The 270,790-nt window shown below is 39.1% G+C and overlaps 1 protein-coding gene across 6 annotated transcripts; it reads left to right on the top strand.

Moving 5' to 3' along the window:
• The first annotated feature begins 68,952 nt into the window (after positions 1 to 68,952).
• Positions 68,953 to 255,681, top strand: LCLAT1 (lysocardiolipin acyltransferase 1). Of its 6 annotated transcripts, none has more exons than XM_008514749.2 (6): positions 68,953 to 69,264; positions 137,936 to 138,104; positions 148,974 to 149,172; positions 177,459 to 177,605; positions 183,385 to 183,501; positions 251,708 to 255,681. In XM_008514749.2, the coding sequence occupies exons 2-6, from the start codon at positions 137,940 to 137,942 to the stop codon at positions 252,208 to 252,210; spliced, it is 1,131 nt and encodes a 376-aa protein (XP_008512971.2). In that variant the 5' UTR covers positions 68,953 to 69,264; positions 137,936 to 137,939; the 3' UTR covers positions 252,211 to 255,681. The 6 variants fall into 6 exon arrangements, with proteins under 6 accessions (XP_008512971.2, XP_008512976.2, XP_008512972.2 ...); XM_008514750.2 differs by having other exon boundaries at positions 69,097 to 69,285; XM_070574175.1 differs by lacking the exon at positions 68,953 to 69,264 and adding an exon at positions 70,758 to 70,915.
• The last annotated feature ends 15,109 nt before the right edge of the window (positions 255,682 to 270,790 follow it).

Raw genomic sequence — 270,790 nt, 5'->3', positions numbered from 1 at the left:
TATCCAGATAGGAGCCGTGACTACACGCCCAGGGAACTCAGACAGTCTCTGTTTATACCTGTTATCCCAGCATCAGTTTTAATAGTGTCCCATTTCACTTTGAAATTGTTGTAGTTTGGATAATAAATTATACAGCTGCCCCATAGGGAGGACAAAATTAAGTTTTATTGACCCGCTGGCTGGGAAATAACACCCTCAACCAGGGGGTGGCAGGGCCTGCCCCTTCGGCCTTACCATGTCAGTGATCTCCTCCAGATTGTCACCTGCCAGTAGCTGCCTCTGTTTACTTGAGAAGTTTTTGCAAGGCACCAAGAGCTACTCTGGCCAACTGCACACCAGGCCAATAACACCAGAGAATCAACATCTCCCAGGAGCAGCCTTCCGCCAGTGACGGGAGAAGACTGTGTATAATAGCCCAGCATCCTCAGCCCTAGGATGGCATGGACCCTACACCATTTCCCAGAGTTTTCCAGTAAGATTATGCTCCAGTTGCCCGCAGTAGGGTTGCTTCATAGCACACCCTTTACTGGCTGCCCCCAGGCCTGTCCCACTTCCTCATTCCCCTCTGGGTGTTTCCTGCTCTTGCCCGGTAAACTGCTTGCCCTTGAATCTTTGCCCCAGGCTTGGTTTCTGGGGGAACCCAAACTGAGACATTAAAGCTACCTTTTTTCCTCCCTAGGGCCTAGGGAGCCCTATTATTATTAACTTCCTTTGCACCCCTTTCCATGTACCCCACTCTAAGCCAGCCCTGTCCCCACAAGTCTCAGCGCTTCACCTGCCTGCACAGTTCTCCTGGCCAGGGCCCTCCCTTCATCCTTGGCTGAGTCAGTGCAGGACCGAGTAACCAGCAGGTTGGGGTGGACCTGCGTCTGGGTGGCTGAGACCTGCTGTTGGTCATGCCCTCACCCCAAACCCAAATGCCTTTGCGGGGTCTCTAAGCAGATGCTGCTGTGTCAAATTCCAATGGCAGTTCAATAGCACCCAGATGATCCCCTCCTGGATCCGATTTCCAGTGTCCACCTCATCGTCCATTCGACGAGGAGTGAAGGCCTCAGGGATGGTCAGGGATGACAGAGGAAAGGAGATTGCAATTTCTGGGGTGCCCAATTAATATGAACCAGGCTCATGCAGGTATGGGCTCACAACAATTGCAAGAAATAAATAGAGTTTGCGTCAACTTTTTAGAACTAAAGATTTTATCCACAATAAACAAATGGAATGATCATTATAGAAATTTTGGAAAATATGAAGAAAAGAAAGAAAACCTCACCCATAATTCTACCATGCGGAAATTACCTTCAATGTAGTAGTTGTTTCCTCCTGGCCCCTTATCCATGTGTATCTAGTTGAAACCGCACTGGCTTCATTTACCACTCAATATTAAAACAGAAACAATTCTCCTGCATTACTTCATACTTTGCAAACATTAAGACAGAAATGCTTGTCTCTTACTTGTACATTTTACATGGTGGAGAGAGGACATCCATTCCATTCCTGAGGGACGGGGGCCCTGGGAGGAATTCTTCCAGCACTGCTGAGGGGTGAAACAGAGAAAAGAGGCAGAGTGGGAACGAGTCTTTTTCTGGTCTCTTTTTCTGAGTTTAAAAAATCAAGAAGTAATAATAAAATTTATTATTTAGACCTAGAAAAGAAAATACCAAATAATCAGCCAAAGGAGCTGGATGAAGTTGCCTCTGGAGAGGGGAAATAAGAATGCATGGGAGAACGGTTGTTTTTCCTGGCAAGTCTTGTCAAGCTATTTGCCTCTTTAATCTTTGTGTAACTTTGATGAAAATGAATCAACAGCCTCAACAAGGGAGACAAGGAAAGATTTACTGACCTAACAGGAAACACGGATCTTGTTACAAACTTTGTAAACATAATTTTTAATGCCGTATATTATCCATCATGCAAATATACTACAATTTATTTATTTCTCTGTTATTGAATATGTCATTTGCTTCCAAATTGTATTTAGATCATATTGTGATAAGCAATCCTGTGCATAAGGCTCTTTCTATATTTGAGATTGTCCTTGTAAGAAAATAAGAGTGCTTCAGTATATGAGTGTGCTCGTTTTCCCATACCCTAACCAGCTTTGATTTAATTCCATTTTAAAAGTCTCAAATAAGTCATGAGTGAAAAGATTATTTTCCCCTTTTCAACAGCTGATAAAATGGAAGCTCAGAGACTTCCAACCTTCCTCAGCGTGTGCAAGTTAAGAAGTGGTGAAGCTGGCTTTTAAGCCTGGTCTGTCTGACTGCCAAGTCCTCATTCACGCCACATCTGGCCTCTCAGCAGAAAAGCCTGGGAGAAAGAACCAGTTGTCAGGAGAGCTGGATCCTTGTTCAAACTTGTCTGAGTAGCTAGTACTCTTTTAGTCTTAATTTCCTTGTCTGTAAAACATGGGTGCCCCACCAACCCATCTAGCTTCACAGAGCTGTAAGGAGCAAATGAATAATGAATACGAAGATTCTTTGGAAATTCTAGAAAGTTCCATTTGATTATAGACTTCAAAAAGGCAGGGTCCCTGCATCCTTTTTCCTCCCAAATACAAATCTAGATCTCATGTTTATTTAGCATTCACATATGGCACTTACTGTATGTTAAGTGTTTTATTTGGATCCTCTCATTTAATCCTCCTAACAGCCCAATAGGTTGGATATTATTGTTTCTGTTGTAGAGATGAAAAATTGAGCCTTTGTCCCAGAGTCAGTAGATGCTAGAGATAAGTTTGAACCCAGGATATCTGACACTAGGCTTTAGCTTGTATTGTTTTAAAATATAGGTTTTATTGTTATTCAAGTATGAGGAGACCAACAGATCAGGAGGAAATTGCCATCGAAAAGATAGTTTGTTATAGTTCCCAAGAGGAGGGGACACTCCACACCATGCAGGGCCATGCAGGGAAGCATGAGGTTTGGGTCAGAAGGCAGAAGGAGTAAGAGAAAAGCATGGGCAAGAGCCTTTATTGTGGTTTTCAAGGGGAAGAATGGGTAAGGCAGGGTGAGCAGGTTCTTCAGGTTTAGGATTGGCTAGTCTGAGTAATTGGAGCGGGCTCCTAGGTTGTAGGGACTGTCCCTAGTTTCCTGGTACCTGGCCCTGGGGTGATTATGGCAGTTGGATAATGGGGCAATCAGCGAGAGCTTGATAAAGGAGACAGTTGGCAAGTCTGGGCTCTGGATTGGTTGGTTTCCATATGAAAGGCATACTTACTGGGGAGTCATTTGCTATCTCTAGGAATTAACAAGCCCTGGGAGGCCAGTATCTCCAAGATGAGCAAGGCCCCACATGGCAGAGCATCAAGAATACAGAAAGTAGGGGCTGACCCCCGTGTCCAAGTGCTTAAAATTTCACACACTCCACTGCGCTGTGGCAGCGCAGGGTTGCAGGTTTGGATCCTGGATGTGGACCTACTCCACTCATCAGTCATGCCTTGGAGGCATCCCACATACAAAACAGAGGAAGATTGGCACAGAGGAAGATGTGCCAATTTTTATTTATATTTTTATTTGTGCCAATATTTATTTATATTTTTAACCACATACAAAACAGAGGAAGATGTTAGCTCAGGGCTAATCTTCCTCAAGCAAGGAAAAAAGGAAGATTGGCAATGGATGTTAGCTTAGGGCAGACCTTCCTCCCAAAAAAATAAAGAATACAGAAAATATAGTCAATACACTTGTGCACTAAACTAGGCTGCCTTGTGAATACTCTTGCCATGGCTGGAGTGATTGTCACCATCATCAGGAACCATCATGATAATAGCAACAGTGTCCCATTCTTGTCCATATGTAAGGTCCATGAGGACAAGGACCTTAGCACACAATAGCACTCAGGAAGGTTTTTTGAATGAGTAACTGAATGCATGGTCCCATCCTGCTGAGCCTAGAGCTTCATGCACTGTGAAGGACACATGGGTGTAGGTGCTCAATAAATACGTCATTTTCTTCATCAGGTAAGCAAGATGGCAATAAGATGAATACCAGAGAAAAGAGACTCTCAGCAACCTTAATACCTACATGCTTGTGAAGAACTCTTCCTAGAGGAACTTACATAGTTTTCAAATTTTTTCTAGTGAAGGTCTCGTGAATGCCACAGGCCTCCTGACTTCGTCTTCAGAATATGTATACTGACCCTCATCTGATCTGATTTTAATCCTCATTCTCCAGGGGCCAAATATCTGCCTCGTTCAGGCTGTTGGTCACCTGGAGAACATACTCAAGAGATTCTGGCTTTTTTTCATGTTTACATTTCTGCCATCATCACCAAAGTCATTCCAAGCATCCTTAGTCATTTACATTTATTCATACACTTAAGAGTGTTTCTTGTGCACAATGATTCAGAGTGGTCTAGTTCATAGGTTACAACTGTCTTCAAGGAGAACCTGTACAACAGATTCCTACTTAACACATTTCAACCATTTGTCAGAATTGGAGATTCTGAGAGTTGGCAGATGGGAAGCTAAATATAGCCTTGGGGTAGGCATTCTGAGTCTTGAGAGAATTTCATGCTGCTGTATCATGAAAGCAACAATGACAGACTGGAGGAATGTTCAAGTGCTATGAGAGGAACTAGAAAGAGGACTCCTGCCCTCAAGGAGTTTACAGAGAATAAAAAGCATTAGAGACAAAGAGATTCATAGCATTTCATAGCATTCATAGTATTGTCAACATGAAGTGACAAATACATTTTAAGAGGATCACTGACAAAGGAAATATGTGAACAGTAAACTAATATAGCACACATTAGATTCTGAGCCACTCCCTTCTCCAGAAGCTCCAAAGGCTCACCCAAGTAGCTCAGCCTCACATCCCATCTCTTCATGCCAGTGGAATGTCTGACCATACTCCCCATCTCCTCTCCCTGTCCAGTCTATTGGAAAGTCACTAACTAACTCTAGAAGTATTGCAATGACTGTGCAAAGTTAGAAGGACTGGGAAGTGGGAACAAAAGATGAGGCTTCAACTCAGCGGAGGAACAGAAAGGCTCACCCCTTATCCAGAGGCTGTCATGTCCACTTCCTTTCCCAGCCCCTTTCCAAAAACATCTCTCCACATTTATTCAGGGATGCCTGTTGCCATGGCTACCGGGTGACAGATGCTTCTTGAATCTGGTATGTGAAGAGCTCTTCCAATTTGGAATCCGACCTGGAACAGGCAGCTATTTTTAACCACAGGCTGCTAATACTTGCTTTAGAAAGGTCAGTTCTTTGCCTTGTACTTAAATATCACCTTTCTCCACACTCCCCCATTTCACTGCCCAAGTGGCTTGAGGCATTTATGGGAATTTTTGTTTACCATTACTACAACGCGAGACTGCAGAGACCCCAAGATTCAGGCTATAAATGCTATATTCAGACTTAGGACGCTCATCAGAAAGACAACACAAGCCCTGGGCAGCATGGGCCAGGATTCTCTTTGAGATGGAGGCTGCCCTCTCCAAAGCAACTCTTTGAGGTTTGATTCTCCACTTGCTACTCAGAACTACTGCAACCACCTTGCCCAGGTGTTCTTGTGCTTGTCTTGCCCACCATTTTTGGCAAGTTCTCCACTTCCTGTGCCTGAATTTGTACTATTATTTGTGAAATGATACTTAAGATTCTCTGTTTATCTCATGCATGCGTGAAGACAGCCTGGCCTAATGATAAGAGTTTTTGACTTCCCCTATCTCCAAGATTAAAGTCCTTACATGATGTGGCCTCAAGGTATCTCCCTAAACTTACTTCTTGAATCTCTCAACCCCCAACGCTGAAATCCCAGGGCATTCTCCAAATATGCAGTGTACGCCCGCTAGTAGTTCTACATGGTTTCCAATGCCCATATCAAACTCCACACGCCCCAGAATTCCTCCCTGTGCCACCTCTCCTTACCTCCTAGTTAAAAGCATTCAAGAATTCCCCCATCCTCCGGGTCCTCATATTTCATGAGTAAATGTATTAGAGCTTGAGGCACTGCACACAGTGCCTGGTGCTTTTACTTGGGCATTTCTTAACTTCCTCATGACCACTGGAAACTTCATGAAACCAGACAGGGCAGTTTTTCTGATGTTTGTATCTCTAGTGGCTTGCCCATAGTAGAGTCTCAGGATGTATTTGTGGAATTGAACTGCTATATAAAAGTCTTTAGACCATGCCTCTAGTATAACCTCTGTCATTGGCCTTGAACATAAAGTTTTCCAGATCTCAATTTCTTTACCTGTAAAAAAGGAATGATAATACATATTTCACTTCTCTTACAACTTTATCATTAGAACCAAATTAGCTTTGCCTTATAAATAACTTCTGAGATGAAAACACATGTCCCCCAGAAATGATTAAAAAAAGAGAAGAGTGAGGAAATATTATGGGAATACTATAACTATTAAAACTAGATAAGAGAGCTATAAGAAATGCTAGAGCAATTCACACAGGCTGCCAAAGAGAGGAATAAAGAAAAATGGGGTTAAGGTAGAGGATGAAGAGGATGATGAGAAGGAAGGAGGAGCAGGAGGGGATAGATATGTGAGTATAGTGTGGTCACAAACCATACACAGTCCAGTGGGGGGCAGAGGGGAGCAGAGTAGAAATATCCGCCAATAGGAATGAGAGCGTGGGGTCTTGGAAAGTCAGAGCTCAGATCCCCTTTCCCATGTACTGGCCAGGGCTTTGCTGGAGACAGGGGTTTCCCAGATCATAAGAAGGGAAACCAGAAGGAGAAGGACCTCAGACCAAAGTAGAAAATCAATCAGAGATGGACCCCAGAAATCTAAATGTTAGTGATAGTCACAGAGGATATTGATTCAGATAGACTCTGGGCCACTCTTTGAAAAACACTGAGCCAGATAAGACAAATTAAAACTAAGAAGCACATTGGTTAGCTATTGCTGGGACTAAAAACCCAGAAGTAGGAAGTGGCAATAGAAGTAAAGCATTGTGCAAAGCCTGAGAAGCAAGCGAGAGACAAACAAGACAAATTTAAGAAAGAGAGAGGAAAAAAGACTTGAAGGAGAAAAGATGTTAACACAAGTATTGGTAAAACATGACTAAAAGCAGAAACACATGGAACAAATGGCATAAATATGAGGAAGCATAAGGAGAAAAAATTGGATGCAAGTTGATTTTCACTTTTCAAGGCTAAAGATGAATAAAGAAATTCATTATTATCAAGGAGCTGGGTTTAATCCTGGATTCAAGGATGGCAATCACACAGGAAAAAGTTTTCATGGAGTATATATGGAATTCTGAATCAGTAGACACCACTGCCCCTGAGACCTGCTGAAATGATAGACAATAAATAGAGGCAACATTAGACAGAACAGTCAGTGACAGTCAAAAAAATAAGTGGCACATTAATGGCCAAGTAACGAACAAGTCAGATGAGCGAGAGCCCTAGGGGTCAGCGTGGGCAGGCGATCTCAGGACCATGGATAGCTCTGCCTGTTCTAACAAGATAGACAAGGGCTACCTTGATTGTCCTTACCGCCTGGGTCCTATTTTGGATGTTAAAAGCATCTGCTCACCCAATTAAGGCAGAAGTCTTAGATGTGGGGAATAGTTGTTACCCATCTGGTGGCCTTTGACAGCTCTATTCGGAGGTGGTATGGGATGGGAGAGAGAGAGTACTGGGCTTGGAAACGGGAGACCCAGGGTTTGCTCCCAGCATTGCCACATGCTAGATGTCCGGCTTTAGTGAAGTCAAACTTGGTGAAACTCAGTTTTCTTTTCTCCTTCCTATAAAGATCTACTTGGAAAATCAAATAAGATTATGTGTATGAAAGCACTTTTAAACTGTAAAACCCTAGTTAAACATATGCAGTGTTTGAACTAGCTTCCTAAAAAATGAATGAAAGAGTCACATAGAAACTCTACAGGGTGAGGAGACAGGGGGTGATGGGTCATATGTGTGTCACAGCCCAACATCTCCAAAAGTAGAAGTAAGGCCCTGAGAGGAATGTGGGTTTTCAAAAGCTATGCGAGCTGGTTGGAAGGGTGACCAAACGTGAAAAAGAAAGGAAAAGGAAAAGGGAAAGTAAAAGAACAAGCTTGCAAATATTCATGATTTTCCCAAAAAGAGCAAAAGGAAAAAGTTGATTATTTTATGTAAATTTATGGTTAATATCTGAAACAAGCTAAAATATCAAATAGAGGAAATAAATTTTTTGGAAATTCAAACCCAGTTCAATAATATTCAACTTTTTTCTGCAATATGTAAAAAAACAAAAACCAAATAACCTCTTTGGCAAAACTGGATCTCCTTCCTATTTTTAAAAGTATTTATTTTTATTTTATTAGAAAAGTAACATATGATCATTATAGAAAAAAATCAGAATAAATAAACAAGCTGAAAAGACAATATTAAAAAATATGCTCAATCCTATGAACCCAAAGACAATCTGTCAAACACTCTTCTAACTCTTCTAGACATATAGAAGGAACGGGGTTCACTCACTTTTTTTCTTAAACAAATATGAGGTCATCATCATACCATTTTGCAATATGTCTTTTCAAATAACCAGCATGCTGGGAATATTTTGTCATATAGGTAACAATAAATAAATTTGAGCAACACAATTTTAATGGTTACACATAATATTTATTAGATAAATATGTCATAATTATTTAACCATTCCTTCATTTTTGGATAGTTAGGCTATTTCTAACATTTCTTTATGTTCTATAGGAAGTTCATGTAGTGGCTAAACCTATGGGATCTGCTGACAAATTATCTAGGTTCACGACTCATTCCCTGCCTATAGACTGTATGTCAATGGGAAAGTGACTTAATCTCTTTAAGGCTCAGTTTTTTTGTGTATTGAATCGGTTTGATGATAGTCTCAATACCAAAACCTATTGTTAGAATTAAGTGAAGTTATATATTTAAAACACTTTATACAATGCCTGACACACAATAGGTATTTAGTAATAATGATAATAATTTTTAAAATCCTATAGCTAATCTCTGTAGTCATCCTTAATTATTTCTACAAAGTAAATTTCCAGAATTGGAATTTTTGCATCAAAGAAAGGACATATACATTTTAGAACAATGTCATATTTTAAATGTAGAGAGAAGAATTCAATTGTCATGAGGAAGAGGGACAGAGGCAGCTGTTAAAAAATAATGTATGGATGCGAATATTTAGGACTCATTGCTATTAAACTAAGAGTGAGCATATCCTAGAAGCAATAATCCTACCTCTAGGAAAATATCATACAGAAATAATTGCATGAATATATATATTTACAAGCACATTCACTGCAGTATTATTTATGAGAGAGAAAAAAAGAAGACCTGATTATCTCACTTATAGGAAAATAATTAGATACATCATGATACATCCATACAATTGAATACTATGCAGCCATTAAAAAGAATAAAGTAAAGCTACATATGTTAACTTTTCAATGAGTTTCTGATAATATGGTGGGGAAAAGCAGAGTGAGGGAGATGAAGCATAGCTTGATTGTACTTTATGTGGCAATTTTTTAAAATACAGAAATGGAGGCTCTATGGAACAAGGCTAGATAATGCATATGGAAAGTATTTGAAAACTGTAAAGTGCTACACAAACTTTTTTTATTACCCCAATAACGTTACATAAACTTACTAAAAGAAAAGTGAGAGAGAAATAGGCTAGTAGAAAGGGCAGGATATGCATGAAATAAAGATTGTTACAAAACAAAAGCCATCTCTTTTCTGATCATAGAAGTCCAGGTGTTAAAGCAGTAACGATGTTTGAGAAACTGTCTTCTCCATCACTTTGCCTTTTGGTAAAGTATGTTTATCCTTGTAGGTAAATGGAAAAATAGAGGTTCACAGAGCTAAGCAATTGACCCAAAGTCACATGGCTCATAGAAGTGGGGTGATGACCAAGATTCTCTCTCCTGATCAAAATGGAATTCTCAAAATCTTGGAAGCTTGGCAAGATCCAATAGAGAATATGCAAATTTGTGTTGGAACAGGAAGAAATTAGAACTAAAAAGGGATCATTAAGGGGAGAGGAGACTTGCTCCCTTTTCAAGATGCCTTGAAGAAGTAGGACATGTTAAAAATACATTCAAAATGCTCAAAGGGAGGCACCAAGCCAAGGACTTTAAATAACAGAATAGCCCTCCCCTTGCTCAGGTGTGATCAATGCAGAGCATTTTGTCCCCTATAAAGGTGAAGAAAGTGGAGCAGAAATAGCAAAAGTCAACGAACAAATGAGGAAAGTCTCCATAAACAGAGTCATGGAGATGAGTAAAGATAGATAAAGTTAATCAAGAAAAAAGACAATGCCTATAGATACTTTAGAGGACAAAGAGAAAGATAGACTGTGGCACATAGGAGGGAGATGCCCAGAATGTAGTTGGCCTCCTGAGAGCCTCGCTATGGACAGCCCTGCAAATGATCACGACAGACATCATCCCTCAAGAAAACAGCAACCATCAGGCTGCTCAGAGGGGTCAAGCTCCTGAGTCCCGTAACCTCACTGCTGAGGACCACACAATCTCCTACAAATGTAGCACGGTATGAAAAAATGCTAAAATGACCAATGGATGCAGCAAAGTGGTGTTAATTTAAAACAATGTAGGGCTGTTGGGAAGGAAATCGATGATTCAAGGAGGGAGAGCTTATGAAAGCTCGAGGTGGACACAGAATCTCTGCAGACTCTCTATCCTTTGAGTTCCCGCTCCTCTGCTCCGGCTTAGTTGGCTTCTCCCTACTTCTTACTTGGTAAGGCCAATAGCAGCACCATGCCTATCTTCAGAGTTTGGTTTTTTTATTTGTGCAGAGAGAATTGACACTTTTCAAATGGAATCTATAAATAAGACCAAGAATATTTGGAAAAAATAAACCCAATTCCTGTTCCCCAAATACTCAAAATGCAGTAATTATCAAAATAGATTTAAAAAGAGCTTAGATTGGTGTGGCCGTCACAGCTTAATGAGCATGCAATACCCTAGTATTATCTACAGCTCAACTCCATCTTGTCAGTTTTCCTGAATTACGTTCAGGAGTTGGTCAGTCCCACTGCTGCACTGCTGATCCATTGTTCTACACTTGTGTCTTGGGCCTAGTCTCACAAAGGATCACTCCAGCCATCTTCCAAGGAGCATCTTGTCCTCAAATTAACTCTCGCGTGAGAGACAAACTTCTCATGCTCTTCTAAAGCTCACAGTGCCTGGTTGAACAGAATGTCCTCTCTTTCAATTCCAGAATCACCTAAGTTCTTCACTGTCCAAGTAACCAGCTCCTCGCACATCCCCAAGTGCTTCTAGGGACCCCATTCTCAAGGGATACTTACTAAATTTTTAAAATTTGAATGTCTCTTCTCTTACATAAGCTAGGATTGCAATCAACTGCAAAATAGATGAAAACCATGGCTTTAACAAATAGGAGATTCACATTTCAAGTAGTAGAGACATAGGGAGTGGGGGAGCAGTTGCTCAGTCATTCCACTGGAGACCTTGGCACCTGCTTCCTCTCCCTCCATCTTTGGCCTCCTGGCTTTTCTCTTCTTGCTTGTGGCCTCGTGCTTGCAAGATATCTACTCTACTTGAAGCCTTCATCCACTTTCAAAGAAGGAAGAAGGGGAAAGGGTGAAAGGCTATCTCCTTACAAGGCTTTATATGTTTACCCAGGAAGCCAAGACTTCCACAGTGGACATTCACCTACTCTTCATTGATGAGACTCCATTACATGGTCACACCTAGGAGCAAGAAAGCTGAGAAATTGAGAACTGTGTATTGCCCTCTATACTGCAAAAGGCGGAAGAGAAGGTAATTTAGAACGAATATTGATAACCTATTGAATGGTGTCGGCCACAATTACTTCTTTGGCTCTCAGCAGCCATGGACACTCATCTTCCTTTACATATTCATGTTCCCCCATCTCCAAAGAGGAAAACTCAAAGTCTCGTCTGGTTGAAAGTCCAGGATCTCAGGTGACTGCAGAGCTCCCCATCAGGTCTGTGTGTACCTCTCATGACCATGATCAGTGAGTTGCAAAGACAGCTTATCTGCCCCAATATACCTGATATACAAGGGTAAGGAAGAAACTGGATAGCCACAATGAAAACTCCAACTCAACCCAAAGAAAGGAAAAGTAGGAAATGCACATTGGACCACAGAATATACCAAATCCTGCTGGTCAGAAAAAGAGAGAGCTTCCTGCCCTCTGAGGAAAGTGGAATTCCTAGTCTACTAATCTGGCAGGCCCTGGATCTGTTTTCTGGGAGGAAATTCCTTGTCCATTATCCTCAGTTGCTATATCCTCATAAAAACTCTCTGTGGTAAAGACTATTGATATTATTATACCCATTGTAAAGATAAGAAAATTAAGGCCCAGAAAGTAACTTTGACCATGTCATCCAGAGCCAAGATCCAAACTCAGACCATCAGACTGCAGAGTTTCTGCTCTTTACCATCAAGGTTTCTCTTAGAAAACAGAAGTTCTACTCCTAAGGGGAGAGTTCTTGGAGCTCACTTTGAAGAGGCAAAGAAAAGTAAAAAACTAAAAATAAAAATCTAAAAAAGGATCATTTAGACTTGACCTTAGAAAGTGTGGCGTCTGAATCAACATTTTCCGGTGAGGCTTTCTCTTACAGGAGATCTTCAGGGTCCTACTGATGCGGCAATGACTCCGAGAGGAGGAGAGTCTGGCATGAAAGAGAAGCTATTAGTCAAGGATGCACTAGCTCCTGGACCAAAGAAGGGACAGGCCCAGGGCTCAGGCCAGCCAGGAGCCATTTAAACCATCGCAGGGTTTGAATGACTTATTTTTTTAGGGAGAAAGCAAAATAAGTAACACTGGAAGCCAAATTGAAATTCCATTGTTGCAAAGGTGTCAAGAAAGGAGAGTTTCACTGAAGAGAAAACAGTCTCCAGAGGGCTCAGGGGATCCCATGAAAATGACGTCACCATGCACCCACCACCGGGTAAGACAGTTGTTGACTGTAAAAGGCTCAGTGACCCACCTTAGCCTCAAGGGCTTAAGAAGGAAACTTCTAAAGGGAAATAGTCCCTTACACCATAGATGTCGGTGTTCTAGGTATAAGGACATCTAAAAATCTCTCTAATTCAGTTTTTTAAGATAAAAAAGTTCTGGAGATTGGTTGCACAACAGTGTGAATATTCATAACACTACTGAACATTATACTTAAAAATGGTTAAGTGGTAAATTTTATAATGTATTTTACTGCTATTGAAAAAAAGCTCCTTAGGAAGCCACAGGAAATTTTAAAAAGTAGAACAAAACAGTACTATCCTGAGAATGTCTTATCGTTAACAATTGTGCTGGTATATCACGTTTTAGTCGAGAAGGCACTTTCACACACCTTCCATTTGATCCTTACAACCATGTTGATTAATGGGTACAGAAGATTTTTATTATCCCCATTTTATGCACGTATGTAATGAAACTAGAATGAATGTCCAAGGAGGCAAAAGCTGGAATGAACACAGTCTTGTGATTCCATAGGCAAGTGTTCCTCTCACAATACTGCACTCCGAGTTAGTGAGAAAAGAGGTGAACATGCAATAGAGAGCTTAGGAATTGACGGCTATGCATACCTATGCCACGCCAGGCCCCTGAGGCCCTGCAGTTCTCAGGCATCATTATCTCTGTAAGTCTTAGCCATAAGCCTATGAGGTTGGTTCTGCTAGTATCCTGCTTTTGCAGTTGAGGGTCTGAAGCTCAGAGAGGTTAAATAGCTTTCCCAGTGTTGCCCAGCTAGTGATGGAGGAGCTGGATTCAAGATAATATCTCAGAGCAGAAGGCAGCACAGGGAGAGGATATAGGGAGGGGGTGATTCAGCAGCTTCTATCTTTGTGCCTCTAATTGTCCTCTGGTCATGGAAGAATTTGAAGACAGTTGGCTAAGTTAATGTAGGAGGAGGTAAAGGGGCAAGTCACAGGTACAAAGAACAAATATTTTTCCCAAGGTAAGAGGAAAAGGGAACAAAGGATTACAATCTTGGAGATGAAGAGAGAAAAGCAAAATTGCAAAAACCTGTAATTATGGTGACCAGAAAACTGACCAGAGGAGGAAAAGCAGGAGGCTACGTTAGAAAAGACAGAGAAAAAGGTGAGAGGAAACATGTGTGTGCGCGCGTGTGTGCTACATTTATTAGAAAGTGGTAGACAATGTTATAGAAAACACATGGGTTGGGTGGGGAAAATTATAAATACATTTAACATTTAGCTAATTTTTAAACAATTTTAAATGCTAAGAGATCCAAGGAGATAATGTATGGGAAATGCTTAAATTATAAAGTGTTATACAAAAGTAGAGTGGTACTTATTTTTATATGAGTATATTTATAATAAAACTGGAAGACAAGAGAAGCCAGGCCAAGGGCCGGAGCCGACACTCTGCTGGCTCTGCTGCAGCTCCCCTGTGCACCTCTTGCCAGGAGGCTCCTCTCTATCTTGTTGAATTACAGCGCTGCTCCGCCTCTGGCGCTGAGTGCCGATGGCGTACAGCTGTTCAACAGCTGGCTCACGTTTACCCCAGGTGGCGGTGTTTGAAGAATCAGTTGAGCAATTGCTCTGCTATGTGTTGTTTGGGGTTTGCAAAATCCCATCATGATCCTGAAAGACCCAAGTCGTCTCCTAGGACTCTCCAAACTGGGTGGAAGAAACTACCATCATCTGTTGGAGGAGCGGGTTCTGGGGATGAAGGGGAGGGGTAGAGGATACCTGAGCCAAGAAGGATTCTCACATTTGTAGGGAGGGCACTCGCTTCCTTCCTCGAGCGTCTCTAAGATACCCTTTGCTTTGCGGGCATCTCTCGCACAGACCTTGCTTCTCAGGTGTCACCGGTCCTGCCGTCTCTTTTCCTGTTTCTCATCTAACTCTTCTTCCCTCTTTTACACCCCACCCTTCACTTTTCTTCTTTGCTATTCATTGTCATTCTTTCTTACTCTGCTCCTCTCCTTTTCTTCTCTTGCTCTCTGCTTCTGGCCAATGAACATTTTCACAGAGTAGATAACACGGGACTGAGAGATGGGCTAAGATGGGAGATTTTTCAAAGATGAACTACTCTTAAACCAGATGCCTCACAAAGACAGCCTCTCCTGCCGCCCTGAGGGGCAGGCTGTGTGATCAGAGTCCAGGTTGCAGATGGTACTTTTGTAGGAGCCATTCAGTGGTCACTTTCTTAAAACAAAACCATCATCTCCCTCCAAGAGAGCCTTCCCGGAGCCCCACGCTGGGCCAGCCCTGCCGTGGTGAATGTGTTTTCTGCTCAATCTAGCCTAATAGGTTCATGCTGCTCCCCCCTGGCTGTGGGATCTGCTCTGCTCTTGAAAAGGCTCATCATTCTGGAGACTGAAGGTTTAAAGGAGTGATTCCCAATATTTTTGCTTCCAAGTGCCCCTCCCTATACATTTGCTTTGGAAAAATTTGATCTCTGAGCAATTAAATGACTTTTTTTTTTAATGATTCATTAAGATGACTTTGTTTCTCTGTGTTCTAATTAGTCATAGATGGATATGTGTGTCAGTCAGGCTTCTGATGAGCATGAGGCACTTGGTGTCCCCACAGGAGCAGGTACAATTGCAGCCCAGTGCAACGCCAGTTGACATTTCAGTTGACCTTTGAGATCTGATGACAGATAAATGCGCTTCTCCTCCTGGGCTTCCCAAAACGTTTGAACACCCTTGGAGACCCAAGACACCCAACTTACCCTCCTAGGGAACATTGCTTTGAGGTGCAGAACATGATGATGAAGGTGACTGATGAGGGGGACACTCAGAACCAAGAAACCTGGCATTAAAGTGAGCACATAGGGAAGAATGGACCATTTCAGGAAAATGGGAGGGTGAAGCCATGCCTGAGAGAGCAGGAAGGAGAGGTTCCGGACGGGGCAGATCCAGCTCTGGTGGACTTGGAAGCTTATGCCATTTGGAGGCCTCTCTAAGGCAAAGTTTACAAAATTATGGACACAAAATTAGGTACCAGACCTTGAGGGGTCCCGCAGCTTGAATTTACTAGCTTTCCATCAAATCTGCTCCGGCCCTGTGGAAGGCTCCTTCTGGGGCTCAAAACTCCGCTCAGGTGACCCTAGGAGCAAGTCTAGCTTCCTCATCCAACCAACAGGCCCTTTCCCCAGAATAGCATCTGTCTTGACAGCTTGACCCTGAACCTGCCTGACCCCTTGACCCTTGGCTCAGCGTGAATGAAACCCTGTAGGGTTTCAACAAATGTTCTGAGAGCATCTATCTACTTTATGCTGGGAATTAGGGTATAAAAGCAAATAAGCCAGACTCAGCCCCCAAGGACTAGCAAAGTAATAGTAATGCACACATAGAAACTAATGTTTAAGATGGAGGCTGTGAGGGGTATTTGAGGTATGCACAAATGGCTCTGGATGCACCTGAGAAGGAGTGATTAACTCTGCCTGGGAGGGCAGAAGAGAAGGTAAATACCTGGGAGTCTAGAAAGATAAAGTTCACCAAGCAAACCTTCATTTACTCAACACTTGTACTACCTCAATGCATACATATACTTTCCTCCTTTTTGTACAAAGCACGATTATACTGGGAAGCTTAGGAGTAAGACAGATCTGGATTTCCTCCTTGGTTTGGTACTTATTAGCTGTACAGCACTGAGGCAAGATTTGTAAATATTTTGTAAAGCCTTATCTGAAAATAGGAACAACAATAATATTTTTATGTTTGTTTTGAGAATTAATAAGACAACAAATGAAAGTGCAAGTGTCTGACACATAGTAAGTTGCTAATAAATGTTAACCATTATAATATACATATTGCTCTCAACCACTTCTGTATAAATCAGCTTGAATATCTCCATGAAAATACATAGAGTGCTGCCTTTTCGTGGCTGCATAGTATTTTGATATGACTACACCAATTTATATAACCAGTCCTTTCTTGATGGATGTTTGGGTTATTTCCAGTATTCACAGCTACAAACAAAGCTCTAACAGACAGCCTTTGCACATTATCTTGCACAATTGTGCAAATATTTCCATGGTATTAATTTCATGAACCAAAATTGTTGAGACTATGGGTTTGCCTATTTAAGTTTTTCACAGATATTGCTAATTGCCCTCCGAATGGGGTGCACCACTTTAAATTGCACCAGTGGTAAATGACTGTTTTCCCATCTACTTACCAATACTAGGTACTATCAATCTTTTAAATCTTTTCCATGAGGGCTTTACTGGGACAGAGAGGAACAAGAGCAAGTCCAAAGAGGGAGACAGGGAGGCATAAGAAAATACATCAAAGGGTTCAAGAAGGAAGGAGGGGGAAGCTGAGGGCAGAGGGTTAACTGGCCTGTGTGCAGGCAGACCTGTCCCTACTCTGCTCTGGTCCCTGCAGGATGAAGATGCCCCAGGAGTCTGCTGCGCTGGCATGGATACTGGGTCCCCAGGACTAAGGGCAGTACTGGGATAATTGTGGAAGCATTCATTGCCCAGGGTCTCATGACTTGAGCCCATGGCACTAGGCCGTGTCATCTGTTCCTTTTGAGGGAGGCCCATGGCAAAAGTCTTCCCCAACCTCTGGAGTTTCAACCTAGGGCCATAGCAGACAAACAAGTGACTTCAAAACCACATTTTAGGAACACCAGACTATTGCATAGCTTTCCTCTGAGGGGTTCCCTGAATAGTAGAGAAGTTCAGAATCTAAATTCAGAAACTTTCCTGGAACACGCCTCATGCCATCTTTTGCCCTCAGAGGCCATCTAAGTCAGGACACAGAGCTGTGGACGGGGTGGTTTTGGATTCATGTAGACTTGCAGTAAAATCTCCAGCTCAGCCACGTACTGGCTGGGTGACTCTGAACTCAGTTACCCCATGTGAAAAATGGGGATCACATTCTCCCCTAGAGGAGAACCTTCTTGTGGAGGTTATACAATAAAATCTATGTCAAGGGCTGGGCTCATTCGCAAGTGTAAATTCCCTTTGCCCCTAATCCAGAGTGGAGCAGATGTGGCGCTGATGCCATAAACACACCTGGACTGGATTTTACGTGGGGCAGTTTAGTATGTGTGAGTTGGACTTTTTGCAGATTTTTTTTTAAAAAAAGTCATTGCCCCAGTGTCTATTCTCCCCAAGCACTGTTTGTATTGAAAGATGATTAGTGACAACTCTGTGAGTAGAACAACCATTGAATTGTATGGTATGTGGAAAACATAAATTGTTATTTAAAATGAGAAATCATTTGTGGAGGTCACTTTTCTCCTACCAAATTATTTAGCTGCAAAAAACCAGTAAAATGAAATGTAATTACGTATTGAAATATCATCTTTGTGCTTTTCTTTTCCATACTTTCTCAGTCTTAATTCTCCTCAAGACATGTATGTCATTTTGGGGATAATTAGAATTGTTCAAAGAGGAATGTAAAGGGAAAAGAGGCAATTTTTTTTTTACTTCCAAATTTAAAAGTTTTGAAAGCCAAATTTTTTATTTATACAAGGAGGGTTTTGTTGAAAGAAGAAAATGCTCATGATGTCAAGGGAGGCAGCCCTGAAGGAAACAAGACACAGAGTTTATGCTCGATTTATGCTCGACGTTGACTGGGAAAAGCAAGGGGGAAGACCCAACCACTGTGCTTCAGCCCCTGCCTCCAGGGAAACCAGAGAAGGTCCCCTGGGTTGGGAGCTGGGTGAGAGTGGGATGGAGCAGAATCCTCGAAACCAGCAGACTAGGGTGGTGTGATGGAGAGTTGGGGATGGAGAGGTGGTTGTTGGGGATTCATGGAGAAAAGCAGAGTCAGTAGCGACCCCGTGATTCTTCTGCATTGACGGGGATTGTGTGCTGCTGAAGACCATGCCTGTAGCCTGCCATCACCACTGGGGTGCACACAGCCTATTAAACGTACTGAAGAACAGTATGGAGGAAGACACTGTCCCATGAGGGCCTTTTCTCCTTAGCTGCCTGCTTGTCACCTGTGGATGTGATGCGTGACATTTGTCCATACCTCACGATTTTGCTGAGCCCCATCCCAACTGCCCCAATTGCCTGATGTCATTATTCCCTTTTCAGTGGCCCCAGGCACAGAGAGCGGATCCTGTGAGCATTGACTGAGCACATCCTGCAGGCAGAGCCCTGCCCTGCCTATCCTCCAGCAGCAACTAAAGATCCACAGCCATGCATGGTCTCCCATTGAGCACTCTTCCGAAGTACTTTGTGTGGGAGTCCTTAGCTATGGTTGGGTTCTTTTTATCTGTTTTTTAAAGCTCAACTCCTACTCTGTCCAGTTCTTACATCAGCCACTGCTCTGCTCCCTGGCACCAAATGAGAAACATGAAGAACCCATTCAGCTCACTTTCTGAATCATTTGACGTTTTCCAGACTTTCTAGCCCAGGGGTAGCCAAGATGAGGAGGAGATGGGAAAGTGACCCATATATGATTTGTCACCTCTGACTGTAATTTGTCAGGAAAGTTTCCAGCTCGAAGAGTGGATGAGTTGAAAGGGAGGGCAGGGAAAGACAAGATTCTTCTTGTCCAAAAAGCAGAAAACAAGATGTCCGGGAGAAGGCGTAGGGATGAAGTCACTCTGCCTCTCCAACAAGCCCCTGCTCTAAGGAGTACCCCTCTCCCAAAAAGCCTTCACAAGAGAGTGTTGAGATTAAGATCAGGGAAGATAAACAACTCAGCAGGGATCCATGCGAAACTGAGGTTGATGCTGGCACTGATGTCTAAGTCAGACCCTGGCTTACCAAGCCCAGCCAAGCCTTGAATTTTAAAATTATGGTGAGCTTTGTTGTGATTATTTCCAGAGGAAGAGAAAGATGAAGAGAGGCAAGATTGCTTAAAATGTCCTTTCTTCACCCTGGAAAACATTCCCTGATGTTGGAAAGGGACAGAGCTAAAAACAAAATCCTGAATACACACCACCATAGCTGAGAAAGGATGGGGATGGAGTCCCTTAATGACAATTCATGTGCAGAGGATCCAGGGGCATTACCTGCGTGTCCAGGAGAAGTGCTGAAGCTTCAGAAGGGCACGTGCAGTCCAGGCTTGGGGGTTTGTTAAGGACAGGGCCTGGAATATGGAGACAGCCTCTTTGTGCCGCTCACTGGTTGGACCACGCCTGAAGTACTGGGCTGAGTTTTGACGAAGAGGAAGTCTCCCAGCTGGCAGACACCTTCAACTCATTGCCACTGCCAGCTCTTCCCGTTGCCCAACTCTGGCCTGGTGTCCCCAGATCCAGAGCTAATCTGGAATGAGGCAAAGTGGTGGCCGTCTACCATCTATGCTTCCTCAGATCTACCCTCATTTCTTTCTGGGAAACCACCCCTCCATCATTCTCTGCCTTACACAGCTAGATGTCTATCTCTGCACTCCAGAAATGTGCACATGATCCAGTTCTGGGACTTTTTATTAGAATTCTTAGGAAATGTAAGTTCATTTTCAGCTGAATTTAAAACTGAGAGGAAGTGAATGAAAGCTGCTGAAAGTACCACTTAGAACCATCTGCCTGAGAGGAACATCAACTTAGAGCTGAGAGAGAGTCACTAAAGTCCAACAGTTCCTGAAGAGGAGCTACCCTCGGTACCAGTGCCGTGGAGGTATGTGAACCAATAAGTTTCCTTTGTGCTTAGGACAGGATGAGATGGATGTCTGTCCTTCCAAGCAAAGGAATCCTGATAATACAGAGAAGGGACAGGTCAACAGGTCAAGGACTTACCTTCTGTTGACGCTTAGAATTAAACAACAACTCTTGATTTAGACTGTTCCTCCAGCTTCTTCCCTGAGCCTCCCACATTTCAGTAATATCCTGGACCCAGTTTCCTCTACGCATGAGGCTTAGGAACTTGAGTTACCTCCAGTTGCACGTGACCCCTTCTTCTTTCCACATTATCCTAGTCAGTATCTCTGTACTTTTTTCTTGATTCTGACTCTAGACCCCTGATTGGTCTGGATTTTCTAGTCTAGTGTGCCTGTTTGGACTTCCCAGAGTGGGCCTTTATCTGGCCAGGGCCTGAACTTACTGTGAACTTTGAGCACTCTCTGCCTAACCCTGAAGTGTCTCCCTACAGCCAGCTCCATTCTTCATCCTAGGAAGAAGGGTCTTGAGCCATGAAGACTGAGATCTACCCCTAAAGATGCTTCTTGACTCCAGTGTGATTCAGATACACACCTAAGTAGAAACCCCAAAGGGACCAACCAGGATGGCAAGGAATTTGGAAACCAGGTGCTTAAAGTCAGATGCGGTGAAGTGGTGGCATTTAGCCTATAAAAGGGAAGGTTAAGGGAGAGACATGAAGTCTTTCCTCAAATATTTATAGAACTGTCAGGTAAGACTAGAGCCAATGGGCAAATGTCGCAGGGAGATGAATCTGGGGTCAATAGATGGAATTACTTTGGATTGTTTTTATGCATGTGAGAATTGTACTTGACTTTAGCAGGAACGTCTTTAACATCCTTGCTATCTCTCAAAAGCCAACCCCTGTGTGGGTCAGCAAACACTCACAGATGGATTCCTGGGAAGGGCATCTTGGAGGAGCCTGGGGAGGCTGGAGTGAGCTTGGGGTGACCTTCATGGAAAACACTCACAGCCCTGAGCTAGAGCAAACTCCTGGACCTCAAGAGCCGTGGAGTAAGAATCATTGCTATGAGCTGAACTCCATTCCGGGGAGCTGAAATATTTCCTCACTAGGGGACAAAGAGGAGAGCCCCTGTGCTAAATCTGGAGGCAGCCATCTTCCTAGGGCCGGTGGGAAGTGGGAGCCCACGTTTAATAATGGTAAATCTATCAAAATCAAATGGACAGAGCTCACATCCTGTGGGCAATAAACATCCACAGGTGAAATTTTATGAGGTTTTAAAGAGAACTTTATGAGTTTTGAGGGAGCCTTAGTATAAACTGAAACCAGCCACAGAAAAACAATATAATGTGAAATGTGGAAAGCAATTTCTGAGGATTCTGTCACTGTTACCAAACCAAAGAAACAGTTCAGGGGAAGGAGAAAAATATGCTAGACTTTACATCTCTTCCATGATTTCCGGTGAGATAGACTGGCTTACCAGCAACATGTTTAACTCCTTGAGAGCAAAGGCTATTAAAGGTCTCCTGTTTCTCACAGAGCACCCCGCACAATGCAGGTGCACATGTGCGGATATACAAACACACATGAAATATTTCTGATGGGCAATAACATTTGTTATTAACAATAACTTCCACAGGTGTGTATTTCCACAGGAAGTCCCCACTGTTCTGGGAACTTTTTGTATCACAGGTAGGAAACGAATTCTGAGCGTTAAGAAACTTTCCCAGGGACACATAGTTAATAAATAGCTGAACCCTGATTTGAACCATGTCTGTCTGTCTCTAGAGCCCATGTCCTTCTAACCACATCTATAGTTGCCAGACTTTTGGATTTCATCAACAAATACAGTTTCAAAAATGCTCAAAAGAACCATGATTGCGTTGCCAACATTTTATTGAAAGGATATTGTTAAAAACAGATGAAGTTATATTAACAACAGCCCCCAAAACAGGACATGATCTCAGAATAAAGAGAACAGATTGAGCATTATGAAATACTTCATTCCTTAACATGCACGTGTGTGTGTGTGTTTGAACGTGTATGTGTGGGTGTACCTGTAAAAACACTGTTATTGGCAGGCACCAGACTGGCTCTTGGAAGGGCCACTCTCGGCCATACTTTACCCTTTGTAGCACCTAGGACTATATCCTGCACCAAATAAGTGCTTAAGACTTGCTATTGAGTGACTAGCATTACTTATTCTTTTCTGTTTGATCCTCCGAGAAGACCTCAGTAATGCAGGTTCTCAGTGGGGTCACAGACCTAGACAGCTCACTTTATCTTGTTTAGTTTTGCATTTAGAGCTTAGTAAAAGCTGGACTTTGCCACCACCTCCTCCTCCTCTCCCCTCTAAAACAGCAAGATTTCCCCTCTTGGCAGACTCTATCAATACAGCTTCATTTCCTTTCACTTAAGAGATTCCATCCCTACCCCTCTGGCCTACAATCTCACTCTCAGAGTTCTTTAAGGAATGGGGTCAAGAAGGGCTGTACAACTCTAAGAGGTAGGTGGGTACCTTGGCCTGGGGGTTCTATGATTTGAGAGTCCCATTCTTTTGTCTCATTCCTTCCACGGGGTGACCTTAGGAAATTCTCTTCTCTTCCTTGGATCTCAGTTTTTTCATGTACAAAATGAGAGGGATAGGTCAAAACATCTCAAAGGGTGCTTCCAGTCTTGGCAAGCTACACCTCTCTTCCATCTGGCTGATTGCAGCTCCTTCCACAAGACTCCTTTTGTTTGAGAAAATCTGGAATTTGAGGATGTATTCAATGACACGTTGGCTCTTGAGGAAGATTCTGTAATATGATCATGCAGCTGTTTAGTGATTCTAGATGAGTGTAAGATCACTTCAGGGTGGAATGTCAAAGTTTACCAGACATTATCTTGGACCAATTCTCCTTTTTCCATGAGACCAAATCATTATCCTCAAAAGCATTACTAATTGTGCATATCCACCAGATGCTGGAAGGCTCTAGCTGGGAACCAGAGGACCTGTACTAGGGGTTATCCACCACACTTGGGTTTCTCCTTGGCTAGGCTTACACTGGAGGGCCTGGCAAGAAGCCAGGCTGTGCCCTGGAATAAACGTCTTCTTCTCAAGTCACCAGCTATAGCCTCTGAAGGTGATCCCACACCCACATGGCCTTTCATTTATCTTTACGGCAGTGAAACCAATGCTCCTAGAAGCCTACCTCACAGAGGGAAAGGTTCAGTTACAGCGCCCAAGTTTAAAAATATTTTTTTGAAAAGACTCCCTTGTCCTTTAATTTTAGAGTAGTTACTCTCTGGCACCCATCAAAACAGAACTATTTGGATGTCATCTAAAAACAGAAGAACAAGAGAGAGCTGGCAGACTCGACTGACTGCTGGATCGACTTTGGTTGTTTTTTCACATGCAGATCAAAAGCCTCCTGAGCAGTTAACTCTCAGCCAGGGAGCGACCTCTACAAATAGAGAGGATTTAGCAAAAGCAAGAGAGCACTGTGTGCAAATGCGGTGCATTGATAAGTGCTGGAGATTTCTGGTCACCTCTATAAATATCCTGAAGATGAGCTTTGGCTCCATTTTGGAAACATTGCCGGATATATTAGCCATCTTAACCTGCAGGGGATAAGATTCCCCAGACTCTTGGAGACTGAGTGGTAACCCTTTCCCAATAGAGAGAACTGTGTTGGGAGTGGGAGATCAGGGAAGAATGTTGCTTGGGTAGCTTGAGCACCTTCTGAAGTCAGGTCCAACCTGACCTCTGCTGAAGGCCCAGAGAACCAGAGAGAAGGCTCCCGACTCGCTCAGCAGCCAGAGAATTCAAAGGGAGAAAGCTAGTCTAAGGACAGCTGGGAGATGGGGAGAGGGAGGAAGGGAGGCTTGATAAGGTGGGATTGGGTGAAATTTAAGGGAGCTCTAAGCACCAAGATGGAGTCCAGGTCTGCAGAGAAAGAGCACTTTTGACCCATTACAAAGGGTTATGGAGAAAGAGTCAAGAAATTGAAAGGTATTTATCATCATCCTTACATATTATTTGATATAAGAAATATGGCATCAATAGAAAAGTCTGGAGTAGAAGGACCCTTGAATTGTGAGAACTTGTATTTTGTCCTGCTTCTGTGACCCTAGGCATTTTCCTCAAGTCTCAGTGTCTGACTCCTCATTATTAAATGGGAAAAATAGTCTAGGTCCTCAGAACTTGCAAAAACTTTTTGAAATTTAAGTGAGATAACACATGTGAAAACACTTGGAGATACAAGCAGTGATATATAAAATCATTAAAATAAAATGATTCAATTGCTTCTGTTTAAAAAAAGAGAGGAGCCAGCCCCATAGCCTTGTCAATGAAAATAATCCATAACCAATCTATAAATGAAAATTTGCGTGAGTTTATTCTGAGCTTAAATTTTAGGATTATAACCCGGGAGAGTCTTTCCACAAAGGAACAGAGTACTCCAAAGAAGTGGGGGTACACGGGGTGGTTATATACCCTCAAAGAGGGTGTTTCACATATGATTGAAATGTCCCTCCCACAATAGTCACAAGATTGCCCTGTTGGCACAGCACTTGATGGACACAGCAGGTCGTGGGTCTGCTATCTTGCTGGGTGTAGCAGGAGGCAAGTCTATTGTCTCAAGCTGGTCGGTCACAGGTGAGCGCAGCAATCAGTTTCTAGCCTAAGGAAAGATACTTAATCCTTAAGGAGATACCAACCAACGTTGGGAGGGGGAGGGAAGTTGCACCTTTATCTCAAGGGCCTTTTGCTCTTGCCATAGGGAATATCTAAAGCAGATATACAATGCATGCTCAACGCCTCGGTCAGGCCCTTTTGGAAAGACAAGGTCAGGCCGAATTAGGTTTACACCAAATGGCTTCCTCATATATTCCGATATATCCTATTACTTGCCATTTTTATTTGTCAGCCTAGTGGTTAAGTTCAGCGTGCTCCACTTTGGTGGCCTGGGTTTTGTTCCTGGGTGTGGACCTACACCATTCAGTGGCAGCTATGTTGTGGTGGGAACCCACATACAAAATAGAGGAAGAGTGGCACAGATGTTAGCTCAGGGCAAATCTTCCTCAGCAAAAAGAAGAAGAAGAAGAAGGAGAAGAAGAAGAAGAAGAAGAAGGAGAAGGAGAAGGAGAAGGAGAAGGAGAAGGAGAAGGAGAAGGAGAAGGAGAAGGAGAAGGAGAAGGAGAAGGAGAAGGAGAAGGAGAAGGAGAAGGAGAAGGAGAAGGAGGAGAAGTTACTGAAAAAAAAAAAAAAAAAACGGAAAAAGGAAAGAGCAGAGGGAAGCCTTCTATTTAGGAATGACCTGGGCCATTCTACCACCAACGTGATGAGCCCAGAGTATGTTCTCTTCCTTCTATTGCTAGATTCCTTCCACATCTGTGAACATAAAAGTGTGTCAACCTTGCAGAATTAGAGGTCAACCCTGCCTCCTCGTTTGAGCAATGAAGATACCTAAGGTCACCTCGAGAACTGGTGACAGAGGCCCAACTGGAGCCAAGCTCTCCTCCTTCCCAAGCCCAAATTCCCTCTACTCCTCCTTCAATCTCTGGCACCCAGAAGATGTGCGTCTCTGTGCCCCCATTTTTGGAATCTGAGTCTCCTGTGGTGTCTGCCTGTCTCTCTGCCCCAGAGACTCTCCCTTCTCAGCCTCTTGCTTACGTGACCCTGCAGCTTCTCCTGCAGGATGTAGCATGTGTGTGTCCCCTGGGCTGTGCCAGCATCTGTTGGCTATTGTGGGCCTGTCTGCTGCTGTCTTTCACTGCCAGCTTGGGAGCCTCTGCTGGCCTCCTCTGGGGTGTATTCTTCTGGTCTCAGGCCCACACGTTCCCCATCTCCTTTTAGGTCAGGCATGTGTGTGATTCCAGGGGAAGGAGAAGGTGTAGAGACACACAGGGAGCAGGGGAGCATGCAGACAGCCAGCCACACCTGTCCCCAGTGTCCCTGCATATTTCCAGACACACAGATGGGAGAGACGGTCACATGTGGGTCTATGGGGAACACATGGCTGAGTGCTGGCTCCATTCTGCCCTAGTCCGATGATGAACAACAAACTCTCCCCAAACTGAGAAACGTGTGTTTCCTAGGCTTCTGATTATGAGTACTGCTTAAGCTCAACGCTTCTGTCATTTCAAGAACAGGTTAAAGGTTAAGAAGATCTGTTCAATAAGGGGTCAAAGAGGTCATTTAAAACAGGTTTATTAAACCAAGACCCCACGCAAATCCAAGCAGAAAAATAGAAATGAAACTTAGGAACGAGAAGAGAGGCTTCACAGGAGGAGCTGGTTTCTGTCTGAAGGGGATGAGCTGTCAAATCCTTTGCTACAGAGAATGACAGGCTCCCAAGTGGCCTTGAGCTGCAATGGAATCGAGGCTGGAGGATAGTCTAGGAAATGATCTTTCTCAAGGCCCAGCGTGTGTGCTTTACCAGAATGTCTAGATACCAGAGGCCCCACCTTTTGTCCTTTCAAAGGTAAATGACTCTAGTTCTCCCACTGAGACTCTTTGGGCGCTATTTATTTCTTGCAAACCAAAAAAACACTCAGTAAACACCTATTCTGAGCCAAGCACCATGGTTGGGATTTATGGGAATGCAAAGAAAAGCTGAGCAGGATCCTTGGCCTCACAGAACTTAGAACAAGGTCTAAAGAAGTCAAACTGCCTTTAATGTGGGAAGTTTTAAAATACGCTTTCCAACATGCTTCCCCTGCATTACTGAGAAGTCTGCTCCCTGACGGTCTGATTGCAGGTGGCACCAGAGCCCTCTCTGATGGAAGCAGGGAGCTGTGAAGTCATCTGTCTAGGTCCCTTTCACTTTCCTTTTTACAGCCACTCACTGAATGGCTACCTGAGCCAGGTACTGAGCTGAGGTTGGCTCTTGAACCTGGGGGTCACTGCAGGCCAGGGTGTCGGGTGCCTTGCGCCTCTCTTGGTGGGGTCAGCGTGAGGCTGTGCCTGAACCTCAGGCATCCTTTTTATCCCTGGGAGGCACAGGATGTTTCTCTCCATTTCTGTCTCCGCTTTCCTTCATGTCAGTGGATGGGGGTGTTGAATGGACCCTCAGGGAGGCTTTAAAAATTCAAAGCCAGTCCTGACCAGGGCCCCCACCGGATGGTGAGAGAGCGGGGGGAGGAAACCAAAGTGCTTGTGTTAACAGAATGTCATTTCCCAACATGATTCAGGCCCTGACGCTGAGGCAGGAAAAGGAGAGCAAATGCCTGCCCATTCATCACACTGGACACGGTTATTTTTAGAGCACACACCAGCTCAGTGCTGGGCTCTGAGGGCCCTGCCGTGGAAAGAAATGAGGCTGGGCTGAGCCGATAGAGTCAGTCAAGAGTGGAGATCTTGCAGGCACATGCGTACATGTGGGTGTGTGTGTGTAAGAAAAAGAAGAGTGGGCTGGCAGCCTTCTTTCAAACTGTAGGCAAACAGCAGGCTCTGAGCCTGGCTCCTTACATGAGCCTGAAGAGGGAACCTGAGCATGGAGGTAATAGTGGGGGAATCGACAGGGGAGGAGAAAGGGCCTGCAACTCAAGTGGGGCCTGGCCCAGAAAGCACCCCTCCCACCCTCGCGGTGGTCTGACCTGCCCTTTCAGATGTACATAGAGCTCCTCCTTGGTTGAGGGTAAAGCAGCCTATGTCCTAGACTCTGTAGGACGTTGGCAGACTATAGGTGACTTTGGCTTTGCTGTCACAGCCTTGACAACATCTGGCCAACATGAAGTTTTCCAGGCCCAGGTGGCAGTGGTGAAGAAGGACAGGGGGTCTGGATCCTCTGCACTGGCATCTGGCAAAAGGAGTCTGCCCGCATCAGCACCCAAACACCCATTTTTCTAAAAGGCAAAGTCTTCCCTGGGCATGGAAAGGGACCTCATTTTTGCAAGAGACAAAAAGATTTCCCTTTATTTTCATCCATTTCTGGCCCTCTCTCTACTCACTGAAGAGAAAGGAAGGCCAACGTTGAATGCAGCTCTGAGGCAAGATTGGGCCCAGTGTGTGGCCCCAAGCATTTTTCTTCCTTGTCTGATTCTTCTCTCCTTTCGTCTTCCATACCCTGCCCTCCTGACTTCTGCCTCTGCAGATCTCTCAGCCCAGCAAAAGATGTGTAAACTCCCCATCCTGATCGCAACTAGCAGAAACAGCATAGGATAAGGCTACCTCTCTCTTCCTTCTTTCCACAAGGCTCTCTGGATGGGCTTCAATGTCTACGGAAATATAGTTTATACTATGTGGGTCTTTCAGGGCCTCAGAGTTGATTCATTTTCCATTAATATCTCAGCTGTCCCAGAGGTTCTGGCCAATTTTGAACCTTCTGGCTGACAGGGAGGGTTGAGATGACTTCCTGCCCAGCCATTGGATGGCTTCCCCCAAACCAAGGCTACTGGACAAAGCCTCCCATCGTGACAAGTCCTGCTGCTGCCTCCTCCCAGGAAAACAGAAAAAGCTCATGTGAAGGCCTGAGGGAGCCACCAGCACCTTGTGAGCAGGAGTCTCTCTGCTGCCCCCTGTTAGCACCCCAGATATGGAGGGTTTATCTGCTTTGCACCATGACCTGGGGTGGTAAGGGTATACAAGAGGAGTAAGGGAGGAGCCCTCCAGCCCATTTATTTTACCTGTGTCTTTTCTTCTGAAGAGTTTTCACAAAGAAGTACTGTCCAGCCAACAATTTAGCAGGAAAAAGGCAGTTGACTAGGTTCAAGGACTATCAGGATCACCTGTACAAATGGGCAGGCAGGTGAGGAGCAAACCATACTGCCTGGAAAGCTAGGTGCCCCAATCCCAGCTCTGCCACCAATTTACATCCATAGTGACCTTGAATCAACAATTCTCCTCTCTGGACCAAAAATGGAATAGCTCTGATGAAATGATCTTGGCTCCTTTCCAATGTATCATAAAACAAACATAACTAGGGAGGTGGGGCTTCTACAAAAATTGCTCCCTGGAGAAGTTAGTCCCCATGCTGTTGGTGGAAGCTAACAGCCAGTAGAATACTAACAGCTAACAGTTGTGAATCTCCTACCAAATGCCAGGCACTGTACACCTCTCACCACCAACCCTTATAAGAACCCTGCACAGTAGGTATTATTTTCCCATTGTATAGATGAAAAAACTGAGGATCGAAGGTGTAAAAACCAATTGGCCAAGATCACAAAGAGGCAAAGGCAGGACATCTGTGCTTTCTGTCACACCATATGCCTCTCAATGGATCCAGGAGAACAAAGCCAGTTTGTTGGTTTGTTTTTCTTACATTGACTATCTTTTTTAAAATCTGTCCCTTCTCTGTACTTTATTTTTCCTGCCCATGAAATTATTTATTATTATAAAAGAACTACAATTCTTCCCACCTCGAGCTGTGCTGGGAAAAGTAAGGAATAATGTTGATAAAGCACCTGTCCCCATACGCCACCAAATCAGAATCTCTTACAAGTGATGGTCAGATGACCTTGTCTGAAAGCTTCTCTGTGTGCTGGGTGCTTGGAGTGGAGTAGGATGAGTCAGATGCCAGCCCACTTCTTTTCCAAGGACCTGAAACCAACCAACTTCCTGCTTTTCTTTCCTTTGAAGCCCTATGTTTGGTGGTACTTGAACCTGGGAGGTTTAGGCTGTTTGTGCAAGTCCATCATGAGCTTTGTGGTGGGGTAGACAGAGGTGCCAGCGTACGATTCCTTCTTCTGTTAAACCTTTTCTCCTTTTCTCTCTGGCTTGCTCTGTTACTTTCAAAACACATCACCTGCCTCCCTGTTATATTCTTCTCAGTTTTTCTTTTTCTTGTTTCCAGTCACTCTCCTTCATAACTCTTTGTCCTTCTCCCTCTGATCTCTGTGCTATTCTTTCTTCCTGATGATCGGGTGGCTAACAGCAACTGGAGAGACACACGGCATTATACACATAGCAGGTTGAAATCACCTTCCCATGGGCTGCAGTAATCTTCATGATACCTCAGTACCAGATGTGGGGTCCTTGGAGAGCTGACAAGGGAGACACCCCATCAGCATGCTCTGGAGCTGGAAGAAGTGCTTCATTAAGAAATTCACTCACAAATCGTAGTTCCTAGGCACAGCCTTCAATAGGAAAGGTTTCCAAGAAGAGACATCAGCCTGCAGTAGATGACTGCGGGAATTCACATTTCTGCTCTTTCTCTTTCCTCCTCACTGGTACCTGAGTTAACCATAGAGTTCTTTGATCGTAAAGACCACAGAGGAGTCCCAGAGACACAGGATATTGTCAGCACTCCAGAATAGTCTGCTGCTCTTCTCTCACTTCCATTCACAATAAGGTTTACTTTAGAGGAAACTTACAAATAAGCTCCAGCCTCAAAGACTGGTACCAGTTCCCTCTGGGCCTAAGAAACTCTTCAGGTTGAAAAAACAATGAAATTGGCATGCTTTACTGCATGCTTAATACAAATAACTTCTTGTTCTTTGTAGGTGGATGAATGGCAATTGTAAAGGATTGTGGAATTAAGTAGAGGCAATATCTAGATACATCGATTTGTGGGTTAAAAGGCTCTCGCCTTACTCTCAGTTCCACCTCTGACTCTATAGGTGACCCCAAAGATTGTTTTCTTTTTCTATGTCTTGGTTTCCATATTTATAAGACAGGCTTGTAACAAGAAGAAACCAATACATAATTGGAAAAAAGAAAATGCTATGTAAATAATATTAGAGATTCCCCTGCTGTTTGCTTGACAACAGTTCACTTAGAAGTTTCAAGATCCTTTTGATCTGAGATGAGAGGGACCAGCTGCTGCGAGATGGAGCCTGATTTAATCCAGAGTTAACCTTCCAGAAGATCTTTGTAGATAATTTGTGATACTTCTTTGCAGTCTGAATCCAGGACAAAAGTGGAGAGTATGATTTGTGGAATTGGTAACAACCATAAACTATAATTTCTGATCAAACCATTTTCTTCTTTCTATCTCATTTACATTTCTCATGTAGGTCATTCTGTACAGACCTCAAGGAACCATTCTTTCTGGACAGGTACTTCTGACCCCCCAAAGGCCTTTTAGCCTGTGGATTTAAGTAAAAGTAAGAAATGATAGCTCAATATATCAGAAGCTATACAAAATTCAGAATGCAAAGCATTTCCAGCATTTTTGCCTCCCTGCTTCAAGGGGCTTTAAGATCATGTAGCTTCAGAGAGCCAAAATGGAGAAGGGCTAGTTGGGGGGTGGGGGGTCACAAAACATCCTTACTGGACCACATACAACTGTCTCCCGGCAATCCTCCCTCACGTCTCCACAGCCAGATTGGAGCAGCCTGTGGAAAAAATTCCTGTCTATTTTCAGAAACAGATAAAAGCATTCAGATTATGCAGTGCAAATCTCAGTCTGAAAGCGGCTGGAAAAATCTGTTCCTTGCCACTGTCACTGACCCCCCTGACCCCACCAAGTAATGACATTCAGGCCTGCTTCCCCTCCTCTCTCCTCAACCCTACCAGTACAGACTGACCCTTCCACCACACATCTGGTCCTTGTCTGCACTGTCAGAGCCTTCATGCCTGGGAGAACTGGAAACAATGGAACAGAAGTTGATAAAAATAATTATCAACTGGTTCAAGGCGAAAGTGTTAAATCCATGTTTCTTTTATCTGGATTTTTGGGGAACGTATTTACAATGCTGCCTAGTCCTCAATTCCCTACCCAGGGGTCACAGGGCAGGAGGCCCAGGCTCAGGCAGGGGCACAGGCCTCATTTGCTAACAAGATCCACCCTGAGGAGGACAATATTCTATCCTGAGCAGAGCTGCCTGAGACCAGATGTCTCCCTGTCCTGACCTCCCCCGAGCAGATGAGGTTTGGGAACACTGACTAGTTCATCACACTGAATCTCTGGTACAGAGGATTATTCCCGGCTTTAGGGAAAAGCCTGTTCAGAGACGCCTCCTCTGTCCAGGGCTCTCATGCTTGCAATGAATCAGTTATGCTCTGAAGATACAAAATTATAAACACAATAAACCAGTCTTATGCTTAGCGCATCAGGGAGCAAATATCAGTCATACACACTTGGGAGGACCCCTCTGTGTTCGTTTTTTATCTGGGAAGCATGGGAGGTCTCAGGGCTCCATATTGAAAATTTCTTTCCTTCCAGAGTGCTTTGTGCTTAGCACTCCTCACTGAATAATTCATTAAGCACCAAACTCCTTCACCAGGAGCACTTGTGTTGAGGGCTTGTTTACCTACCTCCACTCAAGGCAATGGGTTCCCGATCCAAATAGAAGCCAAACAAAGCCAGCTGCTGAAGGAGCCAGAGGGGATGACTCTTCTTGAGGGAATGGGATGGGCCTCTCATTTCCTCCTCCCTGGCCTCCTCCTCTGTATGCACTGAGGGAGGGTGGGACTGAATGAAGAAGCTGCCATCAGGCAAGAGACTTTTGAAGAGAGAACCAGGGCCCATCCATCTGCCAGATGGATGGAGCCTGTCATTGCAGCAAAGAGGGGTTCCCAGGTGGAGAAAGAGAGGGCAGGAGCAGAGCGGCAGGCCAAATATATTCCAGGCGCTCCAACAACCACAGGGAGGATGTGGACAGAGCAAGGGAACTTAGGGGACCCTGCTAAGCTCCACCAAGGCTCAAGATCCCCGTTTCTGTTTCTCTACTTTTAAATTGAAGGTTGGTATTCTGTGAGGCAAGATCCAAGGATCAAAAGGGAAATGGTTGTGATATTTAATAAAAAGCAGTGGCAGAATACCAGAAGGAGAGAGAAACCATAGCTCAAATCATACCATCTGGTATATTTTGAATGCTTTTATACAACTCCAGGCCTTTGCTCAAGCTGCTCCCTCTGTCTAGAATGCACCACCTTCTCCACTTGTCCAACTCCTACTCATCCTTAAAAACCCTGTTCAAATGGTTCCTCTTCTGTAAGGCTCTGGAATATTTCTTCAGTCAGAATAAACCACTCCTTCCCTTGTGCTCCAGCAGAGCCATCTCTCTCTGCTGTGATGCTTATTGTCTTCTTTTTTTTCTTCTTCTCCCCAAAATCCCCCAGTATATAGTTGTATATTCTAGTTGTAAGTCCTTCTAGTTGTGCGATGTGGGACACTGCCTCAGCATGGCATGATGAGCAGTGCTATGTCTGTGCCCAGGATCCGAACAGGCGAAACCCTGGGCCACTGAAGCAGAGAGTGCAAACAGAAGTGCTCGACCACGGGGCCGGTGCCACTTATTGTCTGCTGGTTGTGTTCTAGTTAGTGGAGTATGTGTCTGTGTCCTCCATCAGAGAGTGAGCACCTTGAGGACAGAGCCCATGTTTTACTTGTACTTTTTCCCACCCACTCCCACAATCTAGCATAAAAAAATGCATGTCAAATCCAGTCATATCTCTTATGATCACACCGGAGTCCCAAATGCTAGCTTAAGTCTGCCACAGTGATGGGTAAGGGTCCCCTCCTCATGCTTTTCCGTCTTTTTTTTTTTGGAAATAAAATTCATCATTTTAATCATTTTAAAGTGTACAGTTGCACGGTTTTTAGTATATTCACAATGCTGTGCAACCATCACCAAAAATTTTAAACATTTTATCACCCCAAAAAGAGACCCTGTACCCATTAAATAGTCACTCTCCATTGTCTCCTCCCCCAGCCCCAGGGAACCACTAACCTACTTTCTGTCTCTGTGGACTTGCCTATTCTGGACATTTCATATAGATGGAATCACACAATATGTGGCCTGTTGATCTGGCTTTTTTCATGACGTAATGTTTTCAAGTTCAGCCGTGTTGCAGCATGCATCAATGCTATTTCATTGTATGAATGTACCACATCTTGTTTATTCATTTATCAGTTGATGCACATTTGGGTTGTTTCCACTTTTTGGCTGTTGTGCATAATGCTGCCATGAGTATTTGTTTACGTGTTTCTGTGTGGTCATATGTTTTCAATTCTTTTTCGTATATATACACCTAGAAATGGAAATGGTGGATCATATGGTAACTATGTTTAACATTTTGAGGAATTGCCCAACTTTTCCAAAGCAACTGTACCGTTTTGCATTCCCACAAGCAATATATGAGGGCCCCAATTTCTTCACATCCTTGCCAATACTTGTTATTTTGGGGTTTTTGTTGTTTTATTTTGTTCTGTTTTTGTTTTTTTTATAGCCCTCCTAGTGGGTGCGAAATAGTATCTCATTGTGGTTTTGAATCGCATTTTCTCCCATGACTAATGAGTTTGAGCATCTTTTCATGTGTTTACTGGCCATTTCTTTAACAAAATAGCTATTCAAGTCCTTTGCCCATTTTTTAAATTGGGTTGTTTGTCTTTTTGTTATTAAGTTGTAAGAGTTCTTTATATATTCTGAACACTAGACTCTTATTTTCTCCCATTTTATGGGTTGTCTTTTCACTTTCTTAGAAGTGGCCTTCGATGCACAAAAGGTTTTAATTTTGATGAAGTCCAATTTATCTATTTTTTCTTTTGTTATTTGTGCTTTTGGTGTCATATCTAAACAATCATTGTCTAATTCAAGGTCCTGAAGATTTATACCTATGTTTCCTTCTCACAGTTTTATAGTTTTAGTTCTTATATTTAGATCTTTGATTGATTTTGAGTTAATTTTTGTGTATGATATGAGGTAGGGGGTCCAAATTCATTCTGTTACATGTGGCTATCTAGCTGTTCCAGCACCATTTATTGAAAAGACTATTCTTTCTCCATTGATCGGTCTTCATACACTTGTTGGAAATCAATTCCTCATTCATATTTTACACTGTTACTTTCTTGAATTCATCACTTGAAATAAGGTCATTGGTTCATTCCTGGGATGTGAAAAACTTGCTAAGACCAAGATTCTTTTTTTAAATATAGCAATTGCAACAACCTGACTTTCCCATACACACCTCAGAATCTACTCCAGGAAAAATTAACAACATCCAAAGTTGCACATTTTCACAAGTAGAAATCGCTTGGACTTTTAAACTGATAGTATAAATTAAATATAAGTAGAAGGCCAATCCCATGGATTGTTCTTGGTGAGCAGAGCACTTGGTCAGACAGGAGAGAGAGGGCTAACTTAGATGGATCATTTATTGGAGCCCTCCACAAGTGGGTACATCTTCTTAGAATCTGTCATAAGCTAAGCAAAAATGAGAGTCATTCCTTGCAGGTGAGTGGCTGCTCAGTACTGATAACGGGAGGAGCTTCATAGAGTTCTTTCCCCTCCCTACCCCTGCCTCAAGCCAAGGATAGACAAGGGGCTGAAGACTGGTGGGTTAGCTGTAGGAAACGTAAATGAGGGGTTAGGGATGAAGATGTAGCAAAGGCAAGCACTGTTAGGGAGAATACAGAAGTAAAGAGCAATGACAGAAGTACTAAGGAGGAGAACAAGGGTGAAAAAGTGGACAAAGAACTGGGGTTCCCAAGTGTGATGTTTGAGAGAGGGGCTTCTCTGGGATAACTGGATGATGAAAAAGGAGTTGATCCTAGACACTGAAATAACTTGCTTTTTTAAAAGCACCAGGGAGCAGAAAAGAGTTCCCCTTAAGCCCACTGTGCTTGCTGTCCTTCAGGCTGGTCTTGGTTAATGCTGTTCCCTCTGTCTCAAGCTTCATCCCACCTCATCCTGCCCCACCCTACCTGATCCCACCTCACCCTTCTTTGTCTAGCTCACCCCTACTCATGCCATCTCTGAACTTCCAGATTGGACAAGCACCCTCTTTTTGTTCCCAGAGTGTGTGGCCAGGTGTCAGACTTGGGACTTATTGTGCTTATATAGGGAGAGTTTTGGTTTAATTTCTGTTTTCCCATTGAGACCAGGGCCATATCTTACTCATCTTCGTAAGCCATGGGCTTGGAACAGCATATGGCACTAAACAACTGCTGAATTGAACGGCAGATGAAAGTAACGTCAACCTACAGAAAAGAACAGCAACTCGGGATGGCCCTAAGAAGGGAATTAGAAAATAGAAGGGGAGAAGAATGAAGGAAAGTACTTCATTCGCTCTGGGATTCTCTTTCAACCCTTTCCAAGCTAATTGAGACTGTGTCCTTGTAATCAACTACTTTGAGCTTTCCTCTCACAATAGTGAAACAGCTGAGTGCATTACAAGGAGTGGGTGCAGGTGCTGTTCTCAGGGGGCACTCAGCGTGGGGCCTAGAGGGATGCTGCTCTAGCATAGGAAGGGGAATCTGGGACCCTTGGAACCATTGTGATTGGAAGAAAACGTTTCCTCCCTTGTTTTCTGCCACGGTAATGGGGACACAAAAGCTACAACAGAAAGCCAGTAGGCATTCAGGTGTCTGGAGTTTTCCCTGTAGGAGAACTGGAGATGGACGATGGGAATCTATCCATAAGCCACAGGTCAAAGTAGAAGGAGGAAGAGGTAAGATAGGAATAGACCCAGAATTTAAGTTCAAATCAACATGGGAAGATTTTTTCCTTCTTTTCATATTTTTTCCAAAGCAAAAATCAACACTGTATAGCAAAATTAAGGGAGTTTTTTTTAATTTTAAAAATGTCACAATCTTAATACTCTAATGCAAATATTTTCATACAAATATTTTCATACTTTTGCGTACTTTCTTCTTGTTTTGTTAAAATGTTTAGTTCATTTTACATAATTATAATTACTATATTGATACAATATTAAGTTTTATATTCTCATTTTTGTCAATTTATCATAAATACTATCTATACATCAATCTTTTAGTATCATTATTTTAATACCTATATAGTATTTTTGAGGTTTCATGATCATTGTATTTTTCTGTGCTGTGCCCTTTTCGCTAAGTGTTTGATTTATTATGTCCTCTGATTATTGTACAAAACTGAAACATCAGTCATATAGCTTTTTTGCTGTTTGTTTCTTTCGTTAGGATAAACTGCCAGGAGAGCAATACCTAGCTCAAAGGATGTGAATATTTTTATGACTTTCGATATGCATTGTCATATTGCTTTCCAAATGGGTTATAACAATTCAGATTGCCACCAGTGATATGTGAATCTCTAGTGTCGCCCACAACCTGGCCGGCATTGGATGTCACATTTTATTTTAACTTCTCCTGATTTAACGATGTAAATTGATGCTCCAATGGTGCTTTAATCTACAGTTATTTAATTATGAGGATAGACTTTTTTCCTTCTGTTTGTAGGCAATCTATCATTTCTCTTTTGTATATTAGTTATTGTGTTTTCTCATCCACCTGTTGAGATCTTAATGTTTTGTTTTATATTCTTAATAAGTAACTTATAAAGTATCAGTATATTCTTTCTGCCATGCTTGATAAAAGTATTTCTCCAGCCTTCTCTTGGCATTTTATATTAGAGTTACCATTTTCATTATTTTAAAGCTCTTAAAATATTTATTTGTAGAGCCAGCCTGGTGGCATAGGGGTTAAGCTTCACGTTGACAGCCTAGGTTCACAGCTTTGGATCCCAGGCATGGACCTATACCACTCACCAAGCCATGCTATGGCAGTGACCCACATACAAAATAGAGGAAGGTAGAGGAAGATTAGCACAGATGTTAGCTCAGGGCAAATCTTCCTCAAGCAAAAAAAAAGAGGGAGGAGCCACCCTGGTGGCATAGTGGTTAAGTTTGCACACTCTGCTTCGGTGGCCTGGGATTCACAGGTTAGGATCCCAGATGTGGACCTAGCACAGCTCATCAAGCCACAATGTGGCGGTGTCCCACATAAAGTAGATGAAGATTGATACAGATGTTAGCTTAGTGACAACCTTCCTCACAAAAAAAAAAAAAGATGGAAATTGGCAACAGATGTTAGCTCAGGGCCACTCTTCCTCACCAAAAAAAAAAAAAAAAGTATTTGTGATTGACAGTCTTAATGATTTCCTTTATTCCTTCAAAATTGAGAAATCTGTCACTTCATTGATCTGGCAAAGCCTCTATGATGCTTTTTTTTTTTGTGGTTTTTCCCTATAATTTGCCTATTTGTATGTAATCCTTAGCCCAACTGGAGTTTCCTTTATAATATGATATAAAGTATTGATCTAAATAAATCATTTTCTAAATTTACAACTATTGATACAGTAGTTACTAAATAAGTCTTTTCTTGCTCTCTTATTTATCACATATTAAATCTATATAGCAAGATTGAGTTCTGGATTCTCTTTTCTGCTGTATTGACTCATTTTCCCTATTTTGTGGTAAAAATCACCCTGTTTTAATTATTTGTTTACTTTTATCAGAATCTCTGGTGTCAACTATATAGATACAGGGCAGGGTTGAGGGAACCCAGACAGCCTATCTGATACATGGCATACTAGAGGGTAGGGAGGGCCCCCAGGAGCGCTCATCACTGAGTTTCAGAACGCAGACTGCTAAAGGAAAGGCCCAGTGGTGGGCTTGAAATTGAGCATAACACAGCTCCTTTTAAACACAGGCCCTGAGCTGACCGCAGGGGTCACAGGCAGAATGGCAAACAGACGGGATTATAAATAACAGCTGCAGCTGGAAAGCAAAAGACAGGCCTGACCTGTTCATGGTACAGAAAGGACCTCAGGCAGAGCAACAGTCTTGTGGGTTCCCTCCCCCAGATAGAGCACGGCTCGCCCAAAAGGCGTCCTCATCTCCAGCTGAGAGACACTGCACGACCTCGTTGGGAGAGCTGTGAGCCTGAGCAGGTTTCTGCATTCCAGTCTAAGGGGTTAAAACTTCCAACAGCAAATCGGCCTGGGATTTGAGGACAAGATTCCTCTGGGTCCGTCCCGCAGGGCCCTGAGCTGATCCTTTATTTATGCTGGGCTGTCTGTCTTTGTTCAGTTTTGTCTGCTTCGCCAGATTGGAAATGGTTTGCTGGAAAAAGTTATGGTGCTGTCTAACATGATGTAACAAGATGTCATCTTCTAACTCCAACGCATAAAATGGATTTACAGGAAGGAGGAGGAAAAAAAAACAAAGCTCCAGGGAGCACTTGACTCAGATAAAAACCACTGGGTTTTGTTTGTGAATGTCAAAAAGCTGCATGCTATTTTACTTAGCAGAACATGAGAACAGACTGACGTTGCAGGGGAAAGCAAAAGATATGTGCTCTACTGCCCAGAGGAAAAGTTTGCTGAGAAATTTTAAGCTAGTATTCATTTCACATTGCACACATATACAAACATGCCACAAACCCTACATACAAATTGCGCAGGCACACAAAACATGTGCCACAAACACTGCACGCACACACATGAACACGTAACACCCACCCCATCTAAACCTCACCTAGACACAACACACACTTACCACCCACACACATCAGCACACATCCTCTAGCATCACCCAACAATGTCACCGCAAAGGCAAATACGTTATTTTTAATCAAGAATTCTGTTAATTCCTCTACTACTGAGCCACAGGAGTGAGTATATAATCTGGGTCTAAGCTTTTCTGATGAACATCTGCAAGTCTTACGAGCTCTCTTTTATGAGGAAGCATAATGGAAAAGACAAAGTGGAAAAAGGGTCAAAGGTTTTGTGGTTCTTTTTAAATATACGACACTGCTAGAAAGGCACATTCCAACCCCATCCTAATATCGTGCAGGGGAGTAACTTGAGTTGGATAGGGTGTGATAGGGTTCCTGAGTCATCTGTGCTTCTTAGAACACCGTTGCTTTCTATCTGCATTCAAAGCAAGATCTGGCGCAGCCTCTGGGGAAGGTCAGTGCCCCACCCTCCCCACATACACACACATATTGAACATAAAGACATAGAAGGAAGGGGACCCATAAGGTAACCCATAGTTTCTTTTCCTTTCAGTCCTTCCTTACTCATTAATAAGCTGAAGATAGAGAGTATTGGTAAAATATTATGCATTAAGAAATGAAATAAAAACAATTGAATTAGTTTATGGAATATTTCCATTGTTCTGGAAAAACCGGATAAGTAAGCATGAGCTGTGAAATACGCATTGTGTCATTTCACAATCACACATATGAGTTAATGCTATTTTGTTTAAAACTGGCATTGCACAATATAAAGATGAAGGGTAAAATTCGTGCTGATAATTTTTAAATGACAATTTCTCTTAAAATGACGTTAAATAGTAAATTAAAAGTGCCACAAGTCAAGAGGAAGACTATAGAAAAGAAGAAAAAACTACATCTTAGAAACTTTAATGACACTTTTTCCCTACTGTTTGAATGAGACTCCCCACACTTCCATTTTGCACTGGGCCTAGATACTTGTGAGGGCTTCTTCTTCTAAAGGCTCCGGCCAGACGGGATGGGACCTGGTCTGGAGGGTACAATGACCCACTAACACCATGAAGGAAAAGTGAAAAGAGTGACTCCAGGCTCCCAGGCCCTTGTGTTCAAGCCACTGTGCTAAAATGGAGTCATCTGATGCAGATGAAAAAGCTATTAATTAGCTGACCAAAAGCTGTTTCCTTTCTGACTAGCCTGGGCACATGTTCATTCTGGATTCAGCTTTTCCACGAGAAGAACAGAGGGTGCCAAGACATCGAGTCCACCTGGCAGCCTCCTAGCACCTGAGCCTCCCCGTTCCCTCTCCTGCTTTAGGTAAAATACTAAATTGCCAGTGATGAGAATTTACCCTGTGCTCTCCCATCACTGGGCCAGGGCCTGAGGCTTGAACAGTGTATATCACACAACACAAGGTTGGCTGACTGATTGAGGGACCTGAGCTGAAGGAAGAAGTGATCAAGACAAAACGCTCAAAAGTAGGCTTTGTGGGGCCAGTGGATTTATAAAGCAACTGTGAGCACCAGTGAGCTCGGGGCTCATTTGTTTCAATTAAATGGAGCAAACGTTTATTGAGCATCTTCTATACACCTAGCCCAAATCTGCAGGGGAATTCATAACATTTTCTAGCTAGAAAAAATAAGATGATAAGGAGAAGTAGATTATGAGCAGGAGTGTAGCCTAATGTATAAGGGGAAGTCTCTGGATATGATTGCCAGATCTGGACTCCCCAGATGCATAGCCACGGGCACACTAGACCTCAATTTCCTCCTCTGAACAATGGGAATGATAATAGTGCTTTCTTTATAGTATTAGATAAGGATTACATAATGTATTAAATTTAAAGCTCGGAGCCCAGTTGAGCCACAAGTGCTTAATGTCTGTTTAGATGATGATGAAGATGACGATGATGATAGTGATGAATGATAAAAAGAGGAGGTCCTTGGTTTTCTGTGGAACATGGGAGAAGTATCTATTTGCAAATACATTGTTTTCCTTACTTCAGTCATTTTTCTTCTCAGAGTGCAAACGGGAAGGTCTTATACCTTATGGGTACCCAATAAATATTCGTTGGTGATGGAGATGCTGAATTGATGTTCCTGGGATAGGACACCAATAGGTCGGCTGAGAGCAGAGTCTAGAAGGCAAGATTAGAAGCATGGGGTCCAGGGCCTGCGTAAGAAAGCCCTGTTTCTCATCCAGCCACGGGTCCAGAAAAGACATAGATGAAGAGGAGGTGAGGGTCAGAATCTGGAAAACACCAAGTCAGATGTATGTAGAGGTCAAGTCTGCGTGAAATGGCACATGTTCAATTTCCAGGGATTAAAAAGGAAAAATTTTAATTCCACACTACTGAGGTCGATGGAGCAGACCCTCGATGTCCCCACAAGGGAACTGCGCAGCTTCGGGATCTCAGAAGTTGTGGTCCTCTGTGGCATTTGGCAGGGCTCTCACTGGGTCCTCTGGGTCATCCCTGGATTTGGGGACCCCCACAGGTGTTCACAGACATAGTAAGAAAGGATGATAGGGTTCTTTTCTGGAAAAGGACCAAGACCCCTGAAGGCTTCCAATTTTCCAATGTCTCAGAAAATTTTCTCGTTGCTTACCCAAACTATCCATTCCAATCCTGTGTTTCTCCATTCTGCTTTGTGTAACTGGATTTCCAATTTGGTTCTCACACTTTCCCTTCACGCCAGTCACAGCGCTCTCCACCATTTATTTGCATTGTACCGCATCTGCCTTTGCCAATCTTAGTAACTAAATAAAATAAATCTTCTTTTTATTTGATTGCTTTGTCCTCTATTATTGCTTTGCCTTTGTTGTTCCTCCACGATCAGGAAACTTGGATATGATACATTGGCTGTCAGCTTCCAAAAGTAATAAAATGTTCCTCTCCCAAATCTCTTTCCGGTAGTTCATCACCCACAATCTCTTCCTACCTTGAAATGTTTGGTTTTATTGCTCCCCTTCGTTTCCTGCCCTTAGGCCAATCCATGTTCTGTTGGTGCCAGTTTTTCTCTTGCCCCTCACACCTAACCTTAGAGGCTATTGTCACCTCAGGTCCTGATATGTGAGTCACAAGGTTATTGCTTTACTGAGCTCCTGTCTGCTTTCCGGCACAGCCCCTCAATGAGCTGCTATATTTTGCTTGCAATTTCCCCGTGTCCCCACCAGCCTTTATCTCGATGGCCGAGCCCAGGCAACAACTACTCTGTCTTCTTTATCTAGACCCAGAGCTGTCTGTCTTCTGAAGTGAGCAGTCCTGCACATGCTATCTGAGTCCTCCATCTCTCCATCACTTGTAGAATAGCTTTTGTTTATATTCGGTGCCTTGTCTCATGTTCAGATTCTCTCTGATAGGATTTTTAGAAGAACGATTTGGTTATTTCCTTATCAATGGAAATGGCAGGCAATGCTGGAGAAATTCCATTGCTTGCTTTCTCTTATCCTCCTCTCTGATTTGATTTTCAGAAGCAACGCTTGAAGCTTTTGTTTTTTACACCTGAAACGTGCAAGGGTTCCAACCTACCTTTTTCTGTGTACTCCTTTCAATCTGAAACCATCTCTTAGGTCTCAAGAGCTAAGTACCAGACAGTATATGTGAAGTAATTGTATCACATAAGATCTCGCAGCTCCAATTCTGTCTTCCTGTCCCCATGAACGTGTTCTGGCACAGATCAGAACTTTCCACTTCTCTAAGTCAAATTGAAGTAACGTAAATTTTGGCAGCCCCCAAATACACATGCTCCTTCCTGAATCTCTGTGCTGGGGTGCGTGGTGCGCTTTCTATGTACCAGTAGCTTTGTGGAGCAATATTGTGCTCACATGTTCAAAGTCAGTCCATAGAGAACTTGTTCTCAATGTGAAGTTTCTGTTTCCAGGACTCCCTGGAGGTCATTTCACTCTCAGTTTCAGACTCTTTGTCTTGTTCCGAGGAGTGACTCCGGAAGGCAGGAGGTGATTTGACGGAGTTGAAATGGAACCAGGAAGTGCTATCCAGGGTTAGGTGTTTTGAAAACCTCAAGGATAGTGGCCTCAAAAGTTCCACGTAGACTTTGTCAGCAAGGAAAAAAGTTTGCTCTGCAGCTGCTCTTTTATACCCCCAAATCAAAAATAGTATACTAATTCTGATGTCTCCAAAGCATCAAAAAAAAAAAAAAAAAGATAAGAAAAGAAATCATCTTCCTACATTGCTGGCCACAAGGCAAGGGGGCCCCTGCAAGCCATGCAGGCCCAGGCTCTTTTAAACTGTTTTTTTCTCAATCCCTTGAATTTCTCTTCCACTGGTTACCTCATCTAAGGAAAGTTGGAGGTTGGTGGGATGTATTTGGTGAGATTCTGCCCCAATAAAGCTTAACCTTAAGTGATTAGATGAGGATAATACACATAGAATCTGGCCTTAAAATTATCAAAGTAATATCAAGTGAGTCTAGATCCACCATCTACCAGCTGTGCGATTTGGAGCAAGTCACTTAACCTCTCTGATTCTCAGTTTCCTCATCTGTGCAATGAGAAGAACAATAGTACCAACCTGGTAAGGCTTTGTAAGATTTAAATTAAATAATCCACAGTTCTTGGCATATGATAAGTTCTTAGAAAAATGCTACCTATTGATATAACTATATGACAAAAGTATTAGAAAATAAAGAAGAGAAAAACAATTCTAACACAGTACAGCAATTGGTCGCTGTTTTGCAATATTTCCTGCTATGTATCTTTCCTCAGTTCCTCTCTCTTTTTACATAGTTGTAATCATACAATTTGGTACCTACATCATCCCATTTCATATTGTATGAGACAAATTTTTCATGTTGCTACATAGACTTCATAACATATATTTGGAATGTAGGACACAAACTGACTAAACACAAATCGTTTTAACCTAATGATGCTTCCCCTTCGGACAGGGGAAAACCCCATCAGCCAGGAGGTGAGGACACCTGCCAGGCCCCACAGCTGGGACATGGTGACAGCAGTCCGAGCAGCTCTGCGGCTCAGCCCCACCTCCTCCCAGCAGAGCAGCCCTGACCTTTCCCCTTTGTCCATCCACGCTAACATTTATGGAATAGGCACCGTGTTAGGTTCTAAGCATAAAAAAACTAAAGACTCCAGGCCTGCCCTTAGGGAGCACATAGTTTCCTTGACAAGAAAACAAAAGGTGAAATACAGGAGGCTTAGCGCTCTACCAGAGATCCCACAGGAGGCTGTGAGTGCAGGCAGAGGCTCGTCTATCTCAGAGCACGCAGAATGGGGCAAGCCTCCTGGAGGAACGACACTTTTGACTTTTTATTCTTCATCTCTTGGCATCTTAATCCCCTCCTTGACATCTTCTGACCATTTTTTCACTGCCCATCACTCCATTCCATCCTTTTGACCCTCGGCCCTGCTGTGCACATTGCTCTCCCTGACTGATTTCTGTTACTGTTTCTCCATCATTCCCACCTCGTTGTTGGCCAGGCCCCATCAAGTGTGTACTTGGCAGGAGACCACCTGGACAAGTGAGCAGCCGATTCAGTTCATTCTACTCATGTCTTCTGAATCCCTCTAGACACAGAACTCTGTGCAGTGGGCTCATTGGGCTTGGAGGGATACAAAGACTGTGAAATGAAATGGTTCCCTGCTTGGGAGGATTATTTGGTCCTGTAGGGTCGGAGGAGGAGTATCAGGGGAGGTGTGGCAAAGACACAGTTGAGAACTGTAACAGCCAGCCAGACTGTGGCCATGCTTTGGTGAAGATATAAACAAGAGGTAATGGGAACATGAAGCAGAAACTGACTAATAAACCTAGTTGGGGATGAGATAGGTGGAGAGCATTTAAGTTTACAGAAGAGGGAGCTAAGAGAGTGTTACGTATCTGGGTCTTGGAAAATGAGTGGGATTTTGTAAAGTAAAGAATATGGATGGCGGGCATTCCAGAAATAAAAACCTGAAAGTGGGTGATGTTGTGTAGAGAAGAGTTCATTGGTATGACTGGAATACAAAACACATCTGGTAATCACAGGAGATGAGACATCTGTCAGCTGCCAGATGTCTACCCTCCAGGCTGTAGCTCCAAGAATCCTTTTTCAGACACAAAAAAGCAGCCTCAGAAACCTTCACAAATTGATCATTGGGATCCCACCGCACTGGTGAAATGGCTGGTTCCTTGCTCCATCAATAAAAGGCAATCCCACCACTCATTAACCCCTACCATCTCTCAGAGTTTCCAATAGCTTTTTATTGCCTTACTCTTAAATATCTACAGACAGTCAAGAATCACTTGACATTTGGGGAAAGCCCCAACATAAAAAAAGTCCAGCTAAACATACAGAAAAAAAGAAACTCGGAAGAAAAAGAGATAATTCATGGAATGGGGTGAAACTCTAAAAGGAGATATTAAAAAATACTTTATCTATAAAACAAGAACAGGATGCAGTTAAATGAGATCACAGAACAAGAAACAGTTCTTGAAATTCAGAAGAGGCATAAAAAATTTAATAAAAGTTGGAAAATAAAGTTAAGGAAATCTTCCACAAGTTGAACAAATTGTTAAGAAGACAATGAAATGTGAGGGGGAAAAAAATTGAGCTTCAGCCCAGAAGGTCTGAAAATAAGAATTTGATGAGATTCTGATAATAAGAATTTCAGTAAATAAATTGGCCAAATTTAACCTAAATAAAAATGTAGGATGCCTAGTTAATTTTGAATTTCAGATAAGCAATGAATAATTATTTAGAGTATGTCCCAAATATTGCACAGAACATATTTACACTAAAAAATACTGCACAGAATATCTTTATACTAAAAAGTTATTTGTTGATTTTCTGCGATTCAAATTTAACTGGACATTCCGTATTTTATCTGGCAACCCTACTGGCAAAGAGAGAACAAATAAATTAAAGGGAAGGAAATGATTAACCAAATAATTCAATAAAATTTCCCAGAACTGAATAACATGAAAGCCCAGTTTAAAAAGTCCCACTGAGTTTGAAGAAAAATGAATTTTAAAAGACCCACAGAATGGCACTGAATGTTTCAATAGCAACTGGATAAACTAGAATATAATTGTTAAATTTTACAAAATTTGGTGAGAAAATTATTTTCATCCTGTAATTTTATAACTAGACAATCTATAAATCAAGTATGAGGGCAGAATAAAGTTATATTCAAAAATGCAAAAGTTCAGAAAGCTAACTTCCCACACATCCTTTACTAGGAAGTTACTAAAAGATGTGCTCCACCAAATTCAAGAGTACATCGAGAAAAGTATAACCCAAGATCCAGGAAACAGGGGAGCCACCTCAGAAGAGTAGCCAAGAGAAAACGCAGGAAGAAGTCTATATGATGGGTCCGTTCTGAAGCCAGGGAAATGGAGGACTCTCAGAGGAGAGCGTCAAAACCAAAGGAGACCCAGTAGAGTGACTACTAAATTAGATAATGCAATGGAGCATAAAAAGAGAAGTAGAGATTTGTTTATGGAAAATTATAGAACTGAAAAATAAGGCAATCATAAACTCAAAGAAAACCATAGAGCTGTTCAAAAAATGAAAATGTTATTTTAGTGTACTACTTGGTTCTGTGTAATTTTGTAATTACATAGATAGTGACCGATTATTGATATTACTAAAAATAGGGATGGGAGGTTCAGCAGAAGGGAGCAGGGAGGTAAAAATGTAAAATCCTCAAAGGTCAGAAGACTTAATATTTTTAAGCTGTTAATTCTTCCCAAACTGAGGTACAGATTCAATGTAATTCCAATCAAAATCACAGCAGAATTTTCTGTAGAAATTGACAAGATGACTTTAATGGAAATGCAAAGGACCTAGAAGAGCCAAAACAACTTTGAAAAAAAAGGAGTACAGAGTTAGAGGACTAATATTACCTGATATTAGGACTCTTAATAAAGCTACAGTAATCAAATCAGTTTGTCATTAAAGATGGATGAATAGATCAATAGAACAGAATACAGAGTCCAGAAATAGATCCACACATGTAGGAACAATAGATTTTCAGCAAAGCTACCAAGGCAGTTCAGTATAGAGAAGGTAGTCTGTTAAAAAAATAGGGCTGGAACAACTGAATATCCATATGCAAAAAAGTAATAACTTTGATTCATATCTCACACCATATGCCAAAATTAATTCAAAATGAATCACTGGTATAAATGTAAAAGCTAAAACTATGAAACTTAGAGTAGCAAACAGGAGAAAAACTCTGTGGACTTAGATTAGGCAAATATTTCTTACATACACCACTAAAAGCACAAATTGATAAATTGAACTTCATCATATTTTAAAACTTCCGCTTTCTAAAAATACTGTTAAGAAAATGAAAAGACAAGCCTCATAGAAAATCTTTGCAAACCGTATAGCTGATAAAAGGCTTGTACCTAGAACATATGAACTCCATAAACTCAACAGTAAGTAAAAAACCCTTGATTTTTAAAATTTTTAAAATATTTGAATAGATACTTCCCCAAAGAAGATATAAGAATGGCAAAAAAGCACAGGAAAAGATATTCAACTACTACAATAGAATGGCTAAAATTAAAAAGACTGACCATACCAAATGTTGGCAAAGATTTGGAAGAACTAGAACTCTCACATTGCTAGGAGGAGTACAAAATGGCAGAACCACACTGGAAAACAGTTTGGCAGTTTCTTGAAAAAGCTGAACATGCACCTATCATTTAATTCAGCAATTCCACTCCTAGATATTTACTCATTAGAAATGAAAGATGTCCATATAAAGACTTGTGCAGGAATGTTCATAGCAGCTTTATTTGTAATAGCCCAAAACTGGAAACAACCCAAATGTCCATTAACAGGTGACTGGATAAACAAGTGGTAGTATGTCCACACAGTGGGGTGCTACTCAAGAAGAAAGAAAGAAATATTGATGTATGCAACAATATACATGAATCTCGAAATCACTATGTGGAGTGAAATAAGCCAAGCAAAAAAGAGTACATACCACGTGATTCCATTTTATAAAACTCTGGAAAATGCAAACAAATCAGTAGTGACAAAGAGTAGATCTGTGTTTGCCTGGGGGTGTTGGAGTTGGAGGTGGGTGTTGGGGTGGTGGGGAGAAGTGGGATGGAGGCATGACCAAGTGTCACAAGGAAATTTTACAGGTGATGGATATATTAGTGATTTTGATTGTGATGATGGTTTCATGGGTGGACCTATGTCAAAGTTTATCAAATTGTACACTTTGAACATGTGCAATTTATTGTATGTCCATTATACCTCGATAAAACTGTTGACGAATTTTTAAAAAATCCTTATCTACATAAAAGGGAGACAGTTATAAAGTTTAAAATTGAGGAGCCAGGAAGTAACAATTTAAGCATAAAATTTAGAAATGTGAAGCTAATTGCCAGGAGAACTCCCAACAACAAAATAAATGCTGAGATTAGCTGCCTCTGGTGGCCAGAACAAGGGCAAGGCTGGAAGGGAACTGGTGGGGGGTAGCAGCAAGTGACTCATGTTTTCCATTCTGGGCCTTTGGCTTCTGTTGGATTTTTAAACAAGTGCAGGTATTACCTGCTTTTCATAAATATTAGAAGAACATATTTTAAACAAGGAAGTATATAGTTAGATTATGAAAATTACTCTGGGTGGCATTTTGGCAACTGGATCATGCAGAAGGGTGCCAGGAAAAGGAGCTCAGTTTGGAGGCTTCTGCAATAATCTTGGTAAGAAGAATGAACCCAGAAGGTATCTGAATTCAACCTCTTCTTGTTTGATGTGTGATGCGATACCTTCTCATTTCTCTCTCGCTCTGAACCCTATCACTCTCCCTGCAAGCCCTCATGCTCTCCCGTCTGCCAGCCATCACACTCCGCATTCTGAGGGATAGCGTTTGTAGGAGTCACGAGGTGACCTGAGGTGTGTACACGTGGGCACAAGGCAGAGGAGCATTGTAAGATCCAGGGACCAGACCCCAAGGCAGTGGGGGGGGGGGGCGGGGGGGGGGGCGTGGGCTTCCTGGGATGCCGTTAGCTAGTTACATTGCTGCCAGACCCTGAAACCTAGCCTGATTCATTCTTTACAGAAACATGTGTTACACGCCTGCTACCCTACCCACTTCGGCAGGGCCAGTGCCTGTAATTTAATTTCTGGACTCCAGTGATGGAAGCCAGCGCCTTCTGGTCATTTTCATAGAGTTTTTGCCAGCTACCCATAGTCTCTGTTAATCAAATTCTTCCCTTCCTCTGAATTCCTACATTCCTTTCTTGCCTGTGCTGTTGACATTGGCTGTGGAGTTGGAATTTTCCAGTTTCATAGAAACTGTAGCAGTTTTAAGGTTATGACTGCTCAGTAAACTCTTTGTTTCTATTATAGCTTGAGCCCTGGAGCTCTTGATGAAACAAACATTGTATACAATGTAAGTCTTCTCTGTGAGCAGACACCACTGGTCAAAGTACGAGTTACCACTGCATCAGTCAGCTAGAATAGCCCTCCACATTATCGATTGATTCAGGTTATTCTGACTTAATGTTGCTGATTTTGTAAATAATTGTAAGCAACTAAGGACAACAGAAGGGACACTTAGGGGTAGGGATAAATAATACTGCAAGATGACCATTTAAGGCAGCGAAACCTTGTTAAGTGAACAAAGCAGGTTACAAATCAATAAGTGCAGGATGACCCCATTTTTCTAAATACGTACGTGCATGTGTGTGTGGGCGCACATGTGTGTGCACGCGTGTGCAAAACTAGGAACATTAGACAGTGATTCTGTAAGACTGAAGGATTTATGAAAGATTTGTAGTTTCTTAATTTTTGCTTGCCTGGTTTTTCAAATGAACATGTGTTATTTTGTAATAATAAGAGAAACAAGTTATTTTAAAACATAAATAAAAACAGCAAGATCCTGGGCAAACACCATGTGTTGTCTGAATTCTAAATACCCCTACATGAAGGGCCAAGGCCTGGCCTGGCTGTGGGTGGTGGAGTGGCAGCAGGACATCCAAAGTGAGGAGCCAGCAGATTCACAGCCCTTTCAAGAAACCAAGTCCAAAGACATCAGATGGGTGGTTCAGAGAGTTGACAAAACGAAAGAGGCCGTGCATATATTAAAGCTGCACTCAGAGACAGAAACCCAGGCACGTTCATTCGTTGAGCATCCCCTTTGGGTCAGCTCCGTGCTAAAAACCAGGGAGATGGGAGCGAGAGCAACCAGGGAGGGCCCAGGCAGGTCCTACTGTTCAAGCCTTGCTGGCAAGGCTGGGATCCTGGTCAGCCAGCATGGATGGCTTCAAGATCCCAGAAAAGAGTAACCATGCTGGCTTCAAACTAGAGGGAAGAGGAACAACATTGCCGCAGTGGGGAATCTGTTGCTGCAGTGGGGGATCTGCGGCTGTGGGGAAGGATCTGCTGCCGCAGTGGGGAATCTGTTGCTGCAGTGGGGGATCTGCTTACCCCCACTGAGGGCCCTCCAGCCTCCATACAGCAGTTTCTGCATTAATCCACATGTTTTCAGAGTTGATAGAAAAACCATTTGGCTAGGATGATTGCTATCTTTTATTTCTAAAAATTTCTTAAAATTATATAATGTACAAATATACAAAGCACTTTTACATATATTCTCTTCACAATAATGTTGTGAGTGGAATGAAGCAGGCACTGTTATCATAAGAGAGTAAACTGAGGCTCAGAGAAAATAATTGCCCATATTTACATAGTGGGTGGGTCAGGGCTGGTCCAAGGTGTTTTTTCAACAACACCAAGTAATTTACTCAATTCTGACACTATCTACCTGGAGATAGCATCGGATCCCACAGTGAAGGGCTCAGTCTCACTAGACTGCCCCATTTCAGATGCCAATCACAAGTTCTCACTAGCTGGCTATAAATCAGAGGTTCCCACAACCCCTTCCTCGGGTTTGATTAATTTGCTGGAGCAGGTTCACAGAACTCAGAGAAACGTTTTGCTTAGTAGATTACTGGTTTATTATAAAAGGATGTAACTCAGGAACAGCAGATGAAAGAGATGCATAGGGCACGATATGTGGGAAGGGGCGAGGAGCTGCCATGCCCTCTGGGTGCCCCACTCACCCCACATCTCCACGTGTTTACAATTCTGGAAGCTCTCCGAACCCTGTCCTTGTGGGCTTTTATGAAGGCTTTATTACAGAGGCATGATTGATTAAATCATTGTCCATTGGTGATTGAGCTCAATCTCCAGCCCCCAGCCCCTCCTCAGATGGTTCCAACCTCTAATCACAGGATTGGTTCTCCTGGCAAACAGGCAACCAAGACTTTCCAAAAATCCTCTCATTGACATAACAGAAGACACCTTTAGAGCTCTCACCACTTAGAAAATTCCAAGGGTATTAGAAGCTTTGTACCAAGAACAGGGATGAAGACCAAATATATATTTTGTATTATATCACAGAATCACCGTTAGGAACATGGTTTTCTGGCCTTTACTCCAATACTCTTTCCACCATACTATCTTGTATGTACTTGATCATTCACCATTTATTTGTCCAACAAACATTTATTGAGTACCTACTATGTGGGAGGCACCATGCTAAGTACTGGGGGTTCAGATATAAAGTCATTCACTCTTTCAACTGTCCTGCTTTGGCCCTATCATTATGTTGTTACAGATGTGTTCAGAAAATCAGGTACAGGCCCCAAAAATTACACTCCAGTCTCTGACCTAGATTAATGATTCTCAATCTTGAATGCACTTAGAATTGCCTGGGGAGCTTTTAAAAAATATCAGTGTTCAGGCCCCACCCCAAATCAATACGATTATGATCTCTGGTGTTTTAAAAGCCCCCCAGGTAATTCTAATATGTAGCCAAAGTTTAGAACTTCAGTTCCTGAGAGGAAGCACAAAGCAGGACCATTTCAATTACTTTATGGGAACCAGCAGGAGCTGCGAATAAATATCTGTGAATGGATTGGCTCTAACAGGACTGTTCTGAACGCTGGTCTTGAACCACCTGAGCTCAGAGGCTCGTTGTTTGTCATCATATGCTCTCTGGGGGGTGGAAATTGAGTTGAGGGTGGTGGGTGATGACTTTGCAATAGGATGGTCCAGCACAGTGAGTGTTCTGGGCGGCAGCCAGAGGCCCCGATCCACATCTCAACCTCACACTGGAGAAAACTTCCTCCAAGTATAAGGACTTTGCTTGACTCTCCATCACCATTATGCTTTCCTGAGTTTTTATTATGCATGTAGAGGTATCAGGGTAGAAGAGGGAACTTAGAAGAACCAGAGGGACTTAAAGAGGATCTTATCCGAGCTCATGCTTTAACTAGCTAGGAAATTGAATCCCAGAGAGGGGAAATGGCTTGAAACAATTAGAGAACAATGCAAACAGGACATGATTCAGTGCCAAAACATGGCTACAGGCCAAAACTGCCTACTCTTAGTGCTTTTGAGGACTGATGGTTCACCATGGGTCACAGTGTACTAGCACTTTCTTTCTAAGTTGATTGACATCCATATTTTCATCTCCCCAGAGGCGTTTAGCTGGAGCAAATTCACAAACCAAATTAGATAAAGGTGGACAGGAGAGGAGCGAGGGAAGAGAAAGCAAATTATATCTGCTAAGCATCTACTGCGTGTACCAGCACCTCACAACAACTCCACAAGGCAGACATTATTTATTACTCTCATTTTACAAAGAAACAGGCTTAGAGAAGTTAAACTAATTTGCCTGAAATCGTGAAGTTGATAAGTAGTAGTGGAACTCGATCATGTCTGGCACTCTGTACTATATTTACCATTTATGAAACCACAACTACGAATCTTAAATTCACTTTATATTGGTAGCTTGCCTGCAAGTCTATGAACTGGACAGTGCTTTATCCACAAACTGAGGATTGTGGCATTTGCTATTCTCTCCCCTCTTTTCTTTCTCATCAAACTTTTTATTTATTTCTGCTATTTCCCTGAGTTGGTTGATGTGACCAACATAAGCTGAATGTGATCATCTACATGCATGGCCTTGGGTGGGAGGGGTGAATAGAGATCAAGAAATAGGAAATGAATCTAAGATGAACTCTACAACCTGCATCAGAAGCCTAAGACAGCCCCATCAAGGATGGAATGGCCATGGTAAACAGTATCCTGTGAAGAATTCCAGGGGAAAATGGAAATGTGGACCCTTTCTTCAAAACATTTTCAATTCGTCTAGGAATAGAAGATACTGTCTTCTAAACACACGAACACATAAATGATGGAAACATAGGTGCATTTTCTTCTTTTGAGGAAACCTTGGAAACAGATTTGGGTTTCTTGACCAACTGGGAGTACCATTCTGTTTTATTTCACCACTGTGAAGCATGGTTCATGAGTCAAAAGGGCTCTGTGACCTTGGGTACAACAATCATTATTCGTATCATTGTTTGATGTGATATGGTGGGGCAACTTCCACAGGGTTACCTCCTTTTATTTGTTCATAGGAATTGCCTCTCATCACCAGACAACACAAAGAACCAGCTTAGATTTCTGAGAGACTTGAATAACACACTTATTATTGGTAAGTCCGATCCTGTGTGTTGGTTAGCATTTTGGAGTCTGGGACATTTATGGCTGAGAATCCCTGAGATGGCAAAGAGAAGAGGCCTCTTTGCCACTCCATTGGCTCCATTTGGCATTTTTCTCAGATACCTTTCTCTCTCACTTATGAAGAAAATGATGATTTTTAAGATTTTGTAAAACAGAATATGCCCCAAGATACTCAGACACTCTGGCTAGTCAGTAAGCCTAAAAGAAGAAAGGGAAGGAAACGACCATTTACTGAGCATCTAGTCATGTACTCACATCCCCAAGGGGCAAGTATTAGCAACCCAAATATACAGAAGAGAGGATACAGGAAATGATACTCTATCACAGGCACAGGTTTTGGCATCAGATGAACTGACCCGGGTGTGCATCTTGGCTATACCACTGCTTAGTTCTATAAACTTGGCAGAAGTCTCTGAGCCTCGTGGTTTTTTTCTCATTTAATTTTTTGACAGCTTTTTTGAGGTGTAATTGATATATAGCATACGGCACATGTTTATTTAAAGTGTGTAATTTAATAAGTTTTGATATATGCATATACCTATGAAACCATCACCCCCAAAAATGTTTTCTCCTCCTCTTTGTAGGCCTTGCCTTCTACTCCTCTCTACCCCTTTCCCTGGAGACCAGTGAGCTGCTTTCCACCTGAGTGTGGTAGGCAGAAATAATGGCCCCATCAAAGGTGTTCATGTCCTAATCCCCTGAACCTGTGAATACGTTGCGCTTTATGGCAAAGAGACTTTGCAGATGAGATTCCCCTGAGCCGAACGTAATCACAAGTGTCCCTATAAGGGAAAGAAGGAGGGAGGCAGGAGGGTCAGAATCAAGGAAGGTGATGTGATGATGGAAGCAGGGGTTGGAGTCAGTGAGGGATTTGAAGATGATGCACTGCTGGCTTTGAAGACGGAGGAAGGAGCCAGAAGACAAAGAATTCAAGTGGTCTTTAGAAACTGAGAGAGGCAAGGAAATGGATTCTCTCCTAGAACTTCCAGAAGAATGCAGCCTTTGTAGGATGTGGAAATGCTGACACCATGATTTTAGCCCAGTGAAATCCAGTGTGGTAGGCTGGATAATGGCCCTCAAAAATACCCAGTCCTAATTGCTGTAACCTATGAATATTACCTTATATGGTAAAAGGGACATTGCAATTATAATTAAATTAAGAATTTTGAGATGGGAAGATTATCCTGGATTATTTGGGTGAGGCTTAAATGTAATCACAAATGTCCTTATAAGAGGGAAGCAGAGGGAGATATTACTATAAAAGAAGGTGAGGAGATGCTGGAAGCAGTGATTGGAGTGATGTGTATGAAGATGGGGGAAGGGACCATACACTAAGCAACACAGTCTGCCACTAGAGACTGAGAAAGGCAGGGGAATGGATGCTCCCCTCAGAGCCTCCAGAAGGGACCAGTACAGCCAACACCATGACAGTGAAACTGACTTTGGACTTCTGACGTAGACATGTAAGAGAATGAATTTGCGTTTGTTTTAATCCACTAAGTTTGTGACAATTTGTTACAGCAGCAATAGGAAACTAATACACTGCACCTCTCTATAAAATGAGAACAATATATCATTTCTGGGGTTATAGTAAGGTTAAATAATTTAGTTTGTACCAGATGGGGTTCTTTTCCTGTAATGCCCCTATTCCTTTCTCCTCAACTCTGAAAGCATGTGGTCTTTGACATAAGTTGTCTTCTAGAGGTGGCCAATATTAGCAGGCAAAGATTTATTGGTCTTGTAGCAGCTCTAGTGGGAAGACTAGGAGATATGAACCTCTTCTAGGGAAGGGCAGTAAGACCGGACCAATTGTAGTCCAGGACCAATAACCCCACAAAGCTGGTCCCTGGGTAGAGAGGGCAAATAGGTAGAAAACCACCAAGGGAGGTAGATTATGAAGAAGGGTTTTTTTTCAAAATGTAGGCTTTATTCTTATTCAGGTAAGGTGAGGCCCACAGATCAGAAGACAGTCATTGAAGAGATACTTTGTTACTCACAGTTCCCAAGAGGAGGGGACACTGCACACCATGGGAGGCCATGTGAGGAAGCACCAGGTTCAGTAAGGAGGCAGAAGTAGTGGGAATAAAACGAGGGCAAGAGCCTTTATTTTTTATTTATTTACTTATTTAGGATGGATTTTTTTTTTTAATTGCAGTAACATTGGTTTATAACATTATACAAACTTCAGGTGTACATTGTTGTATTTCGAATTCTGTGTAAATTACATCATGTTCACCACCCAAAGACTAATTACTATCCATCACCACACACATGTGACTGATCACCCCTTTTGTCCTCCTCCCTCCCTTCCTTCCCCTCTGGTAAGCACCAATCCAATCTCTGTCTCTATTTGTTTGTTTGTCGTTGTTTTTATCTTCTACTTATGAGTGAAATCTTATGGTATTTGACTTTCTCCGTCTGACTCATTTCGCTCAGCATAATACCCTCAAGGACCATCCATGTTGTCACAAATGGCTGGATTTCATCATTTCTTATGGCTGAGTAGTATTCCATTGTGTATATATACCACATCTTCTTTATCCTTATTTCCCTTGATGGGCACCTAGATTGCTTCCAAGTCTTGGCTATTGTGTCTAATGCTGTGATGAACATAGGGGTCCATGTATCTTTATGCATTTGTGTTTCCAAGTTCTCTGGATAAATAACCAGCAGTGGGATAGCTGGATCATATAGTAGATCTATTCTTAATTTTTTGAGGAATCTCCATCCTATTTTCCATAGTGGCTGCACCAGTTTGCACTCCCACCAGCAGTGTATGAGGGTGCCCTTCTCTCCACATCCTCTCCAGTGCTTATGGTTTCCTGTCTTGTTAATTATAACCGTTCTGATGGGTGTAAGGTGATATCTCATTGTAGTTTTGATATTGTACATTTGTAGCATTTCCCCGATGGTTGGTGATGTTGAACATCTTTTCATGTGCCTGTTGTCCATCGGTATATATTCTTTGGAGAAATGTCTGTTCAGATCTTTTGCCCATTTTTTAATTGGGTTGTTAGTTTTTTTGCTGTTGAGGTGTATGAGTTCTTTGTATATTTGGATATTAACCTCTTATCAGATATATGGTTTGCAAATACTTCTCCCAGTTGTTGGGTTGTCTTTTCATTTTGTTGATGGTTTCCTTTGCTGTGCAGAAGCTTTTTAGTTTGATGTAGTCCCATTTGTTTATTTTTTCTATTGTTTCCCTTGCCTGGTCAGACATGGTACTCGAAAATATACTGCTAAGACTGATGTCAAAGAGCATACTGCCTATGTTTTCTTCTAGAAGTTTCATGGTTCCAGGTCTTACATTCAAGTCTTTAACCCATTTTGAGTTAATTTTTGTGTACAGTGTAAGATAATGTTCTACTTTCATTCTTTTGCAAGTGGCTATCCGGTTTTCCCAACACCATTTATTAAAGAGACTTTCCTTTCTCTGTTGTGTGTTCTTGGCTCCCTTGTGGAAAATTAGCTGTCAATAAATGTGTAGGTGGCAAGAGCCTTTGTATTGGTTTCCATAGGAAGGAACAGGAGAGGCAGAGTGGTTAGTCTGAATAATTTCAGCAGGCTCTGGGATATAGGGAGTGTCCCGCATTGCTGGTACTTGGCCTTGGGGTGATTAGGGCAGGAAAAATTGGCTTGGAGTGTAAGAGCCAGATAAAAGAGGTGTGTGTGTTGGGGGGTGGGGAAGGGTGACCTCTGGATTGGTTGGTCTGTGTATGAAAGGCGTGCTCCCGGGCAAATTGTTTGCTATATCTAGGAATGAGGCCCTTGATGCCAGAGCATCGGAAATACAGAAAACAAGAAAATATAGTTAATATAGTTTTCTGGATGGCTATCCCAGATTGTGCGGACATCTGGGGTGATTCAGTGGGGGTCATAAGTAGATGATGAAAGAATTGGAATTGGCCCTTAAAGTTCGTTACTATTTAGAGAAACAGTAGAGAAGACGTTACAGACATTTGTTATTGGAAGACAGCACAAATAACTACACAGAGACAACTGGGTTGGTGAAAGTTCACTTGCAGCATAGGGTGTTAACAGACACTGTTGGTTGGTTACTCAGTTTCTATTCCCAACCTTCCTTTATTTTTCCACCTCCACCTACTGAGTCTAAAAAGTCAGATGCTTGCTTTCCCATATTCCTTACAGATAAAAGTGGCTATGTGATTAAGTTCTGGCCAGTGGGAAACTAGAAGACATTTGCTGGGGAAGTTTCTGGGATGTATTTTTCTTTCCGGATAAAAACAGAAAGGCTCACAAGGAGAACACCTTTTCCTCTCTTTACTGTTTCCTGTCTTTAGATATAATTGTGATGCTTGGAGTTGTGGCAACCATCTTGGGCTATGAGGCAACAAGCATGAAAATTTAAAACCAACATGCTAAGGAAGGCAGAGCAGAAGGATAGAAAGAACTTGGGTCTTTGCTGTCATCCCTGAGTTATAGAACCAATTCTGAGACTGCCTACGTCTATACTCTTTGAGTTAGGTGAAAATAAATATCCCTGTGGTTTAAGCCATTGTAAGTTCAGTTTGCTGTTACTTATAGCTGACAGCATTTCCTTACTGACACAGAAGGTCTACATTAAATAGCAGTAGGAGAAAGGTTTATATCTACATCAGATGAGTAGCTCATTACCAGGGTTCTAAATTTACTTTCTGGCATTTTATCTTTTTAGCCTAAGTGAAATTTTGGTCCATCAATGTATCAGTCAGGGTTTTGGCAAGAAACAAATGGTAATTCAGAAAGGATGATTGAAGAGAATTAAGGAGATTATGCAAAGGTTGAATCAGGATTAAGGTAATTAACAGAGGATGATGAAGCACCCTGGGACTCCATCTAGCAAGTTAGGCTGCCACACAGTGGGCCTTGCCAGAAGGAAAAGTGGAGGGTGTGGGTCCCAGAACTCAGAGAAAGCTGAGCTATAGGAGAGGAGTGTGGCCTTAGGTGGAAGAGAAAGACACTGCCACCCAGCAGCCCCACAGGGAGGGAGCCAGGAGAACAAACGCCTTGATCTCTTTCTCAGCCCACCCTGTAGACTCCTGCCAGTTCTTTCGGTTGTCTGAACTCTGCCAGAGACAAAGGGCCAGGGAGCCAGAAGAAGCAAGCTGGACAAGTCAGTATGAAGTGTGTGTGTGTTTGGGAGGTGTTGAGAGGGACAAAAAGAATAATCAGAATTAGATTCCACCACTGGTTTGTCTTAACATAAATTTGTCACATCTTCTAAGCGACTCATTCTAGCACCAAGACTCCTGAAAAACTGAAGACACAGCTGCCTTCTCAGGAAATCCAAACCTTTGATTTCAAATACCTTTTAAATTCCATTTCAAATACCTTTAGTTATCACTGGGTAACTAAGAGTGTGCTAAGTCTCAGTTACAGGGATTTTTGCAAACAGGGAAACTGGGCTATGAGAAATGGGTAGCTCTGGGCCTCCAGTTACATATCTGTGGCCTCTGCCAGCAATGGATTGTATGTTCCTCCACTCATTACCACTGAAGAGAGTTGTTCCAATTTTATTGGCAGAGGCTTCTTTGCCTCTTTTCTGAGGTCTGTTATTGAGTACATATTTTACCTTATTACTATCATGTTTTGAAGAGGAAGCAATTACGTGGGCATAGAGAGTACCCCAATAATAATGAAAGTGCAATAAAAACAAGGACTTGGGATTTCCTGCTTGTCAGAGTGTCTCCCTGAGCATTGCAGAGAGTGCCCTATTAAATGTGACTATTAAATCAATGGCTCACGAGGTTGAGCAATTCATCAGCTGTGATATTCTGTTGTAGGAGTCAAGAAGGATTCAGAAACTTGTGGGAAAATTACCCTTCTGGGCCACAGAGAAGGTTAACACCATCTCTTAACCTCATAGGCACGTCAAAGGGGCTTTTAATTTTTTCCTCCCCCAAATTAAAACAGTAATACATACATCTGGCTAAATTAGACAGTACAAAAGGGAATACATTGATGTGGCAGTTTGCTGGTATCCAGCATTTCTTCCCAGAGGCAACTTCTGCAGCGGTTTCTCGTACAGCCTTCCAAGATATTCTAGGCATGTACGATCATGTATTCTTTTAAAAAGCTAACATTTCCTTCATTTGATGTCAGGATGGCAATGAGGATCCATCCCATCACCAGTTATAGTGGAACATTGATTGTTTCTGATTTGCTGTGGCAGATTGCTTCTGGTGAACCGAGAAAGGATGCAGATGAAAGAGGATGCATTAGCCGGTGCAAAGTCTCTGGTGTTTGAGTGGTAAGGGGGGAATTCGTATTTATAAGAATTGTGGAATTGGGTGACTATTGGTAAGCAAGCAATGCGTAAGTGTCAGAGACTTCTGTAGCAGCATTTAAAGAGCTTCTCATTGTCTGCAACGAGAGCTGGAGACCAGACACAGGGCTTAGCTGTGAGAATGGCAGAACTTCAGAGAAGGCTGAATTCTCAGCCTAGGCAAATCTCCAATGCCAAAATCAGGGCCTTGATGGGCAAGAAAGTAGAACCCTGAAAGACAGGAGATAACAAGTGCTGGCAATGTTGTGGAGAAAAGGGCACCCTTGTGCACTGTTGGTGGGAATGTAAATGGTACAGCTGCTATGGAAGACAGTATGGAGATTCCTCAAAAAATTAGATAGAATTACCAGCAGTCCCACTTCTGGGTATATATCCAAAGGAAATGAATTCGTTTTCTGAAAGAGATATCTGTACTCCCATGTTTATTGCAGCATTATTTAGAATAGCCAAGACATGGAAACAACCTAAGTGTCTATCAATGGATGAATGGATAAAGAAAATGAAGTTTATAGATATGCAATGGAATATTATTCAGACATAAAAAAGAAGAAAATCCTGTTATTTGAGACAACATGGATGGAGCATGAAGGCATTATGCTAAGTGAAATAAGTCAGACAGGAAAAGACAAATGATGTATGATCTCACTTGTATGTGGCAAGGGGAGGGAGGTGGGGAAGACGGGTGAAGGTGGTCAAAGGGTACAAACTTCCAGTTATAAGTTGAATGAGTTCTGGGGATCTAATGTACAGCATGGTGATTTTAGTTAACAAAACTGTATTGTATACTTGGAAGTTACTAAGAGAGTAGATTTTAAAAGTTCTCACCACACACAAATAAAGAGGGAGAGCCGGCCCGGTGGTATAGTGGTTAGGTTTGCATGCTCTGCTTCAGAAGCCTGGGGTTCGTGGGTTCAGATCCTGGGCATGGACGTACACACTGCTCATCAAACCATGCCATGGCAGCATCCCAGATACAAAATAGAGGAAGATTGGCACAGATGTTAGCTCAGGGACAATCTTCCTCACCCACCCCCCCAAAAAGGGAACTATGTGAGGTGATAGATGTGTCGACTAACCTTATTGTGATCACCATTTGACAGTATATATGCATATCAAATCATCATGCTGTACACCTTAAACGTACACAATGTTATATGTCAGTTACATCTCAATAAAGCTGGAAAAAAAAAGAGCCTTCAGACTTGAGGTTGGGATGTCTGATTTGACGCTCTTGAGAACCTTGAAACTTCAGATTCCTTGCACCATCTGGGCCTGCAGAATTGGGCCTCTCTGACTTGTTAGAAGGCAGAGGCCACTCTTACTTAAAAAAGGTCAAATCTCACCTTGACCCGACCAGGGAAGTTCTGGGGCTATAAAGGAGAGAAAGGATTATGTGTCACAGGGTCTGTAGGACCTGGCTCAAAGCAGAGGGATTATGCTTAAGTGTGGCTCATGAGTATATTGGATTAAGGGGGCAGAATATAAAGCTGGTTTAGGGGAATTGGCTAATAAGAGGCACATTCCCATGACATAATATTTAATACCTCCGCACATGCCCTGCGAGCCAGTTCTAACATACTTCTGGGATGGTTCTCAGAAGCTGGGAAAAGCAGTGGCCACATTAAATAAAGTAGAGATACCAGAAATGTCATGGTAGAATGTGGATAGAGGAATCAAAAAGCTCTGAGAAGTAAGCAGGCTAAAATGCATTGACCAAATAAGACCAGGAAAACTTTGAGCTGCCTATGTTCTTCTGGAGGGTCTGGATGACTATTAAGGTGATGGCAAATGCTCTGGAAGGGGCACCAGTATCATTGAGAAGCTCACTGGTGTTTGTCCTCTGTAGACGAGGGCTGATGGTAGAAGATGCTGCTATAGAATAGGATCCTCTAGTAGCATGGAGATGACAGGATCCTAGAATAGCAGAGCCAATTGTAAAAAGCAGTGGTGACCTAATTACCATTATGCATAGTAAGGTTGAAGCGGCAGCCAGGGGTACTAACCTGACCTGGAGATGGCTAATAGAATACAGTATTTCTAGGGACAAGATAGATGGGCAGACAGAAAGGGTACTGCTTAATACATAATCAGAAGAGATTAAGAAAGGATAAGTAGAAGGTTGGGGTCAACATCACTCCAATGGAAAGTCATAATCTCTTGCCTGATTTCAAGACGTGAGCCTATTCTCAGACCTAGAACACAGGGACTAGAAGGAGAGACTGTGTGTCCATGAAGAAGGACCTGGAACACCATGGCAAGTACATACAAATTTCTTCAGTTCTTCTCCAAAGTGACTTATGGTTATTTCCTTGGATAATCAGAGACTGAGAAATGAGGAATACCGTGATCTTTTGAGGAATGTTGGTTACAGTGTCTAAGTTGATGGGGATACCCAGGGGACCAACGCATCATCATAGTACCCCGGTTAGAACAGGAGAATATTGGAGTCAGATAAATAATGGAGTCTTCAGCCAGGTCTGTCTCACAGTGGACCCACTGGGTCCTCTTACCAACCTGGTGGTCATTTCTCTGATTCCTGAGTGTATAATTGGAACAGACATACTTAGTCATGGATAGAACTCTCACATTGGTCCTTATCCATAGAATGAGAGCTATTATAGCAGGAAAAGCAAAGTGGAAAGCCCGTGGAACCTGCTCCCTCACCACCAACCAAGATAGGAAATAAAGACAATATCACATCCAGGGGGAAATAACATTCACATGGGATAGACAACATTATACTTTTATAATCTTGTTCCTGGGCTATGTTCATTTTCCTGTTTTGTGTCATAATATATTCCAAAGGAACCCAGACCTTCTGGCCATTTAACAGAACATCATATTGGTCTACAATATCAAAATATCATGTTAGTTGGACCTGATGAGCAAGAAATGCAAGTAATCTGGATGCCTTGATGAGACACATACAGGGTGGATAAAACTCGCAAAAATTCAGAAGCCTGCTACATTGATGAAAATTTTAAATAACAATGTTATTCTTAAAGTTTTGACATATTTTGAACTTATAGGAGAGATGCAAAAAACCCCTGAGATTTTCTGTATCTTTACCCAGCTTACTTTTATGTTAACATCTTATATAAACATAGAATTTATACCAAAACAAATAAAATAACCTTGGCACAATAGTATTATGTAATGTACAGACCTTATGTGGATGGTGAAGTGGTCCAATGATCTAGGGTACGTCAGGACATTTCCTCCAAAATAAGGGGAAACTTACCGTATTTTGTATCTCCTACCACTAAGAAAGAAGCATAACACTTGGTGGATCTCTTCAGGTTGACGTTGATGTGGCTGGTTTAAGTAGGGCTTGTAAGTGAACATAATTGAGGCCATCTTGTCACGCCAAATGACCCTTTCCTAGTTAAAACCTTTCCAGCATGTAATCGTTATAAATTACTGCACACTTTCACAATTTCATGGCCCTCGCCCTGTGCACATACCCCTGCTGAAGTACTCTGATAACTTTGTTCTTAACAATCTTAACAATTTTCCCAAGGAACAAGAAGGCCGCCAGGAAGAATGAACACCTGTAAGGTATCCATCATCACTGACAGAAGAAAGGAACAATGAGGGGCCCTGGAGTCTGTCATGCCGGAAGGCTGACATTTCTAATCCCCCCCTCCTTACTGCCCATTTTCCCTATATAACTGTCTCAAGATTCTGTAATTCTCTAAGATGGCTTTTTTGAGACATTAGTTTACCATCTTCTGATTTGCTGGCTAATCAAAAGCTTCCTTTCTTGATCTCTAACTCATTGTGATTAATTGGTTCAGATAGTGGTGAGCAGAGCGAGCCCATTGCTCTGTAACAGGCTCAGATCAAGAACAGACTCAGCCACATGTCCAGCCTGCAGTGCAAGGAGCCCTGCCACTTTGGCCATATCACCTGACACAACTCATGAAACTGTGGTAGAAGAAAGACCATGTGGAGCCTCTTGCAAGTCCCAAAAGAAGAGTCACATTGCAGCCCTCAAGAATTCTGGAGCATGGCCACGCCAACTGGGGGAGAGAACTATACACATTTGAAAGCATCTTCTGGCATGCTACTGAGCCCTGATAGAGCCTGAGCATCTGACCATGGGGCATGAAGAGACCATGCAACCCAAACTGCCCATCATGAATTGTATAATATCAGACCCGCCAGCTCATAAGTGTGTGTGGGCCTAGCAGCAATCTTTTAAAATGGAAGTAGTACATTGAGATTGAGTTTGAGCAGGCCTAGCGAACACACATGAGCTGCATGAACAGATGGCCAAGATCTCCATTTCTCCTACCACTATTGTACAAACACCTCTTGCTTAGCCCATGGAGAGTTTCCTTGACCAGATGATAGAGGAGGAGAAGCCTAAGCTTTGCTGAAGATTGATATATTTGGTCTGTGGATGCAAGAGGAAAATGGACTGCTACGTCACTGCAGACCTCCTCAGAGTGAGACTTATGCTCCCAACGGGCCGAGTTTAGGCCAGTGCTCCTGGTCCTCCATTTTGTTTGGGAGAGAACTGGCTCAAGAGAAGGATGTACATGGACACTGGCAGGGGCAAAGGGCTTAGCTGGCTAGTCAGAGGCCTGGAAGGAGCAAGTTTGGAAGATTGGAGACAGAAAGATCTGGGGTGGGAACCTAAGGGAGTGAGCACAAATTGTGAGGATCTTTGTATCATATGCTAATAATCCTCAAAGAGCATTCAACACAGCTGGGCAGAAGAGTTAGGAATAAATGCATCAGTGTCAGAGAGATCTGTATTCAAACCCCCGACTCTGCCATCCACTCACTGTGAGATCGTGGGCAAGTTGCTGAACCATCCTAAGTCTCACATCCTCACCCATCAGAAGGATGTTTCGAGAATTAAATGACATGCATGAGGGGCTTACATGGTACCTGGCACACTCTGAGTGCTCAATAAATGGCAGGTGGTCGTTATTGTTATTTCATTTAATATGTTCAACAGTCCTAAGAGATAAGCACTAATTAGCCAAATTTATCAGACAAGAAACTGAGGCCCAGGGAAATTAAGTGACTTAACCAGATTTTCAGTTTGTCAAGTATCAGAAACGGGATTCAAATGAAGATTTGTTTGGCTTCCATGCCCATGTGTGGCTTCAACACCCTGTCTCAGAGGAACGGCCCTAGAAGTGAGAGACAAGACATGGGCTTGCTACAGGGTGAATTCTCTCTTTCCTTTACAACAATTCTGAAAGGAAAGATTATTCTCTGGATTTTACGGATGAGGGATCTTGAGGATCAGAGGGATTGCAATACCTGACTAAGGCCACATAACTAGTAAATGGAGGAAGCTGGGATTTGAGCTACTTTTTCTGTATAACTTAAATATTCTTTTACCCGGGGCAGGGTTGGTGATGCGATTCATTTTAGGGAAATTCTACGGGGAGAATCTCAGAAAATTATTATTCCATCAGGGCTAGGAGCTCAAGGACAGTTTTAGGCTAGTGGACCTTTATCCGAGTGCAAAGGACCTTCTTTACCAAGAGTCAGTAAGTTATTAATAGGGTTATTGCCTAAAGTAGGACAAAAGCACCTTCTAAACAATTTGAGCTCTTTGCTTCCTTGCTATTTACTTAACTTGTAAAGTTTATGATCACAGTTGCCTATGATCCAACTATGTTATAAATTCATGTATTTTATTATTATTCACGTAGTGGTTTGAGCACACAGGACAGATGTGGTCAGTGTGGGAAGTTCCGGTAGATACACACTACAGGAAATGTTCAGAAGATCAGTTGTGCAGTGTGGGGGTCCACTTTTTGGAGGGGGAGCCCCCTAATCTCAGGGATGACCTTAGCATAAATTTACCTAAATTGCAGCAAGATGGTCTGGGCCCATGTTTTGTCACACCCTCAGTGGGACCAGCCAGAGTGCTTTAATGCCATACTCCTTCGGTTTGTCCTAGAGTCTTTTTCCTTGTACACTCTGTGATATTGTGATATAATAAGGAATATATATTTGATCTTCAACTTGGTTCCTAGCATGGAGCTTCTAAAATCCTTGTGTTTTGTTGTGTGATGGAGGCTAGAATGGCCTTTTGTTATTCATAACAAGCCTCTAAAACCTGAGTTTATGCTAATAAGTTAACTTTTGGATAATGTGGGCTGGTTGCCAGAGGAACCAACCATATGATTAGAGGGTGGGAATGTTCAACCTCACCCCCAGACCTCCTGGGAAGGGACCAGGGCTGGAGGTTGAGTTAATTACCAACGGCTGATGATTCAATCAATCATGCCTATACAGCATAATGAAATCTCCATAAAAACTCCTAAACATCGGGATTCTGAGAACTTCTGGGTTGGTGAGCACACGTCGAGGCGCTTGGGAGGGTAGCATGCTCAGAGCTGGCATGGAAGCTCTATGATTACTGCCCCCAATACCTTGCCCTGTACATCTCTTCCACTTGGAAGTTCCTGAGTTGTATCCTTTATAATAAGCCAGTAAGAATATGTAAAGTGTTTTCCTGAGTTCTGAGCTGTCTAGCAAACTAAAACCCAAGCATAGGGTTTGTGGGAACCCCCAAATTACAGGTGATTGATCAGAAGTACTGGAGGCTCCAGCTTGCGATTGGAGCTGAAGTGGGGGGTAGTCTTGTGGGACTGAGCCCTTAACCTGTGGGGTCTGCATTAATGCCAAGTAGTTAGCGTCAGAATTGCATTACATCGTAGGATACCTGTTACCGCCTACAAACATAGGTTCTTTACCCGCTACACAAGAGGGGCCAAATAAAAACTGGAACGCCGGCCTTATGGCAAGGAAAGGGTTTTTATTTCTGATGATATCAGCCGGGAGACGAGAATGAGCCCTCAGATTTGTCTTGTCTCTTCTTATGTCCCCGAAAGAGGGGAGGAGAGGGGTTTTAAAGGTTTGTGAGGAAGGTGATTGCTTGTAGAGAGGCAGTGAGGAGTCAGAGGCCTTGCTGGTCGGAGCTTTCCCACCAGCCTGCATTAGGCCTTGGGACACTGTTTGCAGGGAGGAGGAGGAGATGATAAGGAACCCAGGTGGGCGAACTTGGTGGTTTGTCTCCAAGGCATATTGTGGATTCCGGAGCCAGGGAGTAAGCAGGGAAAAGAGTGCTTTGGTTTTAACCCCACATATGCTGGGTTTAATGTAGGGGAACTGATATTAGGGCTGGCATCACACCCAGTTGTTGTCCTCAGAGAATCTGAAAACTGCTTGGTGTGGAAAACCCAATCATGTGGGTGTTGGAAGTATTTGGGGTAAAAAAGAGCTAATACCCTCAGGACTCCAGAGTTTTGATCCTTTCCTTCAGGTCCCACCACTCCACCTCTAAGAAAGGCCCCAGACTAGAAGGTGATATAGAGAAGAAACTGGGGTGATTCATTGAAGTCAGTCAACCTTTATTCAACACCTGCTGTATTCAAAAGTGTAGATTATCTTCCTCCATTCTTGTGGTCTGTTCTAGGAGTTACAGAGATGCAAAGATAAACTATTACACAATCCCTGCTTTCAAAACATCTTCAGGAGCTTCAGGTTTTCCCCTTTGACGTCAAGAAACCAAAAAACTTGTAGGAGTGGGGGGAAAAAAGAATTCAGAGATCTTTTATCCTAGCAATCTTATTTTAAAGATAAAAATGAGGTCTAGGGTTCACAGAGATAATTGGCAGACTTGGCTTTTGTATTAGTGTTTCCGTCTGCTGTTTATCTTCATTTTCGAACACAATTTTAGCACATCTTAAATATTTCAATATTTCTGAACAAAATCGGCGAGGTTATGAAACAGATTTAGAAGAGGAGCACAGGAACTTTCGATTCACGGACAATTTAGCTATATTGAAGCTATGCATCCATAGATGTTCATTATTATTACACCATAAATTTTGGGAGGACAGGAAGCTTGTACATAAAAAAAATTCACCACCGCCCCTCCCCCGGTGCCTTGTTGAATAAATGAATAAAACACATAAACATACGTGAATGACTGATGAATGGCTGTGTGTGTGATGTACAATTTTTGCACTGTTTATTATTTTTAAGATTTTTAATTGGTGAGTCTTTGTTGAAGGCCAGCAGGAGGAAGGCATTGAGTGGGAAACGAAAAGAGGTTGGAAGCACAGTCCGCACCCTTTATGGGGCCCAGAGTCCACTAGGTTAGGGGACAGACACACCACGTGAAAGCGATGAGTACCTTTTCCGAGGGGTATGGTGAAAATGCTGCGGGTGCTCAGACAGGGAAAGTTTTCCTAGGATTGGGGAAATGCTGAGCCTGCTAGGAAGAGCTTGGCGCTGCTCATCAGGAACCTGAGTTCTAGAACCGGTTCCGCTACTGATTTGTCCCGTGACTTCGGGTTAGTAAATTAGGCTTGTAAATTAAACTCCCCAGATTTGTTTCCCACTCTGAAACTCCAGGCGTTGGACAGACTATTAGGTTCCCTGGGGCAATGCCCTGAGTGATCTCATATTTCTATTGCTTCTCGCCCCTACGCCCCGTCGCCCCCTCGCTCTCTCGGTCCCTCCTCTCCCAGAGACTAAACGAAGAAACGAGCGTGGCTCCTTTAAGGGAGCCCTCGAGGACAGGCGCCCGGGTGCCCCCAGCAGGGGACAGCGGAGCAGGGCGGGGCGCCGGGGACCCGGGCTTCCCACGCAGCCGGGGACGCCGCCGCGTCACGGCGCTCGCAGCCAATCAGGACGGCGCCTGCCTGGACGCATTACTAGGGCGACGGGCCGGACGCCTCCCCGCTCCGGGATGAATTAGCGGCGGGTTCTGCCCGGAGGTTGTGACCCCCAAGGATTCTCCAGGCCGCCCACGCGCCCCAGCGGCGTCGCGTGTGGTCCCCTGCTGGTCACAGGTGGGAGGCTGGAAGTGTCAGGTGGGGGTTCCGGCGCGGGGAAAATGGCGGCGGCGGCCGGGGGATCCCCGAGTGGGCGGAGGGGGAGAGGCCGCACGGGCTCTTCCCCCTGAGTCGCGGGCCTCCCCGGGCTGCGGCCCCGGTAACGGTCACTTGACCGGGAATTGGGGACCCGACGCAGGTGGCCGCGTCTCCGGCTCAGGTGTGAGCAGGACCTGGGGAAGCGAATCCTGGAGGCTGGTGGAGGCGTCGGGGCCGCGCGGGCCGGGCGAAGGCGAGGTGGCCGCCGCGTCCCGGGGGCCAGGCCTCCCGTCGATGTTAAAGATGAGCCTGAAGACCTTCCTGCTCCGGACCTGGGCTGGCCTGGGAGCTGCACCACCCCAGCACCGTCCGAGCTCTGCCGCGGTTAAATCCGATTTGTCAAACGTCCCACGTGCGAGGTTTGGACGTGTGGTGTCAGGGCAGCGGCTGGCGCTGCTTTATCTGTGCATCCTCTAGGCGTCAGACGCCTGCTTATCGGCGCTGGAGTGGCAGTGCCACGAGAGGAAAATTAGGCCCTAGCCAGGGACTGAGGTATCTTATCTCTGAAATGGGCATAGCATTTCCAGTCCAAACAACCTCATTGTACTGTTGTGAGAAAAAAAAAAAAAGACAATATATGTGAAAGGGCTTAAAAAAGTTAAAATCGCAGTGATAACAGTTGACATTTATTACTGTGCATTTGAACTACCAGGCATTGATCTAAGGACCTTGTATGTGCTAACATGGTCACTCAGCATCATTGTGAAGATAATCTTTGTTTTACAGAGGAGGAAGCTGAGGCACATGGAAGTTTATTTGCCCCACATCGGACAACTAGCATTGTGATTCCAGCTGTGTTCTTAACCACCATGCGTACCATCCTCCTGTATCATACAGATGTGTTATGTGTTAAGGGGATATTTGTGAACAAGTTTTTCAACAAAGTAATTTTGTTTGTGGGTTTTAGTTGTAATGTATAAATAATAACCATAATTCATTCCACTGGCATCTGATTTATATTGTGATGACTACAGTTACTTTGGTTAAATGGTATATCTATCCTACCTTTGCTGCCCATTTTTTAAAAAAAGTGTTTTAAAACAAAAAGTTGTGACTAATTTCTAACAGGAAGTGCAATTAAATAAGGAAGATTTTAGTTTTTATTAAACTTTAAATTTGTTGAATGCCTTTTAAAAAGAAAACTTGTGTTAGGTTCATTGCTTTGACATATTTGTACTAATTTTTCTAGTCTCTATTTATAAAAAAAAATGATAGGAATAAAAGTGGCTGGGTCATTCATTCTTTTGTTGAGCCTTTGTGGAATTGCCCTGCAATGTACCTGGATTCTAAAGATTAATTCCTGACCTTAGTCTTGAGGAGTCCAGGGAGAAGCCCCAGGTCCAGAAGTTTGTAGACTAGTGAACGAGACACACAAATAAATGATTAACTCACGCAGTGTGATAAGGACTCAAATATAGTTGTGCTGAGTACAGAGAGCTGTGGGAACACATACAAGGGAACAGTTGCTTCTGCTGGGGTAGCCGTGGTCCAGAGAGGAAGGGAACTGACTGCAGGATTACCAGAGAAAGGGCCTGTAGCCAAAGGAGGAAACAGTGCAAAGTCAGGACAGGTGAGAGTGTGTGGGTGTCCAGGGGTCAGAGCAGAGGATTTGTAGGAGTTGCTGAGAGAGAAGCCAGGAAAAGTTGGTGCTGGATTGTGAATTCTCAGCTAGGAGAGTGACTTTATCCTGTGGGACCTGTAGAAGGATCTTAATCATAGGAGTACCATGATCAACTTTATGTTCTGGAGAGGTGACTTTGGTGACAGAGTGAAAGAGAGAATGTAAGAGGAAGACCAGTTAAGGACAGTCTCCATACTCCAGATGAGAGGTGGTGAGTGAACCAGAACTTCGGCTGTGGCAGAGCAGAATTCATAGTTCACTGCATAAATTTTGAAGGCAGAATGGAAGATTGACTGGGTGTGAAGAAGAATAGTATGGGGGTGGGAAACACCTGATGAGTGAGTAAAGGAAAGAGTAAGGTGGTTTTTTTTTTGTTTTGGTTTTTTGGTAATGATATGGTGGGAGATTGGAGATATTAACTAATTTAGGAAAAAGGATAGAGCAGGGAATTCTTTGTTACTGGGTTTTGGGAGAGTTGTAAACCCTCTGAATTTGTTGGGTCAAATAAGTTGTAATGAAACCAGGCTTATAACTTCCTCTAGGCCTCTGATTTCTGATACTACAAAAAACTTAATTATATCATCAAAAGTCTAGAGGGTCTAGTGTAAAGGTTGCTCCATTGGAGGAAAGCTACACAAAGGGAGTGGGAAGAATAAGGTATGTTTGGGGCAATATGCTAGAATAATGGTATTAGAGTTTTTTTCTTTCTTTTTCAGTAAGTTTTTAATATATTTGTATTGAAGTCGTTATAATTGGGAAGTAATCACAAATGAATTCTCTAGTTTTAAAACTGATCTCCACTCAAACATTCATAATACTAGAGTTGTTTAGCACCCAACAACGTAACATGAATGCATTCCAAATTGACTGTAGAAACCTTGCAAAGATGCAGGATTTCATGAATTCAGAGCAAGGTCAAGAATTGCTCAAACCATAAGCTCAAATCAAAGAATTAGTGAGTAGAGTAGGTATAGATTTCTGAAAAAGGACTCTCAGAGTAATTGACTGTAGAAATGATTGATAAATTTGACTTCAGACTTCACTAATATTGAGAACTTCCCTCCATCTAAAGATACCGTTAAGAGAAGAGCACAATACAGACTGGAAGAAGAAATTTGCAACTCATATATCTGACAAAGGACTCAACCTAAATATGTGTATGTGTGTGTACAATTAATAAGAAAAAGACAATTTAATTAAAAAATGTACAGAAGTCTGGAACAGGCACTTTCTAATAGAGGGTCTCTGAATGGTCAGTATGCATATAAAAAGGCGCTCAATGTTACTAGTCAATAGGGAAATGCCAATTAAAACAATAATGAGACACTACACACTTTCCAGAATAGCTAAAATTAAAAAGATTGTCAGTGCCAGTATTGGCAAGGATGTAGAGCAACTAAGTCTCTTTTATGTTGTTGGTAGGAATGTAAAATGGGACAGTCATTTTGGAAAACTGTGGCATGGGTAGGTCTAATCCTACCCATGATCCAGCAATTCCATCCTAAGTATATAGGCAAGAGAAACAAATGTATGTGTCTACCAAAAAAAAAAAAAAAAAAAGTGACAGAATGTTCGTAGCACCTTTATTCATAATAACCAAAAATTAAACAAAACCCAAATGGATATCGGCAGTAGAATGGATGAATAAATTGTTGTATAGTTTTAAAGTGAAACAAAAAAGCAATAAAAGAGAGTGAGTTACTGATCCAGACATCAACGTGGATGGATCTCATAGACATAATGAGCCAGACAAAAGGTTGCATGCTGTATGATTGCATTTAAATGAAGTTCAAAAACAGGTACAACTGTTTCTGGTTATAGCAGTTACCATGGTGGTTCCTGGTGGTTAATGATTGGAAGGGGCATGAGGGAACCTTCTGGGATGTTGGAAATGTTCTATATCTTGAGATGAGTGGTGGTTACATGGGAGTATGTATATGTAAGAATTCAAGTTGCACATCTAAGATTTGTGCAGTTTACTGTTGTACCTTAATTTAGAAAATTTGGCAATATTAGACCAGTTAACTTTTGATGAGGAAAACCAGGAGGGGTGATGATGAGAGAGGTACTTTAAAAGAATTTAAAAGCAGTATGAAATCTAGAGTTTTTGTTGTTGCAAAAATGAGTTTTATATAATTGTCTTGTAAAAGGCAAATGTGAAATCAAGGCTGTTATATGCTGTTTCGCAGTTTGGTCACAAAATTATGTCTCAAACCCTTTACCAATTGATGAATTCCTTCTCCTAAGAATTAGTGCATAGTTGCAAGTGTAACCTAAATTTTGGGAAATATAAGATACATTATGAAAATAAGTTGATTTATATTTTGTTTCATTTTTTTGGAAAATTCTGGTCAAATGTCTTTTTTATCATTATGAAATATAGCCCCTGTTTAAGAGAAATCACTGTGTGGCCTTTTTTTCTACTGTGCTGATTGCTCTTGGATAATGAGTACTAGCCATGATTCCTTTGGCTTCAAGGTTCTGAATGTAACACTGGAGCTAAGAAAAGCCTTTGGTGAGTTTCCTATACCCCTGGGTAAGGCTGGAAAAAGGCTTTTGTGACCTTCAGTTTGATTTGACAGCAAGTGTTCATCACACCTCTACCTAGTCCTCTCCCTCTGGCAGTAGGGCCATGGAGATCCTGCTGTGACAACCCCGGGAGGCAGATGGAAGGGCTGGCTGAGGGGCAGCCATCAGTGAAAGCTGCCTGGAGATGGTTAACCACTTGACCAGCAGTCTTTCACAATTGAAGCTTCTGAAAACTTAAATTGTTCACTTCCTCACAGGAAGTAGATTACTGTTCTAGGGACGATACAGGGAAGATTTACGCTACCCTTAGTTTTCCATCTCAAATAGGAAGAGGTGACCTCCCTTTTATGTTTGTAAATATATGGTTTTATTCCCTTGGGACAACCTCGTGGAACAGGGAGCTAGCATGTTGGTGAGCTGGTGTCTAGTGGTGTCACAGAGCAAATGATGGATAAAAGGTGGGAATAAGAGCATGATGAGGGAAGAGAAATGAGTGGTGGCAGCCATTCTTAATGGCTCTGTGGCTAGGAGTGTGGAGTGAAAGTATTGTTTACCCTGGCCTGGCAGTGACTCTCCCAACCAGAATGTTTAGGTATCTTGGGGGAAGGCAGCTTTGTCTGTGGCTCTTACTGTTTCTGCTCTCCTGTTGTTGTAATGCAAATACTTTCTTAGAATTATTTTTTCTTTATATTGTGTAGATTTAATAAAATTTGCCTATGTGGGGTTGGGGAGGAAAATTATGGTAACTAGGAGTGGCTTGAACACCAAAATGTTTGTTTATTTAACTTGAACATTTTGGGATACTTACCATGAACTTGGTGATAGGAACAGAGTTGAATAAGACATGGTTCCTGTCCTTGAGCTTACTTTCTGAAGGAGGAGATAAACAAATTGGTGTCTTTAGAGATCATTGAGATTTTGTTACTTGTCACCTCTAGGTTTTTTATGATGAAAAGTGAGCCTGGCAACTGTGAGACTATTAGGAGGTCCATAGGTGGTAATGATGACCCTCTCTTTAAATAACTAATAATATTAATAGCAGCTAGCATTTATTGAGTGCTTATTACATACCGGGTTCAGTCCTGAGTGCTGTAAGTTTTTGAATCCTTTAATCCTCACAACTTCCCCTAAGAGGTAAATATTATTAATCTTCGTTTTACCTGTGAGGAAACAGACCCATAGAGGTTAAGTAACGTGTATTTGAACCTAGGCAATCTGGTTCCAGAGTCTGTGCTGTAATGCCTGTTTTAATCCAGTTTAAAGTTAAGATATACTGTACTTATGTGGGTTTAAGTGTAAGAGATTGACTATTTGAATAAAAGTATGCCTTGTATTACAGATTATATCCAAAGTTTCTGAATATCCATTCTCAACCTAATTTACTGTAGCTTCTTAGGGTGGTTTTCTCTGTAAGGTGGGAGTTTTAAATGAGATGTCATTTTTGCCCTTTCCCCTTTCATATGTTATCATGATTGCTTTGGAACTCGTTTAGTACTCTTGCATGTCCCATTATATCATTCTGAAATTCAGTAAAAGTATATTACTGGCTTTTTATTGTTTGTGTTATAACATATACATAATGGTATTTTGTGATTCAAACTGAAGAGTGTGTGAATTACTGGAATAACATACTTGTTAATGGGAACAACTACAGATTTAAACTTAAACTATATTTTTAGCATGGCTGTGCATCAGGACCAACTGATTAAATTAGAGGAAGAATTAGAGTGTTTGCTTTGTTCTCTCTAAGAATGGGAGAGAAGTGTAGAAGCAGGATTGAAATAATCTGGAGTAGTCCAGGGAGTGCTAGAGTGACCTTATTTTGCTGAGTTTATTTATGGTAGTAATGAAACCAGCACAATTTAGCTTTTCTTTCCTTCAGAGAAGAAATACACTAGAAGTTAGAGTTAATTAAGATTGAATCTTTGCTAGAGCTACTGTTATAAACAATTCTTGGCTATTGAGTGGGCTGATCTTCAGTGAACTGAGTCTGCCTTGGACATTATTGTTCCCAAAGCTGTATTTATTTCTCTTTCTTTTTAAAATTTTTTTTTCCTTTTTCTCCCCAAAGCCCCCCAGTACATAGTTGTATATTCTTCGTTGTGGGTCCATCTAGTTGTGACATGTGGGACGCTGCCTCAGCGTGGTTTGATGAGCAGTGCCATGTCCGCGCCCAGGATTCGAACCAACGATACACTGGGCCGCCTGCAGCGGAGCGCGAGAACTTAACCACTCGGCCACGGGGCCTGCCCCTATTTATTTCTCTTTTTATCTAGATCTCTTAACTGTTGAAAATTAGGGATGTTACATTCTTATTTTGAATTAAGAATTTTAAAATTGTATGTGGTTTTCTCTTGCAGTTGTCCTTCAAACTTCTTAAAGGCCTTTTCCATACATATTTGTTAGCTCTTTACATTTCTGGGGGATGTTTCTTGTGGCCGCTGTAACAAATTACCACCGGTTTGGTGGCTTAATACAACAGAAATTTGTTTTTTGGCAATTCTGGAGGCCAGAATTCAGAATCACTGGGCTGAGATAAAAGGGTCAGGGGGCCATGCCACCTCCAGAGGTTGTGGGGGAGAATCTATCTTCGCCTCTTCCAGCTTTTGGTGACTGCTTACATTCCTTGCTTTGTGGCAGCATCACTCCAATCCCTCCTCTCTGGTCACATTGCCTTCTCCTTTTCTTTCTGTCTGTGGTCACCTCTCTCTGTCTCCCTCTTAAAAGGATATGTGTGATTATATTTAGGGCCCATGGTGGATAATCCAGGATAATCCCCCATCTCAAAATACTTAATTCTATCCACAAAGTGCTTTTTTTTTTTCCTTAGAAGGTAACATTTACAGGTTCCGGGAATTAGGACCATGGGTATCTTTTGAGAGAGTCATTATTCAACCATGGTATTTGTTAATCTATGTTTTGCAGGTACCAGATTAGATTAATTATTTAAAGTTACAAAGTTGGATTCAATCTCTTTCTCTTTCTTTCTTGCTTGATATGTGGTTCCCTACTACTATCTCCTTTTGGAAAAAAGTAATGTTCTCTGTTTATGTGGATTTGTTATACAGCAATGTTTAGGGATTCCTTTTTTTAAAAATTAGACTTTTTATTTTGAGATAATTGTAGTCACATGCAGTGATAAGAATACAGAGAGATCCCATGTGCTCTTTACCCAGTTTTCTCCAATGGTAGTGTGGGGGCCTGGAATTGGCCACCCCAAGATATGTCTCTTTGGCATGAGGGTTATTTGGGGCTGGTTACTGCAGACAGGAAAGCAGCTGAAAAGTAGAATTTACTTACCCTTTGTTAAGAGACATTTACATTGTAAAGGAAATCTCCATCTGTAAAGTTGCTTCCCTTTCTGTACCAGGAAGAAGGGGGGATGACTTTATCTCTAGAAACTTTTAATCAATGCCAAAGGCAAGGACTTAAATCTGCATTTTGTTTACTGTACTTGTGTGGTAATCTCCCAAGATCAACTCCCCCTCCACCCCCAGCATCCTCCTTTGTAATTAGCTGAAGATGATATTTAAGGTGGGGGCTTCAGCCATTTTGGCGAGTTGCTCAGCTTGCCTGAGCCTCTCCCATGTATACATGTTATAAAGCTTTGTTTAATTTTCTCCTGCTATTCTGTCTCATGTGAATTTAATTCGTTCTCTGGCCAACGAACCCAGAGAGGGTAGAGGAAATGTCTTCCTCCCCTACAGTAACATCTTGCAAAACTCTAATATAATGTTGCAGCGGGAATATTGACATTGATACAGCCAAGATAACAGAAGAGATTCACCATAAGGAATGCTTGTATGGTCTGTTGATAGCCACACACCCCCTTCCCTGACCTCTGACAACCATTAACATGTTCTCCATTTCTGTAATTCTGTCATTGCAAGAATATTGTGTAAATGAATTACACAGTATGTAACCTTTGGGGATTATCTTTTTTTACTTAGCATAATTCCCTGGAGATTTGTCCAAATTGTTGCATATATCAGTAGTTTGTTCTTTTTTATTGCTTAGTATTCCTTACTATCCCTAGTATTCTTTGGTATGAATGTACCCATTGAAGGACATCTTAGGTTATTTCTAGTTTTGGCTTTTATGAATAAAGCTGCTATGAACATTCATGTACACGTTTTTGTGTAAACATAAGTTTTCATTTCACTGGGATAAATGCCCAAGATTGCAATTGCTGGGTCATATGGTAGTTGTATAGACACATGGGTTTATTTCTGAACTCTCAATTCTGTTCCATTGAGCTGTATGTCTATTCTTATGCTAGTACCACACTGTCTTAATTACCGTTGCTTTGTGGTAAGTTATGAAAATGGGAAGTGTGAGTCCTCCTACTTTGTTCTTCTTTTTCAAGATTGTGTTATCTATTCTGGGTCCCTTCCAAGTCCATGTGAATTTTAGAAGCAGCTTGTCAGTTTCTACAGAGAAGTCAGTTGTGGATCTGATGGTGATTTTTAATATATTCACTGAGTTGTACAGTCATCCCCATCATTAATTTTAGAACATTTTCATCAGCTAAAAAGAAACCCCTTATCCAATAGCAGAGACACCTCATTCTCTTCTCCCGCCACCTCCCTTCCTTTGCCCTAGGCAACTCGTAATTCTACTTTCTGTTTCTATAGATTTGCTTATTCTGGACATTTCATATAAATGAAATCATCCAATATGTGGTCTTTTGTGACAGGCTTCTTTCATTTAGCATTATGTTTGCAAAGGTTCATCCATGTTGTAGTATCCAACAGTACTTAATTCCTTTACCTGGCTCAATAATATTCCATTGTATGGATATACCACATTTTATTGATCTGTTCTTCAGTTGATGGACATTTGGATTGTTTCCCTTCCTTGGCTATTATAAATAATACTGCTGTGATCAATGTACAAGTTCTTGTGTAAACATATGTTTTCTTTGGTATAAACCTAGGAGATGAATTTCTGGGTCATATAGTAACTATATGTTTAACCTTTTGAGTAACTGCCAGATTGTTTTTCAGGCTGTACAAGTACCATTGGTAGTGTATGGAGGTTCTCATTTCTCTACATCCTCACCAATGCTTGTTAATATCTGTCTTTTTAATTATAGCCACCCTAGAGAAGTTATAACATCCTAGTGGGTATGAGGTTGTATCTCATTGTGGTTTTGATTTGCATTTCCCTGATAGCAAATTATGTCAAGAACCTTTTCATGTGCTTGTTGGGCATTTGTATATTTTCTTTGAAAAAATATCTATTCGGATCCCTTGTGCACTTTTTGATTGGGTTGCTTGCCCTTTTATTATTGAGTTGTAGGAATTCTTATTCTATATACAAACTCCTTGTCATATATATGATTTGCAAAAATTTTTTCCTATTCTGTTGGTTATCTTTTCCCCTGAAACACAATTTTTTTTTTTTAAATGTTTATCTGGTATCTGCAGCCTTGCTGAACTCACTTATTAGTTCTGGGAGGTTTTTTGGGTAAATTTCTTGGGGTTTTCTATGTAAACCATCATGACATCTGCAAATAGGGACAGTTTTATTTCTTTTCTGTGTGGCTTTTATTTCCTTTTCTTGCCTTCTTGCATCAGCTAAAACTTCCATTACTATGTTGAGTAAAAGTAGTGAGAGTGGACATCCTTGCCTTCTTCCTGATAATAGGGGTAATGCAATATGCATTCTGTTTACAATATGCATTTATTATTAAGTGCAATATTTGCTGTGGATTTTTTGTAGATGTTTGTTGTCTAATTGAAGAAGCTCCCTTTTATTCCTATTTTTTTCTGAGAATATTTCTCATGAACAGGTATTGAATTTTATCAGATGATTTTTTTGTATAGATTGGTATGATCATGTGAATTTATATATGTTTATATTTGTTAATATTATGAATTACATTTGTTGATTCTTGAATATTGAATTAACCTTGTATCCCTAGATTAAATTCAACTTTTTGTATATTGCTGAATTCTGTTTGCTAATACGTTGTTAAGGATTTGTGTGTTTATATTTATGTGTTGGTCTGTAGTTTTCGGTTTTTTTTGGTACTGTCTTTTGTTGGGTAATACTAACTTCATAAAGTGAATTGGGGAAATGCTCCCTGCTCTTCTGTTTTCTAGAAGAGATTGTGTTAATTCTTTAAACATTTGGTCGAATTCCCTAATGAGACAATCTGGGCCAGGAGATTTCTTTTTTGGGAGCTTTTTAATTACAAGTTTAATTTCCTTAATAGTTACAGGGCTATTCAAATTATGTATTTCATTTTGGGTGAGTTGTGTGCTTTCTAGAAATTGGTCCGTTGACACAAAGTGGGAGTCCTCATTGCTGCTGGGCAGAGGTGGGAGTTTCAGCTCTGCTGTAGGCCCCCACTGATACTACCCTGCCTCCTTACTGTTCCCTGCATGGCCTCGACGGACACCACGGAGGGTGGTGAAAGTCCTGACTCTCTGCTAGGCTTTGTCTCGTACCGCCCCTGGTGGGGTGAGAAGTGTGCCTGATTACTGTCATGGGAGTCAAAGTCCAGGCTCTCCAGGTGGTCTCCATAGACGGCTTGTGGCAGGGGAAGAGGCTTTTACAACAACCTGGCAGGGAGGAAAGTCTGGCCTTAGATATCACCCCTGCAGGGTGGTGGTGGGGTGAGGGACGGTCGTGTTGAAGCACGACATCACACCCTGGTAAGACTGAAAGTTCAGGCTCCCTGCTTGGCCTTTGCTGTCTTGGGTGGGGATGGGCCACAGTTTTTCCTATGGTTTTTGGCTGGAGTGCAGTGGTTATTGTTTAAAAGTTTTCTGTTTTGCTCTGCTGTTCTTTTCTTGGTCCTTTGAAATAATGGGGACTTTTTGTTTGCCCCTGTTGGCAATTCTGGATTACTGGCTTCTTCAGCTCCCTATCCGTGTGGTATAAGAGTCAAAAGGAAAACCCAAGGAACTCTTACTATGTCTTTCCATGGTACCTTCTTTTCTCCACCTCCAGAGTCTTTTTTAGTTTGTGTTATTTATAATGTCCCCATTTTTAGTTGCATTTAGCTGGAGCAGTAGGCAGAAGTACGTCTACTTGATTTTACTGGAGGTGGAAATTGGACGGGGATTCCTTTTTTCTTTTGGTGAGGAATATTTGCCCTGAGCTAACACTTGTCCAATCTTCCTCTTTTTGCTCGAGGAAGATTGTGCCTGAGCTACCATCTGTGCCCATCCTCCTCTATTTTGTATGTGGGATGCTGCCACAGCATGACTTGATGAGTGGTGTAGGTCTGTGCCCAGGATCCGAACCCTCAAACCTGGGCCACCGAAGTAGAGTGCACTGAACTTAACCACTATGCCACCAGGCCAGCCTCTGGGATTACCTTTTATGGAAGTATGGAAGAAAACATAGTGTGGAAATTAAGATGCATAAATTTGCCAGTAAGACACTTATAAGTAAATTCTGGGTCAGTTACTTGGAAGTGACAGTTTAACTATGTCTTTATTTCTCCAGAGAGTAATTCTGTGGGTCATTTTTCAGTAAAACCAAACCCTCATTAGTTTTAGATCTCTTAAGAAGCCTGACAGTCCAATCAATTAATTTTTTTCTGCATTTATGTATGAATTCATAGTAAGTCTAAATTTCTAGCTTAGAATGTGATAGAGAAAAATTCATCTTAGGGAAAGATTAGTTTTATGGAAGGGACTAACTCAGTTTTTCTAGTGGTTGTCACAGATCTTGAAGCTGTGGTTTCTTTTCTAAAAGAAGAAAAAGGCATTGTGCATAGTGGTTAAGAGCTATGTAAGGAAAATTTGTGAAAGACTTTGAAATGTACCAAAAGGATTACTGGGTGTCTCCAGTGGAAACTAGGTGATGTCTAGAGCACTTTTCCTGGAGCTCTAATCTATGGGGTCTTCAGCTTTTATTGTTTTTTGATTTATTTTACACCTTTGTACGTTATGAGTAACTGACAGCAATGCAAATTATTCTTATTCTTAGGCATGCAAATGGATTTTGTTGGTTGGAGGTATAATTGATTTCTTCTCCTCTTTTGTGGGAGAAGCCAGTTTGGATCTGTTAAGCAAAGTCATTTCACCATTCCCCATTGCCTGTGCGTTTGTGCTCTTTGGACTTGCCTTTGAACCAGATGGAACATTTTATTTGTTCTGTAATAAATAAATGAGTTAAGTAAAATCATAGACAAGTGTTCATTTTATATTTGTATGGGAGACACAGTATTATCTTTTGGTTTGTTTTAATTATCCTTGAACAACTTGAACTCTTTGAGTTTTGCCTGACTGGTCTTGAATCTCCTGGGAGCACTTACTGTGGTGATTTGGAGGAGGGAATTTTATTTTTTAACCTAAGTCTGATTACCCACAGTAATCACAGTAGTGTTTTTCTGCTATTGTTGTTGTGAGGATTAAAAAAGATTTTGCGAGTAACACTAATTTCTCACAGTACCTCATATGTTGTAGAATTCCTTTTTTTGTTATTAGAAGGCTGTGGGCAACTAATTTTATCTTCCTATGACTTAATTTCTTAACCTGTGGGGGAAAAAATGGGGTGCTTTTACTTGCTTGTTGTGTTGTAAGTTTCACTGGCAATAATTGGATAAAATGGAAGAAGTAACTGACAATAGTTACCTTTGGAAGGGAGGTCATTTTTAACATGCGAGTGACCTTGCTGCTCTGAAAGAGGGAAATGTAGCTTTTGATCTGGTGACCAGTTAAGTTAAAACAGCATCCTAGTAATTCAATTCAGTAAACATTGATTGAGGAGACCCTGCTCTGCCTGCCTTTGTACTGGGCAGAAGCATTGGGCTGGAATGTGGCTTAACAGGGTAACAGAATGATTAACTTTTTGCCTTAAAAAAATTTGGAGGGTGGATCCTGATAGATGGAAGGCTTTAGAGCCTAGCACTTTGATATTTTTTGGCATGCTCACTAGGGAGTAGGAACTGGAAAAAGCCGAATTTTCCTTAACCTAGGAATAACCATTTTAGAGTTTCAAGGACAGTTTTTTGGAGTAGGAATGTGGGGTGATTGAAGAAGAGGGAGGAGCTAGAAAGATGGCTCAAGGATATCCATTATTACCTGTTAAATTGACGATTCCCTCTGATGTGTTTATAGATGTTTTACTTAAGGCTTTTTGGGGGCCATGGGGGTGAGGGTGGATGGAAGTAGGGTAGAATTGGTGAATTGGTTGAGTTAGAAGAGGGGATCCTCAGAGGCTGAGAGAATTTAAGCCCCTGAGAATTTAAGCTTCCTTAGGTTTGGAGAAGACTTTGACCCTCTGTAGGTTATGTAATTGTAACAAGTTGGAGGTTTGTTCAAGCCAAGGGCATCCTCAGCTACTATTAGTTCAGGATAATGAAAATAAGCCTCAATGCAAAATGTCTACCATGTGAACATAAGGTCATCCCTCCTTCTTCCTGGTACAGAGAGGGAGACACCTTTACAGATGGAGATTTCCTTTACAAATGTAAATGTCTCTTAACAAAGGGTAAGTAAATTCTACTTTTCAGAGTTTCTTTCCTGTCTGCAGTTTTTTAAAAGTAACTAGCCCAAGATATCCTTGTGCCAAAGAGACATATCTTAGGGTGGCCAATTCCAGTCCCCCACAACAAGGAGTTTATACATAGATAACTACAGTTATAACTAGTTTATGTATTCGTTTTGATATAACAAAATTAAGTACCACTATAGACAAAAGCAACAGTCTGCCTAAACAAACATATTTAAAGCTTTATGCAAAATAAAATGGTCCTTGTAATTTGGCTTTAGAATCAGGGTCCAGGAAGTGGGGAGAGTATGTCGTACCTGCTTCCTTTCTTTAGGAAGGTCTTTGGGTTCCTCTAGCTATCTTTGGAACTTGAATACCCCAAGTTTTATGAACTGTGGGGAAGGGAGCTGGCCCTTACCCCACTCCTCGAGGTTGGGATCTAGGCTCACATTTTGCCTTTGCTGTCCTTATTCTGGTTAGGTTGTTGTTGACACCAGGGAAAAGCTGAAGCTCCAAGGACCCAGCCAGTTTTAGTATTACTTTCTCCCTCTCTCCTGGGGAGGGGAATGTGGGCCTCAGGATAATGGATAGATGGATGGGACACATGCTGGGCTCTTACTGTGTTCTTCCAGCATTCCCATTGTAAGCACAGTCGTCCCGGCTTCCTGAGTTAATAAGCCTGTTCATTAGTGTGGTCGTACTTAAATTTTTCAGTTCCATGGGCCCACTGTAGCCTTTTACCCCATGAGTCATCTGACTAGTTCAATTCACTGTCCCTAAACTCTGTTTTCCCTTTCTTCTCTCATTTGTCGCTTTCACCAGCTGAAGGACAGAGTTGGGACTCTCTTTTGGGAAGCTGTCATCAACAAAAGGATGAGATGATGTGTACATTGTAGGGGAACAAAAATTGTGATGCTTCTGAACCACGTGCAGTTAACAAGACAGTTTCTAGTTATTGAATGTACGTTCGATAGCTTTGAGTAAGTCTGTGTAATGGTTTCCATGCTTGAAGTGTTTCTCCTGCTTCATGTATCTGAACAGGAAGCTTTTCTGAATTGATCATAGTTATTCTGTTTATGTTGTGTTGTTGAAATGTTCTGTGGTTGTTCCATAAACTTTTCTTTGAAAAATAAACATTTCTATTAGAAAGATGTATTATAAGTTTCCTGATGATAGAAAATAAAATGGTACATTTCTGTCAACAAAACCTAGCATTTCTGTTTGGCATTTGGCCATGCGATTCTTTTTGAATCTTTATGTTAAAAATGAGGTACTATTTTGTTTAGAGTCCAAAATATTAAATGGAGTATGTCCTAGAGTTCAGCCCTTACATTTTCTGCTGTGTGCAGTAACTTGTTTTTATTTGACTCAGGTAGATGCTTATGTGACACCATTAGCTGGTATCCTCTTTGAGTAGTGAGGGCTTTTTTATGGGGGCTTTGGAGACTGGGGAAATCTTATCTATGTGGATAACTCTGACAACTGATTCTGGCCAAGTCTTCTCCCATCTCTAGGCTCATGTTCTCCATATCTGTCCAGTGTCCATTTGAAATCCCTGGTCATTGCCTTCAGTCTCAACTTGGCTAACGCTCCATTCATTCTCAATCCCATCTTCAGTTCCCTGTGTGGATGTGTCTGTTTCTGTCTATTTAGTTGTCCAGGCTTGAACCGTCAAAGTCAATTTGACATCCCCCCAAACCCCCATCCTTTGCAATGCTTTTGATGTTTGTTTGTTTTCCTCCTCATTTTTATGCTTATTTTAATAGCCTACTACTTGGTTTCTAAAATAATAGCTTCCATTTATTGTGTATGTGATATAATAAAGAATATATCTGGTCATTGTCCCTGGTTCTAGACATAGCACTTCAAAAACCCTTGGAATTTCCTGAGTGGTAAGAGTATCTTTTGTTATTCATAATGAGCACCTTTTAACCATGTCTGAGTTTATGCTAATGAAGTGATTCAGGATGGCCCTTAGATAGTGTTGAGAGGGGGGCTGGCCACACCAGAAAGACTCAGCTCTTAATTAGAGAGTTGAAACTTTACCGCCCCCTCAACTCTGGGGTGGGGAGAGGGCCTGGAGATTGAGTTAGTCACTTAGCCAATGATTTAATCAGTCATGCCTATGTAATAAAACTCCGTATGTAAACTCTGGGACACTGGAGTTTCTGGGTTGGTGAAAGCATCAGTGTGCTGGGAGGGTAACACCTGAGTTTCTTGAAGAGAGGCCGTGGAAGCTCTGAATCCCCCTATCTTCTCTCCCTAGACCCTGCCCTACACATGTCTTCCACTTGGCTGTTGCTGAGTTGTATCCTTTATAATAAATCTGTGATCATTTAAGTATAGTGTTTTCAATGAGTTCTGTGAGTCATTCTAGCAAATGATTGCACTTGAAGGAGGGTTGTGGGAACTCCTGAATTTGTAGCCTAACGGGACAGAAGTTCTGATAGCTTGGGGACATCTGAAGCAAGGAAAGTCTTGTTGGGTGTCTTGCTCTTTAGCTTGTGGGATCTGATGCTAACTCCAGGTAGTGAGTGTGAGAATTGAATTGAATTGTAGGACACCCAGTTGGTGTCAGAGAATTGGTGTCAGAATGCAGTGTCCTTATCCTTTGTCAGAGTTGTGGTATGTGTTATGTACTTGCTACAGCTAGGTACGTTCTGGTTTTATCATCCTTGTTTTATAGGTAAAGAAAATGAAACTTTTAAGAAGTCATACAGCTTGCCCAGAGTCGCAGAGGTAGAAGTGTTGGAGAATGCAGTGCTTTCTGATTTTAAAGCCCTTACTCAACCCTTTGTGTTGGGCTGACTGCCTTCCTTGCTCTAGATGTTAGTTTCCCCCTCGCTCCCCAGTCTGGCAGCTATGGACTTGTTACTGCAGAAAACTGAGGTTCTTTTGCCGAACACGCATAAAGAGCCAATTATTAAGGCATCAGCTTTTGAGAAAAGAAAAAAAACTTTCTTCTGAAGTTGACCTGTGAAGAGACAGTAGGCAACACTCTCAAATCTGTCTCCCCAACTAGGGCTTGGGGCAAAATTTATGGGATGAAGGGCAGGGTGGTCTGAAGTGTGGAGAAAGACAATTGGAGGTAAGGAGAAGTGAGGAAATTGATGAGCTGCACAAGCCCAGTCAAGCTTCATGGCTGTTCATAGGACACATGTTCACAAAATAGTGGTGGTAGTATGATCTGAGGGTAGAGTTTTCATCCCCTTGATGTTAAAAGGGTCACTTTACACAGGCTTTGGTGGTCTCAACCAGCCTGAACTGGACCAGGTGTCATTTCTCAGTTCCTGAAAAACTACTCTTATTTTTTTTTTTTTTGCTTTTTCTCCCCAAACCCCCCAGTACATAGTTGTATATTTTAGTTGTGGGTCCTTCTAGTTGTGGCATTGAAAAACTACTCTTAATTACTCTGTTGATAAGATGGGGTCAGTTGAATGGTCCTAGAGGACCCATGGTTACAGACTAAGGACTGCTTTTCCTGAAAAAAAATTTTTCCCATAACTTTTGAACATAAGAACTTTCACTTCTCCATTATTGCGGCATAAAACCCACACTCTCTGGCAGCCATTCAAGGCTCACCACAGTCCATCAGGCCCAAGCTAATAATACTGTTCTGATCTTTATATAGAAGAAAAGAAACAAACACCTGTTTATGTTTCTTGGATAGGCCACTCAATTTGTATCTCCAGTGAACTGCACTGGAGATGGAAGATATATCTTCCAGTTCCTTATAAACTATAATCGGGAAGTCAGAATATATTAAAAGAATGTCAGTATAAAAATAGCCCATGCTGACCAAGTGGGCAGTACAGATAGGGAAATGCTTCTGGGGTTCACAAGAACAGCTTCATGGAGCAGGTGTATTTTGAGCTATGTCTTGAAGAGATGGTAGAATTTCGATAATTGCCATGGCTTGGGAGAGGAGCCTTTTAGGCAAGAAGCCATGAGTACCAAAGGAATGAAGGGGGTTTGTTGGGCGTGTATCAAAAGCTGGTGTTGATTGCAGTGAATGCTTCAGTTTATCTGGAGGGAACCTTTTCTGAAGCCACAGTCTACTCCTTGTCTCAAAACATGTCTTCAAAAGCTGCAGCATATTGTTTTAACTAACTGAACTTGTGCTAAATCTTTGTTCTCTGAAGCTAGAGTTGTTTGAAATGAGCCAAAAGCTACTTTAGGGTCAACCTAGGGGATAATGTTGGGTGATTATATTGGTTAATACCAATTTTACTTAAAACTAAGGTGTAAATACAATTGAGGATTAACTTTTTATGTGTCACGTGAGCTGACCGAAGGACATTTCAAACTATCAAACTTCAAAAATATTTTGAGTAGTACAGCTTCAGAATAAACATACTCAAGGTAACTAGTCCGAAGGAGATAGCCTTCTTTATATTAGGTAAGTTTTTGTAAATATGTATTTTTAAAAGTTTTCTTTGTACATGAACATACTACGTTATTTTACACTTAATCTCCTGTATTCTGTAGGGTTTGAATCCTTCCTGAATCCCTAAAGCATAACAATTTATTATGCTTGGTCATCTGGGTCCCCATTTAAAAAAAAAACTTTAATTGATTTTTGTTTTGATGATATAAGTAATTTTTATGCGATTTGGAAAATAAGTGTATAAAGAACAGATCAAAATCAAGTTACACAGATTTTAATAAACTTTATTAATATGTGCCACTTGTTTGTGTAGTAGCTTATACAATTTTGTGGTCTTCTCTTAATGTTATGAAGATTTTCCCATGTTATAAGATTTTGTTTTGAAGATATAGCTTATATTAATAAGTAAACATAATGTTTGCTGTTTTTTTTCTTTTAATTAAAAACAATAATTCACTTAACTATTTTTTAAGTATTGTATCATGGCTATCTTTCTAAATGACAACTTATAATTGTGTAGTCTTTTCTTTTTACTGGCTGCATAGTATTCCATTGTAGGCATATACCATCATTTAACCATTTCTCTGTTGATGGACATTTATACTATTTCTAATTTTCACGTACAAATAGTGCTTCATTGAGGATTATTTTTTTTTAAAGATTGGTGCCTGAGCTAACAACTGTTGCCAATCTTTTTCTTTTTCTTTTTTTTTCCCTGCTTTATATCCCCAAATCCCCCCTGGTACATAGTTGTATATCTTAGTTGCAGGTCCTTCTAGTTGTGGCATGTGGGATGCTGCCTTAACGTGGTCTGATGAGCGGTGCCATGCTGGAGCCCAGGATGCGAACCAGCGAAACCCTGGGCTGCTGCAGCAGAGCGCGCGAACTTAACCATTCGGCCACGGCGCCGGCCCCTCAGTGAGCATTTTTATACATATATTTTTTTTATCACTTTTATGAGTACTTTTGTAGGATGGAAGATTAGAAGTAGAAGTATTGGGTAAAAATGTATTTGCCTTTTAAATCTTGCTGGCTATTCTGAATTGCCTTTTAAGAGGGCTCTATCAGTTTATATTCTTGGTAGTAGTATGTGTAAGAGTCCCTCAGGGGCAGCCTGGTAGTGATGCGGGGTCGATGAGCCGAGGAGTCGAAAGAAAGATTTCTTAGACTCTCAAGATCTGGCAGTAGTGCTCTTTTATTAAATGAATAGTGTGGAATAGCATGGGGACAGGACCCATGGGCAGGCAGAGCTGGTGTGTGGGGACAGGACCCACGGGCAGTCAGAGCTCCTGCTGCTGCCCCTGCTGGCATGGGGACAGGACCCATGGGCAGGCAGAGCTGGTGCGTGGGGACAAGACCCACGGGCAGTCAGAGCTCCTGCTGCTGCCCCCGCTGGCATGGGGACAGGACCCATGGGCAGGCAGAGCTGGTGCGTGGGGACAGGACCCACGGGCGGTCAGAGCTCCTGCTGCTGCCCCCGCTGGCATGGGGACAGGACCCATGGGCAGGCAGAGCTGGTGCGTGGGGACAAGACCCACGGGCAGTCAGAGCTCCTGCTGCTGCCCTGAGTTGAGGGTTAGGGCTAATTTTATAAGGCATGGGTACGTGACTTATTTTTACTGGAGAAAAGAAAAGATGATGTAAAAAGTCATTAAATGATTTCAGTGCAGATGGGGTCTGGTTATTGTGCGGTCATATAACTTTAGATACGAATCTGGCCATATAGATCGGCATGTAGGTGAGGATGCCCAGGGCTTCTCTCCCTGGGGCGGTCCTAATTCATACCATAAAAAAAGTCCACTGGGTCGTATAGTTTGGCATGTAGGCCAGGTCACCTTGGGCTTCTCTAGCTGGGGCAGCCTTAATCCACATCAGTAGCATTGTGATTATGTTTGCATGTTCCACTTCTGCGGCCTGGGGTTCGCCAGTTCAGATCCTGGGTGTGGACCTACGCACTGCTTATCAGGCCATGCTGTGGCAGGTGTCCAAAATATAAAGTAGAGGAAGATGGGCACAGATGTTAGCTCAGGGCCAGTCTTCCTTAGCACAAAAGAGGAGGATTGGTGGCAGATGTTAGCTCAGAGCTAATCTTCCTCAAAAAAAAAAGAGTCCCTGTTTCCCCACACCCTCACTTTTGCTAGATATTATCATTGTCAAATATGAAAAGGTAGTAATTGGAAACATGGCATTACATTGCTTTATTTTGGCTTTTTTAGTGTTTCTTTTCATATGTGACTGTTTTGATTCTTGCTTATTTTTCCTATTATATTTTATTCTAATTCTTAATGCTTTCGTATTTTACATATAAATCTTTAATTCATCTGGAATTTATTTTGATTTTATGGAATGAAAACTGTGTAATTCTGGAGAAGATTCAAGGGCTAGTGGGCCTTGAAATTGTGTGTCAGGAAAAATTTAGAAGATAAAAATAAATTTTGCTGCTTTTAGAAAGTAGTTCATTTCAAGTTCATTTAAAAACTTAGTTTATTTTTTCCCAACTCTATGAAGTTGGGGAAATAAGAAAATCCTTCCAACAAAAAGACCCGTCCTTACCAATGTAGAAGAGAGAGAAAACTCAATTTATTATTGAATATGCTTGTCAGATAGATGCTTGTAGATAGTTTAGGAGAGACTACAAAATTCGAGTAGAATTTTATTCATTTTACAGTCAAATAGATATTTAACACTTCTTTTATGTTCTTGAGAGACAAATGGGTGCCCCTGTGATAGTCTCCTGCACACCTGGTGAGAAATTCCAGTTAGTTTCAGAGGTATGTGTTTACATTTCCGAGAGTGAGAGGACCTTGTGACCTTGCATTGTAAAATCTGGAGACTAAGATTATCTAATTCCTAAGCAAAACGTTTGACATTTGTTTTTAAGGCGATTCACTGTGGTAGGTTGAAAATGGCTTTCCAAAAGAAATCCAAGCTCTGATCCCTGGAACTTGTGAATGTTACCTTATTTGGCCAAAAAGAGTCTTTGCAGATGTGATTAAGATGAGGATCTTGAGGTGGGGCACTTATCATGGATTATCTGGATGGGTCCTAAATGCAATCACACCTCTCCTTATAAGAGGGAGGCAGAAGGAGATTACATAGACACAGAAGAGGAGGAGGCAGTGTGACCAACCGTGGAAGCAGAGATTGGAGTGATGTGGTCACAAATCAAGAAATTCTGGCAGCCACTGGAAGCTGGAGGAGGCAAGGAATGGATTCTGTGCTGGAGCCTCTTGAGGGAGTGTGACCTCATTGACATTTTGATTTTGGCCTACTAATACTGATTTCAGACTTCTAGCCTCTAGAACTGTAAAAGAACAAATTTCTGGTGTTTTAAGCCACCAGGTAATTTGTTTTAACACACACACAAGAGCCACCCATCCCACCCACTCTAGGGAGAAGCGAGGGTTAGCTCTCTCCCCTTTATTAAACTAAGAAAAATCTCATTTTATTTACCCTTATATTAATTATTGGTAATAGCACTTGGTGCTTGGCTTCTCTTTGCTAATAACCATTATTGGTTCCCATTGTTGAATAACAGGTTAAAGTTAAATAGGCTACAATAGTGACTTTAAAAGAAAAATGAAAAGTCAACCTTGATATTATTTGTAAAGTTGATGATGACCTATTTTGACTTTTTTTAAAACCTGAAAGTGAATTATTTGGAATCATCTATATCACGAGGTTCTTTTGAGATTTGCTTTTGAATTAAGAAGAACAAAGGCTATTTCTCTTATTAGCGAAGCTACATGGTAGTCGTGGGGTGCTTATTAACCAGTTTTAATGTTGGATAAAAAAAAGTCTTCTGCAATGGAAAGAATTTCAAGTTCGTACCCTTTGGTTATAACTTCCCCCCTATTTTACAAGTTCTAATTTTTTTCAACCAAATAGTAGATTATAACTAATGCCAAAATTGAACTTTTTCTCACTTTTTTCATTGATAAGTAATTTCGTATGTTTTTGATGATTTAACCATGTATAGAGTTATTAGAAAAATTCTTTTTCCAGAGTTTGCCCAAAATTAATTTTCCTTGCCTTATTTTTTTTTAAATGATATGATTTCTTTTCCCAGTTCTACTTTTGTCTATTTCAGAATTTTTTATTTTGTTAGAATTTTCAGGACTCTAACCCAACTCATTTTAAAGTTCTGCTTTTTTTGTGTGTTTAAAATCAGGTATTTTTACGTTTATTCATATATCTATTTTTCTGTTTAATATTACCTTTATTTTAAAATCTTAATTTGACTGCTTAGTTTATGTTTTCTTTAGTTAAATATTATTATTTTAGACAGTGTACATGAGTAAGGCTTTGTGTGAATCCCGTTACTTTTGATATGTGATGTCTTTAGATTTTTTCCTAAATATTCTGTCACCTTGTTTCGAAACCTTGATGGAAGGCTTATTAAAAATATGGATGCTCTGACTCCACTCTAGAGTATTAAATGAGAATCTCTGGTGTAGGGCCTCAATTTCGGTGCTTTGAACAAGCTCCCCAGGTAATCTAGATGCACACCAAAGTTTGAGAACTGCAAGTCTGCTTTATCCTTAATTTTTTTTCATTAATTCATCAGTTATTTAGGAGAGTTTAAAAACTCCAAATCATTAGGGCTCTTTGTTTTGAATTTATTAGTAGTTCTTAGTTTTATTGTGTTGTAATCAGAAAATGTGCCCTGTAAAATTAATTTAGATTTCCCTTATGGCTTAACAGACAATCAGTTTTGTAAATGACCTCTACTGTGGATACTTTAAAAAAAGATAGGCTATACATTTGGTATCTGTTGATTTTTTTTTTATTGAGGTGAAATTCATATACCGTGAAATTTTAAAGTGAACAAATCAGTGACATTTAGTACGTTCACAATATGCCACTATCACCTCTAGTTCTAAAACCCTTCATCACCCCAAAAGGAAACAGCCCTAGATCTTTAAGCAGTTGATTCCCTCTTTTCCTCAGCCCCTGGCAACCACCAATCTGCTTTCCATTTCTATGGATTTACCTATTCTGGATATTTCTTATAAATAGAATCATATGATATGTGACCTTTTGTGTCTTGCTTCTTAGCATAATGTTTTCAAGGTTCATCCATGTTGTAACATTAATTAGTACTTCATTCCTTTTTATGGCTGAGTAATATTCCATTGTGTGTATATACTACAGTTGTTTAACTGTTCATCCATTGATGGACATTTGGGTTGTTCCTTCCTTTTGGCTGTGGTGAATAGTACTCCTATAAACATTTGTGAACAAGTATTTGTTTGAGTACCTGTTTCCGGTTCTTCTGGGTATATACCTAGGAGCGGAGTTGCTGGGTGATGTAGTAATTCTATGTTTAACTTTTTGAAGAACTGCAAACCTGTTTTCCATGGTAGCTGCACCATTTTACATTCTTACTAGCAATGAATGAAGGTTCCGAATTTTCCACATCTTCACCAATACTTGTTATTTTCCATTTTTAAATTATGGCCATCCTTGTTGGGTATGTAGGGGCATCTCATTGTGATTTTGATTTGCATTTCCCTAATGAAAATGACACTGAGCATCTTTTCATGTGCTTATTGACCATTTGTATATCATATCTTCTTTGGAGAAATGTCTATTTGAGTCCTTTGCTCATTTTAAAAAGTCGTTTATCTTTTTGTTGTTGAGTTGTAGGAATTCCTTAATATTCTGGATACTAGACCCTTGATTTGGAAAAATTTTCTCCCATTCTGTGGATTGTCTTTTCACTTTCTTGATAGTGTCTTTTGATGTACAAAAGTTTTAAATTTTGATCAAGCCCAAGTTATTTATTTTTTCTTTTGTTGCTTGTGCTTTTGGTGTTGTATTGAAGAATGCATTGCCAAATCTGAGGTTGTGAAGATTTATCTGTATGTTTTCTTCTAAGAGTTTTATAGTTTTAGCTCTTACATTTAGGTTGTTGAATCATTTTGAGTTAATTTTTGTGTATGGTATGATATAAAAGTCAACTTCAGTCTTTTGCATGTGGATAGCCAGTTGTTCTAGTACCATTTGTTGCAGGTGATTCTTTCCCCATAGAATGGTCTTGGCACCTTGTCAAAAATCAGTTGGCCATAGATGTATGGATATATTTCTGGACTCTCAGTTCTATTCTATTGGTCCACGTGTCTCTCTTTATGCTGGTACTGCACTTTTGATTTTTTTTTTAAAAGATTTTTTATTTTTTCCCCTTTTCTCCCCAAAGTCCCCCAGTACATAGTTGTATATTCTTCGTTGTGGGTCCTTCTAGTTGTGGCATCTGGGACGCTGCCTCAGTGTGGTTTGATGAGCAGTGCCATGTCCGCGCCCAGGATTCGAACCAAGGAAACATTGGGCTGCCTGCAGTGGAGTGCGCAAACTTAACCACTCGGCCACAGAGCCAGCCCCCACACTTTTGATTTTTGTAAGCTTTGTAGTAAGTTTTGAAGTTGGGAAGTGTGAGTCCTCCAACTTTGTTCTTTTTTAATATTGTTTGGCTACTTGGGACCCCTTGCAATTCCATATGAATTTGAAGATCAGCTTTTCCATTTCTGCCAAAAAGCCTGTTGGAATTTTGATAAAGATTGCATTAAATCTGTAGATTTATCTTAGGGGGAAAGCTTTTAGTCTTTCACCCTTGAGTATGATGTTAGCTGTGGGTTTTTTATAAATGCCCTTATTTTTCATTTAAATCTTTAAAATTTTTTAAGTGGAGTTAATTGTGAAGCTTTAAATAAGCTAATATAAAGTTTTTGCCAGTTTATGGGAAGTAGTCTCAAAGTTGAGAACAGAAGAAATTTTTACATGGTAATAATTTTTCTACTTAGCGCTTACATGGTCAAGAATATACAGAAAACATTTATGGAAAAGAGGAAAAAAGGAGACAGGACCTTCAGACCTTACTGAATACAGACAGGGTTTTACTCTCTGAACTGTTGTAGTTGACAGTTACGTCTACTTCTAAGGCTTCACTTTTTATTATTGGTTTGTGAAAAAACAAAGTTTGCCCAGATTGAGTCTTTTAAAATTAAAAAATTTTTTCATGTGTTCTTTTTTGATTTGAAATAAATGTTTATAAATTATCAGTCAGTTTCTTTTTCTGAGGTCTACATAGGAGGAAAGGACCATGGACCAATGGCTGCATCAGAAGTTAGTCAGAAAAATGGAAACTTGTTTCCTTTTCTTATAAAAATGGAAGTGACCCTAGAGTCAGAATGCACATTGTTTTTGCATTTGGTAAACTGTCTTATTACTTGTCTTCTTTATAGATATTTTCATGGCATTCAGATAGGTTTTATGCAAAATATTTTTGATAGACCAGGTCTTAGAAATGTTTCTTGCAGATGATTTAACTTTCATAATCACTTCAGATATTATCAATTTTTCTAAGTATTTTTGGGAAAAAACCCCAAGGGCCACATTAGAATAATTTTGCTTCTTTAATGTTTCCAGCACCCTTCATCCTCACTCCCATCTTGTAATGGAATCTTTGGTGCCATGTTTAGCTAATGCATTAAATGAGATTTGTAAGTCACAGACATGAGGAAAGAAGAGATTAGCTGTGGGTCAGTGTGTTGCCTAAAACTAATTTTGCATTAAACAAATCATAATTATACCTTTCTCTCCATCCTCTTTGGAGTTTAAAAAATAGTGAAATGATTTATTGTTTCTGAATATAGTTGATGTTTGTGTACAGTGTATTCGTGGCCTCACCAGTCAAGGGAGAGTAGGTGTTTCCTCTTGGAAAATAGTTTGTCTGGAGTGGGTATTTCTGATTGTTAATTCATTATATGTGTATGTAAATGAGATAGTTCTGAACAAGGGCAGGATGTGTGTGTGTGTATTAGTCAGGGTTCTCCAGAGAAACAGAACCAATAGGAGATAGAGATATTTGTATATATATCTCTATTTTAAAAATGTATTTATGTATGTCTATTTTTTAACATATATATGTATATGTGTGTATCTATATTTAATATATACATGTATATGTGTGTGTGTGTGTGTATAGACAGGGGGAGAGAGAGATTTATTATGAGAAATTGGCTCATGTGATTATAGAGTTTGAGAAGTCCAATGGTCTGCTGTCTTCAAGATTGAGACTCAGGAAAGCCAGTGGTGTAATTCAGCCTGAGTCTGAAGGCCTGAGAACCAGGGGAGCCGATGGTATAAATTCCAGTCCAAGGACCGGAGAAGATGAGATGTCCCATCTAGCTCAGTGAAGTAGGAAAAAAGGGGTTGACTCTCCTTCCTTTGCCTTTTGTTGTATTCCAGCCCTCCACAGATTGGGTGATGCCCACCCACGATGGAGAGGGCAGTCTATTTTACTATTAGTGCACCAATTCAAATGCTAATCTCATCCAGAAACACCCTCACAGACACACCCAGAAATAATGTTTAATCAGGGTACTCCCTAGCCAGTCAAGTTGGCATATAAAATTAGTCATCAGAGTGTACCTCTTATTAGTAAAAGGAATTGAAATCTATTAAAGTCCTTTTTATTTTAGTAGTGTCTTTGGTATAAAGAGAGCAGGTAGATGGAGAAGAACCTGGTGGGCTTCGAAGTCCCCCAGTTCTGATTTGGGTCACTTGCATCTGGAACATCTTCCTTGACTGTGTTATCAGTATGTTTCTCATCCCTTTACTTCCTTTTGTAATTCTCCATAATTATAGTCTTGATAATTTATGAAGCTAAACAAAGACTTTTGTGTTGATTTCTTCTAAAGTGACATAAAAATTTACCTACTTTTATGGATGGGTAGATGAACGTGGACACATTCAAAGGGATGGCAATGTTGAGAACTTTTTATAGAGCAGAGACTACTAGACATTATTTTGTCTTCTGATATGAATTCTGCTGTTGGATTGACCATTGTCCTCAGTCGTTTTAACTTTTTGAAGGGGCTCATTAAGTGGATAGTAGAGATGAGTGGCCAGTAGCTTGTCATGGTTGCTCTTCATTGGCTTCACCGTTATCCACAGTCTGAATATCAGCTTTGCAGCTTCTGAAACCTGATTTCCGTCCTTCATCCAGTACTCATTAGTTCATTCATGCCAACAAAATTCACAAGGAATTGATTTTTCAAAAGCTAAAGATCTGATTATTAATGAACCTTTCCAATATGATTCATATTCACTGGAGTATCCTTTTGTGTTGATAATCTAAGTACTAAACAACATCTAAGTACTGAACAATATCTTATCAATAGTAAGAAAGTCAACCAGTGTGTTAAACGATAATAACTTATACAGATAGAAAAATAAACATACGTTAAGGATTTATGTAATTCATAATCAGAGAGGGAATCAGACAAATAGTATAACTGATTCAAAGGAAAGGTAAAAAACCTACAGATTTATATGGAGTAAAGGAATGTCGTAAGTGGATTGCAAATGGAGGCACAAGTGGTTTGTGGGGGAGAGGGAGGCAGGGAGTTGTGAGGGAAGTCAGTTGAACTCTCTACCTGACAGGATAGAATCTGTATGTCTCAAAGTTACCTATAACTTACAAAGCTGTAAAATTTCCTGTAGAATCAGAATGTGATAAGGTGGAGGGGTGTGCTATAAACAGTGCCTACTTTTCTGTTTCTCCTCTGCACGTTACTGTGAATTATAGGGAGTGAGAGTCAGAGGATATTCGAGGACAGTTCCTCTGGACCCTCTTGGAGTCTGCATTACAGCTGTACCATTACTTTGTTAATGAAGGCAGACATTTTAAAGTAATTTAGTTGTAGATCATTTAAATGATTGGTTATACACAGATCCAGGTTTGGATTTTCTTATGAAAGTTGATAATTTTTTCTTTGGCACTCCTTTTTATGGAAAGCTGGTGCTGACTTGGAGTTTGGCTGCAAGGAGCAATAATAAATGCAGCCCGGTTCTGTATGCTTTTCTTTTATAAACATATTATTATTAAAATTGCATAAAATTATTGGGAGGCCTTGTTGGGGGTTGGAAAAAGCCCACACTTTATGATAATCTGAACCTTATACACAAGGACCTGTAAGTACTATGTTTTATAACTTAAATTCCTTTTAATTTCTTCTGAATATTTTAATATACGTTTAAGCAGAATAATTTTTAAATTAACCTACGTGTTTTATACAACTGGGTGCAGTATTTCTCTGTTAGCTAGAATAAATTTTGAATGAGTCTTTCCTTTTCGTGATTCTTTCTGGTAGATGATTTCTCCTAATATTGTGATGCCCTCTAGTGAATTCAGCCTTTCAGATAAGAAGTTTATGAGAGGCAGTAATCAGTACAGTGAAATCTTTAAAAGGAATGTTCTAGTAATTATAACTGTTCCTATATGCCTTGTTGAGATGGCAAGTTTCTGTCCCTGGAAGTGTTTAAGCGAAGATTTGATCATCTCCCATGAATCATATTGTTGAATTAAGTGAGATTGTTCCAGATGACTTCTAAAATCTCTTTCAGCTTCAAGGTTCCAGGTTTCATATGCGCCATTAGTCTTCACTCGATAAATATTGAGCATCTACAGTGTTTAGCACTGTCCTGAGGGTTGTGAAGGTTTTAAAGGTAGTGTTAAGTCAGGGGTGTGACTTCAGGTAACTTTTGTATGCATCATTTCTGAGAAAACAACGGTAGCTAACCCTTATTTCTGAACATTTACTGTGTTCCTGGCACTGCTCAAAACAGTTTCCCTTATGTCATTTAATCCTCACAATAACCCTGAGGTGTAGGTACCATCTTTAGTTCTATTTTACTAGTGCAGAAATTGAGACCCAGAGAGTCCAATAAGTAGCCCAGAGTTATACAGTGAATGGTAGAACCAGGACCAGTTTATATCAAATCATAGTGGGTAGGTTAAGGTAATTTTTATTGTGTAGGTTGGCAGCTCTCTGATGGAGTAGTCAGTTGTCTGCATCAAGCTAGCTCAGATTACTTTTGGATACATTATCTTTACATTGCTTCACTGAGGTGTATGGTTTCTTATTAGCTACAACCACGGAAGTCGTAGTTTAATAATTTGTACCTAAACTTTTTAGTCCATTAAAATATTTTGGTGCATAAGGTACTTATTTTAAAGACTTGACAGACAGAATGATAGTTTTTCTTCCCTAGTTTACTTTCCGTAAAATGTCTGTTCTCTGAATTTTAGAGAATCCACTGCTCATTCCTGTCCTTAAAAATTCTTTGCAGGTGTTTATGACTTTTAGGTTTCTTTTGGCTTTCAGAGTCATTTTCTTTTTTTTTTTTTTAAAGATTTTATTTTTTCCTTTTTCTCCCCAAAGCCCCCCCGGTACATAGTTGTGTATTCTTCGCTGTGGGTTCTTCTAGTTGTGGCATGTGGGACGCCGCCCCAGCGCGGTCCGATGAGCAGTGCCATGTCCGCGCCCAGGACTCGAACTAACGAAACACTGGGCCGCCTGCAGCGGAGCGCGCGAACCTAACCACTCGGCCACGGGGCCAGCCCCTTTCAGAGTCATTTTCCATCTTCTTCATTGGATTTTCAGGCTGATATAGCTCTTGTCTTTGGTTTTAGTCACCTAGACTAATTAGAAATTAATTTCTCCATTTGTTGGTAAATTAATTTCATCAGATCTGGAGCTGGCTTTTTGATGTGCTGGATTCTACCCATTTTTCTGCCTATTTGTGGTGTACTCAGGTCAGTGTTAGTTATAAAGAGACAATATAGGATACATCTTCAGTGTAATTATTGGAAAGATAAGGTGAGCCATAAGAACAAAGGAATGTTATGTTGTGATATATAAGGTAGATTTTTCTCACTTCTGGAAGCTCGTCTGGTGTCCATTTATAAAGCTGTTTCTTTGCTCCAAAGCATTTGTGTATAGTTCCTAACTTCTATATAATAAGTTACAGATTAATGGTGACCTTAATGGCCTGGCAATTCCTTAGGCTCCATGTCTCCCTTATTGCAGTTCTCTGTGCGCCTAAAGACTTGATATTGTCAACATGCCCCTTCCTTTATCTTTCCATTTGGGGTCTGCGTGAGAATGTGAGAAGAAATGAAATAAGAAGCTTTCCTAAGGGAAGGAGAGATACTCAGGAGTGCTCAGCCTAGGATTTTAGCCAGTCTAGAAGGATTGAGTGGGGCTCTAGAGAAGAATATACCAGTGAAAGTAGGAGCTTAGAAAAATCCCATTTGACACCATGTGCCTTTTGATGAAAACAGAGTAACTACTTTATAGGATTTCTTGAGATTTTGTGATTCTTTTCCCCCTATTTGTTTTTCCTATTTCTTTTTGTCTTTCTCCTCCCAAAGGTTTTTTGAGCAGAAAAAATCTCAAAGGGTGATTTGAGGGATAGGAATTATGGGATAAGTTGTGGTCTAAATTCTGTGGCCCAGGATCTGGGAACATAAAGTGAAGAGTGTTGGTGAGGTATTAAAAAAAAATAGGCCTAAGCTGGTCACAGAGGCATGTGGGAGAAGAGACAGGGAGGTAGGAGTGGGTCTCCCACAGTTTATGAGAGTTAATACAAGAGTTTGCGGTGCTAAGACATAGTTTTATAAGCCATTATTCCAAGTTGGGTATTTATTTGTAGTAGTTAAAGATTATGTTGTTATTAATGCTAGTTTCAGGTACGCTTGAGTGAAGTTGGCTTTTGTAGGCTGATCTGAAAACCTGATCGCTATGTATTATATAATTTCTATGAGAAAATACATTCTGAAGTCCAGACAGCTGACTTAAATGCAAAGTTTTGGAATGCTACTTGCTCATAATTTAGGACTGTTGTCTCTGTTCATATTTTGATAGAATTCTCAACTTGGGACATTTCTAATCTGGGAACCAAAATTTTATTTGACTGTAAATTAGGTAAACCTCTGTGGAATAATGATATGTATAAAAGTAAATTACTTCTGCCCCAAATATTCTGATCTCATTGAATGCCATAAGTTAGGGAAGATTATGTTTATTTTTAAAGTTTTTAATGAAGTGACTTTGGTAGCCAGAAACTGCAATAATATTTGGCATAATATTTGTAACTTAAGACTTGGTTTTGTATTATGCAAGCATTAACAAATTTTTGAGATTCAGATGGACTTTTGCCTGCTGACTGTGTCCCTTAGTAAAGGGAAAATCAGGCCTTCTGGGACCTAGTTTGGTTGCCCAATGCTGTGTTTCTTTGACTAAGGCATTTTTCCCTTTTGGGCCTTAGCTTCTTCATCTACAAAATAAGAATGTTCATAAAAGAATTATTCATAATAGCTAAAACCTGGAAGATAATTCAAATGTCTAACAGTAGAATAGATAAATTTTGGGATATTTATACAATGAAATACTATTCAGCAATGAAAAATAATGGATCACTGTCATACTTATTAATATGGATGAATCTCACAAACATAGTTTTGAATTAAAGAAACCATTTACAGAAGAATATATACTTATTGATTCCATTTAGATAAAGTTAAAAAACAGGTTAGACTAACTACTGTCCTAGAAGTCAGATTAGTGATTACCTTTGGAGGTAGTTAATGATTGGGAGGGAGCATGCATGAAGGAGGCTTCTGGGTTGCAGGTTCGTGTTCTGTCATGATCCGGGTATACTCACTTTATAAAAATTTGTTAAGCTTTTCACTCAGGATTTGTATGCTTTACGGTATGCTTCAGTTTAAGAAAGGCTGAAAGCGTGCATCAAAACAAAGCACAAAAAAGAAAAAAGTAAAGGAAACAAAGACTGACTGGATTGGGAACGAGGAGAACTGGGTTCAAACCTCAACTATACCACTAAAAAACTGTTATTTTAGATGATTCATTGCCCTCTCTGAGCCTTAAGGATTGTATCTGTAAAATGGAAATAATACTTGCCTTCTCTATTTCAGTTGAGGTGAATATTTGAAAGCACATTTGGAGAGTAGAAAATGCTCTCTGAATGTAAGGTGATATTAATTTTCTGTTAATACTGTTATGTTCATTGTGTTGTTACTCTCTTAGAAAGGATCCTATATAAATTCAGAAATAGTAAAAGGACCGATAATTGAAAGGCATTTAATCAGCATTTTGATTGATCATTGATTTTTTTATATCTGCTTTTGAATTTCTAAAAAACTATTAAGTGGTAGTAGCAATTGATCTGGTTTTCCTCTATTTTTATACCAAGCCATTCAGTAGGTAGTAATTGAGCTCTTTCTAATTGTGCTCGATCTTATGCTGAGGCTGAGATAGTGAGCAATATCTACATGGTCCTCACAACTATAGAACTACAGAACTAAAATTCTAGAGGGAGTGACAGCCCAAAAACAAGAAAACAGACGAATAAAATGACTGCAAGTTGTGGTGAGAGCCATAAAGGATGCAATTAAGATTGAGGCAGAGAATAACTTCTAAGGGGAGCTTGCTTTAAGTAGTGGTCAGCCTTAGTGAAAGCTTCTCAAAGGAGATGACATTAAGCTGATGCCTAAAAGGTAGAAAGGAAGGTAGGCAAAAAGTCTGAGAAGACCATTCCAAGCATCCTGGACAATATGCGCAATGCCCTAAGGCAGGAAATGGCCTGCAGGAGAACCTGACAGATGAGAGTGGTTGTAATGTAGGTGAAGGGGAGTGGAAGACGATGTACTTGGAACGATAGGTGGGAGCCAACTCATATCAGACTTGTGGATTTTGGTAGGAATTTGATTTTTACTGTAGACTGAATGGAAAGCCATTAAAGGCTCTTAAACAGGGAAGTGATATAATCAGAATCACATTTTAAGATTTTTTTTTTTTGCCACAGAATCAAGAAAGGACTGGCAATGGCTGAGTGGGTGGGAGTGTGGTTTGGCCAAGAGTGAAAGAGAGGAGGTCATTAGTAGTCCAAGCAAAAGATGATGATGGCTTGGATTAAGGTGGTGGCAATGGAAATTGATGGAAAATGTTGGATTTAGGGTATATTTTGGAGATAAAGTTGACAGGTCTCTTGCTGATTTTATTGGATTTTGGGAGTGAGGGAAAGGAAAGAATGAAAGGTGACTCCTAGGTTTACTTGGTAGAGAATCTGGGTGGATGCTGATACCATTTATGGAGATGGAGAAAAACGAGAGCTCAGTGTGGGTAGACAAAGGAGGAGGAATAATCATGACATTTATTCTGGATGTGTTCAGTTTGGTAGAACTATTGGACATCTAACTGTCAGGTAATCAGCTGAATCTGTGAGTCTGGAACTCAGAGGAGAGGATTGTGTTGGAGATATATTTTGGAAAGGTCAGCATGAGGATAACATAGAGGAAAGAGGGAGGAGGAAAAGGATAGAGAGAAGACAACCAATGTCTTAGTGGTAGGAAGCCTTAGTATTTAGAGGGCCAGTAGAGGAGGAGGAGCCAACCAAGGAGGCCATGAGAGAGGGATCAGTGAGGTCAGAGGAAAACCGGGAATGCCCAAAAGCCAAGAGAGGCTAACGTTCTGAGGAGGAATTGGCCATTCATGTGGAAGGCTGCCAAGAGGTGGAGTAAAATGAAGACAGAAGTGACCATTGGATTTGATGGCGTGAAAGTGGACTTTTTGCAGAAGTGGGTTCAATAGAATGGTAGGGGCACAAAGCTGAACTCTAGTTGATTGCACAGGGAATGGGAAGTGAGAGACTTTGTGTGTTGATATGATGCGTTTCTCTGTTGGGTAGACAGTCACTTAACGTATATGAATTGTCTTAAAAACCCATTCCATAAGCTTGGGGGTTTGCATTATCCATAAATGGCTTTAGGAAGTTAGCATTGGCCTTTGCCTCCCAATCATTTTTCTTTGGTTAGCATTTGATTGTTGATTTAAAAGGTTCTGAATTTCATAGGTTGCTTCCGTTTTAGAGTAAAATCAAATGTTTAATCTGTGCTAACTTCTAGAGTTAATATTATATTAAATTAAAAGTTGGAGTATTTACCTTTTCAGGAAAGTAATTATAAGCCTTGAAAATTATGCTAGGACTATTTCATCTTGAAACACTTAGAAATTCATTTTGGTTTTTGTAATTACAGTGTTTCGGTAAGAGAGACATCTAAACAGGGATTGTATTTGGCAGTTATGTACATGTTCTTGTTCTAAACTGAGCACTGTTTCTGTGGTTTAGATTTTTTCTTTATAAATAGAATTTTAATCAGTGTAGGTTGAAATTTTTTTCCAGGCATGTTGTAATTAGCACTGGCTACAACTTAATCCTAAAATGCATATAATAAATTTAATAATATTTTATAAGCACTTCTGCCATTAAATGAAAGCAAATAGGAATTATTTGAATATTTAAAAAGTTCTCTAGTTTAAGTTTTTTTTAACAGTGTGGAAAGCAAGTATAGCCACTTAGAAAGAAGTTAACACATTGGTCCTCTCACACGGAATGTTACCTATATTTTGGAGTCACATGGTCTTATCTGCCATGACAGCACATTCATATATTCTTTTGAGTATACTATGTATTAATGCAGTTACTGGGAAAAAAAGTATTATGGTAGGATCTGCTTTCCAAATGGGATTAGTCTGCCAGTTCAGGCCCACTGCACTGAGCAACACACAGACCTTTTTAAAATTGTAAGGACAAGCAGTTTGGATTATAGGAAATTGTTTAGGAGAATTGTTAAGAAGCACCTTCTCTGGAGTAAGACACATTTGGGGTCTCAGTTTTTTAATTTTCTAGGTTATTAAAAACAAGGAAAGTCTGAAAAACTGTTATAGCCAAGAGGAGCCTAGGGAGCCACGATGACTAAATGTAACATGGTATCCTGATGGGATCCTGGAACAGAAGAACATTAGGTAAACACTAAGGAAATTGAAATGAAGTATAAACTTTAGTTAAAAAAGTTGTGTTAATACTGGTTCCTTAATTGTGACAAATGTACCATACTAATGTAAGATGTTAATAATAGGGGAAACTGGGTTTGGGGTATGCGGGAATTCTGTACTAGTGACACAGTTTCTTTGTAAAGTTAAAACTGTTCTATATCAAAAAGTTTATTAAGAAAAAAAGAGCATGTGAGATAGGAGATACTTTTGTAGCCATTGTTGGAAAATACAACCTGTCGCACTTTATGACTCTGGTGAAGTTATTTAACCTTTGTGGCTCTCAGTTTCCTTATCTTTAAAATGTTTCCTTATCTTTAAAAATATTTTTAAAATATAATGGTGCCTACGTCTGTAGGATTGTTGTGAGGATTAATGAGGTAATGCAAATGCCCAGCATACTGTCTGGCACCGTAAATGTTCAATAAATGCCATTAAACGGTAATGATGACAACTTACTTAAAATTTTTAAATGTCTGCATAAGAAAAAAAGCATATCCATACATTTAAATTGAGTTGTAAGAAGTTTTGGCTTTGCCAAACTAGATCTAGTTTAGGGCCTAACCACTTTGAACTTGAACTACTGTATCATCCATCCTTAGTTGATTGATTTTTCTGCAGTTTGTCCCTGCCTCCTCCCTATAGCAGATGGAATTGGCATCACTAAGTGTGTGTGTGTGTTTTAAAATCAGATTGCATATTCTTACACAATTTTGGAGATTCCCAGTTGCCTTAACTTGAATTTAAAACTGAAACCCTTAGTGGATTTTAAAGGCAGTTCTACTTTCCTTTTCTCAAGCCTTGAAGACTATAGGCAGTGTAGTGTATGGGAAAGAATATTGAACTAGGAATTAGGAGACCTGACTTTTAGTCCTTGGTTTGGCTCTAAGTAATTAGGTTTGGGGCAGTTTCTTTCACCTCTTTGAAACTTAGTTTTCTCATTGATAAAATGAGAGAGTTGGACTGAAAGATCTTTAGTTGTAAAGTTGATTTACGTGGACGTCCAAATGAGAAATGTGCTCAGAGCAGTCGCTTTGGGAGGCTTTACCTGTCTTGGGTTGCCTCACAAGGAAATTGCCTTTGTGTGCATCTCATTTTTGACAAATATATATTACTGTGCTTGAGGATCCATCATATTCTGTATGTCAGGCCTATATGACTCCTTTATTGCTTCAGAAACTCTTATCTGTTTTCTAAGTTGGAAGTTTTGTTACCATTCATTGAAGGTAATCAATAGAATGTGCTGACAGTTCTTTAGGGATTTCCCAAAAAGGAATTGTAAAAATATTGTAAGCACTGACAGCATTGTTGGAGTAAGTATTGTAGCCTCCCAAGGCAGTCTTTTTGAGGCATACAGGTCTCATTTGGAAATAATGACTACCCGTATTTCTTTTTAAGTTGATTTGCTTTATGTGACTTCCCATTGAATTCTGTGACTGTAGACTTGAGATTCTTATTTTAAATTTTCAGTGTTTTCTCAAAGTCATGTAACTCTTAGCTTTGCCATTAACCAGTATTATTTTTTTGTAATTTTAAGATAGTAGCATTAGAAGAGTATTATGGGCAAGAGCTGTGTTGTGCAGAATAAAATCCCTGATGGAGATCTGGTCTCAGAGCTTAGGGGACAGCTAAAGCTTATCCATACATTTAATAAATCTCAGCCATCAGAGTTTAATATGGCTAAAACTGCTATGACAGCATATATAGTATGTGCATGTTTGTCTAAGAGGGTAACATTTAGTAACATATTTGCCAGACATTTTTAAAAGGTGACTTCATTTTTAAATAATTAAATTGAACTACCTATCAAATACTACTTCATTTTTCCCAATGTGTAGTAAGTTGAATTTTAGTGATCTGAAATTCTATTTGTAGAAATAACTTTTCAGATCTTTTACCATGGTAATGGTATGTGTATGTTAAATTTTTAAAAAGCAGTAACTCTCAGTTAAGCAAAAAGTTCTTTGTAACCTGACTAATTATGTTATGTAAACATTAGCAGATTGCTATACGGTAGAAGTAGTTTTTGATAATAATTCCATTTAACTTAGGCTGATCTTTCACAATGGATGCTTGACTATTTTCCATGAAAGTGTTATGATAAGAGATATATACTACTGTTGGAAACCATTAACTTTAGAAATTATCAGCAGATGTTTTCCTTGCATGGTTGATTTCATTTGGTTTGGTCACCACTTTGCTAAACTGATAATAATTCTAAACTGATTGGAAAGATGCGTGGGTAACATTTACATGAGTGTTTGGAACTTACTGAAGCATATACCAGGTTTCCAACAAATGGAATTTGAACCGTTTTTATTTTTCTGATACCTTTTTTTGTCTCCATATTCAAGGAGGCATGCTGTGCAGTGTCATCTTTTTCAACCCTTGCTATTAGTGGTGTAGTGGAAAAGGTAAGAAAAGTGGTTCTTGTAGAGCTTTGGTTTTACTAGAGGCGAGGAATTAGCTTTCTATCTTTAATAAGCACATATTTCCATTGGTCATAGATAGTTCCTAAGTGTTCACTTGCTTTAATTTTGAATTCTCTTTTATTCTAAATAAAATTCTTAATTTTTTCTCATAGTTGAATGATAACATTTTGAATTTCTTTAGCAAAATGAGAAGTTTACTTTCTTTATTGCTATGTTTAATGGTAACTAACATTTGCCCCTTTAACTTATGGTAAATAACTGGAAGAATAGTATATTATGCCATTTTTAGATTAAAAGTAGTTATTTTTGAAAAGGAAATTTTAGGTTAATGCTATGGCAGATTGTTTTTTAGTTTGCTAATTTACTGCTTTCTTAAACTCCTGTTTTAAGTTTAATATTTGTCATATATGTTGTGTGTTTATATAAGAGTTTGAAATTGGATCCAAAAGAGTCAACGGTTTTTTTCAGTCTTTGGGGCATGTATTTTGAGTATATTTTATATGTGTAAGACTTTCTGCCCACTCTCAGGTAATTCTTGTTTTTTATATTTAAACCCTTAAGACTATTTAGGACTAAGAAGTCTTTTCTAATTTCCAAAGCAATGCAGGTTTGTTAGAAAATATTAAAGCTTTAAAATGATACAATAAACTAGAGTAAATCTCCATTGCCTCCAGGACAAAAACTGAATTTTAGTCAGGAAAGGGCGTTATCTTAGAAAGAACTGTTGATAGCTTTGACTGTATGTTTAAAAAACATTTTTTAATATAAAAATTAAATCATGAGATTTTAGTTTTATGATATCACATTGTAAGTCATAGAAAGTTGAATTGTAAGTATATAATAAAATTAATTTAGCATTATTAACAAATTATCAACTTTTACTTATTTTTCTCACTTTATTGTAGACTAGTAGAAACTTTGACATATATTGGGATTGAGTCTTCAGTTTACATTTGGGTACCGTTGACTTAATCAACCTCATTTTCTCTCATTACTCTTCAGAATGTAGCCAGACTTGTCCTCTCACTCTTGTGGCATTCTACAGTCATATGCTGCATAACAATGTTTCGGTCAACGATGGACTACATATATAATGGTGGTCCTGTAAGATTATAATGGAGCTGAAAATTTCCTATTGCCTAGTGATGTCTTAGCTGTCCTAATGTCGTAGCACATTGCATTACTAGTGTTTGTGGTGATGCTGGTGTAAACAAACCTATTGCACTGCAAGTCATATAAAAGTATAGCACATCTAATTATGTACAGTACATAATACTTGATAATGATAACTAAACAACTGTGTTCTTGGTTTACGCATTTACTATACTACGTATTTTATTGTTATTTTAGAGTATATTCTTTCTACTTACAAAATAGTTTACTATAAAACAGTATGCCTGTTACATCAGCAGCAGCCTCATATGCTTTGTGTTTACCGCATCTCTTGATTGCATCGTTTTCTCTTCTGTTTGATTTAGTCTTGTGTTGTTTTGTTTATCATGACCCTTAAGTGTACAAAATCCATTGGTAGTGTTGCCAGTAAGAGGCCACGTTGAGTGATTGACCTGGAAATGAAATTAAAAGTGATGAAGGACTGTGAAAGTAGAAAATCAGTGATGGTTATTGCTTGCCAGTCAAACTTGTCTGCTTCCACCATGGCTATGATCTTGAAGAACAAGAACAAAGTGATGGAAGCTATTAAAGGATCTGCTTCATTGAAGTCAACGAGACTAAGAAAAATTGGAGAAGGGACTATTTCATATATGGAAAACTTCTAATGACCTGGATTGAAGACCAGACACAGAAGTGTATCCCTCTCAGTGCCATAACGATCACAGCCAAAGCAAAAAGTTTGTGATGTTGAAAGAAAAGGCTGGACCTCACTGTGATGTTGAATTGACTGCTAGCTCTGCATGGTTGAAATGATTCAAGAGTCACTTCCTTACCTAATGTGAAAGTGAATGGTGAGTCTGCAAGTGCTGATGTGAAGGCAGCTGAAGAATTTTTGGAAACTCTAGATAAGCTAATTGTGGAGGAAAATTGCTTGTCAGAGCAAATATTCAATATGGATGAAAACTTCCTATTCTGGAAATGGATGCCTGAAAGGACTTTAATCCATAAGGAGGCCAAGTCAATGCCAGGTTTCAAGGCTTTTGAGGACAGAATAATAGTCTTGCAGGGGGCCAGTGTTGCAGGCTACAAATTGAAACCGTTTGTGAGCTGGCACAGTGAGAACCCCAGGGCTTTCAAGTCTAGCAGTAAGCACACACTGCTACTGTACTTCAGGAGCAATACAAAGTCATGGATGACCCGGCTCCTCTTCCAAGATGCCCTCTTGAATTGCTTGCCAGTGAAATGGAGAAGTACTATTTAGAGAATAACATCTTTCAAGATTTTTCTTATTGTTAATAATGCTCCCGGACATCCTCCTTTTATTGGTGATCTTTATCCCAATATCAGAGTGATGTTTCTCCCTCCAAACACCACTTTGATCCAACCAACGGATCAAGGAGTTATAGCAGTTTTAAGGCCTACTGCCTGAGGAGGACCTTTGCCCAGGCTGTTGCTGCACCTGAGGAAGACACTGATGAAATTCCGGAAGGATTCTAATATCCATGACTACATCAAGAACCTTGCTTGGGCTTGGGATGATGTCACCAAGAAGTGTATGAATAGTATCTGGAAGAAGATACTCAAGAGTTTTGTCCATGACTTCAAAGGATTTGCCAAGGATGAGGAGGTTGCAAAAATCAACAAGGCTGTGGTTGAGATGGCAAACAGCTTTAACCTGGGTGTGGATGGAGATGGCATTGAGGAGCTCCTAGAGGTGGTTCCAGAGGAATTGACTAGTGAGGAGTTGTTGGAACTGGAATGGGAACACGTAACTGAAGAAGAGGCAAAAGAAAAGGAAAACTGTAGAAGAAAAAGGATAAGAAACCCCAAGAAAATTCACAGTGAAAGGTTTAGCAGAATCTTTGCACAGACCTCAACAAGCTCCTTAAAAAGTTTGAAAACGTGGACCCCAACACTAGCAGATTTTCATGGGTAGAAAGGAATGTTTATGGTACATTATCTGCTTACAAGCAAATCTATGATAAAGAAAGGAAACAAACCAAGCAAACAGCATGGACATATTCCTGGAAAGAGTGCCACGTCCTGAAGAAGAGCCTCAGGCAGGTCCTTCAGGAGGTATTCTGGAAGAAGGCATTGTTATTATAGGAGATGACAGCTCCATGCATGTTATTGTCCCTGAAGACCTTCCAGTGGGATAAGATGTGGAAGTGGAAGACAGTGATATTGATGATCCTGACCCTGTGTAGGCCTAGGTTGATGTGTGTGGTTGTGTCTTAGTTTTTCACAAAAAAGTTTAAAAAGTAAATTTTAAAAATAGAAAAAAGATTATAGAATAATGATATAAAGAAAGAGAATTTTTTTCCTTTTGGTGAGGAAGATTGGCCCTGAGCGAACATCTCTTGTCAATCTTCATCTTTTTGCTTGAGGAAGATTGTTGCTAAGCTAACACCTGTTCTAATCTTCCTCTCTATTTTGTATGTGGGACGCTGCCACAGCACGGCTTGATGAGTGGTATGTAGTCTGTGCCCCAGATTTGAACCCATGAACCCTGGGTCACTGAAGTGGAGTGTACAAACTTAACCACTATGCTATCAGGCTGACCCTAAGAAAGAAAATATTTTTGTACAACTGTACAGTGTGTTGTGTTTTAAGCTAAGTGTTATTACCATAAAGTCAAAAACTTAAAAAAACTTTATAAGTTTATAAAGTAAAAAAGTTAGAGTAAGCTAAGGTTAATTTTATTATTAAAGAAAGAAAAATATTTCAATAATAAATTTAGTGTTACCTTAGTGTACAGTGTTTATAAAGTCTACAGTAGTGCACAGTAATGTCGTAGGCCTTCACATTCACTCACCACTCATTCACTGACTCACCCAGAGCAGCTTCCAGTCCTAAAAGCTCCATTCATGGTAAGCGCCCTATACAGGTGCACCATTTTTTATCTTTTATACTATATTTTTACTGTACCTTTTCTATGTTTAGATGTGTTTAGATACACAAATACTATTGTGTTACAATTACCTAGTATGTTTAGTACAGTAACATGCTGTACATGTTTGTAGCCTAGGGGCAATAGGCTATTTTATAAGGCCTAGGTGTGTAGTAGGCTATACCATCTAGGTTTGTGTAAGTACACTATGATGTTCGCACAATTGCAGAATTGCCTAATGATGCGCTTCTCAGACCATATCTCCATCGTTAAGCGACTCATGATTGTATTGCTTAGTTTTGACTTGCTTGTTTTCATTCATGTGGTTCCTTTGTTCCCAGTTACATTCCACTCATCCTTTATGGTTCATTTCAAATCCTTCTTGTGGCAGAGACTACTAGCTGCCCACCAAAATTTGTTCTCTTCTTCCTGAGCCTGGAACTAGCTCTTGTTGCCCATGTGACTGAGTTCTAGCCACTGGAATGTGAGTAGAAGTGATATGTGGCTGTTCTCTGTGTTGCTTTCTCTTCTGCTGGCTGACTGCTTACCGTAATGTGGAAGTAGGAGAATGCAGAGCCGCATGGAAACAGCCTGGATCCCTAAATGACTCTGTGGAAGAGAGTTGTCCACCAGCCTGAACCTTCCTCCCCACCCTGCTAATATTACATTTGTAAGAAATAAACTATTGTGTTAAGCCATTACGTGTTTGGTTCTGTTTGTTACCTCAGTTTCGCCTATAAGAATAACACTACTTCCTCTAGGAGGCAGTTTCTGACTAGTCCAGTTCACTTAGATTATCATTTTTCTCCCCAACTTCTATGGTACTTATTAGGCATTTGCTATTCACATACTTTTTAAAAAATCAAAAACAAAAGCAGAAAAAAGCAGCATGCATTTAATTTCTGCATGTCTTGCTCACATAGACTGTAGGCTTTGGAAGAAAGTGACTTTGTCTTCTATTTCTTTTGTATTCTTCTTGGTACACAGTTTAGGCACTCAATAAAGACTGTAGAAATGAAAAGTTGGGAACAAATCTTTAAAATAAGGCGTAGATACTAGTCTCTGCAATGGTGTTAAATTTAATTAACTTCATTTATTTTAGTTTTCTGGTTAGACTTTCATTCTACAGGAGAATAATGTTATTGAAAACCTATAATTTAATAAATTAGAACAAAGATCTTACAAGCTAGTAAAATTTGTAGTAGTGGAGCCACTTTCATTTCTTTCTTTTCCCTCCCCTTTCCCCTTCTACAAACATTAAACTTTTACAACAGTGTCATTTTCTAGGCCCTGGGGGTACAGGCAGTAAAGAAAATAGACAAAATTGTTGCCCTCTTGGAGTTCACAGACAATAAACAAGTAAAACATTTGGAATGCTAAATGTTATCAGTATGTGAAAAAATTAAAGTGGGGGATTGAGGGTGGGGGTGGCGGGCGATACAATGCCTGTATGTTACAAGGGGTTGGTGTTACAGTTTTCAATTGGGTGATCAGGGAAGTCTTCTTTGGGAAAGTGACCTTTGGGCTAAGACCTGAACCAGATGAATGGAAACTCTGTGGCTAACTGGAAAAAGAGCTATTAAATACAGGAGACCACAAGTGCTCTTCAGCCTGAGGTGAGAGTGATGAAAATGTTAAAAAATTATTGTGGTGATTGTTGCACGACTCTGAATTTACTAAAAACCACTGAAATGTACACTTCAAATGTGTTAATTTTATGGTATGTGGATTAAACTTCAATAAAGCTGTTAAAAAGAAAACCATCAAAACTTTAGAGGTCTTCAGGCATCAACTCAGGGAAAAACCCTTCTTTTTCTTACTGCTCTCTTTAGAAATACTCGCTTGTGCAGTGGTAGTTTTTACAACAAGTCACCTGGATCCAGTTAGACCCAGATACTGTGAAGCACAAGAATCAGTATGAATATTAGTAAATTTGTATCAGATTACTTTGGTTGTGAGTTTTTAAAAATTCCTACACTCAAATCTTGTCATGTATATGCAATCTTCTTTGCTGCTAAAGTAATAGCAGATTATTACCTATTTATAACTTGGGGAGAAAAGGTAATGTTGGCTTCTTGCCTAGTAGTGACTGATTTGGGATTGAGACTGTGCTGACTTTGCAGCAACATCTCTCACCAACATGGCGGTTGCCTGAGAGAGTTGCCTTTAGAATCTTGCTTGCTTTCTGGTTCCTTTTAATGATTTATATTTGAAACAGCTTGGCTGTTTTAGGCTGTTTCCCTGGATCTTGCTTTTTCAGATTCTGGCTCTTAGATGCTGTCTTCCATTTTTTTCTCTGGAAATAATCATTAGCACTCAATAAATGTTTCCTTTGTACCACAAATCCGTCTAGATCCCACCCTCTTAGGCAGCATGGATTTAGATCCCTCTTCATAGATACTTAGAATTTTAGGCCTAGAAAAAGTCTTAGAGTTTAGTGTATATGACTAGCCAGTGCAAAGCTTGTATTAGATTCTTGACAATCCTGAATTCCATCTTCCCTGTCTTTTTGCAATACCATCACTGTATTTCCATGAGGAATTAACAAATAATACTCATAAAGGCAGCTTCCCATTGACCCTAAGGAGATTCTTTAGACTCTGTTACAATGTTTAAAATTATTGACTCTAAAATTTGTATTTTATTAAATAAACCATCACATCATTTTGACTCAGTCTGAAATTATTCTTTGCCACAATCCCAGTTTTTGCTTCTACTGGTCAGTTATCAAATGACTTTATTGTAGTTGGAGTTAAGAACAGTTGACTTCCACTGTAGTTCTAGGCCTAGCTCTGCCACCAGCTCACTCTGTGACCTTGGCAAGTAGCTTAATCTGATTAAAGATGGATTTTTATTTCAGAGGTAGATTTGATAAGCAGGATTTTTCCCCTCCAAATGAATGGATTTTATGCAGAGAATGCACCTCACAAGGTGTGAGTAAAATAAAAGCAAATGCAGTGTTACCTTTACTTTTTCTACCTCCCTAGACTCAGTGTGGCAGGAAACTGAAGGATTTCCACTCCAAAAAGAAGTGGAGTTCCACAGCTTCTTACAACACAGGGAAGATGCAGTGGGGAAAGAACCAGCTCTGTCGTCTGGTCAAGGAAGAAAGGCTAATCTGCCCTCAGGTCTTTCTAGGACAGGGATTGGGGAGTGCCTGAAGACAGCCAGTCAGGGCTCTGGCTGCTTGTGTACGCGAAACTCTCCTTACTCTTAAAACATTGCAAAAAGCTGGTCACACTCTTTCCTTTCAGATGAAGCATTTGTGTCTAAATTCAAACAGATGCGTCTTAATCTAGCTATATCAGTCTTCTTTTAATAACAATAATAAACAGTATTTACCAAGTATATTCACTGTAACAGTTGCTGCTCCCTTTACATGTATTAACTCGTCTAATTTTTGCAAAAACTCCTTGACATGTAGGTACTGCTTTTACCCCTATTTTTATAATTGAGGAAGTAACAGGTTGGAACTTTCACAGTTATTAATTGGAAGAGCTGGGATTCAAACCCCTAGCCTGTCCTACCACAGGATTCAGCTAGTTTAGGGATGAGCCTGACGTTGAAGAGGAGTAAATTTCATTACAGGAGGTTCTAGGACTCAAAAAGGAGATTTTCCTGGGAGCCCCTACTGACAACACCAGGTTACTTTACTTCATAAATAATGGAAATTTACTTCATAAATAAAGGATTCAAGAAAGTAGGGCCTTGAAGTGCTTCCTGTCAGAGAAGTCTTAAGATAAAAACTCATAAGTTATAATGCCTAAATATTTCTTTTCAAGAAATTTATTTTAACGCAGCATAAAAATTTTGTAGATTTAATCTTACTTTGTAGTCATCAGTATGCACTCCTGTGTGCAGAAGCGTATTAAGCTGCATTGTGCAAGATGGTATCCAGTAAATGCATATGGTACTGAGCACTTGCAATATGTCTAGAGCAAATTGAGATATGCTGTAAGTTTAAAATACACAGCAGTTTCACAAACTTAGTATGAAAAAAAGAATGTAGATTATTTTAGTAATTTATTTTAGATTGATACATATTGAAATGATAATATTTTAAGTATATTGGGTTAAATTTATTAAAACTAATTTTATCTCTTTTTCTTTACTTTTTTAATGTGGCTACGAGAAGATTTCAAATTATATACATGACTCACATTATATTTCTATTGGACAGTACTGTTGTAGAGAGTCCTAACTGAGAGAAAGATGATGTGGTTCCTCTGGGTAGAAAACTAATTTACTGAAGCGGACAGAAAAACCGTGCATATCTGGTAAACCTAAGTGCATCCATAAATATTGTCTCCCACTTGGCCATAGATGAATAATATATATTTGTTTTAATAAGTTGAATATGTTTGATAAAATAATTGAAAGAATAGATATATTTGCACCATATGTAATGCATAGTATATTTATTAAGCATTTACCATATACCAGGCATTCTTCTAAGCACTTCACATATATTAACTTACTTAATACTAACAGTAACACTATCAGGCAGGTACTGTTATCAGTGATGGGGACACGGTGAGGTAAGGCCACACAGTTAGTCTAGTGAGTAATGGAATTAGTGCAGTCTGTACAGTTTGGCCCCAGAGCCTGTGCTCTTAACCATTAGGTTGTGTTGCCTCTTTAAACTATGTGACCTTACAATTTGCTATATTTTTGAATCTTATGATTTAGTGTGGTAGTATGTACATGAACAACCCACTGGATTTTTTTTAAGCTTAGAAAGTGGCCTTAGTGTCAGCTTGTATTTATATTTTGTTTGTAGATTTATTTTTAATTTCTTAAGAGTGAATAATTTTTGTTTACAGTTTTCTCTTGCAAGGTTGGTTGTTTATGCCTTAATTTTAGACTGTTAGTTGCATTTGTGGTAGTATTCTATAAATTTTGTATATTATAAAAGGTCTGCCTGGACTTTTAGGAAGAAATGTATATGTCCAAATGATAACCAGTAAACTATTTGTAATTATAATGAGTGCTATCAAAAGGAAATACAGGAATTTGCCAGTGGCTTTTCTCTGCTCAGAAGCTATCATTTAGGTGTTAGACTTGGGAAAGATAATAACATGTTTGAAAAGTTTTTATTCTGAAGGGGAAAGTGTAATGCTGTCTAGGTCGAGCATATATTAGTTATTTATGTCACATATATAAACATATTTAAGTACCATCCTAAATTAGTTTGTCACCTAAAATCAAAAAAAGATGTATGTATATATTCTGGTGCCCAAATAGGTGTGAGATGCTGTGGATGATAACAAGAATAGTTGTTACAGATCTCTGGCCTGTAGAAATAAGACACACCTGAAAAGATGAAATAAATAGCAGTTTATTACAGTAACACTGTGTACATCATGAATGGACAAATAAGTCATATAGGAGTTCTGAGGAAAGGAGGAAAACAGTTTTGAACTAGTAGTTTGGGAAGGGTTATTGGAGGAGGAGAGAATTGAGCTGATCTTGTAGGATGGATTGAATATCCTTAAGTGGAGTGAAGAGGGAATATGTCAGCAAAAGCTTAGACATGAGAAGGTACATGTTGAGCTTAGAGAACAGGAAGAATTCAGCCATGGTTAGAGTGGAGTGTTAGGAAGCTGAATAGTTAGGGAAATTTTCAAAAATTAACTTGGACCAGATTGTGGAAGACCTTGAATTCCAGGCATGGGAATTTGAATTCCTTAAGTGTGGAGTTGAGGGGAGAAAAAAAGCTTTGAGTGTATGATATTTTATCCTTGAGTACTGCTTATGTGATGGACATCACTAATAAGTTATGTTCTTGACTTAAAATGCTAGATATTTTTAGTTGTTGGTAACAGGAAATACTGAAGAGTTTGCTTTCTTGGTTACTGGTTAAATCCAGTGCTTGAAATTGGCCTGTTGGCATCATCTCAGATTCCCTGGTTGGAAGAATTTTATATCACATAGCAAATACTTGACAGTTGTCTATTTTTAGAGATGACAAATCAGTATTTTGCTCTGATGTTAATTTCATTTATAAATTTCCGCATACTGTGAATTTATGCCGTTATTTACAGGCACACTAAAATTTGCTCTTCTTTTAAAACTCTGGCTTACTTTGGCTCCACTATCTCATTAGCCCAGCAGCTGTGGGCTATGTTGTTTAACCTGTTGAACACCATGTTCTTTCTTTGTGAAATTGGAAAGAATCTCTCTTCGAGGAGTGGGGAGCTTGACCAGTGAGATGAGACAGTTTAAAGAGAATACAGTAGTGTTTGTCACATTATGGAGGTAGATACTCAGTACATTTCTCCTCTTCCTTCCTGATTTTGAAATGATTGTGAGTCGAGACTTTAACTTTGTTTATTTATTTATTTCCTGAGGAAGATTTGCCCCGAGCTAACATCTGTTGCCAATCTTCCTCTTTTTATTTGAAGAAGATTCGCCCTGAGCTAACATCTGTGCCACTTCCTCTGTTTTGTATGTGGGATGCCACCACAGCATGGCTGCTGACGAGTGGTGTAGGTCCATGCCTGGGAACCAAACCTGGGCCACCAAAGCAGAGAGCACTGAACTTAACCACTAGGCAACAGGGCCAGCCCCAACTTAGTTTAAATATAGACTTTCATGTAGTGGAATTCATAAAGAAATTTGGAAGGCAGTTACTTTTGTAAAGCCTGACTTTGTTATAATACCTTGAATTTTTTAATGTTGATATGCCAAGAGAACTTACTGATGTTTTAAAAAAATAAATTTGTAGTTATTTAGTTAGAATGTCCATAAACAACCTGAACTATCAAAAGACTGAAGTGTTTCTACAAAGTTATTTTATTTCTTGAGCTAAAAGCATATTCTGACTGTGGTATTGCAAGGAGATGAATTCCAGGAGAAATATTCTATATCATCCACTTTCTAAATCATGCTGTTAAGGAGATGCAGTTAAACTTTTTTTTTTTGGTGAGGAAAATTGTCACTGAGCTAACATCTGTCCCAATCTTCCTCTGTTTTGTGTGGGATGCTGCCACAGTGTGGCTTGATGAGTGGTGCTAGGTCTTGGATCCAAACCTGTGAACCCCGGGCCACTGAAATGGAGCACGCAAACTTAACCACTGTGCCACTGGGCTGGCCCCTAAACTTTTTTTTATTGACTATTTTTCTTTTGGTGTACCTCTATGAATGTTAATATATGTATAGATTTGTTTAACCCCCGACACAATCAAGAAATAGAATAGTTCCATCGCTCCAAAAAACTCCCTTGTTCTGTCCTTTTATAGTCACATCCTTTCCCTAACCTCTGGCAGCCACTGATTTGTTTTTCATCTCTTCTTTTGTGGATGGATTAGTGGAGACTGTCAAATGATAAATATTTTGCCAAATATGGTATCACATAAGATAAAATATGAGAAATGTCAAGTTAAGATAACATATGTGAAAGTGCTTGATCTTTAGAGGCACCAGGTACTTAGTAAAAAATAGTTTCATAGGTAATATTAGGTCAATAGGTGAAGCTTGTCTGGACTCTTTCATAAAGTCGACTTTGTGTAGTTTTTGACAACTTTTTTCTCCTTGCTTACAGGCTTTTACGCATATTTTTGAAAGTCTTTTTCCATATAGTCTTCGTTGCTGGAAATCCCCGTGTTATTTAATGTCTCTTAACCTCCTGTTCCTCATAAGAAAAAGTGGACAATAATATGTACCTTGAAGGATTGTACAATAATCAAATGTAACGATATATAAAAATATAAACCTATAAATATATAAACACATGCACACGCCACACACGTGTGTGTATGTGTATATGGTCTGGTCCATAGTAGTAGGCATTCTATCACTTTTTAAAAAATGTATTTTATAAATAATGTAGTTTACAGTAACGTAGAATAGGTTGGTAAAGAATATCATGTCCTCTTGATATCTGGATTTCCCCGCTCCTCGAAAGCTCCTGAAATAAGAAGGTTGATCTTCAAAACATCGCCTTTCTATTTTAATAATTTTTGATTTTTTGGACATGTATTACCAATTTCTCTGTTTTGGGTTGGAGGGGAGCATACCAGATCTATTTAACTTTATCTTAATATTTCAGGGTTCATTTCACATTATGCCCATTTCATAAAATGTGTTTTTTTTTTACTTTTGAGGAAGATTAACCCTGAGCTAACATCTGCTGCCAACCCACCTCTTTTTGCTGAGGAAGACTGGCCCTGAGCTCATGTCCGTGCCCATCTTCCTCAACTTTATATGTGGGAAGCCTACCACAGCATGGCTTGCCAAGCGGTACCGTGTCTGCACGTGGGATCCAAACTGGTGAATCCCAGGCTGCGGAAATGGAACGTGTGAACTTAACTGCTGCACCACTGGGCTGGCCCCATAAAATGTGATTTTTGAAACTGATGATTGGGACATATGGGCTGATTCTTTGCTAACGCCATGGCGTCCTTTTGAACTTGTATTCCCAATCTCCTACTGTAATAGTAATTTTTTTGAACATTTTAGTCTTTTTCTTAAAAGTAAAGTATATAGTATTCTGATATATAACATCCTAGGCAGTGGGATATAATTGCTTTCTTACAAATTTAATTATTTAATCAAGTGCAGAAGCAGATTAGGAATTTTTTGTTCTTGCCCACAAATTATCACATTCACTGTCTTTATCAGTGTTCTTTGTCACATTATTAGTGTTCAAACTATTAATAGACTCAGTAAATTACAGAACTGGAAAAAACCTTTGAGATCTTTAGTCAACTAATTCTTAATTCGGTCTAACCCAGAGCCCCCTTTTTATAATAAACATTTTGTAATATTTAGTGTCCTGAAATGAAATTCATAGTTAATGAAGTTTTTTTACCCCCATAATTAAAATAAATCAATATAATTCCCTAACTATAATATAAAGGAAAAATAAAAGGAAAATAATGTGAAGTATAGTATGAGGTATGATTATGCTAGAAGACAAAAAATAAACACCAAAGAAGTCTCAACAGATTTCTACAATGCTCCTAGGGGGTATACTCCCCCACGGAGAACCATGATCTAGATTCAGCTTTCTGTTTCACAGGTAAAGAAAGCCAGGGGTCTGGGTGAAAGGGCAGGGGAGGGAGTGTGAGATGGGGCTTGGCATTCCTCTCTCAGATTTACACAGTGTAGTTAGTAGTAGAGCTGGAACAGGAATCCCAGGTTTTGGGATCTGCTCGGCTGCTCTTGCTCTTTAGTGCTCTGAAGCTACCCTTTAGAAAAGGAGAATGAATCCAATGGGCGATGAATCCAGGAGTGTTACTATAAACAGTCAGTAGGTGCAAAACTTCTTTGCTTCATGGTTTTTCTAAAAATTAATATGAAAAAATTTTTCATTTTTAAGTGAGGTAGTTAAGGGCTTATTATTATTTTTGACATGTTGCTTCCTTTGGAGATACAGATCATGTATTGTGATTACACTTTCTGGTTTCATCTGTTGGCTAAGGGAAGCTCTGTGGCACTCTGTACCTTTAACCCCTGGCCCTGCCCCTGGCACAGAGCGGCCTCCCAGTTAATGGAGTTTCTTGGGGTCTTTCTTCTGGATAGCATGTAGGTGGTAGACATGTGTATGCATGTGTAGTAACTCTGGAGGACGTCCTGTAGGTTCAGAGATACCACCAGAGCTCCCATTTTCTGGCTTTGTGACCATGGGCAAAACCCATTTCTTCATCTATAAAATTCCTACCTTCTCTTTCTCACAGGTTGCCACAAGGGTCCAATGAGAGAGCGTAAAGAAAGTGGTATACTGTACTGTGTGATATCAGATGCAGTGGATTCATGTCAACTAAAAGCCTCCTTCTCCAAGGTTGTAAAGAGAATATGGTCCTATTTTAATACTCTGCAGGTGGTGTATTATTGTAATAATAACTCTAATCTAAATCTTATTTCAGTTCCTTGAACCCAGCAAACACCTCCCTGCCTCAGAGACAAGGCTGTCACACACATTCTCCTCTCCCAGCTTCTACTTGCCTAGCCCCCATCTCCGTCTGCTCCATCCACCAGGAAACGCACAGACAAGCCAAAACAAAAACAAAATTTTTCTATTTCAGCTCTACCACTGTTACTTAGTCAAGGAATCCTTGTCTGGCTTCCTAGAAGAGCATACAGCCCTTGGTATATGCTGTCATATCCTTCATTACACTATCACTGTTCACTTATTTGAGTATTTGATTCCCCTGCTGGATTGTAGGTTCCATGAGAATTTTGTAATCTACCCTGTGTGGTTGTGTTGAAGGTAGAAGTATTATTTCCAAAATATAGTAAAGTTGACACTTAGGGAAGATGTGCTCTGTTTATCCTCCAAACCTCTCTGATCTTCTGGGGTTTCCAGAGGTGCTTGGAGTAGAACACAGTACGAAGCAACCCCAGCACCAGTTCAAGCTCCTTTTTATTTTCATCATTTCAGTTCTTGGAGGAGCATTGTCCCCTATGGCTCCTAGAGTGTTGCTTCTCAAGTTTTTCAGTTATGTGTGATTCTGTTGTAATGTAACTTTGATGCTTTTGACTTTAGCCTATATGTTGAATTCTGTTTTCATCAAGATTCCAGGTAATCAAGGGTAAATATCTTTTAGAGAAAAACTGAGATTTTGTTTATTTAAATGATAGACTTTGCATTAAGAAGTAATACTTTTTTGATATTTTGTTAAACATCTGAAAGACATTTTGCTCTTTTGTAAATATTTTCGTTTTAAGTAGAGTGTAATTTACTCTTTTGTGGCAGCCTTCTGACTGTACTTTTTTCGTCTGGTATTTTCTGACTTACTGCTTTTGCTGAAGTGCAGCAATTCCATTTCTCATTGTTGATTTCCTGAATATGTGTTTCTGAAACTGTCTTTACATTCAGCGTGCAGCTATGCCTCATTAATTTAAACCTGACTTTGCTTTGTTGGTCTGATGGTTACTTTGTTTCTTCTTTTTCTTAATGGGTGGTCAACCATACTCTTCACAGCCCTATTTCTGTGCTGCTAACTTAGGGCGCTCGTGTTAGTAGATACCTATCACCTTGAAACTATTTTGGAGAATATATGGGTGTTTTTCTCTGCCTGGATCATAGATTCCTCCTTTCTTTATAGTCAGGCATTTGTGCTACACAAATGTATAGTGGTTTATCGGAAAGAGCACAAGCTTTGGAGTTAAATGGATGCAGTTTAAATCCTGGCTCTGCCACCTGCCAGTTATGTAGTCTGGGCATGTTGAATGTTTCTGAGCTCACTTTCTTCAAGCTGTAAAATTGGTGCTTTTCAGAGTTGTGAGAGTAAAAATGTTATGTGGAAGGCACTTTCTTTCTACAGTATTTCTCTCTCTTCCGTGTCTCTTAACGGTCTCTGAAAAAAGTGGCAAGTGGCAGAGTGGACTAGAGAGACCAGACTGAGAGTGAGAAGTCCTGGTCTTCCCTAAAGTCCCTTTTTATCTCAAAAATTTTGTGAATTTGTGACTGACTTTATGTAAAGATCATTTGAAGAGTTAACAAACTACCAGGCAGCCTAGATATGGCTTTCTCTTAACAGAAGGGAAAAGTGAGTCTGGATGTCTGTTGCCTCATCTGGAATATGAAAGGTTCGCCTGGACCACTGTCAGACGATGCTCTTGAATGTCCCGTAGGGAGGAGAGGTCTAGGTGAAGGCGAGAGGTCGAGCTGCGGGTGGAGACAGCTCTGAATCAGAGCTGTTCTGCTTTTGTTTTACACATGAGACTTCTTGGTGAGATTTTTGAATGAAGGGTTCTGTGGCCAAAAAGTTTTATAAGCCAGTGGACTAAATTACCGCTAAAGCCCCTTGTCAACTCTGACTTCCCATGATAGGTGATTTTATAGGCAGTGTGGTTTTTAAATTGAGTTTTCAGAGGTGTCTTTCATAATATTTTATTCGTTATACTGTTCTGAAAACTACCTCCTTTTGTCCATCAGAGTACATTTTTAAATTCTATAAATAATTTTTAAAAATCTGATAAATATCAATTGCCATTCTTATGTCTTCATGAGCTTTGTTTCCAAATGAAATATTTTTATTGGCATTCATATTAATTTCTCCATGTATGTTTTTATTTACTACTGGTAAGAAAATGCTACATGAAACACTGTAAAATACATGGAGAGAGTTCCAAGGTCATTCTGCATCTGCTATGTATTTTGATTTTTGCAAATCTAGGGAAAAAAATGTTCACAGAAGTAATGTTTTAATAGCAAAGCAGATGTTCTAGATATTAACTCTGTTATTGTTTGTATAAAATATACCCTTACACATGAACCCAAACCCAGTCATTGTCTTTCAGAATAAATCTGAAAAAAATGTTTTGTACATTTGAGTGTTCACCAAGAATTCCACGATGTATGAATGACAGCAGTGTTAATGAAATTCAACCTGAAATACTTTGAATCAAAAATTATTTGATTCTATCCTATTATGAGGTGTTAGATAATAAAGACATCTCAGTTGGTTTTTTTTTTTTTGGGTGAGGAAGATTCGCCCTGAGCTAACATCCATTGTCAATCTTCCGTGTTTTTTTTTTGCTTGAGGAAGATTAGTCCTGGACTAACGTCTGTGCCAGTCTTCCTCTATTTTGTATGTGGGATGCTTCCACAGCATGGCTGATGAGTGGAGCAAGTCCGCACCTGGGATCTGAACCCATGAACCTGGGCTGCCGTAACGGAGTGCATGGAACTTTAAGTGCTCGGCCACGGGATCAGTCCCTCAAATATTTTTAAAACAAAGCCTAGTACAAATAAGTATGAATAAAATAATATTATTATCTATAATATTTCTACCTTTGCTTACAATACTTCTGAGTTTTTCGACTTCCCAACTTAAAGTTTTTTCCAGAATAATGGCTATATATGATTTATCCTTGGTTTTACCTCATTGCCCAGATAACTTGATAAATGTGTTTCATTGATGAAAATTGCACAGCTTAGTTTCTTGAGAGTTAAGAACGTTTTCAGAATTCCTTTGCAACAGAAGTCCATTTTAGGCTGCTGTTCAATTGTTTCTCTAAAGCGGTAGTATCTTACCTTCATTTGAGTTACAAACCCCTCTGAAAAAGCTAGGGATCCCTCTCTGCGTAAAGATACATATATATTGCATAACATACAATTTCCCGGGGTTTAGGAACCCTTGAATACATTTCATGAATCATCTATGGGTAAACTACCCTTTGCTGCATGAAGAATAAATTGTGGAGAGGAAACATTTAAATATTTTCTTCATTTTGCTTGTATCTATTAAAAGAAAAAATACTGTGAATGATAATTGACTTTATTTGCAAAATGATGGTGTCTTCATTCAGTTTGTATTAATGTGTAACTTTTAAAAAGTCTTTTGTTAAAGGTAATGACATAACTATATATTTTAGAAATATTGTGATCAGTTTGTGTTGTTTCGAACAGTTGTAGTATGTAACAGAAAGAAAAATATTTTACTCCTTGTCCAGTCAAATCACTTGTTAGATGCTCCCCCCAGAACAGTGGTATTTTATGCCTTCTAGTGAATACCAATAATTTATATTAGAAAAAAATTATTGATGTCAGAATATCAATTCTTTTCATATGAATTCATTGAAATATGAATCCATATTCATATTTCCAATATGAATAATATTGGGCCAGTGTTTTAATATTGTATAGTTCACATTTTATACTTCTGCTTAGTGGTTAGCTCTACCCTTAATGATGTATTAGTCATGGGCCCCATTCAGTCCCTTAAGAAATCTTGGCTCCTACTTTTTCACTTTGAAATAAATATTGTTGGGATTTTTTTTATTAAGTAAAAATAATACTTTTGTATACAATGTAGTAGAAAATCAACCATAGTCTCACTACACAGGGATGGCCATTGGTAACATTTTGCTGTGTTTCTGTCTCCTCTCTTTTCTGTTCAGTGATTTCAGTCTGTCTAGTTTTTGGTCCCTTTTTGTGTTCTGGCTTTATCTGCATGTGCTCTTGTTTCTAGTTTCTGAGGTGGTAGTTATCCTTATAATTTCCCTTTTCCTGTAGCATTCATGACCTCCAGGGTAGAGTTGGTTAAAATTATTCATGTCTTGGTAATCTCCCAGCTAATTAACTTTTTTGTTTTGAGATATAATTCACATATCATACAATTCACCCATTTAAAGTGTACAGGCAGTGGTTTTTAGACTGTTCACGGAGTTGTGCAGCCTTCACCACTGTCTAATTTTAAAACTTTTTTTTTTACCCTCCAAACAAACTTCATACTCATTAACAGCCTCCATTCCACCTGCTTCCAGTCCTAGGGAACCACTAATCCACTTTCTGTCTCTATAGCTTTGCCTATTCTGGACATTTCATATAAATGAAATCATACAATAGGTGGATTTTTATGACTGGCTTCTTTCACTAAATGTCATGTTTTCAAAGTGCATCTGTGTTGTAGCACGCATCAAGTACTTCATTTCTTTTTTTGTTGAATGATATCCACTGATAGCTATACTACTATTGTGTATCCGTGTATCACATGATGGACATTTGGGTTGTTTCTAGTTTTTGACTATTATTAATTGTGCTGCTTTGAATATTCGTGTATATGTTTTTACGTGAATATATATTTTCATTTCACTTAGGTATCTATATCTAGTAGTGGAATTGCTGGGTTATATGGTACTTTATATTTAACATTTTGGGGACTGTATAATAAATAATTTGAACAAGGAAGGTAGGCTCTGGAATAAGTGGTAAGAGATATAATAGAGTTGTACTAACCAGTCTTTCTGAAATGATTTTGTATAGTAATGTTTCACTTAGTGTGGGTGTATGTGGTTTTAACTTTTACATCTTAAAGGAAACCTTGTGTAATAACAGGAAATTGTTGAAATATATGAGTGTGCTTGCCATTTATGTGGAAAAAAATTGGTGACATTTTCATTTTAAAAAATGTTAGTAATTCATATTGTTTGAAAAATTTGGAAGAAACAAAATCCAATAGGAATCCAGAGACTTTGGGAAAACCTCCTCGTGACTAACCAATCACTGTACAGTGTGCACCATGATAATGTCAAGTGGTCGGCCTCTTTGTCTTTCCATTTCGTCCTAGCTTGACTGAGTACTATCCTTCCTCCAGCCCCAGGCCTTGTGTGCGTGCATCCTAATTCCTTCTGAATGTTTTAGTTGATTGCTTTAGCCATCTATGATCCTTTTGGGATGGAAAGAAGGCTGAGCTGGTAACTGGCGTTGGGAGATCTTAGCCTAGCTCCATCACCACTGGCTGTGCCACTATGAGCACAAGTCAGGTCCCTCAACTTTTCTGCTCCTCACTTCCTTCATTGGTGTAATGAGAGCATCATTTGTGAATTCAAAAGATGTTTAAAGCTTAGTAATCTTAATTCTAGCTCTATACTTCTAAGATTTTATAAACTGATTATCACACTTAATGATTTTTCATGAATTTGACATTTAATATTTACTTCTTTGTATTGCTTCCTTCTCTCCTTTTCAGATTTGTTCTTTTCTCTCCACCTAGGTGGGCAAAGACTAGATGTTAATATTCTTTCCAGTATCTTGCCTGAAGATGGTCAGTGTTTAATAGTAGAGATATTATTATATGAGTTTTTAATGACTGTGAATGACTCTCATGCTTATTCTCTGTTTAAATGAAATGATTGAAATAACTTGGTAAATTTAGACAGATATTTTAACTTTTTCCTTTTTCTTTCTTTTTAAAAGTTTGCTTTTGACTAAAGTAGACAGGAGTATAGTCAGAAATGAACATGCTGTTTTTGATAACTTTTTATTTTTGGTAACTTTTTAAATAACTTTTCTGCTAGAACTTTATCCTTATGAGACTTGTGTATTTATTCATGGGTTCGTATTTCGCCTCTAGGAAGAGTTTCAGTAAACTCCTTGCTTGTTTTCTGACAGTCTATACACTTCCATTATTTAGTTCTTTAATTATACATTTTACTGGCTAGCTCTGTGTCTCATGAAGGGAAAAGCAAAACATGAGCTTAAACTTCAAGAGATAAATGCTATAAAGTAAAGTAAATGATGTTTTTGAGTAACCTTTGTTAGGCCAAGGATTCTTGGGGGTGCTGGTGTAGTTTAAGTTTGCCTAGGGTTCTTTATCATTCCTATCTCAATTTATGTTTTCAGTGGTTTTTAATTTACCTGTAAATATTTACTTTGAGTTTAAAGTATGGCAAACAGTAATTTGGCTGAGACGTATGGGTTATTTCTACCTCAACATTTAATCATTTTTACTTTGATTATGGGATCATGGAAAAACAGGCATTACTGGCAGGCTGATTTATTTTGGCTATGCTTAAGCTGCTGCTTTTTTCCTTCTTTCTTTCCTTTTTATTATATAAGTATCAAATGGAAGTGTTCTCTTTTTAAAACATTACAGAAAGGTCTGTTCCTCTTCGATCACCATTCTTAGTCAAAGCCTCTTCCATCTTCATAGGGGCGACCATAGTAACATTGGTGTGCATCCTTCTAGACAGATTTATGTGTATTTACATTTATCTATATAAACCATGTGGCATACAGTTTTTTTGGGGGGATGTGATTCACCCCTTTCCCAAAATGGTATCATACTCTTTTTCATTTAGCAATACATCTTGGAGAGCTTTTCATTTCAGAAAATATAGCTTGACTTTATTCTTTCCAGTTGCTGTGTAGTGTTTCATAATGTTGAATGTACTGTAGTTTAGCTCTTCCCCCATCGATGGATATTTATTTTTCTGATTTTTTTTTTTGTTACAGACAGCGCTGCAGTGAAACATCTGTTACTTGCTGTTGAGAATTTCTCTAGGGTAGATACTGAAAAGGAATTCATGATGGTGGGCATATTCAAAATTATAATAGCTACTTATCAGTTTGCCCTCTGATCTTTATACTCCCTCCAGCTGTGAAGGCAAAGACACCAACAAATGATTTTTAGAATATCAAAGGCAAAACTAGACGTTTTTGCCAATCTGTGAGACAAAAATGGTGTTTTGTTGTTTTTACTTGAATTTTCCTGGAAATAGTGAGGTTCTGGTTATTGACCATTTATATTTTCTTCCCATAAACTGGATATATCAAATTGGATTTCTTATAATGCATCCAATTTAAATTAATTATATATATAACTTTTTTGTGAATATTTGTTGAAATATGCAAATAGAAAAGTGCATAAATCACAAGTATACATCTCAATGAATTTTCATAAAGTGAATACACCAAGTGTAACCATCACCCAAATGAAGAAACAGAGCATTACCCAAATCCTTGAACCTCCCTCCCCCCCGTGCCCCGTCCACTCACTACCCCTGCTCCACACCTCCTAGGATAACCATTGCCCTTATTTCTGATGTTATAAATTAGTTTTTCTGTCTTTCAGCTTTAGGTAAATAGAATCATACTCTCTGCTTCTTTCTACGTGTTAACTTTTGAATATATTTTAAGGAAAAGAATTGCATCAGAGTTTAGAGAACTATCAATATTTATACAGATAATTTCTTGTTTCACTAAACTTCATGAGCATAAGAGGTAAGTAGTGTCATTTTACATAATCCTAGATGTCCTCATTTAGTTCTAAGAACTCTGAGAGTGGACTCCTCCCCCAGGGAGTTAACAGACTTGTTTACTGAAATCCAGTTGATTATTGAAAATTCTTCTTTCTTCATTTTGGGTAGATCTGAGGTTTGACTCCATTCTGCTTTTTAACGGTCCTGTTGTGTTTTATTAGAATTGGTAAACTGGTTTTATTTTGTCTAAGTGCTGTCTCACTAGAATGCCTGCTTACCTTGTACCTTCTTTTGGTATCTGGGAAAGTATTCTTTTGTGTTGCTTCAGGAAGAAAGAAACTGTGTATTTGTCGCTTTCCTGTTATTGTCTGTGTCATTTTCCCAAACAGGTAAAGGTGCCAGAGCACCTTTATCCATTATTTTATACATTATTCTTTCAGCTTCCCCTGCCTGCCTATGAATGCTTAATTGATATGAAAAGGTGTTTTAGGTTCTGTCTTTTTGGCTTATTTTTGTTATTTGTTTCTTTTGGTGATTTGCTTATTAAAGGACTATACCTTTTTGTCTTCAGAATATCTTGAACATAAATTCTTAAATAAAAATTTCTAGTGATTTCCTGATACTGTGCTTTAGTAGAGACTTGGTTTTTTTTTTTTAATTAATTAGTGAAATAAAGAAAAAGATCACTACAGATGACAGTCTTTTAAATTTATTTTTAATTAGTAATTTACTTCCTAGCGAATTTAAAGTGATTTATAATAAAAGACGTATGTGTTAATGCCAACAGGAATAAAAATAGAAGATTATGAGAAGAAAAGAGATAATAACTGTAATCTTTTCTTCTAGAATTGAATGTTAATTTTAGCCGTGAGCCTCTGGTTTTTGAGACTTGAAAGGACAATGAATGAGGTTTTCATTGGGGAATAAGGAAGCATATCATTAAAGCAGGCAAGACAGATGTGCTTATGTGAAGTAAATTCTGAAAAATGCAGAAATGTTTATCAGAATCATGTCATGCAAATTAGCATGCATCCAGGGATTTTAAAATGTATTGGTGGATTTAAAAGAAATTAGCTCATAAATATTTCACTTATGTTTGTGAAAAAACTAAATCAGTGTGATTGTGTATGGGTGTGAAGTATTCATCTAGCTTACAAGAGTAGTACATAAAGAGCATGTCCCTTAAATTATTTAAATAATGAACACAGTTAAATTCTTTCAGATTGTAGAATAATCTCAATAATCAGGCTATGATTGTTTTAGCTATCTGATAAAACATTTTTATTTTCATTGCTAAGTGATCATTTTGCAATAATTGTTATATATCATATATATGCAATAATTGACATTAGTGTTCACGCTTTCATTTTATGTATTTGATTTTGTCATTTGAATCAAGATCAACATGTTGCTTATTTATTTTGGCATAGTCTTGGAAAAATTATAAAGTGTCCCACATATTTGTCTCTACTGATTCCCCAGGGTTGCTTTTTCTAGCAGAGTATTTGATTGGGGATGGTAACAGAGAGATAGTTTAAACCTCAATTGATTAATGTGTTCTTAAAATTTTTATAAGTAAAATACTTTTAATTATAAAGTAACACATATTTATCATTTATAAAATTAGAGTAATATGAAAGTATGTGAATTAAAAAGTGAAAGCTCTGTTCCCTCCCTGTTTCCACAAAGGATGGTAATCTATAAAAACATTTTTGTTGTTGTTGCTAATATACCATATAATTAGAAGAGTGTATAGTATACAGTGTGTGCAGACAAAAATAGCTGTTGATAGAATATTCTTAAATTATTGTTGGTGAACATATAACTAGCCACAATTCTTAGGAAATAGAATGTTTCCAGTACCTTAGAAGCCACCCGTCCCCCCCTGCCCCGCCATGACAACTATTATCCTTTTATATTAGTCATTATTTTACTTCAGAATTTTACTTATGTATGTATCCCTAAACAATATCTTTATAATTTTTTTGAAAACTTGAGAAGTAAAAATAATGTGTCTAACACTACCACCATTAGATGAAGGCTTCTCGGGGTACAGAGTCTCTGGGTGATAGTCAGACCTCATCTTCCCAGAGGGTTGACCAAATCCTTGTAATGGGCTAATTCATGCATAAATGAGTCTTGGAAAACTATAGTCCCGGGCTTACTACAGTCAGGGCATCTGGCAGGACTCTGCAGGTGTTGGCTGTCTGGTGGGAAGTTTCTCCTAAATTCACCATGCCCTCCTTCCACCTCTCAGGAGTAGGTCAAAGCAGAGTACTTATGATACATAAAGTGAGTGTCATCAGCTGATCTGGCAGCCACAGATGGGAAGGAGAGCAGGAATTTTATCAGCACAGCTTCAAGATTAGAATCTGTGGCAGGTTCACCTGGGCATTCTGTTCTTGGCTCAAAAAGATGGTTTGTTTGGCAGCTAGGATTTTGGTGATAAAACTTTGAAAGACTTTCTCTTGAGTCACCCTTCCCCAACTTCCGCTAGATGCCTTCTCTGTTTTGTGCATGACTGTTATCCTGGGATCTCCTTTTACGATCATCTTGGAGATTCCCTTGACCTCTCACATAAGTTGGATCTCTTGTTTCCAAGATTTCAAGTCTCCCTCAGTCTTTGTTTACTCTTTTGTTTTGGCAGAGCCATTTTGCAATAACTTCTTGTAAAAAGATTATATGGGAGGTAACTTTGAGACCTTGTGGGTATGATAGCATTATTCTGCTGTCCTTACACTTGACTGATAGAGCGACTGGATGGAATAATTTTCTTGAGAATTTTGTAGGCATTGTTCTGTTTTTGTCATGTTTTTGGTATTGCTACCTAGAAGTCCAAAGTCAATCCAATTTTTGATCCCTTGTATGTGCCCTGTCTTTATCTTTTCTAGAAGTTTTGTAGAATGTCCTTTGTCTCCTTTGTTCTGAAAGTTACAGTGATATGCCTTGGTGAACATTTGTTTTCATCCATTATCCTAGCTTTCAGCAGGCTCTGTTAAGGAGGAATGTCATGTCCTTCATTTCTGGGGAATTTTCTTGAATTGTTTTGTTGCTGATTTCCTCCCCTCCAATGATTTGTGTGTGGAACCTCCTGTCTTGGTCCTCTAATATTCTTTCTACTTTCATCTCTTTATCTTCTGCTTGACTTTTTAGGGGATTTTCTCAGCTTTATTTTCTAACTCTTCTGTTGAGTTTTTAACTTTTGCTAAACATTTGCTATGTTTTAAACTTCCAATAGCTCTTTTATTCTCTGAATGTTTCCTTTCTTTGTTTTATTTAAATTTTTTTTTCCCACAAGAACATGTTATTCTTGTTTACTGGAGGTAGTATTTCCTGTCTTTCTGAAAATGTTAAAGATAATTTTCTTCTCCTTAAATAGTTTGTTTCCTTTAAGTATACTTCTCCCTGTTTTAGTCTCTAATGTGTTGAATTCTTTGCTCAGATGTCTCATTATCCTTTCATAATAAAAAATAAGGGACTTAAAAAGCCAGTTAGAAGCTTGCATGTATGTGAGGCTTATATGAACTTTCAGCTTCACTGTAGGGTGATTTCGGTGGACTGTTTATTAGGGAACCGCCAGTGTTTGTATGTTTTCATCTTTCCTCATGGTCTGGTCAGTTCCCTAGAGAAGTGTGCTCCAGTGGTCTGCTTAGTGTTGGTGCTATTCAATATAGTAGCTTCTAGCCACATGTGGCTATTTAAATTTAAATACAATTAAATTAATAATTCAGTTCCTCAGTTGAACTAGCCACATTTCAAGTGCTCAGTAGCCTCATCCAGCAGTTTGCCTACATATTGGACAGCACAGCTATTGAACATCTCCCTCATTGCAGAAAGTTTTACTGGGGAGCAGTGGACTAGGACTAAAATCTTGTCACCAGCCATCTGAGAGCCCAGTGAGGGGAGACTGCCTGGGGTCTCAGCATTCTGGATTCAGTAGGTCTATGGTCAGTTAGTCCCACTGTTCTTAGAGTGGTAACTGTGCCCTAATCTGGGTATCCCCTAGTCCAGAGACCCTGTTTGTTTCCAGAGAAGACAATGGTTTAAACAATATGCTTAACTCTTTCTGTTACTTTTCTTACTCATTATTTATTTGTTGGCCTTTAAATCTTTTACTGGTCCCAGTTCTGAACTTCCCACTGCATTTTCTGGGAATACCCCTGGTTATAGGTTCTTTATCTCACCTCTCTCAGTATAAAGTGTTAGAGACTTGTTGTTAAGAAACCAAGTCCCTTATTTCTTCACTTGTAAATACTACTGATAAAATTAATACCCTAGTTTTGAGGCTTTTGTTAGGATTGGATGAGAATGTTTGTGAAGTGCCTGTTTTAGGACACACTTGACATTGTTAAGGTATATAGCAGGGTCTTTTTAAAACCTCAAATTAACAAATTCTCTATGGTATATCACTTCCCCCACTAAGTTCATGTGAGATAAGTAGAACAGAATAAAGGCCCATTGAGATTAGGATACTGGACAGTTGGCCAGATTATTGCTATCTAAATGATTTGTTTTTTGACACCAACCTTGCAGTATTCCGATTACCACTTTGAATTTCAGCAAAATTACAGATTACTTACATGTCATAGATCTTTGGGTTGTTCATGAATAGTTGAATCTGTAGATGTTAAATGTATAAAAACCAAGGGCCTTCTGTAAAGTGCCTGGCAAATATTAGGTGTTCAAAAGGTAGGCCTTTGAGAGAATTTTTCTCAACCTCCTCACCTGTAAGCATCCAGCTTAAGTGATATGGTCATGATCCTGAGGCTGTTGAGTGGTGGAGCTGGATCAGATGCTCCTGGCTCACAGACTTCTCTGATACTAGCCTCTGTCAATGCTGACTGGGGTTTTTGCCAACAAGTCCCACGGACTGTCAGTTTTAAAGGGCAGAACTCTTTGCTGGTTAAGCTCTTTGCTGTTAAGGCTTTAATAAAACCAATCTGTATATTAGTTGAGTCCATGCTTATATGTACCATAGCACTTTTAATCCTAAACATAAGTCATATGCCAGGTTTTTCCTATGTGGGGTGACATGCTAAAGGTGTTCTTGACTATACTGGCCTGGATGTGTACACTTTGTCCCTAGGGGCTGTGCCCTTGTGACTTCTTTCAGCTCCCCAGTGTGTACCTACCCTATACTTCATTAATACCCAATGAGTTATAGTCCCCTGCTTAAGCCATGCTATTTCAAGATTTCTGTGACTCTGCATGTTTTGTTTTACTGCCTGGAAAAAAACTGTCTCCTCCCCCAGTCTCTCATACTCTTAAGAGTCTAATGTCTCCTTTAATCCCTTTTAGCAGAGTTCATTTTGCTTTGCTGTGATCTACCCATAACACTTGTTGTATACCTTTGTTATAGTATGTATCACACTGAACTGCAATCATTTCTCAGAACACTTAGCTTCCCCGTTAGACTATGAGAGCAATGCTAGTTAACATTTGAATTGTTACGTGAGTAAACTAAGGAGATTTTATGAAGTATAATATCTTTCTTTCCTAAGCATGGAACTGTAGGTATCCCTAATGGATTCCATTAATCCTTGTCAGGGAGTATCCTCCCACATTGTCATACTCCACGAATAATATATGCAACTGAAAAAGAAGTCCAGGTGGGCTATGTTTTGGTTCTTGTATTCTCTTTTGTCTTTGTTTGATATTGCTGTCATTTGAATCAGACCTGATTAGACAGCGTGGGCAAGCATCAGAATCAGATGCTTATGAGCCAGGAAGTTAGTGGGGTGAGAGATCTTATTAACTCATTGAAGGGAAAGTGGTCTTACAGGAAAAAATTCTTGGGTTACTCTGAAGTAGGCATAGCTTTTCCAGTTTAGTTTTTTATCTCTGGATCCATTAAACATGGATATGCCATTTTTAAATTATAATTATTTCTTTTCCAAATGGCTTTTTTTGAGAATGCTATCAGTATTATACAAAGAATACACAAAAATACTAAATTGCAGTGTTTGTAATTACTTTTCAATGATCTGGCCTTTGTTTTAAAGGATTTTAAAAGACTAGATGTTTAATTTACTATATTTAACCGAACTTTCCTTGAGCAGAAGCTGGCAACCTCTGTCTTCAGCTCTTCCCAGGTTTTTGTGTGCTATACGACATGCTAGGTACTAGGGAATATTAAGGTAAGAAAGACACTAGGTTTCTTCACTAAGTTCCTGTGGACTTCTGAAATTCAGAATAAGTTTTGCATGAGGTGTTAAAATTTTAGTTTAGAATTGTGACATCTTTATTTTATGGACTAGCTCTTTTAAAGTGTGTTTATGTGTTTAATTACAAAAGTGATACATTCTTGAAAAAGAAGCATAGTGTAGCATCTTAGACTGTGTGTGGACTCAGCCAACAAATTACCTGGATTCAAATGTCAGCTTTACCATTTACTAGCTGTAGAGTCTGGAGCACATTATTTAACCACTTTGTGCCTCAATGTTCTTACATCCTCAATATCCTTATATATAAAGTGTAAGGTAATGAAAGTACCTATAGCATGTGAGTATTGGGAGTGTTAAGTTCAGGCATGTGAAATATATGAAACAGTTCCTGGCATACCTAAAAGCTTGATGTATTTTACATATTATTACAGTTGAAATAATCCAGAAATGTAGAATTCTCTAAATCATAAGAGCATAGTGACTATTCTGTCAGATTTTATCTCACATAGCATAATCTTTTAAATTTGTTTTTTATCCTACATACAGTAAAAATAACTTTTTTATGTACGCTCTGTGAATTTCAACAAACGCATAGTCTTGTAACCATCACTGCGATCAAGAAACAGAAGTTTCCTCAACTGCCAAAGCCTCCCCTGTGCTGCCCCTTCCTGGTTAACCCTCTCCCCTCCCCCACCTTTGGCAACCACTGATCTGGTTCCTCCTCCTATAGTTTTGCCTTTTCTAGAATGTCATATAAATAAAATCATATAGTAAAAAAGAAATCATACGTTTTGGGTCTGGCTTCCCTTACTCAGCATAGTGCATTTGAGATTAACTCAGGATGTTGCATGTGTCAGTAGTTTGTCTTTATTGCTGAGTACTGTTCCAGTCTATGGGTATAGTACAGTTTGTTTATCCAATTACCCCTGACTGACATTTGGGTTGTTTCTAGTTTTTGGCAAATATAAGTAATGATGCCATAAACAATCATGTACAGGTTTTTGTGTCAACAGAAGTTGTTTTTTGTCCTGGATATTCAGTAGTGGGATTGCTGGGTTATATGGTGCGTGTACATTTAACATTTTAAGAACCCACCAAACTGTTTTCCAGAGTGGCCATACCATTTTGCATTTCCACCAGCAATGTACTTGAGTTCTGATTGCTTTGCGTCCTTGTCAGCACTTGGTATTGCCGGTTTTTTTATTTTTAAAATTTTAGCTATTCTAAATAAGTATATAGCCAGCATAATTCATAACCATAATTCTTAAATCAAACTCTTGAGACTTGGAAGAAGGTATGTAGAATGGGACTAGATTAAATGCAGAGCCAGGGAGGAGCTCATAAGGAGGAGATGGAGAGACCATTAGATTTGTGAGAGCTTGGTATGTCTATCTTATTCACTGTTGTATCCCAAATTGACTAGCACACTGCCTGGCACACAGTAGGAATCTCTTTGTATATTTATTGAATCATTCAACAAATGATTGAGAGATTAGGGAATAAACCTACCCTAGGTTGGAAAAGTAATTCTAGATTAGGCTTGGTCTGAGTAATCCCAGTATATTCATGTGACACATCCCTTTATGTCTGTTTAAGTCTGTGTTTAAATACATGTTTAAAAGTTAATTCAGTTCTGTGATTCCCAGCAGTTTTGCAGGAAGAAGCAGAAGGCAGAAAAGACTTGATGTCCTAACTGGTTATGTGGATTTATGAAAGTCTTCTTAACTCTTCTGGTCCTCAGCTTCATCACTGTAAAATGAAAAGCTTTTTTTAAAATTTAAAAATTTTTTTTTTTTTAGGAAGATTAACCCTGAGCTACCATCTGCCACCAATCCTCTTCATTTTTTGCTGAGGAAGATTGGCCCTGAGCAAACATCCGTGCCCATCTTCCTCTATTTTGTATGTGGGGCGCCTGCCACAGCATTGGCTTGATAAGCAGTACATAGGTCCACACCTGGGATCTGAACTGGCGAACCCCAGACCACCAAAGTGGAACGTGCGAACTTAACCGCTACATCACCAGGCTGGCCCCTAAGATGAAAAGATTTTATTAGATTCTATCTAAGCTCCTTTAACTATATATATTTTTTTGTAATCATATCAAATGTGAAATAGTTTAGTAAGTGAGGAAGAGACATGCCAAAGCCTTCGATGGGGAAGGGTGGGCGGCAGGTATATATGGCTACAATGTGAAGTGCGGCTCCTCAGGGAGTTTAGGGGTGCGTGTCTAAAGACAGAGCTAGCTGATGGCTAATAAGATAGAAACAAACAGTGGATAGCAAAAGGTAGTTGCAGGGTTTACCAATAGAGTAGCACTATTGCGAAATTTTTTTTCCCCCCAATTAAGAAAAGCTTTAAATTAAATTAAAGACTGGAGAGAAGCTGCCTGTAGTGTCTTTTAGTGCGAAGAGGAGGACCTGAGCCTCAGAGAAAGCAAAGCTGAGGGTGTAGAAACAGAAACCATTCTGGGCCCTGTGTGAATTTTAACTGTTGGGCCACAACTTTCCATTGGTCTTTTTCTCTGCCCTCGCTCCCCCACCCCCTCACCCCACTTCTTAGAAGTTCAGATCTAGAGTTTAGCAAAAAGCCAGTTCTTAGCAGATATTTATTCCTTTTGTACTTGAAGGATTTTGTACACGCCCTGTCAAGTTATCAGTAGATATTTAAAAATATGCTCAGTACCCAGATAAACCTGATTCTGTTTTAAGGGATTTGACCTGTTTTGTTGTTTAACATTTCATAAAGCATGATGACGTTTGAAATTTTGTATCTGTTTCCTGTTGTGATTCTTCTTTTTTTTTGTTTTTTTTTTTTGAGGAAGATTAGCCCTGAGCTAACTGCTGCCAATTGTTCTCTTTTTGCTGAGGAAGACTGGCCCTGACCTCACATCCGTGCCCATCTTCCTCTACTTTATATGTGGGATACCTACCACAGCATGGCTTGCCAAGTGGGATCCAAACTGGCGAACCCCCGGCCACTGAAGTGGAACGTGCGCGCTTAACTGCTGCGCCACTGGGCCGGCCCCTCTGATTCTTTTTAAATATTCAGAGGTCTTGATTACTGGAATACCTTCTTTAATAAATACATTTTAAGGCCTTAATTGTTTTCATAGTTTTAGTATTTCCAACAGTTTTGTTATTCTGAGGCAAACCATATTTTTGCTCTAATATATTTGAGGTTGTAAAATCAAATGTTTCATTATTCATTTTAGACTGTAGAGCACCAATATTATCTTCTTCTGGTTATGAGGACCCCCGAAAGTAAACCTTTGGCAAATAGTTTAGGAAAGTGAGTAAGGAGTCTGACTTCTCTTTAACTTTTCAGCTCATAAAGAGCCAGCTTAAGACCAAATGGCCAAAGACATTACTTTCAGATTCTAATGTAGAGAATTAACATTTTTAGATTTTTAAAAAATTTTATAGTGCACTCTGTAAAATTGCCCTCACTTTTAGGCATAGTTACCCTTAGGAAACTGCTCTGGAGTTCTTAGTCCATTAAGTCTAAAAAAACTCTGGAATGTTTTAAGATTTTGTGCTGGATTACATCCTGGAAAAGAAAATATACAGTTTTATGTTAATAGTAATAACCAGATAAAAAACAAAGGCTTCTTACCCTAGGTAGCTTTTTTTTTTGGAGATCAGACGTTTACTCTGTTGAAGAGTATCAATTTCTGATGTACTGACAACTTGTTAGGCCTGTAGGACGTGTAGGAGGGTCACCTCTATGGTATTCGAGCTCTCATACCCTTTATCAGAGCCTCTTCTGTGGCCCTGTAATTAAATATTATTTTATGCATCATTTTGAAATTGTATTTGGGCAGGGCAGTTAAATGTACAGTAACAAAATATATCCGTTTTTTTATATCTTTCAGAATCATGGTGTCATGGAAAGGGATTTACTTTATACTCACACTGTTTTGGGGAAGCTTTTTTGGAAGCATTTTCATGCTGGGTCCCTTTTTACCTTTGATGTTTATAAACCCATCTTGGTATCGCTGGATCAACAACCGCCTTGTGGCAACCTGGCTCACACTTCCCGTGGTAAGTTACACACCAGAGAAGGAGACTGTCTGTACCAAAGTAGCCCAACCTATTGATTTTTATTTTGTTAGTTGGATTTGATCGAATGTTAGAAGAAACATTGAAGTCCTTCCTGTTACGTAAGGACACATTAGAATTGAGAGAGGGAAATACAGAAACTAGAGAGAAATAGAAATAATTCATGTCCTTGAAGTAAAATATCTAATTAAGAGCTGTATTCCAAAGTTGACTTTCTTCCATATTCTTCACAAATTTTCTTTTTCATTTTCCTTCACTGAGGTATTATTTACCTATAGTAAAATATACAAATCTAGAGAGATTGAAGAATTTTAACATTAATTTTATTTTGTGTTTCCATTTATTTTACAAAACAATGACAAAAATGGATTCAGATGGCAAACTTTTTTTAAACTTGTGACAATGATGTGATTGATTGAATTCTTCTCAGTAACCACAGAATTTAGGAATAAAGTGATTTCCTATCTGTGGGCTAGGTTAACAACATTTGCAAGTTAGATGTGCATACAAAATGAGCAATAGCTTCTTGGAACAGCCAGGTATTCTCTGTAAGATCAGTGCATACTACTCTGAGCACATCTCTCTGATCCTGAGCTGGCAAGTTCCTGTAGGATTCCAGTCCAGACTCCTCCCTTGTCTGGGACTCTCTGTTGCTGCTAATCAGCAGTGCTTTCTTCAAAAAGTGGAGTGATGTGCATGCAGCTGCCTTTACCTTGAATAGCTGTATTTCCCGAGAGTGTTCTGTGCCTTCTTTTTCCTGAGCAACACCTAGAACTTGTTGACCTGTTATAGTGGAGGTGATGACTATAATACCTGAAAGGAAAACAAGAAGGGAATCCTCTTCCTTTAATTGTTGAAGGAAATTAAGTTGTCTGTTTCTCCTCAGGCAGATTGCCATTGTTATGTTTCTAGAGAGGAAAGTACTGTGCTAATGCTATAGACCCTTCAGGTGGAGGTCAATTGGGAAATATTTCCTGAAACAGTGGTGAGTGTTCCTACCTTGATGGAGTAGAAGTTTCTTAAAATTTCTGTAAATTGAATTTTGATAAATCATTTACAGTACACCCTGTTTTTCATATTTTAAAAAGGAATCCTGTGATGAATAATTTTACAAATTGCATTCATATTGTTTACAAGGTTAATTTGTTTTTAAATTTTTATTCAGATGTCTGTTTTATGAAATGTGGTATACTGTTAGACTAAAAGTAGTCCCCTATCTCTCTCTCTCCCTATGCCCTCTTCCTCTTTCCTTCCCCTTTTCTTTTCTGTATTTCCACTTAAAGTTATCTGATCTATAGGCACAAAGAAAGGGACGATAGCATACTGGTGGATAATAAATAACTGTGCTTTGGTTGTATATCTAATTCAGATATAAGGAGAAAAATTTGAAGGTTTCATTAAAAGCAAAAATCAAAGTAAAATCCCAAGGGTAATGATGGTCATAGCTGTTGAGAACTTAGGTGGCAGATATTGTGCTAAGTGCTTTGGGAGGATGGCTTCATTTCAGGTGCCACCATTGTCCCCATCTTACAGAAGAGGAAATAGGAACTTTGAGAAATTAAATAATTTTCTCAAGGTCATGTGCATAAGCAAATTATTTAAGCACAGCTGAGGTTAAACCTAGATTGTCTTCTGCTTTTAGACCCTTAGGTGGTAGGAAAACCTTCAGGGATTGATTCCCATTGGTAACAAGTTCATTCATGATTGGTTCTAAAGAAGAAGGTTTGCAGTTCTTTCAAGCCAGGGAATGCCTGACTTGAGAAAAAACCTATCTGAGAAAGTGGTAACTAGTAATAAAATCAGTCTCTATTTTAAGTAACTAAAATAAAATCAGTAATAAAATCAGTAGTGTGATGATTTCCTCACAGTGGAAGACGAAAGTTGGCAAGAAACAGTCATAGAAAGCCTTCTCATTTGCTAGAGAGCCAAAGACACAGGTTGCTGAGATACCTGGAACAAGGTACATATTAATAAATAATTGTTGAGTGAATAGACAAACACAGAGAAGTTTCAAGGTCACACTGCCCAAACTTGGTATCAGGGTTGTGCTGGCTTCATAAAAGTAGTTGTGCAAATGTTTCCCCCTCTTCTGTTTTTTGAAAGACAATTTTATGTATAATAAAAAGAAAGTATGTAAATATATATATTTTTTTGTTCATGGCTTAGGGATTACATAATATATCTTTAGTGTACTTAGAGTTGATATTTACCTACCTCATATAAAGTGTAAGACCGTTGTAACAGTGTAGTGCATTTATTCTCACATCCTTTGTGCCGCTGTTGTCATAGTACATCTACTTAAATAATAAACTTCATAATACAGAGTCAACTTTTTGCTTTAAATGGTTACTTTTAAAGAAATGAGAAGAAGAAAAATATGGTCTTTTATTTATCTAAATATTTTCCATTTATACTGTTCTTTATTCTTCCTGTATATTAGAGTTTCCATCTAGTGTCATTTTCCTTCAGCCTAAACAACTACTTAAGCTCTTCTTCTAGTGAGGGATCTTGCAGATGAGTTCTGTTTTCATTTATCGATGCAAATAATCCATAATCAGTCTATAAATCAAAATTGGGGTGAATTGGGAGCCAGCCCCGTGGTTAAGTTCGTGTGCTTTGCTTCGGCGGCCCAGGGTTTCGCCTGTTTGGATCCTGGGTGTGGACATGGCACCGCTCATCAGGCCATGCTGAGGAGGTTTTCCACATAGCACAGCCAGAAGGACCTGCAACTTGAATATACAACTATGTACTGGGGGGTGCCTAGGGGAGAAGAAAGAAAAAAAAAAGATTGGCACCTGAGCTAACATCTGTTACCAATCTTTCAAAAGAAAAAATTGGGGTGAGTTTATTATGAGCCATGTCTGAGGACTATAGCCCGAGTGCTTCCTTCCTCGTGGAAGGAAGGGCACCAAAGACATGGGGTGTACAGAGTGGTTATATACTGTCTTGGAACAAAGAGCATGCATCACATATAACAGGAATATCTCTTTTACTAGTCATGAGATTCTTAGCTGGCACAGCAGGTTGGTGGTCAGCAGGTCAGTGGTCACAAGGTGAGCACAGTAGGTCAGTAATAATTAATCCTTAGTTTCCAGGAAGAGATGCTTATCCTTAAAGAAATGCCCATATGGGAGGAAGCTACATCCTATCTTTAAGGGCATCATTCTTGTCTTTGGGACATAGTAAATGTTTAAAGCAGATGTAGAATGCATGCTCAACAGGCCACGTCAGGCCCTTTTGGAAAAACAAGGTCAGGTCGATTTAGTTTTACACCAAATGTCTTCCTCATATACTCCAGTATATCCTATTGCTTTTCATTTACTTGTCACATTTAATTGAAGATTTCTTTATTTTGCCTTCATTTTTGAAGGATAGTGTTGCTGATTATAAAATTTCTGGGATGACATTTTTTTCATTTTAGTGTCTTATGGTCTCCATTGTTTTTGATGAAAAGCCATCGTACAATTTTTTTTTTTTTTTAAAGATTGGTACCTGTGCTAACAACTGTTGCCAATCTTCCTTTTTTTATTTTTTCTGCTTTATCTCCCCAACCGCCCCCCTGTACACAGTTGTATATCTTAGTTGCAGGTCCTTCTAGTTGTGGGATGTGGGACGCCACCTCAATGTGGCCTGACGAGTGGTGCCATGTCTGCGCCCAGGATCCGAACCCTGGGCCGCCACAGCGGAGCGCACGAACTTAACCACTCGGCCACGGAGCTGGCCCCTATCATACAATATTGTTGCTTCCCTTTATGCACTGTGTCATATTTCTATGGCTGTTTTCAAGATTTCTCTTTGTTTTTTAGCAGTTTAATTATGATATGCCTGGGTATAGTTTTCTTTATATTTATTTTGCTGTGTTTCATTGGGCTTCTTAGATCTATAGCTTTGTTTTTTCCAAATTAGGAAATTCTGGGCCATTATTTGTTCACATACTTTTTTCTTCCACATTCACTTTCTCCTCTTCTTTTGGGACTACAATTATATGTATGTTAGGTTGCTTATGTTGTCACACAGGTCACCAAGTTCACTGACCCTTTTTTTTTTTTGCCATCTCTAATCTGCTTTTTTGTTTATACAGTGCATTTAAAATACTGTACTTTTAAGTTCTAGAATTTATGTTGGGTTCTTTATTTGTTTATTTCTTTTTTGAGATTCCTCATCTATTTATTGTTATGAGCGTGTTTTCTTTTCAGTCAGGTGGGTGGTAAGTCTAGTGCTGTTCGCTCTGCCAGGGCTGGAAGCAGCACTTACCCTCCTTACTCTTTTTTTCCTCCCCTGTAGCATGTACTTTGCACTGAGTATTTGTACGATTCCTACATTATTGGTATGGATCCTCCTTATTCTTTTAGGCAAAATTTCTTTTTCCTTCCTTAATAGAAGGGTGTTTTGTTTTGTAACTTGTGTTTATTGCAAAAGTAGGATCCCTGACCATTCATCCAGCAACTATTTATTAAGTGTCCACCATGTGCCAAGCATTTTGCTAGGATGTAGTGATGAACAGGACAGATATGACCTCTGTCCTTGAAGAGATAATAGTCTTCTACCTTAACTTTCTTCCTTAGTTTTAGATTTACACAGCTTGACTAGTTTCTTTTCTGACTTTCATTTGCCTGAAAGACTTCCCAGGCAAATGAAAAATCCAACCTTTTAGAGTTAGATTTTTAAATCAGCTTTAAAGTTGTGAAGTCCAGTGTTTCATTGCAGACCTCAAAACTACCATTTAATATAAAATATTCATTTTGTGGTATTGCTTTAACTGCTATCACTAGCTCATTTACAAAGTGATTATTTCTCCATAAAATATCATATTTATGTTAAATTAAATATGTTGTTCACTTCACATAAAATTAACCATCATAAGTAGATATTTCTAAAAAGTCAACACAGTCTAAATGTTAAATAATTCCATTTATAGTCATTATAAAACCAGTTAAAGTTTTCACTTTTTCAAGTCATTTACATGACTCGTTTTAGATTTTCATTTCATCATCTGTAAAATAAGGAAATTGAAATAGATTATCTTTTGAGATTCATTCCAGGTTCAGCTTTGTATATCTGATTCTAAAGCAAACATTTAGAGGTAAATGATTTTTTGGCAATAGTCATATATTGCTACTGTGCTTCATTTTCTTTAATGTGTCATCAATTTTCCATAGTATATAATCTTTTGATTAGGAATCATGTGTTTTTGGCTGAACCTCTCTGTCAAAACCTTAAGAGTTTTGAAAATTTTCTTGTAGTTACTACATTGTAGAAATCGTTGCAATTGTAATGTGTTACAGTGTCCAATCAATTTCAGTTTTTTGGAGACCTGGTATAAGCAGAGTGCTTATTGGCACAGGCATGGAGACAGACATTTGGTTTCGTGATTGGTCTTACCACCTTCTAGTCACCTTGAACTTGGCTAAGCTACTTGGCCTCTCTAAATTTGTCTTTCTTCATCTGTAGAAAAGGAAGCTCTAATACTTCCTACCTACCTCAGAGTTATAATGATGACTAAATGAGATAATGAACATAGCCTTTGTAAAGTATACAGTAAATGTTTGCTACTATATTAGTTTTAGAGGGCAGACTAAAGTACACTATCAAAGAAAATTCAAAATATAGTAGCTTGAATAAAGTAGAATTTTATGCGTCCTCAGGTCCAGGTTGTCAGGGTAGCTATGCTCCCTGATGTCATTCAAGGACTCAGATTCCTTCCAGTCTTCTATATGGTCAAGACTGGTCACTACCAGTTCTTTGTCCCACTCTATAGGAAGTGGGGAGGAGGGGAAGTCCAGAGCAAGAACTTTCTCTTTAGACCAGTGAGTTCTAAGATGCACATAAATTCTTTTGCTCCCCCCATTGGTGAAAACAGCTAAAAGCTGTAATAAAATCTGGGAAATGTAGTCTTTTTCTTCTGAGTAGCCCTGTCCACAATTAAAATCTATTACTCTAGAAGAAATGCTGGATTTTCCTGGACATATTACTGGACAAATTCTGCCATAGCTTCTTTTACTGCTACTACTACTAATACAATTACTGTTATAGCAGAATTGCATCATGTATCTAATTACCTTATACATCTTCAGTTATGTGCACTAGCATGGAGGAGGGAAGAGTGGAGAGAGAGGAATTTTTTAAATGTAGGGTGCCCCTCTATCCCCCACTTCATGTGAGATGCAATGGGGAATGCTGAGTATGATTCTTGTGTTTAAAACAACATGCAAACCAATCACTTCATCTGATGGTCAGCTGGAGAAATCTGGTCCAACACTCAGATAAAACTGGCTGAGCAGGACTTACTGATAGTGTGCGGGTCTCTTGTGAGGCACCTTCCTCTGAGATTTTTGGGGGTAACTTCAGCTGTTCCTGACTTTTGGCTTATTACCTGACTTGAGAACTTCACACATAGGCAAGAGTCAGTGACCACTGTAGTCTTAAATTGGTATGTATTTGAGAAAACTTCGTGTTACCTAGCCTGTTTAACTCACTGCTGTGCTCACTAGTAACAGCATATCAGGCAGAGAGTCTTTCGGTTAAAAAATTTATTAAAGTCAAATCCCTTAAAGCTAGTGTACAGAAAATCGATGTTCTGGTTTTGAGATAGTGACCATCTCTGCTTAAAGAAATGGAGAAACATCATTGGTGTGTCTTTTATGACCTTATTTCAAACGTTTACAAGGTACTAAAGGAATTTTTATTTTGAAGCAAATAGTAGAATACGTCATTTTTTATTCAGAAGCAGTTTAGTCTTTTCTCTCCTATAGGAGTACTTTATTTTAAGCAATTCCAAACAGTTAAACATAATTTTTCACTAAAAATAAATTAGGGTATGGGCTGGCCTTGTGGCCTAGTGGTTAAGTTCGGCATACTCCGCTTTGGCAGCTCAGGTTTGCATCCTGGGTGCAGACCTATGCCACTTGGTGGCCATGCTCTGGCCGTGACCCACGTAACAGAATAGAGGAAGATTGGCACAGATGTTAGCTCAGGGCAAATCTTCCTCAGCAAAACAAAAAAAAATTAGGGTGAATGCACTTAGACTAATTATTGGTCACAGAAGCAATCACAAAATGATCTTCTCTTTTGTAAGTTTCTCCTGTGCATTAAAATGATTTCATTGGCAAGATTTTTCTTGTCTTACTATTTTTAAGGAGTACATTTTCTGTGCTAAATGAGGTACTCCAATAAAATCTTTTAGAATCTTAGAGTTAGATGAGACTTAGAGGTCATCTAGTCTAACCTACCTGTGTGTGTAAGAATCCCTTCTAGAACAGTCTATGGAGTGACCAGTCTCTCTTGGAACATTTCTATAATGGGAAGTGGATGTCTGTTCATTTCATTTTTGAATAGTTCTATTCAATATAGTACTGTTAGGATCAAACTTGACACATGCCCAGAGCAGTTTTTGCTTTTTAAAATTCTGAGTCTTTCTAACAGTCTGATTGTTAGCTAATTACCTGGGATTATGAAAATTACTTGGAGTTCTGTCCTTTCACCATAAATCATGACTTAGGAATTTAGAGGTTGTTTTCTAACTCCCAACCTAGGACACAAGTTTCTTCCATGGCCTGCTGATTCCATTCTAGTCCTAGAACAAAGCAGGTGTTCAGCAAACACAGATTAATGAATACAGTTTCTGTCTAGACTGCTGCTCTTAAGAAAGGGCGTGCTCATTGTTTGATGAATGGCTTGGGATTGCAAGGCCTTAAATAGCTAAGGATTTGAGGAGCTGGGCCTAAGCTGAGTCTGAAAAGCTAAAGCAGACTTGGAGATGAGGAATGTCTTAGAGTTGTTCTTACTTCAGACTGAATAAAGATCCACTGAAATGACAAATGAGAGCTTAAGGCCTGATGGCAAAACTGATTGTCTGTGATCATGAGGGGACCCTCTCATCTTAGTGTTTTCATATACCAAGGAACACCTGGAGGCAGTAAATAGTGGTAAATAAAGACACCCTCAGAAATTGCTTCTGTATTTGTAATTCTGGGAGAAATCTTCATTCAGTTAGGTAACAGTCGTGAGAATTGTGGCTTTTCGTTCGATATAAGAAATAAAGCATTATAAAATTTTATAAGATTAGTTTCTTAGTGCCGAAATGGTTTCCTTTTATACTAGAAATAGAACAAATATGAGAAATATGCGAATATTGTCTTTTTCTTTTTTTCAAGTTTTTAATCTAGATTGTTTGAATTCTGGAGTTCTTTATAGACATTACAACTCTATCTCTGTGTAGTGTTTTTGTTATTATGCCTTTGCAGGAGCTGTAAATAACCTTGACTAGATATATCTTGTCTGGTGTTAAAAATGATTCATATGAGCTTGAGATCTAGGCTGCCAAAAGGTTGTATATAACTTTTAGGCACATTCCGATAGAGTTCTGGATGCCATATGAAATGCTCCTGAACAAGCAGTCTGAGATTTTTTATTTTGACATTTTCCATAATGAAAAGCAAAAGCTTGTTTTGGAATCCATAGGAAACATGTATTAGAAATTGCACGTAAAAGGTTAGAGTTGAGGTTTGGGATTTATAGGCTTAAGATTTTTAACTCTTTTCTGTAATATAACGTAAAATTAATAGTCAAGGTCCTCTTTCTACCAGTTAAGAAAAGGGCATCCTGCATTTTCGTTCTTTGCAAATACTGAAAAGTATGTCGTATTTGGGAAGCAGAGTGGAGCTAATCCAAGTTAACCTTGGATGGCGACTTCACACATATACACTGGGCCAAGACTTAATATTCAGTGATTCGTTTTCATGATTGATGGCCTTTTACGCTTACAAGTAGAAAAAGAGATATTTCTTGCTATGGGTCCAAGCCTAGAGAACTCTGCAATGATCCCCTCCATCATGAAATCTTCCACATATGGACTTAACTTCCCAGAGATTTCAGAGTGGGAGTTTATAATTATTTGAGTGGTTATGGACCCTTATGAAAATCTGATGAAAACTACTGGCATTTTGCCTGGCAAAGTGCCAGTGTATACATTCACGTATCTTTGTATACAATTTCAAGAGGGGTTCATGTTTATGGTCCTCTTGAAGGCCGTCTTTTCTAGGGCTTGATAAATGCCAGGTTACATACTCATTCCCTAAAATGAATCTCAGCCCTGGGAGAGAAACTCAATGAGGACCTGTAAGTTCTGTGTAGCTACGTTAGCCCAAAGGATCTTGTTTTACCTTGTTAAGATGGTTAACACTCTGACCCTGTAAGACTTTGGACATGTGACATTTCTAACTCCCTTTTTTCTTTAGCTAATATTCTTTTTAACTCCTATTTATTCTTATGTTTTTGACATCCTGTTCTTTTATACCATATTCTTTTAAAAAAATAGTTTTTTTTTGTGAAATATGACAAACATACTGAAAACTTAATAAATGCACACTTTATTGAATAATTTTAAAGTGTAATTATCAACCAGGTCAAGAAATAGAATATTGCCAGCCCTCCAGCAAGCTACCCAGTTTCCCAGTCACAACGCCCTCCTGTTTGGTAGAAGTAGCCACTAACCTGGCTTGTAAGATACGTTAGTTCCTTGCTGGTCTTTATAATTTTACTACCTATGTATTTACCTCTAAAATATCTTACTGTATATATTCTTTTTTATTTGTTTTGCTTCTCTCAACATTGTGCTTGTGTGTTATCCATGTTGCTGTAGATACCTGTAGTTCATTTATTTTCATTGTTGTGTTATAGTGCATTGTGTGACTGTACCACCATTTGTTTGTTTGATATGCTTTGATCAAGGTTTTCATGATGCTGCCAAAGAGAACTTTCAGTTTTCTTATGTTTTTTCTGGCTTGGGCCAGTTTTCTCTCCATTAATAGTGAAGTCAAATATTAACTAGTAGATTTGTTACATGCAAATTTTTTGGAAATTTAAATAGGGATTGAAATCAGTGATCCAGGTGTCTTATTATCTGTTATTGTTCTTTCAAGAACCGCCATCTGTAATTTGCTTTTCCTCTAGATATTTCATATATATTATATGCCTGACTGTCAGAGAAGTTAATTAAACAACTTCAGCAAATATTTGAGCATCTGTTCGATGAGCTAGACACTTTTAGGTGCTAGGGCTGCAGCACTTTAGTAAACATGTAGTTATTTCATTGTTTATATGTTGTTAAGATACACAGATACATATATTTGTTTTAAAAAGATCATACTGCAGAAAGGTGTAAAATGAAAAGTTTGACTTTCTGTTCCCTGAGCCCTATACTTAGTGTTAAGTTTCTTGACTATTCTTTCTATAAAAGAATGTGTTTATCTTACATATCTATAGCTTAAAATATTACACAGTGGGATTTTCTTGTAAGCCTTTTGCACTTTTTTCTTTTAATAATTTATCTTGAAGATTTCAATGAAAGTTAGCTGTTTTTTCCCTTTCTTTTTGGTGAGGAAGATTGGCCCTGAGCTAACATCTCTTGCTTCCTCTTTTTGTTTGAAGAAGAGTGTCGCTGAGCTAACATCTGTGCCAATCTTCCTCTGTTTTATGTGGGACACCACCACAGCATGGCTTGACAGGCAGTGCTGGGTTTGTGCCTGGGATCCGAACCTCTGAACCCCCGGCCACTGAAGCAGAGCATGCAAACCCAACCACCATGCCACTGGGCAGGCTCAAAAGTTAGCATTTTTAAATTGGGAAACTGCCAGAAACTTAGTAGTAGAATTAAAAATAGAAACAGTGCCTTCGTATTCTCAGTCTTCCAGATTAACATATTTTTCCTGATTTATTATAGAAGCAAGAATCAGAGGAAACACTATGCCTTTGATTTATTAGAAATCAGAAAACTTATTTTTAGGACATGATAAAATCTACCTATGGGAAATCATAACTTTAAATTGTCCTGTATCTATATTTTTTCCTTAGGCATTGCTGGAGACCATGTTTGGTGTAAAAGTGGTCATAACAGGTGATGCATTTGTTCCTGGAGAAAGGAGTGTCATTATCATGAATCATCGGACAAGAATGGACTGGATGTTCCTGTGGAATTGTCTGATGAGATACAGCTACCTCAGAGTGGAGAAAATTTGCCTCAAAGCCAGTCTCAAAAGTGTTCCTGGATTCGGTAGGCTATTCACAAATTATTTTAAGTTGCTCATTCATTTTATATGTGATGTACGCAGTCTAAAACTACAGAGTAACTTACTGAAACTCCACTTAAATTTAAAAACGTTCTCATTTTTCCTCACTAGCGTAAACTCAGTTACCAGGTTTTATTTTTCTTACTGGATCATAACAGATTATTTTAATCTTGCTTTTGAAACATCTTATGTTGAACGTGGGAATAAACTATTCTCAAGGAAGTAGATGTGGTTCCAGAGGGACTAACACTTTGAAGGATATGAATTAATAGTTCAGTAAATTTTTATTGCATGTCGTGCTTGTGGTACTTTAGACCAGCAAGTGGTCTGTGCTGATAAGACACTTGAAATGAACTGATAAATAAATACTAATTAAATCCCTGTTAGTCCAAGCATTACACTAGGTGCTAGTATTTTCTGAACTTTCCTAATCCATACCTTTTTTTTTTTAAAGTCTTTTCACTGTCTTTGTTGTATACTATAATATTAACATTCCCAGAAATGCTTACATTCCCTGGTTAGGAATGCAACACATTCATCGTGTGGTGGGAAGAAGGGTTATTTCAGCACTGCATGTTAAGACTTAATTGCCCCCACCCCTTAATGTGAAGTAGGGGTGAAGAACAGACTAAAAATAGATTCAAACTAGTTATTCACATGTGGGTGTATGAAGCATTGCTGTACTCCCTGACCGCCTCATCCATTAACTATACTTGTGTGGTTTCCTGTATAACATTTCTTATTTGAATTCTTTGCCCTTTAAACCCTGCCCCTATCAACATACTGAAATGTTCAGGATTTGTGAGGGCAGAGGGTAGATATTGTCCTCAGGATAGACTAGTAAAGAGGTTTGTGGTTGAGTTACTAAGTGTGTTTGTGCTTTAGTTGCCTTCATGTTTATAGTAGTGTCTTTCTCCTTGCCACTTTTCCAGTATTGTGGTCTCAGAATAGTCAGATTTCTTACATGGCAGCTGGCTTCCCCTAGAGCAGACATCCCCACTGAACCAGCACGAAGCTGCAAGGCATTCTGGGCATTTTGTGACTTAGCCTCAGAATTCGTATAGTGTCACATCCACAGTACATTAGTAGTGGAAGCTGTCACTGTCTGCCAAGGTTCTAGGGGAGGGAGAGAGCTTAGACCTCATCTCTTGATGGGTGAAGTGTCAAAGATCTTGTTAGCATTTTAAAAACTGCCGTATCCCCAAAAAGACTTAATCAAGAAAGAAAAGAGAAGGCACGTATTACTAGTAGCAAGAATGGTAATTTCATGTTTGTCATTCCTGGTCCTACATAAAATATGATAACAGAATATTAAGAACAACATTATGTGAATGAGTTTGAAAATGTATATGAAACCAACAAGTTACATACAGAAAAATACAACAAAATCTGACAACAGTGAATAAAATGAAAAAATTAAAACAATCCTGTGTCTAATAGAGAGATTGACTGCATAACTAAAAGCCTTCTTAGAAAGGTTTTTGGAGGACAATGGCAGCTGCCTGATTTTCCTTATCCTTAAACAAAAAATCATCAAATCAACAAGCAGAGGAAATAAAAGCACATATCATGCATCTCTTCAGCATGACTAGAAGACAAAGAATACTGTTACCTTCTAATTGCCTTAAGTAGAGAAATAAATTCCAATCTAGTTGCTCCTACCCTCCCACCACTGCAAGCCTGTCAGTGCTAAGACTTGGAGAGGAGGCTTAAGAGTAGAGAGGCGTGGACAGCTTAGAAGAAGAGCCAAGAAAAGCGTCCTCAGAAAGAGAAAGCCTAAGACTAAATGCCAAACAGCTGAACACAGGTCAGGATGTGGTAGTTCAGTCAAAGTAGTCGAAATGGGAGATAGCCAAAGGAGTTCTAACATATATATGTATATATAATTGGAGCCCCTAAAGAAGACATTAACAAAACAGTGTAACTTAAATATTACAAAAGTACTATTTAAAAATATAACCCAAGAAAACATTTTGGGCATAAAACGTGACCTGACATGCACTTCCAGCGTGATAGCATGAGGATCTCCACAGACCCACTCCCCGGGGAAACTGGTGAAAATTCTAAAATAACTGTCGTTTAAAGTCTCTGGAAATGGTCGCTAGGACATACAGCAAATGAAGAAACATTTTTTCAAGAAAATTTACTAAAATTTGTTGAGAACAATTGGAATCTGTGGTATCTGAATCAAGACATACCCCTTTCCTCCCACCTCCCAGTTCAGTCAGACAGAAACTCCACTCCAGACTGGTGCAGCCAAAAACAGAGGGCTTCCCCTCTCCCCGGTTCCCACTCAGATGTCCATCTTCCGCAAATCCTCACTACCTTCACTTGAATAGCTTCATATTGATTATACAATGGCTCGGCTGTGTGATTTCCAAGAAGGCAAATTAGACTAGAAGTCATCTGGTCAAATAAGTTTAAATCTGCATATGAAGGATCAATGAATTTTTAATGTAAGAAAAGTCTCAGTACCACGTAAAGCCAAAGTTCAAAAGTTCTGTCCACATGTAGTATAGGAGTATATTTAAAGCCTGTGTTCTCCAGATGGATGTCAGTTTGACTCAAATCTAAATATAGAATATTTATCTCCTATTCTAAAATTAACTTTAGAATCAAGCATATTTAAGCAGGATCTAGGAACCATTAAATGTTCTCTTATAATGTCATCTATACTGTCTTAACAGGCTTGGCTGGTCCACATTTAATTATTTAGGAGCTTATATTATAAAACTGTATAAACAAAAACCTATATATGACCACGAATGAGTCTTGGTAAAGCAAACTATCCACTAAAAGTTTGTTTTAAAGATTTTTTTCTCAGGTTAATGGTTTGTGCCTCTATGTCATTCAGTTTGAGTATAAGTTCAGGGGAAGGAAAAGGTGGAAGGTTCTCTAATATTTGTTACATGCCACTATGAAAAGGGACTTTATATACGTTACCTTATTTAGAAATCACAACTGTATGTCATAACATAATCCCATTGTTAAAGAAAATGGAGTTTACGAATGTTAAGTAATTTGCCTTGTATATGGATACTCTAAGGTGGAAATAAATTTTGAAACCAGGTCTGTCTGGCTCCAGAGTCAAGACATAAGAAAGACTTAATTTGGGGCCAGCCCCTGGCTGAGTGGTTAAGTTCGCACACTCCGCTTTGGCGGCCCAGGGTTTCACAGGTTTGGATCCTGAGCGCGGACCTAGCACCGCTTATCAAGCCATGCTCAGGTGGCATCCAGAAGCACAACCAGAAGGATCTCCAACTAGAATATACAACTATATAGTGGGGGACTGTGGGGGAGAAGAGAAAAAAAAAGATCGGCAACAGATGTTAGCTCAGGGCCAATCTTAAAAAAAAAAAAGGAAAGAAAAACTTAATTTTAAATAAAATGTCTAATAATATATATACAGTATATATAGAATATACATTGTACAAAATCAAAAGCTACAAAGAGTTATATATGTGGAAAGTAAATTTCTGTAACATTCCTTCCCTGTAGCCACTCAGTTTCCCTTCCCAGAGCAATTGTTACCAGTTTCTTCCAGAAGTATTCCATGCATATAAAAACAGATTTGCTACATCCACCCCTCCTTAATTTTTTTACAGAAATGGGTGTAATAAAATATGCACACCATTCACCTTTTATTATTTTTTTAATATTTAGCAGTGTATCTTGGAGATTATTTTATGTCAGTATATCTGTAGCTGGCCTCAGATTTTTAAAATGGCTACATAGTATTCCTTTGTGAGGATATACGATATTTTTGACTAGTCTTCTATCAATAGATGTTTAAGTTGGTTCCAATTTCAGCAATTATTAATATTGTTGCAATGATGATCTTTGTTTACATAGTACTTCACACCTGACTGCATTTATCGGTAAGAGTTAGAAACTAGATCAGAGAGTATATGAGAGAGATTGTCCAAATTCTATCTGTAAGGATTGAAGCAATTTTTACTTCAAACCACAGCATTTGACTGCTTTATTACACTCATCAACAACATAGTGCTATGAAATATTTGAATCTTTGTCAAACTTATAGTTGGATAAAAGGAATATTTCAATGTGGTTTTATATTACATTTATATTATAAGCAGGATTGGAGGTATTTTTATTGGACTGTTTGTCTTTGTCCTGGTGATTTGTACAAGTTCTTAGGAGAAATATTAACATTTTGTTTGTGGTGAGTTTCAAATATATATATTTTTTGTTTAGGATATTTTTTCCTATGTGGAAATTGCATTTTTATTGATCAATTTTTTGTGACATTTGGATTTTTCTTTTTTCTTTCTGCTTTTTCTCCCCAAATCCCCCCTATACATAGATATGTATTTTAGTTGTGGGTCCTTCTAGTTGTGGCATGTGGGACACTGCCTCAGCGTGGCCTGATGAGTGGTGTCATGTCTGCGCCCAGGATCTGAACCAGTGAAACCCTGGGCTGCTGCAGCAGAGCACACGAACTTAACCACTCGGCCATGGGGCGGCCCCGCCATTTGGATTTTATAGCAAACTTAGACAGCTTTTCCATCATGAGTGTTTCCTGCTAGTGTTTTTGTGGTTTCATTTACCATCTTTAGTCTGGTATAAACTGGGAGAAAGAGATTTCTTTTCAGCCCCAAATAGCTGCTCAGTCCCATACTTTTTACTGAATAATCAATTTTTTCTTGACTAGTTTGGAAGAGCACATTTTATCATATTTGATTGTATTCTAAATTCCCATTTGCTTTGGGACCTATTTCTGGGCTTTCTGTTCTCTTTCATTGATCTGTCTAATCATGCACTGGCACCATGCTGTTTTAGTTACTACAGCATTAAAATTTATTATTTACTTCACTTTTACTTACATACAATAAAAAAATTCACGTATTTTAAATTGTATTCAATTGTAACTCACCAGTCGAGTTGTAGTTTTCTCTCACCCTAAAATGTATCCTTATGCCCCTTTGCACTCCAACCCCTGAATTATATGGGGTTTGCAGTTAAAGTGTATGTTTAACTTTATAACTTATGCTATAATTTTCTGTATTTTACATTTTTATCAACAATGTATGAGAGAGTTCCAACTGTTCCATATCCTTGTTAACATGTGGCATTATCAATCTTTCTGACTTCAGCTATTTTCTTGGGATTGTAGTGGTAACTTACTGATTTAATTTTCATTTCTCTGAAGGCTGGTGATTTTGATTATCTTTTCATGTGCTTATTGTCCATTCATATAGCTTGTTTTGTGAAATGTCTCTTCATATCTTTTCCCCATTTTTTTATGAGTTAGTTTTCTTTTAATTATGAGTTGCAAGAGTTCCTTACATGTTCTGAACACAGACCTTATCAGATAGGTATTTTGCAATTTTTTCCGTGAGTCTGTGACTTGCCTTTTTACTTTTTTACCTATTCAATAGCAAAGTTATTTATCTTCATGAAGTCCATTTCATCAATTTTTCTTTCATTGTTTGGGCTTTTGATCTTCTGTTTAATAAATCTGTGTTTAACCTAATACCAAATATTTTTCTCCTTCCAAATGTTTAATAGTTTTAGTTCTTACTTTATGTCTGTGATCCATTTTGATTTAATTTTTAATGTGAGGCAAGGGTCAGGGTCTTTTTTTTCTCCTTATATAGATATCCAGTTTTCCAGCAGTATTTACTGAAAGGTCTATCCGTTATCCATTGAATTACTTTAATACCTTTGTTGAAAAATCAGTGTCCATACAAGTGTCCCTTCATTGTTCCATATGTCTATCCTTATCCAATATCATACTGTCATGATGATTGTAGTTATATAGCAAGTCTTGAAATTAGGCAGTTCTTTTAAAAACTGTTCTTTTTAAAGTTATTTTTAACTGTTTAAGTCCTTTCCCTATTTACATTTTTAAATCAGCCTGTTAATTTCTTCAAAAAAGCCTGTTCGGTTTTTATTGTGATTGCATTGACTCTATAGATCAGTTTGCCATCCTGACACTATGGAGTCTTCAAATCCATGAACATAGTATGTCTCTGCATTGGTTTATCTTGTTTTAGATTTCCCTCTGTGGTACTTTGTACTTTTCCACATAAGGATCTTTTACATCTTGCATTAAATGTATTCCTAAGTATTTTTTAAATGCCACTTTTGGAGTTGTCTTTTTAAAATTTATTTTCTAATTATCTGTTGCTAACATATGGAGATACAGTTGATTTTTATAACTTGCAATCTTGCAAATTCAATTATTTCTTCTACCAGCTTTGGAGGTTCCTTAGGCTTTTCTTATATATACAGTCATACTGCCTGTAAATAAATATAGTTTTACTCTTCTATTTCCAACCTGTATGCCTTTTATTTTTCTTGCTTTATTACATTGTCTAGTTCTTCCAGTATAATATTAAATAGAAGTGTTGAGAGCAGACATCCTTGCTGTGTCCCAGATCTTAGGTAGAAAGCATTAAGCTTTTCACCATTGAGTATTATATTAGCTGTAGGTTTTTCATAGATACTCTTAATCAGCTTGAGAGAGTTCTCTTCTATACCCGATTTGCTATGATTTTTATCGTGAAATGGTGTTGAACTTTGTTAAACGCTTTTTCTGTCTGTTGAAATGATAATATGAATTTTTCCTTTTATTCTATTAACATGCAAAATTGCATTGATTCATCTGTGATGTTAAACCAACCTTGCATTTTCAGGATTATTTCCATTTGATAATTATTTGTCACCTTTTTAATAATAAAGTATTAGTGGATTCAATTTGCTAATAGTTATGAAGGATTTTTGTGTTTGTGTTCATGTGGGATTTTGTTTTTCATTCTCTTTTCTTGTGAGATATTTGTCTGATTTTGGCCTCATAAAATGAGATGGTGAGTGTTCCTTCCTTGTATGTTTTCTGAAAGAGTTTGTGTAGGATTGATATTATTTCTTCATTAAATGATTGAAGGAATTCAGCAGCGGAGCCATCTGAGCCTGGTGTTTTCTTAGTGGGAATGTTTTAAATTACGGGCATACCTCAGAGATATTACAGGTTCAGATCCAATAAAGTGAATATTGTAATAAAGTGACTATTACAGTAAAGAGAGTCACAAAGCTTTCTGGTTTCCCAATGCATATAAAAGTTAAGTTTACGATATACTGTAGTCTGTTAAGTATGCAATAGCATTATATGTAAAAAACCTAATGTTTATACCTTAATTTAAAAATACTTTATTGCTGGGCTGGCCTTGTGGCCCAGCAGTTAAGTGCACATGTTCCGCTTCAGCGGCCCAGGGTTTGCTGGTTTGGATCCTGGGTGTGGACATGGCACTGCTTGGCATGCCATGCTGTGGTAGGCGTCCCACATATAAAGTAGAGGAAGATGGGCATGGATGTTAGCTCAGGGCCAGTCTTCCTCAGCAAAAAGAGGAGGATTGGCAGTAGATGTTAGCTCAGGTCTAATCTTCCTCAGGAAAAAAAATACTTTATTGCTAAAAATGCTAACCATCATCTGAGCCTTCAGTGAGTTGTAATCATTTTCCTCGTAGAAAGTCTTGTAAAAAACATAGTATCTGCAAAGTGTAATAAAGTGAAGCACGATAAAACGAATTCCTTACTAACTCAATTTCTTTAATTGATGTAGAGTCCTTTAATTCTTCTATTTCTTGTTTGTAATTTGTTGTAAAAGAAATTGTCTCATCTAAGTTGTCAAACTAAAATTTCAAAGAATCTCTGGTGATGTCCCCTCTTTAATGTCTCAGTTTTCATTCTTGATCAGTCTGGCTGGAGTTTCGTCAGTTTTATTAATTCCTTCTTCTCTCCCTGAAAGGGTTAGCTTTTGGTTTCATTAATTTTTTTGCCCCTTCTCAAAGAGTTATATTTCGATTTCATTGTTTATTTCATTCCATTGTTAGTCCACTTTCATTTTCATTGACTTCTGTTCTTCTCTTTATTATTTCCTTACGTCTGTAACCTTTGGGTTTAATTTGCTCTATTTTTAGTTTCTTAAGTTAGAAGCTTAAATCATTGACCTCAGATATTTCTTCTTTTCTGACACAGGCATTTAGGACTATACATTTCCCTTTCAGCACTGCTTCAGTTGTGTGCCACATCTTTTGCTGTGGACTACATTTAGCCCAAGGCTAAAAGCTTTGGAGATGGGAACATAGTGCTTTTTGTGAGTGAGCACGAGCTCCCCATCAGAGTATGTCAGCTTTTGTTCACTCTCCAATGTCTTTTGGTTATTGCCTTTTTTCTTATGTCCAAATTTTTTTTTCCTGCAAAGATGATTTGTCCAGTACAGTCTTACTCCATTAAACTAGACAGTGGAAACTGCCTAAGGACTTTTTTAAAAAATTGTTTTTTTAAGATTCATTTCTAACTATTAAGAAAATGACTTCCTGAAGTGTAGGATTTTAGAATTGGCACAAAATTTAGAGATTATTTAGTTCCTCTCAGTGTAGCACAGGGATCATCTCTTTGACTTGTTTCTCTCTTATTCAATTAGATACCAAATCCTAGTAGTTTTTCTCAAAATAGAAAAATGTCATATTTTCTATTACACTCTTAGTGGCTTCCACTTTGCAGCTGAGCCCCTGATCTCATGGTCCTTTGGTTCATCCAGCCTTCTCCTTTTTTTTAAAGATTGGTCCTGAGATAACGTCTGTTGCTGATCTTTTTTTTCCTTCTTCTTCTCCCCAAAGTCACCTCAGTACATAGTTGTATATATTCTAGTTGTAGATCCTTCTAGTTCTGCTGTGTGGGACGCCACTCAGCATGACTTGATGAGTGGTCCTGGGTCTGTGCCCAGGATTAAAAACCTGTGAAACCCTGGGCCGCTGAAGCGGAACGTGCGAACTTAACAACTTGGCCGTGAGGCTGGCCCCAGCCTTCTTTAGTCTCACCCTTAAAGACTTAGTTGGGCTCCAGCGCTTCCCTTACTTCCCCTCTTTGTGTTAATTATATAGACTTTAAGCACCTGATATGTGCCCTGTCTATAAAGGATCATTATTATCTATACTGAGGCTCATTTGGATAGTGGGTTATGAAAGGTAGATACACTTTAGTGTACCATTTACTCTAAAGCCCCTTAGCCCTTGGCACCTGCTCTCAGCCCTGATAGGCCTCATTAGCTAACTCCATCACTGTTGGATTGCATCACTGGACTCAGCCCTCAGTTTCTTCGACTGTAAAATGGCAATAAAAGTAGTTCTGGTTCAAGATAATGACGTAGGAGGATCTTGAACTCACCTCCTCCTAGGGACACACTGAATTTACAGCTACATACAGAACAATTTCCTCTGATAGAAAGCCAAAATCTAACTGAGCAACTCCATGAGAAAAAACCCACATTGAAATGGGCAGGAGAGTCTGAGACACAATCTTGCCATCCTTTCCACCCCTGGCATGGTGACTCACAATCAGGAAGGCTCTGACAACTCCAGGCTTCTCCCTGAGAAATGAAGGGCCTGAAACCCACATCTGACATCTCAACTTTTAGCACCTGCACTTGAGAGATCAGCCCCCAAAACAGCTAGCTTTGAAAGCCAGTGGGGCCTGCACCCATGAGATCCATAGGCTCTAGTAAACTGAGAAACAGTTCTTAAAGGGTTTCCATGGACTCACCTGGCTATACCCCATGGTCCAGCACAGAGGTATCTGACTAAAAAGTGCCTGGTCTTTCTGTATAAGAGGTCTGTAAGCTTATCTTCATAGTGGTGGCCTGATGGACAGGCTTCTATTGAAACACACATCTAGGGGCTGATTACAATCCTCTCTAGAGACTGGGGAGGCCCCGGGTGCCATCTTCATGCTCTCTCTCTGCCCCACCCCTGGTCACCAGTGTCTCTAAGAAAGGAGCTTGTATACATGTCTGGCACTCTGGCTTTTGTGGCTGCCATGTAGAGGACACATCCCTTGATAGTTTGGCTCTGGTGGCCAGTAGGGCTAGTGTTCATGGCTTCAGTGGCATGGTAGCAAACGAAGAAACAATTCTTAACTGGCTGTCACACTAGGGCTCAGTGCAGAGGGAGCAGACAAAAACACTCATCTCCCAGTCTTCCCGTGAAAGAGGTATGTTTGCATACTTTAAAAGCTGCTGCCTGAAGGTCTGACTTTCAGTCAGCCTGAATCTAGGTGCTGATTGAGATCCTCTCCTTTGGGACACTGACAGGTCTTTGGTGCACCTTCAACTACTGGGAGCCACTAAGGATACAGTAGGCTGCTTGGACACTCAGAAAGGTTTGAGAGAAAACCAAGAGCTAGGGCAGGGTTGAATGATAAGGTTTATCTCCTACATGAAGCCACTCCTTCAAGACTGGGAGAGGTGGCGGTTTAATGCCTAAAAACCAATATAGAGAGTCAAGGAAAATGAAAATGAATGTATTCCAAATGAAAGAACAAGGTAAAACCTTAGAAAAAGACCTTAATGAAACAGAGATAAGTAATTACATGATAAAGAGTTTAAAGTGATGGTCCTAAAGATGCTCACTGAGCTCAGCAGAACAAGGCATGACAAAGTGAGAAGTTCAACAAAGAGATAGAAAATATATTAAAATACCAAATAGAAGTCACAGAGCTGAAGAATACAATGAGTAAACTGAAAAAGAAATTACAGTAGCGGGGGGCTTAACAGATTAGATGAATTGGAAGAAAGGATCCATAAACTCGAATACAGGGCACTGGATCTTATACAATCAGAGCAGCGAAAAGAAAAAATGAAAAAGAGTAAAGATAACTTAAGGGACTTATGGGACAACATCAAGCGGTCCAACATTTGCATTATAGGGGTCCCAGAAAGAGAAGAGAGAAAGAAAGAGGCAGGAAGCTTATTTGAAGAAATAATGGCTGAAAACTTCCCCACACTGGGGAAGGAAACATGTCCAGATCCAGGAAGCCCAGAGAGTTCCAAATAAGATGAACTTAAAGAGATCCACACCAAGACACATAATTAAAGCGTCAAAAGTTAAAGACATGGAGAGAATCTTCAAAGCAGCAAGTGAAAAACAACTTGTTACATACAAGGGAACCTCCATAAGACTATCAGCAGATTTTTCAGCAGAAACTTTGCACACCACAAAGGAGTAGCATGATATATTTAAAGTGCTGAAACAAGGAAAACTGCCAACTAAGAATACTGTACCTGACAAATTGTCCTTCAGAGTTGAAGGAGAGAGAAAGAGTTTCCCAGACAAGCAAAAGCTAAAGGATTTCCCACTAGACTGGCCATATAAGCAATGTTAATGGGATTTCTTTAAGTTGAAAAGAAAGGGCACTAATTAGTAGCAGGAAAATATATGAAAGTATAAATCTCATTCGTAAAGTAAATATATAGTAAAAGTCAGAATGATCTAATAATGTAAAGGTGGTGTGTCAATCACTTCTAAAGCTAGAATGAAGATTATAAGACAAAAGTAGTAAAAATAACTATAACTACAGTAATTTATTGAGATACACTAGATAAAAAGATCTAAATTGTGACCTCCAAAACATGAAATATGGGAGGAGTAAAAATGTAGAGCTTCAGAATGTTCCAACCTAAGTTATCAACTTAAAATAGACTGTTATAAATATAAGTTGTTTTACGTAAGCCTTATGGTAACCACAAAGCAGAAACCTGTAGTAGATGCATGAAAGATAGAGAAAAAGGAATCTAAGCATACTTCTACAGAAAATCATCAAATCACAAAGAAGGAGAGCAAGAGAAGAAGAAAGGAACAAAGGAATTACACAACAGCCACAACACAATTAACAAAATGGCAATAAGTACATTCCTATCAATAATTACTTCAAATGTAAATAGATTAAATTCTCTAATCAAAAGACATAGAACGACTGAAAGGATAAAAAAGAAAATACAAGACCCACCTATTTACTGCCTACAAGAGAGTTACCTCAAATGTAAGGACACACACAGACTGAAAGTGAAGGGATGGAAAAAGATATTCCACACAAATGGAAACCAAAAGAAAGCTGGGGTAGCTATACTTATATAAGACAAAATAGACTTTAAGACAAAGACTGTAATAATAGACAAAGAAGGTCATTATATAATGATGAGGGTCAGTCCAATAAGAGGGTGTAACATTTATAGATATTTATGCAGCCAACAAAGGAGCACTTAAATATATAAAGCAAATATTAACAGACCTAAAGGGAGAAATAGACAGCAATACAGTAATAGTGGGGAACTTTAATACCCCACTTTTGTCAATGGATAGATCATTCAGACAGAAAATCATTAAGGAAACATTGGCCTTAAACTACATATTAGACCAGATGAACTTAACAGACATACACAGAACATTCCATCCAAAAGCAACAAAATCCACATTTTCCTCAGGTGCACACGGAACATTCTCCAGGATAGGTCATATGTTAGGCCACAACACAGGTATTAATAAATTTAAGAAGATTGACATTATATCAAGGCATCTTTACCAATCACAATGGTATATGAAACTAGAAGTCAATTGCAAGAATAGAACTGGAAAATTTAAAAATATGTGGAGATTAAACAACATATTACTGAACCACGAATGGGTGAAAGAAGAGATCAAAAGAAAAATTAAAAAATACCTTGAAACAAGTGAAAATGGAAATACAGCATACCAAAACTTATGGGATACAGCAAAAGAAGTTCTAAGAGGAGAGTTCATAGCAATAAATGCCTACATCAAGAAACAGGAAAGATCTCAAACAACCAATCTTTACACCTCAAGCACTACAAAAAGAAGAACAAATGAAGCCCGAAGTTAGTAGAAGGAAGGAATTAACAAAGATCAGGCAGAAATAAATGAATTAGAGACTAAAAAGACAATAGAAAAGATCAATGAAACTAAGCTGGTTTTTTGAAAAGGTAAACAAAATTGACAGACCTTTAGCAAGACTCACCAAGAAAAAGAGAGGACTCAAATAAATCAGAAACAAAAGAGGAGATGGTACAACTGAAACCACAGAAATACGAAGGCTCTCAAGAGACTACTATGAGCAGTTATATGCCAACAAATTGGACAACCCAGAAGAAATGGATAAATTCTTAGATACATAAACCACTAAGACTGAATCATGAGGAAATAGAAAATCTGAACAGATTGATTACTAGTAAGGAGATTGAATCAATAATCATAAACCTCCCAACAAACAACAGTACAGGACCAGATGGCTTCACTGGTGAATTCTACCAAACATTTAAAGAAGAAGTACTACTAATCCTTCTCAATCTCTTCCAAAAAATAGAAGTGGAGGAAACATTCCAAAGCTATTTTATGAGGCCAGCATTGTTACCCTGATACCAAAACCAGACAAGGATGCCACAAGAAAATATAATTAAAGGCCAGTATCACTGATGAATATAGATGTAAAAGTCCTCTACAAAATTCAGACCGAATTCAAGAATACATTAAAAGGATCATAGGACATGATCAAGTGGGGTTTATTCCAGGGATGCAAGGATGGTTCAACATCTGCAAATCAATCAATGTGATATACCACATTAACAAAATGAAGGATAAATATCATATCATATGATCATCTCAATAGATGCAAAAACAATCATTTGAAAAAATTCAACATCCATTTATGATAAAAACTCTCATAAAGTGGATATAGAGGAAAAATACTTAAACATAATAAAGGCCATATATGACAGCTAACATCATACTGAACAGTAAAAAGCTGAAATCTTTTCTTCTAAGATCAGGAACAAGACAAGGATGCCCACTCTTGCCACTCTTATTCAACATAGTATTGGAAGCCTTAGCCATAGAAATTAGGCAAAAATAAATAAATAGATCGATGTTAAATACATATACAGATAGGTAGGTAGATGATAGATACATAGATAGACAGACAAACAGTATCCAGATTGGAAAAGAAAAAGTAAAACTCACTATTTGCAGGTGACTTGATATTATATGTAGAAAACCCTACAGACTCCACCAAAAAACTGTTAGAACTAATAAATGAATTTAGTAAAGTTGTAGGATAGAAATCAGTGTACAAAAATCTATTGGGGCCAACCCAGTGGTGTAGTGGTTAAGTTCGCACGTTCCGCTTTGGCAGCCCTGGGTTCAACGGTTCGGATCCTGGGTGGGGACCTACACACCACTTATCAAGCCATGCTGTGGCAGGCATCCCACATATAAAGGAGAGGAAGATGGGCACAGATACTAGCTCAGGGCCAGTCTTCCTCAGCAAAAAAGAGGAGGATTTCTGACGGATGTTAGCTCAGGGCTAATCTTCCTCAGAAAACAAACAAACAAAAACAAAACTCTATTGCATTTCTATATGCTAATAACAAACTATGAGAAAGAGAAATTAAGGACACAATCCCATTTACAATTGCATCAAAGGGGATTAAATAAGAATAAATTTAACCAAGGAGATGAAATACATTTACACTGAAAACTATAAGATATTGATAAAAGAAAATGAAGATAGAAATAAATGAAAGGATATTCTGTGTTCATGGATTGTAAGAATTAATATTAGAATATCTGTACTACTGAAAGCAATCTACAAATTAAGCACAATCCCTATCAAGATTCCTTTGGCATTTTTTACAGAAATAGAAGAAATAATCATAAAATTTTTGTGGAACCTTTATGGTCTTTATGACCTTGAATAGCCAAAGCAATCTTAAGAAAGAAGAACAAAGTTGGAGGTATAAAGCTTGCTGACTGCAAACTATATTACAAAACTATAGTAATCAAAACAATATGGTGTTGGCATAAAAACAAACACATGGATCGATGGAAGAGAATAGAGAGCCCAGAAATAAACTCATGGATATATGGTCAATTAATTTATGACAAAGGAGCCAAGAATATATAATGGGGAAAAGGCAGTCTCTTCAATAAATGGTTCTGGGAAAACCGGACCATTATCTTACACCATACACAAAAATTAACTCACAATGGATTGAAGATTTGAAGATAAGACCTGAAACTATAAAAGTCTTAGAAGAAAACAGACTATGAGCTCCTTGACATAAGTTTTAGAGATGATGTTTTGGATTTGACACCAAAAGCAAAAACAACAAAAGCAAAAATAAGCAAGTGGGACTGCATCAAACTAAAAACCTTTTCCATAGCAAAGGAAACCATCAACAAAATAAAAAGGCAGACCACAGAATGGGAGAAAATATTTGCAAATCACATATGACAAGGGGTTAATAACCAAAATATATGAAGAACTCATACAATTCAGTAGCAAAACAACCCAAACAATCCAATTAAAAAATGGGCAGAGGATATGAATAGACCTTTTTCTAAAGAAGATATACAAATGGCTAACAGGTACATGCAAAGGTGCTCAACATCATTAATCATCAGGGAAACACAAATCAAAACCACAATGAGATTTCACCTCACACCTGTTAGAATGACTACGGTCATGCTAAGACAAGAAAGACAAGAAATAACAAGTGTTGGTGAGGATGTGGAGAAAAGGGAATCTTTGGGTCCTGGTGGTGGGAATGTAAATTGGTGCAGCCATTATGGAAAACAATATGGAGGTTCCTCAAAAAATTAAAAATAGAACTACCATATGATCTAACAATTCCACTTTTGGGCATTTATCCAAAGGAAAAGAAAACACTAACCCGAAAAGATATCTGCACCTCCATGTCCACCGCAGCACTATTTACAACAGTCAAGACGTGGAAACAACCTAGGTGTCCATCAATGGATGAATGGATAGAGAAAATATAAATTTATACAGTGGAATATGATTCATCCATAAAAAAGACGGAAATCCTGCCATTTGTGACAACATGGATGGACCTTGAGGGCGTATGCTAAGTGAAATACGTCAGATATAGAAAGACAAATACCATCTGATCTCACTTATTTGTGGAATCTGCAAACAACAACAACAAAAACAAAACCAAAAAACCAAACTCATAGATACAGAGAACAGATGGTGGTTGCCAGAGACTGAGGCTTAAGGGAGTGCACAAAATGTGTCAAGGTGGTCAAAAGGCACAAACTTCCAGTCATAAATAAGTCATGGGAATATAATGTACAACATGGTGACTATAGTCAATAATACTATAACATATATTTGAAAGGTGCTGAGAGGGTAGATCTTATAAGTTCTCATCATGAGAAAGAAAATTGTAGCTATATGTACCCAGAGATGTTAACTAGTCATTGTGGTGTTCATTTCATTATATATATATATATATATGGAATCATTTTGTTGTATACCTGAAACAAAATAAAACACCAAAAAGCATGTTTGCAAATGAGAGTATTAAAGTTGGAGTTTGCAAGAGGAAATGAAAGAAAGAGAGAAGAATGGATACATCTTAGTGGTCAGCTGTATCCTGCTTCGGATTATGCTACACTTAGCTTGTTGACAATTTAGCACCACTTTAAGGAGTATTTAATATTGCTATTTATATTTCCAAAGAAATGTTTGCTGACCAGATGTTTGGAATATAATTATCTGGTCTATTTAGTTTGTTTACAAATGACTAGAAGAAAATGATATTTTTTATCTGCAGTACCAGGTTGGAGAATGGAGGAGTGTTTAGAATTTGGAAGTTCTTTTCTTATAGTATAAAAGTAATGACTTATGTAACAGACTAGGAAAGAAATCATTAAAAGTGTCTAGATTCCAGCTCAATTTATAAAGAATTTTAGTAAGTTAACTAAACTGTTTGGAGTTTGCTAAGATACGTGAAATTAGATTTTAAGAATAAATGTCCTATAGTTAAATTTCAGCTGTTTCTAATGGTGGTGTACACATTTATTTTTACTTTTAGTCAACTTTGTAACCACTTAGTAACAACTAATGAAATGAAATATTAAACCCAAAGGTGTCATAAAAGGTCCATTTACATGGTGATTTTGTACCAGGAAATTCATGTGCCATATGTGACCACCCAGCTCATGGCTTCTTGGTTTTTCTGGATCGTTAGTTAATCACACTTGAGTAGCAGAAGAGTTTGAGAGGCTTTTAGAAAAAGAGGAGTAAATTAAAGAGAGAGTGATTTAGAAAGTGGCCATTTCACATGTTAAACTAAAAATCTCTCTGACATGATCTCATGATTTCAAAGTAAATGGTCATATAATTCTGGAGTTGTAAAACTGCAACATAATGTGATAGTGGAAACTAGGAAAATCACCAATTGTGAAATATATCTAAACTGTTCAGAATGAGCTCAGGGAGAAGTCAGAAGTAACAGCTTGGCCTCTGATGAATGCTTTTATCCATTCTCGGTTTGTCAAAGGCACGTGCAGACAGTGAGTCTATGTTCAGAAGCCCCTGTGGTGTCTGCTTTAGCAGCATAGTTGAAACTGGTAGGAGGCTTCTGGGTAAATTCAACCTCCCAGGTTACAACCTGTCTGCTAAAATATTTAAAAGGTTTGGTCAAATTTGATTTACAGAAATAACTGGAATTTTATTTTAAATGCCTTTGGTATTTTATAAGCATTTCTCTTTTTAAAGGTCATGGATAAAACCCACTTGGTTAAAATCTGTTGTCCACCTTGCCAGTACACTGGAGAAACGGTGATTATAGCACATGCTGTTATTAAACATGAAAGTGCTGCAACAGAAATTATATGTTGATTGCAAAGATAACACATTATATGTGGTCAAATTTTCAATTTTAACTGTATTTCCTTAATGTGTTTATAAGTGTTAGTAATGTATAAAATTATTTAAATAAAGATGCCATTGCTTACCCAGTTTTAATAATTAATTTATTGGTCACCTTAATTTTATTAACTGTCGTATATTAAGCACAAAGAATTGAAGTTTTTCTGTTTGAGGTATTTACAGTTTATAATACCAAACTTTCATCTCTTGTGAGAAGGAAAACTCTTCCTCTCCTACCCAGCTTACTCCTACTTAAGATAGACATTCCCTTAACCTTAAAGAACTGTCCTTAAGCCACAGATGTCTTTGACTCCATATAATTTGGTGGACCCTTTTTTTATTTAACAAAATTTCATGCTACTCTCCTGCTTCACAATTCAGAGGAATAAGATGAATACATTTCTGAATTGGAGAAGACTCTCCCTAAGACTCAGTTTTGTAACACTCCACTCCTGCCAGTTTCTTTGGTGCAACCAAGGCATCCGTTTTGTCACCTACATTAGGTAAGCTGGCCTCATCACCCAGTCACAACTGCTTGGGCCTTGCTGGAAGGAATCTCTACAGCAAGCATCTATGAAGCTCCCTCGGGGAGCCTTTTCTCAAAGGGAGCTTCTAGTTTAGGATTCCTAGCAACAAGAAATTGATTAGTTTATGGCTTCCTGTTGTATCCAAATCATAGAAAGTTTCACAGCAGCCTTCTTCCCTGTGTTGTTGCGTTTATTATTAAACACTTAAAGGCCAGAGATGATGTTTTACTAATTTTAACGCTGAACCTTTGTGATACACACATCCCATGACAAAGGATGAAAATACCTGATTTTAGCTTTCTCAGCTGCCTACAAAGCCCATCTCACCAAAGGGACATAAGGGAGAGAGTCTGTCAGGAGGCTCTGGGAAAGATTGCCTCCTTAATAAAAGGAAAGAGGTTGATGAAGGGATGATGCTGCTCCTTTCCTATTTTGGGAGATTATTGTGAGAGTTCATCATGCTTGGAGCTGCTGCATCTTGCTTGACTTCTGAACCAGCCTTGGGGCCAGACTTCATTTTACTTGAGAAACATAAACCCAGATTGTTTATATGACTTTCAGATTGGTATTCTCTTGTTTATAGCCAAAGCCATCTTGATACAACTTGCTTTTCCCCATTTTACCAAGCCGTAAAGAAAAGTATCCAATGATTGATTTACTCATTTAGTAAGTTTTATTAAATCTTTATCATGAATCAAGATTTTTATGAAAACCATCAAAGGAAATATAGGAGACAGAGAATATTAAACTATTTTAGTTCTATTGGGAGAAGACACACACACATCTCTGTATTTTCAGGTACAGAACATAGATCAGTTTCATCTTAGCAATTCTGCTAGTTGAAAAAGAAGTCCTTATAATTCTTAATTTTGTACTTTTAGTTGCTAGAATTGCTTGGCTGAGATGAGTTTTGATGCTTTTTTTTGTTTTTTTTTTGCAGAGGAGGGAGGGAAATCCATTGGGAACAAAGGTTCAGTTCAGTTAAATCGTGTGTGAGGCATGTACCAGGATTATACTTCTTTCTAGGATTACCTTGAGAACTAAGTAATTTTTTAGGATTGCATTGAGATCTAAGTAGCTTAAATGAACTTGTGTTTTAAATGTGTTAGCTGACTTCTTAACAAAGCTCAAGACCTGAGCTGTGTGGAAGTTGACAGTTTGGCTGGAAGAATTGGCTCTGGGCTTTAAGGTTATCTAGTCAGTAGTTTACTGAAGTTAATACAACTGGTTGCCTCAATTGGATTATCCCATTGATGTGTATGTCTCTAATACCTCAGGCAGATTTGCATTGCTTCAGGCTCCTAGGCATCCCAAATATGAGCCATGAGGTGTATTTTGACTCTTTTCGTACCCTCAGGTCTGCTGAAAATTAAGGAATTCCTTTGTCTAAATTAATAAGTAGATTCTAAAAATTATCTAAAAAGAATGCTTTTATAACAGGTTTATTTTAGGAGAGAGCAGTAAAAGAATTTGAGGGAAGCTGTTGGGTTTTGTTTTGCTTTGCATTTCGTGGAGAAGCACAAATGAAACACATCTTACAATGATCAGTTTGAGCCAACTTTGAAAAGGATAGTTTATAATAATAGTAAAAAGGCGAGATGGACCCAATGTACCTTACAGTTTTTTTTTTTTTTTAACCTTAATTTCAATAGTTAATTTGACTCCAGTGCCTTTAGTTGTCCTTTTGCTTGTGGCTAAGTAAGGTTACCTCTAAATTGTAATGTGGGATTTTTGTGTGTATGTTAGGAAGATTGGCCCTGAGCAAACATCTGTTGCCAATCTTCCTCTTTTTGCTTGAGGAAGATTGTCACTGAGCTAACATCTGTGCCAATCTTCTTCTATTTTATGTGGGATGCTGCCACTGCGTGGCCTGAGGAGCAGTACTGGGTCTGCACCCGGAATCTGAACCTGTGAACCCTGGGCCACCCAAGCAGAGTACGAGAACTTAACCACTACACCACTGGGCTACCCCTTGTAATGGTTTTTAAATTTTTATTTATTTATTTATTTTTTAAATTTTTTTTGAGGAAGATTAGCCCTGAGCTAACATCTGCTGCCAATCCTCCTCTTTTTGCTAAGGCTGACCCTGAGCTAGCATCCATGCCCATCTTCCTCTACTTTATATGTGGGACGCCTACCACAGCATGGCTTGCCAAGCAGTGCCATGTCTGCACCTGGGATCCAAAACAGCAAAGCCCAGGCCGCCGAAGCGGAACATGTGAACTTAACTGCCGTGCCACTGGGCTGACCCCCCTTGTAATGGAATTTTTAAAGAGAAAGCCAACATTGCAACACTGGGGAAAAGTGAATTAGCTGTAGTATTTATTATATGTCATTATTATTGAGTCCTCCTCACTCAGTCACTCACACCATCACTCTGACACTGAGTCTTTTCCTGCCTCCTTCTTCCACTTTTAAAGACCCTTGTGATTACATTGGGCCCACCAGGCTAGTCCAGGATGATCTCCTTATGTTAAATTCAGCTGATTAGCAACCTTAATTTTTCTTTGCCATGTAACGTATTCACAGTTCTGGGAATTAGGAGGTGGACATCTTTTGTGGGGGGCATTAGTTGCTACTGGCCCTCTCAGCGTACAGAACTAGTGATGTACTTAGCCTTGGAATTAGTTTTGCAATAGGAATAGGTATCTCATGGCAGCTCATCTGGAAAGTGGATTAAATGGCAAATCTCACACAATATGGAAGATAGCTTTTGGCCCCACAATAGTGTAAACCCCAAAATTATAATCGTAACCAAGAAGCTTCATCTTGCCAACCAAAAGCAACTAATAAATAGGTATTTGTTCAATGTCAAGAATTTCTACTGATTGCAGGTAGATATGATCATCTCTTTGTAGAGTCTAGTGAAATTTGCAGTAAGGGTGGTTTTATCCATTTTCTCCATTTTGTGGTTTTTCAAGTTTGAAATTATAATAGAATTAAGTTTTCTTTAAAGTTTTATTTAATTGCCTGTTCATATTTTATACTTTGATTTCTATCTTGTATTTTCAGGACAGGCACATTTGAAACCTAATGACACAGGCTTCTGCAATAGGATTATTGCAGGACAAAGTCATAAAATTAATTGTCTGCCTCCACTCAATGTTTTTAAAAGCCAGAGCCTTCATGGAAGCTAGTCATCTTAAAAGAGGGATGGAGAGAGCATTACCTAATTTAAAAAGTGAGTTCAGAGAAGCTAGAGCTTCCCTAACTTTGTGTAGCATTTAGCACCCTGACAGAGATTGAAATTCTGAGAAATATGACTACTTGTAATTAATTTATGCATTTTTTTGTATAACTATTGTTATGTACAACTACACACTCAATAAATACAGTATTTGCTCATGATCTTTGTGATGTGAGTTTATATAAAATTTGCATCTGTTCATATTATCACTCATTCTCATTTAATAGAGGCCTGAGGGTCGCATTTCCTTGGTTGTATCCACACCCTCTATTCAGGATTGAAAACTTGTTAAACGAGAACAGTTTGTCTCTCTCTTCCACATTGCTTTTTGTTTCTGGTGTTGCATTCATAATGCCATAGCAGACACCGTAATGAATTAATGAATACATGGACAATAGTGATAAATCAGATTAATCTCTTTGAAGTTCAGTTTTTAGAGCACTAGGTGAGTAGTACAGAAATTTTTGTTTCCCTTAACTATACCTATCTACACTAAAATGAAAAAATTTGTGAAATGCTTTACTTTTTATTGAGAAAGAAGGCATAATGTTAAAAATACACTCAAGTAAATTGTTTCTTTTTTCTATCCTGCTCTAAAACTTGGTAAAAGAGAATGTAAGTCAAGGAAAACCAGACTCTAAAATTATGGAATAGCTTTGGACAATAGAGTATGCTCAAGGATTACTCCTGTCGGCTTTGAGAAGGCAATGCTGATAACATAAATGGGGTTTTAGAAAGAAGATAGCAGTAGCAGAGCCATGCCAACATCCACAGATTCTATCTTTATAAACCTGCCAGACTCCCAGACCTCGTCTGAGAAATCCAGGTGATAGATGGAATGTCCTCCGATGGAAAAGTATGAAAAAGACAAATAGACTAATTTCAAATGACATGATCAATTGCACTGTTATGTGTCAACTCATAGATGTATGAAATAAATGTCATAAAAATGTGTTTGATGATCTCAAGAATGTTAAGAAGAATCTGGGTATTGTTATAAACACTAATAAAATATGCGTTGATGGCAAGGAAATGGGAAAAAGACTCACAAGGTGTTCCTGTGATTTTTATGAAAGGGAGAAAAACATTTAAGCTAAGGGGAGTAAAAACGATTCAAAAGCATTAGTGATGAATAAATGGAATGTGAGAAGGCAGAGGTGCACAAAGGGGAAGAATCATATCTTCAGAGGAGAGATCCAAGAGGCTGACTGATTCCGCCGTTTTACTTCCCTTTCTGGGCTTTCTGAAACATACACAGAATATTGGAAAAGTCTTATGGTACAGCCCCGTCGATCTTCATACTGCTTCCTTCTCCCAAGGGAGCAACAGACATTCTCACTTAGAGTGGAGAAATACATTCTACCTGTCATTATTCTGTCTAGGAAGTCCTTTACAGATGTGAAGACAATGCAGAATTAACAGTTGAGGAAAATGCACAACTTTAAAGAGAGTCTAATACTAAAACATGGAAAGTCTAACCTCTGATGAATAGATAATTCTCTGAGGAGAATTTAAACTATGTTTAACTAATATCCTGAGAGAGATTCAAGTATATATTGCAGAGTGGCTGTTGAGTACACTGGTTAAAAACGTCACCTTTCAAGCTAGACAGCCTGCGTTTGAAACCTGGTTTTACCACTTATTCTTTGAGTCTCAGTGTGCCTTGGTTTCCTTATTCATAAAATAGGGATAATAATTTTACCCAATTCATAAGGTTGTCTTGAGAATTAATTGAATTAATGAAAAATACTTAGAACAGTACTGGGTACATAATAACCATTTAATAAACATTTTTATTAAAATGATTATCCTTTGTATTTGTTACAGCTTATTATATTTTTTGCTCTTTGCCATAAAATTGGCTGCTATGAAAAAGAGCCAATTGTAAATCTTGAAAATTAAGGAGATGATTACTGAAATAAACTCATTTAGTAGGCCGGACACAGGTGAAGATCAAATTAGTGAGTTGGATAATCAAACCAAGGGATTCTCCTTGAACACAGTGTCAGATGAAAGGAGATGAAAAGTATGAGAGGACAGATCCTCAAGTTTTAACATCCAACAGAAGTTCCAGACAGAAAGTTGGAGAGAATGAAGAGGAGAAAAATATATTTCCTTAAATGATGGAAGGAGTATTCCCAATGTTAAAGAAAGACTCATACTGGAAGAGGGTACCAACTGCTAAGCAGAATTAATGAAAAGTTCCATACCTGTACTCATACTGGTGACATTCCATAAAACCAAGGATAAAGAGAAAATCATTAAGGTTTCCAGAAGAAAAAAATTAGGTTATTTGCACAAACTAGATTGATATCAGGCTTCTTCTTAGCCATATTAGATGACAGAAGACTGTGGAAAAATAGCTTTGAAATTCTGAGGGGAACATGATTTGGAATCTCAAGTTCTGTTTTTAGCCAAACTATCCTCCAAAATTGAGAACAAATACATTTCAGGAATGCAAAGTCTCAAACATTTTTTGAAAGAAATCCCTTCAGTAGAACCAACAGAAGGACATAGGATACAAGAAGCAGTGATAAGCAAAGAAGCCAGCCAACTTAAAGTCAAGTCGAAATGTTTAAAAATGTTTCTGTGAAGCATAAGGAATGTGGTAGTAGTAATAATAATAATAGCAATTTGGGGGAACTATTGGATGATTTCTACAAATCTTGGAAGGGGGACAGGAGGAAAGCATACTTTTTTGGTTTAGGAAAGATTATTTATTAACTCAATGTTGATAGAATTATGTCAGTTTAAATATTTGTCAAAAATGGAAAGGTGAAAAAATTTTAAGGATGACCATTAAAAGAGGAAAATAGGGTGAATAATTTCTAAACTAGATAGCTCAGCAAAATGTTTCTGTAAAGGACTGGATAGTAAATATTTTAGACTTTACTTTTCTAGCAAAGATCGATTCTTAGATAGGGTAGATCCTAAATGATAATAGGATACTAGATCATGGTGTATCTGTGTTATAGAACAGTGTTACTTAAAGTGTGATTCGTGTAACAGTGCCAGTCAGCAAACTAACTGGTCCACCATAAGGTGAGTACAGAGTAGGGTAGTTAGAAACTCTTATAGCATTGTGACATTGTCATAACTTCCAAATGTGTGATCATTTTTCTAGTAACTCATTTTACTGTATTTTACAAAACTATCAGTCAGTAATAGTTTACAAATTAAAAACAAAACTGGTTTAGGAAGCATTATTAAGAAATACAATGCAGGTATTGAAAAAAAATGAAGTACATCCAAATGTATAGATAGGTTAAGTGAAAAAAAGCAAACTATAGAACAGTATAAAAGGTATGATTCAATGTGTTTTTAAAAACACAAATATATGTAATGAATTTTTAAAATGGGGAATAATTCATATCAAATTGTTAACCATAATTACAAAAAAGAGATTGTGGTTGGAGGGAGGGTTTGAAGGATGTTATAATAAAGGAGTATTTTCATGTTTTAGTCTATATACTTTTGTATTGTTTGACATTTTTTGTAATAGTATGTTTTCATTTATTGTGTAATGCTTTCTAAATATTTTATTATTTAAATTAATGACCTCTTGGTCTTTTCAGTAGGGTTCAGTAATTCAGTAGTTAAATAGTTGATACCTGTCAATTGACTATCCACGTGGAAAACTAGGACCTTTAACCTCTGCCTCACACAATATACAAAAATTAATTTGAGATCATAAAGCAAAATGTGAAAGTTAAAACAGTAAAACTTCTAGAAGAATACATGGAATAATGTCTTCATGACTTTGGAGTAGGCAAAGATTTCGTCAACAGGACACCAGAGGCACCAAAAACAATGGAAAAGACTTATAAATTGGGCTTCATTAATATTAGATGTTAGGTTCATAACGAGACACCTGTAAAGGAGAGAAAATGCAAGCTACAGATTGAGAGGAGATATTTGGTATATTACATATATATGAAATCTAGAATTATATATATTTTCTCTGTGTTTGTGTGTGTATGTGTTTCCTGATGGACTTTGTATCCTACAAGTTAATAAGAAAAAGACAGACAACCCAGTTAAAAAATGGGCAAAAAGTTTGAAGAGGCACTTCACAAAGAAGATACCCAGATGGCCAATTTGCATACGAAGAGGTTCTCAACATCATTAATTACAAGAGAAATGCAAATTAAAACTACCATATCTGGATCAGAATGGCTAATATTAAAAGGACTCATGAGACCTAATGTTGGTGAGGCTATAGATAGAGCATTTAGAACTCTTACATTACTCATGGGAGCGTCAATTGGTACAACACTTTGAAAAACGTGCTATCTACTGAAGCTGGACATCATGTAAATTCTATGGTGCAGTAGCTCCACTCCTGAGTATTCTCCCAACAGAACTGAGTGCTTATGTTGAACAAAAGACAAGTACAAGAGTATCCGTGTTAACTTTATTGCTAATAGCTAAGAAATCTTTCCATCAGGAGTATAAATAAGTTGTATATTCATTTAATTTGCTACTACACAGCATGCAAAGAAGGAAATACTGCTGTACACGACAACATGGATGAATCTCATTGACATAATATTGAGTAAAAGGAGCAAAGATGAACGGATACCTACTGCATGATTTACTTTATTTGATTTATGGTGACAGAAGTCAGAGTAATGGTTTGTTTTGAGGGTATTGACTGGCAGGACGGCACATAGGAGCATTCTGGGATGCTGGAAATCTTCACTACCTCAATCTGGATGGTGGCCATACAGGCATATGTAACAATTCATTAAAGTCTACACCTACAGACTTAACATCTGCATCCTTGTTATATTTCAATAAAAATGTTTTTAAAAACCCAATTCGTTCGTGACCCTCTGATTTGAAATTCTCTCGTTTTCATATACCAAATTCTTAACATATTCAAGGAGCTTTTGGTAGGTCTTGCATTGTTTTTCATTTGTCTAATTTTGCAGATGTACTGTTTGGATTTAATCATTGTTGCTTCATAATGCATTTAGTGTTTAATGGAGTGAGTCTTTTCTACTTACGTTTTCTAAATTATCTTGGATATTCTCATGTCTTTATTACTACGGATAATCTTTAGAATCAACTAGCCAAATTCTCACACACCCTCATGCCATTGGAATTTTGATTGTAATTACATAAAACTAATAAATCATAGATCTGGAGATCATTGGCACTGTATGTCTCACCATTTCCTCTCAGTTGTATATTTGTCTTCGTGTGGCTCCTGCAGGTTGTTTATTTTTATTTTTGTACGTTATTGTTTTGCTATTGTGAATGGGAACTATTTTTGTTATATTTTTATGTTCCTTGATGTAATATCCTTGGTATTATTGTAACTTGTTAATCATAATAATGATAATAGCTATTATTTATTGAACACACTGTGCTAAATAGTCTTATTTGCTTTTTTCAACAACCCACATCAGGTAACTACTACGACAACATTATGCTCATTTTTACATTTGGAGTCAATGAGGGACAAAGGCTTAAGGCTGAACAGCTGGTTTGTAGTGGAGCTATGATCCTACCCTAGGCAATCTCTCTCCAGAGCTACGTTGCCTACAAACACTGCTCCTGGTGTCCTCAGGTGAAGGAGGAGACCGTGGGAGGGGGCAAGTGTTCAGTCAAGTCCAGTGTTGATGGGTATGACTGACAATACAGTGAGTGAGTAGTAACTGGATGCAAATAAGCAAGACTCATACTAAAGTGGATTTTTTGGTACATGTTTGTTTATGTTTGTAGAATACAGTATTCTAGTTTGGACTTACTCAAACCAAATAAAGTCCTACAGTTTTTTTAATCATTAACAAATGAATCAGTGATAATTTTATGTATTCTCAGGGTACTACTTTATTTACCAAATGAAGATAACTATTATTTTAGTTGTCTTCTTTGTTTGCAAGGAACTACCACTCATTCCCTGTAGCTGAAACAGTGAATGTGTGTTGTGAAGATACACATGGCAGTAAGGGAGACGGACTCTCATGGCTGTCTAAGATGTGGATCCATAGACTGGCCAGCGCTTATGGAGACTAAAACTGTCTTTTGTTTTGGATCAAAATCAGCTTTAGGCACCTCAGCAGCAAAAGTTTTTAGATCTTCACTACAGTATGCCGTCTTTACCTTACCTCAGCTGTCACTGTCTCTGTTACCTGCTTTTTTGTCAATCCATTTGCTTTTATACTAACGATTTGTTTTCTTCTTGGTCCCAGGTAAAATTTCTGAGAGAGGACAGTTGGTTGGCCAAGATAGTTACTGTGTTTGGGCCAAGCTTTTCATGCTTCATAACTATTGAACGGACTATGGATTGGCTGCCTTAAGTCAGTATCTGCCACAGAAGTTCTTGTCATTTCCGGCCAGGGAGAGATGGCAGGTTGTGTGAAACATGGGTCATCTAGGGCTCCCTCTTCAGTGGCAAGGCTGGATTTGCCCTAGAGAAAGAGAGTGTGATTAGTATATACTCTGATTAACGTGTTTAATAGCCAGTGCATGTTTTCCCTTTTAAATAAAATCTAAAGAAGTGGCTAACATTGAAAACAGCAGTTGAATTTAGAGATTGAGCAGTACAGAAGGGGAAGTATTAAAGAGAATGCTTGTATAGATGACTTGAGAACAATCCTTTGCTTACTGCTTTGTAAGCCTGATAACAAACATGTAGTCTTATATCTGTAGTAAGTAGCTTGGCTAAAATGTGTATTTAGTTAGGATCTTTAAAATCTCACATGAGTTACTGATAAATATTAGGGAAGTTTTTTTCCCTTGATATTTTAATGCCTAGGTTTGGCTTGAAAAGAAGTTTTGAGAATTTTGCAAACCCTAGATTTTAGAAAGCTTTTAAGAATATTCTCTGGTGTATGTGTTATTTAACCCAAGATCAGTGCTGAATTTAAGGTATATAATGAGATGTGTATTATGATAGTAAACAATTTGTAGTAAAACCAAAAAACTGAAATATTATGTTCAATAATATATGGATATTGGCAATAAAATTTTTTATAAATACTTGTTAAATTGATTCTAGGTTGGGCCATGCAGGCTGCTGCCTATATCTTCATTCATAGGAAATGGAAGGATGACAAGAGCCATTTTGAAAACGTGATTGATTATTTTTGTGATATCCGTGAACCACTTCAACTCCTCATATTCCCAGAAGGGACCGATCTCACAGGTAAGGTAGCCTGGGTTTGGAGCACAGAATTTTAAAACATGAAGGAACTTAGAAGTCATCTAGTCTTAGCTTGTTATTCCTCAGATGAAGTAACTGATTAGTGGCCCACTCCTAAGGTCACTCGTTAATCAACAGCACGTTGGAACCCAGAACTACTGGTTTCTAGCCCCTAGAATTTATGATGGGCAACCCCAAGAGGTCATTATTATTCATACTTGCCATCCTGCAGCTTTATCTTTTAAGTCTTAGTATGTATTTTAAATATCAGCCTTTTACTTTTATATAAGCCTAGTTGTAAAATCCCCTTTCTGTTCTATATATTCTCTCTCCTCTTCCAAGGTACATATTTACCCCTTAGAGCCTTTCTCAAGTTTTTTGTTATAAGAAAAGCATCTGATAGTAACCAACTTTATTTATCGTTGATTTAAGTTAATATGTTACCTTTCTCTTGGTATTTTAAAGCCTTATCTCTCATGTAAGCAGGAAAGGCTTTGTCCTTTCCTCAAGAAAATTCAGGCGTCATTGAGTAGTGGAGAGGACACAGGAGGACATGTTTTCTGCCTTCCCAGATATCAAACTACATAGGCCAAGAATGCCAGTGGATTTCAAGGAATTCTTTGAAAGATTAAAAACAAAGTACAGTCTTTCATCCTTACTAAATCAGTGGTTTTCACATTGTTGTAAACCACAGGTCGTTTTTGCAGCTGAGGTCTTCTGTTGCAGTCTAGGATTTAAGACAGCAGGAGAACTGCTCTGGATGAATGTTGGCAGGGGTGGGGCGGGGAAGGCTCGGACAGAAAGCAGTTCTGTAGAACCCTTCGACTCAAAAGAGCAAAATTTAAAAACTTTTAATAACCCTGGTTACCTCAAAGAGACTGCAGAATTTGAGAAGGATGCAGTGGGTGAAGGTCGGCTGTGTGAGGGAAGACAGACTGAAGCAGTATGGAGCTGGTCTAAAAGCCCCACACAACATGGAGAGACGGAGCATGTGCGCGCCTGCCAACCCTCAGTACAGCTGGACACAAGAGCTGCTGCTCAGAAGCACAACCTTAGAGCTTAAGAGAGGAGAACGTGTAAATGAACACACTAGCCCACTCTGTGCATTTAGTCATTTATGGAACCCAGTGCCCAACAAGAGAGTTAGGATGAAAATACAAATAGCTCAAGTATTTAAGTAAGTGAGTGGGTAACTAAGCTGTATGTTAATAGGGGAAATTAAGGTATTTGGGCGTACATTTACCATTGATACCAAGGAAGAGATCTTTGACTTACCTGTTGCAGGTGGGACTGAGCTAAATGAACTGTGGCAATTTTTATCTACTAATATCATGTACTAAAATATTTGCCTACTGTATATGTTTGATTTTTATAGTTAAAATGCTAAAAGTAGTTGGATCAAAGAGGATACTACTGAGGATACTATTGCCTGCATATGGTTTAATCTTGAAAATGTATCATTGTAAGTTATAAGTTGATTGATTCCCAGAGCTAAACTATCATTAGGAAATTATAATGGACAGACAGCCATATTTAAACTTTCTAATATTTAGAATGTATAATATTTAAATTTTGGTATTGAAATATCAGCTGTATTAAAGTAGGGAATGAGGGAATTAATTTAATTTAATCCCTCATTATCAGCTGTATTAAAGTAGAGAAAGTCATTTACTGAAATGATAGATTTATATTTGTGAATGCCAAAATGTACACTAACGAAAGGCGGCATTGGAAGTCATTTAATAATTAAAAGCTAATGGAGAAAACTCATGGGTTGCTCTGCTTTGGTACATTAGTGTTAAAATGTTCATACATTAGACCTCTAGAACCTATAAAGTATAAATTTAAATGTTTTTTCAGTCTATATTTTTTCTCAAGTGTCTTTTTAAGGTGATGAACTTAATATTTAGTTGCATATTTTCATGGTCCAGAGTACTCACCATTATATGATGTAGTTGCATTTTTTTTGCTGAGGAAATTTGCCCTGAGCTAACATCCATGCCAATCTTCCTCTGTTTTTTAATATGTGGGTTGCCAGCAGAGCATGGCCATCAACAGAGCAGTGTTGATGCAGTTCCTGCATCCGGGAACTGACCTGGGCCCCCGAAGCAGAGCGCTTTGAACTTAACCACTAGGCCCCCGGGGCTGGCCCCTGGAGTTGCCTAATTTTTAAGTTAAGATGATATTTACATTTTAAGGCCAACTTGCAAAAGCCAGACTATTTGGCACATAGAGAAAACAGGCTGATCCTGAAGCTTTAAAAAGTTTTTTGTTTTTTTTTAACAGTATTATACAGATAGCTTTGAGTTGGGATAAATGATTTTTTTTAAAAGGCTAGCAAAATACTTTCAATTTTGAAAAAGTATCTGTTAATTCAAAGATGTTTTTAGTTATTACCATAGTTAACTTTAAACTTGGGTTTTTAAGCCCAAAGACAATGTTTTACAGTGTTGTTTAAGTTCTGAATCCCACTTGCCTGTACATTTTCAAATTAGTGCATTTAAAATGTAACTTTACATATCCTCTATCTTCATGTATTAGCATTGGTTATAACTTTTTTCTTGCTTATGGAAGTAATGTATGTTAATTTAGGGGATTTTAGAAACATAGAAGAAAGCACAAAAATTACTACAATTCTATTGCCCCTAAATAAACACTATTCTAATTTTGGTCCATTGCTTTTGAGTCATTTGGTCACACACATACACATGTACATACACACACATAGGCATATATATGTATATATACACATAAATATAACTTTAAACAAAGTTGGAAAATTAGATTTATACTTTTGTTTGTACTTAATGTTATACTGTGATCTCTCACATTGTTATTTATTCTTTGAAAATGTGTGTTTTAAAGGTTGGGTAGTTTTGTATTATATTTATTAGTTGGGATTGTCCAGAAAAACAGAACCAACAGGATGTGTGTACGTGTGTATATATGTGTGTGTGTGTGCGTGTAGAGAGAGAGATTTATTTTAAGGAATTGGCTCATGATTGTGGAAGCTTGGCAAGTCGGAAATCTGCAGGGTAAGTCAGCAGGCTGGAGACCAAGGGAAGAGTTGGAGTTTAAGTCCAAAGGCATTCTGCTGGCAGAATTCTTTCTTGCTTGAAGAGGTTAGTCTTTTTCTTTAAGGCCTGCAACTGATTGGGTAAGGCCCACCAACATTATGGAGGATAATCTTCTTTACTCAAAGTCTACTGATAGAAATATTAGTCTCATCAAAAAAAAATACCTTCATAGAAACATCTAGAATAATGTTTGACCAAATATCTGGGTACCATGGCCTAACCAATTTGACACATAGAATTAACCATCTCAGTTGGTATATAGTCACACACCACATAATGATGTTTTGGTCAACAATGGGCTGCATATATGATGGTGGTCCCATAAGATTAGTATCATACAGCCTAGGTGTGTAGTAGGCTGTCCCATCCAGGTTTGCATAAGTACACTCTGATGTTGGCACAGTGACGAAATCTCATAGCCTGATGCATTTCTCAGAATGTATCCCCATCGGTAAGCAGCACGTGACTGTACTATAATTTTGAGTTCTGTTTCCCTATTTGGAAAGGAAAGCTTTTCTAGGTTTTAACAATTATAATATTACATGCAATTAAACACCCTTGTATGTTTAATATATTTAGTATATACATGAGTGCCTGGAGCTTTATATGCAAAACAATGTCCCTGCTTTCATGAAGCTTACTTTCTATGAGGAAAAACAGATAACACTAAGAAGTTAATAAAAATGTCAAGTATTCATAAACGTGCAGAAAAATAAAGCAAGATAAGGAGAGAGAGAGTAATAGAAGATGGGGGCATAGGGTTTTATAGAAGGTGGTTAGAGAAAGCCCTGTAAGTGTCTATTTGAGTAGAGACGAAGTGAACAAAGCAGAAAACTGTGCGGATACCTGAGTAAAAGGCCTTCTGGGGCGAGGTAAGAGCAACTGCACAGACCCTGCAGTGGGCACATGCCTGGCTGGTTTGAGAATAGCGAGTGGCCAGGGGTCTCCCTGGAGTGGAAGGAGCACTGGCATTGCAGGGTTATGGGGAGGAAGCTGACAGACAGGAGGCTGTAGTCATAAAGCGGGAGGCTAGTGCTCTTACTAATAATCGCAGAGCGAGCTGGATAGATGAAGTAGGCATGGAAGGAAAATCTGCATCTCTAATCTCTCTGTGTCTCTGATTAGTTCACCTGCCGACATCGTGACTGTACGTTTAGAACTACTTATACTTGTATTCACATTCTACCACAGAGTTCAATTTTGTCTTCAGATCCACAACGTCTGTGGCAAACTGAAAAGTAGTTAACTACTCATCTTTATAGTGTCCTTGGGAGTCCTCGTTCCATGTAAGGGCCTGCCAGCTGTCTATAAAATATCTCTTTGTAGTCGCATGCCTACGATGTTCTCCTCAAGTGACTGAGAGGAGCTGATTGCTTTTCATGTTTAGAGCCTTTACTTTCGACTTGCTGGGGATCTGTAGGTATTTAGTTCTTTGACCCAATTCCTCAATTATAAAGTAATATAACACTTTTTTGTGTGTGTGAGAGGAAGATTGGCCCTGAGCTAACATCTCTTGCCAATCTTTCTCTTTTTGCTTGAGAAAGATGGTATCATCTGTGCCAGTCTTCCTCTATTTTGTATGTGGGATGCTGCCACAGCATGGCTTGATGAGTGGTATAGGTCCACGCCCGGGATCTGTACCTGCAAACTGCCCCTGGGCCGGTCCCTGTAACACCTTTTATAGGCATGTTCTTTGAATATTTTAGTGTTGTGGAATCCATCTGTGATTTTTGGAGGCTTTGAGGACCCCGTGCTCTTAAACTTATTCCTAGAAAAGTTGTGTTTATATATATAGTTTTTTTCTTGTGACTTGGAATAGTCTGTGAATTTCAGGGTGCAGCTGAGGATTGCAGGTTCTAACATCTGCTGTCATCAGAAGGTAGTTTTCATGATCTCCTCCAGCAGTTGAGGCCAGATTTCTGAACACTACTTTTTCCAAATATATTTGCTGATTAATGGGTTTGGTTCTTCTTGGAACTTATAAAGTTACCTCATGGAATGGAAAAAGAAGTTTTTGCCAACAATTGGAACATATACTTGTCTCTGTAACTCTATTCAGCCAAACCATGTTCAGATGTTTGTACAAGATGTGCTAATCATGTGCCTGTCTGTTGTGGAGTGGTTTTGGTTAGTGACATTAGCATGCTCTGTGCCTGAGCAGCGCAGATACTTCGCTTTGCATTGAAGCCCTAAATTATTGGGTTAAAAAAAATGTTGATCTGATATATTTGGTAAATTGCTAGTTATTTCTTTTGGATGTCTAGATCCTTATGTTTTACTAGTATTTTAGTTTGATTTTTTTAGCATCTTATATTTTAGTATTTCAGTTTTTACTATGTAAGGACTATTTTATGAAAATTTTAGTTTATTAGTATTTTGTTCGTAGTTCAGTTTTCATTGTATATTGAAAATTTTATGAAACATCTTAAAGAATTCTAAAAATTTGAATATGAATTTCAGGAAACTGTTATAAAAAGTCTATCAATATCTTACAAAGTTTTCAAAATCCTAATAACTAGACATCTCTAGGATCTTTGTTAGGGACTGACTAAATTGTTTATATCTTTTCATTTGACTTAGTATGCTGTATTCAGTAATTACAGAAAAATTAAGTGCCATTTTTATGAGAGAAATTCTGTGCTATTTTCTTACCTCAAGCATCTTCCTTTATTTTGTGGCTTCTAATGGTCTGTTCTTTTGTTTAGAAAACAGCAAGGCTCGAAGTAATGATTTTGCTGAAAAAAATGGACTTAAGAAATATGAATATGTCTTACATCCAAGAACTACAGGCTTTACTTTCGTAGTAGACCGTCTAAGAGAAGGTAAGCACCCGTCTCAAAGTGTACTTTTTATGTAAGTGGCAAAAATTGCTAAACTTTGTATATAGCTCTTTAGAATTTACAAAGCACTTTTTCATATTTTATCTCAAGAAATGAGATACTGTATTTTCATGCTTGTTTGACCCCATGTAGTAAACTGTTTTGTTATGTATTCCCTAGAAATATAAAAGATATCTTTGGAAAAACACAAAATGTTTTTTCCCCTCTTTTGGAATAGACAGCAGATGATACATACAATTAGATTATCATACCATTTTTAAATGTTTGGCAAAGTAGAAAAATTATCTTGAAAGTATCATCACTTATACTATAGTTCTTTATAGCTTAAAAAATATTTTTACATTCATTATTCCACTCACTCCAACAAATGATTCTGGTTGCTAGAAAGGCAAGTACTCTACCTCCATTTTATAGTTAAATAAAACTGGCATCCAGGGCGGGTAGTACATTTCTGTAGGTCAAGGGTAGAACCTCATTCTTCTGCTTCCTAGTTTGTGGCTCATACTACTTACTACCTCATACTTCCTCTAGAGCCGTGTGTCTTGAACGGCATGTGGGGATGTGGTGATTCCGTTGACAATATCACACCCATTTAGAACAATTCAAAGCTCAGAGTCACCTAGCAGAAGAAAATTCTTGTTTGCATGTTTCTGCTCTCCACTCTGATTTCTACCAAACCTATTGTATAATGGTGACATCTGTGACAGATTATCTGGTAATTGCTACATTGTCCTAAAACTGCTTGTGTCTACCATGAAAGGTCTTGAACCATTATGTAAGAAAAGGTATGAAGTTTTTCCTTCTTTCCCAAATGGCATTACTGTTGTTCCTTCAGGGTTTAATGTGCTTTAAGATACAAAGTATAACCTCAGTTACTGAACTCTGCCAAGATGAAGCATCTTTACAACTAAGTACCCTTGGTTTTAAAGAACTGTGTAGTCAGTTCAAAATCACGTTGGTATAGTAAACCGAAAATGTTGTCCCTGTTAGTTTCGCTTGCTTTTGAAATTCTGTGGTTATAACTAATATGAAACAGACTTGTGGGCATGCTGGTTATATTGTGTGTGAACACTGAGTGTCCATCTACCCCTTGAAGCTGAGAGAGAGCGCAGTTCTTCCTGCCTGTGGAATGGGACAGGGAGGCACTGAGACGTTACAGCAGTGATTTTTTTTTAAACATGGTTCCACTTACTGTGGCATCCAACTTAGACTCACCCTTCTCATTCAACAATATGTTTTTTGTTTCCTCACATAATCTGATAGTTTATAGTATATAATGATTTCTTTAAAGGTATTTCTGACATCATGGGACACATTGATCTACTGGGTTTCTCTGTTAACACAGTGTGCTGTTGGAACACCTCTTTTGCTAATAAAGATCTTCCTAAATGTAGGCAGGATAAGTGAGAGATTATTTTATAGTGGATAAGGATGTTATCTATAGAGTTCTTTGTTCTGAAGTCTGGAAAATACTTTAGTAGCAAACTGATTTATAACTTCGGGGAATGTGTATTACTTAGTCATCACTCAGGGTGCTAGTCAACAGCCCCAGTCTGTCATTTTTCCTGCTAGAACTGGCAGCTGATTTCCCTCCACTCTCCATCAGTAAAAAAGAGAAACAAGTTAGGTGATTCCGTTTGCTTAAGTTAGAAAACTACAGTTAGATGATTCCATTTGTTTGAAAAGTAGAATGTGACCTGTATACTATAATAATAATAAAAATAAGAAATATGATTATGATAATAGTAATAGCAGCTAACATTTACTGAGCATTTATTAAGTACCAGGTTTTATGCCAAGTGTTTTATATGCAGAAGTTCAATTAATCCTCACAACAACCCTGCTTGGTAGTTATCATTATTAGTATTTGACGTGTAGGGCAAAACTGAAGCAGAAATTGAGGTGAAGAAGCTTGTCAGAGTTATTGGAATATGGTTCATCTGACTAAATATCCTATGCTCTTTCTTTTGTAACTTGGTATCTTTATATTATGATTTTAGTTAAAGTCTCCAAATCATAAAGCACTTTTTTAATAATAGTGAGCTGGATGATTTTCTTGTAAAAAGATTTTAAAGGGGCTGGCCCAATGGCGCAGTGGTTAAGTTCACATGCTTCACTTCGGTGGCCTGGGGTTTGCAGGTTCAGATCCCGGGCACAGACCTACACACCACTCATCAAGCCATGCTGTGGCAGTGCCCCACATAAAAAATAGAGGAAGACTGGCATAGATGTTAGCTCAGGGATAGTCTTCTTCGAGCAAAAAAAGAGAGATTGGCAACAGATGTTAGCTCAGGGCTAATCTTCCTTACCAAAAAAAAAAAAAAGATTTTAAAAAAGAAGCTAAATGGCCAGATCACAGAAGGATGGTAGTCACAAGGGAGGTGGTTATGATGCTACTTGAGATGACGGGGGAGCAGGCACAGCCTAGGGAGACATCAGGTAGAGAGTTGAAGGCAACTTTGCTTTCAGGCGGTGGGAGGGTGTCAAGTGAACAGAAAGAGAAGAAAGTTTGATCAAGGATCAGAGATGAGGAGGATCTTAGAAATCATCTAGTCTAGAGTACCTGTTTACAAAAGGAGTCTAAGACTCAGAAAGGGCCCAGCACAACTTTTTTTTTTTTTTTTTTTAGATTTTTTTTATTTTTTCCTTTTTCTCCCCAAAGCCCCCCGGTACATAGTTGTGTATTCTTCATTGTGGGTTCCTCTAGTTGTGGCATGTGGGACGCTGCCTCAGCGTGGTCTGACGAGCAGTGCCATGTCCGCGCCCAGGATTCAAACCGACGAAACACTGGGCCGCCTGCAGCGGAGCGCGCGAACTTAACCACTCGGCCACGGGGCCAGCCCACCAGCACAACTTTCTGTTCTTCAGACCCCTGAGATTGCTTTTGATAATCAATTATGTGAAAAAGAAGCTTGCTGTCAAAACAAATGACCATTATAAATAAATTATTCCAATAGAATCCTGGAGATCACATATTAAAACAAATTGCCATAAAGTAACATCTTTACCACTCATGCTTATAACTGAATTCACTGTTGCTGACATTTATTACACAATCACCACAAATGGGCAGATGAGAAGTTTAGGACATCAAGAAGTTAAGGATAAAGTCTTACCAGGAAGCACTGAATAAATGAAAATGCAAAACAAGGAAAGAAGTTTCTGTGCCTCTGTTTAGATTAAGAACATTTAGAAAACACACAGTTATCGTGAAATATAACACCCATTGTATAACGTTATACAGGTGTGTTGTTCCTGTAATAGTAATTGCAAAAAGTTTACCCTGAGTACTTTGATTTTCACCATTTGTTTGCTTGCTTTATACTCTTACTAGGTCATAACCTTCTTGAGGATATGGAGTGTTCTGCACATAGAGACTCCATCAGTATTAGCTGAGTTAAATATTTTTTCCTTTATCTGAAAAGTAAGACGAGCATAGTGTCCTAGCATGTTCTTCTCAGTGCATTATATATTACACTGATAGATATCTGTCGTGGATGATTTATTTCATATGTACTTCTTACCATAGAACCTTTCAATATATGATTATGTAAGTTTTTTCAGTACTAGATTAACCCTAAAAGAAGTCAATAACTTAGAGAAAAGAGGCTTTTATATGAGAAAGTTTGTCTTTTTAATTATACAACTATAATAAATTTATCACATAATTTTAAAATTTGAACTCTTCGCACCAAAAATTAGTTATATCCATCAATACCTCTGGTGCTTCATCATTTTTAACAATAAATAGCTTTATTCTCCTTTGATTTCAAGCAAATAATGATTTGGTTGAATCATTATTTGATTTTGTTAAATGTTTTGTAAGCCAGTTACTGAGTTGCAACCACGTAATAATTACGTTTACCGTTAGGCGGCACAAGTGTGCATATTTGAAACAACTTGAAATTAAAGTAGTAGTGGGAGGTGAGAGAGAAAACACTTCATAGTTGTTTGAGGGTATGTCTCGTTTAAGATATGACCTTGCCTTCAAGAAGTTTACAATCTTCATGGATAGATAAGGTTAATATAATATACATGGAAAAATCTAAAACTAATATGACAACATAATTACATGCTGAGTTTTATGGTATATAATGTATAAATATTATGCCAAATAATTACAGGAGTGTTCAGTAAAGAGAGAGTGTAGACTTGAAATACTCAGTTAAGGCTTCTTTAAGAAGCTGCATTTCCCTTGGACCTTCAAAACTATGTCGTTTGGCTGGACAGAAAAAACGAAGATGGCTGAGGGCAGGAAAGGAAGAGTACAAGAAGGGGTACAGAATTTGGCCCAGTGTAGAGCTGAGCAGTAGACTAGACAAAACCAATCTGATAGAGCTGAAGACTTGTGTTGTAGAGTAACCAATAATATTTAAGAAGGTTGTCTGGAGCCATTATTATTGAAATTCCTGCCCCCAGATAGTCATGTTTTTAGTTTGTTCATTTCTAGATGAAGTCACTCAAGTGAGTCATTCAACACTTGTGTTAAGATTGTAAAACATCATATAGATGTATTTAAGATTCGAATTTGAAATAAAATGTTTTTTAATTCAAAGTAAAATAATCCATATTTCAATCCATATTTTGCTCATATGCCTAAGTTCTAAACATGAAGAAATGAAAGATGCTGTCTTTCTGCTAACCTAGGGGATACAGGGCTAACCACTAAATAAAAAGTTCCCACTAGGTAATTTGGATCAGCACACCTGATCAAAACTCTGCAGTTTGTATTCAGGGAGAGAGAATTACTGACTTAACACCCAGATTACTTATATAGTATCTGATAGTCCTGTGTTTGGCTCCCTCATTTTGCTCTGCAGTAGTTCTCATTTGCTCCAAGAAAGTTGTTGCTTACCTAGGAAGTAAAAGCAGTATACCAATCATAGATGGCTCAGTCTTCAACAGTGTTGTTAGATCATTTTAATTTCTTGGACTTTTTGCTTAGTGCATGACTAACTACCGATAATCCACTCTGTTTCTTGTCTGTAGTGGCTGTATATAGGGGGGACTAAAGATGGCCAGCAGGAGCCACCACTCTCTGTGGCTCACATTGCATTTATCTTAGTTGGTGAGCCTACCCCAGGATTGCATTTTGATGACCCTTCGTAACAGCCAGCATGTTCTAGGAGGCCAGGAAGAAAGGCAGACAGACAAACTATTGAAATATTGGGTGCGTTAAATGCTGTGCACTCTGGCCTTTTCATGTGACTTTTTATTGTTGGAAACTATTTATGAAATAGGATAAGAGCTTTCCCTTATGTTAAAAAAATGTAATTGTACAGTAGATCTCTGACATTTGCTAGAATATTTTCTGAGACCTTTTCCATTTCCCTAAATTTACAGATATCTTTGTAGCAGTTGACTCTCTTTTGAGCCATCTTACAAAGAACAAAGCTTTTATCTATTTATAGTGATGAATAAAATACAACAAAAGCTAAATGAAATTTGGATTCTGGTCAGTGGGAAAGCACATGGATCAACTAAGTGACTTGGTCCTACACATCATAAAGCAGACAGGATTGAAATTTGCCTCAGCAGAATTATATATGACCACGTCAAAGACCTTTGGAGTCTCTCATGTTGAATCTTTGAATGCCATGGTACTGCATTAGACCAAAAATGACATTTGTGGGGTTTTTTTGTTCATTTTAGTTCTCTCTCTCTTACAGCAAAAAATCTGAGCTGCTTATTTAGGATAGATCTTGTCATTGTGTTTAGTAAAAAAAAAAAGTCATGACAGCCTTAATGAAAAGTGATAGCAGTCCTGTATTCTGTACATAAAAACAACTATTTGACATTTATCAAGTACCTACCCTGGGCCAGGCACTGAGTTGTTCATGTGTTTACCCTGCTCATTAAGTAGAAACTCCCAGGGAGCTTTTAAAACACTGATACTCAGATCCAGGCTTAGACCTGTGGACTCCCAAGTCTGGTGGTGGGGTCTTGGGCACATAGCAATCCCACCAGCCTACTTTTTCACAGATCGCTTCATCCTCATAACTGCACTGGGCGATGGTTTGCCCTGTACCACATGCGAGAAGACTGACTTGCTTTAGCAACTAGCCTAGGTCATAGGGCTCTGAGTGGATGTACTGTGATTTAAACTCAGGTCTGTTTGATGCCAAAGCCCGTGTTCGTCCCAATGTGTAATAAGTTAACCACTTTTCTATTCTAAGTACTACAAAAATGTAATCTTTTTAGGGTTTTTTCTTACTTTCCAAGGTTTTACCCTGATATCCTTGGCTGTACTGTGCATTTTGTTTAAAAGGGAAAATATATCAAGGATTTCCTTTTTGTAAGTACCTCTTATTTTTCTGGTTTCTTTGTTTATCAGCTGCTTCTCCATTTCTCTAATCCTTAAAACAAAGCTAAAGAAAGAAACATAACACTCAAGTTATCTGTCCTTTCAAATTGTGGTTCCATCTTTTTCTTTCTTTTGTCACCGAACGTCAAAAAAAATAGCCTGATAACTTGATTTTCTCAATACTAGCTCACTTCCTATAAAAAGGGGATTGTTTTAAATTATAAAAACAGAACATATTTATTGTAAAAGAACAATTAGAAAATTAATTATAAAGAGGAAAACGGCACCCATAGTCTTGTCAATCATTTCTCAGAAATATCTGATGCCTACTTGTGACATATAGTCTTCCTGTGTTTTTTCCAGATGTACTTGTATATATGTAACAAAATTAGGGTCAAATCATACATTTTGTTTTGTAAAGATTTTTTTTTAACTTATATAATGTGCAATTTTCTCACTATCGTTAAGTAATTTTTAGAAGTATGATATGTTAATGTATGCATGGTATTCTATTAGATAGAGGGATCACTATTTATTTAACTCGTCCTCTATTGTTCAAAAGTAAAATTGTTTCCAGTTTTCCACCCTTATAGGTAATAGCAAAGTATGCATAAATCTTTGTAATTATTTCCTTAAGATATATTTCCAAGTCTAATTGCTGAATCAAAGGGTATATATTTTTATAAGATTAAAAAAAAAGCTTATGCTCTGCCCCATTTCATTTGGCCATCAAATTCTATTGATATTGCCTTGCAAGCATCTCTTAGAGACATCCCACCTTCCTGCATTTCCATAGTGACCCCATTGTTTGGGGTCCCATTACTTATCCTTTTCACTCTTCCTGGCTTTTTGATTTGTCTGCCTCTGGTTTCTCCTTTGATAATTCAGATTGCACGCAGCTAACAGTCTTTATAAAGTACCACTCTAATGTAATTGTGTATATGTTTATTTGTTGAGAAAATCTTTCTTTGACACGTGTGTTGTTTTGCTGAGATACTAAGACATAGCCCATTTTCTTGAGTTTTGTGAGGTTTCGGAAACATAATTATAATGCAGTGTCATAAGAGATATGAATAGAAAGTATCTTGAGGACATAAAGAAAGGTTAGTCTTGGAGGGGCAGCCCCATGGTGTAGTGGTTAAGTTTGACACGCTCTGCTTTGGCAGCCCAGGTTCGGATCCTGGGTGCTTCATGGATTCAGATCCCAGGCATAGACCTACACCACTCATTAGCCATGCGTGGTGGTAACCCACAAACAAAATAGAGGTAGATTGGCATACATGTTAGCTCAGGGCTAATCTTCTTCAAGTGAAAAAAAAAGAAGGAGGAAGATTGGTAACAGATGTTAGCTCGGGTTAATCTTGCTCAGCAAAAAGAAAAATAAAAGTTAGTCTTTCTTTATCTAAAGTGACACTGAAGAGATAGCATATGAGTGCAAAATTAAACAATAATTAGGCATTTTCCAGGCAGAAAAGGCATTTTAATATTCGCATTGCTTGGTCAAGACTTTCTGTAATATGGTTCCAATCTACTTTTTAGGTTTTACCACTCAGAACCCTCCTTGATTCATTGTGAGCCAACCTATTTGAATTGACTATTCCTGACTGTGCATTATGCTTTCTGAATTTTGCCTCTGGTTATGTCTGTCCAGGCTAAAACCAGCAATGCTTTGCTCTTTTCTTTAATGTCCAAATGCTATTCTTCCTTTAATGATCTTCTTCTAAGAGTCCATTCCCATTTACCCCAGCTGGTAGTCATCTGGACTAAATATCTTTTTCCTCTCTAATAGGACTTGGCACATTAGACCTTATGTTAATAACCACTTTAATACATTTTACCTCTTAGGTTCCTAAAAGGACAGCAACGACCATGTCACCCAGACCATTAAGGGCAAAGATTTTATTTCTAAATCCAACAAATACCTTTCCATCTATATCTTATTTCCCCTCTTAGCACCATTTGGCACTGTTGATTCTTCTTGAAATACACTCTCCCCTTGGCTTCTCATTTTTTCTCCTACTGCTCTGGCTTCTCAAGACTCTTTTGCAGGTTCTTCATACCTATCTGTCCCTTGAATGTCTGTGTTCCTCGTAAGGCTCTCTTAGGTTCCTTTGTTCTCTCAAACCACACATCCTCCCTGGGCCATGGCACTCAGGTTGGTGGCTTAAATGATCATCCATATGCTTATGATACCTAAGTCTAAATCCTTAGTCCAAAAGCTCTTGGTTCAACGCCATACATGTGACCTTTGGTTCTGCGACCACTTGGAGATTCTGCAGGCACTTCAGCTTCAATGTTCAAAACTGAACTTGTCATTTCCCCCTAAACTGCTTTTCCTCCTATTTTCCCCACGCCACGGAATGGTGGTGGTGGTAATGATGATAATGATAATAATGGCTAAGATTAAATTGAGTGCTTATCTGCCAGGACTGTTCTGAGTGTTTCATATGAATTAGTTCATTATTTAATTCTTGGAGAAGATTTTATCATCTCCATTTTATGCATGAAGAAACTGAGGTACAGAGAAGTTAAATAGTAGTCCAGGATCACCCAACTTTTAAATGGCAGAGCTAGGAATCTGGCTAAGGAGCCTTTATCTTAACTACTGTGTATTGTTGACTCAATTGCACAAGCCACAAACCCAGAAGTCATTCTTGGCTCACCCGCTCTCTGCTCTCATGTACAGTGAAATCCCAACAAAGGTCTTTTGATTTCTATCTCTTCAATATCTCTCATATTAATCCTTTTGTTTTATCATGCAGCTGCTCAGCTGGTCTTCCTATTTCTGGTCTTGCCTTAACCAGTCCTTTCTTCACGTTGTACTGGAACGCCAAGCCTTTTTCTAAAGGAAGGTGGCAGCACACTAAGTCAGGTGCTCAGGCTCTGGAGTCAAAAGACCTGGGTTAGAATCCTGGCTTCACTAGAATTAGTAATGTGACTGGTCATATTACTTTCTGTCAGTAAGCCTCAATTTAATCCTCTGTAAAATAGGAGTAATAATAGTGCTTATTTCTATGACTTTATAGGACTCTTGTGAGGATTCAGTGCAGTCATGTACATACAGCACTTAGCACAGTGCCTGGAAAATAGCAAGCACTCAATAAATGTTACAGTGCAAACTGATTGTGTCAGTTCCCGGCTGAAACTTTCTGGGTTTCACAGCGCTCCAAGGTTAAATCTGCTTTCTTTAACATGATTTACCGGGCCCTCTATGACCTGGTCCTTATTTACCTCTCTGGCCTGTTGCTTAACTCCTCAGTTGTACCTTTTGTTGTCACAGCCTTGCTGAATGGCTTTCCTTTCCCAGAGGGCAGTACTCTGAGCCTTCACTATAGATAGATCCTCCTACTAGCCCATGGGTCACAGCTTGGTAAGGTTCATTTAGGAAGCCTTCCCAACTATCTTAGACTTCTATGTTCCCTATATGAATGCTTTTCCCACTATACTTGCCCTATATAAATGTTTTGCCTACTGTATTATCACTTGTTTATTGTCTGTTTCATCTATTAACTTTCAGTTTCCTGACTATGAGAATCAAGTCTGTCCCAGTGACAGTTTTCATCCTCAGCCTTCAGCACAAGTCTGACATATAAGAGATACTCGTTAAATTTTTTGAACCAATCAGCTCATTGGTTGATGTAATTTTATACCCTGTGTTTCTATAAAGATTTAAAGTGGCAAACATAAATATGTATGCTACAAGCAGCATCACGACAGTGGAGAAGAAATTAAGGTAAAGGGAAAAATAAGGATGTGAATTTAGTATACAAATGTATGTTATAAAGTTAGTATATATGTTATAAGATTAATATGCAGAATTTATGTTATAAGGCTCTATATTCCTATAAAATATGGGTCTATAATTGGCCCTCAGCTTTCTGGCACCTGCTGTAGAGGGAAACTGAATGGTATCATTGACAAGATCCATAGGATTAAAGCAAACAACACACTCAGAAAAAGCATGACCATTTCTGAAGGACTTGAGAGAAAGATCTCCCATGGTTCCTCACAGAGGACATTGTGCACTGTTGTGACCAGCGTCCTCACTGCATCTTTATATTAAATGTTCCCCATAGCCTCAGAATGCTTATCCACGTTGGCTAATGGCAGAAAGAGAAAGAGCAGTTCAGTAAAAACAGTCTCATAAGAGGTCAAAGCATTGGGCTACAAGTAGGTTTAGAGTGTCTCAACTATAAAGGTATGAAGAGACTACATGTCCTTCCAACCATTCTCTGCAAGTGGTATTTCACTCACTGAGATGTGGTGAAAATTGGTTGGCCCTGAGTTGAATTACTCTTCCTAAAGCATCTGTTCTACTGTTTCTATCAGGAGTTAAGTGCAGGGCCTAGGGCTTTACCAGTAGGTGGAGCTTGGGAGTAGGATTCTCTTAGGGAAGCTGAAGAGCCTACTGAGATTTCACACATGAATTAAAGGCCACCATACCTCTGAAATGAGGTTGGCCATTGTGTTCCTCAGAAACAATTGATACTTATGTGTTTTGTATCCTCTGTGAGGCTTAACAAGATGGTGCCTTGCACATCATCAGTGGACCACTGCTCAGTCCCTGTCTGTGTGGCCTTTCTGGTCTTGTTTCTTGCTGTGCCTCCACACTTTCTCTTTATTCCAGCCACATGGAATATATTTTCCCATGCTATTCCTTTTCCAAAATTGTTCCCATTCATCTGGGTAGCTCCTCTTGGTCCTTCAAGACAGTTCAAATGCCTTTTCCACTTTAAATAATCTCCCGACCTCTCCAAGTTATTGGAGTTCCCTCTTCTTACTCTCATCATAGTCTATGCATTTGTCATAATCACTTCTTTCATATTCTTTTATAATCGATGATGTTTTTGGTCTCTCTCCCCCTTGGACTGTGAACTCTTTTAGGGTAAATACTGTGTCTTATTTATTTTTATATCTGAGACCCTAGTGCAGTCATGAATATTGTAGGTACTCAGTAAATTTATGGTTCGTACAAGTTTTTGTAGATGATCTATTTTCAACATCTCACACACGTATATGCCCCCACATGCTTTTTTATGTATGTCTGATTGGTAATGCCCCTGCCACCTTCAGTCTAGACATCAGACGCTCAGCAGATGTTAGGGCTTTACCAGTGGACCTCTTCATTGCAACAGAGATGAGATTTATGGCAGTGCTAGAGGGCCATGTTATGCACGTGCATGGTTGATTATAAAGGCTCTCTTAAGACAGTCTCCTCCTTTTTTAACTGCTGAAGGATAAAAGTAAGGCTGATACATGTTTTTTTAGATTGTACTATTAGAAGAGACATACAGCAGCATGTTATTTGTAACTTAAATGAACAAGGTCTTGGCATTTGATCATGTAAAAATCTGTATGAAATTGTGGTTCTTCAATGTTTCCCTGGTTTATTAATATTTCTACTCAGTGAGTTTCAGAGTCTGAGATAGTGCCCAAGAGACAGTCATTGCAGCCTTGTACCTCTCTGTACACTTGACTTCAGTAGGAGAAAAATCTTGCCCTGGGACTATCTACTAATTCTCTAACACCAGCCAGCTATAGTAAATGCCTACTAGTGTGAAAGGTAGGTCTGGGAGATAATGAGTGCTTGCCTTATGGCACCTTTAATTTAAAAAATTCTTATATATTCTGGTGTCAGAAGATTATCATTTTCATAGATGAGTAAAAATTGTATACATCTTATATTTTACTCATTCAAAAGGCTTGTCTTTGCCTAAGTTTTGATCCTCTGTTTATATTATTTTCTTAACAGTAACATGCTGAAAAATGCTGATAACTGTGACACTTACAAAATATGTTTATTTTAAAGTTCAGAATTGTGGAAGAAGCTTTGTAAGTAAAGTTTGTGGAATTGCCTGTGAGTGATAACTTTCTGTAGACTCTACACTGACTGTAAATACTATTGTTACACACATTAAAATGCTCTGTCAGTTTTCCCTCTGAAGACAAAAGTGAGAGAGATGAAACAACAGCAGAGCATGCCAGCAGCTGTTCCCTCAGTGTCACCTCGCTGTGTGGCCACTACACTAAATCTTTATGGCCTTATAATGTCGTTTTGAAGCAAAATATAAGAGTTTCAGTACAAATGCAAAATGTATGTAACAGTATACTTTAGCTTCCTGTTCATATGAAAATCAAAATTTATTCTCACCAAAGTCGAGATGTTGGCCTGAATCTAAAACCCTGTGGATCCTTAAATCTAGAAATTCATCTTAACAGGAACTTATGCCTGCCTTTTGGTTTTATATAGTATATAATTTCGTTGTGGATTATATTTCTTTTTTGGGTTTGTCCAAAAAAGCTTTACTTGTTTCTCCTTTATTTTGGGCATGTGTCCATTTCATTATTTATAATTGTGCCTTCTTTCTTTTAGTTTTATGGGATTTTCTTCCTTATTCAAAATATTTTTTCTGTATTTTTTTTCAGTCGCTAGGACCTTTCTTATTTTGTTTTTAAGTAAGTTATGTTCTTTTTGAGTATTGCAAAGCTATAATAAAACACTACTGACCTTGCTGGTGTGTATGAGTGTGTGCCTGTGTGTGAGCACATACAAACCAAGTTTATGCGCCTTCAGTTTTTACAAATAGATTCTGATCAAAAATCAGTCGCACCAGAACATGAAACTAGAGAAATTCTTTACTTGTTAATGTTGAAAATTGTCTAAGCAGCTTTCTAAATGAAAGAATTGTTTTCTCCATTTCATTCCACATTTTATATATGATATAAAGTATTATATTTATATATTATTATAGAATATATTGTTGTAGATATTTTATAACATAGGAACCCTATACTTAGCATCTGATTGCTAAAAGCACCCAAACTCACTTTGTCGTAGAATCTGGACTGAGCAAAACAAGTCCTGGTGCAGTTATCATAAGCTGGCTCCTCTGTCCTGCTTGAAGCGTAAGTTGTTGAAAGGATGTTAGTAACTTTCTGATTCACCTGGTTTCTCCTGACAAAGTTACATGGGAGAGGAAAGCATACGTGTCCCCAGTGGCTTTGTTTCCCTCTGCACAAGAGTATTACATTTGATCACGTGGAGCAAATTCCAAGTATTCTCCTGCTTGGTAAGATTATTGACTTGGATAATCTGTCAGAGCATGCATGTACACACAATATGCCTATTTTAGTGTGTTTATTTTGTGATCATTAGTAATCTAATGTAAATACTTTTCATTTTAGTTTAGTCATCTTTTTTATAGGGTTTGATAATTGAAAGAGAAATTAAAGTAATACAACCACTAACTTACATTTATTTCTCAGTCTTTGTTCTATAAAGTACCATTTCCAGTTATAGTCTCATTTGAATGTAGTAAATAACAGTAAGCTACAAAGTGTTGGATTCTTTTCATTCTAATATTTTCTGTGAAAAAAATTGCTGTCTTAAATCTTTTGATAGCAGGTGTCATTTTTGTACTTTTCTTCTTTTTGCTGTTCTCTATTGTTCATGTTATATGCCTGTTTGTGGTGACTAAAATACCTCTCTAACAAATACTTGAGTACTGTTAAGTAAAAATCTGTCTGTGATTCCTTATTACTCATTATTTATAACACATTTTAAAAGAATCTACAGAACATGGGTTTTGGAGACTTTTAAACAACCAGCCTTTGATACTGTGGGGTTGCTACACAATTTCTTAAATGTTAAACGTGAGGAATTCTTGTTGAGAGTTGTTTGTCTTATCTATAGGTTAACAGCTGCTTTCTTTGAAGTGATGGATTTTATCTCCAAAAACTCTCCATTCTTTGGATTAATTTTGCATTGTATAAATGTAGTCTGAAAGCAGCTTGAGGTTCCCTGTGGAAACTTTTGAGACTGTTGTACAAAAGTTTAAAAAGTCTATATTCATAATTTATTTATGATTTATATCTTCCCCATTTCCTCATAGATTTGAAATGGCCTTTAGCAGAAGATAAAATAAGTAAAACCTGGCTCACAGTGCCAAAGTCAGGTATTAAAGTGTGTGTGTGCATAGGGCTTGAGGGGAAGGCATATTATTATCCATGCTGAGAAAAACTGCTCTAGTCAAACATGGCCCTTAGCAGTGACCTTCTTAGAAGTCAAGGTCTAAAGGGTCTTCCTGTGTTGGTGATTTACAGTGGTAATGAGCTAATTTATGGCAGAAGAGGAAGTGTTAGTCAGTGCCTTTTCTAGGCACAGTTGTCACTACTCTTGGGTAGCGCATCTGACTGAGTTCACTTAACTAGCATTCCTCGACACTGAACAACATTCTTCCTATTTTTGTAGACTACTCTTAGATGTCATCATTTTAAAAGATCTACCACTTGGCCAGATATGGTTCCGCTCAGGAGAGGAACTCCACACTATTGGTATGAGTACATGGAAATTACTTTGGACATTCTTTTCTGGGTAATAAGGCTTACTTGCTTTCCTCCAGAACATAATTTTAACAACCACAATAGGTTTAAATAGTAAATCCAAACAAAGTTTCCAAATAGTTTACTAATTAATTTTCATTAAAGAAATTATTAGTAACCTCTCTGACCAGTAAGAACATCATTACTATGTTGGTTCCAATATTAGTTCCCCTAGTAATTCAAGTAGACTGTAGCCATCTCTTATGTTACTAAATCAGTCATAATGAAGGCTTATATTTTACTACTTTAGGGATGGACATTAGTAAGAACTGAAATTAGGAAAGACTTGGTAGGAAACACTGACTTTTGTTTAGACTTGACAGACGAATAGAGTTTAGGCAAAGGGAAACGTTATAAAAAGTCTGTCCAGTACATATTATTTTTAAAATTGTGCTTATTAAAGGTGTTTATATTTAAATATTCTAAAGAAAATGTCTTTTTTTGTAAATGCGTATAATCTGAATCTTAGGTAAGGCCTGTGTTTTATAGTTAATACTTTGTGATGAAGGCATGCTGGTGACAGCATCAGAATAAAAATTCGTCATGAACACATGTGGCCACATTTGGAAAGTTAGCGTATGATCAAGTACCTCAGAAACAATATGCAAGTGCTGAGTAAGGGGGAGAGTTTGGGCAATTGGACCTTGAATTAGATCTTGAGGAGTAGTAGGATTTGATTTGGTAAAGAAATTGTGAGAGTACAGTTAAGGTTGTAGATTCACCAGTGGAGACTGCCCTGATTAGAATCCAGAGTTCATCTTTTTAAGTGGTGAGAGCTGAAGTTAGAGAGGTAGTTGTAGTTGTCATGAAGTCTTACTTCTAACAAAGTAGAAAATAAAAGGAATTAAAAATAGTCGGAGTTGTGAAGATAGTGTTTATGACATTATAAATACTATGGGACTGGTGAGTAAGTTGTTCCCTTCTTAGTATTCTAAGAGAGTTGATTATCTTCCTAAGCAGTTTATTACTTGTTCTCAGATAAAGTAAGATCTGTTGACTTTAACGTCATCATAGTCATCCCAAAATAGTCTTATTTTGAGATTTCTGTGTTAATTATGTTCAGTTTAAAGGAAGACTCAGTAAAAGCAGTTGCATCTCCTGTTTTTTTACATCTCTTTTGATCCACAAGTGAGGAATTTACAGACTATATGATGACATATAGTAGGAAAAAAGTATGATTCATCCTAATTATCAAGCTGTTTCCTAAGAAAGAATCATTGGAGAAATGTCTTGTTTGTGTTTTTACAAATGGTTTTGAGACTTAAGAAAAAAATCGTGTCTTTTCTGTATATGGCTGTAAATGGTCACAATTTTATATTTGCAAATATTGATTTCATCTAAATTAATCTTTTTCAATAGTAGTTGTCCTATTTGCAAGGTTGGATACTAATAGACTTTAATGGATTCGTTCTCTAAAATGTCAGCAACTTATCTGAAATTCTAGGTGCCAATAGAATCTTTGGACATGAAGTCTGAGAAGAGTTCTGTGGGTGCAGTAAATAGGATGTATTTGTTGACCTTTAAGAGAGTAGTTTCACAGGAATGGGAGTGCCGGCCAGATTTGAGTGGAGTAAATGAAGATTGATGTGAGTGGAGATAGCAAGTCTAGATGATTCCTACAGGGAGTTTGCTGGTAAAGGAGAGGAGAGAGCTGGAGTAGTTCAGTAGAAGGGGAAGCCACATCAAGGATGATGAGGGGAGTTGAGTATTTGTAAAGGCTGAGAACATTCAATAGAGGAAAAGCTGAAAGTGAAATGGATTAATGTCTGAGCAAATTTCCTGAGAAATCAGGAGGGGATAGGAACAGAAACAAAGTTAAAGGATTTCTCATTTTCTAAGGCAGGGGGCAAAGTTGAGCTTGAATATATATTTTGGTTTGGGGGTAGGTGATGAGAAAGTGAGGGATGCTTTGATGGAAGACTGCTCTGTCAGATCAGAGTTTGGTAGTCTGATGATGATGGTGGGGTGGGTAGGGGACAGAGGTGATTAATGAGAGTTTGGAGCAGTTGCTGTGGAAAATGAGAAAAGGAAGCCAATAAAAACAAAAGCATTGCTGAGCTCTCTGACCTCAGGCCAAGGCCCACTCTGACTTCCCACCACAGCTTCAAGCTCCATCCAAAGTGGTGACTCACCTTGCCTGCCCTGGCCTCCCTCCTTCCCACTACCTGCAACACCCCTGTCTCTTGTCTCTTCTGCCTTTGATCAAATCTACATGTTCTTTTATGCCCAGCTCAGAAAGATCATTTCTTGATCTCTCTAGCTGAAAGTGGTATCAACACCCCCCCGCCCCCACAAATCTTCTACAAGAGTTGAGCCACGCGTAAGAATCACATAATTTGCAAATATATTTTATCTTCTTTCCTAGATTGTAAGTTCCTCTGGGGTAACAATCAGGGGTTTGTCGGTGTCTCTGTTTCTCTCTCTCTCTCTCTGCCTAGGAGAGTGAGAGAGAGTGCTGTTATATTGTTTAATAAATATGGAAGGAATAAATTAATGAATGAAGCAAATCCACTACAACCAAATTGTATAAGAGAGCGGTGGACTTCTTTAGGAACGTAAAATTTGTCAGAATTCTTTACCAGGCTAATAACCCACAGGCACCAACTTGGAGAATATTATTTCATGTATGTATTTAACTTCCCTTTCACAATAGCAGTGAAATATATTGTATTTGTAGGTGATTATTCTAACTTTGTGCCTCAAGTTATTTAGTATTTGGCTTATTTGTATTCTCCTAGGCATTGAAGAGCCTACACTGAGCCCAATCTCTATTGTATCCAACTTTTTTTATTATGCAGCTTTCTCTTGGCTTTTTCAATGGTAAAGTTGCTAATGCCATATGGTACCATACACTGAAAGATTGAGCTTCCTTTTTAAATTCCTTTTTAGTTTCTTACTCGCTGACTCACTGTGCTGTGTTGAAGGAACTTTATTTACCAGCTTGAGCATCTTATGCTGTTGGCCTACAAGGTTTGGCTAGTAGAGGAAAACTCACGACGAAAACAACAAAGAGGCAGGAATTACAGAAAATGGCAGTGTTCGACTTAGCAAAGTATGATGGAACATGCCTCAGAATTCTTGGCTTTATGAAGCCTTGATTCCCATTGGCTAGGATCTTATAACTTTTCCATAAATTGAAGCAGATTGCTATTCTCTTATAAAGGTCATCCTGCTTTATATCACTTCAGAATGTTTAGTAATTCAGATCTTTGTATTCTGCTGACCATTTGTCTGCCCTATGAACCAGTTCATTTTATTTTATACTCTAATTAGCTCTTGGTCTTTTTAGCTAAAGTGTTAGCCCACACAAATTTAAGATATAGCTAAGTTAGCCAACAGATATAAACAACTATTTATTGGATATTAATTATTGTGAGTTATTAAAATAAAACTCAGTATTTAGATCTTAACTTGCATTGCAGAACTTTATTTGTCATTATTCATTTGAGGAGCTAAACCAGACGTTTCTCAGATGCTCCTAATGCCTCTTTTGCCATTTTGGATATAGAGATACAGATAGCAATCGGAACTCACATTTGATTTCTGCACACTCCAAGATCATGGGCTTCATTGTTTCATCGAAGTGCCATAAAAAGTAGTCTTCTACTTCACCACAACAGTAGCAGTGTTTTCCTCTGACTGCCATTGCCCCTACCCAAGGCCTAGAGAGCAAATACTTGAAGTTTTTTTCCTGTTTCCATGATACTGGTCCATCCACTTATATCCAGGTTTCCCACCTCAACCCTCAGTGCAGTCTCTGGCAAGATATTGCTAAAACATTGAACTCTCACCTTGGGGAATGGTGGTCAGAACAGATAAAACCCTTAAATTCTAGGTCTGTCTACTGAAATTGCCCAGAGTGGAAGAGTATATTATCAAGTGAAGTGAATGAAATGCACAGAAACGAGGAAAAGAAATCTTGCCAAGCAAACTACATTCTTTTTGTGATGGTGTTTGCCTGTACTATGAAATTTCTACTCACTGGATTTTTCAGCCTCCTATGTATTGGTATATATATCATATATGATGTTTTGTTTGGATAACCACTCAAGATTTTAGCTTGGTTTTGTTTTTTTCCTACTGAAATTATTACATAGGGATATTTGAAATGGGCAAGAAGGTAAGAGAAATAAGGTCATTACTAGTGGTGGCCATCTCTTCCATGAAGCTTTCCCTGATCCCATCAGCTAGAAATAGTGTCTCCCTTCCCTAAATTCCTGGAGCAGTTTAACTGTTCTTCTATTAGGACACCCCATTTTGTGCTGTAGTTGCATACATGAACCTCACTTTTCTGCACTATTATCTGTTGGCTGCCCAGCTCTTGCTTCCTTTTTTCAGTCCTCAGTACACAGCCAACAACAGCTTTGTTGTTGCAGTTGTTGTTCTTGCTGTTAATTATTTTGGCAGCTAATTCATCGCTAGAATGGCTTTAATATTAAAGAGGGCTTCTTGGTGATTTTAAGGAATCCATTCAAGATATAATGTTTTGTAGATACACATGCTACAATCTTAAAGAAGGTTAAAGAAGATCACTGCTTTGTATAATAAAGAGATTGATGGCATATGGCCATATGCATAGTATTCTAGAAGATTCTCTGGATTTTCTAGTTCACTGCCTGTAGGATTGGACAATGTCTTTCCAAGCAGCAGTCTGGTCATAGTTGCTGATTCAGCTTAGGGAAAAAACTTCTCCATGATGACAGTTAGTCTGACTTTTTTCTACTTTAGGGTCAACAGACCTCTGTAATGATTAGAATCCATAAGAACTGGCTATATTCTAAACTCTAATATAAAGGTCTTGTGTCTTCAGTGATGTCCTTTGCTTCTCAAGCACATCATGAAGCATCAGTGATCTTTCCAACAATGTTATTTTGTGCCCATAAACTGGAGGGTTGGGAAAGGAGGGACCAATTGCTGTCCTGATAAGGAACCAATGTCACTATATTTCACAAACTCTAGTCTTCCTTAAAGGACATGAATAAAGGTAAAGTTTTAGACATCAGAGTGACTTTGTAGTAGCCAAGTTACAATCTCTGTAAGAGAAATATGGGGTAAATAAGAAGTAATCTTGATCATCCGGATGATTGGCTCATTTTTCAAACAACCACCTCTGTGTTGACCATCCTCTCAGCTTTATTCCCTTCATTAGAACATAGCCATTTCTGGATCTCATGCTTCTTCCCTGTTGCCCTCTCAAGTGAAAGCTGTTCATTGTCATATCTTAATTCACTTCTAACTTATGTACCCTGGAGTTAAAAAGAAAAAATCCTGATTTCTTTGAGCCTTTCGCATCTAAATACAGCAACTTTTACTCCTCTCAGATATCAATCAATACTTCTCTACGTTCTCTGCCTCTGCCCTCATTTTCCTGAAGAGAGAAGACTTAGCACCTGGCTCAGCCTTCCGTTCTGTCCTGGTCTAGCCATCTTCTTAGATAACTTCAGTGTCTACATGATGACACATTTAGCCCAGTTTCTTGATTTCCCCATTATCCGTGCTACTCCATACTTTGGATTTTGCCTTCTGAAACTGCTTCACCTATTAAACATTAAATTTATCACTGTTATTCCTCCTATAGCTGGTCTTTACTCTCATAAGGATCCCTCTTCTCTTAATGCCTTTATTCTTTTTCTCCATTTATAATCATCCCCCTTCCTTCACTCTTTTCTCCCATCCCAGTTATACTCTGTGGCTCATTCTTTCAACCTTACTTTTGCCATTATCCTCAACACCCTAGCCCTGTTGCCCTTGGGTGGCACACACCTGATAGAGGTGCAGTCCTGGGTCTTTCCCGCTGCCTGCCTTCTCTATACCTGCACTGACTTTGAGCTCTGCTTGAGAAAATCTGCCAAACCATACAGATTATTGCCAAAATAAATTCTTGGTTGCTGTATTAGTTTCCTAGGGCTGCTGTAACAAATTATTGCAAACTGAGATGGCTTAAAACAATAGAAATGTATGCTCTCACAGTCTGGAAGGTAGAAGACTGAACTCACGGTGTCAGCAGAGCCAACACTCCCTCTGAACTCTAGGGAAGAATCCCTCTTTGATTCTAGCTTCTAGTGGTTGCTAACAATCCTTGGCATTCCTTGGCTTGTGGTAACATAACTCCAATCTCTGCCTTCATCTTCATGTGCCCTTCTGTCCTGTGCCTCGCCTCTTCTCTTCTTATAAGGATACCACTCATATTGGATTTGGGGCCCACTCTAATCCAGTATAACCTCATCATAACTTAACTAACTGCATCTGCAAAGATCTTATTTCCAAATAAGATCACATTCTGAGGTTCCAGTGGATGTGAATTTTGAGGGACAGTATTCAACCCAGTGCAGTTGCTGACCTCAAAGGACCCTCAAAGCCGGCTCTTTTTCTGTATTTCCCTAGTCAGTTTTCCCATTCTCTGTGGTAGCAATTTCAAGCCTCCTCTGCTCATCCTCAACACTCTAGCCCCTCCTCCTTAGTTTCTTTTCTTTTTTTTTATTGAGGTTATGATAGTTTACAACATGGTGAAATTTCAGTTGTACATTATTATTTGTCAGTCATCTTATAGGTGCGTTCCTTCACCCTTTGTGCCCACCCCTCACCTGCCTTCCCCCTGGTAACCACTAATCTGTTCTCTTTGTCTGTGAGTATGTTTATCTTCTACATATGAGTGGAATCATACAGAGATTGTCCTTCTCTATCTGGCTTATTTCACTTAACATAATACCCTCAAGGTCCATCCATGTTGTTGTGGATGGGACGATTTTATTATTTTTTATGGCTGAGTAGTATTCCATTGTTATATATATATATATACCATATTTTCTTTATCCAGTCATTAGTCAGTGGGCACTTAAGTTGCTTCCATGTCTTCGCTATCATGAATAATGCTGCAATGAACATCGGGGTGCCTGGGTCTCTTTACGTTGCTGATTTCAAGTTCTTTGGATAGACACCCAGTGGTAGGATGGCTGGGTCATATGGTATTTCTATTTTTAATTTTTTGAGAAATCTCCATAGTGTTTTCCATAGTGGCTACATCAGTTTGCATTCCCACCAGCAGTGTATGAGGATTCTGTATTCTCCACAACCTCTCCGACATTTGTTATTTTTTGTTTTGGTTATTATAGCCGTTCTAATGGGTGTAAGGTGATACTTTAGTGTAGTTTTTATTTACATCTCCCTGATGATCAGTGATGATGAGCATCTTTTCATGTGCCTATTGACTGTCCGTATATCTTCTTTGGAGAAATGTCTGTTCATATTCCCTGCCAATTTTTAGATCGGGCTGTTTGCTTTTTTGTTGTTGAGTTCTTTATGTATTATAGAGATTAACCCTTTGTCAGATATATGATTTGCAAGTATTTTTTCACAGTTGGTGGGTTGTCTTTTCATTTCAATCCTGTTTTCCCTTACCTTGTAGAAGCTCTTTAGTCTGATAATGTCCCACTTGTTCATTCTTTCTGTTGTTTCCCTTGTCCAAGGAGACATGGTGTCCACAAAGACCCTTTTAAGACTGATGTCAAAGAGTGTACTGCCTATATTTTCTTCTAGAAGTCTTATGGTTTCAGGTCTTACCTTTAAGTCTTTGATCCATTTTGAGTTTATTTTTGTGAATGGTGTAAGAGACTGGTCTATTTTCTTTCTTCTACATGTGGCTGTCCAGTTTTCCTGACACCGTTTACTGAAGAAGCTTTCCTTTCTCCATTGTATGTTCTCAACTCCTTTGTCGAAGATTAGCTATCCATAGATGTGTGGTTTTATTTCTGTTCTTTCAATTCTGTTCCATTGATCTGTGTGCCTGTTTTTATACCAGTACCATGCTGTTTTGATTATTGTAGCTTTGTAGTATATTTTGAAGTCAGGAATTGTGATGCCTCCAGCCTTGTTCTTTTTTCTCAGGATTGCTTTAGCAATTCGGGGTCTTTTGTTGCCCCATATGAATTTTAAGATTCTTTGTTCTATTTCTTTGAAGAATGTTGTTGGGATTCTGATTGGGATTGCATTGAATCTGTAGATTGCTTTAGGTAGTATGGACATTTTAACTATGTTTATTCTTCCAATCCATGTGCATGGAATGTCTCTCCACTAGGGCTGAGCCAAGACTCTCCTTGGGGCCACTGTGGGACCGTGGATTTTCCCACTGGACCAAGGAGCAGTCATGCTGGGGCTCCAGATTGTCACCGCCCACTCATACTGGATCTCACTTGACCCCTCGGGGCTGCAGCAGAGCTATGCATGTTTAACGCAGCCAGTGGTTAGCTCACCCACCATGCCAGGTCTGCTTCTAGGTCGCCCAGCCTTTGTGGTTGGTGGGCGGGGCCTCCCTACTGAGTCTGAGCCCGAGTCCTTCCCTGGGGCTGCAGTGGGACTGTGGATTTTCCCACTGGTCCAAAGAGCAATCACAGAGGGCTTAGGGCTGTAGTGCCGTTTCCTCAGTTGTGCCAATGTGCACACCCATCCTCAGAGCCTAGGTGGTGCTATGAGCACTTCAGCCAGGAGAGAGTTGCTCATGGGAGCTGGGCTGTCTGGGAGCCAGAGAGTTCTCACCTAGCTCCACCTCCCCTGCAGGGCTAGTCCATCCACCTTCTGATGTATAGCAGCACAGGTCTCTCAGGTGTTCTGTGTAGGTATCCTCTGTTGATCAGTGAATGTCCATTTAGTTTTAGTTCATAGGGAAAGAGACAAAGAAAACTGCTTACCCTGCCATGTTGCTGATGTCACTCCCTCAATTTCTTTTAGAAAGAAATCAGACACCAAACCAGAACCCCCTTCTCTTTTGTTCTTCAAACCTGCAGATTACCTGTGTCTGCATTCATTATTTCTTCCTATTGTAATGAAAGAGATTGTCCTCCTGTTTAAAACTTCCCTTTTTTCCCACCTCCATACTGGTTCCCATACCCTCCTCTCCCTGAGGAAACCTTACTTATAAACTTTGTCCTCTTTCTTTACCATATCTTTAAGCTCTAACTTACTAAATGGTTCCTTGCCTTCAGCATTTGATGTCATTCAAATGTCTTCAGTCTTTAAAAAGAAAAGACAAAGAAAAAAACTTCTTCAACTGTATGGATGCCTTTTTTTATCCCCCCCCCCTACTCCAGCATTCTCTCTCCCTCTTTCTGGCCTACAGTCACAAGCTTCTTGGAAGAGCTGTCCACTCTTTCGTCACATCCTTATCCCCTAATAACTTCACAACCCTCTGCAGTCAGTTTTCTCCCCCTTTACCACACTAAACCTGAACCGTCTCTCAAGTGTCGTCATAAGACCTAGATCATGTCCCTTCTTGTCCTGTCACTAACACTTGATCCTGATGGACATTCTCTTCCTCTAGAAACATCCCCTGCCCCGAGGGTAGTTTAGGGAGAATTGGGGAAGAGGATAAACTAGCTACAACTAGTAGACTCTGAGATCTTTTCCAATTCTACAATATAATTTCTGATATTTCAGGAATCTTCAGCTCTATTTGTTTATAAAAACTTCTAGGCAATTTATGGTTATTTAAACATGGTAGTGTTTTTTTAAAAAAATGTTGAGAATACAGAATGCAACATCTTTCTCATGCGGTTGCTATAATTTCAAAGAGATTATTTTTAGTAACTGTATTTGTTATAAAATTTCTCAGAAATAGAAAACACACTAGGGAAACTTTAAATAGAAACAAGCTGTACTGAATTTAAAATTCTAAGATCTGAATATAGAGACTTCGATGTATTAAGTTATCTTTTGAAGTTCTTATGTATGAAAAATCCTTTTATAGTGTAAGGTTTTTATATCTATAAAAATAAGCTTATTATCTAATTTAAGTTTTCAAAGAGTAGGATGACAAAGTAATAATAAGAGAAAAGTAATAAGAGAAACACTAAATGGTATAAAAGAGTTAAGCAAAACTTGAATAGTTTATAATTTCCTCCGTTTCCTAACAATATCTAGAGTATGAAGAACTCAGTTGTTTATGGTAAACATTTTTTTTTAAACAGCTGTCTCTTTAGACAAATAGTTTGACTCTATTAGAAGTGGAACAATTTGATTTTTATCCAAAAACAATGTTTAAAAGATAATTGGCCAATCCTTAAGTTCTTGTAGTCATTGTAAATGTCCCTGAGTCTTCCTAGCCTAAAGATGCAGATGAACCATATTAATACCAAAAAAGTCCTGTCTTGAAGCCCCCTCCAGCCTGGCTGCCAAACCTCAGCATCTCTTTCCAAGTGTCCACCAATAATTTCCAAGATTCCTGTCTCGTGGGCTCTGACCTTCTGGTGTAAGTCTGCTCTGCAGTCCATGCAGGGAAGCCACCTTGGCCAGGCTGTCTCTTGGCTGGCAGGGCCATGAGAAACTGCTTCACTGCCTAGGCCATGGCCCCATGTGCTCCCCAAGCTGCCAGCCCTCTCAAGGGCCGGGTGGCCGGCCCTGTACTCCCTCTGTCCTGAGGAAGTCCCTCCTGAAGAGAGGTCGTTTAGTTGGAATCTTCTCTCCCCCTGGGGCCTCAGACCTAATCCTTGGGGAAAAGCACTTTGCCTTCCTCATCTGCCTGTTTTTTTTTGTTTTTTTTTTTTTTACCAGTTTCTCCTGTGTCTGGGCCGCAGACATCCTCTCCAAAGGCCTCTTTGCACTGCTATGCTGTTCATGCACATGAATGGGGGTGGGGAGGGGACAGGAGAGTAAGCAAAAAGTCATATTGGAGATACCATTACAATTGTTGGAGCCAGAGCTCCAGGATTCTGAGCCTTCGGGCTCTCCCCTGTTAGTCTCTGTGGCCTCTCTTGCAACCTCTGTTTTGTCCAGCTGTAGCAAGTTTATGAAATACCCAGTCAAGTAAAACTGCAGGTCTTCGAAAGTTGTTACAAAAATCTTTCCTTTCCAATATGATTTGCTACCAAGTCGATAGTTAAACAAGATTTTGGTAGACAGTACATTTTGTAAATTCTGCAAATTGGGTATTTGGCAAGTTGATCCTTTAGCAAATTGACCTGCTTTCCAGTTCATCAGATATTAAATCTCAGTTAGGTTCACTTGGGACTTCCTGCTGCCATACCTCTTTCATGACAGTGAGCTTCAGAACACTTTTTAAATGTTATATAAATTCTTCCAATTGAAATATTATTTCACGTTTAATTTTATTGAGAACAAGATGTCATCTCTCAGGGGTTTATAATCAGTGTATGCAACACAATTGCAGTAGGTCTCCTAGGATAGAGTGTTAGAGTGCTCTGCAGCACAGCTGGATGCTGACCTTGTTTTTATTTATTTATTTTATTTTATTATTTTTTTTTTTTAAAGATTTTATTTTTTCCTTTTTCTCCCCAAAGCCCCCTGGTACATAGTTGTATATTCTTCGTTGTGGGTCCTTCTAGTTGTGGCATGTGGGACGCTGCCTCAGCATGGTTTGATGAGCAGTGTCATGTCCGCGCCCAGGATTCGAACCAACGAAACACTGGGCCGCCTGCAGCGGAGCGCGCAAACTTAACCACTCGGCCACGGGGCCAGCCCCTGTTTTTATTTATTTTTAATTGGATGAATTGAAAAAAGGATGATAACTGGAATATGTGTTTATCCTAAGCCTGGAGAATCACTGAGGGGTGCCATGTTGAGGAGATAAAAGTAGAGAAAAGGGGCAGTGTATTACCTTCTGCTAAAGATTTAAATTAGACATACAACTGAATAAGAATATATTTTTCTCCTGTTCACCCAGTTCCTAACTTATAAAACTAATGATATGGGATGTCTGTTCTTTAAGCATTAGTATTATTAGAGTGAATTGAATTTATGTATTACACTGCAAAAAACAAAACAAACAAAACACAAATGTGTATACCCATAAATAGAGACAACTATAAATAAAAGCTATTTTATCTTTGTTATTCAAAACATATTAAAGTATCCAACTATGAGGGATGAACTTTCACCCAGTAATTTTCTAGTTCCCTTTGGGTTCGCTGCTGCTCTTAGAAGCCTTTGTGTCCCTTTTTAGTCTTTGACAAATATTTGGTAGGGGCCAGGATTCTTTCTTGCTGTTCATCCAGGCTTTGAAAAGGTCCCTTGTAGTAAAACCCAGCATCCAAGAGGTTATTCAGACTAAGTTTTCTGCCATCTATACAGCATTTTCAATTTTATTTTATTGAATTGTTTGTTTTGAAACAGAGGTGATAATTATGTTTCCTCATGCACAAGAGGTCAAGGACATCTACCTTCAGTGCTGCCCTTGATTCCACTTCCATAATCATTCTACTCTTGGACTTTATCTAGAGAAGATTTTTGGAACCTGCTGTGGCTATAAGAATTCTGGATCCTTTTGCATAGGACAGGCCTTCATCCAAACAAACTCCTAGTGATTCTAGAACATTTGCGGCTGGAGAAGATGTGGCTTAAAAACATCACTTAAAAATAGTTTTTGCCAGCTATTTAAACTTCCATAATTGACCTTATAATACTCCAGATAGGGCTTTTGAGAGATTACTTTTTAGATAGGAAAAAAGATAGTTGCTTAGTTCTTCTGTAGCGGAAGCAATTTTATAGGTGGCAAGGAAATCAATTGATTTCTAAAAGGAAGTGAAGAATGCATTAGAAAGAATGAGAGAGCTGATTTGCCCTACCAAGAGGCAGTAAACGTATTTATTACCCACTCTTATGTGAAGGTGGTCCTAACATGTATTCTGGGAGTCAGGAGGCATGGCTCCTACATAGAGGAGGGAAATTAATAAGCAAATCACAAATTTATTTTGGAATGGAATCTTGACATTAAAACAGATCATCTTATGTTTCACTGTTTGAAACTCAGTAAGAGTTTCAGGAACTAATTATCTAGCAGCAGGTAGTGACATGGAAATAAATTAAATATACATAGAAAACTCAGATACTTGAGCACGCAAAAGGGCCAGGTCAATTTATTTTTACACAAATAAAACAAGGTTCAAGGGGGCCAAATATCATATTAAAACAAGAAAAAATAGTAAGTGCTAATAAACCAGCAAGGATATGCCTCGCCAAGGCTAATTAATGTACCATCCATTACTAGATATCACTAATGAAATACATTGTATGATTTGTAACATCAAAGCATGCTGTGATGTTATACAAGTTTAATGTTCTAAAAATTTCCCGTCTTTTCACTCCTTCAACTTAGAGGTAAAATTGGATAGCTGATATGCAGTCTGCTTTGCATTTGTCAATCAGCAGATAAAAGAGTGCTACGTTCACATTTTGGGGCATTGTAAAAACTGTTTGTATAACTGAAATGTATATATTACAACTGTAGAAGAAGGAACTGTGCTTTCCAAACTAGAGTGTGATGAGCAGCTTGCTAAACTATCTCCGTCACATCTGTAAAATGAGGATACCTGCCTCATAGGATTATTGTCAGGAACAAGTGACATAATCTGTGTAAGAGCTGAGCTTAGTACCTGGACAGGACTTCGTGTTCCATAAGTACATCATCATAATTCTTACTAGTTATCTGTTCAAGTACAGATTTCAGTGGCTGAGCTTTGAGGTTAGCATTGAACTTAGGTAGCAGAATATTTCTGTTGCATCATTTAAGGTAAACAAATGAAAGTCCTTTTGGAACTATTTTTATTGCATTAAGTAAAGTAGTATATTTCTTTAATTTTTAAATTTAGGGTATCATTGTCTACGGATGTTAAAAACGTATTTTAAATTCATGTGTTATATTTGAAGTGTTACGGTAACTAATAGAGGAAATAATCAATCCTACAAAAGTTTCATTGAGCACCTGCTGTAACCAGGCCTTGACATTATTACAATAGTTAATAAAACATAGACCTGTCTTCCCTAGTAGCCTAAAGCCCACAGGCCATTAAGGGAGACAAACGTGAACAATTAATAACACACTATACCATTTCATCTTTCTTTGTCTTTCTCTTTGCCTTAAATACTCCATCTAGTCTAGAGGTTAATACCTATACACCTTGAAAACTGGGCTTGGCTGTTGTTGCTCTTCTGAGAAATTCCCTGCCTCCCTCCCTCCACCATTGTTAATTCATTCCTTCACTTGAACGTCTCTGTGTCTTGTATCTTACATTGATAGTATAGTAATTTGTTTATTTATATGCCTCTCTCTCCAAACTATTAATGTGATGAGAGTTATTGTTCCATCTTTGTGGTCCCAGCTCCTGGCACAGGGCTTAGCACCTACCAAGCACGCCATAAATGTGGATGAATGGGTACTATCTATTCTTCCCTCTCCAGTCCCTTTCCCATATTCCAGCGCGACCTTGAGAAGAAGTGATGGAACATCAAAGAAATGAACCAAAACCCGTTAGTGGAAAGGAATATTAAATAATCAATTTGATTAATAAGAAAACATTTTTCTTTCCAACTTAATGGTAGTGTTATTGTATAGTGAAGCCCTATTAATGTGACTTTCTCAAGTCAGAATAAATTATATATAGCATAGGACTGAAATATATCATTATTTCATGTATGAAGATGGGGATTGCCCAGCAGAGAACAGTGTGAATGAAACTGGTGGAGTATTGTTTAATCCATTTCATACATTTTAATAGCATCCATTTTAAATATATTCAGTTACTGCATTGATTACAAGTGATAAAAAAGGTCATCTATTTATTAAAGTGCATCCAATAGGAACTATTATTTGCCAACCTGCTATTAGCATTTCCCTTTAACAAAATATACATGAAGCAACAAAAATGTCATTCTTGAAGAAGTGTGACTGAAAATCAGTTCCTCTTTTCCCCACTTGTTCCAAACTAAAGAGCTCTTGAACTCCCTACTCTCAGTGTTGAATGGCTATAGAATAAAGGCTTATTAGTTGAAGGACTTTCATAATTTAAAATCCAATCCAATATATCAGGATATTCTGGCATATGAATCATAGATTCCGTATATCCCTTTGAAACCAGTATTCAATATTTATGATAAAGCATTCACTGGTAGTTAATTTTATCTATAAGGATTTTGGTAGATGTATCTCATAAAACAGTTATTATTCAAAAATTGTTCTCAACACTTGAAAATTGACTTTTTGTGAGGTGAAACTAAATAATGAGCTAGGTCTAAGAGTCATTTAGGAAAAAGAATTCTACTAACTACTTATACTGATTTCTGTTTTAATGTTGCCCCTTCTGTGATTCTATATAACAAATTAAATATTTTAGAGTAATGTTCTAAGTCTCTAAGAAGTTTTCCCTGGTCAACCACATTCGTTATTTGAAAACTAAAGAGTATTTTACATTTATACTAAAATGAGGTTTGTTTTGTATGGCAAAGTTGGACTGGATGAAAAATTGATAGAACTGGAATCTATTTTGTATCTCCTAGACTTTCCTTAGTGTTATTTAACTGCATAGCAGTTTACCTGTCTTCCCATCATCTCTTCATCAACCTTTCTATCTTCTGTAACTCTTTCAGTTCGTATAAGTTAATAGCCAAGAAATCTAATGCTGTTTCCAGTTGTCTGAATTACTTAAGGCAAAATGAAATGAGTAAAGCTTAAATGTAAAAAATTATTAAGAGGATACCAACACTATCAAGAGAATATTATACTGAAACTTCAGTAAAATATCAGATTGATTATATTTTGTCTTTCCAAAGAAAGTCACATTCAAGGAAATGCTTTTCTTGTGCTTGGTAAATTGTTCATTTTAATTATTGGCAGAATGAATTAATTAGAATTTAACATTTTTTAAAAAGAATGTCCCTGCCCAGCTAATCAAGAATTTGAATATACTACTTAAATCTTAGTATGTCTGTAAATTCCATATGAAAATTTAAAGAAATATGGCAAAATGGTATATCATCCTTATGTTTTACCTGGAGTTGGAGAATAGAACATTTTGCCTGAAACAAGTTTCAAGGAAATATAATCCAGTCTTCTCATGCAGTGTTTCACTCAGGTTGGCCTTTTAGTCAATTGGTTGGACAATGATATAAATTTTTAGGTCTCACTAATTAAATTGTTTTGGCTTCTTAATCAGCTGAGCTCTCTCCTCTTTCTCTTGTCTAAAGTATAAACAGTACCACTAAGAAACCCCTGCCATACCAGGTTCCCTGTGTTTCACTGTGGTTTCTTCACTCCCATTCCAGTTATGTGTGCAGAAGACATTTCTGTGACATCATTTTAGAAGACAACTTCCTGCGAGTTTCATCAGAACATGGAAAATTCTAATTCTAAAGTTTTGTCATTCCATGATTCTCCAATTCATTTTATTCCCCCCACACACTCATTTTCAAAAAAAAATTTACATGAGAAATGTAATATAGGTTTTATATTTCAATAAAATTTTTATAGTTTCACACTTGTGTTTTTAGGACCTGGAAACTTGGGGATATGGTAGAGGCCTGCTAGTTTTCATTATAAGCCTTATTGTGCTATTTGACTTTTTAATCTATATGTATATGTTATTTTAATAAAAATTAAAAATTAAGGAAAAATAATCAGAAGTTTCATAAATTTGTTCATGCCAGAATACATGTTTTTCTCTGTATTCAGATAGTCCTGCAAGAGTCATCTAGTTGGTTTTTATCCAACCATTTTATTATGAAAAATTTCAAACATATAGCAAAGTTCAACAAAGTTTACAGTGAACACCCATACACCTACCATCTAGAGTCTACCCTAGACAGTTTGCTCTGCTTGATCACATATGTGTTAGATAATTGATTAGTTGAGTGTAATCCCTGAGGAGAGCTCTTTTATGAATTCCTTTTTTGCCTTACTTGTTTTCTTAATTTGTGTTAAGCTGTACTACTGATTCATTTAGCCTTATTTACTAAGATTCTTTCAGTCAATCGTGTATGTCTACAAAGTTTATGTCATATTGGAATCTTGTTATATAATCCTGCAATATTTTAATCAAGCATAAAAAAGCATTATATACTATGTATTTCCCCCGTAAATCATGAACCTAAAGGCTAGCACCTTAATTATTCTCATTTTCAGAAATGACTGCATATAGATTTTATTCGTTTGTCTTTGACCTTTTTCCTTCTCTTTTATGTTCTTTAAAGATCAGTTTTAATCATAGCTTTTTTGTGAATAAGAGGTTTATTATATGTCTTTCATTCCCTGAAGCTTAAAGAGAATGAGTTGTCTGATAGACACCCATTTCTTATCACTGAATTTCTCCCATCTTTTTATGTATTTTCTTTCTAGATACTGTTCTGTAATACCTTATTACTGGTTTACAACAGCCCTCTGAACTTTCTCCTTCTTGTCTAGTTTCCCATTCCTTAACTTTCTCTTAGACCCACCCTCTTCCTGATTTTTATAGTAGACCCAGAAGTTTTCTTCTCTTAAACTTTAGTCATTCATTCAAATCGTCAGTGTATTGAGTACAGTTATGTGCCAGCACCAACTGGAGCTACAGAAATGCCCCCATCTTATGTCCATTCTGCTAAACTTGGCTTCTCAGTGCCTCCTGAACATACTGTGCCCATTCTCAACTGGAATATTTGCCCTTGTTTGCAATACCATTCTCACCCATCTTCCCTATTTCATTCTTAACCAGCATCCATCAGGACCCAGCCACTTGAACTTTTGCTAACCTTATAGGTACATTTAAAAATATGTTAGAAAGGGGCTGGCCCCGTGGCCGAGTGGTTGGGTTCGCGCGATCCGCTGCAGGCGGCCCAGTGTTTCGTTGGTTCGAATCCTGGGCGCGGACATGACACTGCTCATCAGACCACGCTGAGGCAGCATCCCACATGCCACAACTAGAGGGACCCACAACGAGGACTATACGGCTATGTACCGGGGGGCTTTGGGGAGAAAAAGGAAAAAATAAAATCTTTAAAAAAAAAAAATACGTTAGAAAGGTTTATTTATTTATATCAAGGTGACATTTATACCAAGAGTTTCAAATAATAGGTCTGCATAATTTTCCAGAAGAGAGTCTGAATTTGGGGACTCTACGTTTGAATATGGTTTGCTATCACTTTTCAAATATTTGTACTACATGCCAAGAACTGTTAGAATATTTCTGGGCGATTTTTCAACACTGAGTTGCTCTGTGAGTGAAGATAATTATTGAAATGGTAAAACAACCAAAGCAGAACACTGACTTTACTTCAGTATATTATTTCTTTTGGTTAAAAACCAATAAGACCAAGATTGTGGGTTTAATCCCATGTGGGCCAGTTAACTTCCCACAACAAATACTTTTGAGTATTCACATGAATATGACTAGTTTATCAGACCTATTTATCATGGTCAGTCGTGCAAGCTTCATATCCCAAGGTTAGCAGTCGCAGAAAATAATACATTTTAATGAAAGCATTTAAGTTATTTGGCAAGGTTTCTTTTTTTTTAGTGCAGTGCCAGAAACATACCAAAAAGGTGATATAAATGTTGTGTTTAAGTTCTTTGTAAATAGTATAGTAATTCGATTGGTATATAAATATAAAATGATTGTTAAAAGATATAAATTTCAAAAATGCAGAAAAAAGCAATAGCATAAAGTTGAGAATAAGATAGATTTGGGGCCAACTCCAACAGTGGGCTGTTAGGGTGAATATGAGTGGTGAAGAGAAGGGGCAGCTGCAAACCTCTCTTGTTAGGTTGAGAAGACTGGTTGGTTGTTATCCACCCAGCTTCTTTCTCTACAGGATTTCCAGCACTAGGCTACAGTAGTTAGATTTAATCAAACAGACTAATGGAAGACCTGTAGAGTTTTCACTGGGAAATAATGGGCTGATAAGTGGGTTTGAGAGAGGTTATGCTTGCAACTGTGTTAACAGTACAACAGAGTAGATTGCTGAGCTTTTAAAACCACAAATGCTTTCTGCTACTGTAGATCTTATTGGATCTTACCAGCAACTTAGAAAATGCCCCTCAGAAGAGTATATAGTATATGCCAGACAACAAGGTCCAAAGTATTTTAACTCCAAGAGTTAAAAGAGAGCCTTGAGAAGTTTTTTCATGAAGCCAGCCTTTGGTAAAATGGTTACAGAGATGAGGTTTGGTTCAGTGGTCGCTGCCTACTCTTTCTGTCCTGCCCATCCTTGACTGAGATCCTGCTGTTCTTTGGCCATCTCAGGTTTCTGGATGGCCTGGACACACATGCATTGGGGATTGTTCTGTCCTCTGGACTAGCCCAAAATCATCAGTTCTGTCTCATTTCTTCAAGAGGTTTCTGCAAACCAATTAATCTAATCAATTGTTTCTCCCGAATGCTTTTTCTTCCTTTCTATGTATTATGCACATCTAATAACAGAAAGCTTTTATTTTAATGCTCTGAAATAAGGGAATGATTCTATTGGTGGAAAGCTTTAGCATCATGGTCATCTACTCAGGAGGCTTTGACAGCACCTTGGTCCTTGAGTGGTGCTCTCTTCCAGTCACACTGGCTTGGTGAAAGGTCAGCACTGGTTTCCTATCCCTTGTCTTTAGATTGATTACATATAAATTTAGATAAAGATGAGACCTCTAGAAATGGAGACTATACAACTTTCAGCGACAGTAAAACATAATAATTTAGAGCATTTCAATTGGGAAAGAATTGAGCTAGAGTCATAATTCCATGTTTTCCTCCCTGTGTGACCTTGGTGATTTATTTAAACATTTCATTGGTGAATGAGGATAATAAAACTTTACCTAACACTTACTGTGCTGCTTCAGTGAAATAAATACATATAAGAAGCTTAGCACTAATATATAATGCAAAATATATAAGAAACGAATTATGTAAGAAATAGTACCTGGTACAGAGTAAACAAAAAATTATTTCCTGAAAGTTGTAATTTTTGCCACAGGGAATAAATTATCAAAGAAATTATTCAAGAAATCATCCTAGAATTTTATTAAAAATATGAATGTCTAGGTGGATAAAGCCCCGAGAGTATACAATACAATGAAAGAAAAAGACCGCGAATCAAAATCATTATTAAATTTCAGAACACCAACAACAAAACAAAGATCCTAAAAGCTTCCTAAGAGGGGAAATAGCATTCAAAAGATGACAACTTAGAATGGCATCACATTGTCCAAAGAAGCAACACTGGTACAAAAAGTGGAGGAAGTCTTTCAAGTTTTTGAAGAAAAATGGTCTCCAACTAAGAATTCTCAACATACCTGAATTCTCAATCAAGTGTGAGGACAGAATAGGCATTTTCAAACATTGAAGATCTCAGAGTTTACCTCTCTCTCATGCATATTTCTTAGGGAATTGGCTGGAGGATGTGTTCTAACAAAATAAGTAAGCCAAAAAAGATGACAGTAGAGAATTCAGGAAACAAGGAAAACAACCCAGGAAGGGAATCTCCAGGATGATGATGAAGGAAGATCTGGGATAATAGCTGGGCAGCAGGCCTTGATGACTATCGCCCTGATCAGAGGAGGAGCCTGGAGGGTTCCAGGAAGAACTTCTCCAAGATGATGAAACTGATAGATTGTTTGATGTGCATGAATGTACTGGAAGGAGATTTGCACTTCTAGCTGAGGTTGGGGGTAAACTAGTGACAGCTCTCTAAAACATTAAGCAGAGAGAAAAATGAGTTCAGTATTAACTCCAGGGAAAATGATTAGTAGCACAAGAAAGAAATGTAATAGTTACTACACTGTCAATATCTGCCTTGTTATATAATGTAAACACTAAGTATTAGCCTTACCAAGAATTATAACTATATTGGGACCATGGAGGATGGAAGGTATGGGGAGAAATACAATAAGAGCAAAATCCTCATTTTTCATAGTAGGAAGTTGATTGATGACAGGAAGAGTGAAAACAAATTAAGAAATGTCAGTGTAGGCATTTTATTTAGCTATATGGAGGTAAATATAGGAACAGACAGCTTAAAATGTTGGAAATGGTTATTTTGGGGGAGTGGCGTTACAGGTTAGGGAGGAACTGGGCAGATGATCCCTTCTAATATTGATTATAAGCCATGGTAGACCTTACTAATACTCATCATACGATTCTTCTCTTATTCCTGGGCAAACGGAAGCATTTGTGTCCAAACACCCTTCCAGCTAGTCAGGACCATACAACTAGCTCTGGCCTAGACAGAGCAGAAGTGATGTGGGTCATTTCTGGGCTACAATAGTGTGACTCTTCAGCTCCTTCTTCCCATGCCTCAGTGACTGAGAAGGGACCAGGACAAACCAGCATGCATCCGGTAGTCTGGAAATCTTCCCTGTGTTCTTTAGAACTGTGATTTCTTAGCTTAGAGAAGAGAAGACTAAGAGAAGATTTGGCAAATTTTTCTGTAGAGGGCCAGATAATAAATATTGGATGCTGTGCAGGCCATATAGTTACTTTCACAGCTATGTACCTCTGTTGTTGTAGTGCAAGTGAATGACTGGGTCCGTGTTCATAAAACTTTACTTTTGCACACAGAAATTTGAATTTCATGTAACTTTCACGTGTCATAAAATACATTCTTTTGATTTTTTTTCAATCATTTAAAAATAGAAAAAACTGTCCTTAGCTCACAGGCTGCACAAACACAGGGGGAACTGGCCCATGGACTGTAGTTTGCCGACCCTGCTTTAGATGTCTGAAGGATTGTTACACACGAAAGCTAACAGTGTCATACTGGTTTTGTGTTTGTGTGTGTGAGGAAGATTGGCCCTGAGCAAGCATCTGTTGCCAATCTTCCTCTTTTTGCTTGAGGAAGATTGTCGCTAACATCTGTGCCAATCTTCCTCCATTTTATGTAGGATGCTGCCACAGTGTGGTTTGACAAATGGTGCCAGGTCTGTGCCCGGGTTCCAAACCCACAAACCGCAGTCTGCCAAAGCAGAGCACGTGAACTCAACCATTGTGCCAACCACGCGGCCCCTGATACTGTTTGTTTTTAGAGGACAAAACTCAAACTAAAGAGTGGGAGTCCCAAGGGGATCACTTTCAGCCTCAAATTTCCTCACATGATGAGAGCCTTTCTGCAAATTAGATCTGCCTGCAGTGAAAAAAGCTGCCTCAAGGTGTCGGTGTGCTTGAAATGTTCACACCTGGGTGGGAGGTTGCACTGGATGACTTCTCAGCTTCTCAGCTCCCTTTTACATCTTAAATTTCATGGCCCTATAACACAATGAAGATGAATCATTCTGATAATGCTGTTTTAATGTTTTCCCAAAGTACAGTCACTTCCGTGGGTTTTAGAACAGTGCTTAGAAAAAGTTAGACCTGTGTGTGTGTGTTGTGTTAAGTATTTTAAATTAAGCATTTATGATGCCAAGGTTTGCAAAGACTACTTGCTAGCTTAAACGTGTTTGCACACAGCAGTATTTTCTAATTTAAATTCAATCATAATCTCCAAACAGCCCTAGCCTAGACTAGCTGAAGGTATAAACTTCATTTTCATCTCATTAGGCTACCTGGAAACTGCAATCAGTGAGTAGTCTTGACGTCAATAGTCTGTCTGCTTCATTAAAATGTTAATTTCATGGCTTTAATTCCCTTTGTAAAATGTACCACTACAGGACACTATATGCAGATTTATTCTAAAGCAGACTAATTTGCATGTCGTATTTTAGTATATTTATTTCTCCAGATTTCTCTATGTATTGCTATTCTTAGTATTTGCTTTTGTGTTTAAAAAGTATTCAAATATCTAAAAATACTTAGGTATTTAAGGCAATTTCAGCCTAGCAAAATTAATTTTAAAATAATTCTTAAAGCTATTTTCATTATCAATGACATAGTTCCTACATCTAAGAGTGAAATATACATCCCTTTTTCCCCCAGAGCTCTGGAGCTCCACATTTAAAGAAAGAAAGGTTCAATAGAGGTTTTAGTGAATGATCAGAGTGAATCTAGATAGTGCCAGGTAGAAAAATGGATGAGCAAAATCTTTTATGCCATATGAGCTCCTCTAAATTATATTTATGTTTTGAAAGTGCCAGTTTAAATGCAAAGTTCACATTTTTACTCCCCAAAATTGAGAATTCAGATTTCCCACGAGGAAAGGGTAATCAGAAGAGATAGGCAAGAGGCTGCTGCTGCCCTGACAGAAACTATGGGTCTCCCACTCAGTCCCCTGAAACCAGTAATCAGAATGATTGCACTACAGAAAAATCAGATAAAAATGTTTTAGTGTGCCTGGACCCTTGTGAGTATCTAGGACTTTCCCTTTGACATGTTTGCCAGTACCTTTACATCTTGCTGATTTTCCTCATAACTGTTTTCTCCTTTTACATCTCCTTTGCTGGCTTCCTTTCCTTTTCTGATCTCCAATGGAAATACCATTCCCAAAAGTTCAGTCCTTTGCTTTCAGCTCGTCTCATTACAGTCTCTCCCTTGGAATATACCTCCATGCTTGTGACTACCACTGTCATCTGTTTGCTGATGATTCCCACATTTATGCTTCTGAGTAACCTGTCTCCTGAGGTCTGACCTACCTGTGTCTCCAATAAGTGGATTGGATAATTTGACTTAGATTTGTCTTTGTCACCTCAAATATATATGTCTAATACCAAACTCCTTACTTTCTTCCCACCTTCTCCATTTCTACTCAGTAGGCCACCATTTTTATGTACTCTCAAGCTAGAAATGTTCTAGGAGGTGGCCCACAAAGATTCAGTGTAGAAAATCAAAGAACAGTTCATCTTTTCCTTTTGATGAATACCAAAAATTTGTTTTGGTCTAGGGCAATTGAATAGAGCTAAGTTCTCAGCCCAAGCATACCCACAAGAATCTATTCCCATTAATAATGACCCAGTGAAATTATAGTTAGCCCTCAGTCATATACCCTCAACTTCCACCACAGCCACCATACAGAGATTTATGTTGTTCATCATTAGGCATAGAGGATGGAGGTTAATTTGATCAAGAGTTTCCAAATCGTTGGAAGTTTTTATTAAAATGAACGTAATTCCCAGAGGGTCCTGAAATCGTTCTGTTCTCACACATCATAAGATGAAGGATGGCCCTAATCATCACCCCAAGGCTATTGGCTGCTTACTGGCTATAATAGACCTGCCCTGGTTACTTTTTTAAAATAGGAGGTTAGCAAGTGGCATTCCACTTTTTATTTCTTGCATGAGTGGCTCATACAATTCTTTTCTCAGGTATATGACTGAGGATCAAATACAACTGGGCTTATAATTCAGATGCAGTAAGAAAAGTAAGCACCCAATTTTCTGGCCAATCTGATACCATTATCGTTAATTGTCCCAGGTGACTGGGACATATAAATCATGAGTTTAAAGGCATATAAGTTTAAAGTCACTATTTTAAAACGTAATTTAATACCTCTTATTGATACTTCATTGACAATGATTGTTAACTAGGCTGGGACATTTTTATTAAACCAGTTATGACAGTTATCCACTCATTCAGCAGATATTTATTGAATGTCTATAATGAAACAGCATTGAACTAAGTGCTATATGACATACAAAGGCAATATAATACTCAGACATTACTCTTGAGGAACCCATACAATCTAGTAAAATTCCTGATTGAATTGGTAAGTTTAAAAAAAACAGTAAGAAAACTATGAGATTAAAAGCTTCCTGCTTCCATGTGATTCAGTGGTGAATTCCTAAGGTCTATGACAATTTTTGGAAGTCTTAAGTGTTAGTCCTCATTTATGTATATTCATAGGAGTCTAGAGCTATTTCTACGACTACTTTTAAGTCATTCTAAACACTATGATAGGATCAAGAATGATGTCTTCTCAGGGACCCTCCTGCCCCAGAGCAAGGACAGCTTAGTTTGACTTTGACCTTGGAACTTAGTGCAGGATACACATACACACACGTGCACACACACACACACACACAGAGTTAAGTGAGCCTGTAATAAGCTGTATCTGCAGCAGTATATGAGACAAATAGCCTTAGAATGACTGAGCTATTTTTCTAGATTGAAAGATATGCCAGGATGTAAGTTAAGTCTTTATTTTAAATGTACAAGCTAGTGTTTCTGAGTGAGTCTTATTGAATCTACTTTTGCTATCAAGTTGCCTTTCCTAACTTTCTAGGTGTGGGCAATATTTTTGTATACATGCCTATGGTTAAGAAAGGTGGAGACTGCATCCAGAGAGAGACTAAAGAGAGTTGAGTCAGACTTGAAGTCATACTGTCACTCTAGCTGAGCCAGCTATAGAAGAACTACAACAGAGTATTTCTATTTCAGTAGAGAGAAAAGGAAATGTTGCCCCAGGAGTCGCTGATGGGTTTTCGTGAGAATGATGGATAGAAGCAGCACCATAAAGATAAAACTATAGACAGAGATAAATGAATCACAAGAGAATGTTCGTTTATATGGTGATCCACTCACCTATAAACCTTTAGTTCTCTCTGTCAGGCTGAATATAAAAGATACTTTACTAAGAGAAGGTTTATTCATATTAAGTAGCAAACTTACTCCAAGTAATGTAAATTCACTGAAATAAAAGATAGCCTAGTTCACCCTAGGAATGTGAGAGACCATACCATTTCTCACTTTATTACCAGTCAATGAAGGAACCATTTAAAAATTCATGTAAACCCATAATTCTTTCAAATAGAATTAAGTATTCATAATCATACCTAAAAGACTAATGGGAAACTTTTCCATTTTAGAGTCACATGCAAGAAAACATACCATAGCCTAGTCCTTTTCCATTGGACACATTCTCAATGAGAACAGTGTGTTTCTTCTGCTGTGGGTGAATGCTGATTAATTGATGTTTTACTTGTAATATGTTTCAGAAATGGAAAGAATTTCAGTTATATTTGCAGTGTAATAAAATTAAGATATTTAAGTTTGTCTAAAAGGCTTTTGCTGCCAAATTTTAACATTTTGAGAGACTTTTAAAAAGATAATATAAAGACTAATTGTATTCTCCAGATTTTAACTTTTAAAAATTGTGCTTCTTGAGAATACCAAAGTATGATTTGGGGGCTTTCACTCCAGTCCTCTTATGCAATGGAAAGAACTAACTAAAGCTGGGAAGCAGGACCCTTGGCTTCTAAATTTAGTCCTTTTATTCAGCCAACTCTAAGCCTCTTTGAAAAATTACTTAATCTCTCTGATCTTAAATTTACCACTGAAAATGAGAAATTCTAAACATAATACAGAGGAATCGTTTCTGTAAGAGGTATTTGTATGAATAGTATGTTCAAAGCAATGTGGAGAATACAAAGATAAGAAAGATATGCATCCTCCAGTGGAGGAGTATATAATCTAATTCAAGAAACTGATTTTGACATAAGCACTTAGTATAAACAAGAAAAATGGTAAGTGCTGTAAGAGAAGTCCACATAAAGAGCTGTGTGATTTAGAGAAGGAAGACAATGTATATATTATCATCAAATCCCAGAGTTCAGATGACTAGGAGAAAATAAAACATAACCTTTGAATGTTATGAGATGTTATAATTATTAACACAAACCATCGTGATGTGTAAGTAAGTGACCGTTGCCCATCCAAAGTTGCATCAATTTGTATTGAAGAGATGATTCACTGGGAAGGGCACATTCATCACTTGTGAAGTATTTGTCCCGAAATGCATAACTTGGATTTAATTGTGAGGAAACATCAGACAAACCAAACCAAGAGACAGTCCACAAAATAACTATCAATGTTGATTCCTGGATTGGATCCTGCACCAGAAAAAGGACGATAGTGGAACAATTGGCAAAATTTGGGTAAAATTTCATCTATAGCTAACAGTAAAGTATCAATGTTAATCTCCTGGTTTTGCTTAAATGTACCATGGTTGTATAAGATGTTAACAGTTGGGGAAGGTAGGTGATGTTTACTGGAAGTCTTTTTTAGTACTTTGCAGCATTTTTTATCAACCTGAAATTATTTCAAAATAAGTTAAGAAAGAAAAGAAAGATAATGGATCCTCATATAGTATAAATCCTTTGAAGATTAAGATAGCTCAGGTAAAGATCTGTTTTAGGTTTATATGTGAGAATTAAGGGAAGCTGAGTGGCCACAGCAAAGCTGTTCCTAAATTTAAAAATATTTTGACAGGTTTCAGTTGACAAAACTAAAATGATGCACATAAAAACCCAAGAGATCTAAATGATCCTGTCCTCAGAATGTGTAGTATTCCAGTTTAGAAGAGGTTTTACTGGCCAAGACAAACCATTCCCTCCCCTCCCGCATCCCATCATGTGTATTAAAATTAGAGTGTTCCATGGCTGTGGGAACTGACCCTTAAGTCCTGCTTCGAAAATTTATTGTTAGCCCTTCCCTTCTAAATATGCTATTATTTGAGTGGATAGGGCAGCTAATTTAGATTAAAGATTGGGCGGGGCTGTTATTTTAAAAGGCCTAGTCTGTGTTTTTTAGAGTCTGTTAATTATTTAAGAATACTTTTATTACTTAATGAAGATTCAGAGGATTGAATTAATCATACGCCTCAATTTACAGGACATTATCAATGGTCTTGAGCAAAACTTCTCTTCTGTTTTATTGTTTTTTATTTATTCCACTTTATCCCTGTACTCTACTCCCATTTCTTCCTCCTTCCATAGGCAGTCATTGTGATGTATTTAGTGTGTGTATTTTTGCTTCTATGTATTCCTGTAACATTTATTTTGTTTTATATTCCTATATTTTTAAGTTTACACAAATAGGACTTATGTATCTCGTTTGGTTTCTTGCTTTTTCACTTAGCATTTTGCTTTTAAAATACAGTCATGTCATTATATATCTATCTAATCCTTGGCTTCTGACTACTGCCTTCTCCATGGTGTGTCCCTTCCACCTCTCTGTTATTGAGGCTCCCAAAGACAGACACCCAGGTAACCTCCAACTCTTACCATCACTAAAGCACTGCAATACATGTCTTATAGATGCTCTTTTATGTACCTGTGTGAGAATTTCTCTAGGATATATGCTCAAGAGTAGAATTGTTGAGTCATAGGATTGGATAACCTTAATTTGACCAGCTCATAATTGCTCTCCAAAACAATTACTACTCCCCCCTTAACCCCTACTGGCAATCCATGAGGGTGCCTACATCCTCTCACTCCCCCCAACATTTGGCATTATCCAGCTTTCCATTTTTTGCCACTCTAATATGTGTAAAATGGTATCTTGTTTTAATTTGCTTTTGTCTGATTACAAAGGATTTTCATGTGCCTGTTAGGTTTCTGGGTTATCCTCTTCTATGCTTATATCTTCTGTTTTTCTATTGAGATTACTATATTGACTTATTGATTTGTACTAGTTCTTTTTGTGTTCTAGATATTAATCCCTTATTCAGCTTTTGGCATTGCAAATATGTTTTCCTGTTCTATTACATATTCACCGAACAGAAATTCTTGATGTAATAAAAATCATAATTTTTTTTTGCCTTATAATTTCTGGTCTTGAAGTTTGTTGTTTCAGAAAACCTTTCTTTGCTACTCGATCAGAAAAATGTCTCCATTTTCTTCTGTTAATTATATAACTACCTTTTACATTTAAGTTTTTATCTATCTGAAATCCTCCTTTAAATGTGTTGTTGGTGAAGACCCAGTTTTATTTTTCTCCAACACTGTGTATTAAGCAATCTGTCATCTCCCACTGATTTGTGATGTCATCTTTGTGACATCTCATATTAAGTTCTCATATCTATCAGAATGGCTTTGAACTCTATTCTCTTGCATTAGTCTTTTTTAAAAGACGTCTGATGCTTGTTTTTCCATGACTACTTGATTCTTTTAGAATGTATTTTCCATATTTAAGACCCTGTTTCTTCTAAATCTCAAGGAAGTAGTTCACAAATGTGTTAAACCACAACAGCCTTCTTGCTTTCAGAACTCCTGAGGCATTTCAGCCCACAGTGATCTTGTCCCTCTCTGAACTCGCTCATTGCACTCATTTTCTGTTGCACTCACTTCATTTGTTTTAAAAATTTGTATTAACTTTTATACATTTCCTATGTTATTACTTAACTTTTCACGTTTCTATCTTATATTTCAACTAGATTATAAACTTCTAAAAGGCAGGGATTGCTTCCACATCTTTGAATCTCCCATAGTAGCTGTAGCTAGGACAGGATCTGTAATCATCATAACCATGATTTAATAGACTTTTCATCAGTATTTTTGAGTTGATAGATGCATATCTTCTTAATGGAATTCTAAGCACATAAGGTCAACGGGTGACTTATACATGAGTCCTTATATACAAGGACAAATATACAGTGTCTGCATGCACTAACTGAACAGAGCCATATCTTGTGCAGCGGGACTTTTTTTTAACCATTAAACTTTTTGTTACATTTGAGTTTCTCATATTAAAAAAAAGTCTTAATTTGCCAGTTCTTTTTTCTTTCCCTCTTTATTTTTAGAAATTGTATTTTATTTAGTTTTCCTTAATGAACCAAGTGAAAAGCAGTTGTGATAAATAAATCATGTGCAAGAGAAAGCAATACATTATAATTAGGATTCCATTATCATTTAATTAGGCATTCCATTATTGAATTGGTGTCTCTGGCTTCTCCTGGTCTCTGACTAATCCTGAAACACATTATTCTTTGTGGACAAATATTAGCCTGTAATAATTAGAGTATTCATCTAAGCTAAGGCTTTTCATTAAATCTCTTTCTGATTAAGATAGCTCCCCAAGTACAGACTGATTTAATTTAATATGATTTATCCACTTGTGTACCAAGTTCTGGTGGAAATTGTTTTTAACAACAGAGGATTAGGAATATTAAGATCATCCCTATATTCATGGATCTGTCAGGTATTTAAGACCTTGCTGTTTGAATCATTCTGTAAGCCTAGATCTGATGTCACTCCTCTAAATTTGAGAGTATCACAAGTGCTGTAACAGGCCCTCATTGAAAACAAGACCCTGACTGTTTCCTATGAAGATATTGAACTTAGAGTTAATACATTCTTGTGTTCCTTGGGCTTGGGAATCAATTTTCATTTCAGCTAGTTGCTTCAGCATATTAAATATACCTCTTCTGTTTTCCAGAAGTTCAGTGTTATTAGAAACAAGCAGACCATAGATAAATATTACGAATTAAGGGCCTCCATGGACATGAATATAACTTGTCTTGTTCTTTTGTAAACTCCCTGGTCTTCACCATTATTGCTTCCTTACCCTTTACCTTCTTTCTGCTTTTCCTCTCTTTTTCAATGACGAACATTTAATAGATATTAATATTGAATTTAATTTTGTTTGGGGGTCTTTTTACTTCTTTCTTAACCATTTCCCCCCAACATTCCCCTATACTAATAAAGTCTGACCTCACCACTTGCTCTTATATTTTTAGTCTTTTTCTTCTGACCTTTTTGTCCATATTTTTTTTTTTTTTTGTCCTTTTAGTCCTTCGTCCTTTCTCACTATGTGTGCATGAGAAAGTTTGCATTGCTGTCTGTAGGGGAATATGACTAAAGCTACATGTATTAATCATATGAAACCAAAGCATATATTCTAATTTGCTGCAGCAAAAAATCCTGAAAGTAGTGTCCTTTTTTGTGATGTCAAGAAAGCCCATTGTGAATCAAACTAAATAATTTGTTATGGTTATAATTTAGTTCCAATTTTTGGAAATCCCAGGGAGGGGTGAGGGTGTGTGTGTGTTTGTGTGTACACACATTCTCAGTTGAGGGTCAGAGGGAGTGCCATGAGAGGAGGAAGAAAGGCATTCCAGCATCCTGAACTTTCTGAGGTCCCATTTCCAGCCTTATGCCTTTAGTTATCAGGTTCCTGAAAGTTGCCAGTTCTCTCCTGCCACTGTCTACCCCATGCGAACTGTTTTCAGTTTGAAAACAGTGGTATGGTAGGCATCTGAGTCAGTAGGGCAAAGGCTGGTAGAAGGTACTTTGGAGTCAGGACCAGAAGCTGAGAGATCTCGGATCAAGTCAGGCTAAGAATCTTAACAGGTCTGGGCATGGTTTAAGGGAGTCTAAGCAGCTCAGCAACAGCGAAGAGGTCAGCTTGTCTGGGTTGGCAGAGGTTGATGAACTGGTTAGCAGGCCACATGAACTAATGGGATAATCTATAACTGATGAAGTACTGTTATTTGCAGAAGAGACTCCCCCTGGGAAGAGGTCAGAGTAGAAAGGGGAATGTCGTGTAAGTAAGGTGGCAATTACTGATTTCAGAGTAATGTCTGCACTGATGGAAATGCCAGCTTTGTGAGATTTCTTCAAGCTAGTGAGAACCCCATGTGTCTCGTGGACATAAAGAAAAAAATAGCACAGTAGAGAATTACAAGGCTTTCTTGAAGGAGATTAGTAGCTCTATTTAAGGACTTATTTTTGAAATTGATTGGGAAATAAATGCTTTTACAGTAATACCTCAGTTAATGAAGAGAGGCTGTATTCCAACATGCTTAATGAAGTATCTCTGTTATCAAAGAGAAACGATACAGAAACCATTTGGGATTGCATTCCAAAATTTCAATTTAAAAATAGCATTATATACTTACCATTGTCAAATATGACATAAACTAGAAAATATTCATCGGGGGGTTTGAAGGTAGTGGGGCAGGGGAATATCAAACTCTGCTCTTTAAACTTATTATAATAGGCACCTATCCGCAGTGAATGGATCCCTGCCTTCCTATCCTTGCAGCACCCTCCAGCTATCCTGATGTTGGTCAGTTAGCTCCCTTGACGTACTGTCACCACCGCACACATGTGCCTTGATTGCCCAGTGTATCATCTGAAACCTTTTATTATCTCCTGTTCCCCGATAACTCATGAAAAATACCAGTGCTTTAACAATAATACAGCAGTGATTGCACAAGTAGAGGTAGAGAATGGCAGAACCACAGAGTGTCTGAGGCTTAACAAAGAATATCTGATGCTCACAGAAGAACAGAAGCATAAATTCTTGTCTGCCTTCTCTCCTATGGTCTGGAGGATCATTAATCAGGATTACCCTCCAGCTGCAGTCTCACAGTGTACCTTTCTGCTGCAGGCTATTAGCAAAGGCTCTATTCTCAGGCTCTCTTCCAAGTGGAAATATATTAGAGAGGGAAGCTCAGCTCAGTTTCCCTTTTTCTGCTTATTCAAATCATTCAGTAAACAGATATTTACCGAGCACATTGAAGAAGCACTGGGGATATGCCAGTGAATAAAATAGACAAAAATTGCTACCCTGTGGTACTTCATTTTTGCAGGAGGAAAACGATAAACAAATAAGTAAAATATATAGTATGTCAGATGATGATAAGGCCTATAGAGAAAAATAAATCAGGAAACAGGGAAGCCTCCCATTTTAAATAGGGTATTGGGGCCTCCCTGGCAAGGTGAATTTGGGGGAAGAACATCTCAGGTAGAGGAATAGCACAGGTCCTGAGATGGGAGTGTGTCTGCTGTGTTCAAAAAACAACACAAAACTCAGCATGGCTGGAGCAGAGTGAGCCAGGTGAGTAGGAGTAGAACACGAGGGTGGAAAGGTCACAGGTTGCCAGGTAATCTAGGGCTTTGTAGATCATAAGGATTTTCGTGTTCTCTCTGAGTGAGATGGGCAGCCATTGGGGCAAGGAGACGAAGGGGGCTTATAATGTACTGATTAATTATGAAAGGATTACTCTGACTCTAATCTTGAAAAAAATCTATAGGAGGGAAGGTGGGCAAACAGGGAAACCAATTAGAAGGCTGTTTGCAATGATCCAGGTGAGAGTAGTGGCGACTTGTGGTAAAATTGGTGAGGTAGTAAGGAATAGCTGGTCGAACCAATAGGACTTTCTGATGGGCTGGATGTGGAGTATAAGAGAAGGAGAGGAAACAAGGATGACTGCAAGGGTGTCAGCCTAAACTGGAGAAAGGACAGTTTTGCCTTTAATTGAGACAAAAACCGTGGGAAGCATAGGTTTGTCGGGAAAGACTGGGAAGAAGTTCAGTGTAGACCTGGTTAAGTTTGGGACACTAACTAGACATCCAAGAGGAGATGTAAGTTAGTAGTCATATATATGAGTCTGGAAGGGAAAGAGACAGGCTGGAGATCCAGATTTGGGAGGCATCAGCACATATTTGGTATTTAAAGCTGTTGGACTGGAAGAGGTCACCTAAGGAATGAGTTTAGATAAAGAAGAGTTAAATCCAAGCCCTGGGGCACTCCATCATTTAGAGATTAGGGAACCCAGAGCCTGCAAAGGAGACAAGAGAGGCCAGTGGGGCTGGAAAAAAGCCAAGACAGTAATATGGCCAGGGAGCCAGGTAAAACACTGTTTCAAGCACAGAATCGCTGGATTTGGTCATATGAAGGTCACCAGTGACCTTGATGAGAACGGTTTTGGTGGAGTGAGGGCAAAAGCTTTAATTGGCATGGGTTCAAGAAAGAAATGGGAGAAGAGGATTGAAGAAAGCGAGTGTAGACAACTCAAGAAGTTTAGCTCTGTAGCTAAGCAGAGAAATAGGTGGCTGGAAGATGTGGGTCAGGAGGAGGTGACAGGAAAAATTATGTGTATTGATAGGCAAGACAGGAATGATTGATGACAGGGGAAATTGATAATGCAGGAGAGAGGGGAATTTCTGGTGCTTTATCACTGAGTAGACAAGAGGGGATAAGATAGAGCACATAATGGAGAATTGGCCCTAAATATGAGTATGGACAGATCATCCATATAAAGAGGAGAAGGCAAAGTATATGGATTTATATGCAAGTAGGTACGTAGACAGGGGGGTAAGAGCCTGTGGAAATTTCTTGTGGTTTATTTTTTCAGAGAAATAGGATGAGAATGAGGGATGGCAAGGAAGTATTGAAGATTTGAGGAAAAAACCAAGGCATGAAATATTCGAATCTGGGCTGCTTGGACACAGAATAAACTAAGGAAACATGTATGATTGCTGAGCAGTACTAAGGGTCTGCTTTTGGCTAGTAATCAGAAATTTACCAAGGATTCCTACTAACCTCCACTTCCAGCCCCAAAAAATCAAGTACAGTAGTCCCCCCTTACCTGCCGGGGATACATTCCAAGACTCCCAGTGGATGCCTAAAACTGCGGATAGGACTGAACCCTATATATACTATGTTTTTTTCCTGTATATATGATAAAGTTTAACTTATAGATTAGGCACAGTAAGAGATTAACAATAACTAATAATAAAATAGAACAGTCATAGCAGTATACTGTAATAAAAGTTATGTGAGTGTGGTCTCTCTCTCTCAATATCTTATTGTACTGTACTTACCCTTCTTCTTGTGGTGACGTGAGATGATACTGTGCCTACGTGATGAGATGAAGTGAGGTGAATGATGTAGGCATTAAGCTACTATTGAGCTTCTGACAATAGTCAGAAGGAGAATCATGGAGCCATGATACTGTCGACGGTTGGATGTCAGAAGTAGACGTCGATAGTTGGAAATTCAACAAAGGGATGATGATACATGTCCCAGGTGCAGGATTTCATCATGCTACTGAGAATAGTGTGTGATTTAAAACTTATGAATTGTTTATTTCTAGAATTTTCATTTAGTTCTCCCACCAAAACACGTACTTGTCCAATAGGCTCAAATGAGTTTCTGGGCGACGGGGAGTGAACTGAAAAACCTTCAGTAGCCAAAGGGGTTATATAAATGGGAGAAGTGAAAGGGATTGGGCATTCCCTTTTCATGGGCTTAAAATCTTAGGATCTGGGCATTCAAATTCAGTTTCATTTGTTTGCTTTATGGATCTGTGGTGGAGAGTTTTTACGAGGGAAAGGTAAAATATACAATGCAAAAAATATGTCAGGAGGACCAAATCAGATTACTTTCTCATTATATCTTAAGACTGGTTGAATGGTTAAGACTTCTTGAAATCTATTCATATCAAAGTATAATCAGTCAACTGATCAGCTTGTGTAAGGGACTAAAATGAGACCCTTCCCTGTTTTGTAAATCAGGAGAGGACACTAGCCTCTGCAGCTGGAGCCTCTGGGCACCCAGAGGAAGAGTAGCGGTCAACTCCCACTCCGCCTTCCTCACAGTAACGCCCAGGCCTAGCCTCATGTACAGCCACTGGGTGTGAGTAATTTGAAGCTCTGCAAGGTAATTTTGACACAAGTGTCACACCATGAGGATGGCTGAGAGAGAATGTTGCAGTTGAGTTGCTGTGGGATGTGAAGGGCTTGTTGTTTTGTTTTGTTTGGATGGTGATGGAGGGAGTGTTTGGTGGGGGGAACAAATTACAATGGGTATATTAAACCCATATGAGTTTGAATGTCACAGTATTGATTAAAAGCAGAAATATATCCTCCAAAATCTGATCTATTAAATAGATTAGATGCCATACTGGTATTATAATGTTGAAGAACACAAGGGTGAGTGTGTGTGTGGGTGCTTTGTTTGATAAACCTGCAGGCTTGCTACTGTTGTGGTAATCTAACAAATTAGAAAGATCTGCTTCTAAAATATTGATCACAAGACACATTGTCTCCTATTTGTCTTGTTATCTTTATTCTTTTCTTTGTCAATCCTAACTGAATTATCTGCAACTGCTTCAGAAGTATGTTGATTCAACCTTTTTCCTTTCTAGATAGTAGCAAGAAAACATTATAGGTATTATTTGTGACCCTAAAAGAGGTTAGGGTAGTAGAAATTTTAAAATGCCACGTTGCACTTAGACTAATCCCTACTTAGGGAATTATAGTATGCAGTAGCCAGGAAAGGAAAAAATGATGCAAAACAATAATGCAAAGCTTGTGGATATGTTACTGTTTATTTGAATGAATAGTAAAATGTTCTGTTTATAATAAAATGCTAATACCAAAAAAAAACCATTAAAAATGGTGCATGTGAATAAATTTTGGATTTGTTTTGAACTTTAGAAACTTTGTTTTCTGACATTTTGGTTTGGTAAGAATCCAATCAACCCTTCATAAAGCTCTACTTAGACTATAGCAAATATTACAAATTGGTGATATTTTATCACTTTAAATATTTTTTAGGGCACATATTTGAGAAGCCTTCAAAAATAACAGCTTTTAGAGATATAATTTACTTGCTGTAAAATGCAAGTACATTTTAGGTATACAATTAGACGTGTTTGGGTAAATGCATATAGTCACATAACTCTACCATGGTCAAAATATAGAACATTCCATCACCCCCAGAAGCTCTCTTATATGCCCCTTTACAGTCAAATCTTTCCCTTGAACCTCAGTCCTTGGAAACTGCTGATCTGCTTGCTGTCACTATAGTTTTGCCTTTTCTAGATTTTTATATAGATGCAATTAAATTAGTATGTAGTCTACTGTATCTGGCTTCTTTCACTTAGCATAATGCTTTTAAGTTTCATCTATATTGTTCTGTGTCTTAGTTTATTCCTTTTTATGTCTCGAGTGGTATACCATTGTAGGGAATATACCACAATTTGTATACCCATTCATGGATTGATGAGACATTTGGGTTACTTCCAGTTTTAGAATATTACATATAAAATTACCACAAACATTAGCATACAAGGATTTGTGTGGGCTTATGTTTTCTTGGGTAAATACCTAGGAATGTGATTGCTAGGCCACTGCCAAAGTCTTTTCCAAAGTGGCTATACTATCTTAAATTCCTGTCAGCAGTGCTGGAGATTCCAGTTCAGCATCCTTACCAAAACCTGGTATTGGCAGCCTTTTTAATTCTAGCCATTCTATTAAATGTGTAGTGGTATCTTATTGTGGTTTTAGTTCATATTTCTCTAATAACTAAAGATGTTAATCATCTTTTCCTGGACTTATTTGCCTTTTGTATACCTTCTTTGGTGACATGTCAATTCCAATCTTTTACCCTTCTTCAAAATTTGATTGTCTTTTTATTGAGTTGGAAGAGTTCTGTATGTTTTTTGGATACAAGTCCTTAATCATATGTATGCTTTGCAGATATTTTCTCCTAGTCTGTGGCTTGCCTTTTCATTTCCTTACTATTGTCTTATGAAGAGTCAAAGTGTTTAATTTTGATGACGTACAGTTTCCCCATTTCTTTCTTTATTGTTTTTGTTCTCTGTGTCCTATGTGAGAAATTATTGCCTAGCCCAGGTCACAAAGATTTTCTCCTGTGTTTTCTTATAGAAATGTTATAGTTTTACCTTTTACGTGTAAGCTTATGATTCACTTCAAGTTAATTTTTGCATATGGTATGAAGTAAGTATCACGTTTGTTTGTTTGCCTTTGCGTGTAGCTATCCAATTGTTCCAGCACCATTTGTTGAAAAGACCATCTTTTCTCCATTGAATCACCAAGGCATCTTTGTTGACAATGAATTGGCAATATAAGTGTGAATCTCTTCCTGGACTCTGTTCCATTCCATTGATCTATATGTCTAACCTTCCTCTAGAACCACATTGTTTTGATTACTGAACCTTTACAGTGAGTCCTGAAATCAGCTACTATAAGCCCTCCAACTATATTCTTTTTCAGTATTGTTTTGTTCTCCTAGTTCCTTTGCATATGTATATAAAATTTAGAATCAATTTGTTAATTTATACAAAGCATACCAGGAGTTGTGATTAACATTGCTTTGACTCTATAGATCTTTGGAGGAGAAATGTCATCTCAACAATGTTGAGTCTTTCAGTATATGAACATAGTACCTCGTTCCATTTATCTAGGTCTTCTTTAATTTCAGCAGTGTTTTGCACATCTTCCTACCTAACCTCTTTTTGAGCATCTCTGCTCTAGTGAGCTGCTAGGAATAGGAAAAAAGGTGAGAACCACTGGTTTTTATCATACATTAACCTTATGTCTTTACATATTTCTTGTAAACATGGAACATAAAAACAAAAAACAAAAACCCCACTAGTAAGTGTAGCCATAGTTGAGTGAATACTGGTATTGAAGAGTGGTAATATGGAACTTACTATCTCACATTGCTTGTAGACTCAGGCATAGCTTTGTCTTTAACCTTTAGGGTCCAGACCAGACTTTCAGCTCCTCCCCCCAGCGTTGGTCAGTAAACCTCTATTAGGTGTCTGCAGTCTTTCTCACTTTCAGTCCTCCCCCGTCATCATCCTACTGATGAAGGTTTCCACAAATATGAAACTTTACTTAGTATTCTAGTACTAATAAAAAGGGTAGTTGAGGGGCTGACCTGGTAGCACAGTGGTTAAGTTCGCATGCTTCACCTTGGCAGGCTGGGGTTTGCAGGTTTGGATCCCAGGCACGGACCTGGCACCACTCATCAAGCCACACTGTGGTGTCATCCCACATAAAATAGAGGAAGATTGGCACAGATGCTAGCTCAGTGACAATCTTCCTCAAGCAAAAAGGGGAAGATTGGCAACAGATGTTAGCTCAGGGCCACTATTCCTCACCCAAAAAAAAAAAAAAAAATGGTGGTGCTTTACTCATGTACCTGTTTTTCTTTTTTATTTCCTGTTCTTTTCCTAGTGTGTAAAAGATTGGGATTGACTGAGAAACTAGACTGAACTAGAGGTCAAGGAGGCCCCTCTTTCCAGTTCAGCCCAGGTACATAACTGTGACATTGGGCATGCCAAATGCAGCAAGAAGTGATTTTCAGTGGTAGACTTAGAAGCCACTGAGTTTTTCAGGCAAAACGGCAATGTTGACAGAGCTGGTCTTTGCCTTCTTCCCTTTTAAATTTTTTCTTCCCAGTCCTAGTCATTTTGTGCCCCTGCTGTCCCATGGTTATCTAAAATCATATCCAGCAAGATCTCTCTCCAGTGCCCCAAAGGAGGAATAAACTCTTTTCAATACCCTAATCAAATCTCCCTCTATATGAGCACAATTATGGCAGTTACCATTCTAATTAAGTCACTATGCAGCATGAATTAGAACAAATTGTTTTCACCTTAAATTAATTTTAAAATAATTCTAATAGCAACACTCATTGATCGCTTAATAAGGATGATCTCAGACAATCCTCCCAGAGGTTATATATGTTTCCTAAGGCCACACATTAGCAAGGGGTGAAATTAGACAAAGAACCCACAGTCTTACCTAATTCCAGAAACCAGCACTTAAACACAACTCCCCATGGCCTCCTCTCCTTAGAACTATCCCTCTAACCCACTGTTTCCCAAAGTGTGGCCCTTCAATCCTGCATCAGATCAGAATCTCCTGGAGTGCCTCTTAAAATGTTGGATTCCTTGATCTCACCTATACATACTAAATGAGAATCTCTGGGAATGAAGCCCAGGGCTCTTCATTTTCAGCTAGTTCCCTAGGCGATTCTTAGGCCACTGAAGATTGAGAACCACTGCCATAGCCTCTCCTCCTCAACTAAAGAACAGGGCTGTGCACTTGGTAGGAACTGCCGTAAAATGGTAGCTCTGCATTCTCCATAGAAATCTGAAGTCAATCTATTGAGATAAATTCAGAAAGCAAAGTCTTCATTTTCCGTATAGCTGTCTCTAACGGTTAGATGACCTTGCTCTTTATTCTCAAAATGCCAATAACTCAAAACCACAATAAAACTTTTGAAGAAGTTTCCTTTCCAAAACTGAAGACTTGGGGGGGGGGGGAAAGCAATCTTTGACATTTAATATTTGTTAATGTATAGCGTATTAGTTTCCTAGGGTGCCGTAAAAAATCACAACAAACTTGGTGGCTTAAGAAAAGAGAAAATTTGTCTTACAGTTTGGGAGGCCAGAAGTCTGAAATCAAGGTGCTGGCCAGAGCCAGACCATCTTCCAAAACTGTAAAGGAGAATTCTTCCTTGCTTATTAGCTTGTTAGCTCCGTGTATGCCTTGCTTGTGGCTACATAACTCCAGTCTTTGACTCCATCTTTACATGACCATCTTCTATCTCTGTGTCCTTTTCTGTCTCCTATAAGTACATTCCCATTGAATTTAAGGGCCACATTGATCCAGGATCATCTCATCTCAATTCTTTCCTTAATTACATCTGCAAAGACCCTATTTCCAGATAAGGTCATATTCTGAAGTTCCAGTGGACGTGAATTTTGGGGGAGACACTATTCAATCCACTACATATCCTTATTTACTTCCCTAATGTATTATTCCACCAGCTTAGGTTTCAAGATTGGTATTCATCCAAATGTTGACTCTCTGTGTTGATAACTGAATTTAAACAGAAAGTCCAGTTATTACTCCATTAACTGTTTTAATACCGATTCAAAGGAATTGATTCTTAGATGGAAGCACTTTTCTCCCTCTACTTCCTCTATCCTAATGAATATTTCCAAAGAAAGCATCTGCTCCTTAACACTCGGTTTGCCTTAGTGGTCCCCCAGTCCTTACTCCACCTGTCTGCTGCTCAAATGTAGCAGAGTTATTCACTAAACAGTTGGGCTAGATTGTCAGCCCTGACTTCTGCTTTCTGATGAAACTTGACAAAGTTTACTAGAAAATAAATTCATCCTTAATACCTACCCTGACTCCCTCACCCCTAGTCTTCATTGATGCTTTGAGGAGTATTGCTTTGAGAAGTTTGTCAACACGGAGAAATTTCTGGTTGAAGTTTGGGAAATATTTAAAAGAGTCTTTAATCCCATCTAATCTAAGGAATAAAATACAGAGAATGTTCCCTCCCTTGTATCAGCAATTGATTCTAGATTCCTTGAGATGCAAGAAAATGAATTTTCTGCCTGGAAGAGCATACAGTAGTCCACAGTTATTCAAACCCAGGAGTTGTAAGTCTACAATTCTACAAGTAGACTGCCAGCTGTATGGAATTCTGGTCATTTAAAAAGGCTTAGAGTACTTGGGGTAGTTTCCATTTTGGTGTAATGTTACACTCTGTCTTTGAGCTTTATCCATATAGAGTTAAAAAAAAAAAAAAAAAAAAGGAAAGAAAGTACAAAAAGAAAAAGCAGGAAAACATAACCTCTTTTGGTGAGAAGTTACAGAATGGTATATGGTGTTATTATCAGTATTTCTTCTCTATTCTTTGAAACACATCTTTCTGAACTATGTAAAGTCCATTTTCTCTTTATTTTACTTTAAGCTTCAAAAGATACTCCATATACTATAGGGGCTGGCCCCGTGGCCGAGTGGTTAAGTTCGTGCACTCCGCTGCTGGCGGCCCAGTGTTTCGTTGGTTCGAATCCTGGGCGCGGAGATGGCACTGCTCATCAAACCACGCTGAGGCAGCGTCCCACATGCCACAACTAGAAGGACCCACAACGAAGAATATACAACTATGTACTGGGGGGCTTTGGGGAGAAAAAGGAAAAAAAATAAAATCTTTAAAAAAAAAAAAAACTCCATATACTATATAAGAATAGAGCCTACTGTTCCTTTGCCATCTTGGAAGAACCTGAAATTTGTGTCCTTCAGTTGAGCTACACACAGCCTGATTCTTTATCTTCTCAGTAGAAAAGAAGTTACAGTCCCATCAAATTATCCCTTCATCCCACTAGTGGCACCCTTTGCACAAGTGAAGAACTGGACATACAGAAAACTTGCATTTGAGAATTCACTGTTGGAAGTTTTGAATATGCCCTGTATTGATCCATTTTCTTTACCACTACCACCACTCGCTTTGTACTTTACCTTATAGGACTTATCAAAACAAAGTAAAAAATGAATTATGACTGTTTCTACTAAAGAGTACAAAGGCCGTAAAATGTGTTGCTTGGTGGAATATTTAATTTGGTCATTTGGGGGAACAGAGTATGAGCAGGTGGTGGTAGAGGGAAGAATTGGGAAACATAGCTTTCAGAATAGGCACAGCTCTGCTCAGAGGTATCTCCCCACACGCCTTCCGTCAACCAGAGGGTATTTTGGATGAATAAGCCCCTACTGTATGATGCAGACAACCAGAGTTGGATCAGTCCTGGTTGATTAAGAAAATCTTGTTTTAGTAAGATCATCAATCCTCAGTCAGGCTGAGGTCAGACTTACTGAACAGGAATTCTGATTTTCGAGTGATTGAAAACAAGGTAATTTAATTCTTGGGTCATCTAAAGAGAAGACTAGCCAGGAGATGTGGCACAAGCCTAAGGCTGTTTGACCGCCATCCTGAGACCAGTGTGGCTCCCAATGCAGAGCCCACAGCCAAGGAAAGGACAAACTGTCATCTGCAACCAGAGACCTTCACCTCCTACTCTGTTGTCTTCTACTTACTCTTGAAGACAACAACTTGCTCTCCACCTCATTAATAATACCCCATCGTCAGCCAGACTTATTTTTCCTCTCAAAGGAGAAAAGGATGAGATTGCAGAGAACTCCCTCTGTTATATGCAAGATCACATACACAGTAAAGATATAGGAAGAGTAGTAACAGTAGACTTTGTTTTAGGGGCATTTTTCTTACAAGTTTAAGCTGTATTGTTATTACCATAATTTTTTAGATTTACAAGATTGTAACTTAGACACTCCACTGTAATTTAGATAGCTGCCACAAAGTGGATAGTAGAGTCTAGCTTGTGATTTGGTGGGCCAATCAATTAAGCTTATACCAAGAGTAGAAAACAGAAATTTACATGAGATCCAATCATTTATACTCTTAATAAAACTATAGCAAAACTGTTTATCAGAGCATGTCCATGATGTGCTTAAAAGATGAACTTGTTGAATTAAAAATGCCTGGTACTTAGTAGGCACTCAATAAATAGTGATGTCCACATGCATCATTAGTCATCTTCAATCCTAATGTCAGAGTACAGAGACTGTTATAATGTGCTGTCTTGATCTCATTTAATTCAAAGACCAGCAAATTAGTAAAGTATGCATGTACTGACATTTCTAATCTTTTAATCTATTATTGATTCATGTCCAGGGGTTTTGGAACGTCTAAACAGATTTATTGAGTCCAACAGTAACATAAATTATATTTTGTTATTGCTCTTGTTTTTCACATTGAATTTTGAGTGTCTTCTCTCAACATAATTTTAGCACCTTTTTCTTTTAAAGCATAATGAAAACAAAGGGTATGACTTTTTGAAAGAGCAGGCAAAATAAATCCGTGTCATCAAAAACACAATCTGCAGATGCACAAGTGTAAGTGGCAGTTATGCTTAATAGGTCCTGGGAATGGAAACAATTTGGAACTAGGACTCTTGTCCCTTTCCCATCACAGCACGTTGTATCATTTTATTTATTGCTGTCTATTTTTGCTTTGTAATTTATACACTAAAATCCCTGGGGTTGAGGAGACATAGCATGTGAGTACAACTGCTAGGTTGGCCTGCCTATAAAATTAGCACCTATGCCCTTTGTCCCTATTACACAGCAATAACATAGCAGTTTGCTTTTCTAGTGAAAATAGTCTGAATAATGATATTTGACAGTTTTTGAATTGAATGCAGATTTTTTTTATCGAGCAGATCCTAGTCTTATGTATAGTATATGTGTACATGCGTACTCTACTCTAGTTTGTGTATGTATAGTATGCAGATCTACACAATTTCATCTCATGTAGATTCACATTCTCATAATTCTTTTAATCTTCTGTATTTATGATTTTGTTTCCTTTGCTATCTGTAGTCTTAAATATGTATGCTCTCTTTTTTCCCTTAATCACATTCACAGAGTTTAGTATTTTATTCATCTTGTCAAATAACTAGCTTTTGCATTTACAACCACATGTCACTTAACAAGGGGATATATTCTGAAAGATGTGTCGTTAGGCAATTTCATCATGCGAACATCATTACACAAACCTAGATGGCACAGCCTACTACACAGCTAGGCCATAGGGTACTAACCTTATGTGACCACCATCATACATTTGGTCCATCATTGACCAAAACGTCGTTTTGCAGCCCATGACTGTATTTATTCTTTCACTATTTCCTAGTTTTGTTTCATTAATTATTGCTTTTTCTCTTCAGTAGTTTTCTCTATTTCCCCTTGGATTTTTGTTTCTAATTTCCAAGATGAGTAATTTCTCTTTTTCATTTTTCCTCTTTAATAATGAAGCGTTTATTATTGAATACAACCTTCACTATATGCCAATGATCTCTTTTTCATTCTTTTTTAGGTAGTTCATAATTTTCCTTTTGACTTCATCTTTCATCCAAGGGTTATCTGAAAGTGTTCTTTTAAAGGAGAATATTATATTATTACTTCTAGTTTTTGGAATTTTAATGTGAGAATGTGGCTTATAAAATGTCAATTTTTACAAAATGTGTTTAAATCTTCTTGCCACCAAGTAAATAATCAAATATTTATAAGTGATCCATAGATACTAACCCTCTAAAATATTTTTGAGGGACATATGGGCCTATATAAATCTATTAAATCAAATTGATCCATAGTTACTCAATTTCTTTAATTAATTTTTATCTACTAGTGTTGTATTATGAAAGATACTGAAGCCTACACTATAATTTTATTATTTTTCAATTTCTCTTTTCATATCTAATATTTTTCCTTTTAATATTTAGCTACTACTTTGTTCAGTTCACACAGGTGTTTGAACTTAAAACAAAAGAACTCTTTGATACTATCTGTAGATAGTGAAAAGATGTTTGATAAACTTAAGCCATTTCTAATACAAACTAAAACAAAATAGAAGTTAACTACTTAAAAATAATACTATTTTACTAAAACTCAACAGTAAATATTTCATATGCTAAAGCACTAGTAAAATCCACATTTTACTTAAAGTCAGAACTATTCTTTTTATTGTTAATAAACGCTAATGCAAGCACTAAGAAATGACTGCCATAAAGATGACAAAATTGAACATAAAACTGTTTTTGCTGATAGAAAATCTAGAAAGTCAGAAAGAGGCTAGTAAAAAATCAACTAGATTTAATAAGAAAGTATGTTAAGGTGGCTACAGCTAAGATAAATATACAACAAACAATAGGTTTTCTCTTATTGTAGTAGTGATTGCCTAAAAGCAGAAGTAGGAACACATATTCCATTCATAATAATAACAAAAATTATGAACTTATCTAGGAATAAATTTTAAAAGAAAGAAACTGTGTGAAGAAAACAGAAATCTTTCTGGAAGATGTAAAATAAGATTTGAACAAATGGGAAAACCTACTTTTCTCTTGGATTAAAACATGACAATGTAAAAGCATCAGTTCTTTTAAAATTATAATGTAAACATAATGCAAATAGAATTTCAGGATAAGTTGGAGGGGTGTTGTTTAGAATTGAATGAAACTCTCTTAAGTTTATATTGCAAAATATACTATATTTGAGCCAAGTATAGTATGAAAAACGAAAACAGAGGCAGACTTGCTTGACTAGATGTTAAGCCACTAAGGAAGTCAGTGTGGTCTTGGAGCAGAAATAAACACAGTGGAGCAGAAGAGAGAAGGGGGACTGCATATCTATATATTTGAGAACTTAATATGTGACCAAGTTGGCCATTCAAAACAATGGAGAAAAGAGGAGTTATTTAACAAAGGCTGCTAGACACACTGGTGTCTGTTGAAAGAAAGTAAAGCTAGATTATAAAATTAAGTGAAAAAAATGTTTTTCATGTTACAGAAAAATATAAAATATACCTACAATCTAGGGGTAGGGAAGACAAAAATAAGAACCCAAGAGCTATGACAGAAAAAGAAATGAACTTATATAGACACGTAGACACATTGGAAAAGATGCCATAAACAAAGGTGATAGACAATGTCTTTGTGAAAATATTTACAACAAAGAATACAGTCAGAGGATTAATAATCCATAATAAAGAAGGAACTTTGCAAATTGACTAGAAAGAGACTAACAACCTACAGGAACTAGATAAAGGAAATGAAGCTGCATCCACAGAGCAGCAACTTCAATAAAATAAACTCATTAGTGGCCAGGGAAACAGTTGGCCACTAATAATTTGGCTAGATGACCAAATTAGTATAAAAGATTTACAGCATATATGATAGATGGAGGGTTAATATCCTTACCATATTAAGAGCTCTTAGAAATCTGGAGGATGGCAAATAGCTGAATTTTCAAAAGAGGCAAGGATATCACTAGTATATATATCCAGTGAACTTGTTTTATCTAACCAAAGACATACAAATTACAACAAAAATGACACATTTTGGCAACTTTCTGAGTGTTATAATACCAAACATTAGTAAAAGTGTGAAAAAGAAAACACCATCATACATTTCTTGTGTGTGTTTAAATTGACCTTTCCATGGGTCAGTTTCCCAGATGTAGCAAAAGCCTATTAAGATGCTCATATTCTTTGACCCAGTAATTCGACTTTTTGGAATGTATCCTAGAAAATCATTATCATTTGTTACAAAGATATCAATTTAAATGTTATTTATGTAGAAACAACTTAAATATCTGAAAATAAAAAACCTGTCTTTTAAGCTTATATGTATATAATCAAATATTATGCATTCATAAAATGATATTTCAGAAAATTTTTAATGGCATGGATGGAAAGAGAAATGAAAAAACAAGTTATAAAACTATGCACAGTATGGTCCCATTTCTGAAAGTTCATAGATTTTTTTTCAAGGCATATGTTTTACATACATTTATGTGTGTGTGTGTCTGTCTATATACGTGTATCTGGCTTTAGCAAGTGCATACTGTTATTCAGATCTTGCCTTTGATGATGTATTAAAGCAATATTATCAAATTGTGGAAAATGTCAACATGTTTTCATTCTACCTAGAAAATGAAACTTGTTTTGAAGATCCAAAGAACTAATCCCTATCAAAAGGGATATTCAGAACTGAAAAGATTCACACATTTATACAAAACACAAAAAGTTCAACAGATTTAGGATAAAGAATGTGAAAATATACATCCCTGAAATTATCTGCAAGAATTGAATTCAGGCTGATTTCAGGTTGAATAAGCAAGATTGTTCACAAGGATACCATTTTTAGTTTTACCTTTCCAGCTGAAGGTTGATTTTTAAGCCCAGGATGGTTCTTTCTTAGAAAAAGAGTAGATACTAACTTTGACTTAGTAAAAAAAAGAAAACAAGATGGGGCAGGAGGCCAGTGATCCTACAGCACAGATCATCAGCTTCTAATTTAGAATGCCATCAGAAGATTAATATCTATGCTTAGCTTAAAATGTTTAAGGAATGAGTTAGTACGGATGGAAAGGAATATATATTAAGAGATAAATTAGGGCCTACTCCTAGTGCCAAGGTCAATCCCCTAGGCAGCTTTGCTTCTATACTATGGGAAACGAGTGGACTGGGTGTTAGAGAATAAACCACAGCGTGCATTGCAGCGGACTTGGTATTTCTCCCAAAGAAAGAGGAAGTCGAGAGAAACGGAGGGTAAAGCGTAGCAGCCTAAACTTAATCTCACTTCAAGTGCTATAGATGATCATCCCGCCTAGAGGAATAATAACAACAAGAATCTGAGCATATACTACATGCCAGGCAGTTCTTTAAGCATTTTACAGTCCTTATGCCAATTGGTCTTCACAAGCCCTATGAGGGTACGTGCTCTTATCATCTGCATTTACAGATGAGGCTTATAGTGTATATGCCAAGGTCATAGAGCTAATAGAGGCAGGACCGGGAGCTGTCTGACTTCACCTTTTGTTCCATAAGTATCCAACCTATCCAGAAGGAAAAGTGAATAACGTTCCTAGTAGGAAACGGTAGTATTTTCTCTAACAAAGAAAATGATACTGTTTGAGCCTTAATACCAGTTGATTTTAAGTGGTTCATGCATGCCCTTTCATTTGAAGCTGAAAGGTGTCTTATTTATAGCTATTTTTAGTCTAAATATATTCAAATCTGTCCATTCAAACTGTTCTTCAAGTAGTGACTAATGCCAATTTGTCGTGCTTATTGTTAGCCATGTACTAGTGTGTGTCAGTGTCAAAATGGCACAGTGAATGATTGCTTAGTTACTAAATCCAACTTTTATCCTCTTCAGATAATTTTGTGTGTGTGTGTCAGGAAGATTGGCTCTCAGCTAACATCTGTTGCCAATCTTCCTCTGTTTTGTATATGGGACTCTGCCACAGCATGGTTTAATGAACAGTGTGTAGGTCCACGCCCAGGATCTGAACCCATGAACCCCTGGCTGCCAAAGGGGAGTGCACAAACTTAACCACTACACCACCAGGCCGGCCCTGGATAATTTTTTTTTTAATCTGAAAAATAGTGCACAAAACCAGAGGCCTCAGCATTTTCCTGTAACACAAATGCATCTTAGATGACAAGCTACTTTATCTAAAACCTTAATATATGTAGGTAGATTTATGGATTTAGATCTGGCTAATAGAAAATAGACTTACGTGTATTTTTAATTTTTTAAAGCAGGTATTAAAATGAAATCCAAAATAAATTATATTTTATATATTCTGCATACATTTGATTATGGAATGGGGAAAGAAAAGAAAAATTTCAATTGTTATCAACTCTATTAAAGATCACATTAGGTTAAAAAGAAACGAAAGAGCTTATGTTTCCATTATTCTGCCACTGAACTATATATAATCAGATCTGATCTTTTGCAGCCATGGGCAAACCAGGATTTCTTCTCTCAGTTCTTTCATTTTAAACATGTAAGTGTGTAAAGATTTGGTTCTATCGCATTCCCAGGGAGCTTTTCCTATCCAGTAGAACTCTTCTCGTAATCATGGGCTCAACGTGGTGTGCTTGGAGATGCTCCCTTCTGCATAGTACATTTGTAAATTCCAGTCATATCTTTTAAAATTCTGTTGGTTACTTAAACATGACTAAAGTGTTAAAAATTCCCTCAGTCTCAATCTGAGACTAAAAATTAAAATTTGAAATATTAAGTGCTTTTCTGTTCTTCCAGAGAAAAAAGAAAGATCTCTGGGCCCAAGTGAGCATGGTTGTTCTAACAGAATAGTGACTTGACAAAATAACAGTGAAGTGTGAAACTTTCCAGTAGATACAGTATTGGAAACAGAACAGATCCAGTTTCTAAGCCCCATATAGGCAGATGACATGTGGCTAGATAGCTTAATTCACAAATATAGATGCTATCTAAAAAGCCATGAAATTTTTTAAAAATGGCTTTTACTGATGGCAGCCATCTTAATTTGCATATTTAAAAATATATTTTCATACCAAAAGATTTAAAGAAGTATAAATCCTTTGTAATTGCAGGAACTTCTCTTAATCTCTTATTGCATTATTTTAGCCCCTTTATAAATTGGTGAATGAAATAAAAGCACATCTCAACTTTTGAATATCCATTTCCTATTGTCACCTACATATGACTGCAGCCCTGCAAGCCCTGCTAACCCCTTACCTGTCACCTTCCAGGAGGAAGCTGATTTGTCTGGTAGTAATGGCTCCCCCAGACTAGAGGCCATGGGGCCCAGGAGGTCTTGATGGGAGGATGTGAGAAGTAAGCTCTTCTGTTAGCAGTAAAGAGTTACATGTGGCTTTGTGTTGTCTGGAGACCTTTTACTTAATATATAGTTTAAAAATTGTCAAGATACTTCCAGGTGTAAAAGCCTTTCTCCTTTTCCTCCTCTCTTGCTCTGGCATTAATACATTTCTGAGTCTCCGTGATGCTTAAAGATCCAGCGCAGCTCAGGGAAATAATGACAAATGTATAAGCTATCTTTCTTCTCTCCTTCCCCAGTTCTCCCTTTTCCACTTTATTGTCTTTTGTAGTTTCTAACATTACAGTGTTGCTCTTGTTTATAATATAAATAGATAGTATTTCAATTATGTTGAGCTATATCATTCCAAAGTTCTAAATTCCAAACAAGCAATTTATTAGAAACTTTTGGACTATTGCCTTTTTTTAAGGTGACACCTCACCATCCCCACCCAAAATTATTGTAATTCATTCAGAACCAACAATTCATAGAACCCAAGTTGAAAAAATTCCAGTGGAGCAAGTCAGTCTCATCAACTAGAAGTTGTAGTAGATGCTAACATTTTGGAACTTTCTGTGTGCCCAGTGCTATGCAAAGAGCTTTATGCACATTGGTTTACTAAATTGTTATAACAACCTTGTGTAGAAGGCATTATAATTCGCTCCTGTATTTTTAGACGAGAAGATAGTAGACCATAAAAATATTGCTCAAATAAGCATTTTTGGAACCTCTTTAAGTGCAGGGCACTGTGCTAGGTACCGAGATTCTAGAGAGGCATGGTCCTTGTCCTTAAGGTACTTGTGGTTCCTTGGGGCGCTGTAGGTTTCCATGAGCTTCTAGTCATTTGGTACAGGATGGCAGTTGAGAGTCCAAGTGAGCATCACTGCGTGTGCCTTAAGCATTCATAGAGGGCAGGATCATTCTGGGCCTGGATACTTGAAGAAAGCTCTTCTTAGAACTGTTGGGATTTGAGTTGGACTTTGAAGAGAGTTGAGATAAAATATGTCAGAGTTTGTATATTGAGGCAGAGGGAATGTTTCAGCAGTTTTGCGAAATAATATTTTGAACATTTGTCTTGAGTAGAAGACATGAGGCCCCTAATTGGCATCTTTCGGGCCCAGGCAAATAGTGCCCTGGACAGTGGTATAGAGAGGGCATTCAATTGCTGTATTTTCCTTGCAGATACCATGCTGGCGTCAGTGGACTAATAATAGAAGCTAAAGTTAGAGAGACATGTTAGAGGCCAACATGATAACATTATGATTCAATAATAATAACAGCAAATAACATTTATTGAGCACTTACTATGTGTCAGATCCTGTTTTATGTGTTTTTATGTCTATTATCTCATTTAATCCTCACAACAACCCTATGAGGTAGTTTATAGATACAGGAACTAAGTCAGTCACAGAGATTAAGTAATTCACTCGGTAAGAGGCAAAGCTAGGATTTGAACCCAGGAAGTCTGCTTCCACAGCCCTTGATGCTCTGCACTGCAGTGAATCTAGGATTTTTCACTTAGGAACATTTCTGTAAGTGATACCATCACTGTCTCAAAACTTGCTATTTATATTTCGAACAGACACGTGTGCATACACATACACACACAGCTTACCCTACGGGTTGTCAGGTAGAAAGCAGAAAGCAAAGGGCAATCTAGTTTCTTATTAGTAGAGTAAATAACTTACTGCTATACCATTTTGTAATACTACATGATTGTATTTGCTCAATAAGCATTACAAACCATCTACAGAAGAAAGGCTGGGCCATATAGCGGCTCTTGAAGAGGAGCTGTGAGAAGTGGTGTACAGTAACTGAGTAGGAAGTTGGTGGGAGCTGCCTGGGGAAGGAGACCGTCCAAGGCTGTGAACAAAGGAGCTGACGAGACCAGTAACCCGACAGAGTCTGGGCAGAAGATGGAAGCAGAAATGTTTGCGGAGGAGTTTTGAAAGTAAATGAAATGCGAACTCAATTCTGAATTAGAGGCTAAGTGGCATGACAAGTGACAAGAGGTGATGACAGCTTATTTCCCTCCATTGTGACAGAAAGTGGGAAGAGGGTAGATGGAGGTGAGGTATGGCAACTAGAACAAGGATCGTGGTTGTGGTTGGTGGGCATAAATGAATGGGCTCTGAGGTCTTCAGGTGGAGGGTGTACTGAAGTATGAAACTAGCTTCTGGAGTCAAGGGAAAGTGCCCTATCAAGGAGCAGGATAGTCATGATTCATGCTAATAGACAAAAGGTTGCTTGATTTTTAATGCAGCGAGTTAACAGGAAGACAAATTATATTGCCATCTTAGTTGATGTGTCATGCTCAGTGTACCAGTGAAAGAGTGGGTCTTTGTTTGGGTAGTTGATCGGACAGCCCCACTTCTGGTGTGTAAATTCCCGCTATAATGTACCAGGCAAGTGGCCAGCTGGCCTTTTCTCAGCTGGTGAATACATGACTTCTCGACAGCTCAGTTAGAAAGCTTTCCCTGTGGCTTCTAATCACTGGACCCACTTCTTTAGAGCCAAACAGGTCTGGCCCACTCTTTCTTCTAGGCATTCAGATCCAACTGTGCTGGAGCCTTCTTCCACGAGCCTTTCGTGGCGCCTCCTCTACTCTCTTGTAAACAGTGTACAGCATCCCTAAAGGACTGTCCCTCCAATTTTGAATCTAAGCCTTTTTGATGTAGGTACTTTCATTTTTTATGACATAGCTGTTATGAAGGCCTGACCATAAGACAGTTATGAGCCAAATTGAAACCTGGTCCTTACCCTAAAGTAAATCACAGAGGAAAGGAGACTGGCAGTGCACATTTACAGAAGACTTAAAGACTCATTGACAAAAAATAAGTACAACCTAATAGGTTGGGTGGAAAGGGTAGACACGGTGAGATAAGGTGGGAAGTTAATATTGAAGTAAAATTTAAATGGAGTGAATTGCACAGTCTTAAATGTGCAATTTGATGTAATCCACACCCTAATCAAGACATAGAATGTTTCTGCCACCCAGAAAATTTCTTCATGCTCCCTTCCAGTCATTTCCCACCCCCATACGCAACCGCTATTCTGATTTCTGTCACCACAGATTAATTCTACTTACATCATATAGTTCTGTAACAAATCAGAGTCCACGTAGATTCACTCTCACTGAAGATATCATATGGAAGAAAGCAACATTCAGAGACCATGCACCAACAACGCTGTGTGCCTTTGGGCAAAAAACTTAACCTCTCTGGGCCTTGTATACAGGATTCAATTAGGTGATTTTCATGAATCCTTAAAGATCTAACACTCCATTTACATTTCTAATCTCAGAGGTCCCACCATCCATTCAAGTACACTGAGTCTGAAACAAACCTGGCCTCATTCCACCCTGTCCTCCCTCCCACTTCCAGTTGACCACACTCTGTCACATCAGTTCTTCCTTGTAATTTTTTTGGACATGTCACTTCCTTTGGCCCCTACCTCCTCTTCATTTCTTGCCTTTCTTTCCTTGTAATGACCATCAAATTACTGTTTATACCTCTCTTACCCTGGTCCTTTCCAAACCATTCTTGTCATTGCCCTAAGGTAATCCTTGCTAAAATGTAACATATTCTGGTCCCTTCTCTGTTTAAGAATCTTTAAGCGTTCTCTACCATTTAAGGTGCTTCTCTACCACCTACAGAACTGAGTTCAGATTCTAAAGTTTGTCAATGAGGGCCTATCCTGTATGCCTCACCCTACTTCTAGTGCCCTCAGCCCCACTGTGCTGGACATTTCTCTCCCACCGCTCCACCTGCGGAGCCAGCACCATCCACCCCCGCCTACCTATCCTCTTCCATAAATCTCTGTGGTTTGTTTAGGGCCCTGTGCATGCCTGTCTCCCTGATTCTGTTGTGAACTCTTGAGTGAGGTTAGGGACCATGTTTTATTCATCTCTCTATCTCCAGCATCTGGCAGATGACTTGGCTGAAGACACTTAACTCCAAAGTAATTAATCATGAGATTTCTAAGGATGATGGTGTACTATCTGGTCAGGGTCTTACTCGGACTTCAAGTTGACTTATTATTAAAAATAAAAAAATCATATGGAAGTTGTCGTGTGTTTCTGACCTTTATCAAATCTGATTCTGAGTTTTTCTTTCCAGTAGCTGTCACGGTAGTATTGGGTTAAAGGTGAGAAAGTCTGTGTTTCTGTTTGGAGAGGAGGGTGTATTAATAGGAGGTGTCAACACAGCGAATCCCTTTGGTGTAAAAGGGCTAGTCCTTTGCTCTTTTATTCTTGTCTCAAATCCAATTTAATGTGTTTGTCCATTTAGTTCTAGAATGGCAGATTACTGTTTCTACAAATAAAGATAATTTTTTTCTAAAGGTCTTCAAGGTAATTAGCAAGCAGATAAAAAACTAAAAACGACTGGTAAATATTGACCCAGTGCCCAGGCACACCAGTATTTATAGCCCTATTTATTCATCAGGGTTCACTCTGTCCTGATTGTTTCCTGTTTTGGTTCTGCCTTGCAGTGTGAGTCAGCATTGCTGCCCGAATTGATCATTACTCAATCTGTATTTTTATCTTTTCCAAAACCTAGGTAAGAACCTTGATGCTGTCCATGACATCACGGTGGCATACCCTCACAACATTCCTCAGACAGAGAGGCACCTCCTCTGTGGGAACTTCCCCAAGGAGATACACTTCCACGTCCACCGGCACCCAATAGACACCCTCCCCACATCCAAGGAGGACCTCCAGCTCTGGTGCCACAAGCGGTGGGAGGAAAAAGAAGAGAGGCTGCGCTCCTTCTACCAAGGGGAGAAGAATTTTTACTTTACTGGACAGACTGTAATTCCACCTTGCAAGTCTGAGCTCAGGGTCCTTGTGGTCAAGTTTCTCTCAATACTATATTGGACCCTGTTCAGCCCTGCAATGTGCCTCCTCATATATTTGTACAGTCTTGTTCGGTGGTATTTTATAATCACCATTGTCATCTTCGTGCTGCAAGAGAGGATATTTGGTGGACTGGAGATCATCGAACTTGCATGTTACCGTTTGTTGCACAAACAGCCACATTTAAATGCAAAGAAAAATGAGTAAGATTGTAAGGTTCACAGTGTAGAAACCTAGGGGATATTTTGGAAATGTTCTAAGCCTTTGTAAACTGAGATGCATTTTTTGCATGACTGTCAAATATTTCTTACTATCATCGTTATTTGTTAAAGATATTTTGCACTTAGTTTTGTGGAAAAATATTGCTACACACACAAATTTTTTTTTTAAATCTCTAAATGTAATTTCAATATGCGTAGCAGGGAGCAATTGCTGTGAAATAACTCAGGCCAGAGGATTATTAAACAATCATCAGGCTGTTCACAGACAAGGTACACACAAGATTTTCTTACAGGCCCAATTCTATTTCCTAACGAACTCCCCGGACAAGAAGCGCATGTGGGGCTCGTGAGCGCTGGCCCAGATCAGGTGCTGGCACTTGACTCTGAGGTGAGGGCCCTCCCTTCTGGCCCCGTCCCTCAGCTGTGTCCCCGCGCTCCTTTCTGTGCCAAACCATTACATCCTTAAGACCAGAAAACCGAAGCCCCTTGTCCTTGCACTGACCAAACATTTTGATAGAAGCCCTTCATTATTCATAAAATCTCAGCATTTAGCCTCACACAGATATAGACGTCAGAAGACCACCTGTGCCGTTTTTTCACGTGGAAAATAAGACCTGACCGTGTCTCAGGGAGCAACCACAGGCTCTCCACTTAGAAACCTTAATTTGAATTTTTAGATAGGAATTAATACAGTTTAGTCCCTCGCTTCCACGTAATCTTGGTTTATTACAGCTTGTTGGCAAGGGTAGCTTTGGTGTGTTAAAAATGATACACATCAAGTCACTTTTTTAAAGGAAAGCATAGAAGAATGTTCTGTTATTGCAGTCAGAAACTCTCTTTTGAAGTTATATCTTCTGAAATATTTCTTTAAAACCTGCCCAAAAAAGGAAGGTTATTGTATTTTCTCCAAGCGCATGGGTATCTAACTTCTGCCATTAAAATGACAGCAGCAACCTCTGCAGACAGGGTAGTAATGGTTTATCCCAAATTATTCAACCCTGTAGCCTTGACAGATTTTACTCTTAAAACCAAATGATAACACAAAAATGACTCTTTTTTAATGATAGCAAGGGATCTCTCTCTTTTTTAGTCCCAGCCTTCCTCTTTCAGTAGTGAAATTTAAACCCACTTTTGACCAATTGTTCATGTAAATATTCCTGTCATTTGGTGTCAATGGAAAATCTAGCAAACCAACAGCTCCAGTCTCCTTGTGAGGCAAAAGAACTGTGTGGTCATTGTTTCCACTCTGCTGGAGCTGTGCACTGCTTTTTTTGTCATGTAATGGGGATGCTGGTCAGAGCAGCAGAAAATATGAGGCAATTAAAAGTCTTTAGCTGTTAGCAAACCTGTCAGCTTTACTCTTGCCTTGAACCAGCCTCAAAAGCTGTTTATTGCTTTATAGGCTCGTTTGGCATGAATGCCTTCTCCTTAATTACATCGCAGTTTTGCTCGACAGTGACTTTTACCCAATAATTGAAACATGCATTGCCATGAAAGGTAAGCACATCATGAACTGAACTCGCCGAGCAGATGCTTTCGGAAAGTACTGGTTGTGGCAGAACACTGTTGACACATCACTTTTATTGGAAGAGTACTAACTAGCGCCTCTACTGAAATGCACCAACTATATTTAACTGCTCCGTCGAGGTGGCTTTGAATCTTGCCAGGAGCTACTAATTAGTTATTATGCACATCTGCTCCAGACCCAGCTCTTTAGCTTCGTGGTTTTTAAGGGTTTTTTTTTTAACCTTTTTTTCCTTAATAAAAGAGGCTTCTAATTTAGGTTTCTCTCAGACTTCCTTTGGTTATATTTGGAAACACGGAAATAGTTTAACAATCAGGATTGCATTTGTCCTGGGTAAAAGAGAAAAGCTGTGTTTCCACCCCACAGGTTTTTATAGTGCGGCCCCTCTGCCCTTTCTCCAGCTTCTTCTGGCTCCTTGTTCAAACTCTAACTTCCATTTAATGGCATATCCTCTTTAACTCTCTGAAACCTGTAAAAGGGGAAGTCTCTTTTCTTTTTTAAAAAAATGTTTTCTTTTGATCATAAAAAACGTGTTTAAGACAAAATGCAAACTTTTTTTACTTCCCAAAATTCCTAAGCACTAAAACTGAAGAATATAGACATTGTACTTGCCTTAAGAATTAGGAATAACTTCAAAAAGAAGTTTTTTGGATTTTTTGCAATAAGGGTTCTTTTAAAATTGTAATTATTTGTGTTTTCCTACGCATTTATCTTTTCTCTTATTTAAAAAAATTTTGAAGAAATATGCATGATTTGAAACTTAGAGCTGTCTAAAATTGGTCACAAAATGTCAAGTAGGAATTTCGCTTCGGCATTGTGCTTGGAGTCAGGAATGACCCCCTCCCCACCATCCCGTTTCATCACTCTGCACTCAGCAGCTGCTTGTCTCGCTGCATCTTCTTGCTCAACACCCTCACAGTCCTTGGAAGGTCAACTCAATGGACTTACAAATGTTTACAGTGCTGTATGTCCAATTGTTAAATCTTTACCATTCGGAAACACTTGAATTAAAGCAAGTGTGGTTTATATGGGACATGAACCTTCATACTTATAATATGTATCTCCAAGGAAAGCGCTGACTAGGTCACAGCTGCTTCCACCAGACGTCCTTGATGAAAGGAGCCAACGCAATTGTGAAGTTCACTGGGAGAACATGGTCAAAGACTAAGAGAAAAATAAATTGTTAGAGCCCATAATTTCAAACTCCTAATAAAATCCTTGCTTGTTTAGTATACTATTACAACGCAGATTAGGGGAATATAGCTTCCACTTGAGTCACTTTGAAATCAGTTACTTCCACAGTTCCGTGTCGGAAATTGTACATGGTAGCCGAGGGTGAATTCTGCAGAGAGGAAGACATTCTCGTCTCACCTGGACTCACCCGACCACGATGCCCTTGTGCAATTTTATAATAGAGATTCTAATGGAGGGAGCCTGTTGGTGTTAAATTGTTTACACTTTATAAAAATAACGTGTTTTCAGTGCCTTAGTTACGATTCCCTTTCTTTTTCTTGTTCCAAGAATTCTGCAATGTGTTTCTTAGGGAAAATTCTCTTTTTGCTACTCATTGGGAGGAAATTGGTTTATAAACACTGGTCACTGTGGTGAACACTGCTTTGTGATGGCACCTGGAGAAGAGGGCTTGACCCCGAGGGGGCGGTTGCCTTACAGCCGTTATTTATGCTGTAGAAACGAAAATGGTCTTGTCTTGATGAGCTTCAGATCAGATATGGCTCTAAAGTTGTCTTGTACCTACTTTAAATTCAGAAGAGAATCTTGGTTTTGGTGATTTATTTTTTAAACGATCATTATATACAAAACCCAAGTTTTAAAAATAACTCACAGAATGGCCTTAGTTTTCAATGTCCACTGTATGTTTGTGAGTGGTGTTATCTGTAATATACATCCCCAAATAAAGTGGAGTGAATTAGAGTGTGCATGTGTGTTACATGTTTGTTTTCTTAGGGATGACAGAAACCACAGGTTATGGGTGCACTTTGTTTTCCCACATTGTTAGAGCCTCATATGTAGTATTAGCAAGAGCTGATCAGTTAGGACTCTTCTTTCACAGATGTTAAAAAAAAAAAAAAAAGGCCTAAGCCAAAGGGGAATGTACAGCCCCTGTAATTGAAAAAGTCCATGGCCACAGTTGAATTTAGGGCTCAACAGATGTCGTCAGAACTGGATTTCCCTTCGTCTCTCAGTTGAGCCCTGCGGGCAATGTGGCCATTCCACAACCGTGAGTTCTTACGAACATCACCACCAGCTGTAAGAGGTAAGTGGGACTGTGCGCCCCCCGTCCCCCCACTGTCAGGGAGTATATAATGATGAAAGCAAGCCTTGGACCAAAACCTGACAAATGTGTAAAAATACACTCAGCAGACACACACACAAAAGTCATGGGACTAAAGTGTAGCAGAATATGCCATCCCAAAATAAGGTTGCAGGAGTTCAGGACGTGCCACCCAAAATATGCTGCTTCCATCTGTGTATCTTGAGCTGTAGGCACTTGAAAAACAGCAAATGCTGAGAGAGGCTTTCTCTGAACGCCTCTTACCTGCTTAAAGACAGATCCTCCAAAAGGAACTCACTTGTCAGAAATCCTGTCCCCAGATGTTTCATCATCCGGGGGGATTAACTTCTGTCACAGGAGGCTAGGCGTCAACACCACACTCAGACCAACTTTGTCACAAAATGTCATACCTCCCATCTATTCTAAGTGCCCATTCATCTTTCCTAAAAGTCATTTACTTTCCCCTAAAAGTATATCCTCCCTCGTCTTTCTCTATTAAGATGCTATTGAAGCCTGAGTTCTAAACCATCTCTGGAAGTTCCTCAGTTTTTCCTGGCTATCTCCCATGTGTACATGAAGGATACATGTTAGTAAATTTCTGTTTGTCTTCCTCTTGTTAATCTGTCCTTTATTCCAGAGGTCTCAGCCAAGAAATTAGAAGGGTAGAGGGAAAATTATATCTCCTCTCTTACAGAACATATTGTTGTAAGCTCTGCAATGCCCCACTCTGTCTTGGGGTTCTCCAATGAGCACTTTGAAAGATTCACTCTGGGGGGAGCTCACAATGTCATTCTCTGGGAAAGGGGCGTGCGGGACCAGAAGAGTACAGACCTCCAGAGCTGTCTTCAAGGACTGGCCCATCAGGCTGGCGGGATTTCTATATTCTGTTTAAACAAAGGAAAGACAGGAGAGCACACTTGTCTTCCACCTTTCTCATTTCACTGATAAATTATATAAGAGGCTTAAGCAACTTCCTGTGGAGGGTGGATTTCTGAGGAGGGTACTTCAAATGCCAGCTAGTAAGTCCCAGGATGTACACAGACGCTATCTACACTCATAGACTACACTCTTCATGCCAAAACATTTTTAAAGTAAATTACTAAGAGACAACTTGTGCTCTCCTGTGTTGACTTGATTCACAGGATCCATGTGGTAACTGGAAGCCCTCAGTCACTTCAGCCTGACATCCTCTCAGGTTCAAGTCTACTAGAGAGAGACTGCTTCCCCAATGGCACAACTGATGTCCCAAACTGGGTTTCAGTGCTCATTCCTGAACCACTTACTTGGCCAGAAATATAGTGTGGGTTATGACCCTTGGTTACTCACCACCCCCTGGAGCCAGGGGTGGATTTTCTTCTCCTGGACCACAGGGTCTGAACATGGGGGAGGGATGAATTTTAAGAGGCTGTTATTAAGAATAGGATGAAATGATGCTGGCTGGCCAGATGTCCACCTCAACTATGAAATTTCCCAAACCTCCCAGTGGAGTCTGGAGTAACTTAGCGTGATTTCCAGGGAGGGTCCCTGACCTCTGCACAGTGAGAGACACAGAGATTTCTGGGCAGCCTTCTCCATCAACACAAGGGGATACTTGGGAACCCAGGGGTGCTTCATAGTTGTGTTTAGACAATCTCATCAACAGTTGATCCATCTGAATTCTTCAGTCATTGCCACTACCCAGATCACCCACACTTAAGCAAGACAGTATCGGCAGTGTTTTTCTTTCCCTGGGAAATCTGTGGAAGAACAAATACTGCAGCTCCGGCATCTCTCCCTGTTGGCTGATGCAGTTCCCATCCTCCCAGCACTGCAGGTGCAGAATCTCGCAGTCTCACCCTTTGTCCCTCTTCTGCCTTGACAGTCAGGTCATCAACCCCCCCTGTGCCCTCCTCTTCAGGGGCAGCCCTTCCTTCCTATTGCATTAATCTGGCAAGTCTGGGACCCTCCTATCAGCTCTCCCTGCTCCAAGTTCTCCACAAGCCAATCTCAGTACACCGGACCAGTTGATCTCACCACAGCCCCAGTTTAATCACGGAACGCCTCGTCTCACCACCCGCAGTGGCTTCCTGCTGACTCTTGGGCAGTCCAGACTCTACCCATCCCAGTTCTCCCAGCCCAGCCTACCCTCGTTCCCGGGATTGTCCCCAGGTGTGAACCTTTTCACATCATCATAGCTGGTGGCCCAAATCTCACTGATTTCCCAAACCTCATGTGCCCCCATCTTTGCTCATATCCCTCCCAGGTGAAACGTGCTTCCTTCACCAGCTCAAGTCTAGTCAAATCCCATTTTTTCTGAAGCTTTTCCTGATCAATCTAGCTTGAAACGTCCTCCTGTTGTGGTGAGATTTCTCTGCAGCTCTCACTTGCCTGTATTACATACTATTTTATGTTATAGTTGTTTTTCAGTCTTATCTCTTCAGCTGGATTATAAGCTTCTGGAAAGCCAAGATAAGGATGTCTCATATTTTTCTTATCCTGAACAGTGTTTAGCCCAGCATTTAATCCATTCTTTTTGCACAATAAATTCGTAACAGCGATTCCTTGGAAGTCATTCGGAAAGGATTCTGTTCTAAACTAAAGCTGGGTGCAGAAATTTACAAATTTAAAATAACAAAAAAAACTTGAGATGCAAACCCATCCACCTGTGGGAATTAATTAGATTGTTTTGGACAAGAATCAAATCATTTTTGATTAATGATATGATTTACCAAAATATATCAGCAACTGAACTCTTAAAAGTAGAAACTTGGCTCAAAATGTGCATCCTCAAGAAGGCTTGTCCAACTAATCTCGCTTCCTCCAGCTTCACCGATGGAGGAGAATTTTCCAATATCCTGCATAATCGTTATGCATTTACCCTTGTCCCACAATCCTACTTCAAGAAATCTATCCCCAAAATTCACTGGCCAGAAAAAATTCTAAGATGCATGCACAAAACTCTTCACTGTTGCTCTATTTGTAAGAACAAAATACAAGAAACAACCTAAATGTCCATGGTGGGGCTGACTGAATCTTCCATGGTCAGTTCCACGATCGAGTTCTGTGCAGCTGTTACAGAGGCATATGAGCATCTACATGCACTGATGCGGGACTTTTCTCCAGAACATTATGTTCAGTGAGAAAAGAAAGGTGGAGAACAACCTGTAGAGTTCTGCTACCTTTTATCGAATAAGGTGAAGCCATACAGAGACACAAGCATATGCTTATATCAAAAACTAATTCTTTCAAAATATAAATCCTAAAAGTAAAATGGCAACGTACAGGGGGAGGGAGGGAACATGGATGGGACTTGGATGGAAGTGCAATTTCTTTGAATACATTTTATTTTATACGATATGCTTGATTTGGAACCAAGTTAATGTTTTACATAATTATAAAAATTAAAAATACAAAAAGCAATTTCTAGGGGCCGGCCTGGTGGCACAGTGGTTAACTTCGCATGTTGCACTTCAGCGGCCCAGTGTTCTCCAGTTCGGATCCTGGGTGCGGAACTATGCACTGCTTGGCAAGCCATGCTGTGGCAGGCATCCCACACATAAAGTAGAGGAAGATGGGCACAGATGTTAGCTCAGGGCCAGTCTTCCTCAGAAAAAAGGAGGAGGATTGGCAGCAGATGTTAGCTCAGGGCTAATCTTCCTCAAAAAAAAGAGAGCAATTTCTGAAAATCAAAGGGAAAATGAAGTAAATGAACTTAACATATCAAGTCTGTGGATTAATTACACAGAGAGGAACTATTTCAGGTAATTATAATGTGTATTCTTAATACTATATATTCTAAAGACAAAGAGAACAATAAAATGTCTTTAATTGCTTTTGCCATATTGTTAGTAATAATATTGGCTTATTTTCTGAAATTATTGCATTTATTGTAAGACAAAGCATACAAGTAATTATGATAGTATTGCTAGGAACCAAGATTTTCACTGTAAAAGAAAAATATAAATATAAAATTTTAAAAGTTAGCTAAAATCCCCATAATCCTAAATTTGAGCTAAAAATAATCAGTATGAATTCATGATGTATGTGGTCTTAAAAAAAGAAAAAAGAAGAGAGCCACTTGCTAGTTCTGTCCGTTGAAAATGGTAGAAATAATGGCCAGCCAGTAGCAATGAGCACCCAAGTGCCCAGATAATGGAAAACCATTTACCACTAAAAGGAACCAGAGGTTCTTGGACAAGTGGCTGATTCCAGGTCTGGGGCAGGACAGGAAGATGGCGAGCCTGGGCATCTTGAGATACCATAAAGCAATGAAGCTTTCAAAGACCACTGAGGTCAGGTCAAAAGGACTCAGGAGCCAGCTCAAGGAAGTGCCTGCTGGCCAAAGAGGGCCAATTTGGGCATTAATAATAATGCTAACGGAAACAGATGGAAATATGTCAAACATGGTAAAAGCCAAGAGTTAATGATACTCAAAATAGATAAATAAAAACACACACTGATATATTTGGAGGATGCTAGATAACCAGTTCATTATTCTGCAAACTGGTATCTAAAGGAAAAGAATGTAGCATCTAACCTTCCTTTCCTATAGGAGCTGAATCCCAAGCTCCACAGTTGATGAGGGAAAGTTTCTCTTTATTGAAGTATTATAGCTCATTAATGATGAAACTATAGACTAAAAATGACTTCAGAGTCACATTAATCAAATGCAATGTGTAAACCCTGTTTGGGTCCTTATTTGAGTAAATAAACTGTAAAAATAAATAATGAGACAGTTACACTGACTGGATATTTAATGATATGAAGGAATTATTTTTTAGGTGTGAAAATGGCATTTTGATGATGACCTTAGAGAAGCAGATGAAATGGTATGGTGTCTGGGACTGCAGAGTGGGCGGAGAACAGGTAAGCAGAGCCCTGAGGGGATGGCCAGGTATCTCAAGATGGCGACACGAGTGTGCATCATTCTAGTCTCTCTAATTTATGTGTGCTTTGAATTATTATGTTAAAAGAAATTGCTGCCGGGTAATCGACCCCAAAAGACTAAGCTCCCCACATATTTCAGCTCCCTTGTTGATTACAAGAAGGCAGCAGGAGTCTGAAGAAAACTGGCTGCAGAGCACAGGGACCCCGTCTAGTTCCAGCTCCCTAAGAGCAAATCCCTCATTCTCTCAGGTCAGGGCTCAGGGCCCTCTCAGGGCAAGTCGCTGCCCCTCAGCCTGTCCTGCGCCTCCAGCCACCAGTACCAGTTCCTCAGCAGGGCCAGGTAGACACGAGATGAACACCCATTAATACATCCAGCGGTTCTCCCGCCAATGGATCGCCCCAAAGATATCCATTTGCAAACTCTGCCTCGAAGCCCCTTTCCTGAGACCTCACAGGCACCCCTGCTTGTGAGGGATGAGCCGGGTCCCCAGGTGTAGGCTCTGCCTCTCCTTCCCTCTGGGGCCAGAGCTCTCCAACCAGATCCCTGGGATCACCTGCAGAGCTGTAATACCTGCACCCAAGCCCCACCCTCCAAGATGCTGATTTAATGGGTCAGGTGCACAGCCTGAGCGTGTGTGGCAAAGCTCCCCAAGGGATTCTAATGAGCAGCCAGGGCCTCCACCCTTCCTAGAGCTCAGACGGAGGGCACCCACTCTCTAGGCCCTGTGCCTCGTCCATAAAATGAACATTTGGTCTTAGATGTTCTGAAAGTCTGGGGTAATTTATGAGGTGATTTGATTCAGTAAATATTTATTAACTACTTGCTGCCTGTGGGGCCCTGGCTCAGGACTGGGGAGGGAGCAAAGATAAATAAGCTTTATTCTTTGTCCTTCCTGCTCACATAAATGCTTTCCTTCTTTCCAAAAAAAACCCACTCTTTATGAAGCGCCACCTCCCAGGTGTGAAGTCAACTGGACAGAAATCAAGAGCGTAAATAAGAGAGTATGTCCTGTCCAAAGACACAGCCCGTATCTGGTGCCAAAGTTCGGGTGCAGGTAGGTCCGGAGGCTCCCCCAGCACTGCTGGTGTGCAGAGGGCCCCAGCCCTGTAGCCACTTTGTCCATTGCACAGGCCCACGTAGGTGTTGTGGACAGTAGCTGGTAGTACAATTCCAGAAACCCTTGTAAAATGACAAATCACCACAGTCCACGATGGGAATTTTCCATCCCATGGGCTGGCTGGAGAAACAGTTCGCCTTCTCTTCACCTCCTCATTCTGTAAGATCTCAGCTCCAACTGGGAAATAGCCATTAGGGATCAGCACTTGCCAAGGAATTGAGCAGCAGACTTGGTTCCCCTGGTTAGTCCCTCTGGGGCAAGGGTGGGCCAAGGAAGGGGACGGACTGCAGAGACAGATGCGAGGTCGGGCCTGCAACCAGATGCCAGCATACACGGGGCTTGGAGGAAGCATGAGGTCATTCCGCGAAGGAGAGCAGGTGTGCAAAGAGCACAGCTCTTTCCCGGCTGCCTCCTGCTTTGGAGATGACTTCGTTCATTCTGAGGACCAGAGGGCCAGGTGTCGTGGGGAGCTAGCCCGTGATTCTACTTAAGAGAGTCATCGAGGATGAGAAGTTGGCTGGGGGTCCTTCTAAGGAGCTTGCTGGGGAAATAATAGTCTGAGAGAGGGCTTGCTTTGTGGGCTTGTACCCTGGACTCAGAAGGGTCTCGCACTTGGTTCAATGCTCTTCTGTTGCTGTCTTGAAGATCTTAATAGTTTTCTGAACAAGAGGCCTCACATTTTCCCTTTGCATTGGACCCCATGAATTATGTTGCTGCTCCTTGCTGGAGGCCATAGCAGACCCAGGAAAGTCTGACTTAGAATAGTCCTCAGCCCTGGCTGCGTGTGGAAATCACCTGGACGCTTTTAAAAGCTACAGGCAGCCAGCCCTCCCCTGCCCACCCCACTCCCAGAAGGGAGATGGCACAGGTATCAGTGTTGGGTTAGCCCTCCCCAGGTGATTCTCACGCACAGCCAGGCTGGAGAGGGCTGAGATGAGGCCCGGTTCCCCCAGGCTCTGGCCTGTGAGAAGTCCTGGCTGAGATGTGGTGCCTCCTCTCCAGGGAGGCCCTCACTTCAGCCCTGCAGCCTGGCACTCACCGCATTGTCCTGAAAGTGTCCCTCCTTCGGGCCCCCTGGAGACCACAGGTACCTGAAGGCAGGGACTGGATCTTACTATCTTATCATGTTTGCACCAGACACACAACGGGTGCTCAAGACACTTTTTCACCCTAACTCATTTGTACTAAAACCCAACATGCCATCTACATTTCTATCACTGCCTCTTTAAACCTTGGGGCTAAAACACTTCAAGATTCCCCAGCGCAAACTGCTCCTACCTGCCAGGCTAGTCCCTGGTGCTAAAGACGCTCCTTCTCCTGGGTGGAATTTATTCTGCTCTCCCTGAGATCCAGCCACCACTTGAGGATTACATTTGTATCACAGCTCCTTGCAAGACCAATTTCTTCATCAGATATTTTAATTATCCTGTTATTTTTCATAAACTTAAAAAATAGTCAAGTTCATTTTTGAAATCTCCGTTATTTTCACAATGTGTGAGTCACACTGCTTTTGGCCTGTGTGTATTCTGGAAAGTTCTTCTATGTTTATTTTTGTGGAAGTCAGCTATTAGAAACCTACTTCCCTGTGGTGAGGCTGGGGATGATGGCGCCTTTCCAAGATTCCAGCCATTTGACAGTGGTAGAGGGTACATCTATTTTTTTTAAGTTGTTATATCCCATTTGGTCCGAATATCCTAGAAAACAATTTCTAGAATATTCTACAAAATCATTTTGGTCCAGAGAACTCTTTACACTCTTAAAAACTATTGAGAAGCCCAAAGTATTTTGTATGGGTTCTATCTGTCAATATTTAGTATGAGAAATACTTAAAATGTTCATTTATTAATTCATTAAAATAATAAGCCTATTTACATGTCAACATATATAATGCATTTCTTATTACAAATAACTATATTTTCCCAGAAAACGATCAATGAGGAACATGGTATTGTTTTATTTTGTGGATCTCTTTAATGTCTGGCTTCCTAGAAGACAGCAGAATTCCCATATCTGCTTCTGTGGTCAATCTGTTGAATATCACATGCCATGTAGCCTCTGGAAAACTCCATTTGTGAGAGAATGGAAGAGCAAAAGGCAAATAGCGTCTTAATGTTATTCCCAGATACCACCCGATCAGAGGACAAGGCACACAGGGAACGATACAGTTTTGACCTGATGGACCCTCTGAAAGGACCGACAGGGGTCCCCAGAGGTAAGACTCACGGTCCAGAATATCTGTTTTCTCTTGTATGTGATTTGGCAGCCAGGTGATGAAAGAGAGGGAGGAGTAACGAGACCTGGGCCTGGAAATCAGGAGACAGGGCTACGGTCCTAGCCCCCTGACTCAACACCTGTAACTCTGAACCAGTCCCTCCCCTCTCAGCTTTAGTTTCCTCACCTGTAAATTGATGACACTGAGCGACATCGATGGATCTCAACACAGGCTACACAACAGAACCACCTGGAGAGCTGCAAGAAGGTCCGAAAGCCAGGCCCCGCCCCAGAACAGTTACACCAGGGTAGCTCCTGTGGAGCCCAGATGTCAGTATCTGAAAGAAGCTCCCAGGTGGCAGGTGAAAGGACACAGGAGCCAACCCAATGGAGCACCCAAAGCTGGAGCAATTCAAGCAACAAAATACAGAAGCTGAGAGAGATGGATCATAACCCACAATTAAAATAAATATCCATGAGTTCATACTGATATAACTAATTGAGCACATAAGTAGGGGAGAGAGGATCTCTCCTCCTTTCAGTAGCATTCCAATCAATAAATGTGGAGGAAATGATAGAAATAGCAAATCACCATTTGGCAAACACCCCAGCAATAACTGTTGAGGCAAAGATCACCGACGGATACTAAATTTAGTGAGTGAAGTTATATGATGAGAAATAGGATATCTACAGAGCCTCACAGTGTCTCCCCATAAGACAGTGATTAAAAACAAAGGGAAGAATGGTAACGTTAGGGTAGAGAAGTCTTGCAAACGTCACCATAATCGAGTGGTCTAGGTACCCATCACCAGGCCCGAGACAGTGACATCATGCAGCCCCGAGAAGGGCACAGCATCATTTTTGCCAAAAATGCATAACCTAAATCTAATCATTAGGACAACCCGAAATTGAGAGACATTTTACAAATTAACTGGCCAGTACTCAAAGTGTCAAGGTCACGAAAGACAAAGAAAGACTGGGGAACTGTTTCAGATCGGGGAACTGGGGAGTCCAAGGAGATGTGGCAACTAAAAGCAAAGTGGGATCCCAGCAAAATTTGAGTATGCTCTTTAAATTAGTTAATAGTGTTGTACCAATGTCATTTCTTGGCTTTGATGACTGCACTCTGGTTACATATGACTGTAAGATTTGGGGGAGCTGGATGAACTGTGCACTGCTTGCCATGTGGGTCCTTCTGCCGAAATCACTCCTTCCCCAGAGAGCCACAGGGTCTGTTCATTCATCCCCTTCCTGTCTTTACTCAAACATGCTGAGGCCTGAGATGTCATCAGTTTTTCCACTGTAGGAGAATGTCATTCAACCAAGCCACGTGCTCCCCATTCACTTTCCAGGAAACATCCCCACAATCTTCCTATTGAGACCGGGAAGGAAAATATCAAGGGTCGAGGAGGCTGGGCCAGTGCGTCATCTTTCTTGGCTGGATGAAAGGAAGGTCAAGGGATGTGAGCCATGAGTGGGGCCTGCAATTGTCCAAATGAGGGTGTTGTTAGGCAAAGCAAAGGGCAGCTTCTGCCCCCACTCCTTCCGTACAGGGCCCAGGGCCAGAATCAGGACTGGTTGGTGACTGAGGCCAACGGTACTCCTTCCCCAGTCACCACCAGGGGTCAGATGTTCCCAGACACCATGTGATCAGAGGGCAGGGCATACAGGCCCCCTGCTTGCTCTGTCCTGTGCAGGATGCATGCCCACTGTGGGGATGGGAAGAGGCCAGACCCTGTCAAAGAATTTAACAGAAAACTGCTGAAAACCCATTACCCTTTTTCACCCATTCTTTGATCTGAATCTCACGGCATTCTGTGATGGAAGGAAGCCAGGCCACGGGCATTCCCTCCATCTCAGATGTGGAACTAAGGCTTACTTTAAGTGTTGTGCATAAGATCACACAGTTAGGAAGCGGCCCCAAGTCAGCTTTTTCTAGGGAATCACTAAGTCTCCGCACTGTTGCATTTCTACCCAAGACCAGTCCTTGCTGCGTGGGGGGGAGTGTGTGGAGTTAAATGGCACTACACTTGGAATAGGAAGATGTGAGTTTGAGTCCTGGCTCAGCCGCTTAGGGGCAGTCATCTTGGGCATGGCCCTTCACCCTTTTGGGGTTCATGTTGTCACAATGTGGACAAAGTCTGAGAAAGCGCTTTGCAAACTGCAAACTGTCATGCCTGTTACTTATTGGTACTTGTGTGGGGGCAGCAATAAACGCTAATCTTCCCCGAGTTGTTATGATTATCAAATGGCCATAAGACAAATAATAGCGACATTTCTGGTGTGGTTGCTTCACACCAGGCACTGTGCTGCACGTCTTCTGTGAATGATCTTTTTGAACTCTCACTCTAACTCCACGAGGCAGTGTTGAGGTTTTCAGATTGAGTGGGCAGACCCGATCTAATCAACAGCTCAGATCCGCTTGCTCACTCATTCAGTCAACCAGTATTTACGGAGAGTCCACTCTGGGCTGGGTGTGGATGGGGGCAGTTGAGGGGGCAGTGGCTCTGCAACAAAGCAACTGAGGTGCAGAGGGGTAGAAGGGGAGGGGAGGCAGGGCCGGTGCCTGCAGGGCCTTGACGGCTGCAGTGTGAAGTGTACATTGCACACTGTATGCACACTGGAGAGTTGGCAAAGGGGGTAATATGATCTGGTTTGTGTTTTAAGTAAAGAGATCACTCTAGTGCTGCATGGATGTGCCATAGGAGTAAAAAGTGGAACTAGGGTGATCGGCTTATCAATTCAGGGGCAGCTGCTGGGCTAAGGCATCTATTTTCCACAAAAAAAAAGAGCAACAGCATCTTGCATTCCCCTATCCTATCCTATCCTATCCTATCCTAGCAGGTGCCAACCTGCTCTGGAATCTCTCCCTTCAATTGTTCTGTGGCCTGGTGACCTCACCCATCCTCCCAGCCATGCAACCAACTCTCTGATATGCATCAAATAACATGCAGACCCTGGCAAAGGCATGGGCTCTCAGGCCCCAGACCCTGCCTGCACACCCACAGCTGGTCTCCACCCCACCCACTGTTGGTAGACATCCTGGGGATAGCATACCACGGCTAATATTTGTGCAGTTCTGGGCAGCCTTGGAGAATTAAAGGGGAAGATGTGTTCCACATTCACAAAACTTCCCATCACAGAGCAAAGCCCTCAGGGAGGCCATGGGGTACCGCAGAGCTGGCTTCAGTGCTGCCTTCTTTCCTCCTCTCCTTCCTCAAGCCACAAAAGATAGAAAGAGAAGAGCCCTCTGCTTCCCTGGAGCCCTAATGCTCGCTAATTAGCTCACATCATATGACGAGCTGATCCTGGCTCTGCTTCTCTGCCCTCACTTGTATCCTTGACCAGTCACCACAGTTCGACCTCTGATAACCAACAGCTCTCTGTCCTGCCTGCTAAGTACAGCTCAAGCTTGAGTTGGTGTCTTCAGCAGAGACTAAAGGACATTTCGGTCTGTGGGTGGAACTTGGAACTTTTCCGAGGGCCACCTGGTGCTGGGGAGCAAGCACAGGCTTTGAGTACAGGCCACTCTTGGTTTAACCCCAATGTCATTACCCACTGCTTGAGCTTGGACAGGGCTCAAGGCTGCCTAAACTTCCTGAGCATCAGTGTCCCTGACTGTAAAATAGGGATGATAACACCCAGCTCAGGGCCATCATAAGGATGATAAAATGATGGATGTAAAGCACACAATACATGATAGGTGAAGAAGGAAGATCACTTCCTGCCCCTACTTTTTAATAGCCAACATGGGCTCTGGATTTACCATCTCACATTTCAGATTTATTCCTAGAATTAAAATTTGGAATGGATGCATTGTAGAGGTCAGTCTGTCGCACACATGCCACGGTCTTTTCCCCCAGCCTTCTGGCACCATCTCTCCTTTCTTATGAGCCTCTTCATGTTCTCTTCTTCCTCCCCTTTGTCTTCTTTATTAGCAAAAGCCAGAGCTGATGTTACTGGCACCCAGAGAGGGCAGGTGGCCTGTCAAGGGCACACAGAAGCAACTTTGATTGAGCTCCTACTGTGTGCCAGGCATCCTGCCCCTTGGAAGTGTCACACCACCTCCTGCTGGGACATTGCCTGTTCCCACCCCAAACATCCTGCAGACAGAACTGTGGAGGCAGGATGAAAGGAGACTTCCAAAGGCCACTAGGGATGCTGAGAGCATAAACTCAAAGAGAATTTCCAGTTGGTACCTTCTAAACCCGAGAAGTTAGCGCCTTAGTGATGGAAAGACAAAGGACAAAGAGAAAGATGGTTGAAGTAAAGAAAAAAATCATGAAAGGCACAGTTGGATAGGAGGGGCACGAACTTGCTCACTAGTAGAGCCTGAAAAAGAAAGAGAGAGAAAAGAAAAGGCTCCTTTACGTGATGGAGAATAAGATTATGGAGCACATTATGCTGTGTGGTCGACCAGGCTCAAATTCTGAATGCTCCCAGAAAGCAAATATTGGCTCTCTGGGAAAAGAAATGAGGAGTGGTTCCTTTTATTTGAGGCTTCAAAGTTGTTTGACAATTATCCCTTGCTATCATTCCAGAGAAAGGTCCAGCCCAGGCTTGCAGCCCTTTTAACATATGATCCTGGTTCAGATGAATTGCAGTGCAGCCCCAGACCTGAAAAGGAGCACCTGGCAAAGAATATATAAACGGCAAGAAGGTGGTGAGGGGTAGCCGATGATGTCTATGACTCCTTTGGCTCAGGCAATGATCAGGGCAACGTACTGATCCTCATATAATCTCGGTCATATACAACTCTCTAGGGGGAACAACCCCAGGCTCACCTGCTTCTCTGAGCGTATGGGGGGTGGTACTGAAAAGCACCTAGGCTTCTTCAGATGTAAATGTTCCATGGGGTTAAACATTCCAACTGATCAACTATATGCAGTTGATCACGACAACAGCTAATCAAGATCTAGAACATTCTTAGCTTGAAGAAAGAAATCTGCATAGAATACGGGCCTCATCTGACCCAACAGTGGTTGTGCTGGGTAAGTTAGTTCAGGACACGTGAGGCTTCTCTTTGGGTAGAGCTTTTCTTAGCAGAGCTGAGAGGCTTATTCAAGAAAAGAACAAAGATGCTGTTTGAATCATGAAGCTGTTCCTCATTAGATGTGTGGCCTTCCATCAAAGTCACACCTGATTTGTCAACCTGCCCAAGAACTCTGGCCTGAGGTGAGGGGCAGGGAATTGGAGGGAGAGCTAAATTTGCATAAATCTCCTAGGCCTTCTGGGAACTCTTGGTTTAGGAGTCTTTGAAGCAGTAATTAACCCTCTAATGCCAGGATTAATAATCCCCTTCCACCTCCGACAAAAGTCAGCTCTTCAACTTCTGAAGAAGGAGTATTTCAGAGCAGAAAAGCAACTCACCACGAGGGGGAAGGGGTGGAGGAGTGGGGGGGTTGGCGGGGGAATAACATAGGTGCTTGAAAACTTGTGTCTCAGTGTGTTCAACATAATGGTTTTTGGTTACCAAGGAGAGGTTGGGTAAGGTCTTGTTGTATAGCAGGAGTCTTGGCCTTGAGTAGCAGGCATACTAAAGTGACCTGTGGTTCCTGTATAGAAAAAGCATGATTTTTCTTTTCCTGTGAGGTTGTTGAGGTCTAACTACGGAAATCATTTGATCATCTGCTTGGAGGTGTCAATGAAAATAATCCATAACCAATCTATAAATGAAAATTTGGATGAATTTATTCTGAGCTGAAATCTGAGGACCATGGCCCAGGGCCTTTCTTCCCGAAGGAAGAAAGGGCACCAAAGAAGTGAGGTATACAGAGTGGTTATATACATATGATTGAAATATCCTTCCCACAATAGTCACAAGATTGCCCTGTTGGCACAGCACTTGATGGACACAGCAGATAGTGGGTCTGCTATCTCGGAGGGTAGTAGGAGGCAAGTCTATTGTCTCGAGCTGGATGTTCACAGGTGAGCGCAGCAATCAGTTCCTAGCCTAAGGAAAGATGCTTAATCCTTAAGGAAATGGCAACACTGGGAGGGGGAGGGAAGTTGCACCTTTATCTCAAGGGCCTTTGTTCTTGCCATAGGGAATGTCTAAAGCAGATATGCAATGCATGCTCAATGGCCTCGGTCAGGCCCTTTTGGAAAGACAAGGTCAGGCCGAATTAGGTTTACACCAAATGGCTTCCTCATATACTCCAATATATCCTATTGCTTGCCATTTTTATTTGTCAGAGGGAACACTTTTCTCTTGGAGCAGAAAGAACTGGCAAATGTCAAGGCCAGAGTCATGGAGAGGAGTCTGGCAACTGACTATCTCCTGAAGGAGGTAGCTGCAGGGCCTAGCCTTGGTCCTAGGGTCAACAGAAATGAAAGATCTGAACACAGACTTGGAATAAGAGCATTTGCTAGTGGGTCCTGGTCCCTTAGCAGGTTGTGTCTTTCTCTCCTTGGCCTGTGAACACAGCCACTGATCACAAATGACGCCCTCGGTACCGACCAAGCCTTTCACCTGGTTTTCATAACAATCCTTCTCATCTAAATGTGAACCAAACACATGGTGAGAGGGGCCCCTGCAGGGGCGTTGTGGGGT

Source organism: Equus przewalskii, chromosome 14, assembly GCF_037783145.1.
Source record: "Equus przewalskii isolate Varuska chromosome 14, EquPr2, whole genome shotgun sequence".
In the NCBI taxonomy this organism is placed as follows: domain Eukaryota; kingdom Metazoa; phylum Chordata; class Mammalia; order Perissodactyla; family Equidae; genus Equus; species Equus przewalskii.
The sequence above is the reverse complement of the archived record's forward strand: the minus strand, read 5'-3'. Positions and strand labels throughout refer to the sequence as shown.

Bases quoted from the DNA above. Each gene is read 5' to 3' on its own strand.
- LCLAT1 (XM_008514749.2), top strand. From the start codon at position 137,940: ATGGTGTCATGGAAAGGGATTTACTTTATACTCACACTGTTTTGGGGA. The intron at 149,173-177,458 runs GTAGGCTATTCA...AATTGATTCTAG, and splicing joins CAAAAGTGTTCCTGGATTCG to GTTGGGCCATGCAGGCTGCT. The intron at 177,606-183,384 runs GTAAGGTAGCCT...TCTTTTGTTTAG, and splicing joins AGAAGGGACCGATCTCACAG to AAAACAGCAAGGCTCGAAGT.